The sequence below is a fragment of the Anticarsia gemmatalis genome, chromosome Z, assembly GCF_050436995.1.
Source record: "Anticarsia gemmatalis isolate Benzon Research Colony breed Stoneville strain chromosome Z, ilAntGemm2 primary, whole genome shotgun sequence".
Lineage (NCBI taxonomy): Eukaryota > Metazoa > Arthropoda > Insecta > Lepidoptera > Erebidae > Anticarsia > Anticarsia gemmatalis.
This window is the reverse complement of record NC_134776.1, coordinates 1,538,879-1,784,667: the sequence shown is the minus strand read 5'-3', so window position 1 is coordinate 1,784,667 and position 245,789 is coordinate 1,538,879. Positions and strand designations below refer to the sequence as shown.

At 36.3% G+C, this 245,789-nt stretch overlaps 2 protein-coding genes and 4 non-coding genes across 7 annotated transcripts; 1 reads left to right on the top strand and 5 right to left on the bottom strand.

Annotated features, from left to right (window-relative positions):
- Positions 1-22,422: 22,422 nt before the first annotated feature.
- LOC142986723 (uncharacterized) lies at positions 22,423-198,180 on the top strand. 2 transcript variants are annotated; one of them, XM_076135331.1, is made up of 11 exons: positions 22,423-22,873; positions 45,821-45,860; positions 106,959-107,188; positions 108,814-108,877; positions 121,875-122,071; positions 155,619-155,750; positions 169,884-170,054; positions 194,698-194,938; positions 195,041-195,865; positions 195,953-196,239; positions 197,985-198,180. In XM_076135331.1, the coding sequence occupies exons 1-11, from the start codon at positions 22,754-22,756 to the stop codon at positions 198,027-198,029; spliced, it is 2,352 nt and encodes a 783-aa protein (XP_075991446.1). In that variant the 5' UTR covers positions 22,423-22,753; the 3' UTR covers positions 198,030-198,180. The 2 variants fall into 2 exon arrangements, with proteins under 2 accessions (XP_075991446.1, XP_075991447.1); XM_076135332.1 differs by having other exon boundaries at positions 195,953-196,249; positions 197,985-198,153.
- Positions 198,181-215,836: 17,656 nt separating this feature from the next.
- TRNAG-GCC (transfer RNA glycine (anticodon GCC)) lies at positions 215,837-215,907 on the bottom strand. The gene has a single exon. It is a non-coding gene; the product is annotated as a tRNA-Gly (tRNA).
- Positions 215,908-216,357: 450 nt separating this feature from the next.
- On the bottom strand, positions 216,358-216,428 carry TRNAG-UCC (transfer RNA glycine (anticodon UCC)). Its single transcript has one exon. It is a non-coding gene; the product is annotated as a tRNA-Gly (tRNA).
- Positions 216,429-217,746: 1,318 nt separating this feature from the next.
- Positions 217,747-217,817, bottom strand: TRNAG-GCC (transfer RNA glycine (anticodon GCC)). Its single transcript has one exon. It is a non-coding gene; the product is annotated as a tRNA-Gly (tRNA).
- Positions 217,818-219,249: 1,432 nt separating this feature from the next.
- TRNAG-CCC (transfer RNA glycine (anticodon CCC)) lies at positions 219,250-219,320 on the bottom strand. Its single transcript has one exon. It is a non-coding gene; the product is annotated as a tRNA-Gly (tRNA).
- A 2,667-nt stretch (positions 219,321-221,987) lies between these two features.
- Positions 221,988-242,848, bottom strand: LOC142986275 (mitochondrial inner membrane m-AAA protease component paraplegin-like). The gene is made up of 15 exons (XM_076134691.1): positions 242,548-242,848; positions 241,717-241,869; positions 241,174-241,308; positions 240,346-240,483; positions 239,011-239,104; positions 238,380-238,513; positions 237,766-237,930; positions 237,118-237,269; positions 235,880-236,099; positions 234,932-235,065; positions 233,368-233,504; positions 232,580-232,782; positions 232,086-232,205; positions 227,792-227,977; positions 221,988-222,240 (listed from the first exon to the last, which is right to left on the bottom strand). The coding sequence occupies exons 1-15, from the start codon at positions 242,716-242,718 to the stop codon at positions 222,037-222,039; spliced, it is 2,346 nt and encodes a 781-aa protein (XP_075990806.1). The 5' UTR covers positions 242,719-242,848; the 3' UTR covers positions 221,988-222,036.
- Positions 242,849-245,789: the final 2,941 nt, after the last annotated feature.

The following is a 245,789-nucleotide window of genomic DNA, read 5'->3' as shown; positions in this document are numbered from 1 at the left end:
CCTATGTCCTTTCTCGGGTATCAAAATATCTCCATACCAAATTTCATGCAAATTGGTTTAGTAGTTTAGACGTGATTGAGTAGCAGACAGACAGACAGACAGACAGACAGACAGACAGACAGAGTTACTTTCGCATTTATAATATTAGTATGGATGGCAAGTAGAACCTGAGAACGCAGCCTATAATGTAGCGCGGGGCCTGTAATAAACATACAATTAGTTGCCCACTAACTGCGTTTGGGAACAGAACACCACACTCAATGATAACTATAGGCAGTACATTTGATAACTACGTACAGTCACAGGGAAAAATATGTATGCCCTTTATCCTTTTCGGTCTCAAAAAATACTGAAAAACTAGTCTGGGTTCAGGGGCTTTACAAATAAATAAACAATTAAAACAAAGTTCTACCAGCCTGAAGCAACTATTTATAGATCGCACATATACTGGTTTAATGTAGAAAAACCTAATACCGTAGCAAAGGTAGTGCCGTGGGACGACCAATATAACCACTGTACTACGGAGGTCGTCAAGTATACACCGTAACATTGTCATTTGTAATTTGTAAATCTATATATATAAAAGAAAGTCGTGTTAGTTACACCACTTATAACTCAAGAACGGCAGAACAGATTTGGCTGAAAATTGGTAGGGAGGTAGCTTAGAGCCAGGAGATGGACATAGGCTACTTTTTACCCCGGGAAAATGACGCATTTCCCGAAAAAAATCAGGTGGCGAACGAAGTCGCGAATAATCAATTTTATAATGACATTGAATTAACAAAATTCCGTTGTCATGGCAACTGTTTTAATGGTGGATATGCCATAACGCGACTTCGTTATCTATATATATAAAAATGAATTGCTGTTCGTTAGTCTCGCTAAAACTCAGTCACAAAAAAAAGTACATAAAAAAAAGAAAAAAAACAAATACCTAGATATTTTTAAAATATAACAACCAACTAATATGTCAAATCCAATCTGTATTTAATAAAAATTGAATAAAGCATGAAGTTTTAAGAATTATTACAATATTATATCTATCTTTGTGGCTACGTGCGCGAGAACTTTCTTTACTTTGGTGATCCTTTGTGATAGTGACATTCCAAGTAATGTGCTCTTTTTTGTGATAGTGACACTTTACTGCTAAATGAGCAGGAAATTTTCTCAATTTGATTAATTACAATTTACGAAACCGAGGAGAAGACGATCTGACTTAGGTCGTCCATTTGCGATCCATGAAAGACAACCAACAGTATACCATTTGGCAGTCCATTTAGAAAATGGTCAACGAGTTTATTTTAATGAATCTAACGCGGCAGACAGAGCGGCACATCCACCGTCGACAACATTAACAAGTTTCTTCACAGTCTGTCAAACTGATGATTTTGCTCGCACTTTGCTGTATGCTGACATGCCACGCTATTACACATGGAACGCATCATCAAAATCGTTTCAGCGTCGAAAACAAGGAACACCAGTTGAAGGACATCCAAATGTATTTGCTTCAGATGCTCTGGGTCGCATCTACACAGTACATCCAAATAACGATGAATGTTATTATTTGCGGTTGTTGTTGGTGAATGTTCGTGGTCCGACATCGTTTAAACAACTGAGAACAGTTGATGGACAGCTGTGTGCGACTTACCGTGAGGCATGTCAACTATTACATTTACTTGAGAACGATTCGCACTGGGATGATACGCTCAAGGATTCCGTAATAATATCTTCGTCGCCGCATCAAATTCGTACGTTGTTTGCGATTATCATATCGACATGTTTCCCCTCGAATCCAAAAGATTTGTGGGTTAAGTATAGAGATGACATGTCTGAGGATGTTTTGCATCGTGTGCGCCGTCAAACTTTGAATCCTACACTAGGTACAAATGAATGAAGAAATTTACAATGACACATTGATCATGTCAATGATCATCAAGATATGTGTTTATTGATGGCAAATAAAGTATTGTCGTGTTTGGGAATGACAGCACCCAATCGTCATATGCACGATGCATTAAACCACGAGTTGCAAAGAGAACGTCAGTACGACATTGAAGCATTGGCCGAAACAGTTCGTACAAATGTTCCACAATTAAATCAACAACAAAGAATTACGTACGACACTTTGATAGAAGCTGTGAACAGTGGATCTGGTGGAATTTATTTCCTTGATGCTCCCGGAGGAACCGGAAAAACGTTTTTAATTTCATTGCTTTTGGCGAGGATCAGATCGCGAAATGATGTTGCTCTAGCGTTGGCTTCATCTGGAATAGCTGCAACTCTGCTGTATGCAAATTGATTGTATGGGATGAATGCACAATGGCCCATAAGAGGTCACTGGAGGCACTGGACAGAACGTTGAAAGATCTTCGTGACAACCAAAATATTTTCGGTGGGGCCATGATTCTGTTGTCAGGTGATTTTCGTCAGACTCTTCCAGTTATTCCCCGATCAACTGTTGCTGATGAACTAAATGCATGCCTTAAATCATCAAATTTGTGGCAGTACGTAAAGACACTCCACTTAACAACTAACATGCGAGTATTTTTGCAACAAGATGTAACTGCAAATGTTAGAAGTTCGTTAGAAGTTTGTGGAATCAACTTGGAGTTTCCCTGTTTCGCGCATGGACAATTATACACCACAAAACAAAACAAAAAATATAGTTTATGAGAAAGCTTTAAATTAATAAACAGACAGTATTTTAACAGTGTGTGTCTGTGAATATCAAATTTAAACCTTATAAATGGCCAGTATTTCAGGAAAACTCTTTCTGTGTAACTGTTTTCTAAGTAAGCAACATGATGTAAAATATGTGAAAATAATAATAAAACTTCATGCTTTATTCAATAAATACTTTTTTATTAAATACAGATTCGTTTTAAAATCATTTTATACAAAAGATTAGGTCTTTTATTTATCGAAGAGGCAGTACGAAGTCTGCCGGGTCAGCTATAGAAGAAAGCGTGAGCGGAGCTGCGCGGGTCAGCTAGTGACAATATAAATTTAATTATAGTGTGTTGTTGGGAAAAAATATTGTACAACTATGTATTTAAAAGGTGAAAAACATTTTACTTTTGACTATACATCAATACATACATGAACATTAACTTGTAACTCAACACTGTAATGCTCTGATTTCCAGCACCTCGAGATTCGAAGACAATTAAGTATTTAGTGGTAACTTTAATGTACTTATTAGAAAGACGACTGCTCTACTAAGAATTCGAATCAAACTAGTTTTGCAACGACTTTCAAAATTAAAAACTATGACCAAATATTACCAAATAAGTTAAAATATTTGTAGATCAAAAAGATATTTGATCTTGAATCAAACTCCCTCGCACATTGACACACCCTAACTAGGAGGTAATGAACCAACCAGGCCCTCCTTTAATCATCAAAGATTTATACCTAATATTAAGATTGTTAAAATTAATTGGCGATAAAAAAAGTGGCCTGGAGTTTCTTGCCAGCTCTTTTTATTGGCCCTACCTTCCGAACTGGCGGTAAATTCACTCTCAGTATCATTGACTATCACAAGTGTCAGCATTTGACCTAAATGCATAAATGATTTGATTTTTGATTTAATTGCTGTTCGTTAGTCTCGGTAAAACTCGTGAACGGCTGGACCGAATTGGCTAATTTTGGTCTTGAATTATTTGTGGAAGTCCAGAGAAGGTGTAAAAGGTGTCAAAATTTAAAAATGCGCGGTATTAAATAAGAAAAGAAAGCGTGAGCGAAGCTGCGCGGGTCGGCTAGTTACTATTAAAATTGTCCGTCATGAAGTTTACCTAACCTATAGATCATTTTATCGTTAAATAAAGTATAATTGAGGTTCAGGTGTATGCCTAAAGGAAACTAGCTGAAGTATACAGATACCCGTCCGCTGTACAAGACTAAGAATGGCGTACTACATTTTATATTTTGTGTGCATCAGGCACCCGCAAACCGCAAAGCATACAAGGCTTTCTACTAAGCTTTTGGACAATTTCTTTACTGCAAAAATTCTTTCAATATCAGCAAAGGGGCGACATTACTAGGCAATGCGACTTTGATTAGACCCCCTAAACCCGTCCTTTCGCAAAAAGCTATTTTGTGTAAAATTGTGCTATTTTTAACTCTATCAATAGGATCCAAATTTTATGTTCTAGTCTGTTGCCAGTTTAAACATTTCATGGTTCGTATTTTGGTTTGAAATTAAAACCAGAAGGATCTGAGTATCTGACGTTAATACTAATGTGCCGAATATCCAGTATTCTGAGAGCTACTGATGTATAATGTCCGTCTGAATTATCCACTAGTAATGAGGCTTTAAAATATATTGAAACAAAAACAGACTGAGTTCGAAAATAAATGTGTGAACTGGCTGTTTTCGGTTGTTTTAAGAGTTATCTCGCGGCGACTGCTGGACGAAAATTAATGGCCTAATGACGTATTTTTAACAGCTTTTAATTTATTTTAAGGTTTCAAGAATAAAGGTACGTGCCTGGAAGATGTAAATGAAAACCATTTGGAAATGCGGTGACGCGAAGACAACATTAGTATGATACCATCATAGCCTTGCCGCAGGTGAATCATTCTGACATTAAAACAGTTAATACTTATGTATAAACAGACAATTGATATAAGAATGTGGTAGATATACTTATATACACTTTTATTTCAAAATTATGAAATAAATAAGTCTTTCCGCTACCTTTTGTGTCGGTACCGGTTCGATTCTAAGTATAAATATGGATATCCATAATACTTTTCATTTATAAGTAACATAACTTAAATTTATAGTACTTAAATATGTAAAAAAAAATAAGATCAGAGGAAACATACTTTAAAGTTTAACTGTCTCCGTACTGTATATTTTCTAAAATAATTTGGTGTGGTTTCCACAATAGTGAAAGGCAGAGGATTTGTGCATCTCCTTGAGCGGAAATGTACCTCTGAAAAGGAAGCTCCCAGCAAGAACACATTGCTACGTTGAACCAAGTGCTTAGTATTCTCACTGCTATACCCCTCTATAATAACTGAAAGTAAATTAAAATGTTTATTTATGGTATGTCATAAATCTATTATACCTGTATTTTAGGTAGGATGTTTATTACATGGTTAAATTAGTTAAATTAGATAATTTGCCCGTACCGTTGCAACGGTACCGGTGCATGATCAGGGCAATGTGCGTGTTAGTTAAGTAACTATTTAGGTAATGTAATAATTAATTAGGTCGCAATTTATGTCTCGCCTCTTTCTGTGTCCCACTGTTAAACAAAGGCCTCTACTCTAGATTTTATTTTTACTTTTATAACTCAAAAATAATTTGTTCGTAAAATAAATTACCATTTGAATATGTACCTTTCGTTTTATTTTAAATCATTAGTACATTGAAGCTTAACAACAATTATAAAAAGTCTCTTTAAAATAATACTACTACTTATTATATCGTAATACATAACATGTGTATACATACTCGCGGCTTATTATTAGTCGGCGCGTTATCATAACGAGATATAAATAGCGACGCACATGGAGTCACGCCAACGGTACTTCGACCTCACACACTGATAGGCAAAGATCACTAGTACTTTGCTTAGGAAAATGAAGGACTGTTCCTACTACAATCGATGACAGCGCCACTAGTGTGTATCGCAAGAACTATTTTCTTCAAGCGATTTCAAATACCCAAACTCACGTCAGTCGATAGTACAGTTAGTTTCAAAAATAGCTTCACAACTTTATATTTCCAAAAGCTCTTTATTACGAAATTTAAGTATCTCAACAGGATCAGGTAAAATAAGGGGGATTTCGTCATTTTGATCAGCGTCAAGTGTTTATTAAATGGAATAATATTCGAGCCTTAGAATAAAGGTTTTCGAAAGATTTAAATTTTTCAGCGACTTTCGGAGCTAGCTTATACATTATCCTTTTATTTATCTTGTTTTATTATACCTATTGTTTTTTGAATAATTTCAGAATACTCCCTACACTATTACTAGATAGGCAGTCGCTCCATGTAACCACTATTATGATATTCAGCTGCATCCGGAGAGACTGGAAGCCGACTTCACGATAATTTGGAAGAAAGGCTGAGCTGATACTACCTACTCTATTACTAACTACCATTAACTCTATGCTAGGCTGTGTCCGTGAGCCGTAGCATGACTTGAAATAACGCCGCTTATAATTGTAATTATTGATTTTTAATTCTAAATCGAATGTAGTTTTTAGATCAGTTAATGTGTGCAATAACATGAAATAGATTCTTCAAATATGGTTTATATCGAATCAGATTTTTTAATTCAATAAGGGTCTTTTTAATGACCCTTATTGAATCTGCGGGCTTATCACGTATCTCAGTTGACAGCTAGTATACGTCAAATCTATGGTCACTATTCAGTACATTGCTGCTTTGACGTAACGTATTAATCACTATAATCTAAGGGGGAAAACAATGGACAGCATAGTGGCTTTCAAATGACTGTCAGCAGAGATACGTCTTATAACATACTAGCTGACCCGCGCAACTTCGCTTGCGTCACATAAGAGAGAATGGATCCCAATTTTCCCCGTTTTTGTAACACTTTTTACTTATACTCTGCTCCTATTGATCGTAGCGTGATGATACATAGCCTATAGCCTTCCTCGATAAATGGGCTATCTAACAGGGAATTATATAAATTATAAAATTATATAATTATAAAATTATATAATGAATAAATTATATAATTATATAATGAAGAATTTTTCAAATCGGACCAGTTGTTCCTGAGATTAGCGCGTTCAAACAAACAAACAAACAATCAAACAAACTCTTCAGCTATATAATATTAGTATAGATGTACTTTGATTATTTTTAATAATTGATACGCTTTATTTAAACTCCACTTTTTATTTTCATTAATTTTTACAATGCAAGTGTCAATTGGCCACCTCATGTGAATTAATTGTTGCACAATGGGCGCTCTTAGCCAGTTGCACTCTTAGGTCAATGAACTGATCAGTTTGTAGTCTCTGATACTAATAGTTTTTAAAACATTTATTTATATCTATACTAATATTATAAAGCTGAAGAGTTTGTTTGTTTGTTTGAACGCGCTAATCTCAGGAACTACTGGTCCGATTTGAAAAATTCTGTGTTAGATAGACCATTTATCCAGGAAGGCTAAGGCTATAGAACATCACGCTACGGACATTAGGAGCGGAGTAGCAACGAAAAATGTTACAAAAACGGGGAAAATTTTCACCCATTCTCTCTCATGTGACGCAAGCGAAGCTGCGCGGTTCAGCTAGTTAGTTATAAAATACGCAAAGACAAAACTTAATACTTAAACAGTAAATGAGCAACAAAGGGCCGCTGCTAAGTCAATGCTATTTTATTCATATAACTCACCGCGCTGCCCCTAACAATATAAAAAAAACTGTAACACGCGATAAAACATTAACATGATATAAGAAAATATAATGAAACAGTACCGCAAAAAGTACCACTTAATTATTGTTAGGTATGCGTCATTGGTGACCACCTTAACGTCGTCATTTGTCGACATTTGTCGACGAAAGCGTCGTGAGCACGTTCTGATTTGTCAAGTACAGCCGACCCTGGCGGTCAAAGAGTTAACAGTGGTTAACCCTGTGGGGTAGTGTCGATATAGAATTTATGCACGCAATAAAAAAAAATATATGTTTGTATGTGAAGAAATCATGAAAAATCTGTACTTAAATAAGAACGTAGCATCACGCCTGTTATTCCCAAAGGTGTAAGCAGAGCTGCATTAAGCATGTCCACGTTTCAGCATTTATAATGTTACCTAGTCCTATGTAACAGGTAGCGAGCTTGTTGCCAAAAACCAGATTCCGAACGCCGGGTTTAAAAATTAGAAAAGAAAAAACAGCAACAAAATGGTTGACATTCGTAGATATTGACCTCTTGACATGTTAACGCATTGATTTGTAGTGACCTCGGCCGCTTTCAATGCAGTATGCAAGAACCTACAATAGTGTAATGTCATCGCACTTAGCCTTCAGATAAACTGTGCTAGACTTAACGGTAAAGAAGGCTGGTGGATTACGAGTAAACTGCAATTACTAAGTCATCTATCAATTTAATACAGATGACACAGGCTCTATACTCATTATTATTACTTATCTGAATAAGCACTCAAAAGTATATAATAAGTATAAGCCGAAGTATAAAAGTAATCGTCAGAGTTATATTGTGGTATTTTTAAAAATGTATAACTAATATTTGATTTCATATATTTATTATTATTACGTTGAACCGCGAGAGCAAAAAAAAAACTACGAATTACTTACTTATTACTGGATATAAAGGTGAAACATTTTTTATGTTGTTGTTGAGAAGAACTACTCGAATGAAATAAAAAAATATTTTGTGTTAAATAGATTAATATTTGAAGGCTATAAAGCACCACGTTATGACTAATACAAGAGGAACAATAAAAAATGTTGTGAAAACGGGAAAACCAAATTTTACGCGGACGAAGCCGCAAGCAGTTTCTAGTTTTATTCCTGCATTTTCTCATAGTTTATTTGGGTGTCGGCATTGATTACATTGCAAGTAGTCAGCTTCTGGTGACATATATTAATGACGTGAAAACTAAAATTACAAATTATTTAAATTACCAACAAAAAGTTTTAGACTCACTTAAAGTGTTCACCATGACTGCTTTACCTCATAAACATAGCCCCAACTTAGTCTCTATTCTTCAAAGGCAAAGCTTATACATTTTACAAACACGCTGTAACACAATCACAATGTAACAAGTCTATCTGTGAACTAATGATGCCTTGTCACATACCTGTTGGTTAGCGAGGAGGCGACCGAAGTACTAAGTATAGGCCTAGTGCTGCATGAGTTGCAATCACTTGTGACTTGCTGTAACTAAGTGCTGTTACTAAGTAGTGTGGATATGGTTGTTATTTATTTGACTTTAAACACTATTTTTAAAGCATCATAAGCAAAAATAATTATCATATCTAGTTTTACTAACATTTTGAGAATTGTTATTAGACTTAGGCCTAAAATCTAAAATGCTTGATTGTCTTCTAAATTTAAATGATATAGGCTACGATAAAATTTACCATTTTTTTTAAATTACAATAATCTTCTTCACTCGTAAGGCTGTCCCATATCATGTTCTTCTTTCCACTTATCATAATTTGTAACAGTTTATGATGCACTTTTTATCTAGTTTCATAACAATAATTACAAGTAATTCTTCAAAATTATATGTAATAACAATTTTATGATGCTCTCCCCACACACCCGTACATTTTCCTTACAACTCGACATAGGGCTCAATATTCATTACACATCTCACCCTCATATCTGAATACTACTTCAAAGCACTGATGGGATTACAAAAATAAGCCACTTAGAAACAGACGCAATCAAAGAAAAAATATCATTCAACACTCTCCATTCGAAATTAAATAACGAAAAACGGCGCTGAATGCTTAGTCCACCCTCGATCCATTTAGCGCCCTGTTCGTCGCAAACAAATAATAAAACGAGTTATGTCTGCGAGAGAAGAGCTCGCTGTCTGTCGTAGTCCGCCCTAGTCCGCCTTAGTCCGCCGGAGTCCGCCGGAGTCTGCAACGAAGCAAAGACTTTGAATTCAAACGGACTATTGTCCTGTCCTCTCACAAATTGAAGCAAAGGAACCAAATTGCAGTCCAATATCGGTTTGAGTGAAAAGATTTTGTGTCTCTTCGTTTTACAAATACTTTAATTAGGACTACCTTTTTCAGTTTGACGGAACGAATTTGATAGCATTGTTAGTTTATTTCCTATAACTATGCTAATCAGGATTCCTTAGCAGATGTACTTACCGCTGTGTAGGAGTTATAAGTAGAGTTTTAAACGTAAAGAGTAACTATTTATAAACTTTTCTATGCGATGTGAGTTAATCAAAATAAGCTTGCGGCCATTGTAGCAAGTATCCATATCAACAAAGTGTGACTTTGACTATGTAAAAGTTATTTATGTAACATTCCATATCTTTAAAATTATTTTTAATATACAGTAAGTAGTATGTACAGTAATCATAATTTATTAAATATTTCTAAACCTAACAAGAGCCACATTTTTATGCACGTAGAATGACCGCAACAAACCGGTATAACAATTTATTTTTACCAAACTATGAAATTGATGAACAACTCATCACGTTTATAATAATTTCAATAAATATGTAAATGAGTATTATTTGTATAAAAGTGTACAATGCAGGGTTGGCATTTAGTTTGCAGGCTCGCATGCAATCAATATTTGTTCTATGGACTCGAGAGCCGCGGCGGACGCGGCGGCCTCGCCCAACACTAGGATGCAATCAAAAATATACAGAACTTTCTGCACAATGGTGCAAAATTCGTTCATACTTCATGATTATGCCTTCTAAAGGGTGCTATAAAAGTACTTTAATATCTAGAGGTACTTTAAGTTAATCATCTCGGGACTAAGCATGCTAGAATTCCTTTATAATCGATGGCTCTTTTCCCAGAAAAAAATCTGAAGCCGAGTCCCAGAAACTCAAATCTTAACAAATAACACGATATCGTTTCCCGGCCAAAATATCTAACCTAAAACTTCATGGCAGCTAGCTACTGCTACTGTTGACTTCGATCACCGAATCGAAAGTCTTCACGTTTTTTTGCCTGTATAATGTATACTAATTTCTATATCCACTATTACTAAGTAACATGCATTGCGAATAAAGTAACCCAAACGTAATCATAAAGTTTAATAATAATATGCTTCAGCCTCTGCACGAAAATCTGTGGACGTTGGCCCATCGCGTACTCGTAATTAAAACAATATAGGCAGTTTTAATTAAAGGCCTCGTCGACCACAGCCTGGTTGAGCAGAGCTCACACTGGACCTACTAAACAGGAGGTATGCATCAAATTACAGAAGCGATTCCGTTCTCCAATGTTTTAAATGATTTTTGTTTCTCGCTGATGACTGGAGTAATGTAAAACTGTATAAAATATCGCTTTTGACTATATTTATGTCGAAATAAAAATAGTTATATTAGAATGCACTAGGAATCATGTGCATAAGTGGTTCGACATAAAAAAATGTACCCTGAAATATCTAGCATAATATTATTATTAGGAAACTGCTATAGACAGGTAATGGCTAAGCCTGCAAGGGTTCCGCTTTTACAAATCAGCGGATAGTTAACAGACAGTTTAATTTCGGGAATCGACAATGTTCAAACGATAAGTACGATTTACCATTTAATACGGGACTATATTCGTACTTACCTCGGTATATGCTACTATCTGGAGCGCGATTCTCCGCACTCGGCACTGTCAAGTAACGAAAGTTTGACATTTAAAATGTACTGCAAAATTAGTTGCTACGATGCCCGTTAGAGGAGCTGTTCGGATTTCCATGTAAATTTTCTCGATAGATAGCTGGTTGTCGATAGTCGATAGTGATAGACAATCGAGCTACAGGTCACACTTGTTATGATAAACAAGTTCATTTATGTACTCTATACATTTTTCACAAATTCTCTTGAAGCGCTATGAAAGTAAATGTGATCAAATGCAGCCTGTGGTCTAGCCATCTTCATAGGTGAGCATTAATAACGCATGGGATTGTGAAAATGCAACTGCAAAATGTTAATGTTTCCGTTACTAGCCTGACGTCATAGGTGCAACATAAAATGAATGAAAGAAATAAGTATGAAATCTCTCGATTTCGTCTGTATTTAGTAGTGTATGCTACTAAACTACCACGACTACCACTACTACGACTACCACGTAGAGGTCTCAGGCTCGAATCCAGGATCGGGCGAAAAAATATTTATTTATTTTTTTTTTATTTTTTTTTTAAAAGACAACTCCCGCACTAAGAATTGCTCTTGTGTCGCGGGGACTTTTACAAACATACAAACAACGGACACAAAGCACAACCAGACCCGAAACAATTATTTGTGGGTCGCACAAATAATTGCTCCGTGTGGGAATCGAACCCACGACCTCCCGATGCAGTGGTATCGGCGTGGTGACCTAAACCACTGCGCCACGGAGGCAGTCATAAATAAAAAATTGTTACTTAATTTTTCGAAGACATTCGGAAAATACTACGCCAAATTACTTTTTACGCGTCTAAGTTTGCCAAAACAAAACAGTGAGCCCACAACGTTAAACTTTTTAGTTGCGTCATAATAACCGTATGGAGTAGTAGTCAATTACTTTATACCTTCTCTAAGAGACAGTGTTCAATAATTTAAGTAACTACAGTGTGAAATACAAGTATTCATAACAGTTAGAATAGTAAAATATATCCCAAGCTTATTGCCTCACATCTTTACCTATTGCCTAATATTATTCTACCAACAAAAGTTTACAATTATTATGGTAATCGTACATTTTACAGTCCGTATCTTGTTGTCCTATTGTAGGGTACGTGAACGCTAATCATGAGGGAAACTTTCGAGTGTCTTTCAATAAGAAGTATCTATCTCAAGTCTCTTCGCCGTTTGAAAGTAGACTAAGCATATACTTTAATCAAACAAATATTAAAATTCTATGGAGATGTCGAATCCACAATCATTCACCATGGGAGACCAGTTAAATTAAAACTGCACGTTTGGCGCAGTGGTTAACGTGGTCATCTCGCCACAGTAACCGTAGCGCCGCGTGTGGTGAGTTCGAATCCTACCTGGGACAAACATTTATGTGACGAGCACAAGTACGTGTTCTGAGACTGGTTGTAAATTTATCTTTATAGGTATGAATTTAGAAGCATATAAGTGTGTTATTTAGTTATCTGTTTACCCTATGATGAACTCTGCTTATTTTGAAATCAGATGACCGTTTGCGAGTTTATTTAAATAAAGTTTATTTACTAAAACCATCATTCCAGAATATTAATCTATACTTATCTCTATTACAAACTTGCAATCAAACACAAAAATCATCCACAAATAGCAACAAAACTCAATTTATCTCACATTTCGTAGGACTTAATAAACGTAACATCATGGCCAGATATTGCATTGCACTGCATTGCTATGTTTGTGTATCAAAGTACTGTCTCTACCTGTGATCACAACTGTACCAAGTAATTTGTTTTACAAATGTACTGTCACTGCCATGTACTATCAACGGTAAAAGAAAACTATATTTGATTCTCTAACTTTAAATAATAAGATGATATGGTAGTACCGAGGATTTGAAATAAAAAAAGAAGTAGGAAAAAGGATCAGCTTAGTCAACCAATAGATAAGGTAAAGTAACCAACTATAATTTTTATTGACCCTGAATACGAATGACCCCTGTATATGCGCATCTTTTCAACTACCAGTTTTTATAAAAACAACAGCATATAACCTTTTTATGGTTAAAGGCTGCTTAACATGCTCCAGCGACCAAGAAGATGATGCTAACGAGACGTAGTAATCACAATGGCACATATACTGGTAAAACTCGAGGGGCGGCTAACTTCATTTATAAGGCTTTCCGAAAAACGGGATTTATCAACATTGGTATCACAAACTACAAGTACTAGAGACTACATACCTCACAGATCTCACAAGATTTTAATAATTCCTGTGAATAGATACCCTAACACTTTAATATGCGGTTCGTCTCATAGCGCAATATTGCTTTGCAAACTTGGCCACCGTCATAATATTTATACCACTAATTAAAATATTTAACCCAAATTATAAGCTGCTAAGCACAGGTCTCTTAGCATTAAAGAACGTCAAGGGCACAGTTCATCATACCAGGCAGGTTAGAAAACCATATTTCTAAATTGAACCTAAAATAATTTTAGTTCTAACACAGGTAGGAGTTTAGCAAAAGCTTTCAAAACAATCACAGGTGATGCGTAAATTCTGGCTAGCCGAAGTTAGCGAGCATAGTGGACTAGAGCCTAATCCTTTTCAGGCTAAGACTAAAGTACAATAGAAGCCCTACAATATAGAGGCACTTGTACAGAACAATATTGTTGAGTTGTTGTCTAAACTATGCAAAAAGCACTTACGTCTATGTATTTTAAACAAATATCACGCTAAGTTAGTAATGTTTCGTGCCCTACACAACTAGATTTATGCAAGTATTTGTTGCACATAGGAATTGAATACACTATCTTTTAGTGCAATGCCAGCACTCACCGTACAACTCCATAATCCACCTACATCGCTAACACCGCAATGATATTAAACTTCTCTTTAACCATATTAAACACCCCCTTTATCTCTTCAAAGCCAAAACGCTAAATTGAAACTTCAACTAGCATAACAATAAAGTCTGAATTATTATTATTCATTAGAAATTAAAAAAAATCGATATGTCCAGTACATAAATAAATAGGCAATAGGCTCGCCTCCTATTACATGGAACTAACATTGTTATAACGAAACGCGTATTTCCATCGGCGTAGCTAAGGTATGGTCGAGCGGTGTGGCGCAGTAGAGCCCCCGAGTTCAGTGGGCCCCCGGGCTTTCGTCAAAAAAACATTTTTTTTTCGATCTTGCCTTGCCTAAGACTACCTAGCTAGTCATACAATCTTCGCTAATCGCTACATCTCTGCCGACACCTTCGGGTACAAGAGGCGTAATGTTATGTATCTAATAGTAATAGTATATTTGTTAAACAAAAATCAGATCACAAAAACAACATGTTCTTAACTAAATAATAAGTAATATTCTTTGACACATATCAATCACTACAAACTAACTCTACATAAATCACAAACTGATAACTAGAGTAAACAAAATTAATAAAATAATGCCTCTATTAGCAAGATAACTACTTAACTGCGGTAGCACAAACGCTGCAAAGACTTCGATTTCCATTTTCTTCCACTATAAATAGAAGTGGAGGGCTCAAAGACAATTAGGCCTGATACAACTGTCTGTCCGTCAACGTTTATTATGTATGGGAGTCAAACCACACCAAGTGGGGTGCACTTGTGACCTTTAAACTTTCGCGATGCATATACTTTGAACTGTTATTGCCATCGATATTCATTTTGAAGTTTGTAAGGATCGTAACTGGTGATCTGTAGTCTCTGCCTACCCCTATAGGAATAAGTCATGATTTTCTGGGCTGAAATGTATTAAATTTTTTCGTAAAGGTTAAAGCAAAGGCAACTGTTACTAAAGAAATTGGCAGTCAATTGTATATCAAAATCTTATTTTTAAATATACTAACTAATATTAACTAATATGATAAAGTCAGGAAAGCCAAAAAGCTGTACAAAAACGACCTCAATGTTGATCATTACACATTTAAAACTACAGAAAATTACTACTCACTAATTCTATTAAAAATGATTAATTTTGTAACAAAATTATAAACCGCTCTTTTCGATTTACAAATATCAGTTTAAACGTAAAATAAGTTGCAACCAAAAACTAATTACATTAGAGACTGAAATTTTAATGTGAACTATAAAATAATTACTGTTGCGGGTAATTCTATATACGCTTTGTCGGGTAAATAGTCATGTGTAATTATTTTTAATATTCTATCTATCTATTCAGCCCATTTCTACACACTGTTGAGTAAAACAATAGGCCTCCCTCTCAGTACGGAATTTTTTGCGTTCCTGAACTTGTCTCATCCATTGCATTTTAATATTAAATACTATTATTAAAATATTATTCCTTAAAGGAAAGTTAGATGCACTGAACATTATTGCAAACTAATAATCTTCCGCATCTAATAAAGTTTCGTTTTAATATAGCTAATTAAGCCAAAGACTAATCTAGAATAAGACGAATCTTGAATCTAGAGATAAGTTAGCTTCCTAATACTCAAGGAGTAAAGAATCTCTCATTTTAGCTTTCCCAGAAAAGCAAAGCGTGCTGAAAGATTTTAGTAAATTACAAAATGTCTTTGTGAAATAGGTTCTGGAAAGAAACTGACTATTCTGTGACATTTTATCAAATAAAAGCAAGTATGCTGGATTACCTTTTGGTAGCAATCTAATCAATGAATAGAAAAGGTTATACCTGTAGAAAAAAAAAAATTAACCGAATACACCAAACATAGAAAAGCATCGGAAGGTAAAAACAGAATTTGCAATTATTTCACACATTTGCTAAACTGACATTATACATATAAAATACAGTTATAAAACATTATAACACCATTAAGATTAATATACGTAAAGGAAAATCTAGAAAAGGAGTGAGATTTGACATAAAAAGATCAGTACTTTAAGATAAGATAAAGAATTACGATCCAACAGCTAAGGAGTAGATACCTACTAATTATTAAGTATTAAAAAAATGCTTGAAAAGGTAATAACGAGACATAATATAAAACAAAATTATATTCAAAACACTTATTCCATAATAAAATACTCAATTTGTTTCGTATTATCGACGATATCATTATTTGAAACTTTAATTTGGATATACATACATAATTAATAGCGATTTAATTATTGGAAAGTAATATTTATGAACTAAAATTAGTTACGGGTAGGCCTATCTGTATAGACGAGTAAACAATTAACTAGTAAAATATTACTGTTAATGTAGAAATAAAAGATGAATAAATAATTGTTGGCACCAAGCGTTAGAGAATAAAAATATGTGAGAGACTCATTTAATATCAAATTATTAGTAAAATACCATTTCGTGAACACCGCGCCCGTCGGAAACATGTTGACGTTATCAAATAATAACATACTTTAAAAAATATATTTCAAAATGCCTGCAGAACAACAAATTGCTGAAAATCCAGGCTTCTTGTTTAATCCACAACGAAATTATAGGGGTGTCAAAAATAGCCCAAATTGCTTCGAGAAAAGGATGTTACGGCCGTGCCGCTTTTTTTTTGCTCGACTTGCGGGGGCACTTCCGTGCCCCCAGATTAAGAACTTATCTTAATCATAAAGATTTTGTTTCTAATAAATGATAATAGATGGCGTTACGTGTATATTACATTGGTGTAATATTACATCCAATGTAAAAGTAAGTAACTTATTTCAGCAGTTAGCCCCTAATTTTTACAGCATTGTTAGAAAAATTGCAATGTGCATCTATAGCAAACTTATTTTCACAGAAATCGTAACAGTTTCAGTCTATAAAATGTAAAATTTTACATATTACTACAAGAGATTATTGTAACTAGTTTGTGGGTGTGGGTACTTATTAAATGAAATGTTTGATTTTATTTGCATTATACTTACAGCCAAAATACTTCCTAAAGGGTTAAAAAATATTCAAATACCCAGCTAATTAAGTAATTGCATAGTAAATCAAAAGAAATCAAGATAATATTTAAACTTCATTTAATGTATATGAAAACTTAACATCTACTCTGTAGTGACATTGCCGCTATTTTATAAGATAGTTTGAGTACAGTGTTAAATACACAAGCCAAATTCACAATATATCAAAGTAAGCCTAATTGTTATGAAAAACCACCCTCGCAGTATACTTGCTGCTCATAACAAGAGCAGGATCTTATTCAATCAGTGGCAGAACCTTATTCAATCAGAAATGTAAAGTTATCATAACCTATGTTCATTCGCACGCGCTATTACAGAATAGTTTGATAGTTTATTAAGAAAGTGCAGGGTAAGAAAGCAGTGTTGTATCTCTACCGCGCCTTTACCACCTCTGCATTAAACATTCGATCGAAAGAACTAAGATCCTCGATAAGATACGCCAAAATAACAATGATGCAACGGTAGGCTCTGCACCGGCGGTAGAGCTGCGGTGCGGTACGGCTACTAGCGGCATGTACGGCGCTCAGCGGTACGGCAGAGGCACGGCGGCGGAGGGGCGGCGGCGCGGAGGCGAGGCGGCGTGGAAGAGGCGTGGCGGAGAGGCGTCAGCGCCCACAGGGACGTGATACAGCCGTATTCCATCAGGAACTCAAAAAGATATAGGTCCACAGTTCATATAAATTGGTGAGCCGACGTCAGTGTAAGCGCACAGCCCTCAGTGTCCGGAGCGACGCCGCGAGGAACGCACGTACCCGCGAATCGTCCGTGTCCTGCTGCATCCAGAGAACTTTTGAACTTTACTTTACGGGAGGCAGTAGTTTGTCGGCCGCTCCGCGCGTTCTTAATCGTACTGAACTTTGACTCTTTTGTGAATTTAATCTTTGAAAATGCGGAAATTAAAAAAAAGACTTTATGGGGGTGATGCCGTGATGACTTGAGGTGTTTCGTCAGCTGTTCCCGTAGCTCATCGGTCGGAGGTCCGATCGGTGGGCTACCGGCGGTGCCGAGATGGGGGCCGGAGGATGCTTCGGTTCTAAAGTAAGATTTTGATCCTGGTTGTTAGTCAATCATATCATATTGTTCACTCTATATCAAGAGTCTTAATGCCGCTTTGATTACTTTGTATCTAGATTGACCACTAACCACGCGTCAGAAATATTAGTTTAAGTTTTGCTTGATTTATTTTATCTTTAAAGCATAATATTTTGTTTAGTTTGATAGTTTTGATGCATGCTGTGCTCGAGTCTTCGAAGTCCGTCGGCAGAGCGGGGCGGGGGCTCGCTGCAAAACTATAGCGATTACTTAACTGTGGGTTCTTCAACGACTAGGATTTTAATTTATCATCGAGATACACATATTATTCAGAAGAAAATTAGACATATTTGGTTGACTTTTTAGAAAATAACTTGGAGTTGCTACCTACATTGCTGTGCATACATAACTACGGCCTGTACTTAAAAAAACAGCGCGTAATGGTAAAGATTTTTTTAAACACGATGGAAAATTAATTTGTAATTTAATTCTATGCTCGACATATTTTTCCACTGATTTATTAGAGAGTATAAGGAGGTATTAGAGAAGAAAAAACAGGTGCGCTTTAACAAACATTTTTAAAAGATGCGCGTTTATTCTTGTGCCTCGTTTTCTCTTAAGAAAATATACGGGTTGTTTTACGCAAGAAATAAGAAGGACAAAAACATGAGAAATAAGGGCGCCATGTTAATATATCGAATGCAATATTGTTAAGAGACCGATCAAGCAGCGACGAGCGCACAGTCATGGGTACTTGTCTTAAGACGGCAATACTATAAATTATTTATTCATTCTAAACAATTTGTATGGAATCATAATTGCTATTACAGTGTCATAAAGCACTTAATTACTCCGACTATAAATATTGACGGCAAAACAAAAAAGTTTAAAATCTTTGTGATATAATTCTGTAGTGTCTTTTTTGTTTACTAGATGGCGTTAGAATAAGGAAAAGAATTGCTCTTTAGACAATAAATATTTTTGGGGCATTTTCATGTGGTTTTTTGGTATTCATTTACCAAAAGAAGATCTTATAGGAATTTGAAGACTGTATGGGTGACCGGTAGACTGTTCCAGACAAAAATGGATTTGATTTGCTGGTTGCTTATTTATGGGGAGCTCATTAGGCATGAGGTTCAACCAACTTGTCTTATTAAGACAGATAGAGAGCACAAATTAAAAATGACTAATGATTATCTTGAATAGAAAGTACTTAAGTGAATTTAATAAATAAATGCATAAAGTAGTATTAATAAGGAGACAGGAAAATAACACAAGAATATTTAAGTAGCTCACAAAGTAAAAAAATTACAATTGAGATAAAAACAACATTTTTATTTCACACTTACTTATACAAAAAATGCTAACAAGTTCTGCGCTGCAGTTTACTATTATAATGGAGGTAATTTATAATTCGTTCTCAAATTTGATATACCTAAATCTAGTTTGAATAACCGAAGAAAATAATTATCGTGCATATTTAGAATATTCTTGGAAATAAAACCGATAAATAAAAAAATCGCTTGTAAATTCAAGGTTGCATAGGCCTTCACGAAGCCTTCGGCTCAGCTAACAACTTAGTCGCAAGGTTGGCCCTTTACTTTAACTTTCTTATATGGGTAGGTATTTTGCGCGAGATTCTTAGAATTGGGGAAATACCTCTTTACCTGTTATTGGCGTAAATACAAAACGAAGATTACTCAATAAACAAACTAACTGCGTACTTACATTCCAAACTTACTCTATTTACTTAAGTAAATTAGAGTTATTGAAATAACACATACTACTACAGACCTACAGTCACCATACTCATAATACAAGCAAATATTAAAAAGAAACCTTATTCATAAGCGCCATAGTTCTGAAGGTTACCTTATATCATATTTTAATAACTTACAACACAAATTATAACCACTAGTTGACCTTTCTCAAGTTCATTACATTAATTAAAATGTACTGGACACTACTGGATCTAACACAATGGTTACCACTAATCACTAATAGATGTCTCTACAATACACATTAGTGACTAACATTCTAAACAATATCGGTAAATATGGCGTATTACCGTCAAAAAATGCCTACTATGATGACAAACATCCGCCAAATGTCTTATTATTATGTCAGTTTGTTCACCTTGGCCTAGAATTGTAACATAAAGACAATAGACTGATCATCATCAGCAAATTAGAGACATCATTAACAAATATGAGTGGTAAAAAATTAATTCGGGCTCAAATATACGAACCCTAATGCAGAATTTCCGTTTTTTCATGTTTCAACTATCGCAATATTAAAAAGGATAATATTAACATAATATTGGGAAACACCCGCGTATCTCTAAACATACTAGTTATCTGCTTGCGGTAAAAATTTACTATTTTCCTTAAATTCTTTATTATTATTCCGATGAATTTGAAATTGACTAGCCACAAAAAATGATAATATTTCGTGAAAAGCTCACATACCGTGAAAAAAACAAAACCGTCGGACAAATTATTTTAAAAAGTATTATTTCTAACTTTACATAAACACAAAACTATTACGTAAAATCATATTACGTACAATTTATCCAACAACTAACACAATTCAATTATTTTTCACTCATAATTAAGACGGCAGTACCATTTTCGATAAAAAATAAAAAAACGTGTTGTTTTGTATTCGGCGGGCGAGAATGAATGAAAGAAATTTGGCCTTACCACAGACTATACAATATACAAGCGGTTCTAAGAAATATTTTTCTTTCTCAAGGAAATCTTATTAAATACAATGTAATAAAAAATAAAACTCGTGCCTAAGATACAATATTTAATTTGTTTTTTTTAGTATTTCTGAGAATTATGCTAAAATTAGTTCTTTTACTCCAAAATTCGTTTACACGATTTTACGATTATAGAGTTATTAAGCATTCTTGCTTAATTAGGAATCAAATGGACTAAATAAATATAATTTATTTATTAAAATATATAGTTTGCAGATAGGTACAAATAAATATATTATATAGGATTAAAAAATAAGATTAAATGGTAGAGTTACGCTTTATGTATTGTTTGTCGTGTGATACGGAACGCGCCTAATGTTTCATAATCTGTGTTGCAATATTTAATATGAAAGAAGGAAATAATTAAATTATTATTTGATAAAAATAATTTTGGTTACGTAAAAATAATTACGGTTTTCATTAAATTAGTAAATACATAATTAATTATTTTTTGATAATTTTAAGGCAAGATGAGGCTAACTTATATTACCTACTAGGTTACTAAAAATTTGAGGTAAGGGAAGCCAAAGAACGGATGTTACTGCCTTGTTATTTATTACTCGTCAAACAATTCTCCATCAAACATTTGAGCATTATTTATTTTATTTTGTGACAAACTAACAATCTTCATAGTTTGTACCTACAGTAAAGAACTCCTAGTTTAAAAAATCCACCACGTTCACAAAGTGAGTCGGGAGCCGTTTTGATCATAAAATTCATTAATTGATATTATAATTACTTTTCCTACAGAGTAAAAAGCTTATTCTTTGTATAGAGCATTAAAATTTGATATTTGCGCTTAGACCCTAGTAGGCCTCTCGGAAATAAAACTGCAGTTAGTTAGCCTAGGAGGCCTTTCGGATTTATATTGATAAGAATAATATAATAATTCGGTAGTTATTTTAAAGGCAAATTGCCAAAAACTATAGTTGATACTTATAGTCTAAGAATGTACCGCAGTACCTAAGGTGACTACATATTCGGATATCAATCATTATTGTCGTTTAAAATGATGAAATATTTAATTGTCGGTTTGTTTTAATGTAATAACGAATGCTAGGTTTTAATTCGTTAGTAAATAACAACGATGCTTTGCCTAATGAAGCTTAAATCTCAGTCCGAAAAAGTTTTATTAACTTTTTACGCAGCCGTTCGAATACGGAGCGCTACTATGTTACCGATTGTACTAAATCTAGGTATAGAGTTCTGCGATGCACCAATCAAAATTCGCTTATGTACTCCTTTATATAGAGCTCCAGTATTCTCTCTCATTCTACTAATACCTATTCTCAGTATTACGTTCCATTTCACCTAAAGCCGCAAGGCTGATCGCCTTTAGTAGGCGGGTCACGGGCCGCGAAACGAACGAGTCGAGCAAAGTAGCAAGGACGGTTCAGTCATTCGCAGCTCGGTCGTTTTAGCTGTCACTAGACGGCAACTGAGCTCAGGTCGGTGGCGGAACGCGCGCTGCGCTGCCCGACGTCCGCAGTTCTGCGCTGGTCAACGTATTTGACTCGTATAGCGTGGCGTGGTTATTCACTAATAAATAAAATAAATCATTGTTTTTCGTCAACTTAAAATACAAGTTGTTCACGATGACTTCGAAACGCAAAAGACTTAGACATGTTAAATATAAAATGCGTTTCAAAGATGTGTTTAAGAACTGCCGTTCCACGGCACACTCTTCGGAGTTAGATTTTTAGTGTGTAATCAGTTAAATACAAACTACAACAATGCAGAAATGCAGTTTTTGTTCCCTCGTAACTGGCTACCTGCGCCAAAGCCTGTGTATTGGCAGCAGGCGTGGTAGCAGCGAGTCCTACTACCGCCAGTTGGGGGACCAGGACACGCTGGTAAACATTTTAATTAGCTATAACCGCATTTTGTAATCGCTTTAGTAGTGGCGAGCACGTTCCGTTCATTCATATTATTGTTTATTTGATGTGTACGTCAGTGTGGAGCCGAAGAGCGCGCAGCGTCTCGCCACTGTCGGCCCATCAACGTGTTTACCCGTCTTGAATTACTTTGTGTTATGATATTTGCTCATATCGTAACACCGCACTATGCTAATTAAACATCGTATTTTTATCACGGCTCATGGTGCTACGTGCACTCGATTGTTATTGATGAAAAATCCGATGTTTGTTATGTTACCTATATTATGTTTTGTTCAGTAGAATGTGTAGAGGTGTGTAGGGTGTGCTGTGTGTAGTGAAAGTAGAGTTTCTCTGTTAGTCACTGCTAATTGTTGTAGTGTGCTGGCCTCATAGCTGTCTGCTCATGTTCTGTGTCACTAGCTACACTACCTTGGTGTGTCATCATTTATACACATTACTTATTTTATTTTTATATATTTTTTTCCATTTCTTTTATTTCATAGCTCTACCCATGCTATTTTTAAGTTATCATTATTATTTTGCAATAAGATATTTAGCCTGGCCTAATGAATTTTATATAAGAATCAGTTTCCTCTTGTAAATAATCTATATAAAACAATAAACAACTGCCTGCAAACTCTAACAATACAAATAAATAAGTTGTTAAATTGCTGTCAATATGATTTATAGTTTGTTAACTGTCATTGTCAGATAGGTGCTGTCCAAAACATAAAATATAATTTACTTATTATCTACAAGTCAAAACCTTCAAACAGTGCCAATAATTGTTGAAAATAACAGAAAAACTGGCAATACAATTACAAAACTTTTTTCTTACATGATTTTCTTATAATTCTCTACTAACTACTACAAAATTCTACACAAATTAAAATTGACAACTTATGTTAAAAAAAAAACAACTGTCACAAAAAATAATATTTAAATTCAAAATCTAAAACTTTGAACCATAAAAAACAAATAGTTCTTGACAAGTAACCTCCTTCATAAGTTAACAACATCATAAAACTATTAGCATCTCATTTGAAAATAGAACTTACCAAAATGCAATGGTCAGCCTTGACTTGGTTTTAGTCTGCCAGAACACATAAATGCTATACTGAAACATAACAGCTAGGGCTGAATAGCAGACAGATAATCATGTATTAAATATAATTACTAACACATAGTGACAATATGTTGGCACTAGTTTACTACATAGAATTGCAATGTACATAAACTCCTGGTAAGATCTCTGCAATTTTCGTCTTAGAATCTCCACAGCTTAGATTAAATTATGTTGACAAATCTTGGCAATTCTAACTAAAAGTGAAATATATATATTTCTGTAAATGAGGAAAATTTAATAAAATTATGTGACAACATTTTTGAAATTAATAAATTTATTTCAAATTATGTCAGGTAACTAAGCACCATAACTTATTTCAAATTAAAATCCTTCTTTTTATAATTTATTTCGAAATATTAACATATTATATTTATCTCTGTCTAAACAAGCATGAATTTGAAAATATGTAAATGTAGTTATTGTTTCGCATGAATTATATTAAAGTATCCATTACTCACACTTTAAACAATAGAAATATGTTAATTGTATTTCTTAAAAGCCCCAAAATATCTTGACAAGGTATTATTATCCATACAAATACAGTTATATCCATGATATATAGACATATATGTGCTTCAACAATGTATTGTCATGATTTAGTACCGTTGACCCACTTAGGCCATAAGATTGACAGACAACTCTTAACAAATACCTGACATGTTTCCTTTCAGGCACCTCAATTGACAATTGAATGTAACATTCTTTACAATTTAAATGAGTATGGTTTTATCCTATGGCTCATAAAAATGTTTAAAACAGTCATTTGTTCATCATTTTTTAGTAAACTTCTATTGAAAAATACCACACTATATTTCCTTTAGCATACTCAAAAATTTTATCACCATATTCAAAAGTCACAAATTATATCTAAAAACCAAAGATATATTGAAGTAAAATATCATACCGTACCGATACCTGCACAAAGAGGGGTCTCAAAGACCCCACCTCTCTAAAAAGTGTCCGGTAGAGTCCACGAAGCGTCCAACACACGCGAGAGCGATATGATGAAAAAAACAACCTCTCCTTACAAACACAGAGTAACAATATTAAAACAGCTAACAAGTTTTCGATTTCATTCTATCCCAATTTATAGGAGGAGGGGACGGGACAATGTATCGAATTTTTGAACGAAGGGTGCCTAATTCCCCCTTGTCTTGCAAATACCCCGTTTAGTAGAATTAAATCCGTGGTTGCTAATAGTATTCAGGGGTAAACTTAATAAATTTTGGTAAGCAACTACTATTGCGGCTTGTCCATGGATGGGTGACCAATAGTGATCACCATTTAGTTAGTACCGCTTGTTGTGTCGTTTAACACGGTAGTCGTAACACAAAATCAATCTACAATCGCCTTTAATAGTTAAACGATAAAATGTTACTAAACCTTATTAAAAAAAAAGAAAGGACTTGCGAAATTTCACAGAAAGTTCTTAAACAACTAAGGCGCCGGCTTTTCAAGATGCACGGGAGTTTTCATATTGGTAGCAAGTAACGTCAAATTTCGATATATATAGCTCACCATTACAATTTTCTAGGCCTACTAAGAATTTTCCAATACACAATTCATTTCCTTTATTTTCGAACACATAGACGCTCTAACGCCCGCGCCATTCCCTTGCTCAGCCGATACAGGTTCGATTCATGCGGAACTAATACTATTCCACAGGTAGTTGTTAGCGAAGTCGTTCCAAACGTACATAGTGTACGCGATTTGTATGTTTGTATAATCCCAAAACACATTTTACTTACGAAAGTCTAAGAAAGACAACTAAAAAGAAGAGTCCTTTACGGAAAAATAAAAAAGATTAGTATTAACTGTGAAATTATATTATAGCCCCAATAAAACCTCATGATATCTTAATTATAGAGAGAATAGATATTAATTTAAAAGGTAGGTTTTTCTTCATTCGGTTATTTCTGTAAGCAAACGCATAATCATGATCAAATACAACACGAGTGTAATACTTTAAGACTATTTGTTCAACTTTTCGCCATGTTTCGGCTGCCTACATCGAGTTTATCATTTATTTGAATATGTATCTAATTTAATTAATGGCACTACATATCTTTGTTATTTGCATGTCTAGTAGTACTTTTTAGTTTGTATGTTTCGTACAATTTACAGACAGCGAAGTCTTTTTTACGAAAATCGTTTTGACTTACAAACGTATTTGATTGATATATGTATGTATATTTATCAGTCACGAAGAACTACTGAACAATCTATTTTTACAAAAAGTTACGCATATTCCATTACAAGGTTTCTCATAATTATCACGGTATCAAATAACTTTATCAATAGTTAAAGATAGTATATAATTACGGTCAAATTATAACAGACACCAATTACAACTTTATAAGTCTAAAAACAACTTCGAACCCGGTCAAATATTTGTTCAATTCGAATCATTTATTAATTCGGGTCAAATAGTAGTCAATTCATGACTGCCCAAGTTCCATAGATCGAAATCACGATATCATGATGAAGATAATTATAATGACCAGCCAACGTAACTCGCTAAGAATCCGATCGCTAAAACTACAAGTTGAAGTAATAACGAGTAGAGAGTTCTCGCTAACTCGCATAGCTCTTAAAGGCAATAGAAGCACTTAACACTACAACAACACGGCTGTCCCAGCCTTAATGTATGCGACTGCTGCACACGAAGTCAGAAAGAGCAAACCTATCTCCTTTAACCGGGTACCCTATCGTATTCCAGGCTTCTAGGCTGTCGAAAGTTTTCCAATTGAATATTCCACTAACACTACCTCGGTACTACGTCGACATATCTAAGTATAGCTGAGATTAGTCAGGTATTATAAAAGCAACGCATTTAAAATAATGCTCGTGATCCAATCGTTTAGAATTGCGAATATAATTATCACGAGGTGTGGATTGCATTAATTCCACTGGTACATAACAAACTTTGGTCATGAAAGCATTCCTAATAGTTGAATCAAATCAGCGATTCGGATAAATATGCTTTCGTTAAAAGTCCACATCGTCGTCGCATAATTCCTGTGTCGCGAGGGATTTGTCGTTGTTGATGCGACTTTTCTAACACAAAACTTACATTACATTTGAACTTGCAGTCAACTAAATGCACGAAAATTCTGCGACACTTTTCTAGAAATGCAGGCATCATCTTAGAGAGGTACATTCTCATCGCGCACGGCTCTTCGCATACCTAATTTCATCTTTCACCAAGTTCCTTGCTCCGGACTGCTGTAGATATTTTCTGTCTGAAAATCTTGAGCATATTTCCCTACATATAAGGAAAGTGGTCGACCACTTATATTATTATTGCACTTCCGTCCGGCACAGGCGATTTTCTACGAAACTATTATATGCAGAAAGTAAAAAGAATATTAGTTACGTTGCACTTTGTTTAAAAATCTTTGTTGTTATGCAGGCTTTTAAACAATTAACTTTAACGTTCGCCTTTGAAAATTAGCGGCGTCTGGCAGCCCGCACTTAGTGAGCGAACTCTCAATGAACCAATCAATTAGCTTGTAGCCGTCTGTCCGTGGACATAGGCCTCCCCCAAACAATGTTATCTACCCTGTCCTTCGCTGTCTGCCTTCAGACACAAAGTAACTGATTGTGTACCTGTCTACCAGTAATGACTTGAATTAATCTCATAAAGGAAGCACATCTACTACGTTTGCGAGTAACATTGATAATAAGTAGGTATAAGGTCCAAGAATGGTTACGTATGAAATGACGGAAGGTTAAGAAGCGTAGCAAAAGATGATCAATGTCATGTAGACAATCGAATAAAAAAAATCTGAAGAAAACTAGTCCTGTTAAAGTCTGTACCATGAAGGAAAATAACTTTAAGATTCGGCCACTAAGACAACGATAACAAATGACAGTTTACAATGATAACTTTTTTTTCAGTCAGACGGCGACTGCATGCGTGAGCTTGAATCTGGATCTTTACGCCAGTCAATATTTATACTTACTCCTTATTGACTAGATTATCAACGGAACTGTTAATTATCTTTATAATATTCCTTTTCTCCACACTCAAAGTCCGCAATCACATTATCTAATACGACTGAGAAAATTAAACACACTTTGCTTTCAAAGGATTCCCGCAACTGTCTAGCGGCTAGCCCCTGGCCATTAACACCCGTCGAAGCAAATCAAAGGAAAGTAGACTAATAAAATTAAAATGCGCCGCATCGCTTTCTAGACTGGAAAAAGGATATTCAGAGTAGACGTGCAGCTAATTAAAGAAATACATCGCATTTAACCCATAATACAGAGATCTAATAAGGGTTGGTTGAATACCATTCCCCGATTGTTGGCAAATTACTGCACACTTTTCTGCAGTCATTCATGATTAGCGTAAATGCATTTCCCCACTATCGTTGATTCAAGTCGACAGTTGATCGAGAAAACGTCTCTCACTTCAGATAGAACATAATTGGGTTTTCCTGTCAGGGTAAGTATACTCAGTAGCTGCCTGGAATTTCGATAGCTGCCTGGTTACTGGTAATAGGTTTCTAATCCTATTACAAGGGATTGGTTCCAACTTTGTCGAAGCCACTACACGTATTTATATGCAGGCATGGTTTTGGTGCTTCCGAGTAATTGAACTTTGGAATTTGGTCTTATTAGATACAATAATCTTACTAGAAGCAACTGGCATCGAGTCTCTGAGCCTTTAGCGGGGTATTTTGTTTGACAGACATTAACATACATTCGATACATTACCGGGATGACTTGACATGAAATCGTGGTAGTTAGAGTCAGCGACTTTCATCAAGAAGCTGATACCATCTATTCTTAGTTAACGATTGCTTATTATGGACTTTGCTTCAGCAGCGCATAACTTTAATAGTCCTCTTTCCACCTTTTTTCTGAGAGGCGCTTTCGTCTGGCTTAAGGGTCCTCACTTCCTAGAGTTAAGTCTTAAGACATATTTGAATCAATACCTTACAAGTTACTTCAGCCATGTGTGTGTTTGGTGAAGTCGACCCCGCCCTAATTACTTCCAAGAAATTGTCCCGTTTTTAGTTCATAATTTACTTACACAACGATGTATTTATATTACGAAGGCAATTTGTGTTGCTGAGTCTTTATCCTCTTTCCAAAACCTTAAAAATATTTGATATATTATGTATAATTAATGTTTTTATATTGCCTCAATTAGTGTTATATTAATAGTTAAATGGGCCTCACTTAATTAGTATTGATGGGGGATTAAAGTATCTTAGAACACTTTTATTATAATTTTGTGAATACCGGGCCATGACCTTCGTAGGCGGAGATTAAAGAATGTCACGTACTGTTTTGCTTCATCCACGGCTGCCTCTAGCAAAGATCACCCGTCTGACTTGTATGTACATTTCCTAAAGCCAAAAATAATGGTATTTCATAGAGAAATAGCGGGTGTTAACCGATTCATTGCCACCTTCATTTTCGTGAACATTTCAGCCAGGCCCCATTCATTGGTCGGTGGCTCACCATTTGAGCCATCGGCCTCCCTGAAGGATGACTCAACTGATGAGTCATTGGCTCCTTGTAATGATTTAATGCTTTTCGCCATCATTCGAGCCAGTCTGACAACCAGAAACGTGTTACTGTGTTCTCCTATTCGAATTTGTGGATAATAAAAGTTAATATGGCGTTTCAAGGTAGTATTTGTTGGTTTTAATGAAATATTGCAGAGGTAGTAAACATTTTAGTAGTATTCAATCATTATTTATTATTGTAATATTATTTGTAGATAATCAGGACTACGACGATTTTACTGAATGTAGCCAGGCAATGTTTACTGATTTCCATGATCAACAAATTGAAGATAAAGAAAATCAAGGTTTTCCAAGCTGTAGTCAATCGATTTTACAAAAAAGTGTACAAGATGTTTTGCGGCAGTTATACAAAAGGTTTATGACACCTGACTAATAAAAATATTCTCTAAATTGAAGGGCCAGGTCTGATATTCACGGAAATGTTTAATGAGATCTGAAAAATGGTAGTTTAAGTGTTTTTTTTTTTAATATCCGTTTTTATACAATTTTGGTTTGACTCACCAATTGAGCCATCGGCCTTCCTAAAGGTTTTTTAATGACTCAACTGTTGAGTCATTGGCCATGAATCGGTTAAAGGATAAAGTGTTCTATAGGCAACTATTGATTTTACGAGAGCGCACGCAACTAAGTGCGTCTTTCGTCAAGCACGAACGTTGTGTTTCTTTAGGCTTACTTAGCGACAGATTTATTAGGGAGGGTGTTGATCGGAGTGACGAATAAGCGGTATTTTTACATAAATCGTTAATGAACGTAATTAGGAACGTGTGTGAACATGTTTATTGAGTTTCTTTACGTGGACAAATATGTTGTGTAATTAAAATTTCTTTGTTCCACAGTTTAATTGGAATGTATGATGCCGGATATGTGCAATTTTACATGATTAATGATTAAAAAAGCACGTAATAGGTTCAAGAACTTGTTAATTCATCAGTTAAAGACCTATGCTTGGCCTCGAACGATTCGACCACAAGTAATCTGATAGTAATAAACACAGATTTAGATGTTTACTTAATAATTAAAATTATTCTAAATTTTTATTTATCTTTACTTACGCACGAAGAAGAAAGCTATTTATTTAGTGTTGTTGGTTTAGATTTCGCTTGAGTCTAGGCGGAGATGTTATGGCAAACGTTGACGTCGGCGTCGGTTCAATCCTTGAATTTGAAACTTTCTCTGCAGCTTTGGGTACCGATAGATAGCAAAATTATGACATCCCTGGATACAAGCCTTACTTTTCAGAAGTGACAGTGTACCAACGTTTACAAAACAACAATATAAACAATAATTTGACTCCCCATATAAAGAGACGTCAGTCTAGTTCAAGAAATACTACATTACCGAAATAACTTTCAAAAACAGGTACACGATTTCAGAAAATAAACGTAATTTACAAAGAAAAAAAACATTATACCTACGTCAAACGATTTTACACAAGTCAATGCCTTCTTTGGCGTTATTTCTTGAGCAGTTCAATATACGAGATGACATCTGTCAGTTAAAAAGACTTTGAATGTTAAGTGGAACGAAAAAAAGAACTCGCGGCCTCGAGGGGGTATTGTTGCCTAAATTTTTTGGGTATAACGCCATCTATCGTAATTATATGTAGAATAACTTACATCACCAAGATGAGGGCGCGGTTGGAAACCCGAAAGTTAAAGTAACCGCGAGGACAATAGCGCGGTTTCAGAGCTATCATGTTTTCAAGGCGACAAAACTCGGGTCTAACATGCAGCTAAAACAGTATAAGGTCGCCCAATGAAGCTTCATTTTCAAGCTGCTTTCTTATACTTTGTTGTCGAAAAAAATATTGTAAATTAAGCGAAACATTTATAGACACTTCCTTTTACATCGATGATATAACTGCGTCCTTTTATTGCTGTTCCGCAGCCAGGTTTCCAAGTGCTAACTGATTACTCGATTATCAAAAGAAACGTCTCAAACGGTAAAACACTGACCAAACGACCGGTAACAATAAAGTCTGTCACATAATTTCGTCCCACCTAACTTAATGCTCGGTTATATCCTGACATAATCTGGTATCTAACTAGCCTTTTTCTTGACAGAAAACAGCCGTTGTCATTCAATTATCTAGTTCTCTCTTCCCGATTGTAAAAGGGAGCTATTACATAGGTAGATGGCAGCAACATTGTCTAAGATGACAGAAGTAAGCCGTAATTGGAGCCATTGCAACCGGTTCACTATCACGAGCCATAAACTCCATGTAACGACTGCTGGCCTAATATGGACACGGTCTAGCTTGTTCTCTTGTATTGCACATTATATTGCTATGTATTGACCGTGGCTACAACGGTAATGTTTCGTTTTGTTCATGTTAAGATTTCTAATGTTTTGGCTGCTAAATCACATTTAATTTAGAAACACATAGTTATATTTTTTATCAAATTGTACGAAACATGAATGTGTACGAAGTTAAACTAGTGGACTTATTAAACTAGGGATCAGTAGGACATGCATTCAAAACTCACTCAATGCACTAATGACGATGATTAACTCCTAAAACAGTCCTTTGACGCTTATAGTATGTGTTCAAATCAATGGTTGGTATTTCGACAGATTTCAGCAGTCAAAGTAGTTGTAATGTGTTGAAAATTATTTTATCGTGAAACATATCTATCACATACAACAAAATGATATTATTACATAATTTAATACTTGTCTATAGACACCAAGCTAAAAGGCGAAACCTCTTCATATTCTCAGCAGAATAATTGACACAGATATCCAAATGATTGTTGTATTGTGTGCTGGTATCAATAACAGCACAGTGGAGATTAGTTCCGGCTATTCAGACGCTCATGTCCAAGATCCTCACGTTGGTATACAAATAGCTTCAGTAGTAGATAAAGAAACGTGACTGGAGGGACACGAGGTACAAACTGCTGAACACTACAAATACTCTCGATAATATTCGGATTTTTAGTATGATAGTAAAGATAGATCTTTTCGGAGTTATGTGTGCATTAGAAGTAATAATCACTTGTTTCAACGGTGAAGGAAAACTTCGTGATGCAATCTTGCATGTATGAGAGTTCTTTAACACAGTTCTTGAAGGAATGCAAAATCCTCGATCCGCATTTGGCCAGTGTGGTAGATTCAAGGTAGCGCAGGGGCAAGGCAGACTACCCCTTTGCTCATGATGAGAGGAGACCATTGCCCATCAGTGGGACAGTCATGGTCTAAATGTATTTTTTTTTATAGTAAGGATAATGCTGTAAAACGACGTCACATATGAGCTTCTATGATGTGTATGCTAGATACTGCATTGAGCATTCGTATGAAGTTAAGTAGTTTGCTTTGAAAACTTAAACTATAGAAGGAACAATTGACAAATGAAATAGCACCGTAAAACCTGCGGTGCGAGTTCATAACCTTCCTAGCGCACCTTAACGATTTAATCCTTAGATAGAGATACCTGATGATAAACTACTAACTCTCCACATAGACTTTTTGAAAATGATCACCAGATTTTTCTCATTATAGAAAAGCTGAGAAAAAGCAAGACTTCATGTTTTTTTTCCTATTCTTAAAAAGGGGTTAAGACCTATCTGCTCTAGCTCTAGTAGTACTATACTACCCTGTCAGTTTTTTATATAAGATTATCATATTGATAGAATATCCATATTTATTAGCGATACAACATTGTGCTGTCGACTACAATGTAGTACCCTATAAATTAAAAAAAACTAGTTGAAAACCTATCGAAATTGTACGAAATTCTAGTTCCTAGTACAAAAACTAATTCGTATACGGACGACCCAGTTCCCAGCGCTCATGTACGTAGGTAGAAGTAGCCCGTGGCCACCTGTTCACCAAATGTTATTCGAAACAGTTCAGTTGTCGCCCGAACAAGTTACACAGTTCTCAGTTTATGTATTGTTAGTTTGGCAGCTTGGGACCGATGTATTGCACTATTCTGCTGCTTATGTTGCCTCCTATGGGAACAACTTATTGTTATCTGCACAGTTTTAATTTGAATGTTTAGAACTTGATTGTGAAGGCAGGTTTAGTTTGACATGTTAGAGTTAAAAATTAGTTGTAAATATATACTATATATAAATTATGAGAGTGACGAAATAAAGAGTGTTATACCTGTGTATTGTGGAAACACTTGGACACTATAACACGCCGCTGGCTAGATTCAGTGAAACTGACCGCCCTAGCCGGACATTCAAAGCCGGAAAAGCCGGAAGGACATTATTATTGTAATGTATGACGGACAAAAAATTAAAAGTACACGTGGATCTCTGTATCAATGTCAATGTCTTAATGTGTATTCACCTCAGAGATCGTCTGAAAGGATTTAATATCACCCACCGACATCTATGTGTTAAGCAGAATAACATAAGTGATTGTTAAGTTCACCATCGAACAGCACTCACAATGGCAAGCCGGGACTGAACACGTGTACTACATTCTTTTCCTGCCTGAAGACAACCTTGGGATAAAGTTGTTTAAGTCTCTCGAAGACCTCTGACTTGCACATGCTTATTGAGTTATGTCGCTAAGTAAATGCATTTTAATTTAGAGGGAAGAAAGTATTTTTATAGAGCATAAATTTCTCATAGGCGATGCATTCTTATGTCAAAAGTATTTTTATGTCCAAACAACTGCAGATTCCAAATTCGCAGTTCTGATTGATTATTTGGGATATAGCTTTTTACATTGGCAACGAATTTACTCGTGATAATGATAACTAAAACATTAGTATATTTGGTATAATTTAGCAAATTGCAACCTAAACCCACGTTACCAATAATAAATAATACTTGGGACAAACTGTCAATATCCATTAGGAAAACCACACAGCTACCTATTCAACACCATGCATAGACATTAATATACCTAACACTACTATTATACCGTGCAATTCAGGATTTTATGAATTTCAAACATTTATTCAATATTTCAACTTTTTACCTTACATTTATACCTAGTATTCTTGTCGCATACCAATTTTAGGTTTTTATGACAGTTAATAATGCAGTTAGTTTTTTTAAAATAATGTATCAATGGTCCTTGTTTCGTATAATTCGTATGTTGGAGAAATGAAAATAAATATCGCTCTCTTATATTCTGGACTTCCTGGAATGGGAAATTTAGGAACGCTTGAATTGTTCCAATCATAACTTCTGAACACTTAAAAAAATCTTTCAACATTTTACTTACATGGGTATATATTCGTTACAATCCACACTAGGCTATTTTAGAAAAGTTTAGTAGACCATCAGCTACAATCTCCTATAGCAACAAACTCTGAACTACAACAATGGTGTTCCATCTCGTTCTCATATTTATATGTGCATAGATAAGTGGTTTGTAATCACCGTGTCTGCATCCCGCAAACAAAAGCCGTTGCTGTTATCTCGGCGGGGAGACGGCTTGTCTGCGGCTTTATCTGATAGCAGGCCACAACGCGCGTATTATTATCAATGACAATACGCCGGTGCCATTGCTATGTCAGCCCGCTATCAAGAGATCATCTGTATAGCAAATTAATGTGTGTGATCTTGAAAATTTGGCACGTGTGCTTTATTTGGGAAGACTTATTGCTGATACATGTGTACTGAAAAGTCATTTGCATTTGAATCCTGAGTCAGCCTTTTGTGTTGTTCATGAAATGATGCATTTACGTGGCCGGTGTGCTTTTAGTCCCCGATGTGCTCTTTCCTAAAGCATTATTTTGAACCATTTATGTCTCACTGCTGCTCAAAGGTCTCCTCCCGTAATGAAGGACGCGGGTTGGGGACTTTGCATACATTCAAGAATTGTTCGAAAGAACTCTCAGGCTGCAAGGTTCCATCACGACTTTTTCCTTCACCGTTTTAATACACGTAACTTTGAAGTCATTTGTGTGTTACCTCGGGCTCGAACCTGGAACCATTTACTGAAAATTTTATCATTTTGGTGTACTACCCGTGCGAAATTGTGATACTAATTACGAATATTAATTAAGATACAAACACTAGATTGTGTTGATTGAGAATCTTGATAGGCGTCCTATCTGATGTGACCTAGATTGTGCAACATAATGAAAACATTAAGATATGCCGTCAAAGGTATCTAATTTCACGTAACTCTATTTAATAACTCGTTCAAAAGCTGTAAGCCTTTAAAGTTAGGGTATATTATAATACAGATTAGTATTTTGCTCCTTTATCTGAAAATCACTCAATAATAATATAATCATATTTGTGAAATTCTTTTTAATTGTCTGTTATCCTCGTGAGAAAGAATACCAATTATAGCGAAACAGTATGGTCAATCACTCGGGAACGGCAGATCTTCGTGAGGTACTTTCATACCTTTTTTGTAGATTAGTTGATCCATATTTGAGAAAGAATTTATAATTCATTTATAGTATTAAATAAAATATAATAATACGAGCATATTACTCATATGTTTTATGTACAAAAATCCCATATGATTTATTTAATTTCTTTCCTCCTACACACAATCGATAGAATTTTAAAATCATTCTAACATATTTAAACAAACCATCCGGTATCGGTAAAGTAGGTATTATAACTGTACCTACCAATTAGGAGGAAAGGTAGTATACTGCTGCCCCATAGCGGGAAAACCTGCGTGATATCATAACATGTCATTCTTATGACATGTTCATGACTTACGAGATCTTGCATCATAGTACACCTTAACTGTAGGCATAGTTGTTGTGACGTCACGGTCTAGGTCATAATGTCTCATGGGAGGAAAATATGCAGGAAGTTTAGCATTCAATGATTAAATACATCATTGTTTTGTAAACCATATGTATTAATATTATTTACATATATATGGGTATATAGGCATATACTCACATAATGTAGCTACTCTGTTAAGAACATTCTCTACAAAATTTGTTTTCTCAGAAATTCTAATAAGGAAGAATTTTAATCACCTGCATTGTATATTTTTGTCACCGAGTAAAAACAGCTAAGCTTAACGGATGGGATTTTGGCAGGCTTTGTTTTCCTTCCTTTTGGGAACAAGCATATTTTTTTCAATAAGGAAATAGCTGGCACACACCTTGCTAAAGGGAATTTGGCCCGATCTAGTGATACTCTAATATTGAAATCATTGCGAAAAAATACAATAGAGTCTTTAGCTAGATACTTACTGCAGTGCAATAGTTTTTATACTTACCTTCTCTCATCTTGAGAGCATATCGTATTCTCTCAAGGAAATTACCAAGCAAACGGAAGGCAGCGCTAGTGTTCGTCGAAACTTCCGCGCATATCATATAGGTGTTACCGGAATGCTAATTTCTCCGAAACGATCCAACTCCGTTCCAGAGCAGTGCTTAATTAAAGAGCAAGATCTTACATGACGTGACAGCGCCTTGAAGAGAAGGCTTAGACAGATACGGAGAGCCGCAGATAGAAGAGCATATTAAACAGTACGTTTCAGTCTAGCAGTTAAGACAAAAGGTGGTCTTCAAGAAACGTGTCAAATAAGTTATTCACATATTGGTCCGGTTGCGACATTGGTTAGTTCTTAGTGCGAGCTGCTAAAGAACCTTGTCTTACTGTGGTAGTTGTTGACAGCGTTTACTTCAGATATCTATTCCCTCCGTGTATTTACAAAATGAGAATAATCGTTCTAGCCGATCAGTTCAAATATTTTCGTTCCTAATGACTACGAGAATGGACAGAGAATCTTAGGATTCTATATTATTTTTGTTGATTTTTTCTTACGCGAGCTTCTTTCTTCTTTTTTTTTTCTTAAGCAGAAGCTTTCAATTTCGAACGGCTTAGTTGTATGATATTAAGTAATATTAACACTGCATAAGAAAAAACACATCATTTTACTAAAATTATTTAGTAAACAGTAAGTCCATCCATATTGTAGTAGCAAGTAAAAAACGAAATCTTTCGTGTAAAACCATGATAAGGGTAATTATAATATTCCTTGAGTTATTTTTCAGGTCAGTTGGCCTAGATCTAAAGTACACTGTTTAAACAGGCCAACAAAGGCTGGCTCTTAATTATTGTAATTCATTTACACCGACTCGAGAACTATCTTGATAGTTAAGTGCTAGGTGATACTGAGAGCGATTCTTAGGCGAAGATTTCACAATTTTTTTATTTTCTTTTTTTATGTTTTTTATGATCCACAGCTGTTTACTTGTAGAATAAGTTCGTAAAAAACGTCTTGGGTAGAACAAGAGGTACTCATTCCATCAGGTACTCATTATTAATGAAATATACTCAAAACTAAGGTACATTTATAAGAAACAGTAGGAATCTAGTGCATGTGATACGTCACTAATGAAGCGACGCTATGACGTGACCTACCCTCATGATCGTGAGGTTAATTCATGATGTTAAGTGACGCTGTTGGGGTTAAAGTCACACCCCCCTCAGTACAACTAGTCGGGCAACTAGTCTATGGTGACTGAGAACGAAACAATCTAAAGCCAAAATCATATAAAATTTGAAAAATCGCATTGATCTTTTTTGGTTTGGGACAACATAGACACTACACCGAAAAGATATTTTAACGGTTTCAATTACAAAAATAAGGCCCATTTTCATCATTTCTAGATAAAAATAAATATATGTTACTGTAAAAGCCCGAACGGTGGTAAATTCTAGGATTTTCCGGTATAACCTAAGATTTACCAACTCGCAATGGTAAAAGTCCGAATAATTATTTTATTTCGAACTTTTACCTATATTCACTTGATGATGTCGAGATGTTGCCGGAGCCCCGCTTCGCGGGGCTCCTCCTTCTGGGTGGTTAAAAAAAAATAACCACGAAGGCTAAGGTGGGAGCTTCGCTTCGCTCGCTCCCACCTTAGCCTTCTAACCTAACCTACCCATGTCGCTTTGCCCAAAACTCCTTCTTTATAACTATGTCACAGTATATAATTGTACCGTGAAATAGTTATAAACATAGTTATGAAGCAGGATTTTTTTATGTATCGTAATATAGTTTTTTAACTCTGGCTTGTTCGGACTTTTCCCATTGAGAGTTGGTAAATCTTAGGTTTTACCGGAAAATCTTAGGATTTACCACAGTTCGGGCTTTTACAGTAACATCTATCATCTATCTACCAGAGAGCTTATCAGGTGGAATTTGGATAGTTGTTTTCATACATTTGCGGTCACTTTATTTGGCAGATAGGTTATCTGACACTCATTAATAAACTATCAAACTTGCCTATAATTTCTATGTAGAATGTCGGAATAAATCCGAATTATATGTAAAGTACTCCGTAAAGTTTTACCACTATAAGCGGGTTTAACTATATTATTATATGTTTTGTATAAATAGGGGTGTTTAAAAGTTCTCATGCAAGCAGTCTCTGGGCAAGTCTAACTAGATATAAATTACTGCTATTAATGCAACGTTTAAAAGCATTTTATTCAAAGTAAAATGGTCGGGTTCAGCGTGGGAATGTTCTGTGTCCTTCCAAATACTTCCCGCGATAAAAGTATCGATATTTATGTGCTGATCAGAGATTATGAGTACTGGGAGGATAAGGCCTGCCTGGTGCGAAGAAAACCAGTGAATTATTTTGATGAGTGGCTTATTTAGATGCCACATGGAGTCAGGACTCTAAAAGTACATAAGCTAAGCTCTATTCCAAAGAATCCTTATTCTTTGGCTTTCTTAAGCTCCTTAGCTTATTACCTATCTATTTGTAGTACAAGTAGATCAAATTCTGGATTGATGCGTGCACAACATTTTAAAAAGCATTTTCAAGTCAATTCGAAATGAAAAGAGCAAATTTTTTGATCACGAGACTCGGTTTTCCGTTCGGGTATTATTTTAAACGACAAGATAAAAGTTGTCAATAGCGTGTCGGCAGGGTGCCGCAGCTAAGTGAAACGCCGCTGAGCGTCAAACGTGTGTTATTGCCTTAATTGCCCCATTAGTCTAGCCTCCTGCACTGATCATACACAACTAAAACTACTACTGTAAAAGCCCGAACTGTGGTAAATCCTAAGATTTTCCGGTATAACCTAAGATTTACCAACTCGCAATGGTAAAAGTCCGAATAATTATTTTATTTCGAACTTTTACCTATATTCACTTGATGATGTCGAGATGTTGCCGGAGCCCCGCTTCGCGGGGCTCCTCCTTCTGGGTGGTTAAAAAAAAATAACCACGAAGGCTAAGGTGGGAGCTTCGCTTCGCTCGCTCCCACCTTAGCCTTCTAACCTAACCTACCCATGTCGCTTTGCCCAAAACTCCTTCTTTATAACTATGTCACAGTATATAATTGTACCGTGAAATAGTTATAAACATAGTTATGAAGCAGGATTTTTTTATGTATCGTAATATAGTTTTTTAACTCTGGCTTGTTCGGACTTTTCCCATTGAGAGTTGGTAAATCTTAGGTTTTACCGGAAAATCTTAGGATTTACCACAGTTCGGGCTTTTACAGTAACATCTATCATCTATCTACCAGAGAGCTTATCAGGTGGAATTTGGATAGTTGTTTTCATACATTTGCGGTCACTTTATTTGGCAGATAGGTTATCTGACACTCATTAATAAACTATCAAACTTGCCTATAATTTCTATGTAGAATGTCGGAATAAATCCGAATTATATGTAAAGTACTCCGTAAAGTTTTACCACTATAAGCGGGTTTAACTATATTATTATATGTTTTGTATAAATAGGGGTGTTTAAAAGTTCTCATGCAAGCAGTCTCTGGGCAAGTCTAACTAGATATAAATTACTGCTATTAATGCAACGTTTAAAAGCATTTTATTCAAAGTAAAATGGTCGGGTTCAGCGTGGGAATGTTCTGTGTCCTTCCAAATACTTCCCGCGATAAAAGTATCGATATTTATGTGCTGATCAGAGATTATGAGTACTGGGAGGATAAGGCCTGCCTGGTGCGAAGAAAACCAGTGAATTATTTTGATGAGTGGCTTATTTAGATGCCACATGGAGTCAGGACTCTAAAAGTACATAAGCTAAGCTCTATTCCAAAGAATCCTTATTCTTTGGCTTTCTTAAGCTCCTTAGCTTATTACCTATCTATTTGTAGTACAAGTAGATCAAATTCTGGATTGATGCGTGCACAACATTTTAAAAAACATTTTCAAGTCAATTCGAAATGAAAAGAGCAAATTTTTTGATCACGAGACTCGGTTTTCCGTTCGGGTATTATTTTAAACGACAAGATAAAAGTTGTCAATAGCGTGTCGGCAGGGTGCCGCAGCTAAGTGAAACGCCGCTGAGCGTCAAACGTGTGTTATTGCCTTAATTGCCCCATTAGTCTAGCCTCCTGCACTGATCATACACAACTAAACGTTTTCTCTACTACAGCCTTGAGCTAACCAAGTTTAAGGCTTTTCTCTACGGGTCCATTTAAACTAAGCTTTTACCCAGAAGTCTTCTTCTATTCGAAGGAAACAATACGCAGTATATGTCAGTACTTTTGCGCTCAAATCATTAATCAGGGATATTGTAAATATCATGCTTCAAGGAAAAAAATAAATCGAAATCCGTTAAAAACTAACCAAGTTATAACTGTTTTAATATTGTTCATAAATAAGCAAACTCAGCATTATCATTGCGTGACGTCATCACGTGTAAATGTCATAATAGTTCCCAACAAAAAATCGTTATGTCGGAAACAAACATATCTCCGTAAAAACTAATAAAGCTAGTAACTTTTTTATTTATCAATCAATTTATTCGTTTTTTTGTATGTTTTTTACATATTTTCTTATACACAGTTCATAAGGTTTTAGGAAACTGTTAGAGGCAGTTTCCTTAAACCTTATGAGCAATGTTATTATCAATCCAACTTCATTAGCATGTTCTAAAAACGTTATTAGGAAGAGAATCATCCCTCGTATGATAAAATCCCTAGGGTCCGATCAATCGAGTCCCGGTAGAGCGAACGACAGACTTGTACGAAAGTCAATAAAAGAAAAATGTTCGGCGAAAATTTAGCCGGCGTCGCTCGGGGTCAAAGGTCGAGGAAATCAGTTTTTCGCGAAGTCTTTTATTCTATGAGCGGGTCATTGACATCCGTACAAAAGCGATAGTATCCACCTATGAATACGTGTAGGACTGTAGGTATAGTGTTGATGTGGCGTTGATATGTTTTGAATAATGGACTAGTTTCTGTGCTACAAGCTTTTGTTAGGCGCCGTGTGACGTATTGAGAAACCGGTCACCTTCTTTATTCAAATATTACAAACGGGCCAGTGTTTGTTTGACCGCGTAGCTGTATACAGCTGTTAATTGATTAGGTATTCGCTTAATTAGTCAGTGTGACGAAATAATTCTCGCATACTTTTGAAGTTTTCTGGATATAAGTTTCTTCTTTTTCGCGGCATCTTAGCAGCAGTACTCTCGTTTTACACGTCATGCTCAAAGCGTCAGTCATGTACCAGTCAGAAATTACACAAGTACTTACTTTTCAAACCTTTGTTTTCGCCACACAAGCTCGCTGTTAGCAAGTACACCTGACCTTTTTTACGTTTTCAAGTGTACCTTTCACATTATGAAGAACTCACGATCTTACAGTTCTTAATGTGCGACATTTTTAAAATCGCGCCGAATTGCCGAGTCACAGGCTTGCGTTAAGATATTTTCATCTGCTGTGAGAATAATATACTGAACTGGATGTAGGTGCATGGACCACTATTGTAGTATCTCGAGATTAACTGAATTAAAGTACTTTTCTCTTTTTTGTGAACTTGTCACCAATTTACTAATTCCTGAATATTTTTGCACAATATGTAATTGTTCAATAATGATACAGGAGGATTCTTAAACTGCTATATGGTTAGTGTAATGTATTGAAATAACAAATATATTCTTATAGCTTTGATTACTAAAACACAATTTATTGATTAATTTTAAGAACTTCAATGGATCTACTATACGTTTTAACGTTAATTGTCATAGTTGGTGATAATATGAACTCTTTTGTATAAATATATCTTCTCAAACGATTATATTCAGTATGGTTGTAAATTTTTGCAAAATATTATTTTTAATCACGGAAAATCTTCTTTTCCAGCCGTAGTCTTGTTTTTCCAGTCATATAATCGTTTAAAATGGTGCTGTCATATACATATAATATCGTCAACGTATTGCTTTGACACATTTTATAGCTGTTTTACTGCGCCCATTATGTTCAGGAAGTAAGACATAAGTACTCGTTAATTTATGCAAGATTTTTCACTGCCACTCATTGTTATTTTGTTGTTTACCCGGTCTTATTGTATTATTGGTCTTTGAATTACGCCACGCTATTATAACGCGGTATTTTTCATAAACATCTCAATATACTGGCTGAAAAACATTACATATAGGTACTAGTTTTTAATGGAGTTATACACGTATAAACGTGCATTAAGAAAGGATTTGTTAATCTGTGTTTTATCACTTTCTATTTTGAAACTATTTGTGAGTGATCATGGATAGAAATGGTTTCTATAATCTGAGTCCTGGAACATAAGTATTTAAAGCAGTTAATGTTTCAGATAGCGTATCCCAGAAATCCAAATTTAATATATTTTTAATATTGAATTCTTGTGTATGAACATAATTAACAAAGTTATAAAAATCTACTTATTTATTAGTGTCGCCATCCACGTACTTTGATAACAAGTTTGTTCTCATAATTTCTTTTAAAAAGTATAAACACTAAATCCCAATTTGAAACAATCATGACCACAGATTGATGACATCTTGTGTCTGTAAAGACAAACTTTGACATGGCGATACGACTACACTTTATCTCTAGTATTTAGATATCTGCTACATTCCCCTAGACATTTCTATACGAACAGAGCTTCGCACTCAACAGTGTAAACAAAACGACATGATTTCATTCAAAGCGATAACAACGTAAATAATCAAGTGTATTTCATATCGCGGCTCGTTATAATCTGTGTATGGGAACTCAGTGGAAAAATTGTCCATTCGTCTCGCAATTACGAACAAAATAACTGCACTCGTATGCTTTGTATATTGTACAATAATAGCTTATGTAATACGTGTATTATTGTTTTGTTTGGACGTAAATAATTCAAGTTGTTTAAATATAGGCGTTCATAGCTAGTTGCACTCGCCGCTCGGTAAACAATCAGCAATCTTCGCAGCTAAATCGCAGACGGTCGCTTTAATGCTATTTCAACTGAATGTGATTTTGAAAGCACTTAAAAGCTAATATATATGGCAGTTAAGCCATGAAGGCTTGAGTTTGTCTTTTGGCGTCATAACTTCACTATAAAAGATGGAGCTTTGATAATAACCGTTTTATAGTACTAAAAACATACGTTTCATATTACTTTAAAAATAGGTTGATAATACCTTCTACAAGTGCTGAGGAGATACCTCTTACTACATAACGTGGTTTACCAATAGACTCGAGTTTATTGTCATACATTTCTGCAGAGCTATGACGCTAGACCGAAGTTTAAAATTTAAACTACGATGCATTATAAGATGGTATATCAATCAAGTATTTTCTATTAAAAATCTTAACATTCTCAATACGTGCTAACATATAAAATAGTTTTCCATTGCCGCTTTCGTGCGATTAATAGCGCATTATTGAACGTTGTCTCGGCAATGCACAGCGATGTCTGCTCCGTGCTAGTCTTAGCGTCATGTCTGTTACGATAGAGGATTACTTCCGATCCAAGAACACTTTGTTTTAGGTTTAGTTATTTGTTACTAGCTTGCATGATCGAGCGCTTGCGAATTTGTTCTTTTGAGCTGTTTTAGTTATGCTAGCGGTTATCTAAGATCCTCCCGTTACCCTTCTAGTTACTGGTCATTTAATAACTCATACCAGAGTTTATGCAAAATATTTCCAATTAATGCCATCAAGAAATTATGTTTGAGTCGTATACATAAAGTTGTGTTTTTTATATAGAAATCCATGTTAAATTATATTAGTTCCTGTTTTGTGCAAAATTTAAATCTACCACCATATGCATTTCTATAACTTACTACATGCTTGCTACATTGTAGTAGACCTACAAAATACGTCTAGCCAGAAACCTTTCTATCAAAATTGCATAGCTACGTAAAAATAACTAACACTGAATGAAACCGCGCGCTATTATCAACAAACATTAAAACTATATTGTAGTACAGTAATTTGCTGGTATAAGTCGGTACAACTAGTAGCATCGCGCGGCGGCGCTCGCGTGACCAACAAGCTTGGACGGCTAACACGCTCCAACTCGTGTCACGCTTATGTTAAAACGGTTGTGTTGAAATTTCGTACTATTGTTTACTTAAATCGTTTACATTGTTGTAAATCGTTCTGTCATTATGTTTGTAGGTACACTCTACAGTTTAACGTGTAGTTAGCTATCTTAGGCGCGAATAGATAAAAGATAGGTGGTTCGTGCTGTTAAGGCGAACTTCGTTTTTACTTCATTTGGTATTCTGTGCCCCAGTTTTAATTATATTTTAAATGCTTTTATTTAGTATCACATGTCCTTTAACGCATTTCTCTACAGTCGGTACTGTCGAGTATCGAGAGTTTGACGTTTAAAATGTACTGTCAAAATATTTGTTACGGAGTTCGGTAGAAAAGATTTTCGGTGAAAAGATTTTCGTGTAATTTTTTTCTATAGCTAGCCGTTTGTCGGTAGTCGATAGTGGCAGAGAATGGTGCTACAGTAGCTCGATACAATTTTGTATGAAAATCTGATCAGCGCCTCTGACGGGCGTCGTAGGAAATATTTTGGCAGTACATGCTAAATGTCAAAATTCGATAGCTAGCCGGTTGCCGGTAGTCGACAGTGGTAGAGAATGGTGCTACTGTACCTCGATTCTCTGCCACTATCGAGTACCGACAACCGGCTAGCTATCGAATTTTGACATTTAGAATGTACTGCCAAAATGTTTCCTACAATGCCCGTTAGAGGCGCTGATCAGATTTTCATACAAAATTTCTCGATGACAGGTCGGTTGTCGGTAGTCGATAGTAATAGAGAATTGAGTTACTGTAGCTCGATTTTGTACTACTGTCGACTACCGACAACCGACCTGTCATCGAGAAATTTTGTATGAAAATCTGATCAGCGCCTCTGACGGGTGTCGTAGGAAACATTTTGGCAGTACATTCTAAATGTCAAATGTCGATAGCTAGCCGGTTGTCGGTAGTCGATAGTGTTGGAGAATCGAGGTACTGATGTTTGTCTTTAAGCTTGCTGGTTAATTAAGTTGCATGTAATTTTCTGATCAACAAAATTGACTCTGATTAACCAATTATTCTTTCTGTTACAGAAAATCTCAGACGTGTCCTCGGACGTTGAGGAACACTCCAGTAAGTACCACTAGTATATCTAGCTAATTCGTTGCCGATAGATTAAGTACCAGATAAACTATCTAAAGGATATCAATAACATGTCTTGAAGTCATGTAAAGTTACCGAATACATATCTAGAGGTGGTTTTTTAATCTTCTGGCAACAAATTGGCTTGATGTACTTTTTCAGATGTTAGGCTTCAAACCTGCCAGTTTCAGAATTAAATTGAAACGCTTGCTGTGTTCATGGTGGAAACTTTAAGTATAGTAACATGAAAATGGCGGTGTCTTAATGGTTCAAACGGTGTTGTATGCGACTGCTGATTAAAGAACTAGGAATAGCATTGTCGGTTAGGAAGATCTCTAGTAGCCTGAATTTTGGTTAACGGCAGTGGACTATCAATACGTAAGACTGAAAACATCCATACTAATATTATAAATGCGAAAGTTACTCTGTCTGTCTGTCTGTCTGTCTGTCTGTCTGTCTGCTACTCAATCACGTCTAAACTACTGAACCAATTTGCATGAAATTTGGTATGGAGATATTTTGATACCCGAGAAAGGACATAGGCTACTTTTTACCCCGGGAAAACTACGCATTTCCCGGGAAAATTCAGAAAATTCAACGAAGTCGCGAAAAATCAATATTATAATGACATTGAATTAACAAAATTCCGTTGCCATGGCAACTGTTTTAATGGCAGATGCCTTAGCGCGACTTCGTTAAACTTAGAGATATAATTATTTTGAGAATATTTTTCGTGAAAAAAAAAGCATATTTTATATCATCACGCTACGACCAATAGGAGCAGAGTAGGTAACAGTAAAAAGTGTTACAAAAACATGGAAAATTCTGACCCATTCTCTCTTATGTGAGGCAAGCAAAGTTGCGCGGGTCAGCTAGTACATAATAAAGACAATTTATCACAGCCCCTGTAATAAATTCGAGATACTTTTTAACAATATTTACCTCAGAATTTTATTAATAAATTCTTCTTGAACATTCATTTTATCTTCATTATATGTAATCATATGTTAAACGATAGCTATTATGTATTAAACTAACAGCTTCATCGAAAATATAACCTTAATAAAAATATCGAAGTTTATTCACACAGACTTTAATGCAACGGTAACGCTGAAGGCTGAAATCCGAGAAATCCCATTATACAATTAATTGAAGTCAAACACAAGCCTGCGCCTCGATATTTGTTTTAAAATATTTTTTAATAATATTTTACTGTTGTTGGTTTCTGACGTCATAACTGTAATCAAGGCTTGTAGTTTTTACTTGTGTGGTTGGAAAAGCTATCTTTCGTCAAATCAGAATTTCTATCAAAAAAATAAAAAATAGTCAACACTAGCTTGTAGGTTGTTTTAGCAATTGTAGAAAGAAGTTACTGTCTCTAATGTATGCTTTCGCGCAGAATTCCGTCTCATTGCGGCGTAAATCGGAAGTAATTAAAACCTAGGTGAAATCAATTCTGAGTTCATATTTTCAGGTCCATAACATTAGTTAATTAATTAGCGCATTATTAAATTTAAAATGATTTACTCTACAGATAATTTTAATTTGTTGGAATTAGTTAAATGGAGCGATGTTTAGTAAACGATTGGAATGTTCGCTAATAGTTCACTTTAAATATTTTATTAGTTATTTATACTGAATTTTAGAATGGAATTCATTTTCCTGTTATTAGTGACTATAAAATACGTAGCAATAGTTTATTTGAATTCCTATTAACTGTCTATTAAAGTTCACAATGTTATGAATTCCAGTACTTTTTACAGAAATTTATAAAAGGATTGTACCTATAAATGTTATAGAATTAAAACGTTTCAGGAAAGTACTAAATGATAATGAAAGGCCAACAGGTTTAGTAGTAACAACATACTTATAAACATACTAAAGTGGCACTCTGAACTATAAAGTTCATTTTCAAAGAATGATTTAATTCATTGTTGTATTATTTTCTGAATCGTTTAGCGAGAATCCTCTAAGCCTCTCAAGTCGCCGAGTGGCAGTTCCCGGCGTATTAGCTAAAGAACGTATCTCGCAGATAAATGATATTTCCCTCTATTTCTCTAGTGCGCTTTATAATGAAAAGTAGCTTTCCACTCTTTCACTTCGTTAGTCTATTGCGCGGCAAATGCTGCAGTGGATGCCACTATATTATATATCGTAATATATTTATGGGTATTCCGTACTCGCAGACAACCCTGATTTAAAGTAAATGAACTATAAAAGTAAGAGTATCGTTTCCTATGATAGAGACTGCAATTTGACTGTGAAAAGCGTAACAGTTTTACGATTTTCTATTACTTGTACTGTCCCATTGCTGGGCAAAGTTTCCCACGAACTCCTTCACCGATCTGTCTTCCTTACACGGCCTTACCAATTTCACATATAGACGTCGGAGTTACTGTAGCATTTAAAAGTTCAGTTTCATATTTTTCATGACGTCACAGTGCTTACAATGACGTGTATTCCTGAAGTTTCTATTTCTAGTGAATGAGTGTTTAGCATGACTCGACCTTTCACTACAAGTACTTCTCGCTAAATCGACACTCACCATACTTAACTGGCTTTTCTAATTGTATAAAGCTCTTGTAGCAAATATGAAAGGCGTCTATAGCCAGTTGCGTCCACGGGTCGGGAAACGATCTGTGGGTTAAGCAAATCTTGGCGCGGTCATTCCATAGATGGGTGACCGTATAGTGGTATTTGAATCTTCGTGCTTCGGAACGCACGTAAAAGTCGGTCTCGGTTGTTGTCAGTTAAAGTAACAGTCGTTAAGCGGCGTCAAAGGTCTCCGGGCTTGAACAATTTTGACACTAGGTTGACCACTGACCATACGGTAAGAAGAAGTATGAAATTTTATTCAAGACTCCCTTTGCGATATGGATTCTGTCTCCCTTATTGAGTTTTGTATCAGTAAGTGCATGTACTCACAACGTGGCGAACAATTTTGGAACGTGAGATGCGATGCATTTAATATTACTTTGTGGTATAGTGACACTTAGGGCGTAGAAGGACGATGTAGTACTTTCTAGTTTCATTATAGATATTTACTAAAGCAATGCTTAAACTATAACTTAGCAAATTAATATGTTAAACTTCGGTCCTTGTATATATTGGTTAAGGTTAAGTCTCCTATAAGCTGTGATATGTATAAGACCAAAACATCGTGAATTATAGTAAGGATTACGATAATTTATTGCCGCCATAAAAATCTTTTAGAGATAGCGTTGTGTTATCGTTTATAATAACATTCAGTAACGTTTAAAAATGCCTAAAGAGTACTGGCGATGATAGTCTTCTAAAGACAATATCAACTTATTAACGTTGTTTAAAGTAGCTACATATACCTTACTAGCTGACCCGCGCAACTTCGCTTGCGTCACATAATTTTCCCCGCTTTTGTAACATTTTTCGTTGCTACTCCGCTCCTAATAGCCGTAGCGTGATGTTATATAGCCTATAACCTTCCTCGATAAATGGGCTATCTAACACTGAAAGAATTTTTCAAATCGGACCAGTAGATCCTGAGATTAGCGCGTTCAAACAAACAAACAAACAAACAAACAAACAAACAAACTCTTCAGCTTTATAAAATTAATTAATTAATAATAGTATAGATATATTAGTATAGATATTATTAACTTATTTTGCGTCATATATTATGTAAATTCATGTATCTCGTATGCTTACCGGCTATGAGTTACTAAGCTTTTTGAAGAACATTAAAACCGTACCTAAATATTTTTATTAGAGTTTGGGAATACACATTGCCTAGGCTGTCCATGTTTATAGGCATACGAATATGTATATTCTTGATAAATGTACATTGTACATTCCAAAATAATACAACACTTGATCTATTGATAGTTCATAAAGAAAGTATCGTAGAATCTAAACAAGAAACAGCTCTTTCCACGTTTCAAATAAAATAGAAACGTGTACAAAACTCTCAGTTATAGTTGAAAGCGTTTGCAATAAACTGCAGCTTCCTTTTAACTTGAAACGCCAACGTTTTTTTGTTGCAGCCGATGCAATTGCTCGGAGTGCAGTTTTTAATCACGTTCTGGCTTTGAAAACTGTTAGGTGTTACGAGTAGCTACTGAAGCTAGCAGCCACTGCTAGTGCTAACGACCGCTTGCTGATCGGTAGTTAGGGCCGTAAATTGTTAGCCTTTTGTATGAGTAAGAGTGTCGGTGATAAAGTCATGAATATTGAGTAATATTACAAAATTATTAGATTGCAACCTATGCAGAGCTATCAGGCTAGCGAGAATTAATCAGGCGCGATTTCTTGCTACTAACCTGCTAGCTATCGATAAATTTTAAATGAAAATCTGATCAGGACCTCTCGAACTCTCAATGTTCGATAGAACTGATTGTAGAGAATAAAGTTACTAATAATATAAACAAACTAAAACGTATTAAGTAGATTAAATTACTTAGATTTGGACTCATGGCCTAAAACCTCCCTCGTCACAAGAGGTGACCCTTGTCTAGCAGTACATCCAAATTCAAAAAAAATATCAACGCAGTTCAATCCCTAAGCCTTCAGTTAGGTGTAAAAACGCAGTAAGTAACCATTAAACACAAGGCAACTGTAAAGTAACCTATCAAAGTATCGTACATTGCCATTAGGCCCTAAGGTAAACTAAGTGGTGTTACATAAATAGTAATTTTGTACTTAGTGACGTCAGCAGTCATCGGAACATTACCACACATTATACGATACGTGTCATGGCCGAAATCATTTTCCTCATACATTGACGTTGAACGATTTGAGAGGAAATATGTACATGGTGTAGGCTTATCATGGTATATGGAATTGGGAGTCACACTGTTAATGCTATGGTGTTGTGTATTTTTTGATTGGGTGCAAAATCCTTATAAGATAAAAAATGGATGATGAAAAAGAAGTAGATATCGAAGTAAGTAGGAATCGGTTCCTTTTCTCTCTACGCTTGGTACTGAAGATCCAAACCCGTCCCTCTCTGTGTTTTAAGTCACGATACCAGTCTTAAAACTTCTCAAAGGGTCTGTCATATGCTTAGCGAATACTTTTCCATGTCGCGTATTGACGGCTAGTATAATTGCAGACTTAGTTAATAAGAGAGGAGTAGTAAAACACGTACATACATAAAATCAGTTTTCCGAAGGGATCGATAGAGACAAGAACAGACCACTTCTTAAAATGTTTTTCAGTCTTATGTATCAGAGATCTACCCACTTTCCGTATTACCAAACTCAGGACTACTAACAAACTCATAGAAAAAAAAGAAAATCCCGTTTTTTATGTCATATCAATTACAATTTGCCGGCCTAGTTACTTTAAAGTTATTCAACGAATATTACAGCGGTAGTGCAGTGAGCATGTTAACATGCAAGTGACATGTACTGGCTAGTGAATGTTAGCGTGACGTCACATAAGGGTTTATTATTGAAGCCACGCGACGTCCTCACCGCGGCTATGCAATTTCCCCTCAACCTATATTGCTGGGGACTGTTGTTGTGCAGTAATGTGTCTGGACCTCTATAGAGGGAAAAACATTGAGATGAAGTAATAGTAGGCGATACCGTGAGCTTGAAAAATTTGTGACAAAAGATTTGCGAGTATTTTATTCTCACAGTGTTTTAGCGGGCTGTATGGGGTTTTCTGTAGTTTTTTCAAGTAATGACTGCTACATATCTGTTAGCAACCTTCCTGTGGTTTGTGGTGTAATGATATAGGATCAATACTAAAGTTAATTTCATTTGGGGTACTTATTCACCCTTATCGAAATTTATACTTTTTTCTTAGATTTCCCGTGGTCCCATATCACCATTAAAATATGGTAGCAATGTGTCGATTGCACTGTAGAAACTCTTTTAATTTGTCGATTGAATGCTGAGATTGTTGGAACAAAGCTAGGAACTTGTTTTAATTAGTGCTATAAATCTTTTCTGAGATTGTTCGGGAAAGAAATGCATTTTCCGCTGTGAAATGCGCCAAGAGATGGCTATCTTCAAAACTGGATAAAACCAACAAATTAAGAGTATTTTTCTAAAAGATTTCTACGTCTTGCAACAATAAGAATGTACACAATTGTCAGTTTTGATAATACTTGTACAAGTTGTTCGCTTCTAGCATTTCTGACTTCATTCTTAATATATTAGGGCTTGAATGTGGCGAATAAAATAAAGTTATTCTGTTAAGTTGTGTTTATTCTATATGAGCTAAATGAAATGGGAAATATCGGCAACAAATATGCGAAACATTAAATTAGAATTAATATTTACCTCAAGAGCCACCATAATCTGGCTTTGTCTCATTTATTTAAACAACATTTTCCACATATCAAGAAAAAAGGGATCGTTTACACCAAATATTTCGCTTAAAAACGTGTAATAAATAATAACAAAAATTACATAACAGGTCAATTGATTTTAATAATGAAACCTTATTGTAATCGGCTTACCGGCTTACATTATCGAACATAAAGACCGTTTGAAGTGAGAGACCAATTATATTTTATTTCGCGATATCACAATCACTCAACACCTGAAACGAGTTCTTTGTTTTAAATAAAACAATAATAACGTGCTAATTAATTAATTACGAAAGTAACAGGAAAAAATAAATTATTTTAAGGAATTGCAAGATCTCATTCTTGTTTTGTAAAATTAAGAAGAAATAAATATGTAATAAATCTTTTGATATAGAATCTGACGTTAAGCTAAGCAGAGCTTTCATGATCGCATATAGATTAATAATTGATTTAATTTTTCGTATCATTTGCATATACTAAATCTAGACAAAAGTCATGCCAATACAAATATCTAAGCCGTTGCGATTGAAAGTGTGGCAAAGCACTCCTAGTGAGATCGGAAACAACTTTCCGTCAAAGTGTAAATCAATATTTGTTCCGTGAAACAGTAGCAGCGGGTGCGATACGAAAATTGCATTTGATTCTTTTTCGACGGCCGGCTTGAAGCGGCCCGGATGCGGATCGTTTTAAAACTGAACTTGCGACCAAAAATGGGCCCCTGAAATGTATCCGTTAAGCTTTTAGGCGAGATAAAAACAGTTCGCCGGGAGCTCGGGCTTTTGTCGATGAAAGTGCACGCCCAGAGGTTCCAAACTTCCCGTCTCTTAAATGAGTTAGTTTGGAAGGAGTGGCTCCCTCAGCTTTGCTCCCGTTCTGGCAGTCCTACGTCATCGTTTTACCGGGGCCGATAAGTTAGTTATGATGGCGTTAAATAGCTGAGACTTTGGGAATCCTGTGCAGTCACTCGACGGTGAGCACTGGAGAAGGTGTTCGAGTAGAACGATTGACGTGTCATCGGCCGCCCTGTTCTTATTTAAAACAGTAGTTGGAGTCATGTGAAGGCTGCCCGAGTGGCTCGAACAAAATTGACTCTAGTGACCATTAATTATGCGAAAGTTTAAATATGTAGTGCAGTTTCATTATGCATTAAGGTGCACGAAAGCGTTTTAAAACCGCACAAGGTAGGATTTGTTTCAACTTTACCGTTAAATTGAATCACTGATGTTCGGTGCACAAAGTACGAATAAATTGGTTCCTTCGCTTTGTCATCACTAAACGGAATCTTCAGCGGCATGCATTTAGGAGGAAAGATTTGGTATTCCTTTTGATTCATTTCTAGTATTCTAATTTATATTTCATAAATTTTAATAGAAAATCTGGAATTGAAAATTGCATTTCACTGAAATTGTATTTCTTCCAATCATAATTTTAATATTTTGTTTGGACCAACTGCTACACAAGGCGTAAGGACTAATGAAATCTTTGGCTTGGGAGACTTTATTAACATAAATTCTAGTAGTAAATATTTTATGTAGACTGCAGACTGTGTAGAAATTAAATCTACGACACATGGAGCAAAAAATATTCATCAGACGAATCCATAAAATAGTGGCATGTTCTCCTAATTCGTTCACAGTATGTAGAGAGTTCAAGACACCAAGCGAGCTCATTGTTCGCTTCATTCATGGAGCTTCTCATGTCGATACAACGCTGCGATAAGTCTAGACAACATCGATATAATTATCTCGAGTCGGGGTGGTATCGCTTGACCGACGATCGATGTTGCACGTCGCTCGACTAAACGCACTGTCACCAGTGTCAGCTCTCAATGATGCATTCAGCTCAGTCGTTGACTAGTCGACTCGCTTCACTCGCTCCACTCGTTCGTGATCGAGCTGATATTATTACTCTGTATCGGGTTGCGTAAAATGTCATCTTGGATACAACACTAGCGCTCTATCAAGCAGTAGCCGATGTTTTGACTGCATACGCGATTACAATGTTATTCCTGTCTGGCTTCAAAATAGAATTCACATTTATATTTTCGTTATCAGTTGCTTTAATGTAAACACGGTGAAGATAGGTTACATTATATATTAGAAATTCATGTGCGGCACGTTGAATAGGTCATCTCTTCGTGTCGCATTACTTGCTGTGAGTTTTAATCGAATGTTAGTTGAGTCAAACTTTATGAGTTTTGATAGTTGTGTCTATGAATAAAAACGTTTCATTATTACTGCGTTAGTTATTAGATTCTAAACATTGAACGCACATCACCATTCTACCTAATAGGTGTGCTTGTATAGAGCTAGCGGGAGATAAGAGTTGTTTTAATAGCCAAACAATAGTTGCGAAGTGCGCGTAGTAATTGGATCGGCAGTCAGTTATCAGCGCGTTGATGTTCACAGAAGGTCGTGACTTGTGCCGCTTGTTAGTGCCCAGAATGCTACAGCTACGTACCAACTAGAAACATGTTTAGTAAATAAATACGCTATATATAATACATACAATTTAATAACACTGGTTTATTATTATATATTATCATGTTTTAAGTGTTCATCAGTGATAAATAATATAATTCAATTTTCAATCAGACGTAAATGGTATATTATATTTTCTGTTTACTGCATTAACCAAGATGCCTTATGAATTATATTATTAAATATCAACTACAGGAATAGAACTCAGGTTGTCATAATCAGAAGTCGCGAATATTTTCGTTTGGACCATTAAGACAATAACTAATTTCTATACGTTTTTTCAATATAAAGTTACGGAGATTGGTAACGTGCTCGGTATATGGCAATGGCTTGCCTACATGGGACATTGTAAATGGCAAATCTCTGCACACCTCTGGGTATTACAGGCGTGATGTTTTTAATATTTTCTAGTTCAATCTAAGTTTACTTTAGCATTATATGTATGTATGTTGTGAAATAATATTGATATGAAATTGTTTGTAGTCTCTCATATTTGTATGTTTGTATTACTTTGTATACGGCGATATCCGATGTTGATTCCGCTTATTTCGGTATTTCTAGTTTATTTTTTGGGTACTGAATAATATCAAACCTTTGCGTGTATCTTTGTATTACATTTTATTATACTTAAACACAATTCTTGTTATACAAATTATTTAAATTACGTAAAAAAATTTGAAGTTGTTTTGTATTCCCGATCAGAAATAGAATTCCTTCTCTTTTTAACCGACTTCAAAAATGGAGGTTCTTAGTTTGACCTGTATGTACGTATGTATGTTTGTACGCGATTATCTCGTTAATAAATCTTGTCGCAGTAATCGATTTCCAATGCACCTATTGCAGATATAGAATACTGTAGGTCATTTGAATCATAAAAATATCAAACTACCCATATATTATTTCATGGCAGTGATTACTAGTAGTAAAAATAATAATGAAGTTGTAAAGGAAATATCATATAGGTATGATAAATGACGAATATGAGAGTGGTTGAGTATAAAACTAAAATAGCAATATGTTCAAACGTACCTACCTATTTATGAAATACTTTCCCGTACCTTGTATATAGTTTTGGTTATATAGTTTAGTTGTTATTAATAATATCTTCTAAATGAGTTAGTAGGTAGGATTTATAATAACATCGTAGTCTAGTAGTAAAGCTACTGAATTTCTAGTCAAATTGTGTCGTTGCCAAAAATAAGTGTCAGTAATTGACCTACATTTAAGTTACCCACCTAGAGTTAAAGTTATTACTATAAGTTTATAAAATCTTGGATTTTTGACAATTAAATTAACCGTCCCAACTAGTTTTGATAGATAAGTTCGTTAAGGCATACAGAATCTGCCCCAAAAAAGTAAAACTCACGGCCTAATTCTCATTGTGGTACAAGACCCTTGCTTAGCAGTGGGACAGTAATGAGTTAAATGTATAGTTTAGACGAACATTAAACCTTATAGTTGAAAGTGTATAAATAAATAAAATCTGCAGTTTTTAATTATTTAATAAATATAACAATAGCCGGGAGCGTTTGAAGCACTTAGCTGTTAGAACGCTTATTCACACTTTTTCTATAAAGAACTAATATTGTTGGGATCGTGTTTGGTCCCGCGGCTATTTCGCTCCAACGGGTTAATAAATGTTTTAGTTAATTTAAATGCACTAGTGTTGGGATAAATAAAGCTTTTGTCTTGTGGTATTATGTTGTATGCGTTTTTATTGAAATTGAGAAAAATAGATGAATCACACGGCTCCGCTTTCGTATGATTCGTTAATTTTCATCTTGTGTTTAAAAATGTAGTTTAAATATTCGTCCACACGTATTTTCGTACTAAATTTATTGAGAATCGGCTAATCAGTTTAGTCGTGAAAGCGTAAAAGATAGATAGATAGATAGAAAGTACGAATTGTCTTTAGGAAAGTAGGGATTAATCCTCTCATGGTCAACCAAAGCTCTTAGCTTCGTTAGCCAATAAGTTCCGGCTATAGCCAATTAGGCTATAAGTCGTTTAGCCAAGTTCCACAGCTATAGACAGGCTTGGGAATAGACACTAGTTGTTCTTGACAGCACCCGTTAAAGCAAATAAGTGGTTTGGATAACTTTGTCACTAAGTTTACTGGTCAATTATTTGATTTTCTAATGTTATGGTCTATTGCTGATTAGTAGGTTCGATACCGATCTGACAAGTCGGTCAAATAGGAGATAATTATTTGAGATTCGATTGGATATTTGGCTTTATACTGATTTCTTACGTAAAATTAAATGTGTATCAGTTGTCTGATTATTATCACTATTTGAGTTCTAAAATAGTCTGAAATTATATAATGATAGGCAACCTCAACAAATATAGGCAAATACATACAAGCATACCACAAGTCACATATCCTGTCCTTATAAAATATGCTACGTGGGCCACTACTTATATTTTGAGCCTAACTACGAAAAACGGTAAACGTGTGAGTGAAAACTACTTTATCGTGTTCTCGGGTATTCTTATGCATGATCTAGATAGATTTTTATCCGATCGATATATTTTTTTAATATTTTTTTTTCTTTCCCGAAGACCCCTCAAAAACAGGGTGTTTAAAAGCATAACCTGTTTCTTGAGGCGATGAAAAATCAATGTTTACGGTATTTATTTTTGACGTTTTGGATCTAAATAAAGTCATTTGATGTTAAACTGTAACGTCATTACGAGAAACTCATTAATTAGTTTTTTTCGTGCACATAATAGCTGGCTGTTTAGCGAGAAGCGTTACGGCCGGCATTGTTTCTATTGAGCTCGACCTGAAGGATTTTGTGATTTTTCTATATTTTAAACCAGTCTTTAGGTAAATTTATGGTTGTAAATCAATAAGAATTAACCATTCTGCATTTTTCTAAAGGCACTTTTTACCGTAACAAATTTTTTATAAAAAATCAAGGGACCATTTGTTCCGAAGTGATTCAAGCGCGAATATTTTTTTCTGGATTTGGTTTATCTTAAAGCTTCCATAAAGTCGACTGGTGTTTATTTTTGGGCTCATGCGCATTATATCCTAGATTCCTGTTTTATCACAATTTGATACACGTATTTTGAAACCAAACGATGGACTTTTCAAGCATTTGTTTGCACTAATCGGCGCGAGGACCTTCTCGAATTGTTGTAAATAAAAATTGGTTCATTTAGAAAAAATCTTCTAATCGGAAATGTTGTTACCTAATATTTTATATCTAAGAGTGGAAATAATGTTTAGGATTGTGTCACTCTTTTCTTGTATCAGGAAACTAAAATGCATAATTAATTTTCGCACAGAATCAATTTTTCTGGAGACAACTGGTGACCTTGGACGACCTTCAGGAATTTCATTGGTGATGGAAAAATAATCATGATAGAACTCTAATTATTGGCGTTTTAAATTTTTAAAGGATCAGACTTTATCACCAAAATAATAAATAAGTCGATATAGACACGACTGTTTCTATAAGTCACGTCGAAAGTCGTAAAAAATATTTGAACGAAAATGTTAACATCATAATGCCATTTTCCTGCACACTTACAATTTTCGATCGACGATATTGAAAATATTTTCAGCGCAGATTTCAAAACTTTCTTAGGAATGTAGTAGTCAAAAAGATCAAACTTTACGATTAAAACGCCAAATGGGGTCTAAAACAATCAGATTCGTCAAGGCTCAAAATATAAATAGTGACCTAAGTATAATGACTCGAGAAATACCTGTAAGTCTTCTACCACTCTCGTTTTCTGACACTGTCGGCAACCTGCTTTTAACAACAAATTGTGAGGTAGGTCTTCTTCTTATCTTATGGTTAGTGGTCAACGTAGTATCAATGTTGTTCAAGTCGTTCGAAAATTTTTGACGTGGCTAAACGAAGTAGGTTGTAGTTGTATATGCTATTTTAAAGTAAATTTTTAGGTAGGTTTAAAGTGTCAAACTTTCGATACTCGATAGTACCGACTTTAGTAAACCGCGCTACTGTACCTAAGCGACTGCTTCACAGCTTTATTGAATCAGCTTTACAACTAACACGTGCTTACACTTAACAGATATTACGATATTGTGATATTGCTGCGTCCAGGCTCGCTGTGACAGGATAACACCGCGTATAATTGCGGATTAGCGATATCTAACAACATATTTGAATATTCGGTATCTCTTTACAATTATTACCATTATTGTGCTTCTATATATTTTTGTACGAAATTACGGCAAGACTTATTGAACTGTCTTCTGCATATTATGGCAAAAGATACATTAATATTTTTATACCCTTAAGTTGGATATTGTCCGACTTATTTTAGTAGATAGGTGCATAAATAGTTTGCAATTTGGACTTTAACGCAACATAACTTAGGATCTTGAAAGCGGTCGCAAACTATCACACATGTGCTTATAACACTGATTTCAATAATGTTGCCACAAAAAATACAGATGACTTAAAAATCTCCCTCTTTTTTATATCGGCAAACAATCAAGATATTAAACAGTCTAAATCGACACACCACATGTCCTCTAGGATTTCTATAGTAAATGTCAAGTTGGTCATTACACCACGCTGGTTTCCTAAGAGGTAAACAGCCTATGATCCGCGCATCGAGATAACCCATAACTCAGTGCGTTGGACCACTACGCTCAAATAATCTCCGCTCTAATCTCACTGATAACGGCCGCACGATAAAACTGTAGTACGTTAAACTTGCAAAACATACTGTATACATAAATCAACTCGGAGAAAGGAAGTAAAATTGTGATTTTAATTGAAAACCATTCATTAAAAGATAATCAATAATTATTGTACTCCCAAACTAAGATAAAATCGCGCATTGAGTGTATCTTCAGATACTATCAATGAAAAATTGAGCCCATTACTAATTGATAATTAATTTTAACATCTTATATCGCAGATTTTCATTAATAAAACACACCTGTTATATATACCCAAATGTAAATGCAGAAGTGTATAATATACACGAACCAACCAATCGTATACAGTTATTTTCATGTATTTCCTGACTCTTTATCTCACACTAGCTCACCTGCACAACTTCGCTTGCGTCACAGGGGTCATAATTTTCCCTGATTTTGTAACATTTTTTACTGATACTCTGCTCCTATTGGTCGTAGCGTGATGATATATATAGCCTTCCTCGATAAATGGACTATCTAACACTGAAAGAATTTTTCAAATCGGACCAGTAGTTCCTGAGATTAGCGCGTTCAAACAAACAAACAAACAAACTATTCAGCTTTGCAATATTAGTATAGATATAGTTTAACCGACATTTATTCATAAGACGACACTAACCCTTAATCTTACAAAACGATTGATAAACGTATGTTTTGATGTACGATATATGTTCGCGTAAGGTTCTACTCGTAACGTCAGGTCAGTCTCAATGCACCGTTATCGCTCGGCACTCGGCCTGCAGCCACCGAGCCAGTTCGCGGAGCCCTTGACCGAATTCTACCTGTACGCACAATTCTTATTTATACCATCATAAACAATCTTACCACGACTTATGGACCGCTTTTTTATTTATTTATAACACCTGTTATTTATTTATTATTGAAGTAATCTGATTGTAGATATAACAAAAATAGGTACAGTAGTAATTTTATAAAAGGTTTATATTCTTTGGGACGCAAAACTTGTGAATATCATAAAAATACTACACTGTAATAAAGTTTTGGGTAGAGGTGTATAAGTAAACCCATGTTTTGCCATTTACAATGTTATTCCTATGTAATAGGGAGTAACTGGCTCGAGCCGAGATTCATTCCCTGCTGCTGTCGACAACCGGCTAGCTATCGACAAATTAGCGCTACAGCGCTAGCCAGGTTTTCATACAACATTTTTCGAACTCAGGAAACTCACTCTTTCTTCGAAAAACAGGAACTAATAATCGCCCCGTACATTTTAGATGCCAAATCCTCGAAACCAGTAATACCGAATAATACAGACTACAGTTGCAGTCATATTCTCGTAAACATGATTAAAACTAAATGATCACGTGCACAAGGTCCCATTGATGGTCGACAGATATAACAATTGATATGAGTCAATTGTTCAATGTGTTTGCGTAAAGTCCCTCGCCATACATTCATTATTTAGTGTGGGACGGTTGAAATAAAAACGACCTATTCCCGTAATAGCCCACAGAAATATCCCACGTCCCAGTCGGACGACGGACCCAACCTACCCTCTAATCAAATGTGTATATGTGAACGATGGAGCCATTTCCTATCACTGTCGAATTGATATCAATGGAATCACAAAATGGCCAGTGATGTTAACGTATTTCGAAAAAACTATTTTCTGTAAATCAGTTTTCTTTACTCGCAGGCTGATAGTATCAGTTGCGAAGACGCACAACTTTTTTTAGAAACAATAATCTTTCAATACTTATATAGAGTATGTATGTAGGTACTCACGTTTTGCCATTAATAATTTTAGTTCCATATAGGTCATAGAGGGCAAGTCCATAAAAATATGTTTTATCTATTCAAAATATACATATGTTAGTAGTATATCTATTTGAAATACGATACGCTCAGTGTACTCAAACTAGCTTCGCATTGCAGAAAGTGCATTGTGGACGATACTGTAAAACATTTTTATTTTGTTGGAACGATTCGCTCACCGAGTTTGAAGGGCTTAGGGCCCGGCTCGAGAGCCCTCGGGTTCAACTCCACAAGATTGTGGCGCAATAAATCATATTTATATTTTGTACTACTTTAAAGAAATGCGTTCTAACTAGACTAAAAGAATGGAGAACAAAACGCATTTGCCTAGCAGTGAAATAGCGTAGACTATAGAAACAGTAATGAATACCTTTAAATAGATTTCTATCCGTACTACGATTTTACTTACCATCCTATTTTCAGTAATTTTTTCCGCAATATTCTAAGAAGCTAAAGACGAACGTAACATATTAAGTTTCATGTAGATTAAAATTTGCACCTTTGCAGACAAGAGACAATACAGCAGAGTTCACCATTCAGAAAATCATGTCTTTACTATAATGAACCAAAAACAGCAATTTTCTACGTCAAGCAGCGATCGAGAAAAAATTGCGCCCTTACATTTTAAAAAGTCCAAGATGCTCAATAGTACTACAGAAAATCGCGTTACAGGACTCATATTTTCAGTAGCACACAATACAAAGAGCAACAGGCTCCAAGTGAGAGTGTCGGAACGCGGCGTATTCCCCATCGATGTCTGGTGACGCCGAGTGGAAACGATTGCACTTATTGTCTTCCACCTTCGCTCTTTGAGCTTTGCAATATGGCCTCTTTGCAATTTACATCTGGATTCCTTTTTGTGACTACTTTGCTTACAATTTGATGTAAGCAAAGGATGTATTGACACTCAAGGTTGCCTATTTACTACCTTATATTATATAGGTAACACCATTTGGCCAGCGTGGTAGACTGAAGAACTAAACCCTACCATATTCCGACCCATTTTTAACACATTAGCTGCCGTTTTATCGTCTATCACTTGACGTTTCGGCGCATGTTCTACTGACCGTAGTTGCAAACAGACTTAGTAATGACAGGTGTTTGTATTTGCGTGTTTGCTACGTTGTCTCATTTAAATAGGTTGTAAAATGAAATAAAACTATAAATTTTGTTATTTGTAAAGTCAAATGATTATTATCAAACTTATCATGATTGGCACATTGTATCCAGTCAGTGAATACCACACGCTTCCTTCCGCGGCTTATCTTTGAATCCGATACAAGTATTCGACATGCGTGGTATATTAGTAATACATCAATGAACGTTACCTTACAACGCAAGCAAAACGATGTTCCCGGCTGTCAGTTAAAGCCAAAACTTAAGTCAAGGCCTCCGGCTGTTTGAACAACTTTGACTTTAGGTTGACACCATCTAATAATAGCTACGATATTCCTCACCTATATAACCTTAGATGGAAGGAAACCATACGCTTAACTTTGTACTGGTATTTCGGGTTAGACAGACTGTGGTCGCAAACTGAATAACTGCTATCCTAATGCCAGACCAATTTCTTTCCGAGATTTCCATTCTCCCTGACGCTGTGCAATCTTTTGCATTATCTGGCTTATAAAATGTATACCGTAGTAAACACTAATCATGTGCAATATACACGAATGAACATAAATAATGACTAGAATAACTCACAGCTATCTATAAATAAGTAATTACAGTGTTTATAATATTATTAACAAGGCGATATGATAAATGAAATCACATCGCGCCGGTATCTTGGGCAATCTCACCAAATCGCGACAAGCGCAATCGGTACAAATGGTACAAGAGTAACATGTCGTTGTGTTTGTAAAGCAAGGCTGATATATATCGTTCGTGTCGGCTGAACGTGTGATAACGACCCTTATCGGCTATCACACGTAATTCTATATATTCGATTTTGTATACCCGATTGAATACGTGTTTAAAATTGTTACAGTTTAACACTGTAACGACATAATTGCGGATCATGTGATACTGTTACTGATTGGGTTATTTCTCGCTGTGAAAAATATTGTAGTTTTGTGTTAGGTAAAGTACCAGTTACGTTGGGATTTCCAAACACAGACAATGGGAATGAAAACCTACTCAAATGTCCGATTGACATGTCTCTGTTCGCCTTTAAAGAAAACGTGTATTATAGTAAAAAATATACAGTTATGTGGTCACACAAAAAGTACACGCAACAATTGTTATAAAACAATAAATAAATTCGTTACTTCACACGAATACTTCAGTGAATTAGTACTTATAAACCTTGTGAATACAATCAGAAACATCAAACGTTTATTCATTAATCATATTAGAGCTCATTAAGTTGATTAATTTCGTTAATTAAACACTCGTTCTACAGAAAATATCGTTACGAACTCCCTCATTGTCGGCTGTTTCAATGGCGGCCAGTTTAAGTGATTAAAATATGTTTATTTAGGCTCGTAGCACACGGGACACGGAGCTTCTAGACGAATCAATGTGTCACCTCAATCTGTTCTATTTTACCCTAACTCCTGGAATTGACACAACATTAGTTTTGTAATGATAACTCTTTGGCCCTTGTTGTTGGCTAGGACTTCATCCATCCACCCAGTCCATCAGAGACTAACCTAGGTAGCCTAACCTAACTTAGTCCTCTAGTCAAGCCGTACCGCTTACAGTGAGTGAAGGATGACAAGTTGACCGCAATGCCAAAGACTATTTGGTGATCTGAAAAGCTATTTGCTGGAGACGGTAGTAACGAGTAATTAGAGCAAGATATTTAAAAAAAATTGTTCTCCGGTATCCGCCGAGGTTTTTGATCAGTTTTTTATTCTTTATTAGTGGCTCAGCCCGATTCGCCCGGGTACAGTTATAGTACGTTAATCCCATTCCCCTGGACACTTAGATCCCGTCGATCCTGTACAAATCTAGTTGTTCTGAAGTTACGCGTTACATTTCTATGATTTATTTTCAATTATATAGAGGTAGATTTGTCTTTAGTAAACCGGTTGTATATAGTAGGAAATCGGCCCTCTGTTTCTAAGTAAAAATGTGTGCTAAAGCCCTTAATAAAGAGTGAAACAGTGATAGGTTGGTGGTATAATTGACCTCCCACGCAGGCACAAGTCAAATTGAAGGCGCACTACTGACCTTTCGAGTAATGTGTGTATTAGAAATTAATTGTCACGTGCTTCGACGGTGAAGGAAAACATTGGAAAAAAACTGTCGAGGTCTTTATAGAGAAGGTAAGAAGGGAGACCTGTATGTAAAGTATGTTCACCCGCTACGTTGTGAGGTGAAGTTTAGTTTGATATCTATACTTAATAATATTTTAATACGCACTCATTTTCTGAACTATTAGATATTTAAAATTTAAAAAATATTTTTGTGTCGAATAGCTCATTTATTAAGGAAGACTAAAGCCTAGACTAATATAATCACGACATGACTTATAGAAGTGGAGTGAAAACTAAAATCCACGTGGACAAATTCGCAGGCGACCGCTAGTCGTAGAATATTAAGAGTAGCCTTGTGTCCGACTAAAAGACAGTAAAAGTTAGATAAAGAGTGTTTTAGGTATGTTATTGAAGCAGTAAATCAAAGTGCAGAAAGTGATAACTCAGATAGGGAACAGTGATAGCTGATTGTTACCTATCACTATTTACCTCACCACGACATAGGTTAGGAACTCGAAACCTGTACATAACAATGACTTTTTAAAGTTATGTATTAAGTATAAATATTACTTGCAATTACCTGTAAAGAAAATCATTGTAATCATAATATTGAATGAAACAAATCGCAAGTCATTATTGGTCGGTTCTATGAAAGTTCTTTCATGTTCGTTTAACTTAAATGTGAAGTCTAACAGCACAAGTGCTGTTAGACTTCACATTTAAGTTAACATTTCGGGAAGAAATTTATGTCTAGCAGTGGAACAGTAGCACAATTCTCAACAGTCGGTTCTATGAAGTGTGATATTTAAAACGGACTGCCAAAACAGTTTCAACGACACCCGTTAGAGGCGCTGATCATTTTCATTCAAAATTTCTCGATAGCTAGCCGGTTGTCGATAGTCGATAGTGTTTGTGTTAAATCGAGATACAGTAACGGGTTAAATTTATAAAGGCCAGGAATGTCCCTCATCTCAATTGGATATGCACAATCGTCCACCGTCTGAGCAAATATACCGTTGAGACAGAACCTCAGACTCTCAGACAAGTAGGTCAGGTCTCAGTACCTTTGCATATTGACTACTACACCTTTATATATGTAAATACACTCGTTTAGATCGGTGACTAGATAAATGTGACAAAGGTTATCATATTTTTTAAAGAAGTATTACACGTGTATTGGAAAATGGATAGCTAGATACTGCGCAGACTACTGTACAGATTGGTGAGAAAGATTATTTTGACACGCAACTATATATATAATATCACTCAAAGGTTAAGAACATAGGTGTATGAAATACGTGAAAATTTCGTCATTAAGAAATGTTAGTCCCATGTAACATAGGGCGAGCATATTGCCGTTTACCGGTCGTCACGTCATTGTCCTTCGGACTAATATTCAGAATAATTATAGATAAGAAAACTAATAAACTAATACTTAAAAATTTCTCTAAACCTCGGAATTATATTATATATAGACTACAATTTAATATTTCTCTATACTGGATAATTTGACTAATTTTGCTAGTTGTAAACTGACTCGCGTCAGGCATTTCAAAATATCAACCCGAGCCCTGAAGATTAGTTTTTACATATCGTAATCAACATCTTGACAACGATCTCCAATACGGAAATATACGCGTTTTAAAATTAATTTCTGATAAATGATTGATGCCAGTAGGTATTTTAATGGTGTTAATTAAACATATTTGTTCAATTAAAATATAACTATACACTTGTGCAAACTATTTGCTCAACAATAAATGTTACACAGCTGTATTTGCGACAATGGTATCAAGATTTTTTTCTTTTTGAATATAATATATATTGGTCATCATTTCATCAATTCATCAATCTGTCGTTAGGGACAAGGATTATTTTAGATTGTTTTCTTTTCTTTTGTAAATAATGAAAGTGCCTTTCGGACTTCAGGAATTTTTTCGCTAAAAAGGTGGGCAAAAATTGATCTGAAGAAAAGTTTTGTAAATTACAAATGACTAGCGAATAAATAGTTTTATGCTCATTATGAAAGTATTGACAAAAAAAAATAACTACCCTCCATATAAGTCCTCCCTTAAACCTGATGTACACAACCGCAATTCTGTACAACTATGGGATACCGACAACTGACCAGCTGTTTTGTATGACAGCCGAGTCAGCGCCTCTAGCGGGCATCGTAGAAACTATGTTTGCGATACATTTTAAATGTCAAACTCTCCATACTCGAAACTACCAACTGTACATAATTGCGCCACAGATAAAATGATTTCGGTAATTCGTATTTTACAAACATCGTAAAGTATAACAACTCATTGATTATATTTATCTGCAATCTCGAAACCTATATTAAACTGAATAGTATGAAAATATTGTATTATCTAGTCGGTCAGGGCGCCACCAAGACCGCCGTTAGTATAAACAGAACCACGTTTTCACATATAAATACATTTACAATCTTATCGTATCACGTACGCTACTATGTGGAGAATCGTTCACGTGTGCAGACGACACGCATTCTTCTTTAAGACAGATTTTTGACTCAACATTCGTGATACGTACAATTTCCTTTTTTTAATAATTTATGTTTTTATTTATTGAACGACTATTCAATTTACAATACATAGCAGATATATATAGCAACTGTTGTATTTATACGATTTATATGTTCACAAATATATGTAGAAAAAAAAAACATTAAAGGAATCAACGAAAATAACTAGTTGGAAATAGTTTGCGAATTTCTTTGCGTTATATTTTGTACGTCACCTAAGATAGACACGCATTAATTATGCAGGCTTTATGCGATTATTCGTCATTAACGAACCTAATATAGCGTCATTTCATCAAGAACGTTACTTCATTATAATTAAAATTATCCGGTACTAATTTCTAATATTTGAAATATATGCCAGTCGCGGGTAGAGTTTACAAACTCTACACCTAATTCAGAGTATTCTGCCGTGACTTAAGTGTAAAATTAGTTCTTGTAGATTTAGGGTTGTTCGGTTAGTAACTTGTCTCTACATGAAATCTGAATGCTTTTCAACTGTGTGAACTATTTGGTCTCATCTTGGTAAAAATTTATATGAAAATGTTTTTCGTAGAATTAATAACCGTCTGAAATAACTACCCTAGTAACAAACACTGAACATATTCACAATCTATACTAATCCTCATTCACCAAACTTCGACCATTCTATCGGTTCCTCCCGATAGCAAGACTCTATAGCCCTGAGTGCTGTGCCTCGCATGGCCGGCTTGAGCCTAAGTAAGCCAGGTGTTAGCTCCGTTCGATTAAAGACTGCATACGTAGTGCAGTGCATTCAATTCGGCCTTTGACGAAACAATGTCAAATAACAATGTTGTCACGTCTTTGAGCCGCGGCTCTTTGACGTATCTTCGGTGCTGTACAATACTGGTGTTGTGGTCGAAATTGAAGTGTATGTTATATCGTGAGTAGCTTTATTGGAAAGACTAAGAAGTGGGAATCTTAGAGATATATTTAATTGTAGATGTGAAAAATTTGTGTTTTAACTTTTCCGTGTAGAATAGGTAAGAATCAGTAATGTAAAACGTTGGTTACCTGATATTAATTTAGTAATAATTTATTATAAATTCAGCAACTCCAAAACACCGGATAGTTTAACTCCCGTATAATTTCAGTTATTCCGGCGCTTGTTTCAAACGATGCAATTGTCTAAGTACATTAAAATATCACGTTCTGTAATTCCTAGCTATAGGGTTAAATGCAGCGGGATATAATTGAAAAGACATAATTCTGTGTTGAAATTCGCTACTACGTTGGATTTCCACCAGCAATGGTAATGACGGCTCAATACGCACTCAATGTTCAACTGTTAATGCTAAGCTGAACAAAGCACGGCCTTCGAGCGGGCACGGTGGATATACGGCGTGATTAACGAACGAAAATCTGAATATACAAACGAACCGAATATTTGAAGATGATCTTTGAATTGTTCAGCTTTCGTAGCCACACTCTTCAGTATAGGTCTCGTCTCGTTTTGTCTTTCATCATGTCGGTGTCCAAAAATTCTCATAAAAAATGAGTACAAAATCTTGATGGGTGAAAGACCTACATTTTCATATTTATTCTACAAACAATAAGATGATCAAAACCCACAGTGCCACAGGGAGTAAAAGAAGTAATTGCACGAAAGTACGTAGTTGGAAACGTGTCCATGAAAGCCCAATATATGGGAACTATCCAATTAGCAAGATGACAAACAAAGCAGACAAATGGAATGCTTCACTCCATTTTAGTTAATTACACGTTCCCGTTGGAAAGGGAACATTTTATGAGAAATTTTCACTTGCTTTGTCCACTTCTCGTAATCCAGTTTAGAATTAATAGCTGGTATTTGAACCGTAAATTGTCAAAGCATATTTTCAAAACTGCCTTTGTTATCCGTCCAACAAAGCCTCATAGTTTTAACGCTTTTAAATTTTCACAATTAGTTTTGTTTTCATCCGAATTCGTTTTAGCTTTGTTTTCGAAAAATGTTGTTCAAATTTTGTGCTAAAATGTGATCGCAGTTTGATGTAGTGATATGATAGTCAATTCGTTTAAGACTTCATTTACAAGTGCGACGCGATGCGAGCTTTAAAAACTCGTTAAGTCGTTACATGTTAATATCGCTTCTGTAGATTTAAAGGGATTCCCCGAGCTTTATGTTAATTAAGAAGTCAGTTAGTTTCCAGAAAATTACATAGTATGCGCTTCTGTACGGTATCGTTAGAAAACCGATAATTGCCTTTTGAATTTGTTTGAATACAAGTAACATCAAACGAGGTTCCGTTCTGTGTGACACCGGTGTGGGCGCACCGTAAATAGGTATTAAAGTCTCTCTCTAATTCTAGGAAGTATTTATTCCATTTATGAGTGGAGAGTTTCTCTGTAAAGCTATCACAGCGTTTTCCCAAGGTACTTACTTTCGAAAGCTTGACTACGGTTGCTTTAGTTGGATACGTAGATTTTGTTAACTAGGAAATAACAGTTGTCTTCGGTATGAAAGCTCTTCACTAGTGAGAAGAGGATATCAATCCGCAACAGTAGATAACGGATTCTAAACTATAGTTAGTGTTTTTTCTTTATAATTTCGACTGCCTATCAGATTTTTACGACTATTTTAGCAACCATAAAAACAGTCAATTTTATTTCCATATGGAATGAGGGAGGGATTAAGCCTTGATGCCACTACGCTAGCCAAGTGCGGCTTGGGAACTTAACATACCTTCAAGAACTGTTCCAAAGAACTCTCTTGCCTCACGATGTTTTCCTTCACCGTTGCAACGAACGAAAAGTCAATAGTGGGTTGACTTGGGTTCGAACCTGCAACCAATTGCGTGAGACCAACTTATACCACTCGGCTGTAAGATATACTTCCACGTAATATTTACCCTTTCATAGACTAGACTGTGATAAAACAAGTGTGTCGCGGTGTCTAGCACATAGGTGAGGCCAATTGAGTTAATTGTTGTTTCGGCAATAGATAGCAATTATCTATATTATCTGCCCGTCTTCCGGTTGCTAGTCGATAAGCGATACTACATACTTATTAATGGTAAACACTGATATCATTGTGTCACTAAATTTTGCGACGTATTGGGGTAGTTCCTAATTGCCAAAATAGTTCCTTCGACGCCCGTCAGAGGCGATGATCAGATTTTCATACTAAATTTCTTGATGACAAGCCGGTTGTCGGTAGTCGATAATAGTAGAGAATCGAGCTACTGATATACCCGAAGGTTTTGGATAGGAGATGTATAAAATATGCACCGTTAATTATGTTAGCTTCATGTAAAAGCGAACCTTTTGCCATATACGAGGCATAGGACATTGAGAATATTCTTATGAAAAAACCTAGCACTTTACTCTAAACCCGAAAGCTCGTCATCAGCGGTTATCCACGACCTCTAAGACCGCTTAAATAGTTGTCTGACGAAATAAAATATAAAAATATTATAATATTTAAAAACAATGTACAGCAAGTATCATTTGCTAAAATATAAAATAGAAATGATATCAAAGAGCACGAAATCTCATTTCATTCGGTGCTGGTAATGTTCTAATGTGAATTCACATCGTTTTGAACTTTCCTGCATACAAAGAACCGCAGCTCAGTAGAACACACTGCGGTGTTTTAACAGTCTTCGCCGGGACTCGAGAATAATGACCAGTACTGTATCGTGTGCGCGTTCAAATACGAATGCATTCTATAACATTCATTATTTTCGTTTATTTTATGCTATTAACCTTTTCATTTGAAGCGAAAGCTATACTAATTAGTGGAGGAATAATTAAAGTTCAACGCTTTTTGTGCATTGATACTTTTTTGCACAATTTTTGGAGTGAATACAATAAACCACGAAAACACGAAACTAATCATTTAATCAGTATGGATATATGGATATGGATCCCTGCATTCATGGGTCTCTAAAACATTAATGTCAGAACTTACAGCTGACTATATAGCGTTTAAAATATAAAGTTACGAAGAAATCTTGTACAATAAGCCAGGCATTAATTTGTTCATTAAACAAAAAAACCTCAATAGTTACCCGGTTTTCGGTAGTTAGCAGGAAATCGCCTCTAAGATCGGATAGTCTTTGAACCAAATATCCGCTTGTAAACTTGAAAGTAAATCTCAGTGTTATCTATGAATGAGAAGCAATAAAGTATTATCTTGATAAATGCCACCGGGTTAAAATAAAGGTTCGTTTTTATTGCTCTATATCATAGAGAAGCAGAACTAAATGTCTCTTAGATTGCTAATTATTTTTGCTTGTATATAGAACTGCAAGCTTATAAGCTTGTAATAAGGTAATAATAGAAATAGTAGTGAACAATTTATTTCAATTATACATATTAGAAGTATTAAAAAAAAAATAGAAATATTATCCTCTATTAATCATCTGCAATATATGATTACATGACGATAGTAGTAAGAATTAAAATTTCATTTTGGATACTACAATATTATACCACCAATTTTAAATGATATTCAATATATCTATAATCAAATTGTAATCCAATTTCAACTCATTGAAGATCAATTTTCTCACGATTAAGTTTCAGAAAAGCTTAATGCTCCTGCTCCTGGTATAATCATGAACAGCTATGGAGATTTCGTCACATGCCGCACAACCTATTGAAGCGAGGGAAACTCCAAACAAATATATGTCAAAATTCCACTTCAAGAGCTAACCAATACTTATCAAGAGCTGGTGAAATCATGTGTACATTTCAAGTTCAGTGGTCTAGCCCGTGCATTGTCTGTTATTCAGTCAGGGAACACGTAGATAGACGAATAACCGACGTATATCGTATTAGGCATTCACCACGACACTTCATTTAGTCACGAATGAGTGTAATATGAGTTCGTTGTGCGCATTCCCCATTATGAATGTAGAAGATGCGTCTATTCTATTTTAGTTAGATAGAAAACTGACGGTAGTTTTAATAAGACAATTTAATTCGTAGTAAAATTAGGAAACAAAATTTTACCTGGGATTAAACGAGTGCAAAATAATACTCAACTCACACGTTATTTGAAAAGATTTCATCTTCAAAAGAACTGAACCGACCTTTATTTAGGTGAAAATGGGATTGACCTAAAACCGATTACAATCTTCCATTTCACCTCCATCTCTACAAACATACATACTACGATATAACCCAGTTTCAACCCTGCGACTGCATTCGAGTGCCTCCCCACAGCCCGGGGCTTAAAGCAGACAATATCGCCCGCTATTAGAGAGAACGGATTTACTAATTATCCATATTTGTATGCAATTTTAGTGCACAATTGCTGGGCAATTGGATAAATTGATTGAGCCTATCCCAATTTACGATATGAGCTTGCTATTAAACTGCATTGAAGATTATTGTTTTTGAAATCATTTGCTGAATTAGTAGGATGTTCATAATTTTATTTGGAGAGGAAGCGTGATCTCTTCGTTAATTCTAAAAGACAGACTAGTTTCTTCAACATTTTTTTTTATTGAAATATTTTATATTAATGATCTGTACGACCTCACCTGACTTTTTGATTTAGTGACAAGCAATAATAAATAGAGACAAAAATATAGTGGCGGTTCTATTTGTGTGCTCGAACAGTGCACTCTAAAAATTAACTATTTACTCAAAAAATACAACGCACTCTGTGGAGTTTTACACAGCTACAATTCACACACTATTATTACTTTTACTACAATATACGTTTCTAAGGAGCTTTATTAAAAGTAGCTTTTGAATAACTAGGTTTTTACGATGACTTTCTTTGTTCAGTCTCTGTTTAAAACCTTTGAAGGTTTATAAGCTTTGTTCTCTAATAGATAATTCTGTTTCATTTCATTTGTATTAATCCCCACGTGTGGCTTAGAGAAGTAACTAATGGATAATATGTAAAATAGTAATATTGTCTTTGAAGCTCTCGTACTGGTCATTTTTATTCAGTAATTAATTCATTGTACGCAGGTAAAAAGTATTCGTACTTATAAAAAAACTTACTGACTGCACGTGTTTTATCCTATTTTAAGAGCTTACGGGTAACGTTCTTCAACGCTTTAAAACTCGCTTTAGCCGTGAAAGCGTAACAGCAGACGGTTTCTGAGGTACATTTAGCGGTAGTTTATTTATTTAATAGCGTTTTTATATATGAGTTTAAACGCTATTGAATAGATAAACTACCGCTTAATGTACCTCAAAAACCGAGGGTTACCCACTTAAATTAAAATTACGTTTGAAATCTGACACCTTTCCAAAAGTAAATGCAAAAGTCTAACTCAATTTGTCGATACAAGTATTAAGACGTAATCCTTATTCATTCCGATGACCGAGCACTTAGAACAAGTGGGTAAGTTGAACATTGCACCTGTCTCGGTGAGAGCACATGAATTATTCCGCGCCCCTACTCACACCGAATGTCTAGGCACACTTTGTATTCCTGCTCCGAGCTGTTTTAAGAAACACTATCATATTGGTGTTCACTTGTCCGACTTGTATTGTCTTCTGTTTAATTCAAGTATTGTTGGTGATATTTCTATTTTTATATTTTGTTTTGTGGCCGACTTCATAAGAATGCAACGTCTTCTGATCTTCTGCTCATAAGATCGTATATCCACTGGTCATTTGCATCTCATTCAAAATCTTAGCAAGGATAGGATAAGAAAAATGTAAGAATAAATAATAAACTGTGCGTGATATTTGTTAATATTTTTATTGAGTTTATATTCAGCAATTTTTAAAAGCTACATACAGCGAAACATTATAATGAAATACATTTTCATTCGTATTTCTGTAGTATCATCATACGAAATTAAGTCTCAAAATACCAACAAACTAAACTCAACCTTGCCCTTTGCGTTTAGCGAAACATTTCCAGACTCAACATAGAATATCTCTTACTATACATTCAGTTGCACAAGTCCGAAGCTACGGAATAATTCATCTGCCTGTACCGAACCAAGTCCAATATTTAACTTCAATTTTACATTAAAATATCGCGCGGATATTCCTTCGTTTGGTGAATGTGTTTATTGAAAGAAAACTCAATGAATTCAACCAATTTTCTCGTGCGAAGCTCTTGTCACGGAACTTCACGATTATTTATTTATCGTTGTAATAACGTATCGATGTGTTTAACGTATATAACGCAGTATTTATTATTGTGCCGTCATTACCACTACTTGTCGGCGGCGAACGGAGCAAATTGGTGCGTTGAAGTAGCGTACAATTCTTAGATAAGGAAATGTTTATTCGAATGATATAAACACTAAATATAATCAAAATTCCTGTAGGATTGGGAATGGAACATTTCGGTTCCATCTTTAAAAACTATCTAACATACCAGTTATGCTCATAATACATATGACTAAACAATAATGATTATATCTGAAATAATACATACTTCGACAATAAATATGTATTAGTTAATTGCAGCACAACTGTAGTTTAGAAATAACCAACTCAAATACAAGCTTATTATACATACATGGCAACTAGTTAAACCATAACAACGTTAAAAGCCAACTCAAACATTTTATTCCCAACTAATAAGCACAATTGACTATTTAAATTGTTAGATAGTTTTAAAAATTTGTGCTTGAAGGGGTCCGGGCTTGATTAGCACTTCCCGCGGTGGTTTGTCTTTGGCCGTCGCTCGTTAGTCCAAGCTACTTCGTTGGGACTGCTTTATGAAATGTTGGAAACTGCTTTTTCATTTTGTGATATTTCTGCGACTTTTCGCGTTTGATTAGTGTATGAGATGAGACTTGGGCGGGTTTCTATTCTGTGTGGATATGTACGAATATGTCGCTCTAAGGCGGTTTTGTAAATACGTTTTGTCAATTTTTATCTATGTGAGGACTACCTAATTGTAATTGAATAATTACTCATTTTTGTGACTTAAAATTTTATTATAGTTAACCAAAATGAAAATGATGCTCCCGCAACATTGAAAAACAAATGAATTTTGCGTTTGGTACAATAAAAAGAGAAGTCTGTATTTTTCTAATTATAAAATTGTCTTCTGATATTATTGGACAAATATCCCATTCAATGACGATATAATAACATTCGTTGTAATAATTATTGTAAAAGGTACAAAATCATACGACTTGAAAATAATTGTCTTTGAATTTGCTGCCAAATGCAGTTTGAATGTTTTGAGTCATAAGTAAACAGTGAAATGACTCGTACATCGAACTCGCGTCTTAGTGATAAAGTGATAAACTATTAAAAATGAGCACAACCAGATACCGAGATAAGCTGATTGTACGCGACACTATTTTATAATACCACCGACGGACATTTTAACACGTGTTATCTATATTTATTTGTTTTTACCTCATATTATAAGCCAATTTGTTAATTACAATAGTATAATAACTAAATTTCATAAATTCTTGGCTCATTGGCCAAATGTTCAATGCGTCTCAATACTGCTAATGTGTGTTTGTGTGGGTGGATATATGTATGAATGTCTGTTCGTGTGCTGCTATTTCAAAGGAAAACTGACCAAGAGATTTTATTCGTACACAGGATACTTTTTACTCCGGGAAATCTTTGAATGCGGTCAAAGTCTCGGGTAAAATCAGTCCCATAATAAGATTAAAATTTTATTTAAATCGGCGACTTACACAAGGTCCTAGAATCATTTGCATCGCGACTAATGTTATTGGATCCACGGAACTCATCAAGTAAATAGAGAAACTTTCCAATTTCGATGCACGTTGGTCTTGAACGCAAGGAACGTTGTACACCAGATGGTATTAGTATAAATATTAGGAAGGCGGATTGCGGTGCAGCGATACCTTTGCGTTGGCGTACCAGCGCGTTTCAATAGCTGGGACCTTGTTGCGAATGTATTGCAGCTTCGGCTGCTATTCAACGTTCGACCTCAACGCCCTCTCACCACTCCCATTCTATACGACGCTCTCGTGCTACATGTTATACGAAATGGATGAATTTCGTAGCGACTTGATTCGAGAGCACTGCTCGGTAAATGATCACTGGAGCGTGTTACTTTGTGATAGACCATAGGTGTCGACGCTTATTCGGTATTTAGAACAATTTCCCAGAAATTTGTAGCTATTGAATGGTCATTGAATCAAACGCCTTAGTGTATAATTTCAATAGCTTTACCTGGTTAATAAGGTGGTATTCTATATACACTTATAGAGTAACGCGACCTTTGTAAAACTACCTGTGTCTAAATATACACATTTTGGATAAGTTTGTTTTATTATTTGCTGCACAAAACTACCTTTGACTATTTATCGAACGGGCTACACTGATCGATCTGTAGCCAAGGCTTCCCTTCTGAAATTCTATACAGCATTCATAAACAAACTTTTGTACCTGGATAGTTATACTGTAGCAGACTTCTCAAAACTTTATGTAAGTGGTGAAGCCCGTTAAAATGTTGATCGAAAACAAACCGAAGTACTTTCCTCTTAAGAACCGTACATACCTAACAGTCAGGGGGGGAGTCACGCAATTGATACTTTTTATATGAAAAAGTTCCGCAACATTTTAATTGTAATTTATTTTTACATTTCTCATCTTTTGTGTGAAGAGGTGGTGGTGAGCCGACCCAACTCTGTGTGAAACCTCAAGAGCCAGCCGGCCCCTCTTGCTTATTGTTTGTTGGTCGCGCAGCCGCGCCATACTCGTGTTGGCGGTCGCCGGACTATGTGAGCGGCTCAGTCGGCTCCAAACGTATACTAAACCGCGCTCCGAGCGAATAAACAAACGCTCTCAGCAGCTATCCGCCGCTCTCCGCCGCGGACAATGTGAACGAACACTTGTTCTATGTGTATAGTGTTTTTAAACTTTCTTGATACTTTGTGTGCGAGTAAATAATCCACTTATATTTAATACCGCTCACATTAAAAGTTATGACTTTAACCAAAACCAATTACGACGCGCTGACTATTTCGAGCGGTTTATGATGTCGTGTTGCGGCTATGCCAATACCAGTGTAAGTGCAAAGCTCCAGCCGCGTAACAATATCTATTTGAATGTATGACGACGCGCCTCACCGATACCTACTATGTTCCTTCTTGAGCTTTCTGATGAAGGTCGCTGTGAGGTTTGTAGTAAACGGCGAAAATGTTTGAAAACTCTTGTGATACAATTCAGTCGTTTGTGTATCATTAGATTTCTACCTTGTTAAATTTTATTTCTTTGATGGATGTAAACTAAGTACATTATGTTTATTCAAAAGTTATTTTTGTTTCGCCAATATTGGAGTTGTTTACTTTATAGTGGTCACTATTAGGGCCCAAGAGGAAACCTAAATTGCCCACTATTCCTAGCAATAAAAGTAATGATGATGGTCTCATATAAAACTATTCGAGCACAGCCTACAGTAATTTTCTTGTACATAAATAAAGTGTGAGTCACAAATATAAAATGTAAGCGTGAGAGGCGTCTTCATAATTACACAAGCGATACGCACAATTTTATTTATGTAGATATTATGACAGTGGCGGCCCACGCGCGCGCGCACGCGTCGACTGCGCCGCGGCGCGCTCCACCGGCCACAACTTCCGCGCCTCTTCCGCGGATGATAAACAATTTAATCATATCATCCGCGTGGCGCCTCGACACTCAATTGTTTGCGCGCAATCATTACCGTACTGATTTGTCTTATGAGTCTTTGTTGTATCGTTTTTGTATTACTTCGTTGCGTTGTGGCATCTTTCAGCCGCGATTTCCTAATTTCGTTTGATTAGAGTCCGTCAGTTTTAGAAACTAACTATGCGACTGCCGATCGCGAAGTGTAGCTTTATAGCTGAATACACTTTAGTAAATGTATTTTCAGTAAAACGTGACAATTTTAAAAAGCAGTTCAATCTTCGCGATTGAGATTTTTTGGTAGCAAAATGCCGAAATCATATAAAAAATATAAAAATTTAAGTTGGGGAATATAATTTCTTGGTGGTTGTATCGTTACATTTCGTTTAGCGGCGCACACGGCTGTCTGTCTGTCTGTCCCGCCAGCTAGCGCCGCGGGCTCCCGGCTGCGAGTGATATCCGCCTGAATTATGCCTTTCATCAAATTTCTGCATACATTCATACATTCCCTCCTCTCTCGGTAATGCGAGGAATATTTTATATTAGTTTTGACTCGACTCTTGCAGTCACAGTAATGAACTTAAGACATGAATATGTTTAAGAAAGCTTGAATGTAATAGGGAAATAAAGATACAGTATAGATTTACGGACATGATACGGATTAAAAGCACAGTTTTAAAACAGGTTCAGCACAAAACAAAAATTACTGATTATCTTGTGTTTTGTAGCCCTGAAAGTCACAATTTTGTCAATCATTGTCATACTCGAAACACATATGTTTCTGATAAGTCTTACTTAAGTTTCAATGAATATAATCAAAATAAAACTCGCGCATTGTAATAACTAAAATAATGGAAACATGGTTTAAGAAATAAAGACAGAAACAATATTAATTATGGGACACACATCTTAGTCAGCGTACACACAGTATTGTGACAGTGTTTGTTTGTATGGGCAGTATGTCATCGGCCCAGATACAGTGATAACGTGATACATCCGAGCCGTCTTATTAAACCACCCGGCGGCTTAGCCGGCACGCGCTGTCCTCACATCAACTTAACCAAACTTCTCTCAGTATATTTAACACTGTTGGACTAAATTCACTCATATGTTAAAGTCATAAGGCTTAGATTCTTTAAACGTCTTTGTTAACCTAGTTTTTTAAACGAAATATTTGACTGTGAAAATGGTACGAAAAACTTTTTCTAATTGTCTTCACTTTTAATTCTTAACCCGAAAAACGGAAACCATAGCCAAGTAAAATGAAAAATTGGGCAAAATCTTGTCATAAAAAGTCATTAGCAGCCCATTTAATATATCTGTTCTTGTACCACAAAAAATATTCTGCTATCTCTCTTTACACGCAAGAAAAATAACCATAACCTTCCACAATTCTTAAAGTCTAGTAAAAATCTAAAAACAGTCCTCAGAATCTCAACTCGATTGAGGCTTTTTGTGGTAGCACGTCTTAATAAAGAGCCGAAATAGGCGGGACCTTAAAATAGCGCGCTAAGATCTCGCCGAGTGTCAGCCACGCTTGCCGCATGACCTTGTTGGCCTAAAGAATACTCCACAACACAACACAACAAAGAATACTCCACAACACCTCACATATACTTTTAGGCCCTTTCTTTATATTTTATAGCTACGGTGAGAATAACATGCCGAAAAATGTTACGCAATATCATTAGAAATTGGTAGTAATAATAATATTCGTCAAATGTAAATGTACTAAATTCGGAAAAATAATAAAACGAACAACTGCTTATCTAAGAATACTAGCTGACCCGGAAAACGTTGTTTTGTCATGTAACTAAAAAAAATATTGTCACTTAGGGGTATGAAAAATAGATGTTGACCGGTTCTCAAACCTACTCAATATGCTCACAAAATTTCATGAGATTCAGTCAAGCCGTTTTGGAGGAGTAGGGCAACGAAAACCGTGACGCGAGATTTTTTTTTTTTTGTGAATCTAAACCATTCTCAGATCCCCTTGAACACACACAAAAAAATTCATCAAAATCGGTCCAGTCGTTTAAGAGAAGTTCAGTGACATACACACTTACAGAAGAATTATATATATAAAGATTGTCATGGTGTTTACCGCGAATGTGTCTTGCATTTCTACATGATGAAATTTACCTTTTCTCAATGTAAATTGCGATACGAATGGTTTCATTTAAACAGATGACTTATAATTTCTACAACATTTCGAGGAGTAGACCAGCTATCCAAAATATTTGTTCATCATCGGAATATTTCATATATATTTTGGAGTACAACGTGAGATCTGAAAGCAAAAATAACATTATGATGTGGGCGACTCAATGAAAAATAGTCGAGGAGCTAATTTAGTTCACTACACGCGACACTACTGGCCACTACATCTATCAAAGCAATTCAACAGCGAAATCGTTATATTTTTCATCATCTTCGTGTATTTTTATCTATGTAGAAACGTACTTCCTTGACGGGAAACGGGAACGTTTATATAAAATATGCTTTTTGTGAAACCAAAGATCAAAGCTCCACAGACCGTTTAGCCTTGAAAGCTCGCCGGGCTTACAAACGTTTTCAATGTTAAAAATAATTAGGCAAATGTCACAAAGCATAATTTTCCAAAAAACATCCTTTTGAACGCTATCAAAGTCCTGCCTGAAGCTTTATTTATCAAAGAGTATAAGTAAAACATAATATGTGTAAGTAAAATGTCGTCTGCGACAGTCTACTCGACTCGTCGACTCGTCGCAGACGAAAAAAAGTAAAGCGCATGTTCATTTAGTGAACAGACACGTTCAAAGGTAACAAGTAAGAATATGAGGCGATCTAATAACACGCGCGCGCACGTATGCTCCCTTACTCAAAAGGAAGATAGGTTCAATACTGACGGGCTTATGTCTCCACGAGAAATGTTTCTGTCGTTGTTTATGTATGTATGCGTACAGATTCTAGCGATTTATATTGTGACAAAAGAACAAAGTCGCCCATTCGGATCACTTCGAAGTCACTGAGGACTAGAAAATAATTTGGTGACCTAAGTCTTTGTTACCGGTTCAAACAAAAACGTTTTTTACAAGATTTGTTGCAGTCTGGACTTAAAAGTAATCGGCAAATGGCTGTAGAATTTGTCTCTCGCCTAAAAATAAAACGTCCGTATATAAAAATTCCACAGCTTAATGCGACAAGCAAACGTTTAGATTCGCCCGGCGCGGCCCCAAGTGTCCACCACGTCGGGTATTGGGACGAGACGGTCGTCGGCGACGGCGCCATTAGCGCTAGCCATGCGCATCGAACGGGAGCACCGATGAAAAATCGTCAAAATAAAACAAATTGCTACGAATTCGTTGAATCTTTTAAACAAGGAAATTCGCTTTATAGTTACATGATTTTTACTGTAACCCTTTATGTCCTGCAGAAAACTGGAAGTACTGAAAATTTTACAAGCTTTGATGACATAAGCTTCGGAAGAAAGTTCTAAAATTTGTGAGACGTTGAGTAGGCTTAAACTCAAAACTACTTGTAGCGGCGACACTGGCTTGATAGTGAATTTTCATTAAGTGTTAAGTAAGGAGACTGCAGTCGAGGACTTATGTAGTTTGTTCCTTGTGGTCAGCTTTTTGTCAACGTTGTTCGAGTTGACAACTTCTTTAGCGTTAACGACAGTTCACTTAAATATTAAGGAGTCTAGCCTTTTTACGAGGCCTCTGAAGCATGAAAACACTGAGTTCCTTCCATCTACGTTTATTTAACTACCTGTGGCCAAGTACAACTTAGTGTGTCGAAGAACATTGCTTTATGGTGTAGTGTTCCCAACACTCTCAGCGTCATTTATCACAAGTTTATAATAACATTACTGTTGAGTACTCGAGCAGTTTGCAAGTTACAAGTTGATGCAAGCTGCTCGCATCAAACTATGTGGAGTCGTTATGGGGAGCACAGATAATGGTGCTATCGCTTACGAATATGCAAAGAGAAAGATTAAGCTACACAAAGAGGGGAAGGAAAAGCCTTATGATAACTAAATAACGATTAAAGAGCTATATTTTTATGTATATTCGTAATTTACTTCTCTAATTTGAAAGTTCTGCTAAAAAGTTTTCCTCCAATATTCTATTCAAGGAAAACTTTAAAAATATGTAAGTTTAAATTTATCACGTTAAGTGATATAGCAATACGATTGACCTCTCACGCAGGAGGTTCGGGCTCGACATCAGGGCGTAAACCTTTGGCATTTCAGCTTGCAACTTGGTAAGGAAACTTCAGAATCTGCCTGTCAGCACTTTAAAATGTCGAGTGTAGTTTTCCATCGTGCTATGTGTAGCGTGATAGGCCTGTCGTAACCCTAGCGGAGCAGTAATGTATTCCTGATTGTTTTGTATCAGTATTCACGCAACATATAGCCGTGTTTTAGTTATAATCTTATCGTTATAAGTGTTCAATTAGCATTAGCTGTCCATCATAGTTGTGTCACACTCGTTAGTTGTTAGAAATGTATTCTATTTTTATATATAATCCAGATAATCCTGTATTGATATGAAATTAGATGTCTATAAAGAATGCGGTGACAGTACATTGGTTAATTATGCTCACGCTAAAACCATATCGGATGCGATCGGTCGTCTCCTACCTAAAAATTTAATTGATTTCAAAAGTTTTAGTTATTGCGACTTAAAATTACAAGGACCTGAAGAATCGGATTCATTTTATTTTATTTTTTCATTTCTCGAACTCTATAATATAGTCTTGAATCAAATGGTAAAAAGCTTCACCTTTTATTGCCATAAAATGGAAATTAATACAGCATCATTGTAACGTAGGCACTAATATCTACGACTTGTAAAGATATTATCCGTAATATATTCGCAACACTGCATTAGACCCCCGCTCACCGTAACCGGACGCTCGGTACTTCAGCCAAGAAATAGGTTAAGGATTAAGAACAAATTGTGTGACGTCATTGTTCACGAACCTTGTGGTTTTTATAGACGTTGAGTCGATAATTTAAGAACATATTAAAACTTGTGTTTTAAAGCTAATACTGTGATCAGTATTCTACTACTCTACTATTGGAACCATCGAGTATCGAGTATTTGACATTTAAAATGTACTGTCAAAATAGTTCCTGCGACGCCCGCTAGAGGCGTTAAGCCGATTGTCTTACAAAATTTTTCGATAGTTAGCCGGTTGTCGGTAATCAATAGTGGTAGAGACTCAAGGTACTGCACTCTCTTCTTAAATAGATATTGTTAATAAATAACTAGTTTTACTAATTCTGAAATGATTTAGGTATATCGGAATTGAAAAAAAAGCCAACCGCATTTTTTTCGATCTTGACTATGTTTAGACGAACTTCCTAATGTTTCATTGTACTGAAACTTTCAGAAAACATGACTGGTATGTTTCTGTAAGTCAATATATACATTGTTATAGGCGGCTGAATGATTTATATCGTATAGTTAACACTGGTACGTACTAGCGCTCGCGACGCCGAATCATGGAAATTTTTCATACAAACTTGTACAATGTTTGACGTCGCTGATTTTTGAATAGAATTATAAACACGAGATTTTTACTACGTTTGAATTGTATATATTTTTACGTTTTAGACTAGATCTATGCTTGTCTCAAATAGACGCAGAGAAAAAAAAACAATTGAATAAATGTGTCGTATTCTTATAAGAGTCTTAAGCGACTTTAAACCGTACGGCCAGCATTTTTAATATTAGTATGGATTTAAGAAGCCGTTCAAGGCGGCGGAAGACATGCTCCGAATATATTTGGTCGTCATTTCCTCACGGTTCCTAGTTTAGAATGAAAATGATTGTGTATTTCCTAATCGCGCAGATGTTTGAGGTCGCACCGTCTGTCAATCTGTTGAATACCAAAAATAGAGCTCGCAGATGTTCCGTGAACTATGACGTAGATGATGAGCACCGTGATGGACGGCCTGCCGAGACACTGATGACCCAAGGTCGAGTGATCGCGGCGAGGGTACTGCCAAGTGCTTCATAATATTGATGGTGATTAATCTCAGGGTATTACTGTCTCCTTGATGGCCTCGTTATGTTTCCCATCGGATTTCTATGTGAGAAACGCTAAATTAACATTACCACAGGTTGATTGATATGTAGTGCGAATAACAAAATGTTGAAAACGTGGTGGGCTGCTAAAACCGGAAAATATCAAAATTGAGTTTGAATATTATTCAGTCAATTTTTAATTTATTTCCGTAATTGGTACGTTTGTAAAATACCAGGGAGTTTTTTCCAACGCGAAATAACATCCAATATGACTGTGAAAAGCGATCGTGTATTTTATACGATTGCTTTCCCGTGCGACAACGTCAAGCAAACAAAGTAAATAAAAATATATGTTTCCGTGTCGCACCGTACGTTATATCATGAAACGGGGAACTTTTAAACGTTAATACAGAATACCTCAAGGATTCAATTCGAAGCGGTTTTAAAATTCCTGGAGATGTATGCGAAAGCTCGGTTTAGTGGAACACATATTACACGAGGAAGATGTTTTATTATTTTGCTTTTTTATTTTCTTTCAAGATAACATGACGTGTGCCTACATAAGTGTTCGTAAGACAAGCACTATTATGTAAATAATCGTTTCCTATACAAAGTAGAGTGTCGGTATCTTGTGAGTTTGTTGTAAAAGCAACATAGTGTGAGACTACGTTTTAACGCCGCAAGTTTCGTGCTCGCCGCGTTTAATATTGTGTGCTTTATATCTTCGCTGGACATTACACCTTACATTGTAGAACACCAGCCAGTTGGCACTGAACTCCACTTTAACTCATTGCTGTTCCACTGTTGCAAAGGTCTTCACGAGTGTGAGACCAGTTACATATTATACGAACTTGCTAATTTAATATTCTGAGTTATTGATTTCGAAAATGATATATTTGATTGGCATGTTATCCTGCTGACTGCGTAATGTGTTTCTTCAAAACATTTTTCTTTGACATTCTTGTCTAAACAAGCGGTAGAAATAGTTCCGCTTAGTCGAAAAATCACGATAATTTCATCAATATCCGATATTCAACACATCGTTAAAGTATTCTTCGATCTTAAAACATTGTGAAACTAAATATCGAAGCAGCGAAGATTTTAAAAGGAATTTTATTATAAAATATTTTACCTAAAAGGCTGAAGTGTCGCCATTCTAGGTCGGCTGTCGGAACTTAGCGAGTAGTAGTCGCATATCGCGAGCTCACGGGCTCACGGAATCTTCGCATAGTGCCTTCCTTCGATGCGCTCACATCAAGATACTGCATATTTGCTTAAATCGCGAACTTCGCAGCTACCTCCACAATATTTACGATGTACCTCAAGAATTTCTGATTTGCACAACGATTTATTATAAAATATAGGTCACGACTTATTCGGTTTTTTGAAATTATTACACTTAGAAGCGGACCAAGTTATTATCATAACTATATACTTTTTTATAAGGAAATGGAAAATCTAGACTCAGATTTATGCTGAATTTAACATACAAAGATATCGAAATACTTCCTACACGCGTGCCAAAATTCAACTTCCTACAATAAATAAATCGCTTGTGACTCACTACTTTTTGAATTCATAAACGTTCGTTTGAGCGCGCTAAAACTGCAATATTCAAACAGTCGGCGAAAAATATGTTCAGTTTCAAAGCGCTGTATTTCGTTCACGTATTGACAAATATGATATTCGAGGAAAAAATAATATCTAGTCAGTCAATAGTACGTATATATGGAACGTTGGAAGCCATTGGCGTTCAGCGACCAGTGAATGATCAGTGAGGTGAACATCTGTTGACACGGGCAGTTTATAGCGAAGCTGGTTCATAGTTCAGCAGTACACGCTTACTGCATATTACAACTGAACGTGTTTTTAAAGCGAATGAAAAAGTAGCAGGTGTGAGGTTAACGGCACAATTGTAGTGGTGAATAACTTAGTCAGTAGGTTGACCAGGCGACAGAGATAGCGGGCGCCAGGCGATTGCGAAACGTTTTCAATATTCATCAGGTGTTCGCAGTGCGCCGCGGCTGCATATCCATTAAACACATCACATGTACATTCGCGATAACGCGAGGACGTACCCGCTCATCGGAGACGTGAATATATTTACAGTGTAACACCTCTTTATAGCCCCAGCCTCGTAAAGGTCGAGGAAAGTGTACATAACGTAAATGTGGGAAAACATTGCAATATTGTCTGGTGAACTTCCATCTTAGCTTTTTTATTGTAATACGTATATGTATTGAGACTTCTGTTATTCTTATCGGTCAACCTGATGTTGAAGTTGCATGGCAGATATTTACAATGTTATATCAAAGACTACAGATAGTTTGCTGCATTGCATTGATATTAGATAATTGCGGCCAAATGATTTGTCATTTAATGTTTACGCTAAAAATTGCTATCCGTGAAAGAGGTAATAGTAATCCTAGTAACCGTCGTTGATACTCTTTAGTCAGTAAACTGTGGACATATAATATGGCATTGAAAACGGCCGTAGAACAGCTTTTGAACTAACTTTTCTTTGTATTCTTCTCTATATAGAGAATACCTAAGACTTATATCCTTACTGCTCATTTACCGTAACCTCTTGACTGACTACGAATGTTTCAAAGCCTCTCAATAACTATTCTTCGTCTCTAAAACCTACACATAAGTGAAATAAAGCAAGCGTCGCTTCAGTGTTAGTTCAAGCTATTAGCTTGTATTAGTAGTGTCCGAGTATTGGTGGCAGTGGAGCGCGGTATATTGCTCACATCGGAATGTTGGTCGTCGCTTTGATTACTGATACATCTCTCCCGTATCGAATCTAACTGAGGGTTTAGTGTTGTCTTTCGGTAGCCAGCTTGTTTGATTGTAGAATAAAGTTTTGTTACTACTTACATTCACGTATTTTCTAAGGGGGCAGTTAAAGACCTTTGTAAGTACGCGACTTGCTACTATACCTACAAAATTATAATGTTCACACTCATATTCTAATGTTCACTCTTATATACCAATAAACAAATAATCGAATCATTTTAAGCCTGATACTTTTGAGCGGATGATTCTGATCTAAAGCTTGACAAAACTATCATATTACGGTGCAGCTACAAAACACACGAATCATAATCTATATCCGTGAGTACTTCACAACTAATCATTCTAATGTATAGAACACAATACTTTAAAGCCCATTCTTTATATAAATCTCAATACAAAATGATTCACAGTTTCAATAAAAAAGTTAGAAACGTAGAAGAGTGTGGTATAATATCGCTATAAATGTCAGTACTCACGAGGCGGTGCCGGGCGGCTGAGCGCTCTCGCCAGAGTGCACACAGCTTGTTATGTGACACACCTAACATACTCCGAGATGCACACACAATACCACTTATTATTATGTGGCTTTAAACTACTCTCTTGTGTTGTGGAGAATAGTAAGATAGTTGACTACTGTCTGGATTTTTCACTCCGAAAACTTATTACCTTATATGAAACGAAAGAGAGCGATTGAGAAATTTATGAAAAACTACAATATATAGCGTTGGGTGTTCTATAGCTTGGTACTAATCGGTCTCCGCATCTGATGTTATTTTACTTACTGCTCTGTTGTCGGTAGTCTCTACTAATATCTACTACCGACAACCGGCTAGCTATGGAGAAATTTGACACGAAAATCTGTTTAGTGCCTCTACCGTGCCCCGTAAGAACTATTTTGGCAGTAGGTACATTTTAAATGTCGAGAATCGCGCTACTGATCGTTTTCTATTGTTAATATTCATACTCAGAAGTTTCATCATACTGTTTCTTGGTGAGAGATATCCAGTTGTTTGTTTCGTGACGTAATGCGACCCAAATCGAACGGGATCCATTCATAACTGTCAGTAGCAGTGATGGTCCCACACCGTTCGTGAATTACACGTATCGTCATACGTTGTGTTTTCATGCATTTATATAGCAATACGTATAAAGAACTTACTGCGTAGTACGGGTAACGTAACTGGCGGTTATGATGTTTGTAAGAAGTTTGTAAGGATCGTACCAAGTGGCGTTCTCTGGTCTCTGCTTCCCCCTATGGGAAAAAGGATATTGAGTACCTGCAGAAGGCTACTGATAATTGAGGCAACCCAAAAAATGCTGCCGTATTCTGACCTTCAATAAGAATTATTTGAAACAAACAGATACTTTAAGAACAGTCTGAAAAAAAAATGGGAGAGACTTTTATCCAGCAGTGCGACAACACACTAACAAAAAATACATATCAGTTCTGATATCGTATCGTTTCTGTTACTACAGTGCGTTTAACCTACAGCAGTCTGTGCAAAACGAGTGTCAAAACCTAATAAATTGCTTTCACTCCTAACACAGCGTATAGTAAAGCGAATGTGTAAAACTTCACCAGTTACAACGGAAAGTTTGTTCCACCACCAAATTGGATTTACTTTGTGTTCCAACGAAACGCCAATCATTGGTCCAGCAAATTTCCGACTTTTAAACGTATGGTCTGCACGGCTAGTTCGTGGGGGAACCATGTGATGAGAGCCTAGATCATGAAGCGACAGTTTTGATCTAGATTTAGAGCTCTGAAAAAGTTATCGTTTTCATCACTGTATCAATACGATGGTATGACGAAAATACTAATTTGCCGATATCAAACATCTATACTAATATTATAAAGCTGAAGAGTTTGTTTGTTTGTTTGAACGCGCTAATCTCAGGAACTACTGGCCCGATTTGAAAAATTCTTTCAGTGTTAGATAGTCCATTTATCGAGGAAAGCTATAGGCTATATATCATCACGCTGCGACCAAAAGGAGCAGAGTAGCAATAAAAAATGTTACAAAAACGGGGAAAATCTTGACCCATTCTCTCTTCATGTGACGCAAGCGAAGTTGCGCGGGTCAGCTAGTGTAGAATATAATTAATATTCCTTATTTTATAGCTAACTAACTTTTACTGAAAATTTTATATGTAAAATAAATAAAATAAATATTATTAGACAACTCACACACGGTCATTTGATTCCAAACTAAGCAGAGCTTGTACTATGGTAACCAAATAACTGATAAACATACTTATATACTTCTAAATACATACTTATATAGATACATTAACATCCAGGCTCAGAACAAATACTCGTGCTCATCACACAAAGATTTGTCCCGGGTGGGATTCGAACCCACCACACGCGGCGCTACGGTTGTTGCGGCGAGTTGACCGCTTAAACCACTGCGCCAAACGTGCAGTTAAAATAAAAATACACTATAAAATGATAGATTCGTATAATTAAAAAAAATATCATGACTAATGTTGTACGTCCATACATATAGTATATGTACATATTTTATGATTAGGTCTTGTCCTTACAGTAATCGTTACAAGGTGTCACTCAAGGCAATAGAATAACTGAAGACCATGAAATGGTACATCGAAACCAGCTGTACCTGAGGTTTCAACCCGCCTTTCAAGTCCGTTTCTCACACTTGACTCGTAACACATCGTTACATTGCAATTATGTATCTACATCGGCACAGAACGCCTTCATAACCAAGGCTTTGCATTGTTCTAAGCCATGAAGTAATACCTTCAAGACAGGTGGACCTAAGGTCCGCAGATGGGTAGTCAAGAACTTTCTCATCGTTTGTCCAAGTGGTCAGAAAGGGCCAATGACAGTACTTTACATAGTCTTTGTTTCTAATAAATTGTAGCGGGATTTTCAACTGTTGGTATCATCGAGTATCGAAAGTTAGACATTTAGAATGTTTTACAAAAGCAGTGTCCACGGCACTCGCTGGTGTTTGAAAGTTGATAGTTAGAGGTTTGGCTTTAGCTGATAGTAGTAGGCTCTTCTTAACAGTCCACAGACCACAATGTGTTAGAATAAATTTATGAAAAAAATACATAGAGTACAGTATTATTATGATTGTATAGAGACAGGAAACATCCTGAACCTGCAGCCAATACTTTGGCTTTCTTGCGTCGTAGGATTTGTTTTGGTTCCATAACGTGTTATGTGTAATCTAACACACAACACACAGGCCGTATACGTTACTTTATCTCTTGCTAAACTATCCTAATAATATAATTAATTAATGAACCGATTTTACCTCAATTTTTACATCTCGTCCGTCCCCAGAAGCTAACAGAAAATACTCGTCCATTGTAAAATAGCGCACCATTTAATTTCACAACGTCCTCCAAGGTTCAAGCCTGCATCAAGCCTGAGACATTCCGATGCTCTATGCAGGTGCTTCCGGTGTCATGAGAAATGGGTCTAGGCCTTATGAAAGCTTCAGGTCTTTACAATGAAACATTCCAATGCTTAAAATTCTACTGGACAAAGATTATTGGCTTTGACAATAATTATTGGATTCATAGTATGACGACCGACATATAATGGTAGTCCAAGAAATTGTATTGCTTTTCTTTGTTTGAAGAATTTTGTATTATGGTACTTGCGTTTTGTGATGTGGAAATTATTATAAAGTGTCAGATAGATTTGGCAACTGTGACATATGTATATGGATGAAAATTTGGAGGATAGTCTTTAGATAGTCTTAATGTTTTTAAGAAACCAATTAATCGTTAATTGGTTTCTTAAAAACCATACCTGCTTGATATGGAAACCAAAAGTCTTATTGATCCATTTAAGATTAACTATCTCAATTTGTTATCACTTCCATAAAAACACTTAACAAAATAACAACGCGAAACTTTGCCTATTTTAAGATCGTGCTACGAAATTCGGCAAAAGTTCATACAATGCAATCTTCTAATTGAATAGTCAGCTTTGAGCTGGCAGAGGGCAGTGTGCCGGCCCAGTCACCGGCAGAGCCTGGCCGATGCGGCTCGTTTTGTCTTATTTCTCTCCATCCATTAACGTCGCGTGCCCCGCGCACGCCGCTCTATCTTTTTGGCATTGTTCTCCAAACAGAAAGTAGTGCAGCGTTATGCATAAAGTTTTCTGCACTATCTCTGTATTTCGATTGAAATACTTAGTATATTTTTGTTAACTATACACATTTTGAACTGATAGAACTTTTCTGTGTTATTTATCTCGATTCTTTATATTACCAAAGACTTCTAAGTACCAAAAACCGCTCGAAAATGCAATCTATTCTACTTACTTCATGCGTATATTATGAAACATGGACGTGGCTTATGTTTGCTTGTGTTCTCATCATCATCAGCACGTATCACAGTTTTTTCTCCCAAATAATATATGTCGGCTTCCAATCTCACCATGTCCGCATTAAACATCTAAACTTACTTGCTTAAAAAGAAATAGTGTTATAGCTTATATCCCAGAGCTACAGCCGGTAATTATAAAAAATATTTCCGCCAAAAAAAAAGACGTGAAGCCGGCTTAAGCTAGTAGGATTATACGAGTAATTAAAAATCTGATCGTCACATATTCTTTTTTTACTGTCTCAGTACAAGACAAAGGACTGCTCTTCGGTCTCACGAATATTGGTTGATAAAGTGTTGTATAATAAAACAACGACACATAATATGGAAGGAGATAAGGCACGGCGAACTGGCCGTGAGACTGATGGAACTAACTCGTGGAATGTAACCGCGTGTGACTTACTGTATTTAATATTTTGCTATTAGTACTTAGGAATTTGCTGCAGTGGATATTTATTGCTGATGTCCTACAAAATGCTCTTGATAGATTGATAGTGCGTGCTTAGTTACTTGCATTGGTTGTTTAAAGTTTCTGTCCATATCTTAAGTGTAGTAGGTTTAAGCCTACTGGCAATATGATATGTTAACTACCAGTGAATACACTCTGCTGTAGTGAAATATCGGTTCATCTTCTGCCTTCGATAACATTGTTTGTAGAACATAGTGCTATGGATACAAGCCCTAAACAAAATGGCCTCTAAAACAGTAATTGTGAACAAGTCAAGTTTCTCTAATCACTGAAGAAGAAAAAAGTCAGTGAAGCTTAAACAAAATAAATGATGGAAGACCTTACAATCGTATTACAGAAATTATCGGCGTGTTAAAGTCATGGACGTCCAGTTGACTGAGTACAATCCAAATAGAATAATGATCGGCTTCCGCTCCGATATAAATAAGTATTTTATAAGATGGTGTCGAGATTATCGGCTGCCAAATACTATTGGACTATTGAATCGAACAAACAACTCATATCTCGCCACGATGGAATAAACGTTGTTTTGCTAAGTCAAATATTATATGCAGATTGATCAGTCTACATTTTGAGCTATATAGCTTAGTTGCAAATTCTAGGGGGATATTTTTTTCATGTAAATTTAATGTGTTAAAAGGATGCGATTTTTTTGCTATTACTTACCAAGCAGTTATATTTCCTAAATATAGCGGTGCGGTACTGTATGTACAATATGGCAAGTCCAGAAAGCTACAAAATCGAATGATCAAAAATTCAATTTAAAATTATCTTCAAAACCTGATCAATCGTGTTTATATTTTATTCAGCGCATTGTCGTAATGCAACGGATTCCATCCGTCCGATCGTATCTTTGGGGAATATTGTCTGGATTGTGGCATCTAGAATTCTGCAATAAATCAGTTTGGTGCAACCTTGCCCATCAAAATTAAATCTTTGCCCTCTACCGTTATTCCCGGCTGCGTTCCGGTCAGTTTCTCGTCTAAACGAATTAGGTTGGATACAAGGTTCCTACCGAAACACTCGCTATGATAGCTCCGTAACTAAAAGAGATATCTGATATGCTAACGGTTGAGCAAGAGCGGGATTAGTTCCAAGTGTTGTTTCTTTTTGACCCTCACTGACGTGCAAAACTGACTTAACCAATGTCCTTGTGTGCTCACTCTGTAAAAATATACCAAGTCTCACAAGAGCTGATTATACTGTTCGCGAGGTCGCCATTCCAGCATACATCATAATAACTCTATACATAGAAATAAGTCCACAATACAAAAGCAGCTCACAAATAAGACCCTTCATGTTCAGACTTCAACGACTTAGACCTTTGCTACGAGTATTCTTATTTTCAACAATAAACTTAAGTTTCAATAAGTACAGCTACTTTATAAGTTATAGTACATAACTTTTCCAACTTACAATAAGCTTCTTTCAAAGTTCTCGTTACTACAATAGAAAACATTTACTTATTTTAAAGTATTTTTCTCTGAGCTGTTGTTGAGAGGTGCGGACAAAGCGGTGAGCTTGTGGGTGTGGTAACACCTGATACAAGTGTTTTATTAACTTTGTGTCCTGAGCGTTTATATTCAAAGGGAATTTGTTCCCGTCGTCAGAACGCGGTCACACCTTGTCGAGAGATGTTGACCGCTCAGCTGCGACGTGTTCAGAGATTGCATCGCTAGAGCATCTCATTAGATTAATGTTCTCGGAACGCAATCTAACTAATTACAAAATAAACTGACTGTTTTAAATAGAGAATAACAAAAACTATAATCAGAAAGTTAAAACAAATAATGAGTTTGACCTCGGGCCGTCGGTTTGAGAATCGTGAAGAGTTTTGTCATGAAGCCTGAAGTATGAATATGCATTGTGGCGAATGCTAATGCGATACTCGGCGACGGTTAAAGTTTCAAGTGTTTTGCGGAGGTGAGTACACATTTGAACAGTTTCAAACGTTCTGCATCGACGAAATACTAAAGCGTTAACGCTCCATTATGGCTTTTATATTTCTTCCTGAAACTTCGCAAATAATTTGGATTTTCTAAATAAAATCTACTTGTAAGCTTTGAAAGCTTTCTTGCATTTGTATAATGGTGAAAATCGGTCTCATTTGTATTCTCTGGTTATACACGTGTAGAGTTAAGCATTCTTTGATGCAGACATCAGATGGATTGTCGTATACTGAGCCTGTCGGAACTGAGCTTCTGCATACTCGGAATGAAACCGTACAAGTTGTTGTAGGTTTTCATTACACCCAAGCAGTACGGCCGTTAAGCTCACCGAAAGCCTTCGGATGGAAAACTTAGCAGAGAGTCTTATATGCAAGTTGCGCGGCGAAAGTATACAAAATTCAGAATTTGGAACAGTAGTAACCCGCAAGCTTATGCCGCTCACAATGGCCTGTTTGATACAGCTGCTTTATTTTGGAAATACACAGAATGATTGCTTATAATATGGTAACTGGTTCTAATATGGTCAGCCGAAAAAGATGGCCATATACCATTATTCCAAACCTCATGCATGTTTCACTTTAACCGACAATAGGCGACTAGCAGGGCGGTGGAAGGGTTGACAGGTATAGCTTTCGGATACATGCGATACTTGCCATAATTTATGGTCGCGTTACAATTTCGTGTTGGTAATAATGGTATGCTTCTGTATCCCACTGCTGAGCAAAGGCCTCTCCCCTAGACTTCCAGTCCCCTCGGTCGCTATTTTTTATGTGGCTCGATTTTTCGGCAGGCCATATTTGACCCAGGCACCATAAATGAATCTTGCCTGTCGAAGCTCTCTACTAAACTGACGGAATATAATAGTACTTGAATCTTCAACAAATAAATATGCAGTTAAGTGTCAATCTCAATGAATTAAATGGTTATCCCGTGCATGGGCACGTTCCTTCACAACTATTCTAATTGTCATTACTTATTAGTAAGCACCTTCATTTACACCGTGAATGGCATTACTACGCTTGAGTTATTGAAAAATGAGTGAAGATTTCATTACTAATTAATTGTTTCTAATGAGGAGTTTTAGAGAAATTTCGTAATGGGCTAGTATTATTTTTTGCAACAGTTGAAGCAGATATGCTACACTTAACAAATGAAAGTTCTTATGTAAATAAGTCCAAATAAAAGATATGATTTATGTTAAAGTATACACGATATAAAAAAAAAATAGTTTTCGTGATAAAATCTCAAAGTTTGTTAAAGATGAGAAAAAATAATGAAACATTCGACAAAATCGTTTATTAATTTTACGGACAACCTTTTAAGCCATCTCTAAATCCGCTGCAAAGCCTACTTGAAGCTATAACCATCGTAGGACGAAGACACCCTTGTCGCGCGCTGTCGATAACATCACCGTGTGCAACAGACGCCATGTCGCAGTTGTCGCGACGTTCATTGCAAGTTTAATTAGCACAATAGCGCTAAATACCTGCCCTAAAGCCTACTTGAAGCCATAACCATCCTACAACTAAGACACCCTTGTCGCGCGCTGTCGATAACATCACCGTGTGCAACAGACGCCATGTCGCAGTTGTCGCGACGTTCATTGCAAGTTTAATTAGCACAATAGCGCTAAATACCTGCCCTAAAGCCTACTTGAAGCCATAACCATCCTACAACTAAGACACCCTTGTCGCGCGCTGTCGATAACATCACCGTGTGCAACAGACGCCATGTCGCAGTTGTCGCGACGTTCATTGCAAGTTTAATTAGCACAATAGCGCTAAATACCTGCCCTAAAGCCTACTTGAAGCCATAACCATCCTACAACTAAGACACCCTTGTCGCGCGCTGTCGATAACATCACCGTGTGCAACAGACGCCATGTCGCAGTTGTCGCGACGTTCATTGCAAGTTTAATTAGCACAATAGCGCTAAATACCTGCCCTAAAGCCTACTTGAAGCCATAACCATCCTACAACTAAGACACCCTTGTCGCGCGCTGTCGATAACATCACCGTGTGCAACAGACGCCATGTCGCAGTTGTCGCGACGTTCATTGCAAGTTTAATTAGCACAATAGCGCTAAATACCTGCCCTAAAGCCTACTTGAAGCCATAACCATCCTACAACTAAGACACCCTTGTCGCGCGCTGTCGATAACATCACCGTGTGCAACAGACGCCATGTCGCAGTTATCGCGACATTTAATGCAAGTTTAATTAGCACAATAGCGCTAAATACCTGCCCTAAAGCCTACTTGAAGCCATAACCATCCTACAACTAAGACACCCTTGTCGCGCGCTGTCGATAACATCACCGTGTGCAACAGACGCCATGTCGCAGTTATCGCGACATTTAATGCAAGTTTAATTAGCACAATAGCGCTAAATACCTGCCCTAAAGCCTACTTGAAGCCATAACCATCCTACAACTAAGACACCCTTGTCGCGCGCTGTCGATAACATCACCGTGTGCAACAGACGCCATGTCGCAGTTGTCGCGACGTTCATTGCAAGTTTAATTAGCACAATAGCGCTAAATACCTGCCCTAAAGCCTACTTGAAGCCATAACCATCCTACAACTAAGACACCCTTGTCGCGCGCTGTCGATAACATCACCGTGTGCAACAGACGCCATGTCGCAGTTGCCGCGACGTTCAATGCGAGTTTAATTAGCACAATAGCGCTAAATCCGCGCCCTCTGACGCACAACCCCTGTAACGTAACTGTACGCGTTACGTTTTACTACCATCACTGAACCTTCGACGTAGACATTATATAAATGTTTTGTGTTTTATAATGGGGAATTAGTGTCCCAATTCCGTGGAAGTTATGGTGTTAACAATGAAATGTGGTATAATATAGAAATTAAGACTGAGTGGCTAGAACTATTATGATATAATGCTTGAATACAGATAGTTTACAAAATTCATCGGGCCGCCAAATTTTAAGTCTTAAGCGGCATAATCTAATACAGTACTGAAACATGATTTGATGTTTTCTTTATATCGTAGCTTCACCAATATACTGCAGAAGCGGATGCACTTTTCGGCACTTTAAGCGTTGTTCAGTATTCACAGTTGTTTAAGCCTCCAATACTATCAAAACAAACTAGGCCATAATATCTTTTCATACAAATTCTTAAAAAGTCAGCTGTCAATAACCGCTCTACTATCCGTAAATAAACAGTACAGACAGTAGTGTAAAAAACGCAGTATGTTCTGAACGGGGGTTGATTCGACACGTCAAACACGCGGCTGTAAGGGACGCCTGAATAAACTCCCGTACGATCAGCAAGCACCACCAAAAAATGGCAGAAAAAAATGACTTGAGGTCAAGCTTTTGTTATGTGACCCGGCCCTAGATTTGACGAATATAAAAATCTAAATTTTATTTTATTTATGTAGGTCAAACGGCCACTAGTTCACCAAGAATAAAAAAATCGGGGTAGTTCAACTGTCACTCTGCTGTTAGCTTTTTGTATAGGGCAGATCAAAAGCAGCTATGAAGGCCACAGTGAAGGTAGTCACTGCACCTGATTTATAACAATAGGTTCTCCTAGTAAATGAGAATCCTGGTAAAATTAGAGTAGATACTTCTGAATGAAAATTGGGTATTTCATAAAATATATTTCTCAATTTTTGTGTGTTAAGCGAACTGACTGTGTTCAGTAACTTCTAGCAAAATATCTTATAAGATATTTTAATGGTGATGATGATCTATTACATGTCTTAAGGTCTTAGCAGTAACCTAGCTATTCTACTACCATGAGCTTACTCTGCTCAATAGTAATAATTACATGAATCAATGAGTCCTTTGACGTGTGTTTAACTATGAGAAGCGAACTTGTGAAAACCTGCTGGTAGTAATGTCGCTTCATTGCTATAACTGATATAGACCTTGATAGGGTATGATGAAGTTCTGATGCTTTTTAAATGGTATCAGACTTGCTATGTTCTTTAAGCGTTTCTTACCATTAAAACATGCATTTATACGTTAGTGATGTAGTTGTCAAATACGTAATGAGTTATAATAAGTTTTCAAATAGACGTTGTATTAGTGAGTCTTGAAAACGAACCAAAAAATTAAGCCCGCTTTATTTACCGACTCTATTTTATCACAATAATCACAAGAATTCAAATATCGCTAAAATAAAATAGAGTGTAGACTGCAGTTAAAGTCTTCTACGTCATCATGGGTTTTTCTTCTTTTTACTCGTTTTAAGAAAAGTTTGCTTTCCAGCTTGGATTTTTTATAAACTGCTGTAGTGAATAGGATTTTGCCGCTATTCTTGTTGAGCTACTCAGGAATGCGCCGTAAAAATGTTTTTTTTTATAGTTTTTTACCGACTTTTGTTGCAAACCGTACACTGGACCAATAAAACCGAATATTGGTCGGAAAAATGCGACCGCTGACGAAAAATTGACGTTTAAAGCGTCGCTATGACCTTTTATGATCGGTATGAAGTTGACGTCTGTGTGCTTGTCGCAATAGTTCAGCGGTTTAATTAACTCGGCGGTTATTATACAAGTTGGTGTTGGTTTTGGTGACTTTCATAATATGCAATTTTACTTAGAAAATCGAGCTTTATGGTTGATATAGTTCAAAATTACGCATGTTATACTCGTTCTCTAAATATTTGCTAGCTGCTAGAACAAAATTAATGTGTTGCGGTGAAATGAGTGTGAGCGGATGCGATTATCGATTAAAGGATCTCGAGTCTAATGACCAAGCAAGATGGACGTAATGTCATTAAAATCTGACACATAATTTTATCAGTATCCCGTACTTTTATATATTTAGCCACAAATTTAGTTACGAAAATTAGAGCACACTTCATTAATTTCTAGTTTTCCATAATTCAGATCAATATTATAGAAAAGGTATAACTGTGTAAAGGTATAACTAATAAGTAAAACTGGCTTAATCGATATGTATCTAATTTTTGAGAATGTTTCTGGGGAAAAACAAAGTAAGTACCTACTTATTTCCGCGGTCATAAGCTTGTTGTACGTACAATATTCGGCTTAGTTTTGAAGCTATTATAAGCCTTCTAAGTAGATATAGTACAAGTTATGTTCTGATTAATTCAAGTCGGCTTCCAAGAAAAGCCTCTAGAGGCCTGCTGTGCGAATTCATCAATATCTGCTTTAAAATCTAGAATCCTCTGTAGAAATAGTTCTCTTTTATTCTAAAAGAAAAAGCGTACCAATCTTTATTTTTTATGTAATTTGTTTTAACAAAACAAGCAAGATTGTAAATAAATTGCCTTACCAAAAAGTGAATTAAACAATTGGCAGGTATAGTTATTTATTATATTCCACTTTATTTGATTTGAACACCACAAATAGCTAAGAAAATTATGAAGTTCAAGCAAAATAATTTTTGTGTACTAATTTGGCAATTTGTTTATAGTTTTTCCCTCACACCTTTCCTAACTTAGACGCAAAGGCGAACGGCAGGTTTGTATGAAGAATTCGTACAGCTTATAAAATGTTATGTTTAGGTTTACTTTTTGTTTTAATTGGTAGCTAATATGATAGACAAGCTTATTTTAAAATTCTCATATTTTTTAAAGTTGGGAGGTAAAAGTTATTCTATTTTAAGAAGCCCCGATAGTTCGCTAAATTGCTCAGATGCTGTCAAAACTACAATCCAAAACAACAGCAAATTAGCGGATGCGTAGACGTCAGACTAACAGTGACGTCTCATGAGATTTTCTTTTTCTTTAGTTGTCAACAAATATAAGCCATAGAACAAAAAATATTATGTAATTTATCAAATCTTTCTACCTTAATTATTAATTAATCCGGACTTCTAAAAATAATACTCCAAAATAAAAATAAGTGACTTAGCCCCCTTAATAAGTGGTAAATTCTGTAACGAAACAACACCAACTTTAAGCTGTACGAAATCTGCCGATCTCCTTTCAAAGTAACACCATATTAACATTTTTAGAAACAAAATTTTCCAAAAAAAAACAATGATAACTGATACGTCTTAATTGGCTTTACGCTTGGGGCGGGTTCATCGGCATCTGCTCTAAACATAAACAATAAATAAATAAAAAAATAATAATCGATTAATTAAATCGTCTTCGCGACTGTATACACCTGGGGGTGTGTTATGGCTACACCAGTGTCTTGTTAGTACCATGTCTGAGATAAGCTCAGTGTCGTGTGTGACTGCCGACAGAACACATCGTCGCAAACACATTAATTAAAAGTGGTCATGTAGATATTTTTACTGTTCAATTCTTGCTCTTCTTTCACTTGCGGTGAAGCCGATTTCGCACGTCGCGGCTTAAACTTTCGCACGATATAAATTTTGTTTGAATATTAGTTAAAAAATAATTTCCATAAAAATGTTTTGTCAATGGTGTCATAGATATCCCTTGAGTAACTGCGCTCTCGATTGCAAGTGTATTGATTATCTCCCTTCCCTTGAGAGCTTCCCTTCCATCGACGTAAGTCATAGTATTCTTCGGAGCACCTTCGGGATAGAACGCTCTGCTCACGAGTGAATCTTAGTCTATAGTCGCGCTGCGCCGAGTATTGTTGTTCTTACTAATCGTTTCGACGCGCTGAATATTTTCAAACCAGTCGTTATTCCCTACCCTGAGGTTATAACAGTACTTTGACCTTTTAAAATAACCGAAGTAACAAAGGACTCGAAAATTCTCCCGTTTCGAAATCCACAAACGAAAATGCTATTCAAAATTAATTATATAAACTCATTTACGTGATTTTAATAATGTGTAATAACGTGAGCACCGGTATATGATGGCAGAAGCTGCAGGTACGTACAAATATATATGTGCTCTTTACAATCATCACATTATCCTAAAAGCGCTTTCATACTATTTTATGTTCGTATTCACTTCCACATCAGATTGTTCAAAATTGAATGCACCAACATGAAACATAAATTCGCGATACAGAATCGTGAAATCAATGAATCCGAATATAAAACAAAAGGCTTGTAAATTTGATTTTGCGTGCCTTTTGGTGGCGGTCAACGTTGTTACACGGACTGTGACATGTGTTTATTAAGTTTGTTTGAGGTGCTATATTCAGTTGCGCCGAATTCAATATTCGTTTACCTACCAGTGATTCTGTATACAAAAATTCTGTGGATCTGCACTCAACCAATTGAGTTTCCGATTAGTAAATGGTCGCGGAGTTAAGCAAGCTGTGCCGCGAACACTTCATAGGTAGGTGAAGAAGTTGAAGTGTCTCTACGTTTTGGAGGGATGTCGAAAATCTATCACCTAACTTAAATAATTCGGAAGGCTAAAATTTGCTTGTTACTATGGCTAGTGTTACCTCATCGTCAAGAAATCTAGGCTGAAATGCACGACCGCGTTTTTTCTTATCGTATTTGAAAAAAAAAGTGTAACATGTAAAAATATGTAAAATCATTTTTGTCGCAAGTTGACCATCGAAAAACATAAATTGAATTTTCTTGCGATAAATATTTGCATGAAGTGTTCACATATTCATGGTATTTAATTGGAATGAAGCAGATTGCGTTGAACAATCACTGTCGGTTCGTAAACTGATTGGCAGCACTTGTTTTGGTTGTGATTTACATAATCGCGTCACAGCCGGCTCGGACGCTGCATTTGTATCACTTTAGTAGTTGAGTAAATGTTCCGATGGTTTAACTGCTTAAATTATGTCGTGCGACCCGGCATTCGGAGATAGAGAAGTTTAGTTCTGTGATACTATTACCTCTCCGCTATTTAAAACTAATTTTATTGTTTCATTGCGGAATCATTAGAGTGTGAGTCTTTTTTAAAGATAAGGCTCTTAAGATTTAGGCTCGCATTTATAAAGTTAATAGCGATTTAATATTTGAAGTGTCTTATCTATTTTTTTCAGTTAAGAAAATATACACGCGATCTTAAGTGCAATTTTACTTTCGGTCATTGAGAACTTGGTACGAAAGTTCCGAGTATTCGATTCTTTAAAAAAAACTGTCTACTGCAAAGGCAAATACCGGGTCTCTATGCAAAACAGACAGACATTCGCAACATCAAGTATATCTACATCTAAATCTGGCGCAGGACCTTAAGAATGGCAATGAAGGTATCGCCTTGCCCCCTCATAAAGTGGATGATGATGACGCACATTGCATCTCGCGCCGTATGTACGAGTACGTGTGCTCGTATTAGTGCACGCCACTTGCGCTGACAATGACTGTGAGACATCACTCAGTGTCAAGTGGCGCATGAGACCATTACGAGTAATCACTGCTGACCTCTTCAAGGGTCCCACGATGCTGGTTTAATGGAGCAACATTGATTTTTGTGAGATAGAACAATGTCAAATCTGAATGATAGTATTAATGCGAAAGTTTTGATGTTAGGATCTTTGTTTTTGGATTACGCCCAAAATGCTGAGCGGGTTTTGATTACATTTTGTTTTTAATCTGAAGTAACACAATACTATTTACCCCGGAAAGCAAGCAATAACTTAAAGCTGTTATAGTCTTAATGCTGGGCAAGTGCCGCCTCTTGGATCGAGGGACTGGCTATGCGTTCAGTCGTTGAGGATTAATATAAGTATGTTTTAATTTGTTTAAATTATTACGTGCTGCAGTTTTTCTTAATAAATCCGCTTCCACTGCTAAAGCAATTTAGCTTAAGTTTACAAATTCAGATGTAACTTACAAAAAATACACACATTTTTGCAAAAGCTATTTCAATTAAAAAATATCGCCAGCAAAGTGTTTTTACGGAATATGTCGATATAGTTTTAGAGTTCAGTCACAGGAAGATCGGCTTAGGCCGTACGCGTTTTAAACAAATCTGAGTGGAGTAACGGCGCGGCCGCTTGTGACACATTTGAATAACGCCCTGCACATGTGCATCGTTTTACGGGATATAACGCAATTTATTTCGATTTTCTACAGTTTAGTTTGACTGCCGGTTAAAAGCGATTACTTTCAATTTAAATCTTAATACAACGGGTTTAAATTATGACCAGGGACATTGCGATGAAACCATTCATGCCTAATTTGTTTAAAACATTTTAAGGGCACGTAAAGTATCCAACCCACATTTGGCTAAGTGGTCACAAGGCTTTAGCCCTTCGTTTGGAAGACGACCCTTGCCCAGCAGTGGGACAACTATGGGAAAAAGGTTAAGATTAACTTTAAAAAGTCCTTCCGTGATTTCAAATTTAAAATTATTGTCCACTATTACACCTGTAGATATATCTTGATTTTATACTGGACCTTAATATGAAAGCATTTTTGGTAAAATCTTCGTTCTTCCGTCTTTATTTTACTTAGCCTCTGGTCATCTTCAAACTGCATTGAAACGCAACAAACAATCAACTCAACGAGCTGTCAATCATTATGATTCAAGTGTACAGTCAGCAGACAACACTTTCTTAAAATATCCATCAAATAAATACATAAATAAATCATCGAGCCACACTTGCGAGTATGACGATGTGTTGATGACGTTACGTGTCATACTCGCATCAATCTGGCAGTAAAAGTATAAGCATGATATTTGGCATCAATCTTATTGATTGAATAGTCAACAATGAGAAATTTAAGGATTTTGATGAACTACTCACGACTACAAAGTAGAGAAATTAGTCATCTTGCGAGACAAGTCTAGCTTGTTGAAGAGTTAGGCAAACCATAGTAATTTCTTGCTAATGCTATAAATGCAAAAGTTTGTGAGAATGTACCGATGTCTTGGTCATCTGTCGTTTCTTGTCACGAAAAAACTACTTAACGAATTTTAATGAAATTTGAAACACAGATAGTTTATCAATTAGATTAGTACATACGATACTTTTTACTACTGGAAATCTTCACGCCGACGAAGTCGCGAGCGAAAGCTAGTTTTGTCACAATATAGTCCTTATACTAGCTGTATGATAAACTCCAAAAGTAGCAGTTTCATATAAACTTCTAATGCTGCTGTATATCCAAAATATTCGAATCCTGTGTATCCGAAATTGCGATGAAAGCAAAACATACAGGAATCACATCCTCATTAGTAATATTAGTAATAACGTAGGGATTAAGACCGACACATAGGAATTTACTAGCGCTACATGCTAATCGAAGCACTTGCAATGATTTGGCATAATCGTCGGCTTGCACCACCTCGTTGCGGGCTCCATACATTTTGGACATTTGGCGACGTGGGTGAATAAGCTGCTAATTGTATCGCTTTGAACTGCTCTCATTCAACGAGAATATTAGAGATAGAATTATAACGACACATACTCGAGTAGAAGCTTTGGGGTTTGTTCCTTCTTGGAATATGTGGCTATGTTTCCACCAACTAAATGTTTAAACATTACCGTGGTCAGTGGTGTTAAAATGTATTTCTGTTTCTACAAAATGCATAGACTTAGTAGACTTACCCCCGGTTTTTTGAGGTACATTTAGCGGTTGTTTATCTATTCAATAGCGTTAAAACTAATTAAAAAAAAAAAACGATAAACGACCGCTAAATGTACCTCAAAAACCGGGAATAACATAGTTATCACTTTTCCAAGGCATCCCTTATCTAAAGTCATTGTCTTTAAGATTACAGGAAGAGTTTTAAAATTTCCTTAAGAATCATACTATTAGGAAAACTAACGTTGCGTTGATCAAGTAGTTTAATATATTTACTTGACCTGGCGTTGTTAACACGTTTGCCCTGCATCAGTAATAAAATCTCAACAGTTTCAATTGAACTAAACTGACTGTAAATGGACACGGTCTATCGAATAAAACCATCAAAATCACTACCACTATACTATAGTTATATTTACTATAGTTATTTTTTTACACATTTACGTAAATAAAATCATTTTTCCATAGGTGTAGTTAAAAAACGAGTGCCATTTGCTACAATCTCTTCAAACCATTGTTTCGTACTTACTTAGGATCACCCCTTTTTCATATGAGGGTAGGTAAAGACCAAAGAACGCCACTTGGAACGATGCTTGCAATCTTCCATTGCTTCATACTAGTTTATACATACATGATGTATGCATGTATGAAGCAATCAAGACTAAAATCCCACCTCTTTCCCATTTGGGTAGGCAAAAGGCAAAGACTGCTACGATCCCTTCAAACTTCCATTGCTTCACATCCATTCATCTAGTTATACAGGACCGCCAGTTGCGAGTACTACGCACCTGACCTTAAATATGAGTAATTATCATAAAATACTCAATGATATGATTTATCTGAGTTATCGCCAGATGATTATCGTACATGGTGTGATAAAGTTACATGTTTCTATACAGAGTGCTCGATCGTTGCACTCACCTGTAATCGATCAGTGAGGTAGGAAGGCTTTAATGGCTTACATATCAATGCTTTAGAGAGTTAGTTCGATTTTAAAATACTGTTTTATATTTCTTTCTTTTCCTACCTCTATATATCACCTATTAAGTCTGATATAAATATGATAGTGTTTAAAAACATGTTTTAGACATGCAGTTTTTAAGTGCCTTAAGTTTTTCATTCAGATTCCCGCCTTGGCTTCATACCTAAGACCTGTAGGCATAGCGCTCTTCACATCTCATTTATACCTATATGATTGTTCACAGAACTGTTGTTATATTTGTATATTTATACAATTCTACGAAATACAAAAAGAAATTATATTCATTCATATAATTTAGTGGGCGTCATTGAATTTGTTTATTCTTTCGAGTTAACTACTTGAAAGAATAGACCAATTCAGCTTAAATATTTTTAATGAAATGTACCGGTACTTAAAGCAACTGTAAATTTTCAAGCGTTGCTTATTTACACGTGAAAAACTTCATCTTATAAAGAAAGCAAGTTGTATTGATTGTGCACGTCTTCGATACGTCAGTGTATTGTGCTACCAAGTTTCTATGTGGAGTGGTCAAGCGATGGTCAGTTGACACTTGTCAACAATGTCTTATCAATGTTTCAAGTCTTTTTGTTGTTATTTACCTTCTGAGCGGAAAATTATGACCTAACTACAGTTGCGATTGCGCTTTTGATGTAGAATTTTTAACAAACGTGTGTTTTATGAAATCAAGCCTGTTTTTTTAAAAATTCAAATGGACCTTCATTTCATCGAACTGTTTGTCAATCATGTTTTATATACGTAGAAATTGAGCCGTCTACTTGCTTTACTATCAAACTCAGAGTATCAATTAAAAATACTGAAATTAAACTGAATTTTATAACTATGCAGACAGCAAATAGTGTCTCTAATGAAAAGTAAATAAATTGTAGTGAAACTACGTAGAATCCATTTCGCTTGTAAAAATACAAACTAAGTAATGATTATTAGCCGGCGACCGGCGTTGATGCAGTTTGCATTGAACTCGAGGCAGGTTGGCTCGGCGAAATTGATTCCTCTTGTAAGTGATGGGCTATTTGTCCATATTTATGCAAAAAGGAACCACACAGCAAATGCGTACTTTTGAGATATCAAAGGTTTTACAAAAACATGTGCAGCTCTATCAGTTGTAGTTGGTTCTGTTCTGCTTTTAATAAACCCTGTTTCTGAGGCGAAAATCGCGTCGTTCTTTTTTGTATAAGGTTTTAGACCATTTCTATATTAGTATTCCGCTAAAAAATAAAAATCGAAAAATTGTCGTGTGGTTCCATTTTGCATAAATACGGACATTTAACCTAATTGCAGGCCATCCGTCTGCACCCCGTTCAACGTACTTCAAAAGTAAACTTCATTTGCATCGAGTGTTTTGTACTCTTCTTCTGACCGATTTTTCTAACGACATTTTTTAAAATACACTTCTGTCTTTTGGTGAAAACTGGCTCATGTCTCAGACGGGATTATTTGGACGCTTTCAGAATGACTGGGCTGAGCTAACTGATAGGGCCCATAGGCTATTTATTAGAAGAGGTAGTGGGCCTTGGCTCAACAGAGGGACATCTAAACAGGCTTAAAAATAAAAAAAATGTTCTCAAATGTGAACGGATAATGTCCAAAACTTTCAAGACAACCCCGTCTATAATTAGTATCAAAGAGACTGTAATTAACTGAAATTGACGATATAATTGATCGGTCTTTAAGCACTGAGACAGCTGTCTCCGTGCTAAAAGACTGATTAAGCGGCTTGTAGTCACTGGTGTTTATATATGCATTTGTCGCTTACCTCATTGATTGGTTACCTGCAGAGAGCAACTGGTTTTAATATTTGTTATAGTTTCTGCTAGCCAATTTTTGGGTAGTACGTAGATACATATATAGTTAAGGTAACTGGGTCTTGGTTAACCGACAAGTATTCACTCCATATTAAATACTGGTATTCAACTGCATCCGGTGACATTGGAAGCCGATTCCAACATATTCAGAAGAAAGGCTAGGATGATGATGATGACGTAGATATATAGAACTGTATTAAAGAGGTCTTTAGTATTAGGCTGTAAAAATAAAATATGTGTTAAATGAACGGTCAAGTCCAGAGGTTATTCATTGTCCTGTAATCGATTGGTACTCAGAAACATAACTGTGTACAAGCTTTTACTAACGTTTTTATCAATGCTTTTGTAAACATTGTGATAAAAAGCTATGTGATACGAGTATCGCTATCAAATCGTTCCGAGTCGGTCGCCTTGCCGGCCGGACTGTAAGTCATCTCACTTTGTAGTGGCTCCATGCGACCGACTACTACATGTTTGATAACTTGTGTGATCCCGCCGCCGATCTGTGAGTTACTCTTATTTATTACATGAACGAACTTAGTGCTCCAACTTTTAGTCTACCTGTCGGTTTAAAATTATACTCACGTGTGTTTCAATCTGTAATATTTATGAATAAACTGTACTTAAATCATATTTTCCGGTTGAACACTTGAAGTTTCCACCATGAACATTTTTTGTGATATTGGTTTGAAGTCTTAAACATTTCTCGCTCTCTTGAAATTAATTTTCTATTTCATTGTAAACTAACCGTAACCGTTTTGTTCGCAGGTGTGGAGATCACGCTGGAGGCTGTTTCTCAAGCCCCAGGAGCTGCCGCCCCTAGTATAGCAATAGATGATAGACATGAATTACAGTTAGAGTTAATAAAAATGGATCCAAGGATCCTCACACACAGAAACTTCCTCACAATCAGGAAGAGACGAAGAAGACAGCTAGTATCCAGGCACCCTCGAAGCCTGGAAGCTTTATTGGACGACGTATCGTTGGGCCATGTGCAGGTGAGCATCGCCGCAGCACTGCAGCGCGCGCCGCACGAACTACGGCGGACTGACTACGCTTGATAAATCTCATTTAAGTTTATACTCGTAGCTATCGGCTATCGAGTTTTATCTCGATAGAGTATTCCCTTGCTGCACCGATTTGAGATACAGCATTTACTTGTATTAGAAAGCTATATGTAATAAAATAAAAATAAAAAAAATAAAAATTAGTTTATTGCCAAAAATATTAACAATGGTAAAACAATATCCTGTGGCCCCACACTAGGCAAGCCTGTCCTGTGGGTACCTGACACGACTCAAATCTTTTGTCTTACATTATTAGCTCGGGCAGTATTACCAGTAACTTTGGCAATTTACATTAAAAATAGTTTTACTTAGAAAAGTCAATAAAAACATGCAAAGTAATTTCCTTCAGACTAGTGCATTGGTCTCGATCGATATAAGGACGATTTTATTCGTTAATGAAACATTTTATCAAATAAATTCAAAACGAATGTTCCAAGTGTCAAGTGTTTACAAGTAAATTGTAATAGGCGTAGCAAGTGGTCGAGTTTCATGAGCTAGTATTGTGAGTGAAGACGGCACAATTGTCGCGTTTAGCTCGGCGCCGTGGCACATTGTTCCCATCATGGTCATTCCGCAGTCCTTCGTGTACCGCGCGTATTGTTCTCCGCTCCGCCGCAAATTTAAATGTCGTTTGTTTATATTCAAGAGGCGTCCACACGCACTATTTGTAGGTACGTTCTTGTGACATATTGTTGGATAATGTTCTGCGTTCCAATGAGGACGACGCAAGGACGTCGCGATGCGAATGAAAACGACAATACTTTTAGTTTTTTGATGTCGCTTATCCACGGTTAGCACGATGCTCTGCCGTGTTGAGTTAACAACTATGCCTTCTTACTAACAATGACTGGTGGTGGTAATAACGATTAACGATGGCGATAAATGCTCTTAGAAGCTAATGACAATTGCGCTCTTTGGGCGTAAATAAAACTAACCTTGCAAAAGTACAAGAGTACAATATTTAAAACTAAAGCTTATAAAATTTCTAACAATCGAATAGGTATTGTATGTGTTTAGTGCGTGTGGACGGCGAGGGGCGCTCGGCGTGCTATGAACGTACGGTTCATTGCGAACGATATTGTTTCATTGATGCTTGCGCTTTCATATGCCACGTCACTTGTAACGAATATTAATAGAGTCGCCGGTCACGTACTGACTTATTTGTTTACCGGATTAAATTTAACTAAGTCTGATGCGTCAAAGCATAAACAACCACTATTACAGATTAATTTATATTTATTATATGTTATTTACCGCGGTGTTCGCGTCTCGGTGTTGTTTACATGTGGCGTTGACATATGATATTAAAATTCCTTCCTGATGCATTGAGCATTGACAAGCGGCCAAGATTCCTTGCAACAAGTGAGTGTCGGAGGGGGCGAGTGGCTCGAGGCGTGTGAGGAGTGACTCGGAGGCAGGGATCGGTGCCGCCGCCGCCGCGCCGTGCCATGCGAGCGTGCTGAGCTGCTGAGCGTATTGTGTGTCATACGCATAAAGCTCTTACGTCACGTAAGGACTTTATGTGTATTATTACTAATAGTCTGCTTCTGTTGCAGTGCCTGCTGAACCAGTCTGCGCAGTGGCGCTTCAACGCGTTCACACTTGAAAACACATCTGGAGGTGAGTATCTTCCATTACTAACATTATCATACATCCATACAGTTGATATAACGCCTTGTTCTTATTTGGAGACACAAAGACTTGAGAACGACTGAATACAACATCTAATTAGATTATTTCACATATTATAGCAAGGAATATAAAATTAACACACTAAATCGTAAACCGTGATTACCCGTAATTAGGTTCTTAAAGCAGATAAAGCGGAGTTAACACTAGAACGAAAACGAAAAATTTTGTATGACATTCGCTTCAGCGCCTCTAGCGGGCGTCTTAGAAATTATTTTGGTAGTACATTTTAAATGTCAAACTTTCAATACTCGACAGTTCCGATTGTAGAGAATTGCACTACAGATTGAAAGATGAACACGACGTAGTTAGACTGCAGACAGTCCCGAGACGTGCATATCTAATTAAAACAATAATGGGCGAGCGATTCCTCCGGCGTACGTGCCTTCTTAATTGGCGATCAGGTGACTACAGCTTCATCAACTGCGACAAGATTTGCGATAAAACATTTATCATGTATCAGATACTGTGTTTACAAACAAACAACATATTGAAGGCCAAGTTTAATAATTGAACTTTCTCAATATCATTCGGTATAGTGTCTATTCCAGTATCAACAATTTACAAATATCCTCGTACTTGAATCAAACATTTTTATTTATTGTCATTCTGAGTATCAGATATTTCGAGAACTACTTTTCAAATACACAACATCACATGAAAATTACTTCATTTTCATTGGAATGTATCATCTATAGTTGTAACAACACTATTGTAAAAACTAGGAAACAAAAGAACTGTAAACTGCCTTAGTTATTCTCAACACACTCAAGATCTTCAGATAGCCATAAAAGCAGTATCAATTCTATACAAAAACTGTGCTTTGCAACAGAGGTTGCAATATTTTGCTCCTTTTATTCCCAGTCGACTTCTAGTAGAACCGGATTAGCGCATATCAGATTTTTCTATGTAATAAGTGCGGTAAGATTTAAGTATACGAATAACATAGTTTTAAGTAACACCGTTTTAAGAACTAGGCGTAGTACACGATTTTCTTCGATTTTTTTTTATGTTGTTGTTGCGAAAATCCTGAACACGATTACTCTAGTTCAAATCAAAACGAAAACCTTAAGTGTGGTCGTATATTGTCAAGAAAGGTACCGAATCTACCTCTTACTCGACATAGGCACTAAATCTAACACCATTACAAAAATCACAGAAAATTCTACGTAAAGTAAAAAAGGCATTAGTTCAAGTCCTTTTTACGCTCACAGTAAAACTAACCGTATTTCTAAAACTACGATAAAATTTAAATACATCCATCCATTGACGGAGACATACAAATAATTAACTATTCAAGAAAGACAATCATTAAACAAACTTTCAAACTTCATGTGTCGTGCTCTAGTTCTGCCACCCTTGACATTAGTTTATTTTAGTGCTAGTTACATTTTCTCAGTCCGATTTGGTATTCTAAATGCAGAAATAGATAGACTTGAAATATTAGAGGTCGGCATAGTATTTATAGTCAAGTCAATTTAAATGCACTCTTGCACAGGTGCTCAGTCGTAATCGGAAAGTGGTTAGAGATACGTGCTAATGTGAATTTATAAATATACATAGAAATTAAATAAACGTTAGTTTAGTTACCACTTTACTTACACCGGGAAGAAGACGGATATTATAATTTTGAAATTACTCATTCCTTAAACATTTTACACCACGTCTGTCATAGAGGTGTTTGTAGTAGACCCACGTTTTGCCACGTTTGTCAAGTTAGGGGGCGAGATTATTGCCATATACTGACATGTTAACCAGATTACAGGCTGCGATTGCGATATGGGTAAAGAACACCATTGCACTTTGCTCTACTCGAATATACAAACCGGCACCTCTCCGGGACCTGGAGAAACTAGTCATATAAAAAAAAATGAAATGACAAAGATTTGGCAGTCGATTTTTATACAGCCAGATAAAGTATGTTATATCTTAAATAAAAAAAAATAAAGTTAACTCTTTTCTTTAGCCTGTTCTTAAAACCTAATCGCAAATACGATTTTAGCATATCTCAAACACAACTATTTAAAATCACGCTTTCTCCACACAATCATATACAGTACAAAGCTATGTATAGTGGTAATAACATAAGAATTCTCATCAAGTTTCTGTGTGCACGTGCGGTTAGCGGTCAACTATCGTGGAGCCGAGACACGCCGGCTTTACGCCTAACATTATTATTATATCGTACTTGAATCACTCATAACGCTACTGTATAATACTGGCCAAATTTCAAATGATGAATTGCATAAAACTTTGTTAGTTAGCTGCTTTAAAAGAAAGTGCGATTCAACCGTATGTAGGACTAGGTTATAGAAAGATTTCGGTATCTAAAATACGATATTTTAGTAGATGAGTAGGTATAAAATCATAAAAATAAAGCTAAATTAATAAATAGCTAAGATAAACTTTCTACCAGAATTGACATAACACAGGTTTTTTTCAAAGTTTCTATTAACATAGCACACATCTACATTATCGCTCAGACTTAGGATCAGGAAAGTTATGTAGGGACACTGCTGACGCTACAATATTGTGTAGTCAGGCGCACGCCTAACCTAAAGTTCTGTCTAAAGTTCTTTTACCTAAAGTTACTACCGTACCGTGCATGTTAATCTAATCATACTTTAAACAAAGAATCTGAAATTCATCACATGTTAACTATTCAACACTTCTCAAACACAATTTTTTAGGAAATTAGGCACACGGCCAAATAAATACTCACATAAAGTCTTCGCTCCAAATTAAAACAAGGCTCAATATCACATATTTTTTTAAATAACAATAATAATATTATTGCAAGGTACATCTGCTATCTCCCTCTCACAAGTAAATAACATCAGAAGGTAGGTAATCAATGGGAGGAGCATGCAAGTGATGTCTCTCGTCTCTGCCCACCCCCGTACGGTCCGCACACGCCACGTCATTTGCACGTAGCGTTATAATGCGGAAATTAACATTTAGTTCACTGAACAAGGTGTTTTTAGTATTCAAGTTAAGGACTATGGTTTCCACAAGGTAAAGAATTCAAAACTGTATAGAAGACAAAAAATGGCAACATGTAGAATCCGCAGTTTTGTATCGATCTAACTTTTCTTTTGAACCAGAATTTACGTTCTGACATTTGTTTAATGGCCTGTATATTCTAGGTAAAAGGTTGCACTAAGATTTTCTCTGAGAAAAATTGTAAAAAAGATATAAAACCAATATGTGCGATATTCCTCAAAAAATTGCTAGTGTTTCAATCAAATGTAAATTAACAAATTGGAACTTGGACAATGAAAAAAGACATACAAAACACATGAAGCGACAATTTGTGTATAGATTTCTTACTGCAAGTATTCACAGTTCAACCCTGAACAGTGAACAATGTACGTACACAATACAAAGTGAATACGGAGTGGACAGAGCCTCGGAGCACAAAGTAGAACATAATATTCACAATCGTGGCCCATCAGCCAATGAGACCAGCTCTGCCGCTATAACTGACCACGATCTATTGTACCAATAGAGATATTCACTCGTAAAGCAACAACAAAATTAGCAATTTTCTAAAACTTTCCTAATTAGTGGCAAAATGCAGAAACATTATTCAGTGGTCAGTGATGATAATAATGACTGATTGGTATACACGTACATATCAAGAAGACAAAGACAGCATGAGATTTTAGTGAAGAAGTTTATATGTTTCAAAGTCTCTCAGTATTCTCACAAAATTATTAAAAACCAATCAAAAAATTTAATGTTGGGAAAATTTCTACCTGCTTTAATATGCTATATGTTTTCAATATGCTGAAGTCTGTTAACTATTGTTTAACCAGCCCTCATCAGAGACGGTTCGCTGCCAACCCTTGGATAGATTATTGTTTGGTAAAAGGGTTATATGTCTTTTTCTTTCCTTCCGTCCTTTTTGGGATATACGCATAGTAGAATAGCCTAATTTTACTTCAATCATTCCTTTATTTGACCGTATGATAATATTCATCACTTTAAAGAAATTGTAACTGATGCAATCGGTTCAAAAGAAAAATATGTTTATTTCACGCAATTGTCTTAACATAAATTCAACTCCAATCTTCTTTGTGAGATATTTCTCCGTCTCGCAGTGAGTCGAGGACACTAGGCATTATATTTTTATAATAAAACGTGGCAATCATTATAGGGTCTGTGTAATACCGTACAGCGTGCAAGTCGTATACATCGCGTAGTGTAGAATCGTATCGTTCGTTACAATTGCGGGTAAGAGGCTTTGCTCCACGTCCGAGAATAGGGAAAACATTTTATTATAGTACCTCCTTAAGTAATATACGTTGTAGCTTCTGTTAGATTGGAAGAAAATTGTTACCAGTTTATTCTTTTGATAGAAATTCTTACTATTGTGGGTCTCCAAAGCGATCCTTTAATGGTATCATGTATTTTGTGTAAAACAGGCTATGAAAACTTATTGTATCGCAACTTCATAAACAAGTTCAAACCAATAAGATTGCACATATTCGGAAATGTTAAAACTAGCGAAACTACTGCTCTACATTTAAACTGAAAAGATTGGAGCAAATTAGTCTTATCTTTCAAATATGGATACAAACTTTCAATTGTAACCAATTAAAAGTTGTGGGAGTGCATCTTCGAGCCTAGCTCAAAAACTTGCAGCGTCGGAAGTTTGGAATTAAATAAAAATAAAATAGCCCGGGGTATTACTGGCCTGATGAAACTTAAGCTTTAGTACCACGGAGAAGTTCTGATTAGTTCGGTTTCGGCAGACGGACCGAGAGTACGCCTGTCCGAGACAACTTGGCACACTTAATCCTCTTGTCGTATCATAACAACCGATTCTCGCTATACCAGTTTATAGCTAATAACTTGCATTTTGGGGACATAAATCGTAGAATTGTACGCTTCATTCCTGTATAGTTCCCGCTAACGACAAATGTACGTATGGATAGTCTTATATTTCAACGTATATACAGCTGTAAATCCCAATTTCTGATAGCGAAGTTCTAAAGAAAACTGCTCTAGTACTATTTTCTGTAAGTACGTGTAACAATGACGAAACGTCTCTCTCTGCCTTGCCATTTGCCCCATACGGTGGTGAGGTCAGCCTTCCTGACACTCTCTCTCGACTTCGCCCTATCCTTGACGTCGTCTTCCTCAACCTGCCTTCATGTCTTGCCGCAACACTTCTGTCCACGTACTCTAGAGTCTCCCTCTTGGTCTTCTACCAGGAGCAGAGAGCTTCAATACACATTTAAAGTCACTTGAAAAGAAGTCCTTGTATTTCGTTCACATTGCAGTCTATAGCTGAACGTTGATTGCCGTAGAAAACCCCCTTACATTTTCTAGATACTTCAAATTTTCAAATAACATGTAAATAAACTTAAAACTAAAAACAGTTACAAAACACACCACAGCTGTTCAAATCGCTAATCTATCCAACTAAATCATAAGCACAGTTGCAGCGATTAAACCACGTTTCATCTCTTCGTAAGAGTCCGGTGGCACAGTAGCCAATAATCCTCGTTGCAATAAATATAGCCAGTGTCATTGTTTAGCGCGGAGGTATTACCGCGCATTGAGAGCCGGTCACGAAGAGACGCTTGCGAGATATTAGACACATTACACGCTGAGCTGTTTTGTTTGGTAGATATTGGGAATGGTTCATAATGGGTTTAGTGAGGGTAATACAGATTTAAGAGCGGTAGGATTTGGTTTATTTAATAACTGTAGTTTAGATACAATTAGAAATACAATTTTCCGATATTCGTATTATCTATAAGAATATGGAATTAGTGAGAATTAGACTGACCTGTATAACTTTTGCATCGCGAGAAAAAGTATTCTAGATATTGTTACTACTGAAGCTAGAAGCGTTATTTCAGTGCCAATTAAGTTCACCTGAATAAGAGTACTTTCTAATAGGTCAGTTCCTTTCGCATCTTTAGGCTGTGAGCATTTTTAATCAGGGAGGGATACATTTACTTACCCGGATTATGCATGTCCCTGCGTGATTCATACCATATAAATGGCTTGATAATATTATTTTCTAAACAGTGTGAAATCGCCCCCGTTTTGAAAGCAATTATATTATTCAATGCACTAATTACAACTTATGAGAGAGCCGTGCACTAGTCGTATGTGAAGTGTAAACGTGACTACTTGTTTGATTATACACAATTTATTTACAATTTCTTACGAGTCTTTAACTAGTTAATGGAGTATGAAAGTGATCTGGTGTAAGAGCCATGAAATAAGCATGATAGACTATGGAGGGATAACTTTTAAACTCTCGCGTTGCATGTTTAATGTATAATAGAATACGGGAATTAACGCGAACACGCATTTTACCTTAAAATGCCTGACCAGACTGGTCAGCGTGGGACCACGGCGAGTGCAACCTGCGCCGAAACGTTAGGCATTTTAAGGTAAAATGCGTGTTCGCGTTAGTTCCCGTATTCTATTATACATTATGGAGGGATACTCACCAATAAATGAGGGAATATAAACCTGTGCCGGTAGTTCTATGTGCAATGAAATAATTTATTAATTGTTTTGTGAAAATCTAGGTCTTTTTGACTTGGGACGCATACCAAGATTGGGCCTTACCTTTTTAAGACCAGGCTACTTGTAGGATGATTTAATATTCCTGTTTCAGTCATAACCTCGATTTATAGTATCAGTTTCTACTACTGCCTCTTTGGTCTTGGCGGTAGTGTTTACGACTGCAAATCACAAGCTTTCGTCGAGTTTCGACAGTAGCTGAAACTTATGGCCATATCCCTAGATGGCCATAGGCTGTCTCCCCCATTACATAGGACTAACAAGGCAAAGCATGGGGTTCATGCCCCATCTATACCTTAGGGTATAAAAAAGTGTCTCAGTTCAGGAGAGATCTTATGGTGGTTTGCTATAGCCATTATGATAGACATAAATGAGTGTGACGGGATTCAATTACACTAATTAGGGAAGCACTTGGCCAACAGCGAGGTGGCTCCAAGGTCTTGTGTCAATATTTACTGACACGTCGGTGTGTTTGAGATGTCTCCCAAAATAAAACGAAGGAACACTAGTTGGAGAGGATACTAACTTAAATCAGGAATAGCTGTAGTCAATTCATGTAGAAAAGATCATTGATATTTTGAAATCGAAATTGATCAAAAGCGCGACTCTGCTACAATTGGAACCATCAAGTATCGAGAGTTTGACACTTAAATGTACTGCAAAAATAGTTTCAACGATTTCCGCTAGACGCGCTGATCAGAAATTCATACAAAACTTCTCGATAGCTAGCCGGTTGTCGATACTCGATAGTAGTAGAGATTGGGGTTGCTGTATTCTCGTTACGTATCTCCTTTGACAACTAGTGAACGTCCAATTGATGGTCACTATTCAATACATTGGTGCTTTGACGTCAAACATTGCTCTAATCATTATAATCTAGGAGACAATTTACAGCGCAGTGGCTTTCAAATAGTTGTCAATACAGATAGGTATTAGCCCCCCTGATATTAATAGTAGCAATAAGAACTATCGTAAGTATTCCTAATTATTGAAAAAGATTTTTAATATAAAATTTATAATTATAACTTAACTTAAATATCTGTTCACATCAACACCTAACACATTTCGAGTAAATTACGTATGGCAGATTCATGTTCAGATGACATTAAATTTAGAAACTGTTACTACTTTATTCTATTGTTTTTTTTTTATCGAACCCGCGTATTTTAAATTGCGATTTGCAAACTTTCCACTTAACCTAATTTATTACTAACACAGCTTTATAACAAACTAGCTGACCCGTGCGGCTCCGCTCGCGTGAATTTCGTACTGTTGCTTATTCGCTTGAGCACGCGCATTGCGAAGCACTCAATACACCTACACATAAAAATGCTAACAACTCTTTGTCATCTAATGGTTATTTACGAAAGGGACACACAATGTGACACAGGCTCAGGCAGGCCTGATTTCCTGTGGTTACCTTCTTTTCCTCTCTCGTCTGTATCCGTACCAATTTACAGTGTAAAATATAATACCTTATTATAGACTGACCATTGCTTACCCGCCTGGATTCAGAATATTATAGCTACAGACAGACCTATCTGCGCCGGAGCTCTTCACACGCGTAATAATGTATACTTGCGATGATACGTCCGAAACCGCGTAATCCGTAATTATTTTTTATATATCATCCGTTGTTTATTTTTTAAAACTTACCACATACTCTGTTTCATAGCTATCCAATTTATTTCCTTAATGCAACCAATTAATTTGGTTATGTGTTACGAACTGCAACGCCATCTGTTAGTTACGGCGAACAACGACAACAAACGAAATTACTCGGTTAGCCATCTAGGATATCCCGACCGCAGCGGGCCCACGTAAACCAACATTTTTGTGTAATATATCATACAACATTTATGTTTGAAAATCTTATAAATGTATAGCCTGTTTCAAAGGTATTTTTTTTACAATAAAGCCATCAAAATAAATTAATAAGGAAAAACATGCTTTGTCGCAGACTATAACGCCATCTATTGGTTGGTGCGACAACAGGTAAAGGATACGGCCAGGGCCGCGTTCACTATGCCAATGTTGTGAAATGGATTGCAACGCCATCTATGGTCTTTATAGGGAAACGCAGGTTCAAACGATTTCTACGTATTTTTTTCAATTTTCTAAAAATATATGAAATTTTATGCGATAAAAAGTATCCTATAAGTTGCTCCACTACTTATTCTATGCATATACCAAATTTGAGTGCATTCTAATTGGTAGTTTTTACGTGGCAGCGTAACATACAGACAGGAAAAAACCTGACCTTGACCCTTCTACAGATTTATTATAAGTATAGATATATTGTTATGAAAACAATCCATCCATTTCTAAATCAGTTTGATGGTCTCTGCAAAGCTTTAGATTTTAATCCCGCAGCGGGTATTGAAGTGCAACCGTCAGATTAAAAACCAAACTCTCTGTTCTGCTCCATTTATTGATTGGATAATCGCCACGGATCAAACTGGCTTTCCATATGGACGTATTGGTTCAAAAATAACTGCTATTATAAAAATCGACGTAAAATTTGTCTTGGTTTAATGTAAAGTAGTAAGATGAGGGTTAGAAATAGGCTGTAGATTTAGTTAGGTAATGATTTCATTTCAGTGATTTTAAAATATTGGAACAACCGTCTGAGACTAAGAATCCACATTTATTTATAACAACGTATCATAAATAACTCAGAAAATAAATGTTAAGGAACCTGTTTAATGCGCTGTTTCATATGTTATTACCGTATCGACACTAGAGAATATCGTTTTGGATTGCTATTGGTCTAATATCTGTTAAGCTTAATAATTGCTCACAACAGATAATGACCTATAAACTAGGTTCGCACCGTTCTTCGCTTCATCTTGTTGTAAAGGAGTGTGATGGCTTAGAGAACCTAGCGCGGCCATGGACTAGTATAAACCTTATTAAAGTTAAAAACGAAAAGTAAAACAACACTTGTGACCAAACATGTTGAGAGTGTATTGTCTTAAGATCGTCCAATTTGCCACAATAGCCGGCTTAGGGCCACAATGGCGGTGATGCGTTACGAATTAGCACGTAGGTAGTTGCGACACACGGGCCGCGCCACGAGCGAACCTTTTGTACGCCGCCCGTCAGCCTTCAGCTAACGAGCGTATACGCGCTATTAGCTGGTGAGATTCGACGCGCTGTTTAACTCGTAAATAATTATTGTGACACACATTAACACGGTTTGTTTCGTGAACGTATGATGAATATGGAACTATTACTTATATTTTTACATATTTTACTTAAATATCCATTTACATGTCCTTAAATTTTACAAGTTTATTATCCTATAATGGTAACTACCTAAGTTAGTCCGACACCCGACAACGTACACCTCTTTTGACTTTTGACATTGATTTGAGATCAGTTTCAACATTGCAATGCACATGCTTAATCATTTAGAGTTTGAAAATACTGTAATAGTGAATGAAAATCATATCTATCGAAGCAAGAGATCAGATATTGACGCTACTGAATTTCAAACGGAACCGCAACTGTTTATTATGTAAAAGTTTGTCGTTTCGATAGCTCCGAACATCTATCGTAGAACGTAGAATTTCCCGGTTTCCACTGCTTCAATAAGTTGCCACAAATACGAACAAATTTCGCAAATAATATCGAGATCGAGTATATGTTATTCCCTCGGCTTCACCGCGCGCTTAAGTGTAAGTTCTTAAATAAACGTCGTTTAAAAGGTCAGTAAAATGTACGAGTATAATAAAATAGAAAGTTTAAAAATAACTGTCTTGTTCCCATGGGGGTAGGTAAAGTATGAAGCGTCGCGGTTTCCGTACAGTTGTAAAGATGGAACTATTCATATATTTTCAAAAATGGTCTCTGTAGGCGATTCTGATCATGAGGTTTATGTCCCGTTCGTGCTAAGTGTTACTCTTTTCTAAACCATCTTGGTTCGGTTTAGTCCCTTTATGATACTGAATTGACACCTACGATTTTCGTTACAATTATTGAATCTAAAGGAAAAAAAGAGTCTATGGGAGAGGCCTTTGCTCAGCTATTGGACACAGAAATAGGCTAGATAAATAAAAGAGGGAAAAGGTGGTATCGAGTTTTATAGAGCCCCATAAAGAAACACTGAAAGAAACTAACTGTTTTACTAAGAAACGTAGTGTAGGCTCTAAGTAGTTATTATACTGTTTTTTTGTATTTTTCACACATTCAAAAAGTGGCAAAACAAAATTTTCAATAATCAGATTTTACAGAGCAGTCGTTATTATAAAATTGACAAAGTATAATTCGTGGCTTTATAATCATCTTCAAAAGTAAGATATCACAATGTTCCGTATATTTGCAAGTTTGCCTTCTTGAGCTGTACTTTCTTTTTGTTAGCGTTTCCTTTTTGCCTCAATCTGACCTTCTAACTAAAATATACGAGCACAATGGAAATGTCTTCCTTTTATGTTTCAAGAAACTTAACTCACGTACTGTAACGTCACGATTTATATACTTGTGTATATTTAACTACCGCGAAAGACGATGTATGATCGGTTTATTAAGCCATTTATTATTAGACATGCGTTTGTAATATTTTCTGTATTACGATGGACCAAATCCAAAACTCTGATATGAAGGAAAGTATCCGTTCATCTCCTTACTAGATGCAATTGTATAATTAGAAGTTCGTGTGTATTAATTAAAATAGATATTATAAATCAAGTACAGGTCCTTCTCTCATAATGAGTGCAAAAATTAAAATACACTAAGATAAAAAGTCTAAACGTGTATTCGTTTAGTTAGAAACTGCCACATAAAAGTCTTAGGTAAATCATAAAAAGGGGTAAAAAGAACACGTCTCAGAGGTTCAGAGGTGTTTTTTTATAAAATCTGTCTGGTTTTGCCGTAGTAGCTTGTATGCAACTGACGTCGATATCTAAGGCATTTATAAGTATTGGCATAACTCTTTAGATCGGAAAGTTCTTTTGAACTGCTACGTTGAAAATTAGCTTCGGTGTTTGCTAATTCGCGATATTAAATGCTGCACTTTTATAACAGTCGTATGAAGTAAATTGCGTTCCATTTTCTTATAAATAGGCTGTCTAAAAACCTTCATAGTAATAAACACTTAAGAAAAATCAAGCGGTTATGCGGGTGGTTAACTAAATAAAAATAAGCTTTGTACAATAATTTGGTCAAGTTCAATCAGGTAATACTTACCATAAAGTAACAATTGCCCAGCTATAAAGTGTCTTCTTCATGAATAAGAAAGATGACATCAACCCTCTAGCTAATAAAAAGGGGTTTCTTAAAGACTTCCTTAAACTCAGGGAGCATTACTAAAACACTTTTAGTATCTCCACCGAATTCTGAATTTCTTACTAAATGCACTCATAATATCACGCCGGTTGTACAAGGTGTATGCTAAGTATGAAATACACCTGCGATTCGGCATTAACAATTATGACCCCTAATAGGAGGCGAGCCCATTGCAATTCCTTCAAAAATAACCCACCAAAAGAATCTTAGAAAGTGTTAAATAGTCGCAAGTGTTGAAAGCTAATTATGTTGTACTAATGCAAGTCTGTTTGCGATGAATAGAATACTGCTAGTGTGAGCCACCTGTTGCACGAGCTGGCTGCTCCGCCCCCCAAGGTGAACTGGATTACGTCACTTTCTACTACTTTTTAGTGACTAATACACTTGATATTACTTTGTAAATAGTCAAATTAACCCCTCTTGGGTGGGTTTTTATTGTGGGTAATTTTTATTTACACGAGTGAGTTTCTTGCCGTCTTTTCTCGTGATTTTACTGGATTGTTAAAATGGTGGCTTACTATTTTACTCAAGATTTGTAGTAGGTACTTGGTACAAAGTTGATGAATTAAAAGATAATGTGAATTTGATAAGAAACTTTTATTATGTGTATTGCTGACTATCGCCAGTAGTTCAGGTGTATTCCTTAGCTTATCTTTGGGTACTGTAATAAAACCTAATTACGCTTTATTTTCCTGTATGTAGACACAAACCAAAGAACGCTACTTGTTACGCACAACAAAATACAGTGTGTTAAAATGCATATAGAACAAACCTAACATTTTGAAAAACGCTACGAAAGTATGTTCTGTTTAAGTCGAATGTCTAGGGAGTTCTTAAGCTAAATATATCTTCTAAGTCACACCTTTATGCCATTAGGGAATAAAATAAGGGAACATCACTTGCAAAAAACACAAAAGCCTTCTCTTACCTTGCAATAATATGTATCAAATGTCATTGTGACACTACTTTGACAGCTGTCATTATCTCTGAGTATTACTAAGTTATTGCTCATGTAGTTCGTTGTTTGTTTAGTAAGAAATTGTTTGAATGTTTGAGTGTATGTACTAATATTAATATTTTTTGTCCACAGGCCGTTGCCTCCCAGTACTTAGTATCCATCTATTCACCCAATATGACTTAGTGAACTATTTCCAACTAGATATGCTCAGTCTTTGGCGGTTGTTCACCCGCCTAGAAGACGGCTATCTTAGTTCGAATCCCTACCACAACTCGGTTCATGCTGCAGATGTAACACAAGCTATGCACTGTTTCCTGCAGCAGACAAGGGTAAGTACAAATATATAACTCGGTGAAATTTACGATTTCTTCGCGTTATATTTTTGTGGAAATTACAAAGTTTACCTGTTCAGCAACTTAGTAGAGAGCCTTGGTATGGCATTATCTAATATATAAACTTCTCGCGTCACCGTTTTCGTTACCGTACTCCTCCGAAACGGCTTGACCGATTCTCATATCATAATTTTGTGAGCATATTGAGTAGGACTGAGAATAGGCCAACATCTATTTTTCATGCCCCTGTGACATTTTTTTTTAATTTTTGGCAAAACAACGTTTGGCGGTTCAGCTAGTAAATAATATATTTTCAAACTTTGCCAAATAGCTGCAAATGTCTGCAGACCAATGACGCTATAAAGGCTCTCTATTAAGTTGTTGGACTATGGTAGTAGTGTTTATACTTTAAATAATTTCTTGTCGTAAACCGAATTGTTTAATTTTAAATGTGCTATTCGCACATCAATGATATTATTTACCTACGCGTTATTTTTACCACGGAATCTTCTCCTTTATCGTGTGGTTAGTGGTCAATGTATTAAAGTTATTCAAGCCTCCAGGATACTTTAACACTTTTGTCTTTCAGCTTTGATATCGATTCGTTATAGACATTTTGTTTAGTAGAAATATTGTTCGCGTTAAAACTATTTTTTACACGTTTATAACCTCGATCACCAGATACCTTACCTCAAAATCTTTCAACGCGCACAGAGTCGCAGACATATCGAGCATAATGAATAATTGTATCAAATGCTTAATTCATAGTGTGAACAAATCAGTGTTAGGTTTGTGTGGATTATGCCCGCGACGGCAATTAGCGCCACTTGTCGGGCTTTGATCGCGCCGCACGGTACACTGTGCACTGCCACGCGACGCCGGCGACCGATCAAAGCAGACTAAACGCCTGTTAACCTCTGCACTCTAGTAATGTATTAGCAGAAATACAATATATGCAACTGTATTTTGTGAAGAAGCCTTTGAAACTTTTGCTTAGGGTCATTGCAAGACTGTTAGTTTTGTCAAATGACTGACAGGTAGATACAGCATTAGAAAAATATGTGTTTTTACCAATAACTACAAGTCAGGTATAGGACCAAAGGCTTTAAGTGTCCTCAAAGGCACGGAAATCTGCTAAAATTAACTTCGTAACTTCGGAAAATTCACTAAGTATCTCTTGGCAAAAAAAAGGAATAGTATTTTTCCAGCCCCGAATTCGTACCCAAAGACTTTTGCGCTGCAGTAGTACACACAACTGACCGCGCCACATAGGCAACCTCATGTTAGCAAGTACCTATATGACATACAGTATCAATCTTCAACTTGACCATTGAAACAACAACACAAACTATACACATGTCTGAGCAACTCCCGAAGCTCCACGTGCATACAACTTCCTCTAATGAAAGCGCAGGACATAACCGAGTTGACCTTCTGTTTGCTCAGCGCTTCCGACACTGTGTCGACAATGGTTTTACTGTTAATTACTTGTGTACTAACTTTGCTACATGTTTAGTTCGTCTATAGTACAATGTTTGTAATTTTATTTTATATGGCTCAGGAGTAGTGTACAAAACTGCAGAGGCAGTTTTTGCTCTACATTCATACTGCAGTATCGCCTTTGTATCGAGAACTATGTGTCAAAAATGACTAAGTAGAATACTAGCCATTCCATAGCTAGTTTGATAGTGGATATTAATTGCCGTTCCATATCACTTGACAAATCCTCTAACTTTTTGTTGACAATTGGCATTCATTGTTACATTTTTATTAAACAAACCACGAACTTACTCAATAGACATTTATATCCATACTTTTAATGACAACAAGTATGTTATATCACTAAGAATTTCCAACAGTCGTGGACTATCACATCCCACATGTACAGTTACCCAGTTACGCTCCGTCCCCGGGGGATGTCGATGAATCTTGTCATTACTGCACGTTGACTCTCTGAGGAACATGATGGCTCCATTGTTATACTGGTTGTCACTTAGTAAATGGGAAATTGTTTAATGTTAGTGTGTCTTGTACAGTTAAAACTCTAGAAGATGTTTTTGACCGTTATTGCGTTATTTTAATTTTATCTATTAATCAGTCCATTTCTACCCAGTTGAGTATAGACCTCCTCTTTAGTACGCCATGATCCTGCGCTTGTCTCATCCATTGCAGTCATACAAATTTCACAATGTCATCCGACCATCTAGTTGAAGGCCTTCCTTACGATCTTCGCCCGTACCATGGCCGCCAGTCCGTTACTGTTTTAGTCCTCTTCCGTCTTCACATTATTTGAATACCTAAATATTGAAAAAATATAATTTGACGGAAATGAAACACACACAATGATATACTTAGTAAAACTACGTCTTTAAAAGTCCTCTTCTTATATCTAGAAAGCGCTGAATCCCCCAGCTCTGCAAACATGTTACATCAGTATGTATTATTAGTAGCTCACTAACAAATAATATTGTTTCCTTCGTTAATCCTTTAGCTGACTTTAACGACTCGTATATTTATCATGGATTCTGAGCACAACCCGGAGTATTCATACCAGAAAGTTTTAGCTTGTAAGTTCGATGTCTTAACTATTGAACTACCAATTTTAAACTGCGTCTCAAATCAATTAGATAATCATTTCTATCGTCTCAAAATAGCATCTCACTTTATATCAATAACGTGTAACTGCATCTGTCTCCAACACACAAACATACATAGAACAGAATGTACATGAAAACAAGGAGTTTATTCAATCAATCAATCAATTCCGCCCATTGCAGGCCATTACGTGGTCATAGGTCTTTATCAATCTGCGTCACAACGACAACTTTGCTATGAGCAGTTGTGCACGCTATTTTTAGAATAGATTTGTTGAGATTATTATTAATTTCGGTATCATAATGCCTACTTCCTAAATCCTTCTGGTGATGTCACATTAGACACTTTAGAAAACATCTTAAAAGATTTGTGCTTTAGCATCAACATAAGTTTTAACATGGCATTAAGGCTGAATTTCTGAGTACATATTTTGACTTTTATAGCCAAGTACATATATCATAGGTCTTTGGTTAGACCAACAATACACGATTTTCCATTTACCTCGCACGTAACAAAGATTTGATTTGCTATCTTACCTACCTATTGATCCAAAGTACGTCACAAAACTCAGCCTCGTAATTGGGTATCACATAGATACTCTTGTTAATATCATCGATGCGATTTTTCACAGTAATATTACGTTATTAATTACGCGCATACGAGCCGCAGCGTTTTATTATGTGGAGTAGTTAATATGGAAATTTGCGGCCCACAGCGCGTAATTATGCATTCAACTTTTATAAAATGCACACAGGATGTTCACGAGTGACGTGGGATGCCACAGGCCGCGTGTGGCTGCGTGTGGGCACGTGTGCGCGAGTCCACGTGCGACAATCTAGACCAGAGTCAATCAAATTAATCTAAAAGGGTGCATATATGAATGTTGATGAATCAGGTGTATGCAAATTAAGTGCTCTAGATATTAATTGGCTAGTTTGATTTCCCTGTCTGTTAGGTGTTTACTGTAACGGCTTGGAAATATATCTATACTTAATATAATAAAGCTGAAGAGTTTGTTTGTTTGTTTGTTTGAACGCGCTAATCTCAGGAACTACTGATCCGATTTGAAAAATTCTTTCAGTGTTAGATAGCCCATTTATCGAGGAAGGTTATAGGCTCTATATCATCACGCTACGACCAAAAGGAGCAGAGTACCAGTAAAAAATGTTACAAAAACGGGGAAAATATTGACCCATTCTCTCTTACGTGACGCAAGCGAAGTTGCGCGGGTCAGCTAGTAAACAATATTACAACTTAGTTATGTGATATGACAGGTTCTAATTAATTATACCTACGTATGATCTAACATACGAGTCTGTGTCTTGAAAGAACACGAGGTAGGGGTAGGTAGCTGTCGCTACCTACCCCTACCTCGTGTCCTTCCTCGTGCCCTTCCTTTAAGACATTAAAGGAAGGGCATCACGGTTTTGACAGAAAACAACTATGTCAATTTTAAACTTATATCTTTACCTCTTTTCCCAAATTCGTTATCACTATATACAAATCATACTAAACATGATTTAAACAGCAAACACTTAATGCAGGCGTATCGTACAGTTTTATTAGAAAGCGTCGGTAAATAAAAAGCCAGTGTGAACAACAAGCGTCCGCGCCGTCAGTTTCCATAAAGCAAGCTCTCCTTCCTTTAACCGCAGATAATGAGCGCCGGAGACTAATAACCTATCCTTTGTACCACTCCTGTTGTTCCTACACCTTGTTTAGCACTCTATTAACTGATATTAAGACAGGAAAAATCTCTATTTAGCTTTCGTGGAAGCATAAGGTATTGTTTAAAAATGAAACGAAATTTATGACATGGTTTGAACATGACGTAAAGGATACAAAAGATATGTGCTTTTATTACAAGTGCGTTTAACACGTCGGACAAAATTAGTTGAAGATTGTTTTTATATTTTTTTATAAATGTAAAAGATTTTGAAGAGGCTAAAATAACTTTATAAATAATAAATATCATTGGTCAATTTACACACGGTCATTTGATCCAAAACTAAGCAGATGTGCAATGATAACCAAGTAACTGCTAAATATACAAGATATGCGAATGATGTGAAATGGATTGCAACGCTATCTATGGTCTCTTTAGAGAAAACGCAGGTTCAAACGATTTCTACGTATTTTTGTCAGTTTTCTAAAAATCTATGAAATTTTATGCGATAAAAAGTATCCTAAAAGTTGCTCCACTACTTATTCTATGCATAAACCGAATTTCAGTGCATTCTATCCGGTAGTTTTTACGTGATAGTGACACATACAGACGGAGGACAGACAGACAGACAGACAGAAAAGAAAATTATAAATTGCAGATTCGGTATCAGTATCCGTTACTAAACATCCCCCATTGGTTTTTTTTTTTTTTAATATATTCAATGTACAGAATTGACCTCTCTACAGATTTATTATAAGTATAGATATTGACACTTATGATAGTCGTTACAATTACTGAATCTACCACTAGCTCGGAAAGGGGGTAGAGCCTTATGAGAAGAGCTAGCAAGAAACTCACGGCTACTCTTTTCAATCGCCAAAAGTTTTACAATGTGGTTGATACAATAATTGATCATGCGAGGAGCTGCCAACAATCAGCGATATAGACTAAACGTCAATTAAGGAAAATGAATATAGCTAGGTTATTAATTGCTCTCTGATCATACCGTATGTTGGGAGCACCTACTAGCATGTGATAATAAGAATATGGGCAGCAAGTGAGCCATTGGTTGTGAACATTATAAAAGAAAAAAAGTGTCAGTTTTATGATTAACATTGTTGGAGGCATTTTAGTACAAGAGTGATTCAGTGGTAATGAAATTTTATGCGATAAAAAGTATCCTATAAGTTGCTCCACTACTTATTCTATGCATATACCAAATTTCAGTGCATTCACGTGACAGCGTAACATACAGACGGAGGACAGACAGACAGAAAATAAAATTATAAATTGCAGATTCGGTATCATTATCCGTTACTAAACGTCCCCCATTGGTTTTTTTTTTTTTAATATATTCAATGTACAGAATTGACCTCTCTACAGATTTATTATAAGTAAGTATAGATAGTATAATTACGCGAGTGAAGCAATGAGCTATGAGAGCACGCTATTACACGTCGGTTCATAAGATTATAATCTGTATAAGTGCAATCGCAGTGCTAATTAGCTTGAAGTTTGCATACGTTGTTTAGGTTCCTAAGTGAATTGCCTCGCTGTCTAAACCGACTCGGTAATTGTGGCTAATCTAGAATAATATATGTAGGCGACATTCGTACATCGCTGTTTTGATTAGCCTCTTAAAATTGACCAATCATAACATTTACTAAACGGCAAAGAGATACGAAGTGAAATGACTGTAGCCAATTTTTGAAGATTGATAAGAAATAAATATAATTTTCTTCCTTTGATTTAACATAATATTCACGTGAATAGTTGTTGACTTTTATACTGTACTGAAACGGACAATAGTCTTCTAGTCAGAAAAATTCAAGCTACATAGAGGTAAAGAAAGTAGTTTGTCCTAAATATAAACATAAATAAATAACATTATTTATTTATCCCCCATGACGCGAGCTGTTTCCGACCTAACCATATGGTTTAATTCACGAACTCGCATCTGTGTCAGTATCACACGAAAACAATGTGAAGAGTACAGATAACACGGATTTTGTTCGTCTTATAAACAATTGTTAGCAGTTCAATGACCCCAAGCTATTTCTATCCTATTACAAATTAATCTGAACAATTTGTTAAGAACGCCCGAAATACACGAAGATAAAAGACGTTGTTATTTACGATGATCCGTCAAGGACAATGAGAGATTCTGTGACAGTTATTATCAAACAACTTTATTTCAAGACAAATATTTGAGTCAACTCTTAAATGTATTGTACAAACTAACTAATAAATCGTAGTAATAATCATTAGTTTTGTTAATAATTAATGACATATAAGGTTCAAAGCTTCTTTTTGGCAAGCAACAAGACTTTATATTTTCTTTTTGCAAACTACTACAGTCTTAAAAATAATGAATGCACTTCACATTTTTATGAAAATGGTGGTGACTAAGCGCCCGTGACTATTGGTCTCATTAGTTTAGTGTCACGTATCTGATTTGAAGCGGTCAACTTCCAATAAATCCACTCATTATGTACGTTTAGAAGATACTAGGAGCTATTTCTACATTTACCTGTAGGTAAATTATCAGTTAGCGGGCTTTGCCTTGCATAGGGGAAATAACATAACATTTATTTAAACTGACCGTAGTGAGTGTATCCTTGCTTTGGATAATGGTCTAGCCTGTTTTCTAAATAATTCTTAGAAAAATTGATTAAACATTTATAATCCGACTTAAGGAATGGGATGCATTAGTTCCCCGTTAAATCTTTCCACGCGAACGAAGTCGCGGGCAGAAACGATGTGACCGTACCGGGCTTAATTCATTGTCACGCTTATGACACTATCTAGAACGTGTCAAAAAAATAAAAAATAATTTCACCAAAACTTTTAACTGTGTTGATTTCGTCCTTCGCCACCGTTTGATTTCCTTTGGTGACATGTGCAATAGCCCTCCACAAAGCTGTTAGTGAGTGTCCCACAGTCAAAGACTTGTCAGTGTCAATACATCATGTTAGACACAATGCCGCATGTCTGTGCATGACGATGCTTTAAATGCCTAACGACCGCTAACACTGCCACTGAACAGCTTTGAACAAAAGTTCGGAATGGAAACATTCAAACACTCTTTGTTAGGCGGGTGAGAGTTTGTAACGCTTTAAATCAAGCTGTGCTGTGCAATTGATTGCAAAGTGTAGCGTTTACTACACTCGGTACTAGAATGTCATTTGACTTTCTTTTAAAATACGTGATGATCACGCATTACACTTCTTTATATCTGAAAGAGTGGTACGAAATTGACCTTTAGCTGTTAGTATCGATGGCTTACACAATTATGTAAGCCGATGCTGTAAGATTTACGGCAACTATCTATAAACCAAAAATCTGTTACCGCTCATGAACGATCGTGTTCATACCACTATAAAACCACAATAGCATTAAAACCTTCCAATATAGTACTACAACAACAATAAAGAAGCACCCGGTCAGACATTGTAAGGTAACAAAGAGTAGCTCACGATGTCTTAGCAACAGTTGGAGCTTAGAATGAACCAATGTGACTGCAAGTCGACTGGTAGCGACTAAGTCCGTGCAGCTGACGGCAGTCACGGTACACAGACGCTTTGTAGTTGACCAGTCAGGTGCTATCATAAATAAAATTTTAGTTTCGTAGAGCAAGAATCAAGTTTTAGTGAAAGAAAATGTTTTTTTTTAACAAGAAAGAGTATAGAGACACTATTGTTAACCTAAAATATGAATAAAATGCTTTATGTAAGAAACGTAATTTGAGTAAGAATAATATATTATTATTAGTCCTTGTTTAAGAGTCCAGGCTACATTTGCCTGACTTATAACTTACCATTTTCAAAATAAAATTGCTTAAGAATTAACGGAGATAGTGGAACCCACTAAAATAGTTTCATTTCCATTATAATGCAAATTACAATATATTATAAACACTGAAACGTGAATTTTGAGCAAACACTATAACAATATGTGGTCAATAAGAAATGTATTTGAACGTGCATTCAACTCGTTCACAATACGCGGCCGGTAACAACCGTGTATTGAGTCCGGCTACTTGCCCTCATTCCATTGACGGCTGCTTTCTATTGCCTTTGTGATTGTCGTACCACGCCGACAATGGACAACAAGTGGTGGTAATGATCACTGCCTTATTGTATGAGTTGAGTCTCATTTGTGTTCTAGTTTGTTCAGAGGATATCAAGAGATTGTGCTACTGAAATTCTCAAACATCGTTCTGAGTGTTTTTTTTTCATTTGAACTGACTTTCTGAACCTTTTTCAATTTGTTGATCGAATGATCGGTATAAAGAAAGAGTACCTATTAATAGTCTCACTGTCTTGCCACTTATTTTGTTAACTTCATCGATTTAAATAAACATCCTTCGCTATAGACACATTTCAAAAAGTAGATAGGCTTTCTTTGATATATTTTTTTCCTTAACAATGCATAGTTGTTAAACCTAATAGGCAGCATAAATAGATTATGTTGACCACTAACCACACGAAAGAAGAAAAAGACCGAAACTTTAACATCCCTTTAAGCTATCTCTAACCAAACCACGAGGAACAAAATGTCAATAATACAACATTCATAACATAAACTTATACGAAACTCCGTCAAAGCATTAAACGTTAACTACAAAGTTCAATGCTTCAGTGCAGTAGTTGACTGGCAGTGCGCAATCATGTCAATACAAGTTCCTTCACTGCTGCACATTGGATTGATACTCTGAAACTGAACGAGAGAACGTCTAATGAAATATAAACAAACATACGTGCTTACTCAACTTAAAAGGCTTTTGAATGAAATGTTCGTAGTTTTGATGAAACTAGAATGATATATACTATATACTACTGTTATTGCAAAATAATATGGCCACGTCGGAAAAGAAGTCCATGGTTTTTTCATCATCAAACTTACACGAACTAAAAAAATAGTTTTAAGGGTTTTCACCTTTGGATTAAACTTTTAACTGATTGCAGCGGCCCGCCCCGTCTAAGCTGTTATTTTGTAAAAAAATCCCTTTACAACACATAAACCTTCCTTTTAAATCACACAAATTATATCAAAAGTTAAAGATAAAATATTATAAAGTCGAATTTTATCGACTTCTGAGCAATCATGTTGAGACAAAAGTCAAAAAAACATTTGTTACTGTCCTAATCATACACAAATTAGAAATATCTAATACTACTAACAAAATTCAACAATCAACCATCACTCTAATTCGACTACATACAGCAGACTACACAAAGCATTACTAAAACAATAGCACGGAGTGAGGTGTGTACTACAAGCAGGCATGTTAGTCGCTGAGGAATTTAATCACACATACCTCGCACGCGTTCAAATCTTACTTTAAAATATGACGTGCACATAGCACGTATTTAAATTACACATTTATGATGTATGCTGACCTGCATTCAACTTGCGGTGAAAATGGGTTGGAATAAAAGAATTGTAGACTGATACATTTAGCTATAGATAAGATCAGTATTATAAATAAAAATCGGATGGCGACCGAAACCAATAAGGTTTTTTGGTTCTAAATAGGAACATTTTATTATGAAAGAGAACTTAAAGCAGATTGCAAAATAAGCAACACACATCGTTTAACAAATCTTTAATCTATAGGTACTTTAACTACTCGGTGACCGTTTTTTAGACATCCATGGAAATTCCACATGTTAGAATCTCTATATACTTCTAACCAATAATAAGTGCCACTTTTAATACATACATAATAAGTTTGCTCTAAAGCGACATAAGACTCGATGACCCAGACTTATACGTATCTCGTACAAACTAGCTAGCACGTATAAATACAGATTCTATAAATACACGACTTTTTCCTATCCGCCATATAACAAGAAGTCCGGCTCGAAACTTTCCCTCCCTTAGCGGATAGCAGATTAATTAGAAAGGTGCAGTGCCATCTTATCTCACTAACTTTACTCTAAGAGTTCGCTCTCTTTATGTGCAGCTTTTTTAACTCCTACCTTTATAGATGCTGTTCAGGACCTTGTTAAAGTTTTGTAATGGTTTGTTACCAGATAACTTACTGTTCAATGAATCTCGTTCAATCGATGCTCCTGTTGCGGGATTTTCTTCGTTTACCTATAATCTTGTCGCTTTCCTGAATCGGTGTGTTTTTCTATCCTGCTAGTATTTATTGTCATTTTAGTCTAATTCGAAAACCTAAAGTTTCATAATTAGCATTTTTAAATTTGGTACTTGAATGATCTCCTAACAATCTGTTACCAAATCGGAGAAAAAAAAAATAGAAATCTTGCCTAAATAAATGTAATTTTACTTAAACAAGAAATTAAATGACAAAATCAGCAAACACATTATAACAAAATAAATAAAGAGCCATATGAAATGCAGTTGAAAGCGTTAGTCACTTGTTAGCGACAACTAACACACCACGCCCGGGGCCGCGGAACTAATAACCATCGCACAGCAAACACTCATTTACTGAATATCGACGCTTTGATCACTGTTGACACGCTGAACTATCGCAGTCAGACACCTATGGATGGTGTCGGGTACAACCACTCGACACCTTGACAATGTTTTAATGACAATCATTTATCGAAATGAAAGGTGATTATTGTGGAGAATGGATTTATTAATTGTTCGTACAATAAAATCATTATGCCATCAAAAACATTCTGTAAAAACCTCAAGTCTCGCCGTAAAAAGTTGTAAGATCTATATAATACCAAGTCGATTAATCTATTTAGTCTCTACTTAAAGGACCTTCTGTCTTAAGTTATTATGTATGTTATTATCATACCAATTTAAAAAAAAATACCTCTAAAACAAATAGACCGACCTGGCCATCGCATGATTTGTTTGTTAGTATGTAGTGTATGTGTTAGTTAATGCTCCTGAAATGTTAATGGCGAATTTGTGTTTTCTTGCGATGACCAAGTCGATCTATTTGTTTTAAATGTATTTTTTTTTAAATTGGTATGATAATAACATACATAATAACTTAAGACAGAAGGTCCTTTAAGTAGAGACTAAATAGATTAATCGACTTGGTATTATATAGATCTTACAACTTTTTACGGCGAGACTTGAGGTTTTTACAGAATGTTTTTGATGGCATCTCACTTCTTTTTGTAGAGCGAACATAAGTCCAATTTGTATGGAAAGACGTTTTTTTTCATAATTCAACATATTTTCCCATGGGAATGTTGTGCAGTTTTATGGGCTAAACATCGTTACTCACCCTATACTCCCTCCCGTTATGCCTCGTACAGTAGGTACCTATTTACACCTATTTATTTTATTTTCTACAGTAATAATAATTCATTAACTGCAAATGTAACCTTGTAATCTTATACATTTATATGGGATTACAAAGTTATTGTTGCAGATGATGTATTTAGAAAACTGGACCGAAATAAGAAAATATTAAATTTTTCCCATGATTAAGACACTAAACCCTATTTGTATTCTAAATTTTAAGTTTCTAAGTCTGCTAGAAGTACCTTAGACTTTTGATGATCGGTGAGTCAGTGAGTCAGTGAATCAGTGAGTGACAAAATTCAAAATTTTAACAAGTTGTCATTCTTAAACTACTGGTTCAAATTGACTGAAATTTTAAATATACCGTGTTTATACAATGACTGATTAGTTGCTGAAAATCCAGGCTTCTTGTTTTATCCACAACGAAATTATAGGGGTGTCAAAAATAGCCCGAATTGCTTCGAGAAAAGGATGTTATACGGCCGTGCCGCTTTTTTTTTGCTCGACTTGCGGGGGCACTTCCGTGCCCCCAGATTTGGTGGCCTACAATTCCTGCATTAGGTTATAGATTTACTTCAAAATTATACAAATGTACAAGCTCTAAGTTTAGGATGACAGCGACTAACACTAGACACAAGCTTTACGAAAAACAAAAATATTTTTCAGTCATTCAAAGTTCTTTTAGTAATTTTGATAACCCATCAATAGGAGGCAATTAATGCCTCTTAAGATAACCTAATTCCGGCTTGTCATTTTCGTTCCCTTTACTCAAAGTGTCATGTAATTATTTGCTACTGTGTTTACCTCACTGCGTACAAATGCACGTCATGTTATCGGTGTAAAGATGTCACACAGGCTGCCCTCGGCGATGTACGTAGCGCCTGGTCTTGAGCTGACCGCATCCATCGGCTTACCGCAAATACAAACACACTGCTTGGATAATTGTTCCGACTTACATTCGTGGCTGCGATTTGTAGGCTTCCAATGAATAACGAGATCGTGTAATACACAATGGTTGTTGTAATTTTCGGCTACTTTATTATCAAATGCTGAATGGAGGATTGGTTTACTAATTGGTAGAAGACGTCTTGACCCTGTTCCGGCTTGTAATTAGTATAATCATTTAATACGTATCATATTACAACACTACGTTTATATTACTTGACAGTAAAACTGTTGTGGACTACGCCAAAATGTTTAACGCTTCCATTAATTGCGGACATAATATTTATTTTGGGAATGTATTTTAAATCTCGCTACAGTTTGGAAAGATAAGCGTATGTTTGTTACTCTTTCTAGGTCTTAGGTCTATTACTGAATAAATGTTGATGAATTTGGCATACAGATGTTTTAAACCCGAGAAAGTTAGTATCAAATAAAACCAGGTTTTCAAAACAAACGTAAAAATTCTAGTGTGCTTAAGAATTACACGAATTGACTGTTTATTCTTTAAAGAGAAATTTCCTTTGCCCTCAATGGTCCCTGGAGTCGTTGTTAATAGACGGGGCAATTTGTATCTATCATATTATTATTAGCTCAACGTCTTGATTCAATAAGCAATGTTCTTCGACAAGGTTGCTCGTTCTGCAATCGCATCGTTTATGTACCACTTTATTGGTAAACAACTACTATTTATACAGCACTATGAAAATTTTAAATTGTGCTATATTTTTCTTTTTGTAAAAGCTACTTAAATAGAGCCTTGCTGCATATTCAAAGAATCATTGGGCAAAGCTAATCTATATTAATATTATAAAGCTGAAGAGTTTGTTTGATTGCTTGTTTGTTTGAACGCGCTAATCTCAGGAACTACTGGTCCGAAATGAAAAATTCTTTCAATGTTAGATAGCCCATTTATCGAGGAAGGCTATAGGCTATATATCATCACGCTACGACCAATAGGAGCAGAGTACTAGTAAAAAAATGTTACAAAGACGGGGAAAAATTCATCCATTCTCTCTTATGTGACGCAAGAGAAGTTGCGCGGGTCAGCTAGTTTAATATAATGTTTGAGAATCACAGACTGCTCGGTTGTCATATAATCGCTTGGGTGGCTACGAACTTATGCCGATTGACTTTTGTCATTTCTACCGAATGATAGCGACACGTGCAGCTTTTGTTTCGGTTTAGCTTTGTTGTTCGGAAAATACCGACCAACCGACAACGCCGGCCGCAATACATGTGTGCGCCATCCCATGCAGTATTACATGTAAGTAAAATAATAATTTGAATATTTATTGGTCATTTCCAGCAGGTAATAAATATGCAATGAGGCTGGATATTTTGCAAATATTTGCTGGCAAAATGACCAAACCGCATCAAAGCTGATTTAGTCCGAAATATATTTAGTCTCGAATAGTATTGGCTGTATGGGAAACCTCGTCAAAGGAATAATCCGAAACCGAATTTTACTAGCAAATGTAATAAATCTGAAAATCATAGTTCAATTTAGTCACATTCCGATGGCAGTTGCCGGAACCTAAATTTAATATCGTTTTCCGAGAGCTTCAATCGCACCTGTGTTGACTTTTAACTGCAAATGAACTTTGATATTGACCAAATTCAAATATCAAAATGTATTTTATATTTGAGTAACCTGCTACCTCTATATTTAGCTATTAAATTCAGAAACATTTAATATTAATAACTCATTAAAAAACTTTCGTTTGAAATGCAAGGTGGAATTAGTGCAGTCTTTTTATTCGGCGCCAACTTACAAATTACTGGAAACTTAAGGTTTGAAAGAGACATCAATACAGCTTCTACACGTATCAAGATTTTGCAGTAACATCACATAACATTTTGACAAAAGATCTATCAAACCACTAGCAAACTTTTTTAAAATCAAAATCATCATATTCGCAGTCGTTGCATTCTTTATATGACAGTAATATTCGTCTAAAGATATTACATTATTGACTTGCATCGCAAACTTGCGGCGTGTTTACTTCTTCAAATATTCTACAAGGTCGCTTTTAAGTCTCACTTCTATTAGACTGCCCTTGTGATCACTACATAGTATAAAACAAAGTCGCCCATTTTGTCTGTAGTCCCTTCGTATGCATAAAACTTTAAAACTACGCAACGGATTTTGATGCGGTTTTCACTAATAGAAAGAGTATTTTCTCCGACAGGTTTTTATATATAATTGAAATACATTGAAACTATATTAGCTGAGTTATAGCGATTTATGTTCAAGAAGTCAGAAAAAAAATCTAATTGAAGATTGCATTTGTGCGTGCGCCGCTTATACCGTTGGATACAAGTAAGAACAATGTATAGCAAAAACATTGGTCTTTATTAGTTCTACAAAAAAGTCCGCGATGACATATATCCAGCTTTTTTATTTAAGCCACAAAAACTACTTTTCTGTATTAAAAAACATTTAATTCGTTGGGTGATGTTTAACTGGTGATATAACCAATAATACATATATCCTTATCAAAATAAGTAAGTTCCTCATCACGAGCATTTAATTTAGATTATTTTTGCAGTTTACAGTGTGTTATTTAGACATATAGTTTAGGAGATATCACGATATTAGTATTGCGGCACGGTACTTAAAAATTATTAACTTTCAGGGCATGATTGTGTTTTTCTACTTAAATTCTATGTTATTTTTATTTTATATATTTTATATCTATACTAATATTATAAAGCTGGAGAGTTTGTTTGTTTGTTTGTTTGTTTGAACGCGCTAATCTCAGGAACTACTGGTTCGATTTAAAAAAATCTTTCAGTGTTAGATAGCCCATTTATCGAGGAAGGCTATAGGATATATATCATCACGCTCCGACCAAAAGGAGCAGAGTACCAAGAAGAAATGTGTGACCCATTCTATCTTATGTGACGCAAGCGAAGTTGCGCGGGTCAGCTAGTTTATGTATAAGTGCACGATTAACTAAATGACGTTCCTTCGTAAACAAGTAAATAATGAAACTAGAACTAAAAAACTAAACTATAAGAAACTAGAACTAAATCAATTGATGAATAAACAATTGATTTAGTTCTAGTTTCTTAAGGCCAGTCAGTCCTTCAGTATTTACTAAAGCACTGCGGTTTATTTATTTTTAAACTTCATATACATGTGTATATAGGCGGACTTAATGCCAAAGGCATCATCTACCAGTCTACCTTAGGGTGATGCAGAGATTAAAAGAAATAGGTGTTTAAAAAAAATTAAAATAAAGGACGTTAAGAACAAGGTTTACCAATAAATAAAAATAAAGTCATGTATGTACTATCGAGCCAACTGAATCATGACCCATTTTGCCGATAATTAGCTTGACACCGTCAAAACAGTAAGAAATTCATCTCTATCGTCAAAGTTGCACTAAGGACATTCTAAACATGAATACGACTGTGTTATGATGTATCTAAGACTTCAGACAATTTTGACCTTTGTGAGCACAGTACGTAGATACGTTTTCGATAAATCACTCTTAATTTGAATCTAGAATGTTAATAGTTTAAACTCTTTTCACGACAAAAAAATCTATTTGTGTCAAATGTCAAATAGCACGTCAGCAATCATTTAGAAATCTGTGAAACGTTTCGATTAGGGTAACCACTATAGTCATTGCCCAGCATACAGTGATTGCCAACGTTAAGCAATAATACGTTTATTTTAATTTTTAAAGTAACCAGTTCAAATTAATTGCAATACACCTATGTCACTTTTAGAATACTGGTTACTTCTTTGGTTAAGTTTTAAAATTAGCTGGACAATTACTGTGATTTTAGAAGTCGTTTTTTTATTAGTAATTTATTTATATGTTTCCAAAGTTATTGAAACAAATGACTGATGGTCCTTTAGAAAGAATATTTAAGTTGCGTTTATAATAGAGTACTACTAGAATACTATTGACCATAATTGTTTATAAATTCCTTAACCGGGTAATAACTATACTGGTTACCCTATATTATTTTAATTTTTATAGTTACATTATTTCCTATAATGGACGCACAAAGATTTGACGCAATAATGACAGATAACAAATTCATTACCAAGGAAACGTAGGTTCAAGCGAATTTCGACCTACGTGTATATAGACGTATTTTAGAAAATGAGCACATGGTGGGTCATGATTCAGTTTGTTCGATAGTACGTGTACTTAAATTAATATAGATAGGTTTATACATACATAATGATTAACAAATAAAAAATATTAAATACATATACCCATATACATAAACAAATAATAAAATATACAATATACTGAACTATACAATATATATATATATATTATGAATAATAAATATACATAAATAAAAACTAAGACGAGTGTGACGATTCTGCTACTTGTTTTAACAAGAGATTCCGCACTTTGCTCTTAAACGTATGACGGTTAGTGGACATCCTGATTTCAAGAGGGAGCGCATTCCATAATAAAACCGATTGGACAGGAAAGGAAGAGTTGACAAACCCAGAAGTGTGAGATGGATAGAGAAGAAGAAGAAGATTGTTTGAGGAACGGAGGTAACGATTGTGATTGTCGCACAGATATTGAAAGTAGGGAGATAGGTAGGCTGGGGGAGTAGAAGAAGAGAGAAAAGAGAAGAGAGTCGTGAGTGCACGTTAGTGACGACGCTCACGAATAGGCAGCCACCTAAGTTGGGAGCGATAAGTAGATATATGATCATACTTGCGGAGGTTGAAGATAAATATATAATAAATAATAAATACAATACAAATACAATATTTTAGAGTACATTTCGAAGGATTTCTACGTCTTACATTTAAGTAACAACTCGACTATTGTTGAAATAGTACATTTAGAGATTACGTACGGCAAAAATAGTATTTTATAAAGATACAAAAGTTAAGTCCCGTTTTATTGTCTGCTAATAAAAGTAGTATTGTAGTTGAAATTAAAGTAGCGTTCGAGCGCAGGACGCGGCCGGCTGTCGAGGAAATAGAAAAATGACAGTAATTGCACAATGTGTGTCGTGTGTCGTGTGTTGAACGGCACTCGGCCCGCCTTGTGCACCACAGTGTACAATGGCAAGCAATATTGACAAGTGCTTTATAATAGTTATTCATACTATTCAGAAGGATTTTTATCCTTCGGAGATATAAGTTTGAGAAACTAATAGTGTAATGAGTTAGAATTTCGACTTTTGAACACTCGATGCATAGATCGAGATTCATAAGCGACATGTGCCTAAAAGTCCCTCGAGATGCGCAATTTGACGACTGCTCGAAGCGCATTTGATTTTCATTTGAACAAATATTTTTGTTGATTGTGATGTAACATTCACATCAACTAACTACTTTAACACCAAGAAATAATTGTCTCCTCTGCTCTTATCCACGCGCTCGAGCAGCGCTGTTCGCCGGTACGGCGAAACGCGCGGTGTTAATCTCGTTTTACAGCGGACCACGCGTATTTCAGACGCGCGCTGCTCAACGGCGCGTCTGACAGCGTAGCTATAAAACCAGCCTAAAAGAATATTGGCTGCCTCGGTGCTCTGAGTGGTACAGTATGCGACTGTTGAACAGGAGGTCTCGGGTGGGGTTCCCTGAGCAAATTAGAGAGACAATTATTAGAACATTCTCCTCACTCTTCCGTAGTTTGGTAATAGTGTCGGGTTTTTATGGCAATAGACAAGTCCCAAATTAAAACGTTTATATATTTTATACGATATTTGCTAAATACGATAATTATAAACAATGGAAATTTCATATGTTCATGAATTACATTATAATGCTATTATTAAATTGAACCGTAGCTCACTGAAAATCTGTTACGAATCTTATAGTATAGTTTTTGATATCCTTCAAAAACGATTTATACACGGATTTCCCAGTTAATATATAGAAACTCCCCATTTTATAACATAACGCCTAAAGCTCAATGTTTTGGCGGCCTGTTTTTCCCAGGGATTAATTAGCGTTTGTCGTAAACGTTGTTCCGGGAAGGCTGTGTCGTCTGTAGGCTTTGCATTGTAACAAGATCTCAGCCACTCCCTCACAACATGGCATATAAAAACTTGACTCATTATGTTCAATACTTGTGCAATATGTAGAAATCGAAGTTACTGCAAATTTTGCATGAATACTCAAGACTGGTCACTTCGCTTTTGTCGTGTTCGCCCCGTGTCTTGTGGTTTCGAATTCTACTCGACACAGTCGCCGCAATTAAACACATAATTTTTTTGATTCCATATCTAAAGGGTAAAAATCTTTTTTTACTAAGACTTTGCTGTCTGTCTGCCTGAAATTTTCACGAATGATGTATTTCTTTTACCGTTATATGAAGCGCCCATAGCCGGTTGCGCTCACCGGTCGGTAAACGATCTGTGGGTTAAGCAATCCTTGGCGCGGTTATTCCATACATACGTAAAAAGTCGGTCCCGGTTGTTATCAATTATGATAACAGTCGTTAAACCACGTCAAAGGCTTTCGGGTGGCTTGAACAACTTTGACACCAGGTTGAACCTAACCATACGATTAGTAGTAGTACCGTTATAATATTTATAGTATAACAATAATGGTACGAACCCTTCGTGCGCCAGTCCAACCTGCACTTGGCCGGTTTTTCTTAGTCTTGTTACAAAAGGTATGACAACGTTACAAGTTACTCTCAATACAATACTTTCATTCCTGCCTTGTACTCCTAAAACCAAAGTTTAGACACGAAAACCGCAATTTGTTTCCTTTAGCCATGATTGCACCGGCCGGTGTTGGTCGAGCACGCGTAAACGTTGCGTAAAAGGATTAAGCAGTAATGGATTGATGAATAAACGTGCGTCCCTGCAGTGTAGGGCCGAAGGCGGTATAATGAGGTTGCACTTAATGAAGCCGGCCTCGGTCCACGTACAGTGTACACAGACACTTTAATTGTCATGTAACGTTGGTGATTAACGGCCCAATATGTGCATGTCATTTACTGTTTCGGGTTTTTTCGAAATCTATCAATACTACTTTATATTTTATGCCAAATACCAATGTAAATCTTAACAAAACTATCAATTACGGATTCAAAGCTTTTTCGAAATTCGACACTGAAAAGAGCCCATATTCTAATAGAAAATCTCGATAGCATATTCAAGGAATTGGTTGCGACCTTGTTATCAGTCAACTTAATACTAAAACTCACCTGTCTGTTCCATTCAATATTTTCCCTATAACTTCTTCGACAGAATCCCAATCATGAGTGTAGAACAATCAGACGCCAAGTTCAATTGTAGTAATAACAGCCGCCTTTCAGAGACGTTCAATTACTCTCATAACAAAACATCCAGCCTCAGCCCGGCTCATCAAAGGGTATAAATACGATATGTAATGAATGCAGGAGGTATGAATGAGGAGAGACAATCGCGGCTGGACTCGCACAAATACCAGCGGGTAACGGCGCGACGCCCCCGACGCCGCCGCCTGTTTGTCCACCGCTTAAATTAAATAGCCATTCAAATAAGCTCTTATTTATCTAATATTTTAACTCTATTTATATAACAGCCTTTATAATTCAGTTTGCACGCTTGTTGATCATCATTAACGAAATATTTAAAATCTCACTGACGGGATTTTAAATTACAGTTTCATGGTGCAGAGATTACGTTAGTAAAACACGTGCAATATTTTGTTTGAATAATAACCTAGTGTTTGAGATTAAAACGTAGTTTAGTTTGAAATCGAGGCTGTTCCCAGAACATGAGGCGGGCGGCATTATGATAACTTGATGAATCTGCTAGATGGGATCTACGAAGACTGCGTCACCGCGGAATATATTAACTCAATCCGCTTGTAATAACGCTTGGAGACGCAGAGAAACCAAACAATTTCCTTTACGAAAGAAAATGTAATTGAAAAGCTATCTGTGTTCCTCTCCGATGATGCATTATTAAATACCTTAGTTTACTTGTTATTCCGTCGCCACTTGTTCGTATTTCACTTTAGCATCTCTGTGCCTTAAAGAAAAGCTGAATTTGGATACTTGAACCACTGAGCTGTTCGGATAATTCATAGAATTGTTAGCTTAAGGTCTAGTCTGACTTGTAGGTATGTCACCAAGTTCATGAGCGAACTAACAAAAACTATTTTTTCTCAAGAGACCATGATTCCGCTGCAAAGCAATTGAGTTTCATTTTAATAATGAAAATTCCTTCCATACAAATCCGGCTTAAGTTTATTCAGAAAATTGTAATGACGATAAGAACGTACTGGGAACAAGGTCTTAAGACCTGAGCTATTCTCCATGAAATAATATTCATATTTAAGAACCGCGATATTAAATTAGTTATGGATCAAGTTCTATTTTTACGAGAGCTTGTTACTCAATGTTGTTAGTGTCGCTTTGATTAAGTCTTCACCGACTCTGTTTATTGTAAAGTCTTAAGAATATCTCGAGTGCTTGCCTTTGAGATTATAATATTGAAGCATCATATGCGCTCGTACTTCTTGCACTCAAAGATCAGTGAAGCAGGGAAGCTTTGCCGAACTATTTTTTTTACTTCCAGTTACTTTTAAAACGAAATGATTGGTTCACAACGTCAATTGAGACGCTTTTCAATCTAAACTTTTAGATTTTATTCGTAGTAGTCATATCGAATCATAAGGCTTTAGCCTATGACGAGTTACTAAATCAAAATATTAATTGTAGTGAAGACTGCCTGATGTTGTAAAATAATAATTTTGCAATTTAGAATTCAGTATATTCCAATTTCCTCGCAGTAAGAATAGTATTGATTGCATTCATTGATACTGAGTAGTTTGAAGTCTCGCGGAGTGACGATGGAGTTTGTGTGCACCGGTGATAAAGGGCGGCCCTTGTAAGCGATAGCCAATTACGCTTCTGATTGACACCGGCCAGCGATCAGCTTTTAATTACATCGCGGTTTTTTAATTGATTGACATGGAGTTTTATGTTATTTAGCTGCCAATCTTCACTTAAAACGAGATTTTTAAAATTAATTAAGTTGAAACATAGCGCTTGAAATTTTAAAGTTTAGCTAGAATGGTTATAGCTACTAGTATTCTAGTATGTATTTAAATCGTGTGCAGGTTACGATAAGGGCGAAATTATATCTAACACAGTTGCAACACAGTCAAAACAGTTCTTTGGTCAACAGTTCTTTGGTCTCTGCTTACCCCTATTAAAAAGGCGTGATTTTATTTGTGTCTTCTAATAAACGGCAGGCTATTTCATTATGCACCTATGTTATTTAAATTAAGTTTTCTCAAGGTCTAGCTGAATAAATGTTTAACTGAAAAAGATAATTTTACGTATTTATCATTAACACTAATTGCAAGGATATGTAACTATGACTCCATTATATGTATTTAATACTCATATACACAACAGATGTACACGGCACACTTAACGCTAGAAGCATTCTATTTGAGTCCGCCTTAAGGTGATGATATAATTGAACTGTCCAAACCAAGACTTAAGCAATTAGCGGAGAGCTAAGCATTGATAATTGTATCAATAACACATCGAGTGCATTACACAGTGACGACTGACCGGCTATGATTGTGTTAGCCCTGAGGTATGTAGTGCCTCTGTAAGGCCTGACCATTGCCTAGAGCACTCTGTTCATGCCACTGACACTTAAGATGATATGAACGGATAACTGAACCATTGATTTGTTTGAAACAAATTGAGTAAGGCTAACTCAAGCATGGAAATTAATGTGTGAAAATTTCGAGATTTCGCACTGTCCATGATATTTATAATATTTTATAACATTGTCTGATATGTACATGCATACAACAAATCACACCTTCTGTCCATAGTGAGTAGGCAGAGACCAGGTAACGCCGTTTAGTGCGATTCTTACAAACTTCCTTTGCTTATAGAAGAAAATGATGCATAGAAAAAAGTTTTCTGACCTAGTATGGGACGAGCTAGCTGCAAAGTAGATGAATCATAGTGTAGAACATTATTGTAGCTAGTATAAGCACTAACAAGGAATACTCAAGTTCACGTAAGTAGGTGTAGGTCGTTGGTCAAAGTTTGTAGTAGTGCGAGTCTGGTTACAAAGTGCGGGAGCCAGGCGGGAGCTAGGCGGGCGCTCCAAAGTTTTCTAATTGAGCCAACCTCCAAATCTACTGGGTCGGGCTGCACACCCATCTAAACTTACATTCTACCTCACTATTTATCATTGTTTCAATTAAAATATGTGTTACTGTAGCTAAACTATTGAAATCTCTACTACTATTGACTACCGACAACCGTAGCTATCGAGAATGTTATATGAAAATCTGACCAGCGCCTCTAACGGGCGTCGTAGGAACTATTTTGTCAGTACATTTTACTGTATAGGTTATACTGTATAGGTAAGTCAAAGTCAAAGTCAAAGTCAAATATTCTTTATTTCATAAACTTTAACAAGTATTTGAAATCGTCAAAATATTTTTTATCTACCACCGTTTCGGAAAAGCTGTTGCTCGTGAGAAGAAACGGCAAGAAACTCACGGCTTGCTCTTTTTAAATGTCAATATTTCCAAATTAATAACAATGTCATAATAATGAGATATAACAAATTAATAACAATGTCATAATAAATTAATAACAATGTCATAATATCAAATTGTAATACATTATTTTGAAATAGACTTGGTAGAAGCAGCACAGTCCCAAGCTTTGTTATCATCTAAATAATCTTTAATAGTATAGTATCCCTTACGACATAAATTACTTTTAACTAATAACTTAAATTTATTGAGACTTAAATTTTGAATTTCACTCGGGATTTTATTGTAGAATCGCACACACTGACCTCTGAAGGATTTATTTATTTTTTGGAGCCTAGTGACTGGGATAACAAGTTTGTCTTTATTGCGTGTGTTTATATTGTGCATGTCACTCTTTTTTTTAAAAAGGGCGATATTTTTATGTACATAAATTAAGTTTTCATAAATATATTGACTTGCCACTGTCATTATATTTATTTCCTTGAATTTTTCCCTTAGTGAATGTCTACTTCCTAAATTATAAATTGCACGAATAGCCCTTTTCTGCAGCACAAAGATGGTTTGGGTGTCGGCAGCATTACCCCAGAGTAGAATTCCATAAGACATGACGCTATGGAAGTAACTGAAGTAGACTAACCTAGCTGTTTCAATGTCAGTAAGTTGACGAATTTTTCTGACCGCGTAGGCTGCAGAACTAAGTCTATTCGCCAATTGTGATATATGAGGTCCCCACTGTAACTTACAATCTATTGTAATGCCTAAAAATTTAGCATTATCCACAAGGTCCAACACATCTTCCTTCATCTTTACTGCTGTTTTCACTGGTTTGACATTAGGTGTTACAAATTTTATACATTTAGTTTTTTGCTCGTTTAAAAGCAAATTGTTAACATCAAACCAGTGTACCACCTTTGAGATAGCAATGTTCACGTCGTCAAGAGTGGTTTGTTGTCGTTTAAGTTTAAACAATAATGAAGTGTCATCTGCGAACAGTACTATCTCGTGACTATCCTTAACAAGATGTGGTAAATCATTAATATAAACTAGAAACAAAAAAGGACCGAGTATTGAGCCTTGAGGCACCCCCATTTTAACCGCAGATCCCGCAGATCGCTTACCGTTAACCTCGACCCTTTGAATCCTATTATCTAAATACGAGATAAGAAGATTCAGTGCCGAATGTTGTATACCGTAGTGATGTAATTTCCTGATCAATGTTTCATGAGGGACACAATCGAACGCCTTGGACAAATCACAGAAAATGCCGAGAGCATCGTGTGAGTCCTCCCAGGCGTCGAAGATGTGGTTCACAAGCTCAACACCAGCATCGATAGTGGAGCGACCCCTTGTGAACCCAAATTGTTTCCTATGTAATAAATTGTGTTTAGTAAAGAAACAATGCATTTGATCGAATATTAATTTTTCAAAGATTTTACTAAATGTAGGCAGTACTGAAATAGGTCTAAAGTTAGTGGGGTCTGATGTACTGCCTGACTTAAATAATGGTATTACTTTACTATGTTTCATTAGATCAGGAAACACACCACCATCTACGCACTTATTAAATATTAGAGCTAATTGGGGCGCAACTAGATCAATAATAGCTTTTGTAATGACTACTGAATTACCCCAAAGATCTGCAGTATTTTTTACATTAATACTATTAAAAACTTTTATAATGTCCTGATGCGAGACATAGTCAAACCTAAAAGTAGTGTTACACATAGTAACGTTTTCTTTAAGAATGCTTTCAGCGACAGTGGGTGATGACGCTGATGTACGCTACTGTATAGGTTTTTTACACTCAATATGTTGGTTTTCGGCAAAATTATTATATTAAAGTACCGTTAACCTTAATTATATTAATCGCTTATAAGACTCGTTCAGTGTAAATATTATAAGATGTGTACAAGCCGCGAAAAAGCAGGTTCCAGTGGAATAATAATGTACTGAAAAAACGTTTTGATTTCTACAATTCTGCATACATAAAATCACGCCTTTTATTTCCCCTTATGGTAGGCAAAGCTAACTATTATGTAAGCCTATACAAATCCATTCAAAACTTTTAACTTACAATATTTAAGTTTCTAACGTCACAATTATACCAAGGCTTTATAGTCCTACAAACTGGAAAATTTCACCTAAGTACAAAGAAAACAATTTCTTAGTTTTCAAGCATTTTGTAATGAACAACCTTTTAGTTATAGCCTTCCAATTTATAGTTTAGTTAACATTTGTATGTCATCGGTTATATAAAACATTACGTGTATAAATATTGTTTACACACGTAAATTGTCCGGCGACGCTGTTCCTGGGCCCTATTGTAAAGGTACTTGTGGGGTTTCATGTAGACTTTATCTAAGTACCTCAGGTTTCCCACATCTTAGCTTTTATTCTTATATCGTATATAGTGGTTTAGACTGCGGTTTCTTGCATTCAAGCAAAATCTCTCTGCTATTTTTTTGCAAATACAGATAACTTATTTGGTTATTTTCTTTAAAAAAAACAGTTTATGTGTTATACTTCTTCATTACAATAATATTTTTATTTCTAAAATGAATGAATGCCTACCCATATGGGAACTGAGTGTGATTTGAAATAAGGGTAAGGCGATAAAACTGTTGCTAGAGTGATCGCACATATGGCTTTTATAATATTGTAAGAACTATTCTACACTATTTATGAGTCAGAACTTTTACTTATCTACGTGATCTACGAGTAAACATTGGTATCGGAAATAGTATCTGGAAGATAAAGAATAGAATATTATTTCCGTAAAGATTTCTACACTAAACTTATTCATTTATTTACGCACCTCACAAATCAATTTTTACGGTTACTCCAAATGCATTAGCTTAGGGACATCTAAGGCTTTTAGTTGGTCAAGTTGTATTCATTAGCTTAAATATCTGACACCAGTAACACCAAATAACATTTTCTAATATTTAGTTTTTATTAATAACCGTTTCGAAATAAAACGATGATTATTTTAGCTTCACTGTGGACCACAGATTTAAGTAGATTTTCTTTTTTAAAATAAACATAAGAATCATAGATCCAAAGCCTGTAGCCCGACTCTTCTACTATCGAGTATCGACAACCGGCTATCATCGGAGAAAAATGTATTAAATATCTGATCAGCGCCTCTAGCGGATTCTTAGAAACAATTCTTGTAGCACATTTTTAGTGTCAAACTCTCGAAACTCGATGGTTCCCACTGAGGACAATCGCGCTATAAATAAAATATAAAATAAATAAATTTAACCCATTAATGTCCCCCTGCTGGGCAAGGGTCTCCTCCCGTAATGAGGGGGAGGGGTTAGGCCTTGAGTCCACCACGCTGGCCAAGTGCGGGTTGGGGACTTTTGCATGCCCTCAACAAATGTTTTAAACAAATTTTAGGCATGCAAGGTTTCCTCACGATGTTTTCCTTCACCGTTGGAGCATGTGATAATTATTTCTAATACACACATAACTTCGAAAAGTCATTGGTGTGTTGCCTCGGGTTCGAACCTGCGACCACTTGCGTGGGAGGTGTCAACTTATACAACTCGGCTATCACTGCTCTATAATAACTTGAATATAGTTAGTACTAAACTCTACTCACCTAGAACGACGTAGGCTCTTGCACAATATTACTACTCCATACAAACTCCATACGTGGGCAATGGCATGTCTATAACGTCATTACACCATTTATGACTCAAAACATCGCTCGTTGAGAAATAACTCGACATTCGAAGTAAAAACAATCAGCTAATACGTAGCTTATATCGTAGGACTTGTAACACGTTAAGATTTTCAAATCGGGAGGAAAAAAGCACTTGATGGACCAATCCTTATATATAAAATAAACAATTATAAAAGTTTATTACTTTGTCTGAGACCTAACTTATAATCATTAAGAAATTGAATTTTGATTCTAAAATGTATCAGCATTAAGCGGTGAAATGAACTCGCAATTTTTTAGTTTACCAGTTAAAACGTTTCTGATTTATAGCTCTGTGAGTCATAAATACAAAATAGTGCAAAACTTCAGTAAATAAGATTTTGTGTTGCACAATAGCAGCAATTCATTATGTCATCATTAATAAAGTTAATTCGCACTCAATTTGTGTGCGCCGCGCGTCGTCGCTCCGGGCGGCTCTTAAGCCCTCTTAATAACGAATCTCTTTTAATTGTTTTATTGCAGCTTTCAGCATCTCTTATATCGCCGTGTTGCCGTCCAGCGCTACTCGCGACGCGGCTATCCTCTTATACCCGTAAATGAAGCTCTATTAGCATACACAGAGCTCGCTCTCCCATTAATGTATCGATATTTCAATTCATTTTGCCAACTGCTTTAATGTCGCACTTTTGAATTAAACACTAAGTGGCTCGATCGTTCAAGCAAGTTTAAATAACCTGTGTAGCTTCGGGTCATTGAGTTTGCAATAATAAGCTCGACTATTATTACACGTCAGTTCATGGCACTGAACAGAGGGGGCTGTCTCATAAAAGTTAGCGATCCATCTTACAATATTGTTATTTAAATGTATATTTTTTACGAGATAATGAAAAGTTTCTAAAAATTGCGACTTCGAAACGATGATGGCGAAACGAGTAGATCCCAAGCGGTTACAGCTCAAATGAAATAGGAGCTGGCAGCTGTTTGCACAGCATCAGTAAGCTGTTTAATTATGCCAATTAGCGCAGAGTAGCGCAGCGCAGCGCAGTGCGAAGGCGCGGGGGAGCGCGGGTGCACCTCGCAAACATTTGCGCGAGCACTGAATTAAAGCTAGCTCTCCGCTCTCCAACTTATTTACACTTGTCAACAAGTTACGGATACACGCTGATACTGTGAATGCGACTAATAAAACCGCTTAACTGTCCACATTCAACATACAAACTGTTTCACTCGTGAACATGATAACTCGATCGTGACTTTGTTGGAGTTTTGGAAGGTTATCCCGATGACAGTAAAATATACATTAACACAAATACACAATACACTCTACTGCTTATGGTGAACTAGTTCACCTGTGCCTTCAGGAGCAATTAATAAATCAAACTAATATTGTGGGGGGCTTGAATTTTTTTCCGTTTAACTTTTAACTATAGCATACATAAAAGTATTCTTCCGCTTTCAAAAATATATGTGTCAGTTACGCAAATCTAACATGTAAGTAGTTAAATAGTTATACTTCTTTAACCAAAGTGTGAATGGAAGCACTTGTCTTTGCTCAGCGCAAGTTGTTATGACTTAGATTTAACTGGATGCGGCGTTTCTTTCAAGTTGGCAACTCGTTAACGACGCCGAGTTATAAGTTGACGTCTATCTTACCTCAGTGGCGCGTTCAAAAATCTTGTTACAAGTTTGTTTGCGATATCGTTTACTTCGCTACAGCACTTAGATTGCACTGGAAGTACTAACGTTAAGGGCTTTGGCGAACGGGACGAGATCTAATCGTGTGTTAGAGCGCTTAGCCGCTTTATAGTTTCGAGTTGTGTTGGTCTATAACATCACCATCATTGGCCTGTATAGTTAGGTGATGTCAGTTATGATTAGTATTCTATAGTGATTAATAAGATCTTTGCTTGAGTTGCGATCCCGACCACATTTCTGCAAAACAAAGCTGTTTGAGTGTGCGACGCACAGCGAAGTTTAGCAAAGAACTAAGTCGACACTTAAAGAAACGGAATATTTTAGTATTAGGAAGTTTCGTTTCGAGTTCAAGATTTAAATGCATTTACTAAAAACTGGTGTGACAACAATTCTAAGTAAAGCTTTATTAAGATTGCAAGTGCAGGGCGATTAAATTACATACCAATTAATTAACGTAACATCACACTATGATATATACTAGCTGTTATAATTCTACTGGTCCCCTGGGCAAACACTTGACTACGAACCCTGCAGCTTTCTATACTAGCAGACTCTCGCCGCTCTGCGTGTGTACAAACTCTTTTCCTTTTTGTGTATTAGTGGGTGATTTTTGATAGCGATCTCTATGTTGAATTTTAATAAAGTCGGTCCATTAGTTTAGCCGTAAAACAGTAACAGATAGAATTTGTCTTAATTTTTAATACTTAGGATGGTACGTCAGGCTTATTTTCGACTATTGTCTTTTTTTTCTGTGATTGAGCAACACCCTTAACATATTCTAACAGTTCTTGAAAAACCATCGATCGTGCTATTCATTTATCGATAAAGGCAAACAGCATCGATAAAATCTGACCTAACTTTGTATTTTTCACCGCATTGTCGCAACTGTTACTAAATATATTATTATCTCCAGTTTTCATTTTACTGGAAGACTGCGGTGGCCTTCTGTGAAGAATGAGACGTTATCAGCAGTATCAGACACGAGGTCGTGTTGTCGCGACTCCATGCATAAAACAGTTAGTTTTCCAAACAACTCCTCAAATATACACCTTTGACACAGTACATTTATAATGCATTCAAAATAACATTCGTTTTGATAATGATCGACGTATCTCCATGTGTATTATCTATGAAACAGAACACACGTTTGTATCGTAAATACAGTTCGGAAGGCAAGGTAATTTGCAGTGCCTTGTGTTTTGTACATTATATATGCATCAATAGGTATATGTTATTTTTTTTCACTTTGTTGTTTCTATATTGACATTGTTGCTGCTATTTATCTATGAAATAATGTGCAAGGATTTATTTATTTAAAACTTCTGCAATTTTCATTGATAGCTATGTACAGACATGTACTTTTCGATTGATTTAATTTGCTATACAAACATACATACGTAAAATTGCGCCCTTTTCCCATAGAGGATGGCAGAGACCAGAGAATTAACTTGTTATATATTAAAACACAATCCTTAATTACCATAATATCTAACTGGTCAATAAAACCAGCTTAAGCGTGGTAATTTCTTAGACATATAACCTTGAGCTAACAGCGAACCTTCAGCATTTGCTACACCGTCTCGGCTATAAATATCTCGATTTAGAATAACCAAGAATGCATCCAATCCTTTAATGAATGTCATCCGCGTACAGGAATATGACATTTATTCAGCCGGTTGTAATTGTATAATGGTTCGTGATAGAGTCTGTGCAGTCACTGCACTTACGGCACTCCACTCTACTATCTGATCGACACACTATATAGTATATAGTTAGCATTCTAAGTCCTTCGTGCCAGTATATTTAGTTAAAGTTTCAAGTGATGATGAAATTAATGAAAATGGAAAAAATATAGACAACTGGAACTAAATATGAAATAACAAGTTTTCTTTGTTTACTAAAGCTTGGAGACAAGTTTTCTTGGGTTACTTTGGATTGCTATATCTATTGAAAAATTCTGCGCTATGGTATTTGATGTGAAAATAAATAAATTAATTTAACATTACTGTCCCATTAAATAAAAAAAAAGGTTTACCTCGAGTCCACAGTCGACCAACAACAAGACACGGTAGGCTCTTAGCCTATACTTCTTGCTCATTGCAGTGCACCAGTTAGTCGTATATAAAGAAATATTGTTAAAAGACCATCGCTGAACCATTTACCTGAGTTAGCCGTTATAACTTTAAACTGTTGATGTTTGCTCCCGGTAAAGTGTTCTCGGTTTCCGAGATAAGTTCCCGTTGATCCGCCGGGTACTAAGCTGATACCCGTGTAAAGTATTCATCACACACGACAATCCGCCGGTAGTCTCACTGTTTACTAGTCATGTAAATGTTGAACTGAATGAACGATTTTCTTACACAGTACTAACTATTAGTGTATCATCATCACAGCCCTGTGTCCATCTCTTGAAGGTGATTCAGGTGGCGTCAAATAAAATAATATAGCAAAAGGAAAATTCTTCGGTCATGGCCTAAAAGTTCTATGTGGTAGTGACAGTACCACATTTTTGGCAAATGAAAGAGCCTGTGGTTGATGGAAGGTCGTTTTTGGGCCAAGTGTTGTGTGAGAACTATTATTTGTTATCTCTAATCTTAGAAACTCGTAATAAAAAAAAACTCTGTCGAATTTATTTGAGCTAGGTATAAAATCGAGTGAGCACTTGACTACTATTCCTCATTAACGCACATAAATATACCTGGCCAGGATGTTGGACAAGGGCGTCTCCCACGCGTGGGGGGTGACAGGAAGGCAACACTGGGACGTGGGGCAGACACCATTACCTATATTTATAGCAAGGGTGCTGATTAGGCGTATTTACCTACGACTTTATGAAAGAAATCCCAAACACAAACTGGATATTATTATTTGAAAAAGATAATTTTAAAAGACTTGATAGTCTATTTATCAATCACCGATTCACCATATTAACATTTAAGAATCATTCGCTTGTATCTGCTGAGGTTGATTATGAAATAACACGTGCATAAAGAGTAGTCATGCGTAGAAAAAGCACACAAAATTAACCAACGAGCAAGATTGACTTCCTTTAAACTCTTATACCACATTAATTAATAAACACTTTGCCAAAGTGTTAAATTCTATGCTTTCCAAAGCAGAGCTTAAAGAATGTTCGTGTAACAAAACAGACAGCACTTCGCGTTGCCAATGAATTATCCATACTCGTACACCTATTAAGTACTTACGAAGGCTACATTCACATGTGAAATAAGACAAAAAGTAACAAGAGTTAATTGAATGGAGTTTAGTGCGACTATTTTTATTCGGAAGAATTTCGTAGTGAAAAGAGGTTGAGCTAAATTCAGAAGAACAGTTAATGGCAAAGAAAATATTCCGAATACTCAATTAACTGTAGTCCAATCTTTCAAAAATGAAACCGAGAAACAGATTCCTATCATATCTTAGTTATATTCTAAACCTCGAAATGGTATTCAGCGGTGTGTGTTTATCGCGAAATTAAATCGTAAGGCGCCACACAAAATGGTCTATTAACACTAACTGGCCAGCGTTAAATCAATCGCGGCGGTGCGTCGACAGCCGTGGGTACCGTATTTCAGTTAGTACGCGAAATGACGGGTTGCTAATTAACTATTCAGGTCACAGGTGTCCACATAATGTAAACCTTTTAAATATAATTTATAAATAAATATTATATAAATATTAATGGACAACTCACACACGGTCATTTGATTCCAAACTAAGCAGAGCTTGTACTATGGTAACCAAATAACTGATAAACATACTTATATACTTCTAAATACATACTTATATAGATACATTAACATCCAGGCTCGGAACAAATACTCGTGCTCATCACACAAAGATTTGTCCCGGGTGGGATTCGAACCCACCACACGCGGCGCACGGTTGTTGCGGCGAGGTGACCGCTTAAACCACTGCGCCAAACGTGCAGTTAATTTCAATCTAATGTTGATTCTGTTCCTAACCCAATTGCAAAAATGTTCAGTAACAAAAATTAAGAGAATTGGCTCTCTGTGGTCTTATACTAGTTTATATGCAAAGGACATTATGAAATTATCCTCTAACGCTATTGAAATCATTGCGAAAGGCAGATGCAGGCCAATAATGGTTTATGCAAAGCACGCTTATAGTATTTACCCCCTTCCCTCTAATATGTGCGAAGGGGGTGATGGCTGGTCCACGCGTCATACTCGTGAACGGGTGCTGCTTGGGGTGACTGGTCGTCCTGGGTGTGGTGACTGCCATAATTTTAAAGTAACTACGTTTCAATAACTGTACTTCCTTTACCACAGTATGCTCTTGAAATGCCTCTTATGATTTCATTACTTATATTACTATGTGGGTAGATGCTTCCAATACTATTTATATCTTGTTTTTTAGCACCTTAATATATTGATACCAGCATAAATATTGTTAAAATCATTTGGCGATTAAAAAGAGTGGCCAGGAGTTTCTTGCCAGCTCTTCTCATTGGCCCTACCTTCCGAACTGGCGGTAAATTCACTCTCTGTATCATTGACTATCATAAGTGTCAGCACTTGACCTAAATGAATAAATAATTTGATTTTGATTTTGATTTGAAAAACTAGAATCGGATTCAGAGCGTTCTACCAATGTTCTTCGGGTGCAACAACCGATAAATCGATGGCAAACAGTTTTAAAGTATGCTCAGAAAACTATTTAAATATCGTTCGGGACCGCCGATAGATTGCAAATTTATTCATTCCGTTTTATTTCCGGGCGTCAGAGCACGGTGGTTAAAGGCTCGTCTCCGTATTTCCGACAAAAACCACTTAGATCGTTTTACTTTTTGTGCTGCTCATAAAAATATTAGTGGCCATTGTCGGGTACTAAATTCGCAACTGCCAAGTGAAACTAGAAAGTTTAGATACGATAATTTTTTAAAGAATTATACGTGTTTTATCGTGGTATAATTCGAGAAATACTGTATAGAACTTAAACGCGCTAGAAATCAGAATAAAAAGATTCAATTAATTCCTCAAAATGTTTCTCATGGTTTGGAAACTACTCAATCGATATAAATTTAAAAGAAAATCACGAGATTTATGAATCTTTGACAATAAATAGTCGGTAACAATCGTTAACAATAACTATTATATTAAATATACCACTGCTATTTAAAACGTTCCTGAAGTTTTCTGAAAAAATGAATTTTCTAACTTGCATGAAATAAAACTACTTAGTTATTAAGAATTTTGTAAGTTAACCAGTGTTTCGTTGTCCTCAGATAAGACAACATTTACAACCACTCGAGATCATGGCGTCACTGCTGGCGGCCATGGCACATGACTTAGATCATCCCGGCGTCAATCAACCGTTCCTCATCTCCACCTCCAGTCACCTGGCGAAGCTGTATGGTGTAAGTACACTTCCACTTAGACATTTATTGTTCATTTTACATAACATAAGGTACCTGAGTCAAATATGGTCAGCCGAAAAATATATACTTACAGCTGTATACTAGGGAGTAGCATAGGTAATAGAAGTTAGAAAAATATTGCGGCACATTGCGCCATTTTCAAATTAGCAACAAATTTTGTGCCATACGAAATATTATTTCTCAGTCTTTGTCTCCAAAAATAAGCATTTATATTAAAAAAACAATAGAATTAAGTGCTAAATTTAAACACATATGATATGCAGATAACAGTTTTATTATAAACAATAAGAATACAAAGATATTTACAACAACACATTTACTTTACGACTCTTTGTTGTCCAAATATTGTACAAGTATACTATAATTATAAGCATTATTAAGAAAATTATCGCAACGACAATCTAAAATAAAAAAAAAGGAAATTGTAAATCATTTTTAACACACTCTATTATCAGTTTTATATTTTTAGATGCATTAAAAGCGAATTAAATATTCGCATTGACTGTCATATCAATGTCTGTCGAAAAATATTCCAAATCAGTCTTTTTGAATACAATGAATGATACTACGAGTAATTGACGTCATTCGTTCACAACACAATATAATTTCTTATTTTTTTGTATATCAATTTTACTATGTGAAATAGTACCTCGGAATGTGCATAAAAAAGGGCACAAAAATTACCTTTCACGCATTAATATGTCCATGATTTGTTTGACAATTGAATCAAAATAGATATAAATTGCCTTTTGTCATACAAATCGGTTGAATTTTAAAGTGCAGTGTATTTTTGTAATAAAAAGGTCAAAGAGTATCGATACCGTATGACGCACACCGTCATCAAATATTCAATATTGAACTTTGATATAAGTTTAAAAACTAACGAGTCACGATCTAAGTGGACAAGGGTTTGCAATAGGGATGATAGCTTACAAAGAAAGCCATACATGTCGCAATATTGTCGTGAAACAACCACGAGTTCTTTGTTGAAGGTGTAAGAGAATGTATTTAGTAAAGTCTTTCTTGCCTGTGGTTGAACAGGTGGCACAGTTGTTCAAGCCGCCAGAATGCGGAGTTAGACCTTGTCAATATATTGGTTAACGATTCGACCAGGATTGATTTAAAGCAGTCTTCAGTAGCACTAATGTAAACCTAGTTTAAATTACTTCATTATAATTAAGCACTCATCCATAAACTGTTCAGGTCAAACGTTGCTTAACCTGCTTGTTAGCTGCCAGTAAGCGCAACAATAGCTACAGGCTTTTGTTTTATCTGGCCGTTAGTTCTATGAAGTGGGTGGCACAGGAGGCAGTATTCACCGGACCGATCATATACATATATGTACTGAATCAATCGTGAAATTGTTCAGTTACCCGACGGCTGTCATTGCGTAATGGCTATAATTCAGTTGCCGGAGTAATAAATTGATTGTATCTATAATATACCAACAGGAATTATGTAAGTCAATTCCCATAATTAAATCGCGGTTAATATTGGAATATGGAGTGTCCATGTTCATAGTGTAAAATATTTCATAGTGGTCAAAATAATTTAAGTTTCTGGCGTGTATTTTTTTTCGGTAAATGGTTTTTTTTAGTGAAAACTTTGCGAGAAGCTAAGTCACCGGTGTTCGAGTTAACTCATAACTTGGGTTTGTAGACATACATCTTATATTCCCACAGCCCTAGTTCTGATCGATACTTGAATAAAAACTGAAGTAGCACGCCATAACACTTTGTTGGCTGAATATTTTAGTGTGCGCGTGGAAGGACGGTGCATCGCGCTCTACTTGTGCTAGTATTGTCTGTGACGCACCAACTTGTGATGCCTTTGACGTACTTCGCTTCAAACCTATTAATTTGAACGTCGTCTGACTGACAGTCTCGATCAGAGTTAACCACAACTTTCGACGTGACTTAATTTTTAGTTTGAAACTTGTTTTACATGTTTACGGGTAGGTGGCGTGTTCGTTCTTTTGATATGTGACCCAACGATGGATTAGGTAAGTTACAACTTTAATTATATGGTCTCCTGATTGATTTTTCCAGTCTTGTTTTAAGTTCGAAGGTGACATATTTCTATCACCACAGTCGCTAGACGGCACGTTGCCATTTTCCTTAGTGGAACAAATAGCGACCCGCAGTAAGACAGCGGGGTGAGTGAGCACTCAAGCTCTCGCTATTTCGGTGTAACTAAACTACCACTAACCCTGGCTAATAGCATTCATGAATCACGAGAATATGAAAGTTTCTCAGAAGATTTTCCACTCAGTTTGTCCCTTTTATTCTGATATTAATTGTCTCTTTCACTTAAAGCTGTGCAGTGTAAAAGTTTATCAAACGGATTGCACAGATAGTTCACGAAATTAATTATCGCTTGACAAAGTTATTCCGTGAAGCGTACCAATGTAAGGAGCTTAACCTCTGTCGTGGATGCGCCCCGAGCTGCGATGTGAGCTCAATAGGAAGCCTGGAGCTGGACTCAAATGCTTTGTGTGATTGAACACACGTTTGTGCTCACATATTAGTAGCGGCTAATATCTCTAATTCCTGAATTCACTTAACGTATTCAACTCGTAATCTCCTTAGCTTGCAGGGAGCTCGGCGTTAATAGCTAATCTTGACTTCGGTACTGATGAATTGTTTCATCATTGTTCATCATGATTTGTGGTGTATTGTTTCATCTGTTGATCACTGATAGCAATGAAAGCACTATAGAATGTATCATTTGATGCATTTACAGTCGAGTATTACTTAACTTTTGAAACGTCGTTTCATAGATAGCTAGTTTAGTGATATACAAGTTGGTCATAATGTATTTTCTGTGGGGGAGCTTGTAAGTGCAGGCGCGGAAGTACGGCTCAGTGCCGCCTGCGGTTTCATTACCTCGATGACAAGTGTTACGATTCCACTAAACATGAGAACGGCGCTCTCTACGGAATACATGTTACAAGCATGCATCATTATTGTTACTGGAAAATCATTTTGTTGCTAGAACGACGAAGAAACTGTTGCCATTGGCTTAGCAACAGAAGATTATGTTTCGATTCTTTCGAAGAATCCCTTGTATTGTTCATAAATTGAAATTATGATGTTTTTGTTTTGACCTACTTGAGATAACATTTGTTGCGGAAGTTGTAAAAATAAATTAATTAAAAGGCACATGTAATGCTTACTAATTGATTTAAGCCTCTTTGTGTTTCGACGAACAATCTTGTGTTGATATGGCAACTAAGAACGTAGGTGCTTGAACTTGGAAGACGGGAAATATAAAAATAGAGCTCATTATCTTGTAAAAATGTTATTGTTGTGTTATGTGTATGTTTGAAAAGATTCACGACACGTGAATTTTTTGAAGGATGATTTCTTTTCTTTTCTTGCATACGAGTATAATAATATAGATTTCGATATGAGTTCTATGTCGAATTATTCCATTGACGCATTTATTTATTAATCAACAGCTAAATAATCATGTTGAAACAAAATTTCATAACAATGCTATTAGTTTATATTACTTTAAAATGTATACAAAAATAGTCAGCCTTTATTCCACGAAACTTTGATACAGTATCACAAAAGCCACTAAAAAAAAAACATTAAAACAATACCGGTCATACGCGTCACGGGATGAAAAGAGGAATTCTAAACTTGTCAATGTTAGTTAACAACGTTAATACAATAGCTTGCCGTCGAAATATTTGTTTGTTTGAAATCGATATTTGTATAGAAATATGGACAGACAGACGAACAATGCGCATCGTTCTCGATTGTGATACGCGAGCAGCTTTTATATAAATATAAATCCATTGGAATCAGTTGTACCGTCACGGGCACTTGTCTCACGAATTGGGTAATTAAATTCCTAGGTGTACAGTCAGCACCAAAAGTCGATGAACAGAATCAACTTAACAAAACACCTGTTCACAATAAAATGCCATAAGTTATAGTCGCAACTAGGAAACAAAATAGCCTGTACACCAGAAATTTACAAAATTCGTTAAACACGAGTATTTCAAAAGTATCTGTACACTAGTATTCCTAAAGTTGCTGTACACCAACAATCCAAATGTCGCTGAACATCATTGTATCAAAAGTCACTAAGCAGCAGTAAAGACAAAATTATTAGTATATTTTGAACATTGCCGTGTGTTAATCTACTTTTGTCGCTTATGTTGTTCAGCTACTTTTGGGACAGTGCTTGCTTAACCTTAATAATGTATGTTAACACGTTAGTATCTATTTCAATACTTATTCACAAAACATTAGAGTTATGTTTATGTTATGTTTCATATTATAGATTAATATGATTACTGACAATAAAATATAATTGTTTTGTGAATAAGTATTGAAATAGATACTAACGTGTTAACATACATTATTAAGGTTAAGCAAGCACTGTCCCAAAAGTAGCTGAACAACATAAGCGACAAAAGTAGATTAACACACGGCAATGTTCAAAATATACTAATAATTTTGTCTTTACTGCTGCTTAGTGACTTTTGATACAATGATGTTCAGCGACATTTGGATTGTTGGTGTACAGCAACTTTAGGAATACTAGTGTACAGATACTTTTGAAATACTCGTGTTTAACGAATTTTGTAAATTTCTGGTGTACAGGCTATTTTGTTTCCTAGTTGCGACTATAACTTATGGCATTTTATTGTGAACAGGTGTTTTGTTAAGTTGATTCTGTTCATCGACTTTTGGTGCTGACTGTACATATATTCCTATCAGACTGTTGTCGATTCAGAAGTCGAGCAATAGGTAATTTGGTAATTGAAGATGAATATGAGGAATGTTATGACTGTTCTGCGATTTCACGAGAATATTAGCACACTACTTTTAGTGTCCTGTCCGCCTGTTTAGTACCTTAATTTTAGTAAATTGGTTATACTGGAAGCCGTCTCCAACATAGCTTAAAGAAAGGCTAGGGTTATGGAAATTGATGCTGTTACGGTTATTTACAGCTAGGAGGAAACGCATTTGAAGTTATAATTAGATATGAAAAAGTACTGTCACATGTCAAGCCCATGATTGTACGTCGAAGGCTTTGTTTCGTTCGTTGTAATCCGAGCTCCCGCTTAATATCGCTGATTAAACGTTAATTCAAATATGGAAATTCAAAATATGGAAATGTTCAATCATATGCAATACATATCTTTTTCTCCAAATATTTCCAAAATTCCGTAACTCGATTCGCTCTTTGACACGATTATTTATTTTGTGTCTCTTTGTGAGACAAACGTGTAAAGTATTTAATTTACAGTCTCATATAAAAAGATTTAATTTTACTCTACGCTTTTGTTAAATATTTCGTATTGATTGAACTATTTATATCTGCCAGTGACGGCAGTAATATTTCGAAATCATATTTTAATGATCCATATTTAGCAAAGAGTAGGTAATTAATTTCTATGTAATATTGGGCCATATTTTTTACAGAGCACGTCACCGTACACCCCCGCTCCAAATCAATCCCAAACAAAAGTACCAAATAGTCTCTCTCAAGTTGTTCATAAATGATCAGTCGCACAGACTAAAACATGTTATATAGTGGCCAGTGAGGCGGTATAGTCTAGTAAATAGTGCAATAAATACTTGTAGCGTGTCTCAGGCGTGTGTATCGAAGCTTCAAATAGTCTGTTTGTGTGTATCCCGCTGTCATAATCCGTTATTTCACGCTCCGCCGATATTAATTGTCGGCCAGCTCGCCAGGCGGCGCTGCGGTCCTCTGTACCTAACGATAACTATTGTTTGTACCAACTTCAGTGAAGGCGTCTCTCTTAATCTTTGCAAAGTCATGTATCTGCTAGAGGCAACACTAGCCCCTTTGTCTTATGTGCTCTCAAATTGATGTTCACTGTTGCTTTGTCTGGCCATTCGTTATGTAATTTTATATCATATTTGTACATAAAATGTGCAGGATAAACACCATCACAACACATTCGAAAATATTAATCCATTTTCGAATCATCCTCCATTGTTTGTCTAAGTACCCATAAAATTTATTGATTTATTAGTTTTCATAACCTCAGTCATTCTATAAAGATACTAGCGGACCCGACAGACGTTGTCCTGTCTACACGCTTTTAATTTGTAAAAAATAATTTAAAAAACATTATCCAGCGGACAAAATAGTGAATCTAAACCATTCTCAGATCCCCTTGAACACACACAAACAATTCCATCAAAATCGGTCCAGTCGTTTAAGAGAAGTTCAGTGACATACACACTTACAGAAGAATTATATATATGTTACTGAAAAAGCCCGAACTGTGGTAAATCCTAAGATTTTCCGGTTAAACCTAAGATTTACCAGCACTCAATGGTAAAAGTCCGAACAATTATTTTATTTCGAACTTTTACCTCTATTCACTTTATGATGTCAAGATATCGCCGGAGCCCCGCTTCGCGGGGCTCCTCCTTCTGGGAAAAGTTCAAAGTTCGAAATAAAATAATTGTTCGGACTTTTACCATTCAGAGTTGATTAATCTTAGGTTTTACCGGAAAATCTTAAGATGTACCACAGTTCGGGCTTTTACAGTAACATTAAAGATTGTACATTTTTTCTTATTCTGATGAAAACAAGCCAAGTCAAATCTTAACTACTTTCAGATCTAACATTTTAAATAACAACAATTGTTATAGATATCCAATAAAACATACAAATAGAGTTTTATGCTCGTTGAGAAAGTTATTTTGTTCCTATAAATACATATTTGGATTTTGTACAGAACTTGGCACTCATTTAGATCTCCACTCTTTTTATGGCGAAGCCCACAACCAAGCTTGCTTTTGTATTGAACTTGGCTTCATTTTTTACATTTATGTTTTTGGTGGGATATCATTACTTTTTGTAAAGAAAACTAGGCACTTAGCCAGGTATAGGTATTTTTTCCGTGTTGCTTGGGAGCGTTTCATACGTAGATTTACTCCAGTACCGCGATTCTGTACAACTATCGAGTATCGACTCGCTATCGAAAAATTTTGTATGAAAAATTGATCAGCGCCCCTAGCGGATTTTTGCAAGTACTATGTTCTACAATGGCGCCATTTTCCATTAAACATTAAAATAAAATTAAATAATTTTTTTTTTGCTCGAGCGCACTTTAGGGCATTTCGAAATTCGAATTTCGAAATAAAATATTCTATTCTATTTTTAATTTTCATAAATTATTTAAATATTCTATATTAGATAATTTTAGGAAGACGAGGCCAATGAGGCTGAAAAGGTATTGTCTCCTTTGCCTACTTCAACGTAGAAAAAAAAAGACGCTGATTCTTTTTTTGTGTTGATAATGTTTCGTTGAACAACATTAATTATGATATTTTTATATTATTGATTTATTTTTTACTAATACCTTTTAAAGTTGACTATAATTATTATTTATGAGATATAATACCTTTCATGATTATTTTTTATCCACTATATTAAATATTTAAAATTAGTTTATACACAATTCTTACCAATAAAATTTTATTTAAAGAACAAATTTTCAGAACGAATCTTTTTCTCACTGTAAATGTCAAGTTTTCGATACTCGATAGGTCGCGATTCTCTGCCGGATTGCTGCCGGTTTCCTAACGAGTTGCTCGATAGCAATGTATGGTATTCGATAGCGTGACGTTAGTATCGAATGTACAGAATCGAGGTACAGTTCTGTGTATAAATATGTGGTCCCGCCGTGCCACCGACGACACTTCGCATTGGCCGGTTGTTCAGTGCGTATTGCAATTAGTATTTTGTATGGAGACACCACTTCTTTTTAGACTTAACTTAACTTTTATATTTCTGTAACTAACCGACCCGTGCGGCTCCGCTCGCGTGAATGTCGTACTGTGGCATTCGTTGCAGATCACTAAGATCTAGATACTCTCAAACCACTATCTCAAAATAATATGCCTACATGCAAATGCGCTCACATAATTTTCGCTCGAGTCTATCCTTCTGTCCGTGCCCGTGCCATTCGTGCCATGACTTCATTCGTGCTTACATCTTTTCTCGCGATCCTGTCGGCGCCCGTGTAGCCTACTTGCTATGTAGCGTAGTACGCATATGGAACCGCGCTAAAGTTCTTCACGCGTGAAATCATGTAGGTACTTACGATTAGGGATTGCAATCTGGTCCGGCGGATCCGGTTATCCGGCGGATCCGGCGTGTTTCTAGACGTACCGGTTCCGGCACTAACGCAACTGATCCGGTGCCGGATCCGTTGCGGCCGGATAAATCGCGAAAAGATAATCCATAGTACCAGAGTTGAGGCAGAAAGAGCGATTTCAGCCGCGGGTTATAATTGTAGTTTCATCAGCAGCAGATTAGGGGATAGTTCTATCAATATTATGTTTCCTTACATCTTTTTTTCAGACACAAAAATGATTGTTTTACTGATTCAAGTACTCGAACTTTGCACTGCACTGCAGCAAATAAATGGTTGTTTATGAATGACTAAAGTTGATTTTATAAGCACATACCTAATATATAAGAAACGTTTGATAGTTAAGTTTGTTATAATAATTATCATGTTGTTGATTATGTCAATAATTAAACTGATTGTTTTTATTTTATTTTCGTTAAGTAAAATACAAAAAATATAAAGTTATTAGGTATTGCTCTAGTCTAGTAGGTACTTACAAATAATTACATTAATAACAGAGACTGATTATTTAATTACTTAGATTAGTAGTATCTTAATTTCATTCGGTGAAAATAAAATAGTAATGAATACCAATATATTTTATCATGCAGAATAAAATCACCTTGATTTAATTCTTCATGATAAAATGTTTTATAACTACATATTATTTTTTAAAAATCAAAGTACATTTACCCTTAAATATATTTGCCCATACCTCCCATTCATCAAAAATGACGAATTAAAAATGAACCGGATTGCAATCCCTGCCTACGATGATACGATTATACGACCGCAGGCACCGCGTCAACTATCATTTTATATTCATAACATATCATAGATAATTTACAATTTTATCTGTTATCCCGTGGGTCTTGGGATCGATCCCTGGGGTAAAGCAACGCCTGTCGAGGTCATTCTGTGGATGGGTCATAAATCGAGTTCCTGTGTGTTTCGGAATCCACGTTAAATTGTGGGTCCCGGCTGTCATTTTCGAAGATCTTTGACAGTCGACATGTTACCTGTTTACGATTTCTACTATTCTTTTGCGCGCCTCTCTTGCCCCTGCGTACAAGTGCAAGGCGCGGGCGAGTTCAACCAGTATTCTTAGTCAATACATTACATACATATATAATAGGTAACAATGAGACATCGCTATTGCCTCGAAATTGGTATATATTTACACATTGGGCTTTCTTTTAAGGTGCAAAGAATTTGAAAACAATACCTATCTTATTTTCAAAAGAAATCAAAGAAACGAACCTTGTGCGCCTTAGTGAGCCGGAAACTATAAAATCTCTACCCTACCTATACACATATCAAGTATAAACCCACCGATCCGCAAAATTTTAACCAAATCGCTACCGCTTATGACTTTTTACCATTTCCAGTAGCGAGATGCTGATTGGCTGGTTGATCAGCGCGTATTACAATTAGTATTTTGTATGGAGACACCACTTATTTTTTGACTTAACTTTCTTTTTATGTTTCTGCAATGTAACAAATGCAGTAATACATAATATATTTGGATAGTTTCATATATCTGCTAGTAACGGTTTCAATGCTACAATAGAAATAAACTTTTTTTTTGTACGGGGGCCCCCTATTTTGGAACTTTTTTCTGTTTTCAGATTTTTCCCTGCGACTACACACAATATCCGAGCTAGGTTCCAAATTTCATCTTTCTAGGTTATCTGGCAGTAGGTTAGGTTTAGGAACTATAAGTCAGTCAGTCAGTGGAAATTTTACGATTTTTAGACCTTCATATCTTTATAACCATTTGAGCTAGCTGAATGCAATTTGGGCTTCTACGTGTCCTTATAGACATAATTGAACACACATAGTTTCATGTGTTTGCGTTTAATAGGTTTTGAGTTATGGAGGGATCAAAAGCGACACCAAATGGTTCGTGTAATATTGCACTTAGCGCTTGTCAGCCAGTTCCTTTGCTTGAACTTGGCTTTGACACGCTGCCGCGTGTCTAGATTGCACTGTTCAGTACATTGCTGCTTTGCTGTAACGTGGCAATCACTATAATCTAAAGGAAAAAACAATGTACAGCATAGTCGCTTTCAACTAGTTGTCAACTGAGATACGTGATAGCCCCCCTGATCAACGCCGCTAGCGGGCATCATCGGAACTATTTTGGCACTACATTTTAAATGTCAAGCTCTCGATTCTCGACAGTATCAACTGTAGGGGATTGCGCTTTAGATGCATGTTGACAAACTTCGAGCATTCGCGCGAACATTTTCACACAACTAAGTCCATTGTGTAGCAGTCTTAATACCGTCAGCTCCCGACCCGCGACACAAAGGAAACAGATTTTGTCTCGCAGGTGAATCGCTAGCTTTGCGCTCCACAATAATAAGGAGACTCTAATTAATTACCTCTTCAACAACTCTCATATTGTATTATGTTTTATGTTACAAACGACGTTTAAATAACGTGGAATGCGACGCGGGTCTTAGTTTTTCTTATTTAATTCTGTTTGATTCAGTTCTCGGGATATTGCTCTTCTTCACAAATGGCTTATTAGATGACGTTGCTCTGCCTTTGTCTGGCCACCTGAGGATCACGTCACAAAGCGCTGGATTTATCTTTGTTTCTTGATAGTGCTTTACTTAATGCAATACACAATCCGAGTAAAGATTTTTACTTGTTATAACGATTTCTATACCCACTTGCTTTATTATTTCTAAACGTCTACTACGTTATCACGACGCCAGAGGTTACTTAGTTCACTGATTGTTTACTTGTGGGTGTAACTGCTACTCATTGCAGTAAACAAGCCTCGTCAATCCTCTTGCAACGAAAAAATATAAGACTTGCCGCACTCCGCGCTTCCTAAGTAATTGCCCGTTCCTTCTATGTTTATTATTTATTCCTCTCTTTGCTAGTAAATAATTGCGGGTACATAAACGCACGCAAATCTCTGTTGATTAAAATCCTTCATTTTGGTGTAAAGCTTCACTTGAATGGGCTCGTTTGAAACCATCGCGTCCAATTTCATGTGTGGTGGTTTTTACTCAGGTTGTTTGGAGTTTTAATTCACAGTCATTAAGGCAGTGGCCGCCTATCAGACACGCCCTGCGCTATGATATTCAGGCGGGCGCTTTTTTGTTCGTGTGGTTCCTACTTGTATGAAATGAACTCGGGCTGCCTTTGTAAGTAGGAACTATGCGTTCTATGCAATCAGTTTCACTAGCAATGCCGCGCGACGTCGGTCAAACTCGCTGTTAAATTCTTTGTGTCACTTATTACATTTCACTCATTCAGTCAGCGCTGGAATATGCTCGAGATCGCAAAATTTAAAACTAGTTTTTATATCAGTTTTAGTAACAACTTGGCAACGCTGCATGGAAATTGTTGCTCTAATTAATGTGGAAATGTAATATGTATAACTTATGTTGTTTATAACACTTTTAATTAAATAGTTGCAGCAACTTACTCTCATACGAATAGTGTGAATAGCATAGTGTTGCATAGTACTTTTTTGGGCGACTGCGAAAAGTTTTGTAATGAAATAAAGTACCTACATTAATATACCAAAAATATAAATTTGTAAAGGGTTTCTCGTGAAAATTTCTATTGATATGAATATTAATAATAAATCATTGTGCCACGTGAACGCTCTGATTAGTGCGCACTCCTCAGTGGCCACATTCCTCTAATACGTCGTGTATTGAGAGTCACATGAGCTCGCTGCTCTCCAAGAAGCTTACAATCATGTAATCCCTGGAATTTCTTACAATATGAACCATATTCGTGTGATATTCGCCGCAGAAGGCTAAACACTTGGGTATTTTTGGGCGCGGGTCCTTTGTGCCGTACGCTCGTCCTTGTATCAGAATAGCTCTTAAAAGATCGCCAGCAAAAATATAAATAAATAAAATATCCCTACGATACTTTCATCGATCGTGAGTAAAAGTGTTTCCGCTGAACTGACTTTACACACATCCATGATGGCGGCAGACTTGCCTCGTGTAAACATTACAACGAATACTTTCGACGTCAAATGTCATACATCTGTCTATCTATCATATTCAAGAGAAACGACTTTTAATTTAATTTCTTGGCAGACGAATGTCTACAATTTCAACAAAAATAAACGTGAAATAAACATAATGTTGTTTATTCCAAGTAGTCACGTGGAGTCAAAGTTTCCGAGCGAGTTGAAGAAGTAAGCAGAGCTTTGACAAAACATCGGTTAAAATGTTGAGCGCTCGACAAATAAGTGGTTTCAGTTCATCCTACCATATTTGTTAGGCTTCTACCCGCGGGCTGTTTGAGAGCGGTCACGCGTGTATATGACTGTTTATTGATACATGTTTTCGTTCGTTCCTCGTCATCTAAAAATACGTACAATCAAAGTAAAGAAGTTTTCACTCAAAAAGGCTTAGTACCGAGAGTCCACTCTCTCCGCTTCTAAGAATTTTGGTATCTTAAAATAAACGCATAATTTTCCAGCCATCGTTTTTATGATAAAATACTGGTAATATTTTTATTGGTGCTTAGTTCCTGAAAAAAAAATTAAACGTACAGCGTTTTGTAGAGAGATCTACACTCCTCCATATTATATACTTGATGTGAAATTAGTTAATGCATTTGTAATTATATGATGTTTCAACTACTGTGATTCAAACACTGTTATATTCTTACCATCCAAGTTTTAGATATCACAAATCTGATAAGACACTTTACACAGTTTGATTAACAAATTAATAATACAATAATCTGTGGAGGAATCCGGCCCGATATTGCCGGTGCAAAGTAAGACACGTAGCTTTTACCATAGTATTAATTAAATCGTTTAAATTCCACAAAACAAAGGCGGTTGTATCCACAGTAGTAAATACATTTTCAACTATAAACTAGCTTTATTACAAACACGAATAAAATGTGAAAGCTGGTAATTTTTGAAAAATATTCCGTTTCAAACGTTGCTTGTTTGCTTGCCAGAACTCATTTGAATATGAAATACCTTCATTTGGATTCGCAAACTAGGTTTATACGAACATACATTCATAATATCGCGTTGTTTCGATGAAGCCACTTTACAGAGTGCTATTTAACACTTTAAGGCTGTAATTAAGATGCTTGGTTCTGCGCTGGTTTTAATAAAAATCTAGATAGTTGAGAATCATATGCGTTTCTTGTTTGAAAGCTAAGTTAAATCACATTTATTTTGAGATTATTCTGAGAAAGAGCCTTTTACTGGAAGAGCATCTTATTATTTCCTTCTCAGGCTTTTGTGAGAACATATTGCCATCAGTTGCAATAGATTCAATGTCTGTTAGAGCTTTGATATATCAACGATTAGTTTGTAATAGAACCGGCTTTGTGAGTGCAATCGACATTGTCCGAGGCCGGAAATCGAATACAAATGGTTTAGAGCTTCTCATTTCTCATGCAATGATTTCGAGCTTTATCGAACGTTTAGCAAAGTAAACTACTTTTTGATAATCGAACCTAATTAGCTTTTTTTTTTAAATAAAGCGCTTGAAGATTATTTATTGTTCACGATTCTGTGTAATTTTGTAACTAGCTGTCGGGGATAGTTTTCATGGTAATTAAATAATTAATAAAAATAAATGGCTTTCGGAATAATCAGAACTTCAGTAGTCCTTAAGAAATGTATCGCTAGTGTAGGATGTTTAAATTTTATGCTAATAATCACAATCTAATTATATACTATTTAAAATAATCAGAAATAATATTAAATTCTAATAGATATAGATATAGGCTAATAAACAACAAAAAATTCTATCTTAGTAACGTGCTAGGTATGTATATGTTTATATATAGGCTCACCCCTATTACAAGAGACTATAATATATTACATACGCGGCCGTTTATAAAAGATTTTATATTATAAATATAAATATGTGTGTGAAGAGGCTATATAATAAATACCCCGTCGTCTATAAAAATGATATTATGTACGCGTGTGTGTGTACAAACAGTGTTTTTTACAGAACACTTCTGTGTTGGAGAACCACCACTACCGCGCCGCCCTCAGTTGCATCCAGGAGAGCGGCGCGCTCGCCCACGTGCCGCACCTGCACCAACAGCTCCACAGTCAGATGCGAGCGCTCATACTCGCCACTGACATCACTCGCCAACTTGAGTACCTCTCGCGCTTCAAGGTCAGTGCCTATCTATCTGTCATTATAGAAATCGAAATACTATACTAATTGGATCGTAGTTTGACCGGTTTGGGGGTTGATTTCAAAATAAAAGTGCCTTTGTTTGACCTCGATTTTATAATTACATTTTTGCTGAATTTATTATAAAATGTTTTTACCGATATAGTACGGAAAATGTTAAAAAAGAGATTCTTATTGATGATATTAGTATAGATTATTCCGATTTATATACTTGTCATTGATTATTTTTCATGAGATGTGTGTGTGTGTAAGCTCAACTCGGATACCGATAGTAGGTTATCTATCTATGCAGTGACCGCAAGATGCCTTAATTACTAATTAATACATAACTGTAGTAATAATTAACACTTCCTTATTACTAAATCGTTACTAATTATTTAATTAATCGATGTATGGATGTAAATGAAGCAAATGTTTGGGAGGATCGTACTATTTGGCGTTTTCTGATCTCTGCCTACCCCTATGGGAAGAAGGTGTGGTTTTATGTATTTATGTATGTTTGTATGTACCTATTACTTTGTTGTCGCTGGACATGTATGATAGTCATATGTCAACTACAAAAAGTAGCATTTTCTGGTCTCGGGCTTCACTTATGAGAGGAAGGAGTGATTCTATTTATGTATGGACAAATCTTTGTGTGATGAGCACGTGTATTTGTCCTGAGCCTGGTTGTCAATTTATGTATATAAGTATATATTTAGAAGTATATAAGTATGTTTATCAGGTATTTGGTTACCATAGTACAAGCTCTGCTTAGTTTGGAATCAAATGACAGTGTGAGAGTTGTCCAATATTATTTATTTATGTATGTATGTTTGTATGTGTTTCTTAATTGCCACAATATGTTTGTATGTGTTGGCCATGTGTGAAAGTGATGTGTCATCTATGAAATATTTTTCTTATTATGATCGTAATTTGCGTGTTCTGGAAACATGTTGAAAGCAATAGTGATAATAAACGGTGTGTTTTTCACTCGCCACTCGTACATTAGCCCAGAACGTATGTATTACTGAAGTACTAAGTCACCTGTTGAGGCAGCATTCTATTAAGACCCGTTTATCTTATATAAATCATTTCTTAAATATCAATTGGGAATATTAGTACTAAATAAACATCGGTTTCATTTGTTTTTTTCATTTGAAGGTGGATTATCGTGTGTTATGAAGAAGTATGTTTTTTTTTACTGATTTCTGATATTTTGTTACCGCTGACATCTTCCTAGCAAAAGTGATAAAATATTTAGAGCGGTATTCGCTTTTGCAATATCATAATAAACAATCTGTCAGATAACTACTTGAACTGTTGATTTTAAGAAATAAAATTATAAACCTAACGATTATGTAATCAGAGTTACGATTAAAAGTAGCTCGAGGGTAACGAAAGCCCATGTTGGTAGCGAACTTCTAAGTGGAACTTAACAAGGTTGCTAATATTATCTTGTGTCTCATTGAAACAAGGTTTTGGTGTGAGATTTTCATCACATCAAGGATCACCTTAATAGGGTAGGTACTTGTAAATGGTTCATCCTAAATGCTCAGATTGTAACAGATTATTTGGCACTTATTTGAATCCACCGAAGATCTGACACTGTGACGTCACTACGTCATATTTGTATATTATGACGTGATTTTGACATTTGATAAAGAGTAGCAGAAGCTCGATTCTTTTCTACTATCGACTACCGACAACCGGCTAGCTATCGAAAAATCTTACACGGAAATCGCCTCTACCGGGTCCGTAAGAACTATTTTGGCAGTACATAAATGTCAAACTCTCGATACTCGATAGTCTTCTTCTTCTTGTCGTATGGCGTATGGTTAGTGGTCAACCTAGTGTCAAAGTTGTTCAAGCCGCCCGAAAGCCTTTGACATGACTGTTATCTTAATTGACAACAACCGGGACCGATTTTTACGTGCCCTCCGAAGCACGGAGACGCCCTGTTCAAATACCACTATACGATCACCCATCTATGGAATGACCGCGCCAAGGTTTGATTAACCCACAGATCGTTTACCGACCAGTGAGCGCAACTGGCTACGGACTCGATAGTACAGACTGTAGATAATTGCGCTACAGATTTGACTGGTAATCAACAGTGTAATTCTCAACAGTAGTATGATGTTTGCCTCCCAGTCTGTGTGGCCCAAATCTCGCGTGTAGTGTGACGTCAATGTGCACAAACGACCGGGATTCTTAACCCGGATTCCTACATTCATTTTACAGCTTTCTTCTTTTAAATACTAATCCCAATTGTTTTAGCTGTTTACGTAGATCTTAACACCATTACGAACAGACGAAGTCAGGCGTGTTCTATTGATGCGCAAACGCGTTTTACAAATGATTTGGTTCATAGACACATGGCAGAATTCAAACTGCATATCAAAAAAAATACTTTGTAGAGAAAATAAAATACTTACTAGATTTACGAACTACGACAAAACTAGGCAAAATCTACAAGCGGAGCTTAACTTAGCAAATTGCTTAAGATGTTTTATTCTTTAAGGTTGCTTGCTTTAAGCTGTTGATAAAAAATATTTGAAACCGATACAATGCGTTTATCGCTCAAATAATCCATACGGTACTTGCAACATCATCTCCCAGTATTACTATATTTGTTAAACATTAGCAATCAAAATACTCGGTAGTGAATTAGTAAAATTCCGGTCTTCAATCCATCGGTACATGGAAAAGAGACATATGCAACACATAATATTAATGCTTGTAGCCTTCAAAGGTCCTCTTTACTCAAAGCTGTTCAAGATGCACACTGCACACTGCACATTTCCAGTAAAACTTATTCAAATAAAACACCAATACTCAGCAATCAAACGCAATGTCGGCTGCTCGTCTACCGCCGATATTGAAAGAAAATGAAAATGTTTAATGGTAAACTATTTATCGGAATAAAATGTGCCTCAGCTTGCAAACCTAGTCTGAAACTGCTGGAACATAAATAAAACGAATAAATCAATTTGTATCCCATCTTGTGGTAATATTGACAATATCTTCTACTACTTGAACTGTGCCAATATCATTTAAACTACGACTTAAAAAATGGAGAGCAATCATTTGCTATGTGTCGTGCAACTACTTTTCCTGATGTTTTGAAAGTAGCCCAAAAGTTCCTTTTTATTGAATTTAACTGAGTTATATGAACTACAACTAAACGTAGCATGATTTTTTACACTCAGTACTAAAGAGTATTGCAACTTTAACTTTTAAAACCTACTCGAAAAATTAGTTCTTACAGAACTCGTTGGATGCGCTAAACGGTCTTTCATACAAAACTTCTCAATAGCAACGCAAAATTGCTTCTCTTAATTATGCAGCACATTGAATAATCTTTTAATTGATTCCAAACAGGCAAGAACAATGATTTAAAACGAAAAGGTGTTAACAATACACATGAGGAGAGCTGCGAAGTAAAAAAGCTAATGTTTTTTTATGTCTGGTGCGAAATATGACCAGTCCCTCTCATTCGTATTGAATATTGAACTTCACAAGTACGTTTAATTACTGCTGGCTTTTTATAATGAGTGCTATCGGAGCCTCACCGTATTGGGGGTTTTGGGGTGCTTTACAGCAAAATCCTTTGTTTTTTCTTTCATGGAAAGCTTTAGAGTCAAAATCTTTCTGACTTCCTGTTTTTTTTTTGGGATTTCTTTTCATAGTAATAAGAACGATTATTTTCATACATTTGTGTGCTACTGAGCAGCAGAGTTGGGAGATTTGATAATGCAAGCGACCGTGGGTTGGTGATATAACTTTACTTAATTTTCAATAAGGGTTACGGCACTTTATGCAAGTACAGTACCGGCACTGCTCTCCCCGAAATGATTATCCTGCAATGACATATCTTACATTTTTCAGCTAAGAAAAAAACAAATAATAATATTTTAAATTTATTTTTATAAAAAACTAAACCAGTTCAAGAATACGAAAAATATTTCACGTACTTTATGTAGTTCTGAAAAACAATAGTTACAAATTATTCATTTAATTTTACAATATATTATACACAAGTTACACAAAATCATTAACTTTGAACTGGGCAGGAGTTAACTACTTGAAATGCCTCGCTAGAAACTCAAAATAAATCGATGGCACTTGATCTTCACACGAGACACGCTCGGAAGGGCTTCATCGCTAAAACGCTGACCACCAATAAGCATCCTTAGCTCTCTTCTCTCTCCTCCACTCCCTTCATAGTTTAATATGAACTAGCCGACCCGCGCAGCTCCGCTCACGCTTTCTTCTATAGCTGACCCGGCAGACTTCGTACTGCCTCATCGATAAATAAAAGACCTAATCTTTTGTATAAAATGATTTAAAACGAATCTGTATTTAATAAAAAAGTATTTATTGAATAAAGCATGAAGTTTTATTATTATTTTCACATATTTTACATCATGTTGCTTACTTAGAAAACAGTTACACAGAAAGAGTTTTCCTGAAATACAGGCCATTTATAAGGTTTAAATTTGATATTCACAGACACACACTGTTAAAATACTGTCTGTTTATTAATTTAAAGCTTTCTCATAAACTATATTTTTTGTTTTGTTTTGTGGTGTATAATTGTCCATGCGCGAAACAGGGAAACTCCAAGTTGATTCCACAAACTTCTAACGAACTTCTAACATTTGCAGTTACATCTTGTTGCAAAAATACTCGCATGTTAGTTGTTAAGTGGAGTGTCTTTACGTACTGCCACAAATTTGATGATTTAAGGCATGCATTTAGTTCATCAGCAACAGTTGATCGGGGAATAACTGGAAGAGTCTGACGAAAATCACCTGACAACAGAATCATGGCCCCACCGAAAATATTTTGGTTGTCACGAAGATCTTTCAACGTTCTGTCCAGTGCCTCCAGTGACCTCTTATGGGCCATTGTGCATTCATCCCATACAATCAATTTGCATGCAGCAGAGTTGCAGCTATTCCAGATGAAGCCAACGCTAGAGCAACATCATTTCGCGATCTGATCCTCGCCAAAAGCAATGAAATTAAAAACGTTTTTCCGGTTCCTCCGGGAGCATCAAGGAAATAAATTCCACCAGATCCACTGTTCACAGCTTCTATCAAAGTGTCGTACGCAATTCTTTGTTGTTGATTTAATTGTGGAACATTTGTACGAACTGTTTCGGCCAATGCTTCAATGTCGTACTGATGTTCTCTTTGCAACTCGTGGTTTAATGCATCGTGCATATGACGATTAGGTGCTGTCATTCCCAAACACGACAATACTTTATTTGCCATCAATAAACACATATCTTGATGATCATTGACATGATCAATGTGTCATTGTAAATTTCTTCATTCATTTGTAGTGTAGGATTCAAAGTTTGACGGCGCACACGATGCAAAACATCCTCAGACATGTCATCTCTATACTTAACCCACAAATCTTTTGGATTCGAGGGGAAACATGTCGATATGACAATCGCAAACAACGTACGAATTTGATGCGGCGACGAAGATATTACGGAATCCTTGAGCGTATCATCCCAGTGCGAATCGTTCTCAAGTAAATGAAATAGTTGACATGCCTCACGGTAAGTTGCACACAGCTGTCCATCAACTGTTCTCAGTTGTTTAAACGATGTCGGACCACGAACATTCACCAACAACAACCGCAAATAATAACATTCATCGTTATTTGGATGTACTGTGTAGATGCGACCCAGAGCATCTAAAGCAAATACATTTGGATGTCCTTCAACTGGTGTTCCTTGTTTTCGACGCTGAAACGATTTCGATGATGCGTTCCATGTGTAACAGCGTGGCATGTCAGCATACAGCAAAGTGCGAGCAAAATCATCAGTTTGACAGACTGTGAAGAAACTTGTTAATGTTGTCGACGGTGGATGTGCCGCTCTGTCTGCCGCGTTAGGTACGATTCAGACCAACCGGCTCGCGTCGGGCCGGGCCGGGCGGCATTTTACAATGCGGTAAAGAACATTGAATTGTATCAACAGTAAATACAGTTCATATTTGCAAGCAACTTACGCATAGCTATCTCCGTCGGCATCCCGCGACGCGTCGCGACCTGTCGCGACGGCCGACCGGCCCCGACCGGCTCCGACCGGCCCCGACCGGCTCCGACCGGCCCCGACCGGCTCCGAACGGCGCCGTCGGCATCCAATCGGCTGCCGTCGGGTCCGTTCGGAGCCGGTCAGCTGTGCGTCGTGAAATACGAACGGAGATTACGGTGCAGCAACTAGCGAATCATTGAAGTTGTGTTCTTCAAGCGACAGTTAACATATTAAAATCAAAAATGGATACGGAAGAAACACTAATTTCTTTAGTCCAAACATATGATTGGATTCCAGCGGACGCTGTCGGCTGCCGCGGCACGCGTACGGCTACCGCGGCAGCCGTACGCATACCGCAGTAGCGGTACAGCTCCGGCGGACGCGTTCGGCTGCCGCGGCACACGTTCGGCTGCCGCGGCAGCCGTACGCATACCGCAGTAGCGGTACAGCTCCGGCGGACGCGTTCGGCTGCCGCGGCACACGTTCGGCTGCCGCGGCACGCGTACGGCTCCGTTCCGATGCGGGCCGACGCTAGCCGGTTGGTCTGAATCGTACCTTAGATTCATTAAAATAAACACGTTGACCATTTTCTAAATGGACTGCCAAATGGACTACTGTAGGTTGTCTTTCATGGATCGCAAATGGACGACCTAAGTCAGGTCGTCTTCTCCTCGGCATCGTAAATTGTAATTAATCAAATTGAGAAAATTTCCTGCTCATTTTGCAGTAAAATGTCACTATCACAAAAAAGAGCACATTACTTGGAATGTCACTATCACAAAGGATCACCAAAGTAAATAAAGTTCTAGCACACGTAGCCACAAAGATAGATATAATATTGTAATAATTCTTAAAACTTCATGCTTTATTCAATAAATGCATTTTTATTAAATACAAATTGGATTTGACATATTAGTTGGTTGTTCTATTTTAAAAATATCGAAATATTTGTTTTTTTTTTCTTTTTTATGTAGTATGTATTTTGTGACTGAGTTTTAGCGAGACTAACGAACAGCAATTCATTTTTATATATATAGATAACGAAGTCGCGTTATGGCATATCCACCATTAAAACAGTTGCCATGACAACGGAATTTTGTTAATTCAATGTCATTATAAAATTGATTATTCGCGACTTCGTTCGCCACCTGATTTTTTTCGGGAAATGCGTCATTTTCCCGGGGTAAAAAGTAGCCTATGTCCATCTCCTGGCTCTAAGCTACCTCCCTACCAATTTTCAGCCAAATCTGTTCTGCCGTTCTTGAGTTATAAGTGGTGTAACTAACACGACTTTCTTTTATATATATATAGATTATTAATTATTTCCACTCAGTCTTCTTTTTAAAGTGAGGATATATACATATAGAGCTTGTCCGTTGATGCAATTATTTATTGTAGAACGTTACGATAGGGGTACTGTCAGTGCATAGGGAGCGTATCACTCCCGGCTCACTGGGCCAGAACATTCATTTAACATTTAACAATAATATGATTATATTTCCATGAGTAAATGCACATTTGAAGCCTACTTGTTGCAGCTTATTTCAAGCCCTGCAGACATAAGCCTGCTCTAATTGTGCTCTTTCACATCATTATAAAATTAATATTTTAGATAATGTGAAATCATTTTGTACATTGGTTCGGTCATTTAGGGTCATTACGCACTTCAAATCAGACAAGTGGCAACAATATCTACGCTATTTTGCGAATCAAAACGTAGTTCACGAAATCCAAAATAAGTATTAACTCGCCAACAAGCTTGTGAAATTCTTCTCGAAATTATGATTTCTCTAAACAATTAGCTGTTATTGAGCAAAGTTGAACCCTTTTCCTTATTTTTATAGTTTTAAAGATTTCCCTTTTGTATGGGGAAATGTGTTTTGACCACGTTGTTTACTCTAATAACAGTTACAACAAACATTTGTTTCGATGTCCGAACGTTTGAACAAATAATCCTGAGGCCAGATTTACCGTTGGGAACCTTTTGAGCATATTACATTTGACATTGTAGGACTGTTAATTTTGTACTGTCATCATCTTCCTAGTCTTTCTTCCAACTATCTTGCAGTCGGCTTCCAGTCTCACCAGAGGCAACGGAATACCAGTATTGCACGTGGAGCCAATCACCTGGGTTACACGATACCCCCTTGTAAGACTAGTTGTCAGACTTTCAATCTTCTGACAACCGGTCATTCTGACAAACAACTATCAGAGATGTTCAAAAATGGCAGCCAGGACCCACATGTTATGATACCTTTAGTTATAAACTACTGGTCTCGAAACTAATACTCATACATTACCAACTTCTGAAACTCGAACCTACGACACGGGTGGTTTATATTTAAAGTTGTTGCAATATTAGTACATACTGTTGCATTTTAGCTATAGGTATCGAGGTATATTATAGGAAATAGGTACTCTATACCAATTATTTTTAATGTCAATTGCATTAAAAACTGCATTCCGGTTTTCTCTTTTTTCCTAAAAATAGAAACGTTTGTTCAAAAAGTTCGTCATTTCATTGTACATTTTTGGCATCAGACCGCAACGTCAAGCGCGACCGTCAAAGCGAGCGCACAAACAGAATCATAACGCTGATGACTTACAACACTGAGCCTCCAATTTGAGAGACTTTAGCCCAAAACCCCCGGGACTGTGGACTAAAACTCTATACTGACACACTACGTGGCTACTCTCAGATATTTTATAACCCTACTGTAAACGATCACGGACATAAGTTTAAAGTTAAAATCGCAATAAAATATACAATTTAAAGACCGCAAGTGGCCTGAGACCTAACGAATAGAAACAAATTACATGGTAGTAGTCTCAGTGGATCGCAGTTATTTCACTATTGGGAATACACACACGCTATTCCTATTTACTTGACCAATCGAACGAAATACGACACGAACAGTTAAAACTTTTACTCGTAAATTGGCATCGAAAAAGCAAAATATTCTCAATAAAATGCGGCACTAAAAATATTTTTATTTCCTTCGTTTTAGTACAGCTGAAATTCGATAGCTAATATTTGTCTCTACCTGGACACTGCAGTAGTTAAATGTTAGTAAAACCATAAAACGTAGATCAATGTAGACAAAGTTAGGTACGCATTATTTAGGAGAGCTCACTAACTACTCGTCTAATTCGGATCACACATAATCATAAGAGTAGCACCATCAAAATAAAAATAAAAACATTTTTTATCATGGAAATTGGTTCACCAATAAAGCGTTATGAAACAACACACATAAAAAAGCATACGATCGAATGAAGAATCTTCTTTTTGGAAGTCAGTTAAAACCCTGGTATCGAATAGCAATCAAAACTGGCTTCATGTGAACAAATGATGTCTGTACCTCGATTCTCTACCACTATCGACTAAATAAACTAAATTTTGTATGAAAATCTGATCAGCGATTCTGACGGGCATCGTAGGAAACATTTTGGCAGTACATTCTAAATGTCAACATTCGATGGCTAGCCGGTTGTCGGTAGTCGATAGTAGTAGAGAATCGAGGTACTGATGTCACAGTTTAAACTAAATGGAAACGAATGTCACTATCACACTGACATGACTGTGAATTGCGTTGTAAACGAGCTACTGCTACAATTAACGGGTTTGACGTAGATGATAGATACAATGCGTTGTTTTTATTTAAATCAAACAATGCCCTCCCGCAAATATGCTTGAATATTCGCTACGCATGCTGAGGAAGACGAGTGGCAAAGAAAATTCTTTTGAGTTTCACTCAGAGTTGTCTTAAATGTTTTTAAAAACGTTAAGCGTTCCTTTACGAAAATTTACTTTGGCACCCTACTCGCCTTGACAGTAGAATTGAAAACGATATGTACACTGAAAAAATTAAAAGCTTTGTCGGTTAAGAAATCGAAATATATTTTACGATTATAAGCGAATAAATACAAATATTCAATTAATTATTACAATAAGAAGAGATTTGCTCTGGCAGGACCGTCATTACTTATTGGTGTACAATTGAGCTCAGTATCGAGCGGCGTACTTAGTAAATAGGCTATTAGTTAGTTGCTAACTATGCTTCATCAAATATTGACGGAGCGTACCGACTCGCCCGCCTTATTTCACTTACGGGACGTGCAGCCAGCCACGTTATGGACCACCGACTTACGTATACATAGCCATTTTCTTGTATATTGGAGACGGTAGCAACAGATTTTTGTAGTAGTGTCTTATTTTGTGTCTACTCCGATTGTAGAAAATAAATATCGAGCTTCGAAGTTATCTTATTAACTAGCTGAACTCGTAGATTTGATCGTGTAGCTGTTGGATAATTACGTAGCCTAAGAATCTTGGTATTCAACTATCTCCAATGCAAGTTTCTTCGTTTCAGTTGATTAGCCGTAAATGGGTAACGGGTAGACTTTTACGTTTGTAATATTGGCATGAATTAACATCAAATTGAAAACTTTGAAAATAAAATCTAACATTCTAAACTTTAGTATTTTTAATGTTGCAGCTTATTTATTACTTGAGTTACTAATTACTTATCCACGTCTCACGCTACCATGCACATTGCACACCAATAGTCATGAAAGAGATATAATATGGTGCAGATATGTCAATGGGTTACCGTTCTTTCCCAAGAGGGAGTCATGATCTTTTGTGTATTGTCTCATACGATCACAGCCTCCCTTCCCCGTATTCTGCCTGGTTTAACTCCCCTAGTCATAGAGGGGTAAATTAATGACGTTTTATTGTTGCGCCGTGCACCAAAGACCTTACTGGAACCAATATGAGAGATAGTGACGTCACAATTTGCCAAACACTAGCTTTTATAATGACTACCTTTGTAATCCGCTAATAGGATTAGGATGCAGGTACAAATTTAGATTTTAATCGATCGCTGATTGACGATGGTTTGATAGGCTTTCGCATGAAGGTGACTATGTTAAATTAAATTGTGTTCTAAAGTCGGACGCACGGCACGTGTATAGAATAACCATTTATCGGTGCCTGAGTTGAACGTTTATATATTTTGTAAGGCTGATCAATCGAGTGTTAGTGATTAAGAAAGTGAATGTTTGAATTACCTTAACATTTAAATAAACTGAAAAAACACATACGTATCATACATGCAAACATATAAAATCACGCCTGTTTCCCATAGGTGTGGGTAGAGACTAAAGAACATACCTAATTATTATACTCGTATGTAACATACGTAACATAGAAAAATGAAAAACTTAGACCGAATGAAACAAAACGTTTAGTTTTAAAACCGCTCACTGCAATAACTTTAATTAAAATCCGTGTGGTTTGAAAAAGAGAAACATAACTAATACTTGGATAAAGCTGGCAAGTTGTGCAGTGACGTCACGATTGTAGAAACAATCGACACCAACTATGTGGCACCTGCAGTAGCCCGATTCTCTATAGTCGGTATTGTCGAGTATCGCAAGTTTAACATTTAAAATGGACTGCCATAATAGTTTCTTCGGCATATAAAATTTCTCGAAAGCTAGCGGGTTGACGGTAGTCGATAGTGGTAGAGAATCGAGCTACAATAGCACGATTCTCTACAGTCGGTATTATCGAGAACATAAAGTTTGACATTTAGAATGTTCTGCAACAACAATTGCCACGACGCCCGCTAGAGGTGCTGACCAGAAGCACAATTCTCTGCAACTCGAACCATCGCGTATCAAAGTTTGACATTTAAAATGTACTGCCAAAATAAGTTCTATGACGCCCGCTAGAGGCGCTGAACCGAATGTCATACAATTTTTTTCATTAGCGGGCCGGTTGTCAGTAGTCGATAGTGGTAGTGGATTGCGGTACAGATTTTCATACAAAATTTCTCGATAGCTTGCCGGTTGTCAAGAGTCGATAGTATTAGTGAATCGCTGCAACGCCTCGCCACAAACGGCGCCAGACTGCAACGAACTGCTGCAATTGTTAAACGACGCAGTCAACTAGGAATGTTGCTACATTTGTGAAAGTCGCCATGTAATTGTGTTGCCAGATGAGCTTTTGCTAGCGACATGTTGGAGATTACAAATCATGTGGAAAATGAGAGACTGAAGGAAAATTTATTGTCAAGTCACTTTCAGTTATTTAATTCTTTTAAATTCTATACTTGTGAGTTTTGTTTTGATTTGTAAGGTGTATTCAAGTAGGTACTTACATAACTTTGTTTTTATATTATTATTATATTATGTTACAAAAGCGGTAGTCCTTTACCGGGCCTATTCTACTAACTCAGACTATTACTTTTCATACCAACTTTGAAAAACAAGAGGAGGATTTCAATTCGATAAGATTTTTGTCTCTAAATCTCCTCTCATATTTCGGAAATCTAGCTTATTACTCGGTGATTAACGGTCGCATACACTACAATTTAAACAACAGCTTAGTCTTATAATCACTTATAATTACCTGTTAATCACAGAAAGTCTATAAAATAAGCAGATTTTAGTTTGCACGGCACAAATGACGAGTAAGGCGAAAGCCAACTATATAAAAATTTGTTTGAAAGATCTAGACCATATTGTTAGGCTTCCAAAACGTTCCTCGTTGTCTTTGATCGTGCCGGATTGTCGGGAAATCCACCGCAGTGCACCGCGCCTCTGAGAGAATACCCACTTTGTGTTTACTTGCATTTTTGTGGCTTACACTGTAATACTGTTCATGTTAGACTTATTAGAAAACTATTCTCTATAAGTAGTGTTACTAGATTCGCGTCTTAAATAATGAAACTTTCATAGTAAGTAACGTTCTCTGGTCTCTGCCTATCCCTATGGGAAGTAAGGGTGATTTTGTGTATGTATGTACAGTCAGATCCAAAAGTCGCTAATCAGATCAAAATTACAAAATACCTGTTCACAATAAAATTCCATATGTTATAGTCGCGAGTAAGAAACTTTACACTGGAAATTTACTAATGTCTGTGTACACGATTATTCTAAAAGATGCTGCACATATATGTCATTCAAAAGTCGCTTAAACATAAATGACAAACAGAGGTATATAAGTATTTAACTCCAACATAACAAACATTTAGATTTTGAATTCATTTGCCTTTTACCCAAAAACTTATATTAACATTAAAGCAAGCATTTCCTCTTCGAAATAATCATTTTAACATTCGAATAAACTCGTTCATTCGTTGGTAAATTTTTAATAGTATTACTTACATATCTGGCATATAATAGTGATTGATAATGGCATTGTTAATTGAAATGCATTCGTTGCATTAACGCGATCACTATTAATTGATCACCAGAGATCGGCTCCATGCATTGCCGACTTAATGAGTATCCATCATTTTGCTTCATTAACGTTTCACGGATATTTTATTTATTTTTAGTACTTAAAAATATTATACTATTAAATTACAGATAAACTATAGGACTGCCTTGCCTTGCGCGATCGGTGATTATGAGGTCTCGGGCTGGATACCCAGGTCGGGCTGTGTTTTTGGTCTTATCTAATCTATATTAGAATATTTCTCAGTAGTCCGGAGTTTGTAAAGTGCTCAGTAAATAAAAATAAAGTCGCCCCTTATTACATGAGACTAACGTTCTTGTATTTTGTTTCGAAACGTGGTTGTATTTTATTTAGCCTAAACCTTTGGATATAACAGGCCTCATGTTATCATATCATGTACATCGTGGGACTGTTTGTCTGATGTAAGAACGGCTAGCACGGTTATTGAGAAAATAACATCGTCTACAATTTCTTGATTAAACTAATGAGTCGCCATTGGTCTCAAAGAAGCACATTAGGTTATAGGTAAATCAGCAGACAACAATGAGCAACGAATACTATTCGTATTATATTACAACGTTGTAGCCTCGCAGGAGATATTAGTCTTACAAAAGTATGCAAAATTTTAAAGAATGCGATCGTACCATGTATGAAATGAATTTAATTCTTCTCCGAATTCTTGCATTTTTGTGTGATGATACGTTATATGTATCGGTATCGTTAGCGCGGCATAAAACAGACAATTTGTTTACGTTACGGCTACTCGTCGGGAATAGTACGACGTAACACGGTTACAAGAGCAATCAACCGCTTCCACGTCAGCGTTTACGTATTACTGCCCACGATATCACACAACTGGAGATTGTTCAGTGGATCTTTAACATTGTATCTAGCTAGAGTAACAGCAGTCTTAGCCATCAAAGACTGATGATGCATAATCTAACAACTATTGTTTTCGATTCTCCGATCCTAATTTCAGTTCTTGATAAGTAATTCTTACAGAGTGCTCTGTCACTAGTCCTACATAGAAAGAAAGTCATAATCATGTCATGATGATGTATGATGATTATAAAGCGTTAGGGTTTTTAATTCTTTTGGTAGATTCTTAATGGAAATTAACCACCGAGCTTTTTATTTTAAAGACAAGACTATAGTATGAAAAGTTCAAAAATGTACCACATTTGTATCCATACGGATACAAATGTGGTACATTTTTGAACTTGGTGGTCTTTATTCTAACTATTTGTATAACATCATAAAAAGAAAAATATAAAACCGATAGTCTCCAATGACATTTAAATTATTCCACGACTCGGGTACCATCCCTAGTGTGTAGAAATAAAAATATAAAGTAAATAGCACTCAATAACCTTCAACCCCTTTACTAACAAATGAGGTGTAATGTGTCACGTAATGAATCACAGTTGTAATCACTGGCCGATCACTGATCACTGATCGCTGGTCAAGCTCTAGGTACTCGTTAGATTAATAGCTGGCCGATTTATATCGCGGTGCATATGACACTGCGATAATCTGGGTATCTATCACGTATCTCAGTTGACAACTATTTGAAAGTCACTATACTGTACATTGTACTGATTAACTCGTTACGTCAAAGCAGCAAAGTACTGAATAGCTGCCATCAATTTGATGTACACTAGTTGTCAACTGAGATACGTTGCTCCCGGGTCTCACCTCACCTTGGACACTGGACATGTCGCTAATCTGTTCATGTTATGTGTCTGCTGCTTTAGACGCTGTTAACCTGTTGACGTTGTAAACTACATTTTAGTTTGATTAGATGCCAGTCTTCGTGACACTTGTCCTTGGTGGTTGAATGCGAATGAAAACGTGTTTCAATTTTGAGGCTATTGTAGTACCTGTCATTTGGTGTATTGTTGCGATAGACATCAGAGCCTCTTTGTAAGTTTTGTAAGTCTAACTAAAATCCCGGGTCGAGACATACCCGAAAATACCTTCTAATAAAAATAAATTTACAGTTAGAAACCATTTAGTTGGTGTGGCGTAGCTCAGTTCAGCTAACCGTTTGTCAAATAAATATTGTAGTACATGTTAAATTGTACAAAACAAAGCCACCTATACTCTCTTATACAAATGATTCCTTAAATGAACCATTAGAATGGCCACGCTCTGTCTACAGAGTCTACGGACATACGTAGTAGCTAGGATTTACAACATCTACAACCGATGGCCAAACACTAACACGACTAACACTTAAATCTCATGCAGTTTCTCTCTCTTCCGTAGTAACAAAAACACAATTTAAGTGCTATTTCATTAACTGCGGGTTTTTTGGGCGTGACAGATTTAAGTGTGGAGGGATTAGTCTCCCGGCGTCTGTCAACAAAGTGTTTGTTTCTTATTTGTAGCACGACTCTTACTCATTATTATTTCTACTTAGCACTGTTCAGTTCCCTGCATACAAGCACTGAAAGCTTTGCAACTATTAACAGGTGGTTTAAGCTTTTACGAGCTTTTGCAACAGAGGTTTACTTTTGTAAAAGCGCTAGTAGGAAAATCCCAAGTTTTAAGATTCGTTATTGGTTGTAAGTAGTTAGTTCGTAAATTCTTCCTCAATCATGAAACCGATTACACGATTTACTTCTACTGATATGAACGTTTCCGCTCTCGTAAGACATACCAAATTTTGAAAATATTTTTTTAATTATCTTCTTCACAAATTTTATCGAAAGCCGTTAAGAAAAGAATACACAGATGTGCCGAAAGGCAGAAATATTAGAATTATCGTTAGGCATAAATCAAACAAATCGCGAACTTTAATTACATCCAAACCTCAACACCATTATGGCCGACATTTCTGTAGCGGGACTTCAAACATTAAGCATCTGAGACTTGCACAACTATTCCACTGCAGTCACATTCACTAACTAAATTGATACAAATTAATAAGTTTTGCTTCTATCGGTGGCAAGAGACTAACTATGTCGTGTGCATCAAAGATTCCTTCACAAGTTGGCGTCTCTCAGTTGTCCAATGCCACTGGGTGTTAGGAATACTTGACAATTACACGAGATATTAGTTTGTTGTTTGTTAGCTATGCGTCTGTTGAATGTAGCTGCAACTACGCTGGTTATATTGAACGCTTTGACAAGTATTCAAGTATTGAGGAGTCGTATTGATTGGCATCTGAGAGAATTTTGCAGTGCAGTGCCAGTTGCTTAGGACCTCTATATACATTACGCGTAAAAGGTTGTTGGCTCCAACGGCCAGTATTTTAATATTTATGTGTTAATTTGATTTATCACTTCCTAAAATAGTAAAAGAAACTATGTGAATCTGATGTGGCTCTGGGTTTCGAGAGGTTTTTAAGCGTTTTCGAAGATATTAAGTTTGCGATTTGTGATGAGGCTCTTACCTATTAGTGGGACAGCATATAAGAGGTTTCTATTAATATTGTTTTGCCCTCATTAAATAAATCTTTTGGTAATATTTTCATTTCATAATTTGGGAGTAAATTAAAAACTTAACAATACTGACAAGGTCGAGCTTATTATAGGATATTTAAATTTAGATATTCGGAATCAATACAGCGCGTTGACCAAAGTAATAAGTACTAGTGATTACGAACTACGCGACAATAAGGTAGTACTGAAAACTTGCAAAGATTTTTAATGAAGTTTCACGTTAGTTGATGAGCAGTTATAGCAGACTGGCTTAAACTGCGCCTTCCGTGCAAGTGGTCGAGTGTTCAGACCCGAAGTAACACACATAAGTTTCCGAAGTTATGTGTGTATCAGAAAAAAATATCACTTCTTCCAACGGTGAACGAAAGAGTCGTGATGAAACCTCGCATGCCTAGGGGTTGTTAGAACAATTCTGGAAAGTATGCAAAGTCCCCAAATTGCACTCGGCCAAAGTAGTGGACTCTAGGCCTAACCCATTCCTCATTCCAGGAGGACACGCTTAGCTAGCAGTGGGACGTTAATGGGTTAATTTTTTTCATAACCCCCCATTGTTAATGGCTAAATGTGGGTGTATTTCATATACCCCTGCCTAGTGTATTTCAATCACTTTTGGTTATAATAGGCGTGATATTATGTATGTAGTCAATAAATCAAGTGTTGCGTGATTAAATAACAAACAAATGAACAACAGAATGTACGTACAAACTTGAAATGTTTCTAGGGAGTCCCTTTTAATGTGAATCCTTAAAAATGTATAAGTTTGCTTTATTAACTTGTTTCTTGTTGAGCTTAAGTATTTATTTATATCTTTGTTTGTAAGGACACTGTTACGCATAATGTAACAAAGAACAACAATAATTTAAACGCTTAAGCAAGACAACGGATAAACAGGCAGGTTTTCTGAACGTAGTACACCAAAATATACAAGGTTTATCCGGCAAAGAATTAGAGATAGAATTATTTTTGAAAAAACCGAACATTGGTTGCTGTCGCACCAATTAATATTAAATAATCAATATTATTCCATAATAAGTGCATTCAGTAGGAAGAAGGCTATACATGGAGGGTCAATGATTTTAGTTAGCAACAATTTAAAATGCAAAGAACGAAAGGATATAGTTAGCTTGTCAGTAGAACGTACTGCCGAAGTATCTTGTGTAGAACTCGAGCAGCATGTTATAGTATGTATATACCGTCCACCAATGAGTGACTTCAGTTTGTTTGAAGCTATAGTGGAAGATATATTAAAGCGTTTGAGTGTTAGTAACAAGTATGTGGTTGTCCGTGGTGATTTTAATGTAAACATATTGGAGCAGTCCAAAACTACCACCAGACTGATTTCTCTCTTAAAATCATTTAATCTTAAACATCAGCCAACTAGAATTACCGAACATTCGGCCACATGCTTGGACAATATGTTTAGCAACTGCGTATGTCTAGACAGGGTCATAGTCAACGATTTAACGTCAGACCACTGTGGACTGAACGCCGTCTTCTCTAGGAAGAACGTTATCAAATCTAACACGATAACTTTTAGACCTATTACCCACAACCGCTTGACATTATTTAATCAAGAGGTAGCCGCCAAGATTTCCAACATTAATATTACTCAGGATGACCCAGATGTTCTCTATAAATCCTTGTTTAATGTTATTGAGTCTCAATTTAATACGGTTTTTAAGAAAAAAACTATTACAAAGAAAAATACAAAGCTGAAATTCTGCGATTAAATATATGATATATGATAAATTTACAAGAGTAGAACTAAAAAGTGAGTCCAGTAACTTTAGGCCAATATCCATCTTGCCTGCTATTATCAAAGTATTTGAAAGGGCTATATTAGAGCAATTAGAGAGCCATTTCAGTTTGTATAATTTACTCCACAGCAAACAGTTTGGCTTTACAAAGGGTCGATCTACCATCGATGCAGGGGTCACACTTATTAGGCATATTTTCGATGCTTGGGAGATGTCGCAGGACGCTATTGGGGTGTTTTGCGATCTCTCCAAAGCGTTTGATTGTGTTGACCACAATACTCTTTTATGTAAACTTAAGCACTATGGGATTGGGGATGTGGCACTTGACTTACTTGCATTCTACTTATCTGAGAGAGTACATTATACGGATATTAATGGGTCAAGATCCACTGGATCTGCGGTTAGTTTCGGGGTACCACAGGGCTCCATCCTTGGTCCGTTCCTTTTTCTGGTTTATATTAATGATTTGCCACATCAGGTACAGGATGTGTGTGATACCGTACTATTTGCTGATGATACGTCGCTTATATTTAAAGTAGATCGTAAGAAATCAGATTTTGACGATGTAAATGGTGCTCTTGCACAGGTTCTTGATTGGTTTACAGCCAACTATTTGTTGTTGAATTCAAAGAAAACCAAATGCGTTACATTTACCATGCCCAACGCTAGGAATCTAGGTACGAATGTAGCTCTAAATGTAAGGTATTAGACATGGTCAATTCCGCAACCTTCCTAGGTGTAGATTTAGATAACAAGCTTCAATGGGGCACCCAAATAACAAAGCTCGCGGGCAGTCTTAGCTCCGCAGCCTACGCGATAAGAAAAGTAAGACAGTTTGCTGGTGTGGATGCGGCAAGACTGGTTTACTTTGGTTATTTTCACAGCGTTTTGTCTTACGGTATTCTACTTTGGGGCAGGGCGGCTGATATAGACACAATTTTTGTAATTCAAAAAAGAGCAATTAGCGCTATTTACGGCTTAGGAGCGCGGGTCTCTCTGCGGGAGGTATTTGGGAAAATAGGAATACTGACGGTGGCATCACAGTATATTTTAGCGAATTTGATGTTTATCAAACAAAACATCAGTTCGTTTGCTAAAAATAGTGACATTCATAACATTAATACCAGAAATAAGCACAAATTAGTAGGTCCCTGCAATAGATTGCAAAAAGTACACAGCTCATTTGCAGGTCTTGGTGTTCGGTTGTATAACAAACTTCCCAGTAGTGTTATGGATCTTCCCCAACAAAAATTCAAAGTAGTTGTTAAAGACCATCTCATTAAAAGGGGTTATTATAAAGTTGACGATTATTTAATGTATAAGCAACCCTGGGATTAGTTGCGCGTTCTACACAAATAAAGATTAAATATCTTTTTATGGATATATACATCTTTGCATTGTATAAATATAAATCAGTAATTTAACTCTGTAACAGAGAGGTATCGCACGAGTCTCAGTGGTATTCATTATCTTTTTTTTGTTTTTTTTTCATTGCAATGGTGGGCTCCCATGCCAAGGTTCGTCATGCTCACTAAAATGTCATTGCTTGCGGCGGCTTCGTGTGCCGGGTCACCCCCTTCCCTCTAATATGTGCGAAGGGGGTGATGGCTGGTCCATGCGTCATACTCGTGAACGGGTGCTGCTTGGGGTGACTGGTCGTCCTGGTTATGGCGAGTTTGCCAAAATTTTCAAGAAAATACATATAAATCAATATAATTAATTCATTGTGCCATAGTATGCTCTTGAGATGCCTCTTATGATTGCAATACTATCAATGTGTAGGTAGATGCTCCCATCATGCTTCCAATACACTTTGTTATCGTGCTTACTAGCACCTTAATATTATATTGATTTAATTTAATTTATCTTATGAGCTAAGTGTTTTCGGTGGTGTTGGTAGCAGCTCCTTACATAATCAATGATTTATACCAGACATAATTATATTGTTAAAACCATTTGGCGATTAAAAAGAGTGGCCAAGAGTTTCTTGCCAGCTCTTCTCATTGGCCCTACCTTCCGAACTGGCGGTAAATTCACTCTTTGTATCATTGACTATCATAAGTGTCAGCATTTGACCTATATGAATAAATGATTTGATTTTGATTTTATCAAGAACCTAAAAATAAATCTATTTACTAAGTATATACTTTTTTAACGAATTTGGTATTCATTTTCGGCAACTAATCACAAACATGCAATTTCTATTGCTTGACTATTTGAAGCAGGTTACATTAACCATGCAAACTCACTGTTACATTTCAATAGTTACTTTATAGAAGGAAAGAAAATATTTGAGATCTTGCCTAGAAGTATTCTTTTGTCTCTCCCTACCTACGAGGTAGATATTAAGTTAGCAATACTAAGGGCCAATTTGATAATTTATGACTAAGTGAGAGATAACCTGTCTGCCAAATAAAGTAACTGCAAATGTATAAAAACTACTGTCAAAATTCAATTTGATTAGATAGGTATCTGATAGATATTTTGTAGTGCCGGTAGGGAATGACGTATTTTAAATATTATGCACTTTTTATTTATAGAAAACTAGCTGACCCGCGCAACTTCGCTTGCGTCACATAAGAGAGCCATGATTTTCCCCGTTTTTGTAACATTTTTCACTGGTACTCTGCTCCTATTGGTCGTAGCGTGATGATATATAGCCTATAGCCTTCCTCGATAAATGGGCTATCTAACACTGAAAGAATTTTTCAAATCGGACTAGTAGTTCCCTAGATTAGCGCGTTCAAACAAACAAACAAACTCTTCAGCTTTATAATATTAGTATAGATAAAAGATACAAAAGTAAAAACCTTCGATTTATCATAACGAAGTATCTGGAGCACCGCGCGGAGATCAATGCACTCTCAATAACAATATGTTTTACTTGACACTTTCCAATACATTTGTTATTCTAAGTGTGTTGTTCAACTCGCGGGCTCGCAGATCTACTCGCCTTCAGTTCTGTGTCACTTGCATTACTTATAATATCAACCCTTTAAACATGCACTTTATTTTCGCGACTTTTATATTTATATTTTTATTAATTGACTTTAAAATAAGTAGTAGGTTCTAGATTCGTCTTTATTCCTTGATGAATGATTGTTTGCTACACCGCGATTCTCTACCACTATCGATTGCTCACAACCGGCTGGCTATTGAAAAAAAATTAATGACAATCGGTTCAGCGCCTCTAGCGGGCGTCATAGAAACTATTTTTGCAGCACATTTTAAATGTCAAACTCTCAATACTCCAAAGACTATTCAATACATTGTTGCGTTTATCTAAGGGATCCTCTAAGGGAGAAAACATTGTACCGTATAGTGGTTTTCTAATGATTATCAACTGATATACGCGATAGCTCTCTAAATCAGATCAGACAGTTACAGACAGACTAGCAGGTGTCAAAGCTTTGCAAGCTGTCCTTAGGTCTTTGATATGATTCTTATCTTAATAGATTACTATTGGTGAGGACACCATTGTTAACAATAAGCATGATCATGTCCGCTTTTGAGGCTGCTAGGCTGTCTGATTCAGCCAGCATTTACACATCATGAGATATCCTTTGAGCTGTTTGACTGACTGCGACTTTAATTTCGGTTGGCAAAGAATTAATTGTCGTTAATTTATTTATATATTCATGAGTTTTCTGGTTACCAATTGTTCATATTGTCTTGTAGCGAAATTTCCTACAGTCGATTCAACCGTGCATCGAAATTATGACGTTCAAAACGTATTTCAAAATTAGTTCCTGCGACACACCCTAGAGGCGCTAATCAGTTATTCATGCAATATTTTTCGATAGCTAGAGCTAGTTCTCGATAGTCGACGTAATAGAAAATTGCCCTTTCATAGTAAGAATGTAAGTTGTCCTTAGATATTTTTCAAATCAAATCATTTATTAATTTACGTCAAAATAAACGTTGACACTTACCACAGTTACAATTACTGAATCTACTACTGGCTCGAAAAGGGAGACTTTATTTATTCGTGTGCATCAAAGTTAAAAGTTGAAAATTTCGTCCGTTTGTAACACCTAAGTCGTACCGTACAGAGGGATGTTTTGTCAAAAGTTTGACGATAAGCTTATGTTGAACAACTGACACGTTGGAAATAACACCTGTGTTCCGGACGACTTTACAGACTGTATTGTTCGTCCTCACTGGGAATTAAGCTTTTAACTGATGCATTCATACAATAGCTGTGACTCGCTATCGTTGTTTTGTCGCGACATATTATCTAATTTTGCGAAAAAGTTGCCAGGTGATAAAAGGTGCTTTGATATTTGTTGAATTTTGTGAGTTGACTAGGTATTTAGTAACGCAAGAGGCAGATAATATCGTAAGGCCAGCTAATAGCAGCCACCTTTAAATGGGTAACTCACTTGAAATTTAATTTGTGACAATATTTCTACATGTAAAAAAAATTCAGTCATAACTAATTACAGTCTTATGCCTGGTTTCTGAGACACTGTCATGTTTATATGAGCTGTATAGCTATTGAATACATAAACTACCGCTAAATGTACCTACCTCAGAATCGGGGAGTTAACATAAATGACAAAACAAATAAATAAAAAATGGTTATCTAAAAAAATCAGGCGTTCATCAAGAGTAAAGAAAAAGTAGTCAAAAACTCAAGCATACCTTAAAAGAAAATTCTCTTAGCAATTTTGGACGACAGTTTGCAGTATCGTCTCTATAGTGTTAATAAAATCCTCTAAAATAAATAGGAAGGATGCTGCACCCATTGCAAATACACGCGTAACGAAGTCTTTGAATCTGTATACATGATGGCATCACTTAGGTAATCAGAGCAACGCATACATGTACATATGTATGCTGCGGGTTTCAACACACCTGAGAACATTTGCATAGCTACTTATACCATGAAGATGTGACTATTGAAAAGTAATGATTTACAATAAAATGGACGTAGTTGAAATCTCGAAGTATAAATCTAATAATCTGATACTTAATTTGGCTTGCTACAAATAAGTATTCGATAGCCGGCTATGTCGGTCAATTTCATTGAAACTGGCCGAATCTGAATGTAACATGGAGGCTTTCGTTGTGTCTATTAACAGTAAAAATAAATCAAAACAAAAACTTCGTAACCTCTTCAACAGTGCTTGTAGAATCTCTCCCATATTTATTCAATTTGAAAAGTGTCGCTCAATAACTTGCACAATCATATTGAATCCCATGAACTGCAGTTGAAGGAGAATGCACTGCTTTCATATTATAATGGCAAAATGTATGCGAGTGACGTAAATAGCGCTTCCATTATTTATCTAGCCCGCGGACATGCATATATACGACTTGTAACTGTCAACGTAGTATAATACACAACGGGACTTCTGGCCTTCTTGCCTTAAGTATCTGCTCTTAAAATGGGTAGTGTTACATTATTAGTGAACCTTAAGCTTTAGGCGACCAAACTATTAGACCGAATAACTCACAGTACTTACGTGTTAATAAGCTTTCTGTAGTAAATAATACATGCACAATTTGTTTTTTAATAGGATGTAGGAATGGGTTAAAAAGTAAAAGAACAACAAAATATTGACGACTTTACTGGCATTCCCTGGTCGAGGTAAGATCAGTCGTCTTGTTTACGTGTTGCATGCAGCGGTTCAGTCAGTAAAGTCTTAATGACATAGATCTAATAATTAGAAAATAGTGCGTAAACGCGAGCAACAACCAACCTCGTTCTAGGCCGAACGCATTAACTAGGTCTAAATTTAGGCGCGCTATTGACGAACCCAGATGTTGCGATGTGGTGAACTTGTCGCGTTTGCATCTCATTGCGTTGAGGTCACTGCAGCTGCGCCTCTTGCCAATACTATTTATATACCCACGCAACTCCCAATCGTACTATTTACGTTATTCGATAAAAATACCTGCTCGCTATGATATTATCTCTCTACTGCCGAACGTACCGCGGGTAGACGCAGCGGTTTTAGGCATATTTTGTATTGCTTACCGTGAAACAGACGCTCATAGCTGTCTATAAAATCAGGATGGTAGATAGTATAAAGATCAGAATATTACTAAACGTACCATACTTACCAATAAATCATATCATAGACAATTGAAAAAAATGCACGCAGCTAATGGGCGTTATTTGTTACAGCAACACCTCGACGAGAACACGTTGGACCTGGAGCTGACGGAGCACCGTCACCTCGTGCTGCAGATAGCGCTCAAGTGCGCGGACATCTCCAATCCGTGCCGCCCGTGGAATATCAGCCACGTGTGGAGCACCAAGGTGTGCGACGAGTTCTTCCGCCAGGGCGACCGCGAGCGCAGCCTCCGACTGCCCATCTCGCCACTATGTGACCGCTCGAACAACTCCATACCCAACATACAGCAGGGTACGTCCACTATTTCAATATAACAGCCGAGCAATCTGGCGCACACTTCGTTCATGAGAAAACTCCTCGAGCATATTTTACAGCAAATTTTACTTGTTACAGGTTTCTTCAGGTTCGTAGTGACACCTTTGATAACGGAGTGGCACCGGTTCCTCAACAACGATCTGTCCAATCAGATGTTCGAGAACCTTCTCTACAACCAGACACAGTGGGAGGCGATGTTGGGGGAAGAACTAGAGGAGGAAGCTCGGAAGAAAGCTCTTGAGCAGCAACAGCAACAGCGGCAGCAGCAGCAGCAACATGAGTCTACGGAAGACGAGCATGAGCATGCCGAATCTGATCTCAGTAGCAGTTCGGAGATGTTGCTGCCACGGCGCAGGTCCTCGCTCACCCCGGCCAGAACACCTGGCCTGAAGGACCAGTTGCGAAGATTTTCTGTACCGCAGGGTGTAGCTCACGAAGGCAGAAACAATCGGGCTTCGAAAGCACCGAGCTCCGACTCACCGGAGCCGGTCACTTCAACCAGCCAGGCGCCACCGCCGCGGTTCAGGAAAGGTGCGTGGAAGCTTGTCCGTCAGCAAACGTTCCCACCGTTGGACAGCTCGCACGAACAGCGTCGACATAGACACGAGCGCACCAAGGTGGAGCCCGGGCCTAGCCGGAGCGAGGCCAGCCGCTTCAGCGCTTTGCTATCGAAGGACACCGAGGATGACGCGGGCGTCTCCGCGGATCAAAACATGTTCGAGATGAAGGAGATGAAGCGATCTTTGCCCAAGGAAAAGCCAGTTTCAAGATCACCCAGCATGAAGCGCGAGCTAGGCGCGGTGGGGAGTCAGCTGCGTGATAACCTGACGTCGGTGCCGCTAGGGCCGTTCGAGTCTGACCAGCTCGGTCGCCGCAAATCAATGCCTAGCGGTGATTCCTTCTGTAAGTTAATTTATATGGGAACAATAACTTGTGATAACACTTTTTAGTTCTGACAACAGATTAATCAAGTAATATATATTATCATAGTGCCGAGAGACAAGAAGGTGAGGGAGTTGTCGAGCGCTCTACCGCAGTTGCTGCGGCGTACACTCTCGGGCAAGGAGAGCTGGACGCGCAGGCGAGGCTCGGCGCCGTCGCCGGTGGCGCCCTCGGAGCTGCGGGGACTGGCCACGCCTGGCTCGCTGCGGCACAGCGTCAACGGCGGTCGCAAGAAGACCAACCCGCTCGTGACGTGCCAGCAGTGGGTCGCTAAGTCGTACTCGGTGCAAGAGCGCAGCGCACACCTTCCTCGGCGGAGCTCCCTTCCAGTAGAGGTGATGACAGGTGCTTGACGGCTTAGCGGCTTTTTATACTTTTTTTTGCATGTTTATGACAGTTTTATAGCGGACTCATCTTTTATAATTGTTGGTAGTTTCATATAACTAGGTTTGCCTTCGTTTTACTGTAAACAAAATTGTAGATACGCCTAGTAGTCCATTGAAATGTTACAATTTGAGGGCCGAATATTGCATTTCTTAGAGGATGCAATTTTATTTTTGGAACATGTAGGGGGGGTCAATAGAAGCTTAACTTGAAGTTTGTGGGGTCGTCACTCTTGTCCCCCGGCCGCCATCTTGGAAAAGGGGGTGGAAACACTTTTTGCGCTATATCTCGGAAACTATGTGTCTTACAATAAAATTGTAAAAGCATAATTTGTAGCAAATTATTTTGCCTACAAATATGTTGAATAACTTTTTGCCCTAAATTAGCAATTAAGAAGTTATAAGCAAAAAAGTGAATTTTTTTTTTACAAAAATTTTCTTTCCTAATCCGGTCTAATTCGGAGCGCTGTTACGAGTTTCTAATTAATAAAATTGTAAAAAATTATGAGGAAAAAATAACTGGAAAAATACTCTACAAGATTGGTCCGAGGATTATTTTTTGTATATAAACGTATCAGCTTAGCCTTTTTTCCAAACCATGTTGGAGTCGGCTTCCAGTCTCACCAGATTCAGCTTAATACCAGTGTTTTACATAGAGCGGCTGCCTATCTGACCTCCACAACCCAGTTACCTGGGCTATAAAACGATACCCTTCGTTAGGACTGGTTGTCAGAATTTCAAGCTTCTGACTACTGTCTAAGATCTTCGAAAATGACTGCCGGGACCCACAATTTAATGTGCCTTCCGAAACACAGAGGAACTGGATATGTGTAAGATCCAACCCATCCACAGAACAACCTCGGCAAGCGTGGCTTAACCTCAGAAATAGATCCGCGCGGCCGTCGTTAAAAAAAGTTAAATAGCAACAAAGAAATTTTTATAAATAAAATTGCACTTTTTTGCTTATAGCTTCTTTGATTGTGAATTTAGGGCAAAAAGTTATTCAACATATTTGTAGGCAAAGTAATTTGCTACAAATTATGCTTTTACAATTTTATTGTTAGACGCATAGTTTCCGAGATATAGCGCAAAAAGTGTTTCCACCCCCTTTTCCAAGATGGCGGCCGGGGGACAAGAGTGGCGACCCCACAAACTTCAAGTTAAGCTTCTATAGACCCCCCTACATATTCCAAAAATAAAATTGCGTCCTCTAAGAAATGTAAAATTTCAATGGACTATAGTAAGTTTAAAAGAAGAAGCACGGAAAACAATTAAAAAGTAGTTACTGAAAAGAAAAATATTAAAAAAGAATAAGCGGCAATGGATGGAATGCTCTACACAATGGATAATTGCAATATTTATAACATTACTTTTGTTATCATTCACATAGTTTTTTTTTAATTACAGCCACCTTTTGTTCATTACAATTTATTTTATTACTAGATGTGCAGTGTCAGCTTACGCAAACGCGGTAGGCTACGATAATTTATATTATGAACACCGTGATGGACACATACTTAGCAGACGTAACTCGTCACTGTTATGAGATACCTTTGGGTAAACGATACCAGCTCAATTGAACGAATCACGCAAATGACTGGCGCAAGCGGTGCAGCCGTGAAGCTCACACACGACATCAGCGTGACTCGGCAACGACACGAACAACAATGACAGCAAACTGCATGATCTTGTTACAGGTCTATCACCCTACTGAGACACCAACCATGTTCGAACCCACATAGGATTTGCTGGAGCCCATAGAGGCTCCACTGTTAGAGTTTTCGGATATTGATATCCTTTTTATCGATGAAAGTGAAGTGACCGACGACGTCGAATACGACGCTGACGACGAATCTGACGACGACCTGCCGGAGGACGAGGACACCGGGCCGCCGAGCGGGCTGCCCCCCGCGCCGCCCGCCGCCTCCCCCGCCTCCCCCGCGGCCGCCGCGCCGCCGCCGCCTCCGCCCGACACCGAGGAGGAGACTTTGACCAACGTCACCGACTACGAGGAGCCCGCCGACTTCGACATGTCGAGTCTAGAGAACGACGACGTCGACAGCGAGGTGTACACGCCGCCCGGCGCGCACGAGCGCCTCGCCAACCGACGGCGTACTAACTAAACATAAACATTAGTTTAAAGTTTGTATACGAGGTGTGAACCTCTCGCGCCGCCGCCTAGAAAGGACACTACTGTGGTTAACGGTTACGGCAGGCGCACCACTAATATGATGCATTATGAAAATAAAGTGGTAACGTGGACGTTAAAGCGCCGCGAGTGCATCGTGAATGTATCCGGATAGAGGCTACGTGATGGTGACGGCACCGGACTATATCACAACGACGTGACGTGACATGTCACACGTCACCGGGCACGACTGTGTAACTTTACCATTGTATACTGTGATTGTACTCTTTGTGTGAAAGTTAAGTATGCAATGAGCGTGTAGATGCGGCGATGTCGCGAGCACTACGTGGTCTCGCAGAGTACCGCCGCGGTGTCGTGTGCGGGTTGATGATCCTGCTCCCTACACCGCGGCCCAGACGCTGGCGACCACGGATGCCTGACAAGTGCCCGACACGTTAGATATGTATGAATGTAACGTTTACGCGAGCACTACGTGGTCCCGTAGAGTAACGCCACACTATATCTACTATGAAAAATAAAGTGCAAATAATCAGTTTCGCTAAAATTGAAGAACGGCTGAACCGATTTGGCTCTTTCGACATTGTCGCAGAATATCTTTGTATGTGATTTTGCGATATCATTCCAGCTAGTGTTCAAAGATAACTCAGTCAGTCAGTCATTGGCCTGAATACATCTATAAAAGTCTCAGATATTCAGCAGAAAACAGTCGCATTTCTGAAAAACCCTTGGAAGTCGAATGTTCAAACTACTCCAAACTAAAATAAATAAATTGCGAATCTGTCTGTTCTGTGACAATGTCGTTTTGGTCTTGAAATATTTGTGAAGTTTCACAAATATTTAAAATGGTAAGAAAATATGGAGATAGGAAAGGAAAAGCGAATAATAGTTTGTAGGAAATTATGGAAAAAATTAGAAAAATTGTTAAAATAAGAATGCATTTATGAGGGCGAAGCCGCGGTTCAGCTTGTATTAAATAGGCTTACAAGTAATATACAGACACAGACAAACGTTTGGAACGACACACTTATCCAACTAGAACAAGTCAACTCGTCGCGGTACAGTACTCCTCTTTCGGCTTCAATATATGAACACCTCGGTAACACCAGTCTCAGCAACTCGGAGTCAATCCCGAGATGGCCTCAGTGTGACGTGTTTCGAACGCCTAGCTCCTAGTCTTTGTATTCCTCATAAGCTTATGTAATTATAGTGTGGATAGGCTCCGCGCGACCATGGTCCTTGATAAGTGCCCGAAACGTTAGGCGATGTATGAATGTGACGTTGTCGCGAACACTACATGGTCTCTTAAGGCTCCTACACACAGTGCCGGCGGCAGGGCCGCCGGGTAAGCCGCCGGCCAAGCCGCCGTGCACCCGGCGGCATACAAAGCCGCCGGCTTTGCCGCACAAAGGAACCGCCGGCATGGCCGCCGGGGTGTGCCGGCGGGTTACGCGGCTCAGTTCGTGCCTGGCATTCGAGCGGTAGTGGTGTGCGGTTTGTGTATATTCACTAGCGTTCTATGTGACTGTCACAACCGGAATGATGCTTGACGGCTTTGTGCGGCTTGTGCCGGCGGCTCGTATTGCCGGCGGCATAGCCGCTCGGCATGAACCCGGCGGCATTGCCGCCGGCATGTGTGTAGTAGTCTTTACAATATCCTCGTCCCACTTCAGCGACGACGCGACACGACGCTGCAAACTGCAAATGCGATTAAAATTATCACCTACATATACCAGCGTCAACATGCAACGGTTCCTCGCATTTCGACAATTTGTGTTGCATCGCATCGCATCGCGCGCGTCGCTGGCGTGGTACGGATCATTGGTCGCGACCATGGTCCTGATAAGTGTCCGAAGCGTTTGGCAACGTATGAGTGTGACGTTATCGCGAGCACTACGTGGTCTCGTAGAGAGTGGTGCGTACAGCTGCGAGGCACTTTGTGTGTCGGGTACACTTTCAGCAGGTTCAGATGTTCGTGTATACCGATACACCCCCCTTAATAACTATCACGCTACACGCATCGCTAACAATTGTCATCATCAATGTCTTCACTATATCTCACGTTAAGTAGAGTCGGCACGTGTTTTCTCCTCCCCTTATCTCTATCAACCGTCAATTCGGTTTTAACCCCTTTCATGTTCAAGTTCTTTATCACACAATCCATTTTTCTTGTGTTATTTTTCTATTCACATATTCACACGCATCAGTTGCCTTGTCATGGTCATTCTTTTATCATGTCCATATCACACTAACTGTCACATTCTTGTTTTCATGTTAGCTTGCGTGTTGCAGAGCGTGTACTACCGTGACTGTACGAATCATGATACTCCTCGCGACCACGGACCTCGATAAGTGCCCGAGAAGTCAGGCTATGTGTGTAGTGACGCGTCGCGAGTACTACATGGTCTCGTGGAGAGAAGTTCTCTCAGCGCGACCATGGACCGTGGCAAGTACCCGACGCGTTAGGCTATGTGTAACAATCAGTTACGATTATGTATTTCTAATTTATGTAATTGTCGTACAAAGTTCCTGTTACAAACCTTGTCAGCTAAGACTTGCGAGCTAATTTGTTGAACACCACTGTGTCAACTAAACGTATACCAACTTATACGTTTGTGCGTACGAACACGTGTACGATGTGTACTTAGGAAGGACAACAAGGTTTTTTGATTATATCTTATCGGCTCTCCTGTGCAACAAGACGTTAAGGAAGTTTTAATAAATGACATATTTACAAAATTAACGTTTTTGATGAATTTTGGAATTTAAAAGTATTTACATATTATGTCAATTGAAGTATTTTATAGTAAAAAATTATAATCACTATACTTGATGACTAATAATTTTTTGGAAAATATTTAAACAACAGTATACATTTTATCTACATTTGAAATTTAGAGACTTAGTGCACAGGAGGGACGCAACTACTATCGACGACAATTATATTTTAAAATATTTTAAAAATATATGTAGCTCAATAGAATACTGTTCCTGTGTATCATCAAGCTGCTTAACACAGAACAACGAGTATAAGCAGACACAGAGCTTTAAACATAACAAATTGATTTCAAGTACAAATTAATTTCACACTTGAATGTTTGTTTTTAAGTATTATTGTTAAGATTTTGTTAAATATTATTTTGCCATACAGTGTCACAAGGTGACATATCACAATTAAATCTAGGTGTTTGTTTGTTATATTTATTAAACGTTAGTTATTATACTTTTCCACTGGTTGGAATGTAAATATGTAATAAAGGGCTCGAGTCTCATCGTTATTATTTCAGTGTATCAGTACTGAAGGGTCTATATGCAATACATACGGCAAGACAGTGCTCCTTAAGGCTGAATATTTGCTATTTTGTCGCTGTACATTGAGCGTATATTAGTGTAATTTGCTGAAATTTTCATAAGTTAGTAATGAAAGATCAATTGCCGACTCGTCTTCGTACATGTTACACATGGACACTTCACTACCGATATAAGGTTATTATTTGACATGTACATAGATAGTATGTAATGCTTAGTGTAAGTTTTCAAATCAGTATTGATGATAGCTCTACAGGAGCGACGTGTGAGAACAAATGATGGTTCACTTTAATCTTTAATAAGCATTCAGTATTATACGTGATCGGACGATCATTTGCAATTAATAATCTTAAGGTAATTGATAGAATATTTCAAGTTTAAATTAAATTTACCACGGATTTCAAAAATTTAGAATTGTTTGAATTCTCGATCACATAACGATATTTCTGTTATTTTTTGTCGCGATTTTACGTTACTAAATGATTTGAATATATTTTTCGTTTTTTTTTTAGTTTATTTTGCAATAAATTAGATAGAATGACGAATTAAGCAAATGGAATAAAAAAATCTCAATGTAAATAAATTAATAACAATTTAATATTCATAATATTTTAATTAGTTTACATTTGCAAATGATCGTGTCGGTATATTTTATTTGTGACATAATATGGACGACCGTATATTCGCATAGCTGCGGTTGAGATGCTTTTAATTTAAAAAAAAATATTAATTATTTTTTTATATGTTCATGTAAGACATATATTTTGTTGTTTATTGTTAATTTTGATCCGATTATGTTGGTGGAAGGCAGGCTCACACGTCACACGTTTTCGATGAGCTCTCGAGAGTACAATGATAATTATAATATAAGGACATAGGTAACGTTGCCACGTGAGTTGGTTGTGACATGACCAACCTGCTGGTGTAGTATTAAGTAACTTGGCTATTATGTTAGTTTTGTTTTAGTGGACAATGTGTGACATGTTTTTTAGTATAATTTCAATATCAGAAGTACAATTAGTTGCGTGTAAGTACGCTTGTTGGTAGGCTGATATTCACAGTTGTCCACTAACAGTCGAACTGTCGCGGCGCACCCCTCCCCTGAGCTTAGTTCACAACCCTGTCCATTGTACATAAACTGGTGTAAAACTCCTGTAAGTTCTGTTAAGTGTGTACATACGCGTACGTGAGCCGTCGTGACAGTCCACACACTAGCACTAGGGGTCACATGTCATGTTGTAGGCATTTTTCTCTAAATTATGTGGACACGAGTGTTGGCCAGGAACGAATGCAGCCACAACACAGCAACTGAATTATTCTCGAGACAGGTAACTTTTTATATCATACTAGTGGACCCGACAGACGTTGTCCTGTCTACACGTCTTTAATTTGAAAATTTTAAACTTTTTTGATAATCTAAACCATTCTCAGATCCCCTTGAACACACACAAAAAATTTCATCAAAATCGGTCCAGTCGTTTAAGAGAAGTTCAATGACATACACACTTACAGAAGAATTATATATATAAAGATTTCTACGGACCATAGAACAATCATCATATTACACTTTCAACTGATCATCGAAAAATGACCAATTTTGTACATATACTAAGTGTTCAGAGCACATAGTGTGTAGCTGCAAGCTGTGGCGTGAGGGTGGCGCGGCCGGCACTCGTCCGCGACTAGTATGTACGTGCGGGGGCGCTGGTTCGCTCCTCGCGATGATTCGGACAGTATTCGCGTTATAATGTAAGACGAGTCAGTATTGTGCACACACGCGGAGCGCGCGGCTCCCCGGTGACGGACTTTTGTCCAAACACGAGTGATTTGAGCGCAGCTCATAAATATTTTTGTATATTTTTAGAAAAAAATCATGTTTTAATTTGGATTGTATTGTGAACGGTTAGGTGTAAATGTTATTACGCGGCCGGTCCGGTCCGTCTAGTGTTAACAGACCCCTAGTGTAGAGATCATTCGAGGAACATGTAACACTATCAATGTTAATTTATTTCGTGTATGTTGCCGTTTGGCGAATAGTTTTAGTTTAACACAATACGAGTGCGGGGACAGCCAGACGCGAATATTATGATTTGTAATTTTGAACAGAACAAGAGCACCTATACAAGGGATATATTTAGTTGTGTGTTCATCGTGTGGCTGCGTCCGTCACTTCACAAACTAGTAGCTAATATTGTTTTAGTTGACTTTTGTTTTACTGCCACGCGCCGTTGTCGGACGTTTGAGACGGTTGTATTTACTGCTCGTGTCAAATACGAACTGACATGTCAACAACTTGATGATCGACTAGTTATCATGAAGTTGTCACTTTAGAAAACGCTTATTTCATTGAAACGAAACATGTATCTTGGACGTATTTGAGAGGGATGATTAATATAAAGAGTAGTAACGTCTCGGTATCGTTCACAACGGTTCACGTTTTTGATCTATATACATTAAGTCCCATACGTTTTAAGTGAATATTTAAAGTTAATGTGTAATATGTAACGTGCTCAAAACAGTTCTCTGGGAGATCTCTCGTGGCACAATGTCCGACATTTGATTTATTATAATTATTATATTTTAAATGCCCCAAAATAAAAAAATATCAAAAAAAAAGAACATAATATCGTCACCTTAGTTCGTGAAATGCAGATGATGGTAATTTATATACAGGGTGGATTTTACACAACGACAATCCTTGGAACAACGTTTCAAATTGTAAAACTTAGTACGAACTACCAAAAGAAATCTTTAATTTTAATAATTAATGAACACTGCAATTGCGTAACATCAAAATGTTGATAGCTAAATGTGTATTGTTTGTTTTGTTGATTTAACTTTATTGTCCGGCTGTTCTTTCCACTCTGTATAAGGCTCGTAACGCACATATCTACTCAAAAACAATTATCTACGTATCATTACGACCTGGCTGTTGACTGACTTTAATCAACTGAGAAAATCAGACGTCGCGGGAATTGCACACTTGTAAAGGCTCATAAATATGATACTCTTGATACGTGTGCTACGAGCTTCAATCTATACTAATATTATAAAGCTGAAGAGTTTGATTGTTTGTTTGTTTGAACGCGCTAATCTCAGGAACTACTGGTCCGATTTGAAAACTTCTTTCAGTGTTAGATAGTTCATTTATCGAGGCAGGTTATAGGCTATATATCATCACGCTACTACCAAAAGGAGCAGAGTACCAGGGAAAACGTTACAAAAACGGGGAAAATCTTGACCCATTCTCTCTTATGTGACGCAAGCGAAGTTGCGCGGGTCAGCTAGTTAGTTAATATTAAGCATTTTTGTGACGTCATTGTAGCAGGCACGACGTCTATTTATCCATTAATTCTTCAAATATATAATATTGAATGAGTATTCTCTTTGAAGTTTCGAGGTGACGATACATAAAATATTATTAATTGTATTAACATATAAGATATATAGCACATATTATTACAATATTCAAGTAGACACTCGCTGTTGTCTTCTGGTGGCGTCACACCGATGTTGCTTCATGTTAGTGGATAACATTTGATGACAACAAATAACATATTGTAACATGCAATGAGTAACACACACAAAGGAACAGGCTTCACAAAAGTTACAGAAGGCCACCTATTTCCGATTCTCTACTAATATCAACTACCCACAACCGGCTAGCTATTGAGAAATTTTACACGAAAATCTGTTTAGCGCCTCTACCGTGCCCCTTAAGAACTATTTTGGAAGAACATTTTAAATGTCAAACTCTCGATACTCGACAGTACCGACTGTAGGGAATTGCGTTATAATGTTGCGATATGTTCTATATCAAGCGGTAACATCGGTGTGATGACACTTGTTTTTCTCAATAGACGAACACTGTATCTGTCCTTTTGCAGTTGTTGCAATATATGTTGTGTCAATGTTAAATTACTCATTATAGATTGCTCTAAAAGAACATTCGATACTGTCACAAGTCTTTGTCGACTGTTGCCAAAAACTTCAAAAACTGCAGCTTAAAAAATTTTAGACAAAAATATTTGAATCTTTAGTAAAAATTCTTACAAATTTTATAGTACGCGTCGGATTTCAAGACGCTTTTGTATAGCAGTTGTATGTAAACTATAGTCACAGTTAAACAGTCGCGGGACTATAGTCAGTCAAACATCGGACGCTCCTCCGTTAACTGAACAAGTAAAAGAACATTTTATTGAAGCATTTTGATTGCTCAATACTGTTTTAAATCGCTTGAAAAAAGGAAACTCACGAGTTCTCTGGGTTTAATTTAGAAAGGCTATTAAGATCATAATAAATTAAACAACTTATCCAAATGATCTTGTACACGATTGGATGAAGGTGCAACGGCAGTGGTGGCAGTGGTGGCAGTGGTGGCAGTGCGGCCGGTCCACGGAGGAGCCGTCGATGAAGTTCTGTAGAGCAACTGTTTACGACATTCGTGTTACTGTAAACGTAGGATGTCTCAAGTTAATACATGTTATAGACATTATGGTAATAGACAAAATGAATGTTTTATTGTATTTAATATAAATGTCTCTGTCATTCAAGGACCAAAACTGAAAACCGAGAGTTGCGACCAGTTTTATAACATGTCCTCATGAGAGCCGCTCTCAGCTTCTCGTGATCTATGTTGAATGTAGGCTCACAGTCCTCGATCGAATGGTTCCCAGATGGTATAGACGTTGCCAAACAACTTGAACATAATTTGCAGTATTAGAAAGTAAACAGAATGTAGACCCTGTGCAGAGAACATTTGGTTGGCTGTTATACCAGTGGGGTGGTCGAAGCTGAAACGCCCTCGCCTTTGCGCTAAACTATTATACCTAAACTGACCTAAAAATCGTTCACTAAGATGTAGCGAAATTGTTCAAGTTGTTTGGCGGCACCTATAACAACATGCTTGCCGAAGCGAAATGGTGTTTGCGAGGTGTTGCTTCGCTTCGCGATTTTGAGTTTCGGTCCGATTCAAGTGTTATCGATAACAATAATCGAGTAAATGTTAGATTTTTCTGATAATGTACTGTCCGTAGTAACAACTTGTGTCTCTGACGTCAGTGGGGCGGCACGGCCGATCACACAGCGACTTGTTACGATGCCGCCCTGATCGGTGCTCGAGTTGTGCCCGCGTGGCTGTGCTCTGAGCGTCGGCTTGCATCATGCGTTGCTGCGCTCGACGGTAGACTCGCCGCGCGCTCGCCTCGGCCGTGGCCGCGCTCCGGCGACTATTCTTCAATATGTATCTTGAGTGTATCCGCCAATTAAAAAGCAGTCTTTTTTATATGGAAACTAACAATTTGACTCTACATTGTACTTCATGCAAAAACGCGACGAAATTAAGAGAACTAAGTATGTCGTACTTAAATTGTATCTATTTTATTATTATTTATGTTTTATTTCCCTTTTTAAATAAAATGAGCTTTCGAATTTATCGTTATATTTTTCATAAATATAATATTTTTTATTTTCAAATACTAAAAAAGACTGTTTATAATTATACTTTTTTGTTTTATATATTGTAAGATAAACTGTAATGACTTTTGTCAAAGTCTTCTTGTAAAAAGTGAATAAATAATTAAGTATCTATGTGAACGAAACATACGTTTTATTGCACTCCCTCTACCTCCCTCACACATACATAGTAATACATACACAAACACACTCGCTAATATACTACTACTTAATCACTCACTGCCACAACAACAAGGAATTAAATTATATCAGTGAAGGATGAGTATCTTCAGATTTGAATTTGAATATCACACTTCCATACCTACTTGGTTATAAAAATACTCTAAGCGAGCCTCCACATATGGCTCATTAATACAATTTGATAGAGGTAATCAAATAATAAATCGTGAACACAGATTGAAACACTAGAATGATAATATAATCATTTATCAAAAGAACTCACATAATATGTTCTATATTTTGTACACATGCATACATCTGTAACAATCGATAAAAATAACGATACGTAGAGTCGTTCGGGTCAACTGTGCGCACTTTCACCTTTGGGACCACATTGTGAATTAGAGCAGTGTAATCAGGAAAATAAAAGTAACATATCAAAATAAACATTTATTAGACTACAATTTGGAAGACAAACCAAATCTGTAAGTATATTAGTTTTCATTCAAACAGACAAAAACAACTGAAAGTCGGAATGCGAACACTTGACCCGTGTTGTGGGTAAGTGTGCGCTCAGCTATGGGGTAAATAGACGCACTAGGGGCAAGTGAACGTATTGGTTAATTTGACCGAAATAAATGATATTAATTAAACTATTTCACCAAAATTATCTATCCTTTGTAGTAAGTAAATTTAATGAAAATTAACCAGAATCAAAGATGTCCTCCTCAGAAATTCCAAACAGGAAACCAACAAAACTACTTGAACATTCTAGGTATAAAAATAAACTTAATTAATCAAATTAAATAATTTGTACTATTTCTGACTTAAACCGACCCATTGAAGATGCAGCTACGTTTTATTCAAGTCTTTTGCGAAAACATGACTCGCTTATACCAATTTCTCCTGCTGCAGTACGTTTACTTTTACCCTGTTCAATTAGAGCTTTTGCTTTAGCGATTTGTTGTAACGGGCGCAAGTTCAGGTATGTTTCTAATATAATTTCGAAGCTTGGCGCTACACTAAAACAAATAAGTAAATAAGAGTTTATTTGGTACTAAAATTATATAAATTTATTATTATCTATAAGAATCCGGGGCAAGCGTGCGCGTGCGCCCACTTACCTGCGCACACTTTCCCGCAGACCCCATAATTTAATATAAGAACCACTGAGTCCAAAGTAATGAATATAACTTTATATCACGCTTACAAATTTCAACAACAATATCCACATAATTAAAAAAATATGACTTTCCTGGTGTTGCTTTACAATCTTGCGTGTCAGAATGTTTTCCAAACAACAAGAAAGAAACAATTAAATAGCCTAAAACAGTTTTTTGCAAATAAATAAACAACAAAGAGTGGTGCGGCGCACTGACATGTCGGGACTAGTTCGCGTCGTTTGTAGCTAGGATTGACCAAAACAGTCACCCGCCCCCCTCACCCCGATCAGAAGATATAGGCACTGCGCTCACTTACCCACTGCGAACAGTTACCCCGAACGACTCTAAGTAGTTTAAATTAAATATATAATAAAAAACCAACAACACTCAAATACGATAATAACTTCAATAAGTTTACATTAGACAAACTATGGCTCGATTTTCTACCACTATCGACTACCGACAACCGGCTAGCTATCGAAAAATTTTGTATGAAAATATAATCAGCGCCTCTAGCGGTCGTTTGGCACTTCATTTTGAATGTCAAACTGTCGATACTCGATGGTTCCGACTATACAGAATCGTGCTACTAAACAGCGCCTCTAACGGGCGTCGTAGGAACTCTCGATACTCGATGGTGCCACTCCTAGTGTATGCACCGAGGTTCACAAACAGTCGTAGGTATAGGCATTACAATCAATTTGAAACAGCTCCTGATGGAAACAGAGAGATGGGTCTAAGCAGTAACGTTCTGGCCATGGAACGAGCGAGGGTTGCGAGAAAGTATTTTGTGTAAAAATGGTTATAATAGTACTGAAATTAGCTAATTTCGTGAACTAGCTATTGAAAAACATTTTGAAATATGTGGAATTGAAATTGAACAGCTTAAACTAATTGTTATATGCATATATAGGACACCAAACTCAAACATACAACTTTTTCTAGATAACTTTGAAAAATTACTTCTGATGCTTCAACACAAATAACAAAACATTGTGATTTGTGGTGATTTTAACATAGATTTTCTCCTTTCAGACAAGATAAGTGCAGCATTTAAGGATTTATTAATTAACTATGGTATGAAGTATCAAATTAATGAGCCAACTCGGCAAAGTAAATGTATTGATAATATCATTACGAACATGTCTTCTGAGATAAGTGGTAAAACATACAATTCTTGTTTATCAGATCATAACACCGCTCAATTAGTTACAGTCAGTACTCAAATTAAAATTAAAGAGAAAAATCATTTCTTTATCAACATACATGATTTAAGTAAGGAAAATGTCACTAAGTTTGTAGATCATATGAGTTGCTTAAGCTTTAATGAAGTATATGACAGTACTGACACAAATAGCGCCTTCAATACTTTTCATGACTTGTTGACATTATTTTATAAACTTTGTTTTCCACAAATTCAAATTAAAAAATATATTTACAACAATAAACCTAAGTGGTTAACCGAAGGAATCAGAATAAGTGCTAAAACCAAAAGGTCATTAAGATTTAAATATTATCTAGAAAAAAATAGTGTAAATAAGGGCAAATATAAAGAATACTCAAAATTGTTAAGGCGGTGTATGAATAATTTACAGTCTGTGAGTAATGAGAGACACATTGCACTCTCAAAGAACAAAGCAAAAGCTACATGGGATGTAGTTAAACACAACATAGGAAATACTATTTCGAGAGAACATATAAATAATATTGTAGATAATAGTATAACATTAACATCGGGAAGCGATATTTGCAATAAATTTAATATTTTTTTTGTTGACCTAAATAGTAATAATAATACATCGAATTCAAGCAATGATAGTTTTAATGTTGAAATCCACAGCCATAGTTTATTTCTAGAACCTACTGATGCAAATGAAGTAAATCGAACTATTAATTCACTAAGAAATACCAAATCTGCAGGTTACGACAATATTACTACCGAACTCTTGAAATTAATTTCTAGTGATATAGCATTACCTTTAGCACACATAATTAACCTATCTATGGAAGAAGGTTGCTTTCCCGACAAACTAAAATTGTCAGTAATAAAACCACTGCATAAAAAAGGTTCTAAATCTGATATTAACAACTACAGGCCTAAAGCATTAACTCTAGTCATATCAAAAATATTTGAAAGAATTGTTTACAAACGGGTAATGACATTTCTGAACAAATTTGATATACTTTGTGATGAACAACATGGCTTTAGACAAAATAAATCTACTACCATAGCAATTTTTACTCTTTTGAAAACTGTAATGAATAATATTAATTCAAAAGTACCTACTTCAGTCCTATTTCTTGATCTTAGTAAAGCATTTGATTTAGTTAATACTGAGAGATTTCTAGACAAATTAGATAAATACGGGATTAGAGGTCCTGCACAAAAATGGTTTGAATCATACCTCAGCAATAGACATCAAATCACAAGAGTAACTCAATTTAATAGTATAAATAACTGTATAGATACCTTCGACTCTGAGCCGCGATCTAATACCTGCGGAGTTCCTCAAGGAAGTATACTCGGACCGCTTTTATTTTTAATCTATATCAATGATTTACCAAAATCTATAAAGGCTCAAAGTGTGTTATTTGCAGATGACACAACCATCATCATAGAGTGTGATAAAGACCTAACAATGGACGCTCAAATAAATCAGGCCTTAACTGATGTCACTAAATGGATAGATTATAATAAACTAAAAATTAACATTTCCAAAACAAACCTTATCAATTTCAGAACATACAGAAGTAAACCCATGCAACTCAATGTAACATACGATAATACATTAATTGAACAAGTTCATAGTACAAAATTTCTTGGTGTTATATTTGACGAACATTTTACTCGGAAAGATCATATTGACATGATTTGCAGTAAAATAAATAGATTTGTATTTGCATTACGAAAAATAAAAGATGTTACAACTACTCATACCTCTCTCATGGTCTACCATGCCTATGTCGTTTCCATAATTCGATATGGTATAGTGGCTTGGGGAAACTCATCTGAGCTCCCTTGAATACTTATAGCGCAAAAGAAGTGTTTACGTGCAATTTTTAACATCAAATGGTCTGAGTCGTGTAAGCCGTTATTTAAAATGCATAAATTAATAACTACCCCCTCCATATACATCTATGAAATTGCTAAACTTGTAAAGGCCCATCCAACATTATTTGAATCCCGAGATAATTCAAATAAGAGAAAGCTCACACAAATGGACTTTGTAATACCAACTCCAAAACTAGAAATGTTCAGGCAGAATTGTATATATATGGCTCCTCTTATTTATACTTCGTTGCCAAAATCGATTACCACCTTGCCATATAAAAGATTTTGTATAGATCTACGAGAATGGCTAGTACAAGAATGTTATTACTCATTAAATGAGTTTTTGGAAAAAAATCCATGTAAGTTTTATAATTTGAAAGGAGTTAGATGAACCTAATAGTGTAACTTGTGTAATATAATAGTGTATAGGTACTTGTATAATGTAATAGTGTAACTTGTTATTAATATATTATTTTTTATTGCATTTTATTATAGCTTTATTTTGTTATGTTTCTTTTGTAAGTACTAGTAGTAATCTTAAAATTTTAAATTGATCTCATGTTTAGATTACTTTAATTTATAATATAATAAGCAAAATAATTTTAATTTAAGTATAACCACAATTACCTGATTTGCATGCCAGAACTGTTGGCAAATGTGTTGAACTTTAATACCAATTGTTAACACCTTTAATGTACCACATTTTAGCAAATAAAGATTATTATTATTTATTATTATAAAGAGCCCCAACTAAACGGACGACGTCGCCATGTGTGTGGGGCTGCGATGGAGGAGACAACAAGGCCCGTATAAAGCAACTTACTCAGGGAGAGTATATGTTACGGTGTGTGGATGTTGGCTAAATAGAAAGACAATAAGTATCTATTAACAAATTGGATTTTCAAAAGATGTTTTAATAGACATGTATTACTTTTGTTCAAGTCAAATTCCACCGAGTAACTAAGTAAGTATAATACATTAACATCTAACCAGTATTCCTATATAAGTATAAGGAAATATGTACTGATTTAGTGACTGACATATCAACGCACAGCCTCAATTTATGGGATTGAAACTAAAAATGTGAGGGCAAATTTGCGAAAACCCTATCACTATGATAGGGTTTTCGCAAATTTGGAGATCATCCACGCTCCATACATTTTTGGGCCTTTTTTCAAAGTGCCGGCCAACAAAAAAAAGTGGCATGTATCGATAGAGCTAGCCATTTGAAGCAATAGTTAGTATGGCACGAAACCGGTAGGATCGCTTTGAACCGAGTTATACAGGTTTGAAGATTCATAATATTCAAACATTAATTCATTTCTGAAAGTGCTGTGAAACATAAAATAATGATTGATTTTGCTAGAATTAACTATCTAAAGCAAACGACCACTCTGAAGTTGATTTAAGGTCGTAAGCACACGTACTCACGCACTCGGCCCCTTGAGTTCGCTAAGGGAGGATGCGCTGACCTTGCGCTAGTCGCCAGTGACCAGTCCAGTTGCGACGCATTGAGGCGCCGGGGGAATCAAACTCGCACCTAAGGGGCCGCACCCTTGGTTGTGTGCAACTAACAAACCATCGTCTAGGTAAGAGGTCATCTAGAGCGTTGCCGTTGGGTTGTTATGTCCGACTCATCGGCATGTGGAACAATATTTTGTGCTTCGGGCACCATTTGTGATGAGGGCCCTTGTTATGAGGACACATGTTGCGGTTTAGAAGGTATGCCCGCCCTTCTATCGGAATTTGCACATAGTCCTGCACTCCACCCTGGGTGCTGGTGTATGCGTAATGCGCATACGAACCACTCCTATGGTCGTGAGCCGGGGCGATCACATAACGATTCCGATAAGTGTGTTACAGTAGGGAATTACATACAAATAATACTGATGAGCTCGAGTTGATACGGTGACGACCCGTTTCCGAGTTGATACGTGTGCTTACGACCTTAAATCAACTTCAGAGTGGTCGTTTGCTTTAGATAGTTAATTCTAGCAAAATCAATCATTATTTTACGTTTCACAGCACTTTCAGAAATGAATTAATGTTTGAATATTATGAATCTTCAAACCTGTATAACTCGGTTCAAAGCGATCCTACCGGTTTCGTGCCATACTAACTATTGCTTCAAATGGCTAGCTCTATCGATACATGCCACTTTTTTTTGTTGGCCGGCACTTTGAAAAAAGGCCCAAAATGGATGATCTCCTTTGCCCTCACATTTTTGGATGAAAGTTTGTAGCTAAAAGTATGAAACTTTCTGTTTAGGTTTGATTAGAAGTAGATAAAATAGTATTTCAGTGTTCTTGAAAAATCATGTAATGTGGGAATAAAGTAGGGACGGTAGTGTGAAAAGAAGATCTTTGGTTTTAAAAGCTAGATCCATGAGACTGAGTACGGGTGTATTAATAGAAATAAATTGTACCTTACGTGTTTAAGGGATTTTAGAAAAACATGCCCTAAACACCTTAAAGTAAAAATAGGGGAAGAAGTTTAACTGGTGTTTATTTCTTACTTTAACTCAGAAATTTTGTTAAATATTCCAGATCAAACATAGGCTGCTTCGTTTAATACTGTTTGATTTTTCCTCACGGCTACGTTTCCACCCTTGGCATTGTGGTCGTCATCTATCGTCTATATACTAGCTTCTTAGAAACAGTTAAAGAAGTATTATGTATGACTATTTCAAACACAACGAAGTTTATGAAATAAAAAGCATTTTGAATTTGAAGCAAAATAAAGATATGCCTCTCACAAACATCCAAAACATAGGTTAAGGTAAAATATTATTAGGCACGTTATATTAGAGGACGGAAATGCAAAATTTATAAAAAAACAAACCGTAGATTTGGTAAACATCAGTTTTCTAGCATTAAACTAAAATTGGTGACGAAAAATAGTCCCCAAGCTGGTCTAGGCCATAGGACTTATTCTAGGCATGGTGTACAAAGCGTATAACCCTTCTCTCTCATTCCCTTGCCCAGCTCGGGTGAATTCTGCATCTCTTCACCTTTACTTCAAAAACTAATCATTTTTATGCAAATTTCATCGAGCAACGCCATCTGTTTCATAGATGCTAGTTGCAGTGCATAAAAACTCACGCTCGAAAATATGGGGTACACATTGTTACTACTGAGCATGAGTATCATAGGTTCGGTTCCCACACCGACCAGATATTTGACCAGCCCACATTTACGACATTTAAAAATATTATTATGACTCTAATAAATGTTCAAAAAAAATATAGTATAAAAATGCAGAAACCAGCTAGGAACCGAAACCGGGTCGCTCGCGTGGGAGCGTGCATTACCCACTGAACCACCGATGATTCTTCTATAACTTTTAAAACATTCTACTACATAGAAACATTACCCGGATCGTCATTACCCGGTTCAAAATCATTATTATCAAAATAAAGAAATTGGATTATTAGGACCGATTAAGCTAGAAGAGATGACCAGATCTATATACAGGGTGTGGCGTAAATAATGGATAATCCTTTACCAGCGGATGGGCGACCACCCGACTGATCTAAAAAGTGCAAAAGTGTTAATAATTTAAGTTCTTTGTAATATTTTGACAATAATCGGTATTAATGCTGCATGTTATACTAATTTAGAATTCTAATAAAATTTAGAAATTATTTATGGCGTGGGCAGTAAAGCCACCATACATTTTTTTTTCACCACAAGTGCTCAAAGTTGCACAAATGTTGTGAAAGATTATAAAATTTAACTTTGAATGCATAATTTAAATAAAAAACAAGTAGTAATAACAAAACAAGATTATAGATTCAATAGCACATCTATTCAGGATTTATTTGCAAAAAACGGATTAAAAAAAGCCTTAAATTGTGATCACAGCATTAAAAAAAACGAGCGTAAATCGCTTTCTTAAAAAACACACAAAATGGCCAAAATCTCAAAAACTATGATACTTGCGCCAGAGATAAATTTTGATATTTAGATCAGTTGGGTGGTCGCCCATCCGCTGGTAAAGGATTATCCATTATTTACGCCACACCCTGTATAAGAAATCAAACATCTTGTTACATATTCTTTTAAGAAGGAAATTATCACTTTTTTAACACAGCGTACAATTAAAAGAGTTAGAGAAAAATCTAATGTTTTATCAAGAAAAGTACAGCTAGAGTAAAGCAGAACTAAAATGTGATTGTAAAGAATTAGTTTCAATTGATAAAATTACAAGTGTTTTACAAAAATATAAAAAAGAATCCCGGGGGGATGCATCGGCCGGGAATCGAACCCGGGCCGCCCGCATGGCAAGCGAGCATTCTACCATTGAACTACCGATGATTGTACTACACAATTTGAAACACTCGACTACGTAAAAGTTTCACCCGGATCAAAGTAATTATCCGGTTATAATACCTGGCACTCGTTTGACACATGACATTCAAAGTTAAACATAAACGGCAGCTCATTATGTTTACTGAGTTGTATTAGATTTAAAAAGTGTCAAGTATGTAAGCGCTAATAATACAAGTGTAGTACACACAGCGCTATCTGTGTACTGTACATGCAGTACATGTGAGTGCACGGTGCAGCGTGCAGCGAGCCACTTGTTACCTGTTTAGTACGCACCGCCACCGAGAGATGGCGCCCAAATGTCTGTGTTCTACTGACTACTACAATGTGCGTCATTATCAATCCGAACAATAACAAGAAATTATACAACATTTTCCTAATTCAAATTAAAAGCAAAAAATAAAAAGCAAACTTAACAAAACAGTGGCAGAATTGGTCTGCATCGGCCGGGAATCGAACCCGGGTCGCTCGCGTGGAAGGCGAGGGTTCTACCACTGAACCACCGATGCTTGTACTAGTTAATTCAAAACACTCGACCACATAAAAGTTGTAGCCGGTTCGCTATTATCCGGATTAAAAAAAATTAGCCGGGTATAATAACCTGTCACTCGCTTTGTTAATATAGGTCAGACAGATGTCTTCCTGGCATTGTCATAACTTCTATGATATTAATCACTTATATGTTCTATATTAAACAGCAAATATCAGATTATTTATGATCAAAGTTTAAACGAAATATAAAAATATCATGATAGTAAGTTATCTTGCAATATACGTATCGCATATCATACGCAGCGCACACCGTGTCGAGTGAGACAAAGATGCTTCCTTAATCCACGGGTTAGAGCTACGTTAACACGTCATTTTAAGAGAAACTACTGCAATTCCTAGAGAGAATAAATATAATACATCCATATACTTACTTTTTTATTACTTTTTTGTAGCACATTCAGCTAGAGACCCTACTGTGCGACCAAAAAGTAATAAAAAAGTAAGTATATGGATGTATTCATATTTGTTCCTACATGGATGTAACGATGTAGCGTGAACATTCAGCATTTGAAAGCAAGCAAATTGTTAGTAATGTGTATATTGTTTTGTGGAAGGATAATAATGTATGTATAACGATAGCTAAGACACGACGATGTCTCACGTTATACAAGTTTCATTTGAGGACCAAAGCTAACGAGTGCGAAAGTGCGGTAAAGTGTGATCAAGCAGCGCTATCTACGTGTTATATAGATCACTGTGACATATCATCACCGGTGCTTGTGTATACAAGTGTTACCCGGCTCAAAGTCATTCATGTTATAGAAACATTAAGAGAAACTGCATAAATAGAGGCGATCTAGCTTAAACAGGTGATAATGAATATCTTTGATAGCTATTGCGTAACAGGCGTGATGTGTTGTATGCATGTACAGTGTACATGTAACATGAGTTTTATCAGATTTATACAAATAATAGAAAACAAACATTGTGCATTTTTTTACTTAGAAAAATTATTATATAGACGAAAAAAGACAACTCGTTTATTGTCTTTATCAAATTAAAATTTGAAAAACGTTTTTAAAACAATGGCTCCGTTTGACAAAGTATACCGTATTGACAAAAAGGAAGCATACAAATTATCTTACCTTTTGTCGCTTTTAGACGCAACAATAACTAAGCCAAATAAGTAAAAAATCTTATGTTTTTCAAAATAAAAAGAAAAGAACTAAGGTGTCATTGTAAACAATTGGTTTGAATCGATTCAATAACGAGTGTGTTGTTTTAAAATATAGATCACTTAGCTTTACAAAAATACAAAAAAGAATCCTGGGGGGATACATCGGCCGGGAATCGAACCCGGGCCGCCCGCATGGCAAGCGAGCATTCTACCATTGAACTACCGATGCTTGTACTAGTTTATTCAAAATACTCTACCGCATAAAAGTTTTACCCGGCTCGCTATTACCCGGATCTAAGTAATTATCCGGTTATAATATCCTGTCACTCGCTTTGCTACGTAATTGACATTATCTCGCCGCATCTTTATTGCATTGTGACAACTTGCGTGATACTTAGACGTTCTGTATAAGGGAACGTAGTTCAACAATATATTTCTTCAAATATACTTTTACTATTCAACATACACTTTTATAAATAGTGTCGCAATAACACTTATATAAGGTTACTCAACGGACAATTCTGTGAGTGAGACATACTCTCAACAACCACGGTATACGGTTACCGTAACATTCAAAGTTAAACATAAACTGCTGCTCATTATGTTTACTGAGTTGTATTAGATTTAAAAAGTGTCAAGTATGTAAGAGCTAATAATACAAGTGTAGTACACACAGCGCTATCTGTGTACTGTACATGCAGTACATGTGAGTGCACGGTGCAGCGTGCAGCGAGCCACTTGTTACCTGTTTAGTACGCACCGCCACCGAGAGATGGCGCCCAAATGTATCTGTGTTCTACTGACTACTACTATGTGCTTCATTATCAATCCGAACAATAACAAGAAATTATACAACATTTTCCTAATTCAAATTAAAAGCAAAAAATAAAAAGCAAACTTAACAAAACAGTGGCAGAATTGGTCTGCATCGGCCGGGAATCGAACCCGGGTCGCTCGCGAGGGAGGCGAGGGTTTCAAACACAAACAATAAAGAAATAAAACCCGGCTCGATATTACCCGGATCTCATTAATTATTATTACAAGAGCATTCAAAGGAATTACATTAATTGACCGATTAAGCTAAAAGAGACGACCAAATGTGTATTTTAGTAATGAAACATCTCGTTACCTATTCTTTTAAGGAGGAAACTGATTATAGTACTCGATAGAAGGATAATCAAATTTGATCTAGAAACAATTTTGTTATTAAATGGACACTCTAAACTAGCCCCTATTTCGTGAAATGAAATGAATATTTATTCGCATCGAGACACGGTCACTAAAAGTAGATTGTTAAAAAAATGTTAGCGCTGCATATCTCGCCTTCAGTAGGCATACGAATATTTTGAGGGCAATATTATATCGTCTAAATTATAATTTTTAAATGACACTAAGCAGAATTGTAGACGATTATATGAGTTGAAGGACTGTATTGTTTTTGGTTTACCGTCTCGATGTAAGTTCGAGTGGCGTAACACTTTTTTGACACAGCTATAACTAAGAGCGGTTGAAATGTTTTATTACAAAAAATAAAATCTAGGAAAACTAGAATAAGATGTGATTGTAAAGAATTAGTTTCAATTGACACCGTTACAAGTATGTTGTTTTAAAATATAGAGCAAACCTTTACAAAAATAAAATAGGAGTTGAAAGAGGTAAGCTGCATCGGCCGGGAATCGAACCCGGGTCGCTCGCGTGGGAGGCGAGTGTTCTACCACTGAACCACCGATGCTTGTACAAGAACATTTCAAACAGTCGACTGTATAGAAGTTATACCTGGCTCGTCATTACCCGTTTCTAGTAAATATAATAATTGTCCGTATAGATAAAGTATTTATCCGGTTATACCCCTCATAACTGTATTCTTTGCTTTAGCCAACTGACACATAATAATATTAAGTTGTACGAATGTCTTCATAGGACACTACTTTTAATATATTATCCGTTTCAGTAGTGTCCGAACGAAATACGTTCGGAAAGAGATATTACTTTGAAAAATGATGTACTGTATTTATAAATATGTCTTCGTAATTGTTTCATGTTAATACACAGCGCTATCTGTGTATTTAGTCGTGGTTCATATTCAGTGGTCACAGTGCATGTGAGTGCAAGGTGCAACGTGGCATTTCCTCCCTGTTTAGTACGTACTACTGCCGCTAGATGGCGTAGCTATGTTACGAGACAATTCCGCTTTTCGAAAGTTAATGAATTGTAACAAAAGTTTGTTTTAAAATCTGGTATGTAACTATTTTGAAGAAGAATAATATATTTATGATTATAGAATTAATACATAAGCGATAGCTGATGTTTTTCATGATAATTTTTTGGTATTAAGCTAAGACGAACGTGAACTGATTATTATGAATTAGCTTCGAACGACACATTTAGAACTTGGATTTCGAAGAGGAAATTACTTGTACGTTATCTACAATATAACTTTAACCGTCGTTATTACTGATAACTATCGTCTCGTGTCAAAAAATATTTGACAATGGGCGAAGGTATAAAACGTTAAGAATGTAGAACTTCTATGATCTGCAGACTTATGCTAACGATGGCTAGTTTGATACTCCTACTTTTTTGGAAGTACCTATAATTATTAATTACAATCTCGAAAAGTCTTTCGTGGCTTAGTAAACAACATCCGCGTTAATCGATCTCTGAGGTTGTTCAGACAATCGGTGAGCATCTTATAGGTATTGCGTTCCTCCCTGTTTCGGAAGGCATCTTAAACAGTGGATCATTGACAGCCGTTAATTGGGTTGTGGAGGTCAGATAAGCAGTCACTACATGTAAAATACTGATATTTAGCTGCTTCCGATGAGACCGGAAGCTGACTCAAGGTTAGGCACAAGAAAAAATCTCGATGTCTCTATTGTATTCAGTTTATCCCACGTTACGTAGAGACGGTACAAAATGTTTTCTTCCTGCACACATTACTATCAACCGTCAACAATGTCTTAATCTCTTTCATGTCCATGTCCTCTTTCACACGGGCAATGAAAGTTCTTCAGGAGCACGATTCTCTTCAGTCGGTTCTGTCGAGTATCAACAGTTTGACATATCAAATGTACTGCCCAAATAGTTCCTACGACGCCCGTCAGAGGCGCTGATCAGATTTTCATACAAGATTTCTCGATGCCAAGCCAGTTTTCGGCATTCGATAGTAGTAGAGAATCGAGCAACACTGGATACCTATTTTGTGGGAAACTTGCAAAGACATCACAATTTTAAGGAACGGCGTGATCTTAGTTCTATAGTAGGGCCATTGGCAATTATGAGACAGAAAGAGTTTATCCGTGACATCTTGCAAATGGCCAGGTGCGTAGTACTCGTAACCGGCGGTACTGCATCACAAGATGCACAGCTACGAATGAAGCTTAGGAAGTTTGTAAGTAAGTAGTTGGTTTGTAGTACCAAGTAATTGTGCGTTATAGTAAGTAATTGTATATTGTAGCGCCGCGTGTGGTGGCTTCGAATACCACCCGGGACAGATCTTTATGTGATAAGCACTAGTATTTGTTCTGAGCTTGGTCGTAAATTTATCTATATAAGTGTGTATTTAGAAGAATGTAAGTATGTTTATCAGTTATTTGATTACCTCAGCCCTGCTTAGTTTGGAATAATATTTATTTATCTATAAGTGACCCTGGTTCCTGCCTACCCCTATTTTAGGTAAAAAGTCTTGGTTTTATGTATGTAGGTAAGTAATATTAGCGTAATAGCGTAATCAGGGTTTTCTTTTAACCAAATCATTATTGTGTTTGAGAAAGATTTTTAAAATATTCACATTTAAACTGTAAGGCTACATAGGTACACTTCGTCTTAGTATATTTGAAAAGCGTTGGCACGTGTCTTATGAGAACTGTAAGCAAAAACGTCGGTTTCGGGATTTATAATGCCACAGAAAGACACGTCAAACTTATAACACCCTTTATTTTTGCGTGGGGGGTTAAAAAGACATCATTTTCTATCAAGACTCACATTTCTCGGTTAGTATTAGTCTTTATATAGTTTGGTATTACGTTAGTTTATTAAATATCATCAATAATATTGCCATTAGTTATATAAACCACGGTTTTATAAATGCTCGACTCGGACAAAAGAGTATCATAGTAAACTTCGCCAGCATTCTTAGCACTTCGCATTGGTGACAGTTTGGCAAATATATCGCACAGCAAGCATTTTTATTAATTAGGCTCAAGTGTTTGTATTATTAGCAGGTTTCCAACACCATTTACCATTACTAAGACATCACTAGCTTCGATTAGTTTGTAGAATAATATTGAAAGAGAACGGTTAAAAAATGTTGCATTCAGCACTGATATTTAGGTTTATTTATTTCTCGATTTTTGAATTATCTTGTGTATTACGCTGAAGCACGAATAAAAGCCGGTAGTAAAACATGTAACATGATTTAATAAGAGTTAACATGTACATATATACATTCAGAGCGAGTCGGGCGCGGGCTTGGCGGAGGGCGCGCCGAGCGCGGGGCTGTCGTCCGGCGTGGCCGCCTTCTCCATGTTCTTGAGGCTCTGCTCGAACTCCACCGGGTCGATGAACTTCTTCTTAGGGAAGGGGGGAGGGCCCAAGATCGCGTGCACGTCTTTGAAGTTTAACGTCTCTTTCTTTAGCAGTTCCTCGGCCAACTGGAATACATGATTAGTAATGATTATGTAATAGATGATTAGTGATGATGTAAAAGTGTAGTTCAGTCAAAGTTGCCATCAGAACATTATCATCGTATTCAAAAGAAAAGATGAATTATGCATCCTTTTGCTTGCTTTGCTTTTTGCTTTTTGTTGATTATCAAATCAACATAATAATAATTCTGCGACGTTCATCCATTGTTGAAAACACGAGGTGTGTACGTTTGATGTACACCATACAGAGAGCTTATGTTTAAAATGAATTACCCGATCACGACTTCGAGTTAAATGTTAACAATCGGGTTATTACAGATAGCCTAGGCGTAGCTCAAACATTTAATAATTATTTTTCTGACATACCAGTCATTACGACTAGTTCCTTAAATTCCTCTACCGCTAAAGCAGGATCATTACTTAGGAGCAATGTGAGTCAGTGCAATGTCTCATTTTATTTTAAGTATATAAACCCCTCTGACGTAATCAGAGTATTCAAGTCGCTTAATTACAAAAATACTGCGGACTTGTGGGGTATTTCTGTGAAGTTACTTGAGAGTATTATCGCTGAAATAGCACCTCATTTAGCTGCAACTTTTAATCGATGTGTAGATGTAGGTGTGTTTCCTAATTTAATGAAGCACAGTAAGATAATTCGTCCCCGTAGAGCGAAAAGTCATTAACTCGAAAAACCTTGTTTTGAGATATGGCTGTTCAAAGTTTTTAAAAATATAAAAATTCATAACTTACGATTGCAGTAACCTATCTCTACGTTTATAGTCTTAAATGAAGGAAATTATAACAAAGTTTATTGAATATAGACTACATTAAGAAAATATTGTCTGAACGCTTGGAAATATCAAAATTATATAAATTAGTTACTTTTATTTTTTAAATATGTAACATAATTTCGAGTTAGTTAATTTTTGATCAGAGTTAGTGATTTTTAACGCAGTATGAAATGCGTGTACCGATGTGAAAAATAACTAAATCCATTTAGTGATTTTACAATTGCTAATAGTAATTTTAATATGCAGAGATAATTCAAGGAAAAAGTAATTAAGTCGTTTTAGACATTTTTTAAGTATGGGTTAGATACAATCCTAAGACATGAATATTAATTAACTAAAATTAGTTAATTTGCTCATTTTATTTTCAGCTCAAAAGGGTTGACCTGGTTAATTTTCACATTCTTTAAAACAAAAACTATAATAGCTACAGGTATGAGGATTAGACAGAAAATTAGAGAAAAATATGGCAATTTCAATGGTGTCATAAAAAAAGAAATCATTAACTCGAGTTAATGACTTTTCGCTCTACGGGGACGAATTCCTCTGTTTAAAAACGGATGTAAAACTGAGCCTGAGCTGAACTTTAGGCCAATATCCATCTTGCCTGCTATTAGCAAAATATTTGAAAGGGCTATATTAGAGCAACTAGAAAGCCATTTCAGTTTGTATAATTTACTCCACAGCAAACAGTTTGGCTTTACAAAGGGTCGATCTACCATCGATGCAGGGGTCACAATTATTAGACATATTTTCGATGCTTGGGAGATGTCGCAGGATGCTATTGGGGTATTTTGCGATCTCTCCAAAGCGTTCGATTGTGTTGACCACAATACTCTTTTATATAAACTTAAGTACTATGGAATTGGGGATGTGGCACTTGACTTACTTGCATCCTACTTGTCCGAGAGAGTGCATTATACAGACATAAATGGGTCAAGATCCACTGGATCTGCGGTTAGTCTCGGGGTACCACAGGGCTCCATCCTTGGTCCGTTCCTTTTTCTGGTTTATATTAATGATTTGCCACATCAGGTACAGGATCTGTGTGATACCGTACTATTTGCTGATGATACGTCGCTTATATTTAAAGTAGATCGTAAGAAATCAGATTTTGACGATGTAAATGGTGCTCTTACACAGGTTCTCAATTGGTTTACAGCCAACAATTTGTTGTTAAATTCAAAGAAAACTAAATGCATTAGATTTACCATGCCCAACGCTAGGAATCTAGGTACGAACGTAGTTCTAAATGGTGAGGTATTAGACATGGTCAATTCCGCAACCTTCCTAGGTGTAGATTTAGAGAATAAGCTTCAATGGGGCACCCAAATAACAAAGGTCGCGGGCAGGCTCAGCTACGCAGCCTATGCGATAAGAAAAGTAAGACAGTTTGCTGGTGTAGATGCGGCAAGACTGGTTTACTTTGGGTATTTTCACAGCGTTTTGTCCTACGGTATTCTACTTTGGGGCAAGGCGGCTGATGTAGACACAATTTTCGTAATTCAAAAAAGAGCAATTCGCGCTATTTACGGCTTAGGAGCGCGGGACTCTCTGCGGGAGGTATTTGGGAAAATAGGTATACTGACGGTGGCATCTCAGTATATTTTTGCGAATTTGATGTTCATCAAACAAAACATCAATTCGTTTGTTAAGAATAGTGACATTCATAACATTAATACCAGAAATAAGCACAAATTAGTAGGTCCCTGCAATAGATTGCAAAAAGTACACAGCTCATTTGCAGGTCTTGGTGTTCGGTTGTATAACAAACTTCCCAGTAGTGTTATGGATCTTCCCCAACAAAAATTCAAAGTAGTTGTTAAAGATCATCTTATTAAAAGGGGTTATTATAAGGTTGACGATTACTTAATGGATAAGAAAACATGGGATTAGTTAGTTACGCGTTCTACACAAATCAAGATTAAATATCTATATATTTATATATACATATTTGCATTGTATAAACATTAATCAGTCATTTCAACTCTGTAACAGAGAGGTATTGCACGAGTCTCAGTGGTATTCATTATCTTTTTTTCATTGCAATGGTGGGCTCCCATGCCAAGGTTCATCATGCTCACTAAAATGTCATTGCTTGCGGCGGCGTCGTGTGCCGGGTCACCCCCTTCCCTCTAATATGTGCGAAGGGGGTGATGGCTGGTCCATGCGCCATACTCGTGAACGGGTGCTGCTTGGGGTGACTGGTCGTCCTGGGTGTGGTGACTGCCATAATTTTAAAGTAACTACGTTTCAATAACTGTACTTCCTTTACCACAGTATGCTCTTGAAATGCCTCTTATGATTTCATTACTTATATTACTATGTGGGTAGATGCTCCCATCATGCTTCCAATACTATTTATATTACTATGTGGGTAGATGCTCCCATCATGCTTCCAATACTATTTATATCTTGTTTTTTAGCACCTTCATATATTGATTTAATTTAATTTATGTTATGACCAAAGTGTGTTCGGTAGTGTTGGTAGGTAGCAGCTACTTACATCATCAATGTTTTATACCAGCATAAATATTGTTAAAATCATTTGGCGATTAAAAAGAGTGGCCAGGAGTTTCTTGCCAGCTCTTCTCATTGGCCCTACCTTCCGAACTGGCGGTAAATTCACTCTCTGTATCATTGACTATCATAAGTGTCAGCACTTGACCTAAATGAATAAATGATTTGATTTTGATTTTGTCAAATTAAGTTTTAGCAAAGAAAATGTAGCAATATGTTTTCGTATTTGAATGTTCCCAGGTTGAATGGATATTTTATAAGAAATTTCATAGACCTAAACAGAGCTGGACTCTAAGTAAATCGACTCTGGCAAGTTGTATGTCTATGTATACTCACTATAACTCATGGCTATTTCAGACGTACCACAACCACGCGACAACTACAACGACGACACATGGTCGGATGAATATTTTCGTATTGAAATGAAATACAATTTACACGAACCACATTTTGCCGCTGTTATGAACAACGTGTTTCATACTACGAAAGCGCGCCCACCAGCACAACTACAGAGAGCAACTGCAAACAGCTGCAGCGGCTCTTCACACGTAACTAGCGTTGCCAGGCGTCCGGATAAATCCGGACATAGTTAGGTTTTTTGATTGCATGTCCGGCTAACATAAACGGTGTCCGTCTTGTCTGGATTTTGTTAGTATTTTTACATTTCGCAAACAAGCGAGCACTGCCGCCGAGCGTGGCCGAGCGCAGGCAAGTCGACTACCGAACCGCAAGAGAAAATCCTCAATAATATAGGGCAGTGGCGAAGGGTGACTTTTGTTAAAAGGCAAGCCGGAGCTAAAACTGCTAACGTTAAGCAACTCTTGGTGCGGTCATTCCATAGGTGGGTGACCGACGCGATGGCGGCTTGAACAAATTTGACATTAGGTTGACCACTAACCATACGTTAACAGAATAAATCGTAGTATTGCGATCCGATCTACCGAACTACTTTCATAGTAGGTAAAAACTAAGTGCCTATGAACGAAATTATTGATGAGGAATGATTCTATCCTAGGTAGGTAGGTATTACTTCAAATTTCATGTTGAAATAAGTGTCTTAGTAGGTATTTAAATACAACTTTGATTGACTCCAAATGCTATCTACTAGAAACAATCGGAGAAATAATAAAAACACTTTACAGCTAGGTACCAATAAGCCATTGATAAATTTATAAAGTTATATCGTAGAGAATAACTTATGGGAATGTTTAAAATACTTATCATGTCCTTTGCATTCTGTTTTATTTATTTTGGTAGATAGGTAGGTACATGTTGGCACTAGGAGCATTTTGAAAACAATGTCTACACTCTACAACATTAATTTACTGATTAATAACTAATTTAACAATATATTTTATTGCTTCTACTTCTACCTACTTGTTGTCCATGATCGCAATACACAAACAATAACAATGAAAGTAATACTTACAAATACACGTAAGATACGACCAGTACATTCACACAATCACCACGATTTTACACAAAATAATAACATTCATAGATAATTCAACACAATTTAACTCATCCAAATATAATAAACAAAATAATCCAAAATAACCTAAAATAGGCGCGCAAAATGAAAACAAAACTAAATCTAAAATCATAAATGTCATCACAACAATTGCATTCACTGTCTCTCTCTCATTAAATATCATTGCATCTCACTCACACATTCGCTAGTTGCCGCGCCGCCCGCGCCGCTGCGCCTGTTGTACCTACTAGTCGCCCAATAAGCCGATGAATTCCGGGTTACCTCGCCGGTAAAACGCGCCATAGAAAAGTACGTCCGTGTGACGTCATCGACATCTTTTTCCCTTTACGCGATTCCTGCGCGCGCCGACGAGTTGTTTGACGGCAATTTTTGTAATGCAACTTTTGCTATGACAAATAGAACAGGCGTTTATTCAATTATTTATTTTAAATTAGTCGTAATGAAAATATTCATGTCGTATTAAATATAGAATTTAATTTAAATAAACGATCTTTTTTTTTGAGAATAATACACATTTATGTGACGCATTTTTAGGAGTGTTCCGAAGGTAAAGCCGGTAGGAATCGGGTTATAGGGAGCCTTCGCCACTGATATAGGGTGTCCGGCATTTTTAACCAAATGTCCGGCCCAATTAGGTTTGGCGACCTGGCAACGCTACATGTAACCACATTTTATCGGTAGGTAGGTTGTGGTACGTGTAAAACAACCCTCAGAATACCAATAAATTTCAATTGCTATATTAAAATGTAGTACTAACATCTTTCAGTTTGTCTTCATTATCCTTGAGCAGTTGTTCCGTGCGGTAGTAGGCGTCCGCGATGAGCTTGCGCGCCTCCAGGTCCATGAGCTCCTTGAGCGCCTTGCTGAAGGGGCTGCGGCCGCGCTCCTTCATGTCCGGGAACGACACGAGCCCCACGCGCGGCGACATGCCGTACACGCGGATCTGAAGAAGAGAAGAATATTGGTTACAGCATTTGCTATTTATTTGCGAAGATACAAATTATCGTAGTGTATTAGGGGATATTCAAAAAAATGGTACACTGCTTGAATTTCGTATTCAAAATTTTAATGATACTCTAGGATATTATTTTGGATTAAATTTAAATAATCATAGTATCTAGTTTATAAAAACAAAGTTTTTTTTTCATACTCATTAAGATTAAAGGAGAAAAATGCTAAAAATTGGGGGTAGGGAAGCAGGAAGTGTCCATTTTGATACTAAACTTAAAATTGAGTATAAATGAAACAACACCGAATTCCATAAATTTAATATTTTTTCCTGGATAGAAAAAATATCTTTTAATTATTGGCGAATTACAATGGCGAAAAAGATGATATTATAATTAAATGCAATCAATTTTATCTCGGTTTTGTTACCATGGGGTCCAAAACGACAATTATTTTTTATGCTATTACCATAAAATGCTCCAGATCCCTTCAGAAACTTGTAAAAAAAACGTTAAATATCAATAACTTTGGAACCAGAGCCCATATTTTTTCATAGGTTGAGGAGTTTTTCGTAAAATCGATAAAAATCTTAGAAATATTTGAGGGACAGTAACAAAACCGAAAGTAACAAAATCGTAAGGTTCAGTTTACATGATCCTATGGCATAATATTAAAGCACAACTAATTGTATGTTTCTACGAATTAAACATACATGCATTATTTACTTCTTAACACTTACAAATTATTCAACATAATATATTTTTCTTGTTTTTATATCACAATTATTTATTTTATATATTTTTTTTATCACAGATTGCTCCAGAAGTTGCAGAATAGTTTAGCTGTAAATAAAAAAAAGAATTTATTAATTATAAATATACACATATCTCAAATAAATAATGATTAAACAATTATAAACATACAAATAATTCTAATCTCTAATGTAATTTTAACGTATTTTGTAATTAACAAGTAAAATATCAATATCGAAACACCAGCATGTAAGACTAGCTTTTTGACGTCGGTTTTGTTACTTTTTCGGTCCGACTATATGTTACCTTACGTATAGTAACGAAACCGAAGTAACATAATTAGCCCGTCGCACTTTCAAAAAAATAAATTAGTAATTCTATTTATCTTATGGTTAAATTATCAGCACCAAATTGTTTATTAAAACTAGTTCTTTTACATGAATGCAACCATATAAAACATGTATGGTACAGTTACAAATGAATTAGTTACAAACCTGACAGTAAATTTTGGTTCACTGCGGCTGCGCACACAACTCACTTCCACTGGCGACAAATAACACCGAAATTCTAGTTTTAAAAATTGCCGATCCTTTTCACATGTGTTGCAATATTAGAAAAATAAAACGAAGTACGTTTTAGTAAGAGATTTCCGCAAGAAATCGTGGTAACAAACCCGACATGTCCGGAAAGATCGAATTTCGGGGACAACAATAAATATTTTTTTATTCAATAAATATAACATTTTATTACATTTCTACTTCATTCGAATGAAGAAAAAGGTAATTTTAACCGAATTCACAAAAATATTTTGAGGTATTCGAGGAAATTTTACTTCAAAATTTAATTTTTAAGTTGTAGATTGCACTGGGGACAGGTCGAAATCGAGGGGTCTGGTGTGATAAAATCTAGTGTAAAAAATTCAGTTTTTACTCTATTCAAATAAATGAAACATAGAAAAGAAGAATATAAAATGCATTTTCCGTTAAAAATAAAATAAAAATTAATCATATTATACAACTTCGAGAAAAAATTTAGCAAGTCGAGGGACATGCCTAAATTATCGATGTGCCATTTTTTTGAATATCCCCATTAATTATTATATATCGTAGAATATTGGTTACAGCATTTGCTATTAATTTGTAAAGATAAATAGTATAGTTATAATCGTTAGTTAGTTACGCTTAGCATTTGTATAAAGCTTTTTTTCTTATAAAATAATACACTAGTCCCAAAAATTAAGGGATATAAAAAAAGGATCCAAATTTTTGGATGATTTTCATCAAGCTGTAACTTCGAGGAAAATGGTCGTACAGAAAAAATAAAAAAAACAAATTGTAGCTCCAAGTGTCTAGTTTTTAGATATGACCATGAAAATTTTTTGTCATGGCCAGGTCTGGAGAAATCCTACGAAAACTACCAAAAAAATTTTTTTCCAAATTTTTTCCCTCCTAAAAAAAGGTCCACGGGCTTCAAAAATTTTTTTTGATTCTTTCGTTCTAAAGTTCTTTTAGAAAATTTAATCCTCTTTAATTTGCCGTATTCAAAAAGCCTGTACGACGATTTGCCACGGAGTTATCGTTAATCAAAGCAAAAAAGTTATTTTTGACTTTGATATCGCAAAATCGCAAAATTGCTCACAATGGTGATTTTTGCAACAACAAAGAATTTGAAGCTTCGGGGCACAATGAAAAAAAAATCGCAGCGCTTTGAATTTTTGAGGGATTTTAGGGGACACTTTGAGGTTGAAAAATTACCGACGATATCCTTCGTTCATCCATTTTATCCAAAGTTATACCAAGTTATCCAAATATCCTTAATTTCGCGAATTTTTGTCTTTTTTTCAGTCAGAGGATTCAATTCAAAAAAAATTTTTTTCTTAGAAAATGTTTACATTTTCTTATAGAGAATATTGTGCAGTTTTCAAAACCCTCCTTTGATTTCCTGTACGATCATTATTTCCGGAGTTATTGAATATCAAAGTCAAAAATAACTTTTTTGCTTTGATTGACGATAACTCCGTGGCAAATCGTCAAACGAAAGAATCAAAAAAAAAATTTTGAAGCCCATGGACCTTTTTTTAGGAGGGAAACTATTTGGAAAAATTTTTTTTTGGTAGTTTTCGTAGGATTTCTCCAGACCTGGCCATGACAAAAAATTTTCATGGTCATATCTAAAAACTAGACACTTGGAGCTACAATTTGTGTTGAGGGTGTGGACTGTATAATAATAATTCTCTTCGTGGTTTCAGACTTTATTCTCAATGTTCATTCTTCCGATGTTGAGTGTGCACTGACTTCCGTACAAAAATGCAGGGGTATTTATTTAAAATCCATAACCAATCACAATTAAGTAATAATTTTTAAGTGTTATCCTAACGACGATTCTCGTCCCTGATTGGTCGACGCGTTGCGATGCAGCGACACGTTTCCTTTTAAGGCCGCGCGTCCTAGCCACGCCACGCCGTCTCGTGCAAATCCGTTTCCTTAAAAGGTAACGCGTCGTCGACTGCACGCGTGCATCGGTCGCGCGTCGTTCGACCAATCAGAGACGAGAACGCTTATCGCGACCATTTATGGTGACGTTTTGCTCGTCGTTAACAATTTGTTTTTTTTATTTTTTCTGTACGACCATTTTCCTCGGAGTTACAGCTTGTTGAAAATCACCCAAAAATTTGGATTCTTTTTTTATATCCCTTAATTTTTGGGACTAGTTTACTTAAATGTAGTAAAATTATGGTTATAACAACGTAAAAGTCTATAGATGATTCCTGTATTTTCGCTATCATTATTCTATTGAGGTTATGTATAGCGCATTGCTGAATATATGACGCAGTGTGTAAGAGGGTTGTAGTTATGCCATAGATACTGATAAGTGTAAGTTTTCAAAATAAGTGTCGCCAGTATTATCTTTGTATGTAGTTTATCGCCCGCTTGGAATAATTTTGTTATTTACAAATGAATGCTTGGCTTTCTAAATAAATGTTACAAATTTAAAATAATTATTGATTGCAAAGCACAAAATATAATATCAGATACCTATCGTCTACGCAAGCAGCAATATGGTACAATACATAAAAAAACACATTCCCGTCTTTAAATATGTTTTCAACTTTACTACAATTCATATTGCAATAAGTATTGCTCTCATGTGTCAAAAGTAAGAAATCAGCATGAACCTTGCAAAGATGCAGCTATATTTTAGTATGTTCGAGACCACGGACCAACGATTACTATTTTCTAGCTAGCTTAGCTAACAAGCTATTTCTTAGCTAACATTTTAGAGATGTGTAGACATTTCAAATAAACAAGTACACGTGGTTTGTATTTATCGTAGTCTTATGTATATAAATACCTGTGCATAGGCGATCTTGGTGACTTTGTCGAGGTCGTTCTGCGCGCCGCTCGTGATGGAGTTGAAGGTGATCGCCTCGGCCGCGCGCCCGCCCAGCGCCATGCACATGCGGTCGAACAACTGACAACATACAACAATCTATTATTTGTACTGTTCAAGAAATATAACCTTGTTTTATTGAAAGTATTATGAATAGAGATGATAGTGTGGCAGCTTACTGCTATAAGACACATTTTCATTACACCTATAGATATTTTGAGGCAGCTTTGGCTAAAGGTTAACCTAGTGTCAAAGTTCAACTGTTCAAGTGGCTCAAATCGCGTTGGCCACTCATCTAGGTAACGTCTTGTATCAGCTGACTCACTTAAAAATATTTAATAGATTTCATAAATCATGAAGAATCTAGAAGAACGCACTGTGGAAAAATATGCGTCTATTCTGTTGCATTATACTATTTAGTGTATTTTGTGATAACTATATACTAGTACTCATACCTCTTCCTTAGAGTAAAGTTTCTGGTCGGAGGTGGAGTATTGCGCGAAGCCGAGCGCCATGTTAGTCCTGGGCACGATGGTGAGCTTCAACAGCGCATCAGTATGTTCGAGCAGCCAGCCGGCGAGCGCGTGGCCCGCCTCGTGGTACGCCACTATACGCTTCTCTGCCGGCGACATCGCGTGGCTGCGCTTCTCTGTACCACCTGCAACGAAAAATAGAAAAGTACGAAATTTAAATAGATACAAAAGTAAGTAGGAAAACAGTTTCCAACTACGCTGGGGTCGGCTTCCAAATTTTTTAATTTAAATTTTTTTCTTGGAACGATTGCTTATCAAACCTCCGCAACCCAGTTCCCTGGGATAGAACACGATAACCCTCGGTAAGACTGGTTGTCACTCTTTCAAGCTTTTGACTACACTACCGGGATCCACAATTCATCGTGCCTTCCGAATCCCGGAAAATTCGGCATGTATAACGTTTCGCCATACACTGAACACCTAGTCTGAGAGACCCATCCGCAAAGCTCTTGTTGCTGTTACGAACGTCTCCGAAATCAAATTAAATTCATGTTACCTTATTTATATCCTGACTTCCTCAACAATACAGAAACATAAGAGTTAAAGATTCATAAAGCCATTACCAATAGTTGGGTGGACTCTCAGTCGCCATAAATATGAAATAGATAGACACAAAGTTTATTGTCACATACCAACAACTCATTCCACAGCATACTCAAGATCAATCACCGCAAATATGAAATAGTCTACTAAAATAAGTAGTAACATACCAACAACTCTCTCCACAGCATACTCAAGATCGGCAGCTTTGACAATGTTCTGCTTGTGCCTGGCGGCGTGCAGGGCCGCCTCGTTGCACACGTTCGCTATGTCCGCGCCGCTGAACCCCGGCGTTAGGAACGCTAGCCTAGAACATATGGTTATTAGGCGTTAGTATATGATGTGTTGAGTGATTGTAGTGGAAGCTCTGTGATGCGACAATATATCATTGTTACTCTTCTAAGAAAGTCAGTCAAAAAGAGTGTTTTACTTTTGAAATATACGTTTGATTGATTGTTTGTTTGTTTGAACGCGCTAATCTCAGAAACTACTGACCCGATTTGAAAAATTCTTTCAGTGTTAGATAGCTCATTTATCGAGGAAGGCTATAGGCTTATATCGTCACGCTACGACCAATAGAAGCAGAGTACGAATAAAAAATGTTACAAAAGCGGGGAAAATTTTGACGCATTCTCTTATGTTGCAAGCAAAGTTGCGCGGGTCAGCTAGTTAGATATAAAGGAAATATAAGAGATTACACGACTCTTGTGTGATTGTGACATTAGTGCTTTCATAGTCATTTAGTCATAACAAAATAACAGAAATACAATGGTATCATGCCACGAGACGTTTTGTAAAGAACTTATATATTAACTTATATTGAATATTTACATTCGCAAATATCGAACATTGATAAGTTCTTAATTTTTACCTTTCTTTTTCCTTATTTTTATACATAAGTTTTAACCTAACAACATTTGTCGCATTACAGAAATTCCACATTAAACAAGAACATAAAAAGTTTACAAACAGCGCATGCCTGTACGGGGAACAAACGAAACTAAAATGTAAACATAACGATATAACAGGGATACATTTGAAAATAAACAATTGTAATCAAGACATATTATAATTGTGCTCAAATAAAAAACAAACCATATATTATCAACAACATCCGTATATACTCAATATATAACTATCCATACATATATTTCATACTTTCTAAATATGTTTTTGTAAAATAATATCATGGCCAATTGAAGAATTAACATATTTATAGACACATAGTATTAGTAATACATACCGCTTTTGCAGACTAATTAGAAAAGAGAAAGTCATGTTAATTATTTAATTGAATTTCATCACAACAGATGACTTATTCAATTCATAAAATGCCACTTTACTATCAATCATATCAGCAACTCTTTATGATATGAAGTGTCAAACACGCTTTTCAGCATAAAATTGCTGACTTGACGTCGCTAGTATAGTATTTTTTGTGGGAGTGAACCCAATACACACCCTATGCTATTTATCTTAATATTATACCTAGTTTTGACAACAGGTTATGCATATGAATCTCCCCATAATTTTGCACTCTAGTTTTTAGTGACCCCTGTTATTTTAGCTTACATTTATATGTATGAAGTTACTACAAAAAATACAAATGAATAGTTTTAAAAAACAACCTATTTTAATAACTGAGTTACGTTACCCCAAGTTTTACGAAATTACTACCTTTCACTTTTCCTTACTATATAACGAGTTATATCATGTAGCGTAATATTACGTTACCTTCTAACATAGTAGTCGGGTAGATCTTCTAACACGATGTTCTTGAGGTGTCGCTCGAAGATTTCCTCTCGTTCCTGCAGCGTCGGCAGGTCGATCAGAATGTGGCGGTCGAAGCGGCCCGGACGGAGTAATGCCTGTAATATTGTAAAAAAATTGTTAGTATATTATTTAGATTAACTGAATGTGATCATGATTATCGAACTACCAACAGCCAACTGCCAACAGGGCTTTCCCCTAGAATATTAGAGATTTTGAGTCTACCATACATAAGGGTGGGTTGGGGAATTCAATTCCTATAAGAACAAATTTGTTTTTATTATTCTACACAGCTGCAGTGAACTATAACTCTGCTCACCTATATTCCATAGTCAATAGACCATGTAGGGTGTCTGAAAGACTAGAATCAGAAAAGTGACTGAATCGAAGGATTTACGAAGGACTCATAATATAAGACTACTCTATGATGAGTCGATGAGCTCATAAAGACGGCCGGAACGGGTTGCTTATAGGTTGTCTAATTTGGAGTGGCTTGAATATTTTAGGGGGAGGCCTTCATCCGTGAAGGGATTCTTGTAGATGTAACTATTTTTTTATTTAGGCGGTTAGTGTTTTAATGGTATTGTGTGAGAGTATTGTATTCAGATATTTTTAGGTTAAAGTCAAAGGATTTATATTCTTGATTTGTTAGTGAAGTAGATAAGTATATAAGTTTCAATGATTTCTAAATCCGATTATTAGTTTTGGTTATTCGATTCATAGAGTTTCGTTATAAAGTTTGAGTTTTATTTTTTAGTTTTTGGATATTTTACTTCTTTAGTCTGGGACCAATGTAATAAGAAGTTAACTTAGAAATAACTTGTTTGTTACTTTTTAACTTCTTTCTAAACTACTTTTTCTAAAAGTTATATTTAGTGGATGTATAATATTGTAGGTAGAAGATAATAGTACCTTATCGAGCACATCGGCCCGGTTGGTGGAGGCGAGCACGACGACGCCCTCGCGGGACTTCATGCCGTCCATCTCGACGAGCAGCTGGTTGAGCGTCTGCTCGCCCTCGCCGCCGCCCGCGAACGAGCTGGTGCCGGCCGAGCGCGCGCGCCCCACCGCGTCCATCTCGTCGATGTAGATGATGCACGGCGCGCGCGACACCGCCTCCTTGAACAGGTCTCTGGAAGATGCAACACAAAATAGTAAACAAAACAAGAAAATATAATAGGTTGCACTCGCCGTGTCAGTCAGCCTGCGAACACGGCGAGTGCAACCTGCGCCGAAACGTTAGGCATTTTAAGGTAAAATGCGTGTTCGCGTTAATTTCCTATTCTATTATACATTAAACATGCAACGCGAAAGTTTGAAAGTTATGAAAACAAGAAAGTATTTTTCTTAAACCTATCATTATCTCATTACGGGTCAAAAGTCCCAATTCAGAGATTCAACCTTGAGATCCACCACGATGGCCAAAAGCGACTTGAGAACTCTGCATACTAAGAAATACATTAAACAATTTTTAAGGCATCAAAGGTTCCATCACAGTGTTTTCATTCAACATTGAAATAGATAATAATTATTTTAGATGCACAACTTTGAAATGTCATTGATGTGTTACCTCGGGTTCGGACCCTCAGCCACTTACGTGATACTAAGACCACTTGGCTATCATATAATGATGCGACTTGTATACAAACCTAAACCAATTAGTATAATAGTAGTCGCATGCAAACCAAAATTGTTACGAAGGACCCTTTTTTTCATAAAGAAAATGCATTACTACATGTCCCGCTCCAGGGAGGAAGCGAAAGTCTGTCAGGCTCTCCCACCGGCTAGACGTTATTCCGGCTTTAAATTTGGGCATACCGACTAAAATCCTGACAATCCTGACAAAAACCAATCACCATAAGATGGCCAGGACGTGGTACCTCCAATCGGATGCTCCGCGTCCCAGCCGATAACGACCCGCTTTGGGTGCGGGCCCTACTTCAAGCGAGGACGGGCATAAAGATTACCCTTCCTAAGCGCTCTACTTCAAGGGGTCATGCGAGAAACACACAGCACGCCCCCACCTCTCGGACCTGTTCCCTGTTCAGGCGACGGAGATTACCCTACGTACAATGATATCAGTACTCTGATCACCTTTACCCTTATGGCTTTATTACATATGTCAAAGAATAGACAAATATGATATTTACCTGACTCTAGCGGCGCCAAGTCCTCCGATCATCTCAATGAACTCAGATCCGTTCATGGACAAGAAGGGCACGTTGGCCTCCGTCGCCACCGCCTTAGCTAACAACGTCTTGCCGCAACCTGGAGGACCTAGTAGTAACGCTCCCTTGGGCACCTGAGAATAAAAAACAACGATTTGCAATTTGAAAATTATTGTCTCATTGGCTTTTTGTTATAGTAATACTTATTTTATTTGACTAGAATCAGTATAAAAGAGATTAAAGTATGTGTTTTATATAACACTGGATTAATATAACGGTTAAATAAAATATTTACTACCTTTTTATTTCTAAAAAAACATAATAACTTTTCTTATATTATAAATATTTATCGCAGTGTTTTACAAACACAAATAACAGAAACGTTGTAGCGAAACAGAATACCTTGTTTTAGTTTTAAAAAGTTATAACCATTTTTGTATTTATTGCAAACTCTTTACAAATAAGTGTAGGTCTATTTATGTTATTATCAAATCCGCTCTAACACTATCTGGGGCGACAACTGGGAATTTTCTTTCCACTTTTCACCCACGTGACAAATCCGAACTGTTCCCTTTCGATTGGAATTTCATGCAAATATCAACTATAAAATGTAAAAAGTTATTATTTTACCTTAGCACCCAAGCTCTTGTAATGTTCAGGTCTCTTGAGGTAGTCGACAAACTCCATGACCTCAATCTTAGCCTCCCTGAGCCCCGCCACGTCGGCGAACTTGACGCCCTTGCCCTGCCCGCTCATTGAGTCCACGAGAGTGAACTTGGCGCGCCCGAGCTGACTCTGAAAAGTGACACAAGGAATATTTAGTGGTAAGTAGAAATTATTATAATGTAGAAAAATACAATCCCAAAGCTTTCAAAAGTCAAATAAATGGGCGCGGCTTGGATCGGCATTTCATGTTACTTTCTCGTCTTACACGTCGCTTACCATTTATTTTGCTTGCATTTCCATATACTTTATGATGCGTAGGGCAGTTCCTTTTCCGCGATTTATAAAGAATCTATTAGGTAATTTTGGCATTTGTGTTTTTTATCGTTTCTAATAAATAGTCACGATCATCATGATGATGTGTGTGGCCAAAAGCGCGTAAACGATTTTGTTGACCAGACCCGCGCGCGATCGAAAATATGCATGAAGCAATATTCATATTCCATTGAAAAATAACCAAATTACCCTCTCGTACCCACAGCAAGCACCAACTTGTTTGAAAACAACAGGCATGTACTCACGATGCCTCCGAGGCTGATGTTCATGCGCATGGACTTGGTGGAGTAGAGGAAGGACAGGATGATGGCGCCGATCAGCAGCGTCGTGATCACCTTGCCCGCCAGGCTGCCGTTGCGATCATAGATCACGCGGACACCTGCACCACAACACATTGTATATTACATCCAATATTTACACAACCTGTTATTACTGTTATTACGACCTATGCCCGGCTTCGGAGGTACATTAAGCGGTCGTTTATCTATTTAATAACGTTTAAGCTCATATAAACCTGACAGTTTGAATGAAATGTGCCTCAGAAACCGGTTTTAATATCATGCGCAGTATGTAAGTTGGCTATCAAAATTGCAACATACCTTTACCAAGATACTAAAGCTTATTCCAACAAAGTTATTTATCTGAATTATTTGGGAACAGTAGTCTTTTATTTATTTATAAGTCGAAATAAAAAAGAACCTATCATTCTGTGACATTACAATGACTAACTTCTTATTGGAACCATGTCTCCAGCGAAGCATTGGTGAAGTATTAACTAAAACCTTTGTGTATGCAACCAGTATATTACAACTAACCACTATGAACTCTTTTTTTATATGTGTAATCAATAAATTCTGATAGACAAAATGTCAGTACCTTCCTGTACTCCCAAGCTCTTCTCAGTTTCTCTCAGCTTCTCCTCAAAGCGGTGAATGTCGCCCACGTTCATGTGATACACGCGGTGATTTGTCTGTAAATACATAACACAAGGTATTTATACAAAAACATATTGAAGAACACCCATATCATCAATTCGTGATCACTGAAAATTTAAAAGAAGGTATGTAACTTCGTAATTCTCTTAATTTTTACTGCTTTTTGATGAAATGAAGACTTTTCTTTACAATTTTTTGGTATTTAATTAAAGGCGAGTATGTAGGATGCATTTATTCTGACTGGGTAACTTGCGCGTTAATACGATTGTCTTCATTTTTTTTGGGATTGAAAATATTACTTAACCTACCCAAGATTAGGTAATATTTTCATATTTGACCAATATACGGATAAGTAAATGTCAATGTCGATAGCCAGTATTTTTTTAGAGCCATTGATGACAGATATGCTTTGAAGAAAAAAATATGTTTGTTGAATCTCACAGGGTGCGTTACGAAAATCTTAATCCAATTACATCACATTTAATGATACATCAAACATGAAAATATACATAAAATAAGAAGACTTATGCAACAATGTTTCAAATAGTAGGTTTATTTTGATGTTTCTCTGAACACTTGATAAAATACAATTCCGAGAACTATATACTTTGTCATCGAATTGAACATAGCAGTGTAAGTGCCATCATTAAATACTAAAAGGAGGCTTGAAGGAGACATTGTATGCATGTTGATACACATCACATATTTAAATATTGTTTCTGTCTTCTATATTAAGTTTTCAATAAGTGTATATATGTTACTGTAAAAGCCCGAACTGTGGTAAATCCTAAGATTTTCCGGTAAAACCTAAGATTTACCAACTCTCAATGGTAAAAGTCCGAACAAGCCAGAGTTTAAAAACTATGTTACGAGATATAAAAAAATCCTCCTTCATAACTATGTTTATAACTATTTCACGGTATAATTATATACTGTGACATAGTTATAAAGAAGGAGTTTTGGGCATAGCGACATGGGTAGGTTAGGTTAGAAGGCTAAGGTGGGAGCGAGCGAAGCGAAGCTCTCACCTTAGCCTTCGTGGTTATTTTTTTTTAACCACCCAGATGGAGGAGCCCCGCGAAGCGGGGCTCCGGCGACATCTCGATATCATCAAGTGAATATAGGTAAAAGTTCGAAACAAAATAATTGTTCGGACTTTTACCATTGCGAGTTGGTAAATCTTAGGTTATACCGGAAAATCTTAGGATTTACCACCGTTCGGGCTTTTACAGTAACATATATATAAGATTTCAATAAAAATAGCAGCTTAACATACCCGCTTTCCTTTAATGATGGCGCCTTCGTGCAGTATGATGGTGACGACCTCGAGGTCGGGCCGCACGATCAGCTCCTCCACCTCGCCCTTCGACAGCATCGTGTACACGAACTCGTTCCATGACACGTAGCGGATCAACTGGAAACATAATTACAGGTGATTAGGAATCATGGTATGAATAGTCCTAGCATGTCGAGGAAAATTTCTCTCATCAACTAAAGTTTGCAATTACAAACAATAAGAATGATGTGTTGTAACTTGTTTTCCTAAATGTTTGTGTTTTCTTATATAGACATTTGTTAATAGTAAAGAATAACGATTGTTGATTGCTGATGAAATTATCTTATGCTAAAGCTGCAAAGTTGTTGTAAGATGTTTCAGAAAATCATACTTGTAAATTAAGATATCACAAAATTGAATAATTTTCATGATTGTTTCATATTTTAGGCAGTGTCAGTTAAGTGTATTTCAAGCAGAAGCAGTGGCAGTGGTCAAGTCAGTCAAGTACAGTTATTAAAAAGGAAGGTGATGGCTATAAAAATAAAATTTCTTTTTTGACTTGCTCTGTGCAGCCAACAGTATTGTATCTGACTGCTGACCAAAAGGACCAGAGTTGATTACCAGGTAAGACAAAGTGCTATTGGTCTTTTTCTAACCTTTACCAATAATAGTCTAGGGGTTGCAAAATGCACATGTTTTTCATAGACCTTTGCCTATTTCTAGGGTTATAACATTCATGTATGTAATCTATACATTCATAATTCATACAGTGATTCTATAACTGCATCATGGTTACAGTTAACATGATAAGTACCATATGTACAGTACCTCATTGTGTGTATTGTCGTTAGGCAGCAGTAATGTGCTCATCATGATCAGTATGAAGGTGGTGAACATCCAGAACACTGCCTTCATCACCAGCGATGACATCTCCTCATTCTTCTTCTTTTTGTCGTCTTTGTCCTGCAATTATATAGAGATTTTACATAAAAATTTGACTAAAGGTTAGAAGATAGGTGATATGGGCCTTCTTTGTTAAACAGGAATATTATGACTATCAATGTAGTAATATTTTGAGCAAGTTTGCATGGTTGTGTGTTTAACCCACTATTCTTTCAAAATGGCTAAGCCCTACTGGACATAAAGTATAGATAGATATTGAAAATAATTTTATTTCAACAACAATACTATCACTCAACCTTTTTTCTTCTTTAACTAGGTACTAAGTATAGAATGATCATGGTCATATAGGATACAATAAGAACAATGTTTAAAAGTGATGAGATGCTAAACTGGTTTTTTCTAAATTTCACATATGATATGCATGCAAAATGATAAAAGAGGGAAAATAGCTCATATTTTTATTTTTACCTTGTCCTTATCATCTTGACTGTAATTACTAGAGGATGTGTGAATTGACTTGAGACAGGCAGGGTTGTTGAACACTGAGTTGAACGATGGCAGGTTTGATCTCTTCAGTAGTGCACACGCTGCCTTGTATTCTTCATTGAACTGCCTTAATTGCTGAGGAGAAATACATGATTTAATTAATGAATATTCTGTACTAGTGTAAAGTATTAGTACCTGCCAGCAACCTTGTCTTTTCTACAGAAGAGATTGCCAGGGGTAAAAGGTACTCTTTGTGCAAATTCAGGTTCTGTGTACCAAAATCTAAATGATGTCTAGTAGTTTAATCTTAATTGAGTATCAATCATTCTAACTTTCGTTACAGCAGCGCTGTAAATGACACAATTCTAGCAAGCCAATTATTCCGGGATGTATTTGTAAGTGATACATAAATAGTGTATGGTAGATGAATCATAACATTGTTAAAATACAAGAAAAGTTATATTATTTTTTTTTAGTGTCTTCACAGCATTTAGCAAATCTACAAGGGTAGTAAATACTGGTTGAAATGAAATGAACAGAAATACACTACAATTTAGCCCTCAATAAATATAAATACGAATACGAATGCGTACACCAATATAGTCACGTTTCAATTTAAACTCGCGTACAGAGTAAAACTAACTGAGAAATAACAATAAATAATATCTAGTACAATATGTTAACTGATTATATAGAAAGTTTAACCAACTAGAGGTCTAAATGAAAAATCAAATAATTTCATAACATTACCGCAGGTTGCGACAGAAGTGATTCTGACATCAAAATAACATTATTTCCAGGTGAGTTACTTACCGGGTTCTTAGATTTACTGGATATATTATGTAATACAGAGAAAGATCGACACAAATGCACAAAATTATGTTTATTTACTTGCTTCTCTACAACATTTTTACTAAAACCGAAGTTTATTTTTGGTTGTATTTTAGACGCAGAGAGCGCTGGTAATCTTTTAATTGATAGCATTTTGTCGCTTATTATTCTAATACAATACTATTATAAATAATTACTAATTCATTTTAAGAATTTCACATCAAAGTAGCAAGTAATATACAATAATAATACGGCAGACAGGTTATGTCAGAGCTAATGAGAAAATATAGAGAAATGTCAAAGATTATGGTTTGCACAGACTAAATATAAAATAAAGGTGTGCTATTCAAGTGTCAAAGCCGGTCATGAAATAGAAACTTGTTGAACTTGTTTACTTGAAATAGGGACAGATTATAAATCATTTTTTAGGAATACAGCTTATTTTAACCGGGTATAAAATCACTTTGTTTTATTAATTACAAAAACTGAAAATTTGCGGTAGATGGCGTTATATGCCGATAAAGCTTTTGCTTTAGCTAAATGTCTCCACTGTCCAGTTAATTTATAATTTACAAAATTTTAAAACTCTTTTTGATGGTATTAACCGTATATTACGGAAAATCAGCTAAATATGTTTAAAAAAACATACAGTCGAATTGAGAACCTCCTCCTTTTTGAAGTCGGTTAATAATTAGGATCGTTTTATCAGTTACTCGCCTGATAGAAAGTGATGGTGCCCTCGATGATCAGATTGAACCGAACCCTCAAAGACCTACTCTTATAATCTTGACCAAAAACTTGAACAAAGGAGTCGTTTTTATTCGACTTTAAAGTCGACGTTTAGACAAAACGAGTTAATATTAGCAGGAATGGAATTTAATACATTATTTACATTATCTTATAAACTTAGCTGTCGTTAAACAGTATTTGGAACCTTTAAGAGAATCTACCAGTAAGAAGTTATCTTTTATTTTCCACAAATCAGTTGGTAGATTTTTTATCGCTCCATTATAAATTGTTTTGGAGACGGCGCGGCGGCGCTCCTCTTTCATATTGTAACTACTGAAAACAATGTACGGCAATATGGATCGACTTAACGATTCGGTTACAAAGCATTTTCTGACTTTCTTGACAAAGTTTGGAATAGCTCGGCTACTATGCATGATATAAAGAAAATTCATAATTATAATATTAGGTCGGGGAAAAAGTTCATACATACTATAATGCGAAGAGACTTTTTCCCCGACCTAATAAATAATTTTGAAAACCGGTTTAGTCGTTTCAGAGATTGCATACAAACTTGCAAATTTTACCTCTATAATATTAGTAGGTACAGATAAGTTGGTATGATGTACCTACTGCACTATTAGCTCTATTGCACGAGGTTTAAGACTTTACTTTACTATTATTATGGGTGTATGTTATTTAGGAAATTAATACAATATGACTAAATAAATAATTCGAAGTCTGTGGGTGTAGAGTTCTAGAGTAGACCTATTCAATCTTTGTAAGGTACGAAACATATTTTTGCTTTCAAAAATAACATATTATTAATGTGTTCAAGCGTAAAAAAAATCTCAAGCAGTCATCTGACCAAGATATCTTTTAAAGCATTCCTACAAATGAAGTTGACCCTTGCCCAGCATTCAATGATAGCTTATAATTTACATTCATCATAATAACTTACCTCTTTTTAAATTAGGATCATAAATAATGTAATGTTTGCGAAGCTATTTTAGATAGGACCGCGTTTAACTGTATCCAAATAAATGTTTTCATGAACAAAGTACATAGTGCGTATTTAATAAATGTAGAACATAAACATTTTATATAATTATGGAAATGATTGCAATGATATAAAGATATTATTATATACGTGCAACTTACTAGGTGGGCGATAAGAAATTATAACCGAGTAACTGTATTATACCGGATAGGACAAGTAGTGAAAAGCGGGGTAAGAGTTTTATGCAGTCCAGTGAGTCCAGTGTTTGAATAATGAAACAGGACGATCAACAACTTAACTGCACGTTTGGCGCAGTGGTTTAAGCCCGCCTCGCCGCAACAACCATAGCACCGCGTGTGGTGGGTTCGAATCCCACCCGGGACAAATCTTTGTGTGGTGAACACGAGTATTTGTTCTGAGCCTGGATGTCAATTTATCTATATAAGTATGTATTTAGAAGTATATAAGTATGTTTATCAATTATTTGGTTACCATAGTACAAGCTCTGCTTAGTTTGGAATCAAATGACCGTGTGTGAGTTGTCAAAAAAAAAAAAAAAACAGCACCCGATCACGACTTCGAGTTAAATGTTAACAATCGGGTTATTACAGATAGCCTAGGCGTAGCTCAAACATATAATTCTTTTTCTGACATACCAGTCATTACGACTAGTTCCTTAAATTCCTCTACCGCTAAAGCAGGATCATTACTTAGGAGCAATGTGGGTCAGTGCAATGTCTCATTTTATTTTAAGTATATAAACCCCTCTAACGTAATCAGAGTTTTCAAGTCGCTTCAAATTCATATTCAATTCAAATTCAAAATATCCTTTATTTTGTAAACTTTTTACAAAGTATTTGAAATAGTCAGTATATTGTATTTCTTGTCCGTTTCGAGAAAGCTGGTTGCTCGTGAGAAGAAACGGCAAGAAACTCAGGGCTTGCTCTTTTAAAATGTCAATTTAATTATTACAAATTTTGTATTGATGATTTACTATGTGCAGTTAATAAAACAGTCACATATCTTAAAACAAAACTAGTCGTAATAATAAAAAAAAAGTAAAGAGGATACTTATAGGTAGGACACAGTAAAACATCGTACATTAGAGTATTATAACAGTTTTGAAACAGACTTGGTAGAAGCAGCACAGTCCCAAGCTTTATTATCGTCCAAAAAATCTTTAACAGTATAATAGCCTTTTAGGCATAAATTTCGTTTAATTATATAATAATAATTATCAAATTATTTCAGAAATAATAATAGAATTAACAAAAACACAACGAAGTCCCAGGATCAGCGGGCCTATCACGTATCTCAGTTGACATAAAAAATGATCATCATTTTCTTAAAGTGGCCAACGATTTCTTGTCAAACTACAATTTCGTATCATCTAACTCCAGTTGCCAAGCAACATGACGTCTCTAAATTGGTATTTTCTAAGCAAAGTTGCTATGAAATCTTTGCTGTTAAAGTGTGTATCACAGATAAAATAACGTAG

Bases quoted from the DNA above. Each gene is read 5' to 3' on its own strand.
- LOC142986275 (XM_076134691.1), bottom strand. From the start codon at position 242,718: ATGCTATCAATTAAAAGATTACCAGCGCTCTCTGCGTCTAAAATACAA. The intron at 240,484-241,173 runs GTACTGTACATA...TTATGTTTCCAG, and splicing joins ACGACAATACACACAATGAG to TTGATCCGCTACGTGTCATG. The intron at 222,241-227,791 runs GTTAGTACTACA...CATGTATTCCAG, and splicing joins ATGAAGACAAACTGAAAGAT to TTGGCCGAGGAACTGCTAAA.
- LOC142986723 (XM_076135331.1), top strand. From the start codon at position 22,754: ATGCAGAAATGCAGTTTTTGTTCCCTCGTAACTGGCTACCTGCGCCAA. The intron at 45,861-106,958 runs GTAAGTACCACT...TTTTGTTCGCAG, and splicing joins GGACGTTGAGGAACACTCCA to GTGTGGAGATCACGCTGGAG. The intron at 194,939-195,040 runs GTACGTCCACTA...TACTTGTTACAG, and splicing joins CATACCCAACATACAGCAGG to GTTTCTTCAGGTTCGTAGTG.